The sequence below is a fragment of the Psittacula echo genome (genome assembly GCF_963264785.1).
Source record: "Psittacula echo genome assembly, chromosome: 5".
Classification (NCBI taxonomy): domain Eukaryota; kingdom Metazoa; phylum Chordata; class Aves; order Psittaciformes; family Psittacidae; genus Psittacula; species Psittacula echo.
Genome location: NC_137739.1, coordinates 70,896,408 through 71,145,179, shown reverse-complemented (window position 1 = coordinate 71,145,179; position 248,772 = coordinate 70,896,408). Strand labels below are relative to the sequence as shown.

The 248,772-nt window shown below is 40.8% G+C and overlaps 4 protein-coding genes across 7 annotated transcripts in view; 1 reads left to right on the top strand and 3 right to left on the bottom strand.

The window, feature by feature from the left end:
• Window positions 1-43,046: 43,046 nt before the first annotated feature.
• Window positions 43,047-98,446, top strand: RHOJ (ras homolog family member J; the record flags this gene model as incomplete). The annotated part of the gene is made up of 5 exons (XM_080618808.1): window positions 43,047-43,221; window positions 90,031-90,089; window positions 95,443-95,607; window positions 97,011-97,106; window positions 98,300-98,446. 5 exons carry the CDS (start codon window positions 43,047-43,049, stop codon window positions 98,444-98,446), a joined length of 642 nt encoding a protein of 213 aa, XP_080474934.1.
• A 1,253-nt stretch (window positions 98,447-99,699) lies between these two features.
• On the bottom strand, window positions 99,700-113,233 carry GPHB5 (glycoprotein hormone subunit beta 5; the record flags this gene model as incomplete). Its single annotated transcript, XM_080619505.1, has 3 exons — window positions 99,700-99,714; window positions 110,934-111,142; window positions 113,030-113,233. 2 exons carry the CDS (start codon window positions 113,231-113,233, stop codon window positions 110,954-110,956), a joined length of 393 nt encoding a protein of 130 aa, XP_080475631.1. The 3' UTR covers window positions 99,700-99,714; window positions 110,934-110,953.
• A 21,397-nt stretch (window positions 113,234-134,630) lies between these two features.
• PPP2R5E (protein phosphatase 2 regulatory subunit B'epsilon) lies at window positions 134,631-211,405 on the bottom strand. 4 transcript variants are annotated; one of them, XM_080619981.1, is made up of 14 exons: window positions 210,034-211,405; window positions 207,132-207,295; window positions 167,764-167,960; window positions 155,527-155,628; window positions 153,513-153,605; window positions 148,818-148,948; window positions 148,672-148,731; window positions 147,931-148,039; window positions 146,902-146,955; window positions 146,740-146,790; window positions 145,550-145,669; window positions 144,260-144,387; window positions 141,746-141,847; window positions 134,631-139,137 (listed from the first exon to the last, which is right to left on the bottom strand). In XM_080619981.1, the coding sequence occupies exons 2-14, from the start codon at window positions 207,286-207,288 to the stop codon at window positions 139,038-139,040; spliced, it is 1,404 nt and encodes a 467-aa protein (XP_080476107.1). In that variant the 5' UTR covers window positions 207,289-207,295; window positions 210,034-211,405; the 3' UTR covers window positions 134,631-139,037. The 4 variants fall into 4 exon arrangements, with proteins under 4 accessions (XP_080476107.1, XP_080476108.1, XP_080476110.1 ...); XM_080619982.1 differs by having other exon boundaries at window positions 207,132-207,292; window positions 210,034-210,101; XM_080619984.1 differs by lacking the exon at window positions 144,260-144,387.
• A 27,160-nt stretch (window positions 211,406-238,565) lies between these two features.
• Window positions 238,566-248,772, bottom strand: part of WDR89 (WD repeat domain 89) — a 17,764-nt gene continuing 7,557 nt past the window's right edge. Inside the window, exon 3 of the mRNA XM_080617981.1 lies at window positions 238,566-240,224. Within this exon, the coding sequence (XP_080474107.1) occupies window positions 239,024-240,193 (1,170 nt within the window). The 5' untranslated portion in view covers window positions 240,194-240,224 and the 3' untranslated portion in view covers window positions 238,566-239,023. The remainder of the gene's footprint in view (window positions 240,225-248,772) is intronic.

Here is a 248,772-nt window from a genome sequence, read left to right as displayed (position 1 = left end):
GTTTTGATTAATGCTTCAAATCCCTTATTTTTCATTCTTTCTACTAAACTTCTCCATTACGGTGTGGCAGTCATGCCAGACAGTCACTTCATCCTCCCTGCTTCATGTCCTCAACTTCAGATCCCACTACTAAGTTTTTCTGCTATATTCCCAGTGGTACTAATTAAACAATAGGTTATGGAGAGGGACAAGCTCCAAAGTCATGTATTTAAATGTCACAGACATCTGATGGAATAGAAAGGGCAGGACATGTGGTGGGATGCTTGCTTCTGCATCAAGGTAGCAATAAACTCCAAAGGACACCTCTTTGTTTTTTCCTGAAATGCTTGATGAGGCTAAAGATAATCTTCAAAAGAAAACTCTGATAAAGAAAGCAAACTGGAAACTGCAAAGTGACTCTTTGGGATCTTCAAATTGTGCTTGCAAACAGCATCAAGCCACCACACAGGAAGCTGTCAGAAGGGTTTGAGGTCAGTATAAGTAGAAAAAAGGCAGCTAAGCACTTTCTTTCCAAATAAAAAATACCTCAGTCTCAACCAGCTGCTCTTAAATATGGCAGAAAATCCACTGTGGTTCAAAACGCAATTTTTATTTTTTGTTTTTAATCCCAGAACAGGCATGTCAATAGCTAAGTGTAACAACATTCCTGATAGAAGATCAGAGCATACCTAGTCCTTCTTTCTTCCCAGCTTTCAGGCTGTATCTCTGTAAGCAAATAAACTAGCTTTCCTTTCCTGAAAGGAAAAAGGCTAAAAAGGAACAAGCACATTCCTGTACCGGGGCAAAAGAGAAATGGTGATTCCTTCCTCTTCTATTTCACCATTTCTTTTTTTCTGAAATTTGAAGCACCTGCTCAGGGCGATTTGCCTCTTTACTGGCATTTCAACAAAAGGCACTATACATGCAGTGGGCAAAACATTGACTCCCATGGCAAGTGGAGACAGAGCATGCGATGAAGTTCAGCTGCATCTGGCAAAGAGCTGACCATTTGAATCTAAACCCACAGGAGTGCGTTATATAGTTCCCTTCAGGGACTATTAAACATTTCAGAACTGATTCTCATCCACAGCACAGAGCTTTAAAAATATCTTCCATGAATTTATGAATTCAAGAGTCATCACCTGGGACTCAGGGGGCTCCTAGAAAAGGAGGGAGGCATAGGCCAGCATAAATGGGTCAGGAACTGATCCACCTCAACGGCCTTAGTCATTAAAACATAAGTGCTGCTGAACTGATTTACAACATTGTCTCTGCTTTCAGTGTTTGTACATAGTAACGTGAGTCAGGTTCCCTGGGACCCCTTTGGGCACTCAATGACCCCCGCCCATATAAATCTAAAAATATTGTGAGCAGAACTGAGTGGTGGGATATCCTTGCAAGGCTTAGAGCTGCTTTCTAACCCAGGTACACACAGAAGACTTCCCATTCTAAAAATCATAATCAAGATGGCCACAAGCTTTAATTTTAAACCACACAATTCATGCAGATCAGTCTATGAACTCCAAAACTAGCAGTGTTTGATTTCCAATGGATTTGTGTCTCATGACTTACAGGTGTATTGTTGAAACAAGGTCTGAAGTAGTAAACAGATGCCAGAGGGAGATGCTTGAAGCATGATAACAGTAGGAAAAGGAGATAAAGCTTGCTCTTTAAAGTCCAAAGAACCTGTACAGAAGAACATGACAAAAGAAACATTTTTGGTATCTATGAGGCATGAGCTCCTTAATAATTCTTTCTTCATGGTTAAAGCACGCCTCTTGTCACAAACTAGAGTGAGGCAACAGGTAAGCTCCTACTACAACTTTCTTCACCTCAGGAGGGAGGATCGTAACGTCAATTCTGTTCTAATTTCTTCAAAATACTACCCAAGAAGTATTCATGGGACTCATCAGAAATCTGCAGGAAGCAAGCATCTCTGGGCTCACTGTCCCTTTCACCACACAGGTAAAATGTGAGTTCAACAGTTACTGAAGTGATGCATCAGATCTGCTATACATGTGAAACCATTTCTTCATTTTGTTTGGACAGTAAGCCTTCAGAAAGGAGGAAATACTTCTGTTCATAGCAACAGCTGTTAATACCAAGAAAGAATATGCAGGAGAAAAAAGAAATGTGGGAAGAGGATATAAATTACAGTTTCTTTCCTATTTTTTGTCTTTTGCTTCCTCACTCACTAGGAATTTGAAAATGCAGTTTGACAGACAGGAAATCAATAAAAACTTCACAAAAGTTGTTGCCTTTGGTATAATAATTGATGGAAAATATCAGTGAAGCCTCAGAGCCAAAGTACTTGCTGGTATCTGATTTGGCACTAAGGAGAATTCTTCATTCTCTGTTGTGTTGTGCAAGTCAGTCTGGATAACTAAACCTGGAGGCTATGGATTTCTTGTCCCTTAGCCCTTTTCACAGTTCAAAGCAAAGAGATGCAGAACTTATGTAAGGCAGCAGCATTCAGAGAGGGTTGTATGGCTGAGTCAAGCACACAAGAATGAGAAACAGTTAAGGCTTCCTGTGTATCTTGTGCCTAGGATACACTCATGATGGTGCTCCAGAACTAGTTTTCACAGATGGTGTGATGCACTACATTCATAAGAGAGAAGTAGCAATCTCTTTATTGATACAAAACAGCAATTTAATAAAGTTAGATGGAAAACGCAACAGTGGTTTAACAAGATTTGATGACAAGGTACACGTGGTTATTTACTGCAGGAAGGACAGGGTCAGACAAAACTCCCATTGAGTCATGAGTTTCAGAGAACACCTCTTTGCTTTATAAACTTCTCAGAGAGGTGTCTAGGTGCAGCTGGATCCAGACTTAGTCTCAGACTTGGTCAAGGATCTATGTCTAAAGAATCATATAAGTGCAATCAATCCTTTATATCACTTAGCTAAGATTTCAAAGTTTAGCATGCTATTAATCACTTACCAAGAATCTGTTGTGGTAGGGAATCTGTCTGCCTTGAGGAGTAACCTTGAGTCCATACTCAAAGGGAGATCCTGGCGAGCAGCCCACTACCATGCAGGAGAGCTCAGCAGGCCCTGGGTTGTCCACTCTTTATGGAGTAAGATCATTGACTCATAGTCATGTTTGCATACCACTACAGAAATTTGGCTTGAGTTGGGACATGACTAGGATAATGGTTGGGGGTGGTGGTGCATATTGTTGAGATTAGCCTTTTGCTATTGTGTTATCTGTCTCTGCCAAATTGAGCTGAAGAGCCATCAGGCCCCAAATGAAGCCATTACCACCAGCACTGATGGCTCTCATTCCAGCAGTGTTGGGAAATAAAGGTCAGGTGGATGAGGAGCACACCAGCACAATAGGCAATGGTTTAAGTCTTTCCCCTTTATATTTCTCATTCAACATGGCTCTGTGCCATGTTCCTGGGACACCAGCCAACCTCTGCTCAAGATAGCACGATTAATTTCTCTGTGATACTCATCACTAATCTGCTGGTGCTTCATAGGCATCAGTGACCATCTTCTGCATTTTACCTTGTCATAGAGGGATCAGACAGGAAACTGGAGCACAGTGAGATTAAGGTCAAATTCCTCTGGTAAATCACAGTGTCCAATTTGAGACATCCAGGATCCAATAGCAGATGAGTTCCACTTTAGAAGATTACATGTTTAGTGTCCAGTGGCTTCAATTGCAGTTGTGAGAACAAAGCATTTCTCCAGATCACAACCTGTGCATTTCCCATGAGCTTATGAAAAAAAGCAGGAAGAATGGGCACTGAAAGACACTAAGTTCGAGTGACTTGCACAGATTCATGGAAGAGCCCTGCAACAGATTTAACAATTCCAGGTCTTGTTTGCTTTTAACATGAGACTTTTTATAGACCTTGCCTTATTGCTTTATACCTTCCATTTTCTCTAATGAGCACACCAAAGTATTACAAGCTGAATTTGCACAGAACTTGGAAGCCAGGGGAGGAAGATGTATATACACACACATATATGAAAACTCATGGGAAATGTAGCTGAAGACCACGTTGCAATGACTAGACACAAGGACAAAAGTGCTTAGAAACTCCAACTTTACTTTTCCACAGGCTTTTCCTCAGCCAGAATCTGAAACTTGGGGGGGAAAAAGTTATGTTAAAATATTATCAATTTATTAACATTGTTTTTTTGATTTCTTCACCTCCTAAGCCTGTGCTTCAGCTGTCACCAATCCAGCAGTGCAGCCACAAGGAGCCATTAAAGCTTCTGAAATAACCTAAAATAACACCTCAAATTTAACAGAATCAAAACTTTCAAAGTCCATTATCACAGCATCAGACAGGTACTGCAAGGTCCAAATCGAAACTCCTGTGGACCTTCTCCTTGGAAAGCAGAGAAATTTCTTCTTTTCAAGGGTATAGGGTTCATATTTCTAACCCTGCAAAGAAACCATTACAAATTACATTTACAGCTAGAAAACAGAGTGATGAGAGTGAAAGTCTTCATGTCTTTAAGACTTTCAGGAGAGAATATGTGGCAATCTCAAACTTCAGCTTGGAAAGAAGAGGAAAGAGTCATCCAAGTTAACATATACCAATAAGGATAATATACCAATAAGTATAATATATAACCTATACCAGTAAGACCAATAACAGAGGATGGCAGTTTACAGATGCTTGAGAAGCCAGACTTGGGACAAGCATAGAAGGGGCACAGTCATAGCAGTCAGTGGTGAAAACTGTGGGGGTTCAGAAGGTCAAAAGGGTGCAATAAGGGGAGGAAACATTATTTCAGTATGACAGCAAATGTCAGCACTGAGGTTAATCACTGGGGGCTCTAATAAGCCTGAAGCAACGTCCACCTCCAGGGTTTCCTCCTGAGGAATAAGGTAAGGGGAGCCAATAACTTATTGACATATTTCACAGTGAAATCACTGGATTATTTACAGAAAGCAAAGAAAAATAGACTATCATTTTCTTGCCCTTTTTCTTAAAGGGGAAAACATTTCTACCCTCAAACAGCTAATGCCTCAAATAATAATCATGTGAAGACAGGGCTACAGAGATGCCCATGCTTCAAAAAATCATACTCTTCAGGTTATTTTTGCCAATAGCTGAATCACATAAAAGATTTATATCAGGAAACAATTCAGTTGTATCATAGAAGTGTTGTGCATTTAAAGGAATGTCCAGCCAAAAACACCTCACAAAAACATCTTTTGTTTCTCCTGGCCTTTTTGACTACTCCTGAAGTTTTGGTAGCCCAAAATAATCCATGCAAGCATGTTCTGAGGAAATCTGTTACAGAGGAAACGAATTCATGGTCTCACAGGTTCTTCCTGGGCCCATATTACAACACACAAAAACCTGCTTTTCCCTTCAGGGAGCAGTGCTCATGGGGATCTTTGGAATACTTGAACAAGAAATAAATCCTTGACGTGGTAAAGGCAGGGAACTCAGAAATACATGGTATCCTAATAGCAAAAATGCACATTTTTTCAGGCAGCAGTGAATAATAATCTGGACTAAGTCTAACAGAGGCTCCAGACATCAAGCATGATAACCTCCTTACATCCCCAGACCTCCCAATCCCACCAGCAGGGGGCTGGGGTAGCATGAAATAAATAGGTGCAAATACTCACCACTCTCCTTCTCCACTCGTGGTCACACACTGGGGACCGGAGGAAAGCAAGCACCCTGCTGGAGGATGGAGCCATTGTCTACATCAGAGCTGTTTTCCAGGCATCCTGCACACTCAGAGACATGGATTGCTTCGTGGGCTCTGATCCGAGTATGTCTCCAGGCTTTCTGGGGGACTCCCAAGGGAAGAAACTTTACTTTGTTAAACAAGTGAAAGCTGAGAGTCTGTAATCCTATGACTCGAGGAGCGGAGTCCCTAGGTCTGATTTTGGCTTCTTTTGTTGTTGAATCCTTTTTCCTTCCACATTTGTTAGCATGCACACGTGGAAAGCAGTCAGGAAAGCTGTACTAGAAGGAGGGAGGACAGACCAATCAGTCATCAGTGGTGCTTGTGGCAAAAGGTGTGGCAGGCTGGATCATCTGAAACAGCCTCTCACTTCATTTTCTTTCCCGGAGGTGTTACAGGTTACCTCACATCTCTTCCGGACTCTTTTCTATGTGAGAACTGTATCAGGTTCTGGAGCTGCTTCTGAATTGAGCAGTAGCTACAGAAAAAATCCTTCTCCAGAACTAGAAATCCACTGTGTTCATCACAATTTACTGTTACAGGAATGCCTCTGAGAGCCTGAGGATTGTGCATCAAGTACACTAGAAAAATCTCAAGACTTTTTAGCAGCTGAAGCATCAACATAAGTGGATGACATTAAATTGTCCTGAAAATTATATAGTTTACAAAAACAAAGCGACTGCAAAAAAATGCTTTAAACACTTTCAATGCTTTTTATTTGCTCCTAATGTAAGATGTTCAAGTTAAATATTTTATTTATTGGTTTTGTTGTTTTTTGTTGTTTTTTTTTTTTTAATTTTAAGCCTATTTGTATACCCTTGTTTATAAAAAAAATGTATTTAAGAAGAAAATGACACCAGGGCTTAGCTCAAATGATTTATTTTATTTTTATTTCTTATTTAGAAATTGTCAGTAGAACTCAGCAGGGCATTAAATTCTGAGTCTAAACATACTTCTTAAAACTTCTATTTTTTTTACTGGCTTTCCAGTAGTACATTTCTGTAGATAGCAAACTAGGACAGAACATTTGGGCTATCAAAAAACAAACAAACAAACAAAAAAAAACTCAGGGTACAGCCCACAATCAGACTTCGATATTCTTACTGCCAGCTTGACGCTTCACTGCCTCAAACTCCTTTTCAGACACAGAGAAGGATGACACCAGATGCATATCTGCACCAAGCCTTGCTCTCATACTTCCTCTTTAAGAGATAGCTTTAACACAGAAACCTTAATTTCAATGTATAGTACAGCAAAACTAATTACCAATGGATGCATCACACAACAGTGTGTGATCTGATGATGAACTGATCATTCATGCTATTGTGGAAGACAGAGGGTCATCACCCTTTCCATACATGTTATCCTTCAAGTTATGTCTAACTGCAATAGGAAAAAAGAAAATTAGTTATGAGTCCTTTATCCTAACTACTAAGGCAAAAATATCTGCAGGTTAACAACCTAGATTGCCTTCTAAACATCTAATTCACTAACTATTTTTGCACCACTGGAGTTCTCCACTGAGGGCAGTGCTACCAGGGACAATGCAGTTTAGCTGTCCAGCCTTAGGATGAGTGATAGCTGGCTGTCCACTTTTTCTTCAGATTAAGTCTGTGTAAGTTTTCATTGATTTTCACAGAAGCAGAAGGAAGTCCTTAAATTGGTATGTTCATTACAGCCACTCTTCAGAGAAGTTAAAAAACTTAGCATGGACTTGCCTTTTTTAAGTGTAGTTAATCTCAACCTATATCTCACTGGCAGTGTTCTCTCACATTATGTTTTATTAGGATTTGCTGCTGGCACTGCAGAAAACATGACATAGACACAGTATTTGCTGACACACAAAACTTCTATAACAATAACACAGCTGCTACTCCAGCACTTCTTCGGAAAGCAGTAACATCTTATATGACTAATTGATGAGCATGGAAAAGGTGTCCCTAATTTGCTGTTCTATTGGATACACAGAATAAAACAACTCTTCACTAACCCAGGCAGGTCCAATAAATGAGGTGCTGTTTAAAATGCAGTTCAGACTGAATTAAGTATTGAAAGACACTAAATTCTGCTTTATGAGAAGGAAGGATGTGCCAGAGAATCAACCAAGCAACTTAAAAAAAAAAAAAATAACAAAAACTTTCTAAATTACCATGGTCTGGTTGCTTGCCTTAAGACTATGCATATGCCAGGTAAGCAATGCAAGATAAAACTCACTTGTGTTTTTATCATGAGTGGCCAGTCCTAAGCTTACAGATCTTTGTACTGCCTGCAGCATCTTTGGACTATTGAAGAAGTCTTAATATGCAGTGTCCCTTGGAGTCAAATCATTGCAGCAGGAACAACAACATGGTCCCTCCTGGACCAGGACACTTATCCCAGCACTCAGGAGACCAGAGCTGTCACAAAATGAGAAAGCAAGACCAACACATACACATAAGCACAGGGAACTGCTCCAGAGCTTGGGCCATAGTAACCCAAGGCTGGTTTTGGAAAAGGTCTATAAGCATCAAAGTGGAATTTAATTTTATTACCTGGCCCTTGGGCTAAAGTCAGGCCCATATATGAAAAGAAATCACTGTTAACATTAAGAAAGTAGTCAGATACATGCAGATATAGGAGCAGATTTCAAGAGGAAGCTATTGTAGCAATTACCTTTTAGTAACTTCAACTTTGACATCTTTAAGAGGTTCATTTTCTCATGCAGGCAAGCCTACAACCTAATAGAAACAATTAAAACTAAGCTGCTTCTTAGAGTGCATTGAAGGGAGTCTAGGCTGTCCTCATGCAGATATGGCACTTAAAGGAGCTGTCTGTGAGCCCATGCTCTGGGATGTCTCCCGCAATCTGTTTAATAATGCAGAGCTGTCTGTTAAGATCCCACAAACTGGGCAACTGGCAGAGGTCAGAAATGCCAGGCAGAAGCAAATTGGACATGCAAGTATTTGTGCCCTTCTTGTTATTTCCCCCAGCCAACAAGACTGAGAAATGCTCCATAGTAACCTCACATGCATTTACCATTAGGACAAAAGCTTGGGAAGCATCCACCCTTCATTGCTTCAGGCACCATCTAAAGACACCTGCCAAAAACTATACCTTCCCTTATCGTCTGCAAGTTTGAAAAGCTATATCCATTTTTCTTGCGCAGACATTCTGCTTTACTTTATAAACTCTCTTACGTCTGCAGCACCCTGCTACCGGACTGGCTGGCTGCAGTTGTATCCCCTTCACCTTCGCCTTTGCTCTTGCTAGACTAAAATGAACCAGATTCCTCCTGCCTTCTTTTTCTTATGACAAAGGTAGGAAGAGGGCTCAGGGGAAGGAAGATACCATGTGCCACTGATCCAATTAGAATTTCTTTTCTCTGACTGTGGGGGACCAAGTACTGCTCGTAGCATCCCAGATGCACTGGCAGGCAAAAGCTCTGCAACTGCTAGAGGCTGCTCATTTGTTTACTTCAAAATCATAAATGTTACTTTCTTTTGGAAGAAATTAAAGTTATTAGGTTATGTAAAACTCATTTTATCATGAGGCAGGTAATTAAATCAACTTCTGGAAACTTAGAGCATCTGTACCTTTTAGCCAAGTTTGTTTTGACATTGCTTTATGCAAGTAGTTCTCCTCAGCTGTATTGCCTAATTATTTAGCATCAACTTCCCTACCATATTTCCATATTTCCAAATGCTGCTCAAATTAACTATAGCCTGTAAAAAACACTTCACCTAAAACAGTTATCCAGCTGCTTGTGTGTGACAGGAGTCCGGAGCAGGCTACAGTTTTCCAACTTTGTGTGCGAAAAGAAGGATTGCTTCTGCAGTCAGTGCTATAAATATAGAAAACCACGTCTCCCTCAGAATGTGTGTATGAATAGTCCCACATACAGAAATATGAGTGATTGTAGCCATAATAATTATCTCCATAATAAATATTACTTTTATTTGCAAAGACCACAATTTGTCCTTGCTCTGTAGCTCTTCACTGAAGTCTTTTTCATTCAGTAATCAAATAACTTAGGGCATGGTTTCCTCCATAATGAAGAGCAGCAGTTGACTGTACTGCTGAATCTAATTTCCGTCAGAAAGATATAATTACTTTAATTTCTGTTTAGAAAACTGGAAATCACCAATACAAACCAATTTGCACCATTTTTCAAGTGCTTTTCGAGCTACAGATCATACAAAAATAATCTGGTTCTTAACTATATCAATTTCACTTATCTTCATCTTGAAATAAACACAAGAGAGACCTAAATAAAACATAAGACTTACACAGTCACTAAATCTTGTGGACAAGAAGAATCTTGTATATTTTGTAGGATACAGGATTCCCATCCTGCTGTTTTCAATCAAACAGCTTTTGAGATTCTTCTCTGCTAGGAGTAGAAATACACATTTAATAAGTATAAACCTAATGCCCCCTGTTGGTTATATATAGCTAAAAACCTAGCCTATGCACATATGGATTACACCATCTCCTACTGCTAACAAAAGCACTGTGCACATCAAAGACCTTACACAGGGACACAGATTATGAAGAGAACACAAAGACTATTCCCTTGTCTTGACCTGGAAATAGCATCGGAATTGGAGACTTGCAGCAGGGAGTTGCCATCTTCTCACATTTTGCTACGGATGCTGCCATTGAAATAGCTACATTGCAATGAGTGCTGTGCTGTCCCCTGTTCTTTGAGTCTGTGATGCTGCAAACTCCACGTTCATCAGAAAAGAAGCCCAGAGCTAGATATCAGCAAATGCCAGCCTCCTCCTGGAAACACATCTGGTCTCTACTACACAGATACCTAAACTGCCCACAGCCATAGTGACTTTTAGTACTGATCTCCAGCCAGGAGCAGGAGGCATAAATACCATTTCATTCCCTTACCTTAGCTCTCAGAGCAGGTGCCTCTTATTGAGGGATAGCCTCACCTTTGTCTTCAAGTTAAAAGCATATCAGGATTTGGACTCAGAGGGACAAAATAAACTGCTTAGGAAATGACAGAACATTGACATGAGGGAAACACCAGCAGGCATTTTGCAACTGAGGTAGCCCAGCGTATGCCTATCACTGAGCAAATGTGGCAGGGCCTTTTCAAAAATATAGAACACAATCTCATACACAAACAAACCTCATCTCCCTCAGCCACAACACGCAGACAAAACCAGTACCTTTGGCTTGTCTTGCTTAGAGGACAAGAAAGCTATTTCTTGCTGCTTGCCTTAACCCTCCACACCTGGTGGCAGTTACTCCTTGGCCATGCTGGGTTCAGCCTTTCTCAAGACACCCAGCTCATCCCCTGCCAGGCCCCTGGGCACTCAAGATGAGAGCCTGTGAGCCTCATAAGTGCCACTCAGTCCCTCACAGACTACCAAGTGTTAACCAGAGGCACCACAACTCTTCCTGACTGTGAAAGGTCCCTACAGCTGTGCCTCTCTATGTGTCCATAGCAGCCATCGTCAGAGTGACATGGGGGCATCCACCCTGGGCATAAATTCTCCAGGAGCTCTGCAGGCTGCAGAACCAGGTAGGCTACAATGGAACATGCAGCTGCTGCAGCATTGGCAACAAACGGGTCCTATTTATCCAGTTTTTATTATTTACAGGGGAAGGTGGGTTGGTGCTCATTTAATCACATGGATCCCATCCTACCTAGATCAGATAGGCAGCTGGTACAGGTTTTGACACTGCACCCGGGGAGCCAATGCCTGTGATCAAAGTCTTGGAGTACCCACCCTTGAGCCATCTCAGTCCTCTGCTGGATTTGGCAAAAGCCAAGTCTCCCGAATTCCCCACCTATGCCATAGCTAAGCTGTGCCAGAACTGTAAGGGATAAAGCATACAGGTTCCTTAATTGCAACAGCACATGAATAAAAATAGCATGACTGATGTTATGGCATAAAACACGAACAATGTAGAACCAACCTTTCAGCATTTACCTGAATCAAATCCAGCAAAGCCTCATCACTGAAACAATTTTGCAATATCCAGTTGTTCCTTGAAGAAAAGCAAATGTAATTTCCTCTCTGCCATTAATTTGAAAGCATCTTACATTAGACGATTTATTGGTCATTCATTAAGGAGATATAAACCCCATTATTAATTAGCCTACAATATTCCTTTGCTGGTTTTTACATAAAAATATCCCTACTGAGCCACTCTTGAACCACCATTATTTTTATAGAATTAAAATGCAATTTCAAGTTCTATGATAGAGGTTTGGGGATCTTTTGCTCTTTCTAGAACTCCACCCTCCTGTCACTTTAAACTAAATTAAAGAAACCTCACCAGTAATAGGGAAGATGGGAGACACTGAGAAGAATATTTGGATTTATCTGCTTAAGTGTTTTGTGCAATCCAGTCTGACTTTATTCCATGCTAGGGAAGCTGATGTTTATCCTCAAATGTAGTTCTTCGTGACCCATAAGACCGTGAAATAAGAAAAGCAACGCTTTTAATATAATTCCTAAAAGATTCCTGTAGATCTGCCTTTGAGGCTTGAGGGACGGAAGGAGAATCCAATTGAACAAAAGCTTTAAAAAATACATGAGATATGCTACAAAACTATGCAACCACCCAATGAAACTGAAAGAAAAAGAGCAAAGAAACACCTGCAAAGCAGCACTGCAAATGGCGTGTGATGCAAGCAAACAATAAAGAAACTCTTGCAGCCTTTAAGGACATCAAGTGAAATGCAGAATGCTCAAAGTTGGCTGGGCTTGCTCTTTTTTTTATTTGATTTTTCAAGCTCTGATGTACAAAAAGCTTTGTCTCAATGCAAGGATTTGAAGTCCTGCAGGACTGATTGCCTGGATGGTTTTGTTTTGAAGCTGTCTAAAGCTTTCCCTGTCACCACTGCTTTGCATTAAAATATATATTCTCCATTGCAGGGCTTAACAAATACATTTTCAGCTGTTCTATTTCCCCTCCCCAAGTCAGATTGTTTTCTTCAGGCTCCAAATATATGCAGATTTGCTAGAGAGATCTTTAAAAAATAATGCTTTCCTTAAAGAAAGCAGTAAGTTAAAAGCCATTTGCTGTCTCCTGCTGGTAAATTTTTGACTACAAAATCAGAAAACATCATATGATTGGAATTATCTGTGCTGTAAAGCCAAACCGTCTGCACCTTCTAAACCATTCTTTTGTCCTGGTTACATCAATTCCTAACACTGAAGTGTTTCCATGATTTCAGCTGCCTTCCTGTTGACACCCAAACCTAGTCCCATGAACTGAGCAGAAGACAGTTAATGCACATGATGGTTAACAACAAAGGCTCTGCTGCTTCCCTAGGCACTGCGTTTCAGCTTCAGTGCTTGGTCCCGGCCATTATCCAAGAGCAGTTTTCCCTCTGCCAAGCTCCAACTGCTCCTGTATCTTCACAGCTCACAGAGAGTATGCTTGCCTTTCCCTCCTTCTGCAGCGTTTCTTTCCCCCTCAACCTCATGCTTTTGTTCATCCCACTCTGTGCAGTCTGAATAGAGACTCAATGTGGAAAGTATTAGCTCCAATTCCTCTTACTCAAGTCTTCTTCTGTGTTTTCCTTTACTTCACCTGCTAATTTATTTCTCAAATCCTGCAGTTCCAAGTCACCTTTATGTTCTGAGCCTCTGTTCATGGTAATAACCCCAGAAACCCAGATCCTGTGTAATATCCCTTGGAGATAATAGTAAATAACCACACTGTAACATACCATATCTGAAGAGGCTCCCAGTTCTTAAGGAGTTTCTCACAGCAGCTTCCCTATATGGTTCTTGGCCACTCACTTTGCATACTCATCTGCCATTCCTCCCCTCTTTCCCTCCCATAGTCCTGAAAATGCTTCTTTGTGGATGGCAGGCTGTGCTAACATTTTGGATGTTATGCTCCCTTACTCTCCTTCCCCAGCTGCAGAGATGGGAACAAGGTCTGCTGATGTTATTTGCTATTGAAGAAGAACTGACTGCAAAATATGTTCTCTGTTTCCTTAATCTCCCGATCCAACCATAGGAATCTTTCACAAGCCTATCTTCATATCTGCCTCTGCTAGCTCACCTCATGCCTCCAGAAACTTCTCTTCCTGTTGTTCTCCTTACTGCATAAGAAGACATCCCTACATCTCCTCTTCCCAAATCCCATTTGAGACCAAAAATCTCCCCATGTGACCTAATCCCTCTCCATTCCATTCCTTATCCTGTATACAGGAGCAGTTCATACACAGAACCAGATCATAACCCCTTGTTTCCCTTTGGTGCTGCAAATCAACTGCCACTTCTACTCCCCAGCACTTGTGCATAACCTGCCTCCCTTTAGAGGTGATACGACCCAACTACTTGCAGTGTTTATATCTAATCCAGCGGCTTTTGGTAGAAAACATTTGTGCATCTCTGGTATATATACTTCTGAGGTTTCTTGAACTGCTGCCCAACTTCAAGTAAATTGTCAAGCCCCTAGATTTTCTGTATTACTCCAAATTCCCTTGTTAACACAGCTTACTTACTGTTAGCTTTTCACAACTGCTTTGCATTGTGGTGACATTTTCACTAGGTTCACGAAGACACCTAAAGCTGTTCTCTTCAGTTAGGCAGCCCCAAATAACTCAGACCCTGCGTGCAAAGGTGACATGGGTCTATGCTGACTTTAAATTTCCTCCTGTTTTCCTAGCTCAGAGAATCTCAAATGTCAGATTTGGAGGAATTAGTATGAATCTGGAGCAGAAATAAATTTTGCTAGAAATTCACCAAGCTCCAAGACATATGTCTTCCACATTTCTGCAGGACTTCTCATATGTCTCACTGCTTTCAGAGGCTCAGAAGGATCAATGTGTCAAAGACAGCATGTGATTCTGCCTGGGCTGTCGGAAGCAGAGGCTGAGTACTGCTTCCTGCTGAGTGGATCATAGAATCTTCATAAAAGAATGCAGAAGACCTTAATAAAGAATAGAAAAATTTGTAAACTTGCTTGGAGAGGGCCAATGAAAAATAGGTGTAGCCTTATTTTATGTCCTTCCGGGATTCTCAAGTAGCTGTCTGGTTCAAATTAACTTCAGACAGTTGTGAAGGCATGAAGTCTTTTCAAGTTATAGTTTCCTTTTTTCAAAAGGTATTTTGATTAAATATCTTTTCACTTATCAAACTTGAAACTTGGACTATAAAATTTAGGGGGGAAAACCCCAACAAAACATACAAAGCCAAAAAAACCCAGAATTATGTACGGGCTTGTTTAGATCTCTGGGATATTTTCTGGGCAGGCTAACACGAGACGACGTGCAAATACACCACTCCAGTTCCATTGCTGTGAACAGAGCTAATCCAAATAGCATCAGGGAAGGGTAAGAGCCTCTCAGTACAGTTAAACTGGATTATTTAGCCAGCTGCAGAGAGGTTTTTCTTTCCTAACAAGCAGTTGGGAACGTCTTTAACTAAACTGAACCCTCACTGAAGCCCTACCAGTGGAGATGTTTGTCCTGACAGTGACTGTACCAAGGAGCTGGAGAAGTATTGACATGTCTCCTTAGTTGGGAGCCGCAACCTTTCAGGACTCCACTGGATATTTCTAATATGAAGTTTCCTGAGACTTATATACCCAGATAGCCCCATTTAAATGCTGTAATGGTCTGAACCATTTATTTAAACTTTCCACTGGACTGCTGCTACCATACATTTCTTCGTGCTCAACCTGTCTAAACATCAAGGATGCAGGATGATATCTGAGACTGAGGAGAAGGATACGGGGATGTTTCTGATTCCCTGGCAGCAGTGAAAATGAGAATTTTGGTGATCTGATTAAATCAGATATATAAAACTAACCCATTAGTTTTTTTCTGCCTTCAAGAGCAGCTCTCATTAAGAGAAAGTCAAGCCACAAAGGAGCTCATATGACCAGAACCAACCACAAATGGCTTACTGCTCTGGTTGTTATTTAATGAAATATGTGAACCGCCATTAAGCTTTTAAAGATATTTTCAAGAGGTTTTATGACATTTCTTTGTAATTTTTAATGGTTACTTTAAAAATGTGATGAATTTTAGATTTACATGGGGGGGTGATACCTAACTGCACCACCTTGCTGTTTCAGTACATCCTATTCTTTTGCGTTTCACGTGCAACCTTTAGCATGCAGATTACTGTATCAACAAGCTGTTTTATTTTCTTTCATGATGCAGACCCAGAGTAGCTCAAAAACTCAGGTGTGTTGATGCTGAGAAACATGCTAGAAGCAGCATAGCTGTTGTGTTTTTATGTCATGAAATAAAAACATGAGGGCAAGATACTGAGATACTACCTCAGGTGAAAGACACATTGTCCTATTTCCAACATTAGCCGAGAACAAGTGTATGGAAAGAAATACAAGGACATAGCAGGCATATGAACATATAGTCCAGGTTACTCTCCAAAGCTGTGATATTCTGCAGTTCAAGAGCTTCCTAAGCCAGAAGTGACTTCTCTGGATTTAATATCTACAGGCAGGCTCTTCTTCCATGTGTTCGTCTAGCTGCTTTTTGAACACTGAGCCAAATAACTGAACCAAAAGGTTTCTTTCTCTGTAACAGTAATCTGAGGAAAGCAGCTGTCTAATAAGTTTCTTACAAAAGGTATAATAAACCTTGTGATGTTCCACAATGCCAAATGCAAAGTCCTGCATTTGGTTCTGGGCAACCACAAGCACAAATATAGGCTGGGGAAAGACTGGATTGAGAGCAGATCCGAGGAGAAGGACTTGGGGCTGTTGATTGACAAGAAGCTCACCATGCTGCAGCAATGTGCACCTGCAGCCCAGGAAGCCTCATTCATAAGGGGGAATGGCTTTAAGCTCAAAGAGGGTAGATTTAGATTAGATATTCAGAAGAAATTCTTTACTGTGAGAGTGGTGAGACACTGGCACAGGTTGCCCAGAGAAGCTGTGGCTGCCCCATCCCTGACAGTGTTCAAGGCCAGGCTGAATGGGGCTATGAGCAACCTGGTCTAGTGGAAGGTGTCCCTGCTCATGGCAGGGGGGTTGGAACTGAATGATCTTTAAGGTGCCTTCCAAGCCAAATGTGTGATTCTATGATTCTATGATTCATTATTGATGCACTCGGCTTCCAGGAAAAAAAAAACATGAAAATAAACTGTGCCAAACAATTAGCATTTTGCAAAGAGCTAACTCTTACGCATATAAACAACAAGGTGTAAATAACAAGACCATTTTCTATAGCTCCTACAGGCAAATTCCAATAAGAGTCCTGAACTTAATAGAAAAAAATCTAATTGCAGGCAGTTTATTTTTTTTTCCAGTTAAAAAAAAAAAAGCATCCTATTTCTAACAGCACTACCAAGCTCTCTCAGAAGATGAAAGAGATATCATGTTTCTTGATCTTTTTCCACTATTTGCAAAATACATTTTCCCAAAATGAACTAATTTTGCATGGATTCCCAAAACTCAGATAACCCACAATTGCTGACTCCTGCCAGGCCAGTCAATGTAGCACTGAAATACAACGGAATGGCCAAGGGGAGCTGAGGATCTTGCATGGCTGGGCTCTACATTTCTTACTTCACAAATGCTGCTCAGCCCACACAAAGTTAATTTATGCCTGAAAATACCTCTTAATTTTTTTCCCCTGCCAGAAACTATCTGATCAAGAAATCTGTATGAAGTATGGTTTCTCTTGGTCTGTATTTAACCACAGTAGCATATTTCTACACAAACATCACTACGTTTTATAGATGTGCTGGTGCTGCCACAAGCTTTTCTTATTATTGCCTCTAAAAGCTCATGGTCAGAGCCAGCCACAGCTTTTCCTGTGTGAGTACTCACAGCTAGGCAGAGACAGATGCCGTTATATGGTATGGGATACATCCTTTCCAATCTGTGCATTGTTTACTTTTGCAAATTCAAGACTTCTGAAGGATAAACAACTGATTTCCCACTTTTGCAGCTGTATAACTTCAAGCCTTTGCACAGATGCATTCTTTACATCTTGCTTCAAATGAATTGGCAAATCTTGAAGGGAAACTATGTTTTTGGCATCTCTGAATCATAATGAAATACTTCTTCTATAGATATGCGGCTTTCCAATGACTTTAAAGATAGTTGTGGTTTACTCTTTGATCACATACACAATGCAGACGTAAACTTAAGGTAAGAGTTTTCATATCAAATCCATGTAAGGATCAAGACCACCCAGAAGTGCCATCTGAGCCTGGGACCCTGGTTTTGGAGAATAGAAGTAAGGCTTTTCCTATGACATGATATGAAATGATACGATATGAATCATAAAACAGGAAGATTATAGACTCAACTTTTACCCTTGGCTCCCTGGAACCACCGTTAAAGGATCAAGCCAGTACATAACGTTTCAATGAGACTATTTTTCTTCATATTATAATGATGTTACATTCTCAGTCAATGCTTTCATTAAAATGTCATTGTGTTAGATGAGCTGTTTGGTTATTGGTTCTGATTTTTAGCAAGACACATTGAGGAATTATTTTCTTTTATTATGCTATAACCTGTCTGCTCCCAACTAACTGCTGCTACCTTTTCCACAGAACCCCTCCTGCAGGATCTGTACCACATGATTTTGGCAAACATGAATTGCCATTGGGCTTCCATAGCCTTAAAATTAATTTCTTTGTTTTGGTTTTAATTTTCTCTTTTGTCTTGCTTTTGAACCTTTTTGGTTTCTGAACAATGTCTGTGGAGTGAGATGGAATCCAATGGAGAGGACCCTCTGAAATACTCATCAGACCATTTCTGCAAATGACTGCTTGAAGCGGGACTGAACCAAGTAGGTTTTTCAATGGATTAAATGCTGATTTTTGTATAAGATCACATCACTACTTCTCAGCATGATCCTGAGCCCCATAAAGGCCATCTGTGACAAGGCAGAAAGCTGATTGCTGAGCTCCTTTCCTTCAGTGGAGATCTCACTGGTGGAAACATTTCAGCCTCTCTACTTGAAAGCAGGGGTTAGCACAGAGCATGGAAGCACAACAAGCTCTACTTGTGGGGATGGCAGAGTGGCTTTCCTCCCCATTAGCTCCTTTTATTTGCTCAGCACTAAAATCTTTAAATCCTTTAGGAAGTAAGTCTTGATTAGCTGAAATGATTGTCACACAGACTGGGGTGGGAACAGCTCAAAACTGTTATGGTTCATCTGTACAGTTTCCTTAGAAATTTTCCTATCACATGCAGGGGTGTTTTTCCACCCAGAAGTCCTTCTCACTCCATGTCTATGGCAGGCAACCTTCCTGCATGTTCCTCTACAGCTTTCAATCCACTCCAGAGGGGTGAGGAGACAGCAGGACAACATCTGATACTTCACAGGTTCAGTGAATAATACTTGACCTTAGGCTCCCACAGGGCTCACATTTGAGGAAGACCTTGGTGAACATGGCCAGTGTCCCATTAGAGCATTTTCTAAGGTCAGGGAGGCCAGAGTGACATAGCTGTTGAGTGGCACTAACTATGCTCCAGGCTTCAGCAGAAGGGTGAACAAGATACCCAGAAAAGGTGGATCTTGGTGAATCTTTGGCCAACTTGGTACTATTTTCCAAAATTATCTTCTTTTGATTTTTGTCTGTGAAATGTTTCTACTGCAGATCTTCACCTAAGCACCTGAATTAAGGATTGCCTAATTAACACATGTGAACCCAACTACAAGACAGAGCATAATCACTGCTGTGACTGAAGAGGTTAGTTCTGAAAATTTTACCCACACAGACATAATTGTGTTTCAGGATATTTGAAACCAGCTGTGGGAAAAAGATCAGCAAGCATATGTCAAAGGATGTGAAAAAACCCCCAAGCATTTCATCCAAACTCCCTGTTGAGCACAGAGTATTGCACCTCATCACCTTTCAAAGGTAAATTTTTTTAAGTTTTCCCACACAACCACAATGGAGCTGTCTGTGCAGTTTTACACAGATCCCCAGCTGGTGTAAGACAGTGTGATCTCCACTAACTCTGTTTATGTTCACGGAGGATTTGGCCCAAGGTGTTAAAATATTTACTGCAGAGAGACTCACAGATCTGTTATAATTACATTTTATCTACTGATCAAACCTCTGACTGTTCCTAGTGCCTTAATTACCAAACTTGGATTCCTTCCAGAAAGAGATAAACACCACCAGACAGATGGGCAGAAAAAGGAATAATTTAACATTTCCCTGGAGAAATGACAGAGAAGAAATCATTTAGCAATAAACAGAATTAAGCAAAGATTAAGATGTTCAGTAGGCATTGTTCGTAAACAAAATCAGATGCACTAGAAAGGGGCACTAGCCATGTTATATCCCCATGTACCCAGCTAGTCCCTGGTGCCTGCTCACTGAGGTTCCTCTCACCCAGGATCAAATAACCCTTTTTACTGGACTTTCGACACTCCTTACATGGGTGACCCAGAGGCCTGGAACAACACATCATTGGGTAATTTTTCTTGTTATTCCACCTGAGGTTTTACCTTCTTTTGGTTATCACAACTTCAGCTTTAAAACCTCTGTTACTTGGTGATTACAGTTCTACTACACTTGTCTTGTACTAGTTTTGCAATAAGTTGTTCCTTTATTCAGCTGAAGATGGAAATTAAAGTAACACACTGGTAACTCATATTAATCAACACAACTTCTTAATTCTACAAAAGACCACAACAAGCTTTTCCTAAACATCAAGAAAGCAAAAAGGTATTCAGAAATTTTGCAACAAAGAGTACCCACCAAACCCTTCTTTCAGTGGCCAGGGTGCCTGGGGTCCATGAGCAAGAGCACCAGGAAATCTGTTGCAAGTCCTTTCCCGGATGTATATTATACACATATGCTGTTGACCGTCAAAGAGCTTTCCATACAGACCTCACATGCATATACTCAAAAAACCCCAACCTAAACAAAACACTGCTCTGCCTACACTTTTCCTACACAACAAGAGGCCAAAACCACAGTCTATACATAGGCGATAGCTGGTTTATTTGTTGTACTGCTGCAAGGTGCTCAGAGATGGGAAAGATGTGCCAGCTTGCAGACACCATGTTGGCTGCTTCAAGCAATGTAGCATGGGATATACTCCAGCTGGTGGCTTTTAGTTTGCTGCCCAGGACCTGTGGGTTAATTTTTAAGGATCTCAAATGGCTGAAAGAAAAGAAGACTAACATCCAAGCATTTAAATGCACTTTCACAGAAAAAACATAGGAATCTGTATATGTTGTATTTTGATTAAGTAAAAATTTTCTGGTATTAGCTTATTAAATCTTAAACTTCTCAAATCCATGCACAGACATAGTGCTTAGGGACATGGCTTAGGCATGGATTTGGCAGTGTTTGCCTTATGGTTGGACTTGGTGATCTTAAAGCTCTTTTCCAAACTAAATGATTCTATGATTCTATGAAAAAAGTTGGAAAAAAACCTGTTCTCAAAAGGCAATGTGGGAGTGTTCCCTATCTCTGTACCAAATCCATGAAAAAAGCCTGAAGGAAGATGAGCGTGTCTTGCTCTGCAGTCTCACCTTTTCTGCTCACCTGCCTTCCGCTTCCTATGGGAACTATCTGTCCAAACAAAGTAAGCAGAAAAGAAGTTCAGCCTGAATCTTACCAAGACCCCAAGCAATAGCCAAGAACATAATGTGTGTGTAGAAAACAGGGACTGAGAGGGAAAAATCCCACTGTACAGTCATCAGTGGGCAGGCAGTGTCAAGAGTTCAGTTCATTTCTATGAACTGGTTCTTAGGAGACTTGCCAAACAATATGCAAGGCAATGATTTCACTGCTGAAGTGGTCATTCCTTCAGTGTAAAGTAATTAACCAAATCTGGGCCCTGTCCCTGCACAGCACCCAAGCTTGCCTCTTCCTAACTTAATTTGGTCTTTCATTTTGCTATTCCTGGTACATAGTATAAAATACTAAATCATATTTCCTAGAAGAATAAAGGAAGCGACATATCTTGCTCATCAGAGGTGACAAGGCAGACAATTTAAATACAGATGTTTTGAAGATACTGCATCTGAGGCTTTTTTTTGATTCCTTAAATCAGACTTAACTCTAAAGTCATTTGGAACTTTAAAATGAGCACAGATTTCCCAGTTACATTATTACAGTTTTAAAAATAGTCCCCTACATCAGATGCAAAACAATTTATCTGCAGTATTAGTCTTCATTAGTTATATTATTAAACCACTCAGGAGCCTTGGCTGTGAACAGCAACCATCATGAGAAAGTCTCTGTACAAGTAAATCATCTTTTGACCTGTTTTCGACATTTACAGAATTTGAACAGAATTCATCCAAGGAGCAACACAAAAGAAACCAGTGAAATGACACCATGGGTCAGTTTAGTCCTCTCCTTCAAATCTTCGGTCAATATTCATCTATTTTCTTAAATACATTTCCCATTTTCCCTTTTTAAACACATTCTGTGTCATACATCATACACCACCCCTTAAAATTTGGATATATCCTAAAATCTGCTTTCACATTTTTTAACCATCCAGCACTCCCTCTTGGTCTTCACAGTGATACCAACTTTTTACAAAGTAGCAAAACTGAAGCAAGGCTTTAGTCCCAAAAAAGTTTGCTGTTAGGTATGTAATGGATTTCCACCCCTTTGGCAAAGGAGAAGGCCTCAGCTTTCATGTCCTTTTTTATTGTTGGGTTGTGCTGTGATTTCTGTACTCCACAAAGCCAAAGAGAAATGTCCTTTCAGTGTCCCTAGTAGACTGACAACTGTAAACCATATGTACCTTCCTGAGTCAGCTTCAAAGGGCCAGCAACCTGCCACCCTGGGTTATAGATGGCCTAACTGCTCAACTACCAAAATTCCTTAACTAGGCTTTATTTTAAAAAATAACTCAGTCTTTTTTATTTCTGGGTGGTCAGGATCAATTTATCATCTTCAAATAGCACACCTTGGCCAACTTCTGTTATCCATTTGATGTTTCATATTATCAGGGATGCTTTCTTGCATCTGAAGTATTAGATGTGTTTTTAGAAGTGGTGCACCACTAAAATAGTGAGGTCAGGTACCAAAACAGAGGATTTTCTGCATCAAAGGCTGTTCAACACCTCTAGACTGTTCCTAAGTTCCCAGTCATGCCAGTATTACATTGGCAACATTGCTGTTATTGCACACTTTTACTTTTTATTTAGACTTACTCTTAGGATGCAAGACATTTCTTCAGTCAGGACAATTTTATCAGCCACAAAAGAAAGAAAAAAGTGACTGTGTACATCTTGTGAGATGTCTTCACAGCTACGGTTTGTTAAAAGCTGAAATAGATCTTGCTAGTATCACAGTCCTTCCTAACCACGAGGACCTCCACCATTTCTTCATTACCAGGAGCAACAGGACAGAAGAGTACTGCTTCCCCTTAAAGCATAGGATTACTTTTTCTGGGTTTAACTTTAGGTAGCTTACCCAGGAACCAAGATCTGTGCATTTTGCAACTAACCTCCAACTATTTATTGCATACTGGTATACTGATGGGGTTTTCCAAAGAGCTTTCTTTTCACAATGTTTCCAGTGACCCTACAATTAAGTCTTCTACTTTCAAGTACTTTTTAAGGGAGAAAATGGGTATACCTACACAACTGAGCTGCAGTATCTCCTGTAAACCTCCCTTATATTGCCTCCAATACTCTATGAACTTGGCTGCAGTTCCTGTTAATTAAGTCTGCAGACACTTGACGGAGAGCTCTCTGAAATGGGAATATTTGGAAACTGGGCTTTGCGATCATCACATTTTTTCTGCTGATTTAATTTCTGCTGACAAAGTACTGAAGGAACAAAGAAGAGATCTGTTTCAAATAATCTGAGTATTTGACTTGGGAACATGATGCAGCTGCTTTAGTAATAAGAAAAAATAACTACTTAAAAATGCTTTATCTTTAGCATGGAAAAGCATTGCAGAAAGGTAGTGGGGAAAGAAAGCTACTTGCCACCAGGAAAGGTTACTTAAAGCTCATGGTGTGAAGGAAAGAAGGTGATGGCAGTATTAAAAGAGGGATTTGACTTGGCAACCTTGATCATTGCTCTTTTGTCACTTCAACACTCTCTGTTGTCAGTTCAACACCACCAATGATATATGCAGGCGAGCTGGACCAAAAAGCTCTGAAATGCTCCTGCTGGCAGCTCTCAGGAGAGGAGCTTTTCTTAGAGCAGCTAATGTCTGCTTATACCTTACTAAGTGCAAAGCACAGACAGCCTGAAGTGGGCTGGTGGGTGCACCTAGTGCTGGAGAGGGGGGCACAGAGCAAGAGGTCCCAGAGAATGGGGGGAGATGGATACAGGGAGTGTGGCTGAGGGGAGATGGCACAAGAGCAAGCCATTGCAGTGGAAGTGTCCAGTGCCTGGGAAGCAGATGGGTGAGGAGAGACACGGGTCTTCAACTCAACATAAACTACTCACCCCTCATCCACCAACTTCAGCACATCAGCTCACCAGACCACTTTAAACCAGGTGGAAACCTGTACCCAAATACTCTTCCATGCGTGACATAGGAGGGTGGATTTACAAGCAACAATAAGGCCATGATGCACACCATGAGCAGCACCTCCAGTGGCAGTGCCAAAAAAAGTACTCTGTCTCTCATGCAAAGCTGTGCTGCAACCCAACACGGAATAGCAAATGATAATGATATATTCTTCAAAGAACTGGTATGAAATTCTACAGGTAGCCCCTTTCTGTTTGCTACAGTAACTAGTGAAAAAAGGGAATTCAGGTTCTACTATGAGATAGAAGATTTCTTCTGTGGTTGTCTCTGTACAGATGAAACTAGTAACTAGAAATAGCAATGTCTTTTCAATGGCTTTCTTCACTGCATGGGCAGTAGCAGAACACACTGCAATGTGTACTGTAGTTTACAATGCTACTGGTTTTACTCTGAAAGAATAATGTCAAATTAAAGGGTTGATCCTGCAAACACTTAAAACTGCCCTCGCCTTCAGGAATTCAGTCATCCCTTTGTTTCCTTTAGTGTGTCAATTCATATGCCCATGCACAGGACCTACATTTTATAGTGAGGGGCTAAGGCTGAGCCACAATCCTACACTGTAAAAAGAGAGAAGCTCAAGAACAACCACAATGCCATCATAACTCAGTGTTAAATGAACAAATATTTCATGTGATGTTGTACACCAAAGGTGTTAGAAACTGAAATTCATTATCACCAGAATGATGGGGTTTCCCCAAAACCTTAATTTTCTAAGCTGTGAGAAGCAGACACTATAAACACAGATCCAAACTAGCAATTAATTTAATCATTTTCTTTCTTTAATGCAAAGACAGGCTATCTTCTGATTTCTCTGTTCTTATGGCTTCTGGTTTTGTGTTCTGAATTAAAAAAAAAGAAAAGATACAGTTATCAGCAGCAGGAACACAATAGTTTGCTTAAGGGATGTTTGTGTCAAACATAGCTTATTGAGGAAGTTTCTATAAGCATCATGTCCCGGTACCTAATCCACCAAAATAGGTCAATAAAGCAATGCTAGAGAAAAAGAAACTTTTTTAAAAAATAAACTGTTTGGAAAACTAATTCATTTTTTTGTTAAACTACAGGGTTCTTTCTTCTTTTTTTTTTTTTTTTTTGAGCACCAGGGATTAACATGGATATGATTGAAGCTAAATGTTGTGCATTGGCCAGTCAGTTCTTTCAGGCCATCACTGAGTGCTGGAAAAGGGAAGTTTGGCGTTTCAACAGTGGGAGGTGGACAGCTGTACACCAAGCCAACATTGCCCTTCCAGAATATCAAAATACCAAGAGCCAAATATCCAATTGTTTTGATACCACTGATTGTCCAGTGTGTGCAGTTCTTGTCTGACAGTTGCTTTTCCCTCTGCAGCCCATCCTGACTGAGCCACTGCTGCTGCCACACACTCTCTGCATGGCCTCTCCCTGCTGGCTTTGTTACCATTCAGATCCCATCACTGCCATTGTTTCTGATTAATCCTCACGATGACTCAGAATAGGTGTCATAATGCAATATCTTTTTGTCGCTACTTCACATGAAATCACTTGTGTTGCATACGAGGAGGGTAAACAGAGTACCTCTCCCTTTTAAAGGTAGAAAATGAGAATCTGGGGAACCATTAAGCTGTCAGTCTGGAAAGAGACTAATGCAAATTATTAAACAATCTGCTTATAAACACCAGGAGAGCAATAAAGGGATTAAAAAAAAAGCCAGGGTGGATGCGTCAAGAACACATTGTACCAAACCCAAACTAATTTCCCCCTTTGACAGGATTATTGGGAAAGGAGAAGGCAGTAAAAGTTGGATATCTTGATTTCAGTCATGAGAAACTAACAAAGTATGGTTTCTAGGAGCATCTGCCTGCAAAATCATGTTCCAACAAGTTGTCCTCAGACTGGTAGCACGTGTTGCCATTGAGCTCCTGAAGTGGTCCATCCTGCTCAATTGTATTCAATATTTCCATTAATTGTGTCAATAATGAAAAGTAAGATTTCAGGAATATGCAGGTGGCCTCAATTAAGGTCGTACCCACCAAGGAGGGCAGGATGTGAGTGTGATGTCTGGTAAAGCAAGGCCACAGACAAACCAGAACCAGCTGTGTCCGGGCAGGGGGCAGGAAACGTGATGCTGATGGGGAAGGGGATGCACTCCTCTCCCATGCTCATAGAGCTATGCCAAATCAATGATGCATTGTCAATTATATACCCCTATGAATATATAGGTATATGTTACTGTGTAAATTAGGGTTAGCTGTCAACCTAACCTAATTTGAGATTAATTAGTGACCTAGTCTGCCTTTGACTAGCTTCTTTCATATCCTCTGAAAAGGAAACAACTACTGAAATTAAAAATAAAAACCCCAAGATATCCTACATGGGCTGCCACTAAGATCTTATTTAGGTAAGAAAATGTGCCCCCAGCCCTGTCCAATGCTGTTATTTATTTTAGAAAAGTTAGCAACAAATATGTGACTCTATGTTTAAAGAAAGCAATGGCAGCTGCAACATTGACAAGCAAACTCCGTTTTTCTGCTTTTTACTGTTATAAGAGATATTGATAAGAGAGCTAGAGAGAGGATGCACATTTCTCTCCATTTGCTCTATTACAGCACTGTAAGGCACAGAATGAAAGGTCTCCATAGAATCAAGTGGAGAAAATAATAACTAGGTGTGAGATAAGGACAAAGTTTAACTTGCACTTTTTCCATCTCAAACTCACTCCACCATACCTTCCAGAAAGGTGGTGTCAGATGTAGAAACCTTCTGCCAGGAGAGTTTGATCCTTTTCCATGGTGTCATGGAGCGTTCAGATTTACTTCCTATTTTAGGGATTTATTAAAAACAAACTCAGTCAGATAGATGAGTCAGTCCATGGGAAGTCCACAGCAGTGGGTACCCCTTTTCTAAGAGGGGAAATGTCTGTCTGCTCACCAGGGAAGCTTGTCCTAATTTCCTAAAGCTCAGAGCATTTCAAATCCCAGTTAAAAGGCTTTATTAGTGTGCAGGAGGGGAAGGCTCATCACTGATGGCTATAACAGGTATCTCAGGTGAGATGGTGGAGCAGCACCACGAGCAAGCAGACTCTGAGTTCCTCCTCCACCCAGTGCTCTCTGTGCTGTTTCATGACCCACTCTAAAATGGGAGTAGCGCTGCTTTCTCAGAAAGGACCACTCCCCATTTAACAGTCCTGAAGGCTGTGTTTCATAACTAATCTCTTGGAAGGTAATGGAATGTCTTGTGTTAATATTACAAACACATTTTTCCTTTATATATATTCTTCCCATATTTCTGATAACAAATTAGGGCACTGGAATGGGAAAAATTCAAACAACTCCATTTGCTTTCACTACTTACTCTGCTAGCCCCCAGATTTAGACAAGTCAGTAGCAGACTTTCTTAACATCACTATTAATTTTAGTTTCATGTTCTTGTTCTCTCACCTAATGTCACATTGTTTTCAGAAAGAGTCAACGACAGCCAGGCCAAACAAGCTGTCAGCAATGAAGATGTTTCTGTTCCTGTCACATTTCAAACTTACTCTCACTCACCACAAAACTCACAAAGGAGGATTAGAGGAAAGAAAAATTAGCAGCCACTTCCCAATCATTTCTTAACAATCATTCCCTACCATCAGTTCAGTTTCTTACCCTCATCGTGTTTTAAGAGTGTATTGGAAACAAAAGGAATCCTCCAGAAATCCTCCTCTCTGCCTTCATCTCGGCTACAACAAAGGGAGCAACCATCTCCTCCCTGTGCTGGCATGCTAAAAATGCAAAATGCATCACTCATAGAGGGCAGTTAAACACCCAGGTTTAGGCTACTGCTTTATTAAAAGTCTCTTAATGACCACTAGATGGGGAGAGAAACTTACTGTCCCTGAGTCCCTGGAAAATGTGTGAGCAGTAAAGCGTGTTCTCACTCCAAACCCGCAGTTTTTAACCTGACCTTTTCCTTCCATCAGCTGCTGATGAGTAGTAGGGCCATGAACTAGATTGATCGGAGACAAAGAAATTGTTCAGTATGACCTGCAAGTTTCATTTATGTCTGTAGCTTTACTGAACTCTGTTGCAATCCCTGAGATATCGGATCTTAAATTTGTTGATGGTGCAAGGGTGAGTTTAATATCACACATGGGAAACGTTTTCCCAAAGTAATTTTTAGGGGAAAGTAAGTGTCTCTTTGGTTATTAAATAGAAGATACTTAAAGAAAGAATTGGGTTTGCAACTTGAGAGTCCCAGGAGAGAAGGATCAAATTCAGAAACTTTAAGAAAGATAACTGAAAGACATAAGAAATTAATCATTTCTTCAGTTATTTCAGACATGCTTATATTACCTATTTCCAAAAATTTATTCACCTGTGTCCTCACTAGATAAGTACTTATAGCCGTGTGTCCTGGTTCAGCAGCAGCAGTCACTTTTTCTCCTTCTTAGTAGCTGGTGCAGCGCTGTGGTTTTGACTTTCGGCCTGGGAACAGAGCTGATAACACTGATGTTTGGTCTGATCAAAGACTTTGTGAGTCTCATGCTCTGTCAGGGAGGAGGGGAAGCCGGGAGGAAGCAGAGAGGACACCTAACCCAAACTAGCTAAAGAGGTATTCCATACCACAGCACGTCATGCCCAGGATGTAGAAATGAGAGTTCCCAGAAGGGCTAGATCACTGCGGGGTGGGGACAAGTTGTTGGTCGACAGGTCATGAGGTGTTGTATTCTCTTTCCTTGTTATTTCCTTTATCATTATCATTATTGGTGGTAGCAGTAGTGATTTGTGTTATACCTTAGTTATTAAACTGTTCCTATCTCAACCTTTGGGAGTTGCATTCTTTCGATTCTCCTGCCCATCCCTCCAGGAGCGGGAGGAAGAAAGGGTGGTGGTGGGGGTTAATTTACGGCCTGGGCTTAAACCACAACACCGTGTCTGGAGTCTTTGGAGGGGTAGATCTCCCTGAGGAGGTAGCAGTCATTCTTTGTTGATAACACCATAGCCAGACCCCCAACTCCAGCACTTTTATGAATTGCATCCCACTAGTTGGCATGAATCTGGCACTACGTGTCTACATATTGCCATTCCAGAGTAATGTAGATCCTAGCAGTGTTAGCTCTAGACAGCAATACGGGCAACATCAGGCTTCACATTTTTCCAGTGAAGATATACAGGCAGTGACTTGATGAAGGTGCTCTGCACTGTAGTGACTAGTCTCTACTAACACCCAGCTGGCTAGTTTAAAGCTAGATTGGGTCTGTCTCTACCACTCTGTATCGCAGATATGGCTGCAGCATAAACATGTCCTCAGAAACCCAGACTACTGGTTTTTACTTCAAAGAGAGAAACAGAAGTTCTCCTTCTCACTTGCAGTCTTAGCTGAGAACTACAACAGCGCCCACAAGCAACTGTGGTTGCTATAAAAATATCAGCCTGTTAGTCACCTTTCAGTAACAAATACCTTGAAAGCACTTGGCTTCATTTACTGTAAGTTTCTCACTTCATGCCTGGTAGTAAACAACATCATCCTTCAAACAAGATGTGAAGGTTGCCATGGAGCTCCAAAATCTTTTGGTCCAAGAGAAGTTAACATTTTAACAATAACATTTTGATGAGGATATTCTGTGTGGTCTTTTTCCTCCACATTCCCTGATAGAGGGATCATTACCTATGACCAAATAAGAGATGTACTTGGCAGCTATAGCACTTATCTGCCAAGTTCAGTGTAATGTACTTCCAAGAGGAACATCTGGCTCTGTAATTTTGTTCCTTGGCAATGCAGCTGCTGTCTACATGGCTGGTTACCCCTCTGCTGGCAGCTGTAAAACTGCATTGGGGCATGCTTTGGACGCAGATTGCTGCTTTATGATGTCTGGATGTCCTTTCCTTCATCCCACACTTGCCTACACCTAGGAATGATTTTGCTTTGCAAATGAGTGCAAGGTGCAGTCCTTCAAATTATGCCTCACTGCAAATGGAAGCAATCAGGGAAGCAGAGCAGCATGGGACAATTTACACACTCACTAGAATTAGCAGCAAGTGTTAGTGACCACAGTAAAACTACTTGCAGTTAACAGGCACACATAATATCGTATGCTGTTCGCATAGAATATCAGAGAGGAAGGAACTCCTGTCTCAACCGCAAAGCCATTTCATGGAAGCTTCACTGAGATCTTGAGTGGATCTGAGACAGAAATTAGCAGGCTTTCAAGAGAATTCAAATGGAAGATGTATCTGTTCAACAATAGTAAAAATACATGATGTACATTTTGGGTCACCTCCATTAAATCTGCACAGGGAGAATGCAGCATTAACAACTGCAGCACTTCTTAAACACACACTGACCACTGGCACATTGTGTCACCTAACTGTCCAGTGTATCCCTAGCTTTTCAGAAACCATCAAAGTTTTACTCCAAACACAGAGGATAAACATCACAGAGCAATGGCCTGAGACTAAAAGGTTCAGGGGTTTTCATTTATGCTGAAGGAGAAATTACTAGGCAGGAGAACCAAGTCACGAGCCAAGAACAGGTGAAAATATGGATAGTACCATGGATACCTTAAAACTACCTTCAGCAGGTAGATTGGAGCAATGAGCTATGCAAGGGATGGGTGGAACAAATTGCTTAATGCTATACAGTATCCACTGTTGGACAGAGGTTCATACTCCACAGTGCAGAGCCATTAGATGGTACTGAATGATGCTTTTGTGTTGAATAATGTACCCTTCCACACCAAAGAGGAAAGAGATGAAGGAGGTGTTTGCAAACTGGGCAACAGCAAAAGACAGAAGAGATTGTAAACTATTGAAGAGTGAAGAATCAATATGGAGAGGATGGAGTCCTTGATTACAGCAACCAGATCATAACAGGAATCTGGGGTAAAGTCATGAGACTCCCTGTGAATGAAGACATATTTTCTGAGAAAGCATTTCAAGTTTGCCAAGGAATGATAAAAGGATGTCCTACTTTCCAGATAGAACATACACTGGGTGAACATTGCCATCAAACTGCACTAGGGTAAAGGAACTTGACACAAAACACCACATGAAACCAAAAGTATAAGTAGGTCCACCAAAACAAGACAATACTCAGATTTGCACATACTGTGGCCATTATCACAATGTCTGGCAAAAAAAAAAAAAAAAATAATTAAAAAAAATGTAATTTAGATAATTTGAGGTATCCAAGCATTCCTATGCAGTGTCCTTATACCAGAAGTGGTCAAAGCAGGAGCAAAAGGATCACAAGAGCACTGGGAAGAGTTTTTCATAGAAACAACGAAAAACATCAGAAGATGAAAAAAAAATCTCCCTCAGTTAACAAAAGAAACAACCCTTCATTTTAAATTAGTTTACAGGTGACAAGGGCATGTCCCCCCAGGACAGTGACATTAGGGGTGTTAAAAGCCTCCTCCTACCTGCCAGCTCCACAGAGAGTAGGACTTTTGATACACCATAACAGAGGTTGGTAGCTCAGGGTGACACCAATCCTGCTTTTAAACTGTAATGTTTCCACTTTAATTCTCCACGTTTTTTCCATCAAACAGTTGGAGCGTTCCCCAGGATTCAAACCACAGTTGGCCCCTGACACTCGGTATAACTTTCTGAGCAGACAAACCCACTATTTTCTGTCAGGTACAGCTGAATGTTTGTTACAGCTACCTGCTGAGTTGCTATGAAAACTAGTGTCAAATTAATAAAAGCCTTAGCAAAAAAAATGGCAAAAGGTCAGACCCAGCTCCATGTTTGTGGCTGCTAATTACAGAGAGGCAGGAGAGGCTGGAATATCACCTGCTCAACCGTACTCTTATCCAGAAAATGCCTTTGTGGCTGGACACAGAGGTTAACTGTGTGAAGAGAAAGAGAAGGAGAGGCAAATAGCTTGTTAGGATTTGAAAGCCCAAGTTTTCCCCTGCATCATAAAAACAAAGCTGTGTGTATCTGCAGTGGGAGATAACAGCTGTTAGCAGTTGCCTATAGTGAGAGGTAGCCTCATGGTTATGTGAAATTGCTTGCCTGATCAGATCTGTCCTGCTCAGATGTAAAAGTGGTTTCTATTCTCTGGAAGGAAAGAGAAGAGGTGGGATGCTGTTGTGCAACTAAGAAGATCTCATAGCTATATTGTCATAATCTCTTGGGTTTCGAGCCCATGTTGAATCCAGTCTTCTCAAAACCCCAAATTTGCCAACCTGTTGGTTCATAAACTGATTTCTGTTGGCTGAGAACCAAGGGACTTGCCAGACAAAGAAATTCAGTTGCAGGGAAGTGTCCAGAGTTAGATTTTGCACCTTGGGGCAGAATGGCTGCAGCTGATGTGAGCTGTGTGAGGCATGCTGAAAGAGAAAATACATAGTGTAGAGATAAACTTCAAAATTTCCCTTCTGTTTCACTGTAAGGCACAAATAACTCTTACTTCGTTTGCATTAATGCAGCTCAAAAGCAGATATTAAGATGACGTATGTTCTGCAACTTGTATTTTTAACCACAGTGGTTTAAAATGTATGTTGATTCAGGCTGGATGGGAGGAAAGACACTCTTGACAATGAGGGTAGTAAAATACTGGAACAGGTTGCCCAAAGAGGTGGTGGATGCATCATCCCTGGAGACATTCAAGACCAGGCTGGATGTGGTTCTGGGCAACCTGATCTAGTTGAAGACGTTCTTGCTCATTGCAGGGGGGTTGGACTAGATGACCTTTGAAGGTCCCTTCCAACTCAAATTATTCTATGATTCTAAATTCAAGCACAACCAACAGGGACAGGCAACAACAGGAGAATGAAAGAGCTAAACTAAGGAAAAGCCCCTTTGTCATCAGATTTTCACTGCTTGTGTCTTTGCAGTCTTTGATACAGCTGGGGAGGTAGGGGGAATATACTTTTCCAAGTGACATTTCCAAGCAAACATCTCTGCTGTTATGGAGAAACATGGATGATTCCCAGCCTGAGATCATGGGTTGTCTGCCATGCAGTGAAGTGGCACTGGCAAGACAGTTTTAGCACTGTACTGTAGAGTGACAGATCCCACAGCAGGAAAATCCTATAAACAGCTAATCTGGCCCTGGTCTTGCTTTCAGAGCAACCTGCTGTAGGCACAGCACATGACTCAAAGGTGTTTAACTTAACAGGAGATAACCACTGATTTATGAGCCAAGGGCACGGGCCGCTATTTCTAGCAACAACACTACCTCACACGTCAACTGGACAACACTTTCTCTTCTGGTTCCCCTACTGTCATTTGCACCTTTAGACTGCAAATGCTGTGAGTCTGGGGCTGCTCCCTCTACTTTTGTATAATTAATGCTTAATGAAACATGAGCATATTTCCACTGCAGTCTTCAAAGCACTGCTGAATGCAAATTCTACATGCCAGCACAGAGCAATAGGAGCAGGGGCCACAATAACAGGAGGGCAATTATGTTATTATTATGCAAACATTGAATGTGAACACAAACCAGACCTTTTCCTGAGATAAAAAACACTAGTTAAGTTTTACCTTGTTTCCACAAGCACGCACTCACCCCAGTTCCATCAAAAGCAAGGCAGGCAGTGACATGGTTGAGTGCTGAAAGGGCTGTTGCTCTGCTATTCACACCATGACAAGTTGCAGAAAGATCTGTCACATGAACTCACTCTTGTATGATTTCCCAATGGACTGTTTTCCAGTCCTCCTCACCTCAGTGTAAATTTGGAAAAGGACTGTAACTGAACCTGGTCAAAAAATGTTGAAAGTCTCATGGGAAGAGAAAAACCTACAAAGTAAGTTTCTTCCATTTTTTTCTTTCCTTTTTTTTTCTTCTCTTTTTTCTTTCTTTTTCTTCCATAATCAAAATACACCCAAGATGGTCTGGATAAAATAGAAAGAGACATTGAAACGAGGGGTGCCAGTCCGAGCTGTACTTCCAATCTGGTAGAAAATCTAACAATGCTCAAGACTTCTAGGAAAGAGGAGAATTGTATATAAGCACCATACCAGTATTGAAGTAAACAATGACTGACTTGAACTCGGAATTGTTATTTATATTATTTTCCAGTAGCTAATACAGCAGAATCGGTCTCAATGGCTACTTGGAAAGTAGACAAAACTCCACAGATGATCTACAGGAAGGATTAAAAATCACTGGAGCATTTCAAAGTGTAAGTAAAGGCTGAAATGAAGCACCTCATTCCTGATGTTTATTTGCCACCAGAGGAGAGGTATCTCACCCATGACAAAGGGAAAGACACTACTTCTTCCAGGACTCCAGTGCTTTCCCTTCTCAGATAGGGATGAGACATGGCTGATAGACATGCAGAGAGAACAGGAAGAATTGAAATGCTTTTGGAAGCCATCAGGTTCCTTTGCTATTGTGTACCTAAACAGCAGCTGCTGCGTGGGGCTCTCAGCTCAGCTGATGATGGTGACAAAGGCTGGTGGGCTCAGGACTAAACATGGGAGCCTGGCTGTGCTTCACCATCATCACTATCTGCGTGGCAAGGCATTAAAGAAGAATTTCTCTGGCGGGTATGATTACAAGTGGTTCCTTCAGCAGTGTGCTCTCAGGCCACTCGGATGCTTGAGTGGAAAAAGAAGTCACTCTGTGACAAAAGGAAGGGTTCACAGCTGGGTCCCTTGACAAAAGCCAGTGTAACATCTGGTCACAGGGCTTGTATGAGCACAGTGAGCCCAGAGCTTTGGGAAAAGCTTTTCCAAGAAAAAAATTGTACTGGGTGATGCCGACTGAGATCAGGCTGTGTCTCCAGACCACCTGCATTAGTTACAACATGTAAATTGGGGTTGTTCTGCTCCTGTCACTCATGAGCAATATCCATCAAAGAAGTCTGAAATATAATTACAGAAGCTTATCAGCTGCTTAGTTCCTCTAGTGTTTTGCTTCATATGTTAAATAAACCCACTTATTTTGAGACATCTGTTCATCTCCATACTGCATGGATCCCCTTTGGAAAGAGGACATAGAGGCTTCTGTCCAAAAGCTACTTCCACAGGTAATGAAAAGTTACATGCTTCTCTGCATATTAGAAAATGTAGAGTGCATTCCTGCATAAGCCAAATAATCAGGTCTGATGCCCGCAAAGTGCAAATCAGAGAGACAAGAAAGAGAACAGATCCCTCTGATCACGTCCTGGACATCTGTTTGCTGAAGCAAACAGTAACCTGTATCTGACCATTACCATAAGGATGGAGACTTTGCAACCTCTGTGATGCATTACAGGACCTTTGACTCCAATGAAGTTCAACAAAATTGGAAATTCTTAAAAGTCAGCTTTGCCCACTAAATCTCTTGACATATCACCATTGCAAAATAGGTTTCCATGAAGACAACATGGTCTCAAGTGCTTCTGAACTAAGAAAAACAACCCACCAGGATCCCTGCCATATAATGGCAGACACTGGAAGCAACACAGAGAGCTCTGAGGTGGTGGCAAATGTGCAGCCAGGCCCATCTGACATCAGTGCGCTACTGTTGAGAGACAGGTGAGCAGGGAAAGGGACCCCTGACCCTTAAAAACTTCATGGGGCAACATCACTTAACTGCAGCACTGTGCAGGGCACAGCACTCTACTGCAGTATTTAAAAGTCACAGTTCCCCAGTGATACATTATATCTAAATTTCACAAACGGCCACTGCTAAATAAGCAAAGCTTCCTCTGCTTCCTCCCAAGAGATGCCAGAGCCCTCTCATAGGAGGAATGAGCTAGACAGCAAGGAGAAAGAGGAGACACAGATGGGTGAAAGCAAAAACACTACAAAGCTGTGTAGATCTCTCAGAAAGCACCGGGGTATATGGTTTTGAAAGCACAGGAACACGTTTCCACAGGTTCAGACAGCCCAGGCTGTGACCCTTAAGCTAGGTGCAGTTTGTAAACACTACAGGTAGCTGAGGAGGGATGCAGGGCTGTGCTAGTGCTGTTGGGTCAGTAATACAACTATCCATGGTGGAGAGCAACTGAGGCATAGGCATTTGCTGAAGGTGATGGCAACCTGGTTCTCCCCTTTGCAGGGAGTCCTGGAGAATCACTGCAGCCACTCCCCAGGGCTCTCATGTACTTCTCTCTGACATCCCAAGGTACTCAAAATGTGTTTGATGGCTTGTGACTATTTTTTCACCTCTCCCTCCCCCTTCCATTGCATGTTCAGGTACTTGTAGGTCCCAAGGCATTGACCTAATGCTCTAACCTTAGGCCTCAAGCTATTTTGGGCATACATTTCAGCAGCATAGGTGGGGTGCCTACATTCTTCACTTGTTTTACCACCACACCCAGACACCTTTAAAGCAAGAAGATGATTTGGCAATGTAAATAAAACCTCCAGTTTGCTACAAAAGGAGCAAAGTAACCTGCTGCTACCAGCACTCCTGCCATTAACTCCATCACTGGTGGAAAGCCAAGATTTCCCTATAGTGAGCTGGGGGAGGTCAGACAGCAAAAAACTAATGTGAAGGGGATGGGGGGGGAGGAAGTAGAAGAATTTCCTACGTTATCTCCTTTGAAAAGCACACCGTGAGGTTAAACCAGGCACTTTCTTGGTGACAGTCAGCAAGTAAATTGGTTTTCTCTGCCATGGACCCACACCCTTCAAACAATGCAGGAGCTGGTCCCTGCCCTGAAGATTAACAGTATAAACAGAAAGAAAAAAGTGAAACATTCTTCATTCCTGTTTTACACATGAGATAAAGGCATCACCTAAATGATCTGCTCCACTTGTGCAGGTCGGAACAGCAGGTTTGAAAACGGTGTTCCCAGGTCTAATTGCAGTGCCTTTGCAGCAAAGCTTTGCTGATAATAGACTCAGCAAGGAGACACAGAAGAAAGAACGTGACATCCCTTAGCTTTCCACTTTGATTCTCCTCCTGTCTGCCTGTTCCTGGAATGTGGAGACAGCACCAGCCTTCTGCTTATTTTTGAGCAGAGGCAAAATGATCACATGAACCACAAAAGCACATTCCTTCCCTGGAAGCAGCCTGCTCCCTTTTCTCCAAGAAAGTAAAAACTCTGCGTGAATGTTGTATGAATCAGCCATGTGTTCATTTCAACGATAAAGCCAGCTTGGCAATTTGGCCTGAAAAAGGGGGGAGCTGAAAACCTACAGATTCCAATTGGCACGTTTTTAGACACTAACTTTCTGTGTCTAAAAAGTTGGAGACTTTACATTTCGTCACAACTAACTTGGGGAAGTTTCTCTGCTTTTAAAGAAATTGCAGATTATGTCCCAAGCATTACTCAGAGGTGAACAATATAGATTTGTTCTTTAATGACTTCACTGCATGCGTGCATGCACGGTGCTAATTGGTTACAATTTTGGTGCCCTCAGTGCAGCTTGATTTCCTGATTGCAGCCCTTTTACATTCCCAGCAGTTCAGCATCTGCAGAGGTAAATGCCATTTCAAGATGCAGAAAAGGCATAGATGAGGTTCCTACTCGTTTGACTTCCTGCTGTATTGCTCAGCCTAAAATAAATATAATTTAGGGGAAAAAAAAAAAAACCTCTATATAAAATATTGTAGGTAGGGAGGAATAAATTCCCTAAAGTGATATTTTTCCTCCTATGCTAATCCCAGGCTGAATGCTTACGTATGTCCACTTCTCTCCACTGTCAGAAGGAGAGAGGTAAACAGCTTTTATCAGCCATCAGCCCTACTCTAGGGAGAGGGACTGGGAGAAGGAGACAGAGGAAAGGAGGGGTGAAGAAGGGTGTGGAAGGGGAGGGGAGGAGACAGAAGGGAATGGAAGGGGAGAGGCAGCTTTCATGCCTCCAAGGAAAACTCATCCTCAGTGTCCAAATACAAATACCTATGAACAGAACAGCTGGAAATCCAGACTCTGGACAAGTATCACCAGCTGTGTGGACAGGCGAGTAACACAGCAAAGATCTAGAGTGAGTGACACAGAATGAAATGTAAGGTAACAAGATGGGCAACACCTCTCCTAGTTGAAAACAACTCTTCCCATTCGCAAACACACAAATACACCATGTGCTATTCTCATTATATAGCATCTGCCTCTGGGAAGCTGCTGGACATGTTCTGATGAACAGGACATGAATCATCCTTTGTGTGACCTCATCTCCCAGAAGTAAGTTGTTTCATAAGCTCATCTTTCTCATAGTGTGTCTGGAAATACTGTCACACTAATTGCATCCATGGAAGCACATGAAACAGGGAACCCCCCACTGCTGTCATGGACCACCATGGTGGTGTTATAGTGGTAGTGTGACTGATAGTGTGTGATGGCTGTAAAGAGGCTTGGTCTTACTCAACAGGCCTCAAAGGTGGACATCACCACCTGCCCTTCAGCAAGCTGCCTCTAAAAAGGCATCACACAGAGCACTTCCACCCCTCCTGCACTCACTGATAAACTGTTGTTTTTTTCTCCGTCAGTTGATGCTTCTGCTTTTCAATGTATCAAATTCATTTGAGGTCTCAATGACCACTTCACTGGAGTAGGAGGCTGCCTAGAAAGCAAGGAAGGGGAAGAGAGGATGGAAGCAATAAGGATAATTTCAATTATTTCAATTAAAAATTTAGAGGGCCATACAGGCAACCCAAGAACAAAGAGGAACCACATCATAGAATCATAGAATAGTTAGAGTTGGAAAGGACATCAAGATCATCCAGTTCCAACCCCCCTGCCATGGGCAGGGACACCTCACACTAAACCATGCCACCCAAGGCCTCATCCAACATGGCCTTGAACACCACCAAGGATGGAGCACTCACAACCTCCCTGGGCAACCCATTCCAGTGCCTCACCACCCTCACAGTAAAGAATTTCTTCCTTATATCCAATCTAAACTTCCCCTGTTTAAGTTTGAACCCGTTACCCCTTGTCCTGTCACTACAGTCCCTGACGAATAGTCCATCCCCAGCATCCTTGTAGGCCCCCTTCAGATACTGGAAGGCTGCTATGAGGTCTCCATGCAGCCTTCTCTTCTCCAGGCTGAACAGCCCCAACTTTCTCAGCCTATCTTCATACGGGAGGTGCTCCAGTCCCCTGATCATCCTCGTGGCCCTCCTCTGGACTTGTTCCAACAGTTCCATGTCCTTTTTATGTTGAGGATACCAAGGATGTTCTATCTAGGACTAGGGGCCTCCCCTGAAAGTATGGTCACTGTGGGTATCTCTTAAAGTCCCAAATTCTTTTAACTGCAGGAATCTGGCTCTTATTGCAAGTCTGGGAAAGGTCTTGAATCTGATTACCAGGGAAACCAGGTTTTGAACAGTACAGTGATAGTTAAACTGAATATGGTTCTGGTATGCTCAGTCCAATACCAACACAACCCCTACCCTAAAAAATTCTGACAATCTACACAGATTAGACAATGGGCAAGAAAAAATGTGAGATTTGCCTGAGGTTAATTTAAAGCTCAACAGTAGTGCCAGAAACCTCATTCCCACATCAACATTTGTAGATGGAAGCAGGGTGGCTGTACATGGCTGTTTCTGGCAGCAAGACGTGGGGAGAAAAGCTTCACTGTAGTGCAGCCACCTTCAAAATTCCCCACTCCATTGTGCTGCCTGTTCTCATTAGAGAGAATGTACAGGCAGATCTGTTTGGTTTAGGCCAAGGAGGAATGATGAAAGGGAACATTTAGGAGAACAAGATGTAAGGAAAAATAAAGCCCCCATAAAATCAAAGTGGTCTGGTCTTGTAAGGAAACCAGCTAATGGAGAAAATTCCTCTGTATGTCAAGTTTTAGGGTGATAAGATTGCACAAAGGAAGACCACTGCATTGCAAGAGGGACTAGAGAAATGTGGGAACGGCAGGGCTCGCCAGGGGAAGAGAGCAGAAAGAGCATTATAGAACATCATATCCTACAGTGCCTTCAGAGAAATATAGAGTTAATTGGCAAGCATATTGCTCATTGCAGAGCTAATTAACAAATTCGCAGATCTTCTCACTAAAATTTCTTGCACTAGCCCTGAATTTGCTAATTCCCAAGGAAGCAGCCCCAGGGATGTCCTGTCAGACCAGCGCTGATGAAGATGTAGCTGATGCTTCCATACATATATCTGGGAGTTGGACATACTCCACAGTCCTAGGAATAGATCTGCTGCCAGTTAATTTGCTAATTAATGAAAGGTCAGAGGCACCTCGTCTATAGCAGAGTTCTTTGCTTGAGAAACTTTGCTAGAAAATATCTCAGGTGACATCTTTATACCACAGTGCTAATAGCACCTGGCCATATCTATTTTTTTTTTTAGTCTTCTTTCTTGCCATGGTGGTCTTGGCTAGAAAGTAGTAAAATGAATAGGACAAAACTGGGTTGGATACTTGAGAACCACATGCATTTAAACAAGGTTTCCAAGCATTTAGAATAACTGGATTCATGTTTTAAATTCAGCCAGGTTTTTCCAAACTTTGTGGCTTGAAACCACCCTGCTCCTATTGGATTTGTGAGATGTCACAAGACAGAGATCTTGTGAGCAAATCTGACCATTTCTGACCTGATTAGTGGAAGAGCAAAAAAGCCCTGGATCAAGATAAAATCGCGAGACCTTCTGAGCTTTGCTAATCATTACCAATAGCCCTGTGACTTCCTCACTGCCGTTTGTAGTCAGCTTCATTGTGCCGAAGTAGTGCTGTTACTTACTCAGCTACAAAATCACTGAACAGAGGCATAGGCTTGGAGTTTGACCTCAATTGCAACTAGAAAGAAGCTTAAAGAGTAAATCCCTGTAACACTGATGCCTCTCAGGATGACCCAGCTGTTCTGCTGATGGTGGAAAAGATCAGCAGAGTAAATGCTTAGAGAACGAGGGTTTAGGTGCTCAGAGCTCACAAGTTTTCTTGGGTAAACCTCAGCCCTGGGCTGTAGTTTTGAAGTTATAAGGATGCCACCTGAACTCCTAACTGTGGGAAACCCTTTGGTGATGCCCTGTGTCAGTGGTTGTGATGCTGAGCCTAACACTGTCTACTGAGATCCCTGGTGTCAACAGGGAAGAGGACGTGAAGAAGATTAAGAACATGGGACATTGTGCACAAATTACTGAATGACCAAGACTCCTGATAAGAGACAGGAAGTAAAGCTCCCTGGGGCTCTCCAGGTAAACAAATCAACCTTGTTTAACACTGCTTACATGTTTTAGCCATCTGTCACTTCTTGGGAAAGGTGTTCAGAGCAGGTCCAGCATACAGTTAGATCACTGAAGAGCTCTGACAGTGGTGGGGCTAAGCCTGTCCGGGGGAGACTGCAGGTGGGTCTGCTGTGTCCCTTCACTGCAAAATCATAGATCATCTGGTCCAACCTGTCTTGGCAAAGCATGATCTAGACCAGACGGCCCAGTAACCTGTTCAGCTGAATCTTTAGTGTCCAAAACCTGATGAACACACAGTCTGGGGCTAAAGAGGTTCATTATTAAGGTTGTGTTTTACTTCTGCAATCTGGGGCTAAGACCGTTCCTTTTTAAGGTTTTTTGGTCTTTACACTTTCAGGTGTGCATTGCTCCAAGCCTGTATGTGCTTTTGGGCATTTCTTTCCAACCAGGCATGAGCAAGGCAGCGGAAGCGTTTAGCACCAGTGTGCTTCCCGGTGGAGTCCCAACGGGGAGTGTTTCCCCTTTTCAAAGCCTTCAATTCTCGTGGAAGGGAAATGCAGCCAGCGGGATGTGCTGGGCTGCTATACTGGGGTTTATGTTAGTGTATGGCTCATTTCTCCTGGAAATAGCAAAATCTTTCCTGTGGAAGGAACATGGATTTTGGCCCCTCATGCTCATATAAACTGTTATGCATTTAAATGGAAGAAAGACTTGGGAAGCACGTGAAACGCCAAAACAAAGCAGGAGAGGGGACAGGAATCACACAGTTCAAAGCTGTTTTTCCGCAGATTGCTATTTGGTGTTTTAAGTTTTTAGATTTTTTTTAATTTCTGTTGCTCTTAATTTCACTTTTTTTCTCTGTCTGTATTTACATACATACCCTAGAAGGGCAAAAATCCCTCTTTTCAGGTTGGGGTGTGTGTGTGTGTGTGTGTGTGTGTTTGAGGGGAAATAAACTTCCTGAGTGCCCAAATTGAAAAATCAATTATTTATTCTCTATAACAAATTCTTTAAAGAGCTATAGACATAGAAAGATAGCCTTGAACTATTACCTACCCACTATACCTTCTGTCTGCCTTTCTACCTCCCCCCCTTCCCCTCCTAAATGGAAGAAAATATCTATCCGAGATCAGAGATCGCACCTGGGAGCAGGCAACCGTGAGACATGGGCACAGCCTGCAGCCTCCCTGCATCCTGCCTGGCTGTGTTAAGTCCAACACCCTTGACTTCCACAGCCTTTCCAAAATCCTCCTTGCCGGTCCCAGCGCTGCAGCCCAGAGAGCAGCTCGAGCATGGGATGGAGCAGGAAGCCTAAAAACTTGGGTCTGCAGAGAGACCTCTAGTGTTTTTCTTTCTCCATGTCCTGGCAGAGTTCCTCCAAAGTACAAATACACACAGAGCTCCCATTGTTTGCAGCCCTTCACAAGCCCACTGATCCTAATATGGAATTCAGCAGGAAACCCATGATTTCCTGACACACAGCAAGCTGGAGAAAGAAAGGAAAAACTCCATTAAAATCCTCCAGGCTCTCCTCCATGTTAGAAATGAAATGGAAAATGGAGTGGATTTAACAGGAATCCCTGATTCCTGCAGCCAAGCTGGAGGAAGGGAAACACGAATCAAAGCCGCAGGCTGCTGATATTTTTTAAGTCGCAATAAATACTGAGAACTCTCAAGCAGGATGAAGATTTCCTGACTCGGACGAATGAGAAGGGACAGATAGCTTTTTTTATGATATTTCTCTCTGTATATTTAATTTATTCACTTCAATGATTCTCTTTACTATCTGGTAATTGTTGGAAGCGGCTGTGACAGCCTGGAAACATTAGTATGATTTCCTGAGTTTGAGATTTGCTCCCCCCCCCCCCCCCCCAAACTCAGGAAAAGTCAATACAATCACACTTCATTTTTCCTTCATGTGCACTTGGAAGTCCTGGGAGAAGCAAGAGCAGCGGCAGCAGCAGCAACAGCAAGAATGAACTGCAAGGAAAATGACAACTGCACTGACGGGAGCAGCAATAACCCAAAGAAGATGTTAAAATGCGTGGTGGTTGGGGATGGTGCAGTTGGGAAAACCTGTTTGCTGATGAGTTATGCCAATGATGCCTTCCCAGAGGAGTACGTCCCCACTGTGTTTGACCACTATGCAGGTAAGAAAGCGTTTTAAAAGAAATTTAATTGAGAACTGCAGCAGAGACAGGTGGGAGGTAAAGGAGGCTCAAGGAGAGGAGAAGATGGTTCAAAGGGGGTGCATGGGTTACTTCTTGTCCAGGAATGTGATTCAGGCCTGGATGGTAGCCAGGCAGCTTAGATGGCAGCTCATATAATTGGGGCAATGCAGGATTTATTCAGAGAATTTATTTGTTTGTTTCCAATGTTTATTTTAGTTTTGGTGAATAACCAGTGTTAGGGATGCAATCAAATCCCCTCGATTTTTGGGACGACAAATACAATTCTGCCTCCCTCAATCTGTATTCTTGGTTTGCTTCTGAAATTCTGAAGTTATGAAATTTGCAGGCTGCAGTTATGAAGACTATATGTATATACACATAAAAATATGTGCTACCAGTGATCTTGTGCCTCATGGCAAAAAATGCATAGATTGCAATATTTATATCCTATTTAAGCGATAATCTTTGAGAATATATCCTATTTAAGTAGTAATCTTTGAGAAAACCAGCATAGCCTCTTTCTGTGTTGTCAGAGTAAAAGTCCTTTCAGAGACATTTGTTACTCTACCTATAAATAGATTTTAATGCTATAACTTGATTGTAGGGAAAGCAGAAGTGGTGATTGTTTTGAGTACTTTCTTGTGAGGGAATTTGTAGTATAAGAAAAAAATACGAACATAATCAGGATCATCAATGATGTTCACTGCATCACTGTGCAAAAGAGACTCAGATTTAAGTACAATATTCACAGGCCTCTTTCTGTAGCAATTACTTATATTACCCAGCTGTGTCCAAAGTTATCATGCAGCTGGTGTGCTAGGCTAAAACTGTTGCTCAAACTTCTGCTTAAATTTTCCTATCCCAAATTCTGCTGGTTTTCTTCTCTCACTGCTCCTTTGGCTTACAGTTGTTGTTTATGAGATCCCTGAAAAACAGATTCTAGAAGCACTGCAAAACTCATTGCTTATCTTGCAGCAACAGTTGGAGTTTCCCTCATTCTCTCCCCACCTCCTTAAAACTTGAATTTTCATGGCATGGCTTATCATAGATTTGGTATTCTGTAATGGGAAAATCTCTGCTTTCATTCTGGCTTCATGTCAGGTTTAGCAGATGAACTGGCCAAACAAGCAAGCTGTGTAATTGCAGAATCTAATCCATGGAAATGTGAAGTCCTGTTACTCCACAAGAGTGGGCAGCATCACTTCTAATGCAAGCAACGCTTTCTTTCCTCTACCCTTCCCACCAGATAAATGACCATTTTAGAGAAAAAAACCCAAACCAACCTTTACCCAAACAAGATATAGGAAAGCATATTGTACGTTCTAAACACATACTTGCACGAGCCAAAACCCCTAAGGAAGCCTGGCTGTGCGAATCTATGCCTTATAGTGCAACAGCACCCATTTTCCCGTGAAAAGCTGAGATCTCTTATCCCTTACAGCTTCGCTACCCAGCTATACACCAGTTGCAGCACTTACTTGCCCTTCTTTCTCCTCATGCCCTGCAAATACCTTTGTGTACAATAGCTGGTTCCAGACCATCTATGCATCAGCCTGTGGCTGGGTCATTTCGGTGTGAGCGTGGGGGCACACGTGTGCATGGGGCTGTGCACACACACAGGCACTGATGCCAGACAGGCAGGCTGGCACTCGGTGGGGGCACTACGCTGAGTTTCTCTTCCCTACCCAACTGCAGGTGATTTGCAAGGACTTGCTTCAATTTCCTTTCCTCTCTGCCAGAAGCAGTAGAAATTGCCAGTGGGCTCAAAATTTACTGACGGAGAGGAGGGCTGAGAGAATGATGGGAAGACAAAGAATGTCACTGCATAATTCTTATTTCCTTAGGGTATAAGGTAAAAGCAGTATAAACGCAGTTTGAAATTAAGCTCCATTTTCAGGGTTTGAAGAGTTAGACATCTAAAATATCTCCAGCTATTTACAGCACATAAATATAAACTAAAAATGCTTTCAATGAGAAAGTTCAGAAAGATAAGGGAAAAAATAGCTGCATATATTAACATGCTATTCTAAGAAAAAACCTATTCGGCGGCAGTGGTCAAAACTAGCATTGATCAAAGACATAATTTCAGGGTTTTGAGAAATCCCATAATTTATTAAACCAATTTCACTACAAAACTGCACATAGAATTGAACAGTGAAAATTACTTCTGGAGCAGAAAAAGTCCCACTCATAAAACATAAAAAATATTACATGGCATAAAGCATAAAATAACCTATCTAAAATACTGTGGGTATTAAGAGAGAAAAGAGCTCGTTTGAGGCAACCTTACTGCTGAGATTACAGACTTCAGGATATTCTGTAGCAGCAGCCCATTCAGCTATGGTAGCCCATAGTCGAGAGGAAAGGTAGTACAGTAGTACCACGGGCACAGCAGTACCGTGGGCATGGTGATACCACAGGCACCATGGCACACAGGGAGGCTTCATGCATTGTCAGATCCTGCAGGGTGGTTGAGGCTCTGTAAAATCACGTTTGAATTTACACCAGGGAACCAGTTTGCCCCTGCCATTGCCTCTGCCAAATCCAACTGTTTCAACTTTTCCAAAAAAGCTGAGACTGTTTGATTCTGATCTTCCATGCTGGAAATGCTCAAAAGCACTTAATTGCTACAGATTTTTGTGAAGCTGCACTTTCCATTGAAGGTTTTTCACCCAGGCGTTATTACCAGCAGTGGTGCATTAGCAAGCTCTCCCTCTTGCCTCACCAGGTCACAGCCTGGTTGTGAGTCCCAGGGCATTTACCAATTTCCTTCTTTCTAATGGAAAAAGTAGGGAGAGGGGAAAGCATTAAAAATTGAGGACTCCAGTGGTGATCTCAGAGCAGTTTCTCACTGACACAACTCCAGCAACTCAGGGGAGACAGTGATACTATCCAGCGCAGCTTTGGGAAAAGCTCCAAATGCACCACTGCTATGGCCAAGGCATTAACCATTCACAGCCCTGCAGCTACATGTACTTGGCCTGCTGTGTTGCATCTTTTTAGCTCCTTCTCTGGGCAGGTTTCCATGGGACAGGTGAAGCAGGTGAACATACTGACAAGGATGGCCAAGAAGAAGCAACCAGCATTTCAAAGGGCTGAGCTCCAACAGTATTAGACCTGTACAGTACTTATTCAGTACCTTTCACATGAAAGCTCTTGAAAAAAACTACAAAATTTGGGCCCAATGTCCTTGTAATAAATCAAAGGCAGTAGATGGATTTCACCTAGAGAAGGAGCAGGCTTCCTGCAAAGAACTCATACAGCATTTACAACTCAGATATGGTGATATCTGGGAAGAAAAGCTGTTGGTGTTTCACCATGTATGCAGCTGCACTGTACCAAAGTCCAAACCAGTTATTAGCTCCACACTAGTAATATTCTGCCGCAGATTTCACCCACAGTCCACAAAAGGAAATTTGTTCGAGGCCTGTTGCCAGGCTTGGGATGTGATGGATGTAGAGTAGGGTCAGAGGCAATGCCAGACAGATGGGAAAGGCATATTTGTTATTTGGATACAAAAATGGTTTCTTTTGTTGGATATATGGAAGTTTACAAGTTTGGTTACTTATCAAGGCATTCTGAAGAGGTTTTTCTGGAGATCAGAGCCCTGGAGTTCCCTCACGTTTGGTGAATTTCGAAAGGTCCACACTGAAAAGGTTTAACCAAGAGGTAAATGTTATTTCTATGGCAGGCAAACCAAAGTGCTATCTCAGTGACAAACAGGATATTACTGGCAATAACTGTAATAATAGAGACTGTTTGGATAGTGAGTAGATGCTTTAACATGCTGGTTCCATTCTGTCTTTTGAACATCAGGTGCTGATTTTCCATGAGCAAAGGTCTCTCAGTCAGGGTGACTTGTATTGTGTCTAGCTATGTGAGGTTATAAATGTTTAATTAGGGCTGAGGTTGTACCAACAAAAAAATTCAATTCAACTAGCAAAGTTGGTTTAATAATACCTAAATTAACTGGCTTGCTCTGTGAAATACAGAAGTGAGATGTGTGTTGTTACTTAGGCAGCCACCAAGGATCCCATTTGGTATTCATGAACCCTAAAACCCGAGCAATTTTTAGCATGAAATTTATTCCCCCATAAATTTATATTCAGGCTTCCCAAAGAGTCGGTCAATGCCCCAAGCCTGTCAGTGCTTAAGAAGGAATTGCGCAATGGCCTTAACAACATGCTTAAACCTTGTCAGCCTCAAAGTAGTCAGGCAATTGGACTAGATGATCACTGTAGGTCCCTTCCAACTGGAACGATTCTGTTCTGTTCATAAAGTAGATCTAGAATAAATATGACCCTCCCTCCCCTCATATGTCGGCACAAACTGGTGAACATTTATAAATAGTGAACCCATTTGAAAAAAATTAGCAGTGGCATGTGATCAGCTAATGAATAGCATACAGAATAGTTCAGCCATGACTGAAGCTCTGTAAATTAAAAGCAATATAGAAGAAGACAGATGTTAATTACCGTTAGCAGACACGGTTTTTGTTCTTTAATGATGATTCAATCTAATTTGCCTGACTTTGCACTGAAGTGGCCCAGGGCACTCACTGGTCTCGCAGAGTAGTGATCACAGCCTTACTGGTCAGGCAAGCCATGCAAGGAAGGAGAGTCTTTTTCTCTGGCATTTTTATCAGAATAGGAGCAGTACTACTACTCTTGGCCATAGCAGTCACTTGTACCTGTGCAGGTCCATAAATATATTACACCCTGCCTGTATGCCACAGCGCTGACTCAAATCTATGTTCCTTACGTCCACGCATGTAAAAGAACAGTTGGAAGTGTGCTGTTGTCGATCATGGTGCTGTCGGTGGCTGGCCACTCTCAGTCCTGAGGCAGGCAGGAGCACCCAAGGGAGACAGCTCATGCATTGAGCAGCTTTGCCTTGCACCTTCTCCCCATGTGGGAGGAAACACTAACCAAGACATTGCAGAAAACAGATGGGAACTGTAACATCCCAAATTTCTCCATTTACAGTCACAAAAGCACACTTCTCTACACTTTTGATGTGCTAGTTATTTTTAATTGATTGCTGACACACACCGATTTCAACCCATCTCTGCTTGCCATTATGTATAAGCAATGGCTGAAACCCCATACCATTGCTTTTTTCCCCTGTTGAAACTTTGTTAGACAGGAAGAGACCGCCCAAGGAGATCTGCAATTTTTGTATGGGTGCAGGAAGAGACAGCCCAAGGAGATTTTCAATTTTTGTATGGGTGCTGCTGTGGGAGTCTTCACACTACCACATTCTTGAGGCAGTTGTCTCCTATAAAAAGCCTTGGTAGCACATTAGACAAACCCTTCATGCAATGTTTGGGGTCATTAAACTGAAAGAGCTATAAATAGCACTGGCAGAGAGCTGTCATGTTTATTTGCACGGATGTTTGCAGTGTGGGGTTTTTTTTTTCCTTTTAATGTTCATCCAGTTTTGATGGTACAGATTTGAACTTTATCCATGAGACAAGAAAGCAGTGACTCTTTTAAGATCTGGCTCTTTAGACTAGCAGCTACAGAACAGATATTTTAATTTTGCCTCTCAGGAGCTAAAAGGACTTCTCTGCCAATCTTCCCGGTATCATCCAGAATAAATCAGGGATCTCAATAAAACATGGAAGCTACAACACAACAAAAACACACCAGTGCAATTCAAAGGTTTTCATAGCTGGTTTTTTTGAAGATAAATTTTACAGAACCACTGATTCTTAGATTTCCCATAGAAGGTTTTATTCTGTCTTGTGTTACATAAACCAGAGGAATTCTAGTGATCCTCAAGCTTTTTAACATCCAGGAAGCCTAGACAGTCTTCATACCAAAACCAGGTGCTTTTTTCCTGAATCACCATGGTTATTCCACATTCACATGAAACAGGCACCTTATACATCCCCAAGCATCTTAAGACCTTTTCCTTCTGAAGGTGTTTTACTGTATGTGAAGACTTGAGATAACTATCGTTCATATCTCTCTTCCTCACCCACATCCCTGTATTGTCCGGCGGATGCACAATCCACTTGAAGCTCTTGGAGACAGAGGTGTGTGCATGCTTTGTGATCCTATTTACTCAGGGCAGATTGTTTCTACAGAAGTCGTCAGAGCACTGTGGTGAGAAAGTCCCTGTTGTCCCCTGGCATTACTGAAATGCAGCTGAGGCTGGGGAGAAGTCTGCCTCACCTGAACTGCTTCCTACCTCTGTCTTTGTTATAGAGCTTCTCTTTGTACTGTTGCCATTCTTGGTTTGATTTTACACTGACAAACTTTATGCTACAAAGAGACACAAAAGAGCTCTCCACCCAGCCCTCCCATACCCACCAGCATCTTGCTGATCACCCAGGACTCATCCCAGAAGCTGCTGCAGCCCTATGCAGAGAACTCATTTCTTCATCCAGTATCAGCAGTCAATAGTTATCCTTGTGTGTCAAGCACAGCAGGGAACAACACTGCCCCATGAATAACATTTACAGTCTAAAAACTAGATATAGAGAATAAGCAAACTACAATGCACATCAGGAAGGATAGTGCCAGGAATTAGAGGAATAGATGAAGCAGCCATGTTATTCCATCCAGACTTATCTACCCTAAATTCCACCTAAGCCCCTCTGTCTATTATTTTGTATTAGCTATGTGGCATTCGAAGGGCAATGGGAAACACAAAGAATACTAAGCAAGGAGTGAGACCATTTGAATGTGTATTAGTGGTTTGGATGTCTTATGATGGGGTTTTTTTAAGGTCAGTCACAGTCCAGAGGGAATGGGTTAGAAAGATGAGAAAGTCAAGTGGCTTAAAAAGAGATATTTCTTTGCATGGCATGTGGTTAACCCAGGGATCTTATTACTGTACAGAAGTTACAGAGGGCAAAATCTTAACAAGGTTTGGAAAAAGGAAGGTTGGACCAGATATCAGGGAGATTGAGTGCTATCATAAGCTAATGAAAAAGACTTCTGCAAGACACAATAAAATGTGAGCTAACACCACCTTCTGTCAGAGGCCAGGATAAGACCTAAATTTTGTCTGATGAATGGCAAATTATCTTAAACCTGCTCCCTGCTACCTCAGAGATGAAGACTTAACTCCCTGGGCCGTGAGTTTGGGCCAATCCAGCACTCTTGTACTCAGTGTTGTGGAAAGTGGCTTTTTGGAATGATTCTTCTGATAAATGGATGGGCAAACATATTTTGAAATTTTGCTTATGTAGCAATGGACTGCTGCAACGAGACATGGAGCACAAAAAGGATTTACAGCAGAAGTGATGAGAAAATGGCCCTTTCCTTGTCACTATTGCAAGACAGTCTTAGTCTTTTCCTCCACTTCTTTGTGGAGGGAAACGTTGCAGGAGGTGACAGCAACTGAGAAAACCAAAACTGAAACTGTGGCCTCTGGCCCATGCAGGATAATCTCTACAACTTAACTAACAATCTCATCCACTCATTATCTTAAAATCAATAATTAGCTTGGTTCATGTGGCCAGCCATCCACATCACTTACAAGGCAAAACCACTTACAGGTGGTGCTCGACCAGGTGTGTGTTGACAGCCAGGTAGATACTTTTCAGCAGCAGATGCTCCACATGTAGGAAAGAAAAACAAAAACTTAGCAAAGAAGTCTAAAACACAAAAATTCCTAGACATGTACAAACTAACTCCTTCATTTCTGCAGATGTGGCAACCTTTTTACTAAATCATCGAAACAATGGTTTAGTTACTGAGTAAGTCAATGCAAAATATCTCTGCTAAAACTTATATCTCATTTTCTGTTCTCTTGATAAACCTTGATGTCTGTACTAGAATACATATTGTTGTTATCATGCACCACTGTGTATATTTTGCCCTGCAGGCAGTGACTTTTCCTATGTTCTAACTTTCCAGTTGTTATGGCCAGACCTAATGACATCATGGAAATGGCAAGGGATGAGAAAGAGCAAACATATTTCCTTCAATTGTTCTGTTCAGACAAAGTCATTAAACAGTAATGACATCTCCTGTCAAATTCTTATTTATCTTTGCTATGAAAAATATACAAGTTATTATATTTCTAGGCTGTTTTTAAGAGTGACCATTCACAAATCTCCTTTCAGATATATTGTTCTTGTGTCCCAAGCTATGGGTCTTTCAGCTAAGTTAGGGAAGAGGTTACTGAAGAATGAAAGCTTTATGAATTGCCACCGCAAGTTTTATCCTAAGTGGCACTGAATGAATGAATTCTTGACCAGATTTATGAAATAAGCTGGTATTCATCTCTCTTTTTTCCCCAGATAAGAACAGGGAAAATGGGTTTTAAAATAATGTCCAATAATTAAAAGCTAAAAAATAAAAAAATATTTGCCTTATTTATTATCCAGTACCACTTGCATTCAAATTCACAATTGTCTCACCCAAGACAAGCCGTGCTACCAGCAGTCTTTGCTGAATGCAAAGACTAGACCTGAAGTGCAACTTCTACGTGTGCTAAATGCTCAAGCACCATTCCTCAACCAATTACTTTCCCATGTACCCAGGTGGACAAGAAAGCTCTCCCATATCTGAGAATGAATCATTCTTACTGCAGTCCCAAGCTCCATCTATCACGTCTCAGCAGTGACGATACAGCCAGGTAGGTGTAGCAGGAGGGTGGACCCAAGGATACAATCCAACCATGTGGTTGCTACCACCTTTGGCTGAAATGGATGCAGTTTTCATTATGCAGTGATGGGTTTTCCTGAGTATTTATTTCTTCTGTAGCATACACACTCACAGATTTATGAACAAGAGCAAAACCCTTTTCTTAGTCAGATAGCACTGTGGGCATGGAAAGTCATCATATGAGAGTCGGCTCAGAAGAGTCCCGGGGGACATAGTGCCATCTGCACCCTGTGGCACTTGTTGAGAGGTGATGTGCCCAGCTAGTCCCCATAGCCAAAGTGGTGTAGCTGGGATCCCAGGGAAGGGAAAGGCATGAAAGACCGTGAGAACTTGGTATTTCAGCTAGCACAGCACCCCAGACTTAGTGTGGGCCCAGTGCACCAGCAAATCCAGCAGTGAGGTTGCCCGAGGTTTGCCCTTCTGCCTTGTGGACTGGCACAGCGATGAACCCAAAAATATGAAACACACCAAGTGGTCTCAGGGGAGGTGAAGGATGGAAAAACCATTCACTCACAGGAGAAGCACTGGGAAAAAAAGAAAAAAACAACTCCTAAAGGAGGGAGGTAGACAGCTGTAAAAATATTCCCAAGCACAGTGGCACAGGAGGCACAGTCAGGAGGGTGATAGCTTGGGAGCAGGAGGGGAAGAGCTGTACCAGGATCCTCACTTCTGGTTCAGGACAGCATGTGAGTTTATCATGGAAATAACAGTCCCAGTCATGAACATAGGAGGCAGCACTTAAGCATCTGAAAGACTTAAAGAGCGCTGTGTAGAGGGGCTGGACAGCAAGGTCCTGCCACAGTGCAGGAGGATGCCTGAGATGACTGACTAAAGCTACTTTCCATCCCCTGAATTCTGAGGGGACAGAGGCCACGTCACTTATTAAATACTCTTTGGCACAGACATCCAGCTATAACTTTGAAGTAATGATATTAACAGTATCTGCTAATGCTCAGCTTTCTGCAGACTTTAAGGACAAGAACAGCTTCAGCAATGAGTGGGAAAACATACATGTTCAAACATAACATTAATTTTTATCCCCTGGGAGATGGGACAAAAAGAGCATCTATTTACAGTAATAATGTTGCTTTGCTGAGAACAGACCATAAGGAAAATCCCATAAGATTGGAAAGTGTGTTTTAAGTTCAAGGACTGTCCCATGCTCCAGCTCCAGAGTGGGCAGCGGTCCAGCTGCTGTGAGCAGTTTTGTCCTCACAGGCCAGACCCTCCCTATTTTGGACACAGGGTTTATGAGCAATCTCCCCAGCTCTGTTTCAGAACTGGCGAGCTTAGCTCAGCATGTTTTCCTCCAACCAGTAGCCAGAGTCGATGACTTTTCTAATCTAATGCCATCCAGAGGGACCTTGACAGGTTTGAGAGGTGGGCCCATGCAAAACTCATGAAGCTCAACAAAGCCACGGGCAAGGTCCTGCATGTGGGTGGGGGCAATCCGAAGCACAAATAAGAGGCTGGGTGGAGAATGGACTGAGAGCAGCCCTGAGGAAAAGGACTTGGGGCTGTTGGTTGACAATAAGTTCAACATGAGCAAACTGCACTTGCAGCCCAGAAAACCAACCATATGCTGGACTGCATCGAAAGGAGCAGGTCAGGGAAGGTGACTCTGACCCTCTGCTCTAGTGAGGCCCCATCTGCAGTACTGTGTTCATCTCTGGGGCCCCCAACACAGGAAGGATGTGGACCTGTTGGAGTGAGTCCAAAGGATGATCAGAGGGCTGGAGCAACTCTCCTAAGGAGACAGGCTGAGAGAGTTAGGATTGTCCATCCTGGAGAAGAGAAGGCTCCAGGGAGAACTTTCAGCCCTCCAATACCTAAAGGGGATGGCAAGAAATCTGAAGAGAGACTTTTGACAAGGGCCTGTAGTGACAGGACAAGGGGGAATGGCTTTAAGCTCAAAGAGGGCAGATTTAGATTAGATATTAGCCCATGGCAGGGAGATTGGAATCAGATGATCTTTAAGGTCCCTTCCAGTCCATACCGTTCTATGGTTCTACAATAATTCTGGGAGGCCAGCTGCTTGAGATGCTGTCCATGAAAAGCAAAATGCAGAAACCTGGTTTTTCATTTAAAAGGTGAGGTGTTTCCACCAAGGAATCTCAGCTCCGAAGTAAACTCACACTGAAAATGCCTCCTGAGACCATCTATTTTTTTGCTATATGTACCAAGCAATGGTTTATGGAAATAATGCCCAGGATTTTGTCTTCGCCATTTGAGCTTTGACAGGAGCGCTGCTATTGACAGGTTGGGTTGTATGATCCTGCTTCTCAAATGGTCCATATGGACACAGAAATTTCACTGAGGACTCAGGGTCTATCTACATGTAGATTAAAAAATGCCTTTAGAGAGGTATTTTGTAATTGTGTCTTTATTTTTGTTTATTTATAACACATATTATAACACATAGACCTTTTCAACTATATCAAAACACAAAGGATACTATAGAATTGCTTATAATTTCTATCTAGTTTAATCCCTAAAACTTGCCATTAAAATTTTCAGCAAAAATGTGAAAAAAATCTAGAAGGGCATTTGTATGCTCTTTTTTTAAGCTCTTAGAATGACCCTTTACCTTCACAGTGCTGCTGTGCTTTGTTCTATGTATGTAACCAGTAAATCTCAAAATCAAGTACAATTCCCTTTATCTCGTTGCCTTCTAGTTACTGCTCAGAATAATTTAAGCCTGTTCCAGTAATACAAGGGAGTAACATCTCTCATTAAAAAATACATGTGAAATAAAGCTTTAAGAAAGTAATTTGCCAGGAGTACTGTTCACAAAAATAGGCTCAAACTCAACAGTAGAAGGGGAGTTCATATTCCAAAAAATATTCAGCTAATCTTCCACAAACCAGGCCTTACGGAAGGACTCCAAATTAGCTGAGCCAGTGCATGATATCAGTAATACGGAGAATTTCCCTTGCCACACATAGAAATATTCTCTGATGAAGTGTGCCACTTGGACATCATCTGGGAATTTACCTAAACCATTCAGTTTGGTTGAAGTCCAGAGGGGTAAGGTTGCTGTGATTCTTGTTATTTTAATATTTTAGAGTGTTACGTGCATTTTCTCCCTCAATTCTCCCTCCTGGGAAATTGCTAAAATGGTGAAATAATGCATTCTTCCATTATTTGAAGCTTATCGCCCAATTTATTTCTTTTCCTGTAAAGAGCTTCTTGTAGCAGTACTGTAAGTCCCTCCTGATGCTTCCAAGGAAGTAAGAAGGGAGTAAGAAGTGTGAATACAGAATGAGGTCCCCAATCTGAAATAATGTTTGCCAGAGGAAATCAATGCCAAGAAAATGGTGGAACAGGAATAAATTTTGTCTCCATATGGTGCTCCCAATCATAACGATTATGGTTTCTCTCCCCTGCCATCTATTTAAACACATGAATGTGAGAGATTAATACAAAAAAAACCCCAAGTCTTGCAACAATTTTGCAAGGAAAAAAATATTTTGAGATTATACTTAACAGGGTGGAAACTGCTGAGGACACAAGGATTCTTGTCCCTGGCTAAGTGCATTCACAGTATATCACAGTGAAGTGCCTGAGACAACTCATATAAAGAGCACCTGACCAGAGAGCACTTTGTACCTTCCATCACATTAAGTCCTTCCAGGTCTTGACCCACCTACTGCAGTTCCTTCCATCCTTCAGAATGAATAACTGCATTTCCTTTTCTTGGTATTTATTTTCCACGTCATTGCTATTTTTCTCAAAGAATAGGGTCTTCCCACCTGAAATATTAGAGAAGAAGAAAGACAGTTTGTCTTTGCAAAGTATGCCTTGATGCAGGATGGGACATGGAGCTGCCCAGAACTAGATATGGGTCCTGCAGAGCCATCTCTGAGCTAGCTTGGTCCAGAACCAAGCCACAGACATTACACACATCGCGGCTGCCCCACAAGCACTGAGTGATAATTATTACCATGTGTCTGTTCTGATTTTCTCAAGCACTGTCAAGAGTTTGAGGACCGCAGCCAGCCAAGACATGAGAGCAGATGTTCTTGCCTTTTGATGGATGTCAACTCTGTCCAATGGAAAATGCCATCTGAGTTGAATGAAAACCAATGCGCAGTCAGTCAGGATTTTGCAGGACAGTCATGGGACCACCCCTCAGTGACCACTATCTATTACAGACATTGCAGAGATCATACAGCAGCCATGTTTTTCCTGGCAAACTCTTGCCACACATACAATAAAAAAATTAGCTCAGCTTTGCACGTAAGACATTAAAGGTCAAAAGAGACAAGGAGCTGCATGAAAACCAAAAAAACCCAGGAAAATAAGGAGGGTGGGAAAGAAATATACATCCTTAGAGGATGGAGGGGAAAGGTATGTTTAAGAGAAGACAGTCCGGAAGCAACCCATAAATCATAAACCAAGTGACTTGTAACAACTATGTTTTGGGCAATATGACTCATGATTTTGGTCTTTTGGGGTTAGCAAAAGTTCTCGCCAGAGCATTTTTGACAAACTATCCCACCAGGAGAAAATGCTGATTCATGAAAGCTGAAGCATTTTTTTAATACTTGGAAGGACAAATTCTTGAGGTCCAGGGCCCTTTGGTTATTTCTGACAGTGCAGCAAGAAAGACCTAAATTGAAAACATAGTATCTGAAGGTTTTGTTTTCATTCCATTGTAAAATAAAAACAAATTGTAAAACCTCAGAAGTTGTCACAAAGCAGAATTATCTTCCCCCGGCCAGTTCTAGTCGGTTACTGTTATTATCCATTTTATAGTTACTGTATTGTAATCATTATTATCCAAGGGCAGGCTTACTCCCGCTTCCTTTAAAAGAAATGTTTGTGCAATAGACAAAAATTTCCAATGGAAATACCTCAAATAATGTGTGTTCAGGTGTGGTTTTAGGCTCTTTCAACATCAAAAGCTGCAACCATTGCAGGGAGAGGTTGGCAATCATTGCAAGCCTTGGCAAACCTAAAGATAGAACCAGGCAAACGCTTAGGAGAAAAGTCTTCAAACTGTCACTGGCTGTGTCTTTAATATCTCTGGTACAGGCTACCTGCAGAGTGGGTTTTTTCTCCTCTTCTTTGATGACTTTTGTCATCACATTACTGACTAAAAAATCCACATTTCTGATTAATATGACCACATAGTTTTGATTTCCAGAAGGAAGTTATTCCAAGAGCTCTCAAAGGTTTTCTAAGTATATTTTCCCTCCATCAAACACAATCTTGCTCCAGTGAGTGTTTCCCAAAGTTAGTGACACTGGAACAAGGACTTCATCCGTAATGCCCAGTGGACATGGAGGGAAATGTTTGTGGCTACATTCTAGTAATGCTGCTTGTATATTATTGGAGGGAATATACAGTAAAGGACCTGACTGGGAGCTCATGCCATATAAAGTTAGGAAGGACATTATTGTGGCTAGGGGAATTGAGTTATATACAATAAGTCTGAACTTGAAATTCAACCTATATTCCAGCTTCTGAGATCATTTACACTCTGGTCACTTTCAGTATTCCCCCTATATAGCTGCATTTCTACCATCTGTCACCTTAACAAACCAAGATGCTGCTGTTTGATAGAAAGGATTCATTCCAGAGTTTAAAACAGTTTGTCCTTCCCAGGAACTTCTCAACAGAGGGCTCAAAATCCTGTCCTAGTATGAATTACATCTGACCTAAGTAAGCTCATTTGGGGTGTCTGAATTTCAGAAGTTTGAATTTCAGATTTTCTATATGGGCAACCCTTTTTAACATGCTCCTGCTGTGAGCTGTCAGGCAAGAATAAAAACAGAGCCATCAGAGGTAATGAAAAGGCACCACCAGCGGTGCCTAGCATATTTCTGCCATAGAAGAGCTAGAAACTTAACCTGAAAGAGACTGGTTTCATTTCCTAGTGAGCATGGTGAGTGTGGGTACCTGAGACTAGATACAGTCTTTATTAGCATATTTATGCCTATTGCCATAATACTGGCTTTTAGTCTGATGATCTTCAGTATGAGGAAATGGTGGTAAATACATTTTGATACTGAAAACAGAGGAAATAATATTTAAACAATCATTTTGAAGGTTAGCTATGAACCCACACAAACTGCTGGGTTCATCTGGAAGGCTCACAGAGTTGGAGCCAAGCAAATCTAAGTCAGGAAACCCTTGAAGTGAAGGAATGTGTGGCATATAATAAAACGCCAACAAGTAGATGAATAAAGTAAGAGAAAGAAGAAGATAATTTCCTTAATGCATTTCTGTGCAAACTGCTACTCTCCCAGGAAATCAGAATCAAGATATTTATGACACACAACAAATAAATGCTCAAGAAGGAAATAACAATTTTTCCCTTACATGTTAGCAGGAGATGCAAGGAAATGTTCATATAATAATAATTGCATGATCTATTTTTTAAAGACTTATTAGATTACAGAGAAGCCATATGTTGGTGATGTTGATTCCCAGATTTCTTCCTCTGTTACATTACTTTATATATGCAGTTAGAGAAGTATAGTTTCCACTTCAGCAAATTTTCCTCAAAAATATGTGCGTAGATGCCTTTTGATAAGAAAGACAACAATCCTAATGCCACCATTTCACAAATGCAACCCCTATTGGTTCTGGGGGCTAGTAAATGAGCTTTATTTCTCTCCATGGTTTTATTAGTATATACAGAAGAAAAGAGGGTCATCAGCAGGGGAATATAGATCCCATCTTGGCATGGGGTAGGGGCACTCTGGGTTGGAAAATCTCCCAAGTACCTCCTCTGAGAAAAGCAACTGCCATAATCCAGTAAGGGCCAGACTTCACCAGTAACAATAAGAGAGAACAATAACAGGAACCAGAAAGTCAGGGCAGATCACATGAATAAAATGTGCAAAGCCCAGAGAGAACCTGGACCTTGGCATTCATGCTGTCTAATACAGTCATTTTGGGACAGAAGAAATGTAGTTGGATGGAAGAGTTTTCTCTCTTATCTGGGCACCTCAAGCTGTGGCCAGATACGAGAGCATAGAAAATACTCATCTTCCTCTGTCTCTTAAGAAAACTTAAGTCAGAGTTTTTGAAGGTACCTTGTAGAGCAGGCTACCTAATTCAAATTCAGTTTGAAAATAAGCAATTTCGGTTCCTTGGAAAAATCCCTCCCCTCATTTGATTCCCAAGAGGTTCAAATCCCCTCATTCAGCTTCCTGAGCTGCTGAAGGCTCCCAGTTCTTACATGGCCAAAAGTCTTCTTACAGATATCAAGGTCTTCTCTGCAGGATGGCAGTAAGCCCATCCCTCAGCACCACCCCATTAGATTATAAAATGTTTCATTCAGATGCTGATTAAACCTTTAGCTATAGAAACACAAATGCTAAGCAGGAGTCTCAGTGTCAGAGACTCTTAGTAGCTGTAGAAGAGGATGTTAGACATACCACAATTTGTGCAATCACCCATTTGGAGGGAAGACCACAGATTCCCTTAGGTCAGCAAAAATATCTGATAAATGGCTGATGATCACTGACACGGAGAGTGCAATGGATACACTCCAGATGCCTCTTCAATATCCAATGGGATTTATGTCCAATCATTGACAGATGGGAAACCTCATTTCTAGGGGGTGGGAGGAATATACATAGACATATATATACACACACATACATATATACACATATATACATATATGTATATATATGGGTTGAGTTTATAGTAAGGTAGCCAAGACTAGATTTTCTTTTTGTCATCTTGCTATTTCTAGAAATACCTCCCTCTGCCCCCTTGAAACTCCAGAGCGTATATATCCCAGACACGTAGCTGGCTTTAAAAACCCCAGATCTTAAACTAGGAAGAAGTAAGCTTAGGGAGATCAATATGTCTGAAGGAATAGGGGTGGGAAAATCTCCAGAGAAAAGTGTTTATGAAGGAAAGCATATTTTCTAGAAAAAAAAATCTACAGTTTGACACAAACTCTCAGGTAAGGAAAGAGCCTTTCTAAGTGAGAGAACATACATGGCAATGCAGGCTGGAGAACTGTTCAAAAGGATACAGCTCTGAGACTGCTCTTGAAAGTATTGTTTACCTTGTTAAAGAATTACAAAGTGAATAGTGAGCTTACGATGATGAAATCATACATAGGATCAAATTGTCCTGAGTGCTTTCCTGCTATGACAAGAAGACATATAATTTCTCCATAACCAGCCCCCGGATTGCTTTAACACTGGCTTTCTGGATACCAGTCCATCATTGACCAGGTGTATCCTGTGAGGTGTCTGACTTCATCAATTTCATTATTAAACAACAGGGAGTCTGCTCAGACACCCTCAGCTGCCTTACAAACATAGCAGTAATAACTTAGCATTTTAACTTAAGGAAAGGAGTTTGAAGAGATATATAGGCATACAATTCCTGACAGTTTTCTCATCTTAATTTCTCCAGAGGGTCTTAGCCGTGGTCAAGCCTTCCATTTTTCAGAATCTGCTCCCAAACTCAAAGTCCAAAGATCCTGTGTTTAGAGATGAATGTCACTGTTCTGAAAGGAAAGAGATTTTGAGAAACCCCTTTGTTCTGAAATCCTCTTAAAACCAATTCAAACCAGTTTCTCAGTGATTCTCACTGGTGTGGTATAAACAAGATTTGATTCTTGTATCTTTTCCATTTGCTCACTGTATCTTTGCCATTTCCCCACAGAAATAGCACCAGCTGGCCATTATTATTTCACACTCTGGAGAGTTCAAATGTTCAAATGTTTATCAGCAATCCAGTTCTGTGAGCTTTCATTACCAACAGCAAGAGAGATTTCTGGGCTGTTTGGTCAAAACCCACTTCATATATGACCACAACATAATAATGCATACACTGCCTAATGTTAAAAAATTCATTGCACACTACTGAATGCTGAAAAATAAAATGAGTCACTGTCATTTTAGACTATCTTGATCATCAAAGCTCTATGGGCAGAAGGCATCAAAGCAGTTAATACTAACAGTATTTAATATTAAGTAGTAGGATATATTAAGTAAATATAAAGTTTGACCCATAAACAGTCTCTAGTATAAGCACAGTAATACATGAGAGCTCATGGGTTTTACATAAAAGCAGGTTTGTGTCAATACTCATATTTTATTTGGATAATTATTTGGATAATAATTTGGATATGACTGGCATTGGGAGGGTCACACAGCTGCAGAGCAGGAATCAAGGCCAAATCAACTGTGTCGCAGACCAAAGCTTTACCCACAAGCCACCCCATCTGCCATTCCATGTGCACGCAAGTTGCTCATGCCTTTATGTTTCACCTGGAAGAGTTCAAAGTTTAAGCCCTTTTTCCTTTGCCAAAACACTTCCCAGCTGGCCATATACATCATGATTGCTTCTGTCTATGTTTCAGCATCTGTTCATTGAAATATGGTCTCCTGAAGGCAGCATGCCTGTTGTCACAGCTGGGGATTTCATCCTATGCCCCAAAACCTTTCCAGCTGGGCAACCAGGCTTTCCCTTTACTCCTCTTCAGGCTGTTTCTTACAGCCTGGCTGTGTCCATGCTCACACAAGTGATGTTAGAGATTGTTGAAATCTGTCCTGAGGGAAATAGCAGAAATAGAGGATGAAGGACCAGAGACCACTGCAACCTCATGTGCTTTCTGCCACTAACAGCCACCCTCCATATCTACCTGCAAGACTTCATTCAGCCCCCATGCAGGTGTAAGCATATGTTTGCCTCCATGCACATCAGGAAGCCAAACCCTTAGGAAAGTCCTTCCTATAAGTATGTTAACAGTCATCTGGGTTTAAACAGTAATTAAAGATAGGCACACACTTGCGTGTTTTGCTGAAACAACCCCAGAATGAAGAAAGTCTGAATTACGCAATGTGAAAATAACACTCTCCGTTTATTAAGCATGCCTTGACAGTCCATAAAAAATTTCTGGAGCATTCTTCTTGCCAAATATTTCTCCCACTTCATACCATAGGTATGCTCCAGTTGTGCTGGGAGCAGAATGGCAATATTATGACTCATTTCATATTGTAGGCTGGAAGTACCATATTTTGTTCCAGAAAGAAAGGCGTAAGATTTAAAAGGCAGCTTTATGCAAACTATACTCCAGTATACGCTGGAGCACATTTTGATCAGTTGCACCATCCAGTCCCTTTTCAGCTACAGCCCTGGCTGTTCTTATTTTTAAATTTATAACTGTGCTGGGAATATAGCGTATCCAAATTAACTTACAGTGGTAAGTGAGGGAGTTAAATGATTTTTTTATGTTTCCTCCCAGAGTAATTCTCATGGCAGTAATTGCTGCCACACACTTTTGCCATCAATCCAATGTTGAGTCTGTGCTAAAGCACTCAGGCACAGATGAACTGATGTTGTTCTTGTGTCTCATCAGGGCCATTAAAGCAATCCAAACCTTTTTGGTTCTCAGTCTGCAGGGAGTGGAAATTATCATCCTCCTTCTTTGTTTTTGCACAAATTACATGGGGTTTGCCCACCAAGACTACCATGGGCTGAAGGTTTAGATGTAAGTTTGTTTTGATGGTGGGATGGAAGTGAAAAGCAAATTAATTCCTTGTATTTAACAGATGATGCAAAATCCCTATGTTGTTTGGTACCCACAGGTTGTATTCATAACATTCAAGCATTGTCCCTCTACATAGGCACAGACATCAGCTAGCATCACTGATCCCATCAGACCTGAACTGGAAACTTCAGTAGGGCACATGGCAATTCCTAAAACACCCACAGGGTTAGAAACAAACCTTGGGAAACAAGTTCAGTCTGCAGTATTTCTAAATACAACTGCCATGTCTCAAAATCAAAGGTGCATGGACTGTTGCTGATGCTTACTCTGTAGGAGTCCTAAACACTAACCATAGTTTTCACTTGTGACAAGCAAAGACCATATGGCAGGGCTTTATGAGCCACACCAGCCAGCCATGATTTCTAGGGCTTGCCTTTTGAAGGATAGCATCAGTATACTTATCTGGAGCACACAGAAATCTTGTAAAATGTTGGAGGTTCCCATACCCAGCAGCTGAAAAGTATGTTTCCCTTCTGCAATTCAGATTTTATACCTGTGGTTTGTGTTTAACCAGAAAGGGCCTTGACCATGCTCTGCACAACTCAGCAACCATTACACATCAAAGAAATCAGAGCAGATGGGACAGTGCTCTAAGCCTCCAGCCTGCCTTGGCTTGGCTTCTAGCCAGAGATCCTTCCACTCTCCTCAACCAATTCATAAACTCCAAGCTTTACTGGGATCAGCTGCACCTGATGCTTTTGGTTCCTCAGTGGAACTTTGAGTCTCCGAAAGGGTCTGCTCCAAGCAGATTTTTTTCCTCATAGGAAAACAATAGTGCAGAATACAAGAGACTTCCTTCAGAGGATATAGGTGCAGATAAAGCCTTAAAACTGTTGCTTATGTAGGAACAGCTGGATGGCAGACAGAGGCATTTTACTTTTGGAGCAGCATCCTCACTAGTCCCAAAACAGCACACCCCATCTGACTCTGCAACCTGCCTACCTCTGGGAAAGCACCATGCTCCCATGGGTGCTACCTGGAGTTGCACACAGCACCTGCTTGAGCATGAGGAAGGGGACTGCAGGATTAAACAGACAGGGTATCTGGGTGGAAACACATGTCCTGTAAGACCTGGAATTATTTTTCTCTGTTCTTTCAAAGAATGCTCGTGAAATGGAAAGTATCCCAGAAGGTCACAAAAATAGTAGAAGGTTTAGAAAATAAGGTCTGTAGGAAAAAGCTTCCACTATTACAAACACCAAGGCTGGGGATTGTGTGGAAAAAAATGATACAGTCCAAAGGGACTAGCGAGGAACAGATAATAGGAAGCTGAGGGCAGAAGGGAACCTTTTTTTTAAGGAGCTCATAGAGACAGAATAGCCTAAATGACCTCCAACAGCCCAAAATCTAGAAAACAGGTTTTTAGTCAAATGCATACTGTAATCTCTGAGCCAGCTGTAAAACTAAATAAACTGCTCTATGAAATTCATGTGGCACGGTCATTGCATACACTGTCAAAGCAAGACTGAACAGGAAGTGAATGCTCATCTACATGGCCCAGCAGCACATCTTTACCTCTGAAAGTCATACTATCAAATTTTCTTCTGTTTATCTGGTTGAATAAAAACCTACAATAATATCCAACAAAAGCCATTACACCCTCAACCTACTGTGATGGTTGGAGAGTGAACAGGCAGAGTAAAACAACCTTCACAGCATCCCTCCTTCTTGAATTCAGTGAAAGGCTCAAGTAGAAGGGCATGTCTTTGATATCCCATTTGCTGTGCATGTCTTTGATATCCCATTTGCTGTTATTATAGCCTCTGGTTTTCAGTTTTAAACCTTCTAATGGTGTAATAATGAGCTTTCTGTTTCTTTGTTGACGTGGTTGATGCCTGCAGGTTATTGAGTTTAAAAGCCAAAACACACATAGAAAATTTGTTTCAGGGTTGAAAAAATATATATCGTATTGGAAGGGTGGGATTTAATTAGCTTTTGTTCTCCCAAATCTCACATAAATAAGCATGCTCATATATCTCCCAGTACAAGGCAAGCAAAACCAAGAGTGCCTGTTAAGACTGGAATCTTACTAGTCCCTGATGGGTGGCAGGAACATATGTGCAAGTTACTAGGCTTGAAATTTAGTACTTTGCTTCGCAAAATGACCACATGGATCAGATGAGAGATTGCCACTCATTGAAAGAAATGTTGTGTACTGGGCCAGATCCTGACAGCCTTAATCACATGGGCCAGTGTTTGCCTGTCCTGGGATTGCAGCTGCATTCATTGTTGGTGCCCGCATCAGGATTTGGTGCAGACCTGTTTTGGTCTTCAGCTGTCATTGAGTTGTTCTCAACAAATACACAGCAACAATCTGAAGAGACTGATGCAAGATAAAAGTAATAATAACAAAAAATCCCAACCACACAACAAAACAAGCAATTTCCAAATCCTGTCGTGGATAATGCTTTATGATCCATGAAATAGCTGTAACACAAAACACAACAAAAAAAACAAAAGGAGAGAAAGAATTTAAGGTTTTTAATTATCCCTATCACTACTTTATAATCATATAATTATACACTTATACACATATTCTGCCTTTGTAAAATTTCTGGTGTCATTTCTCAGCCATTCAAAGCAGCCATTAAATGATGCTAGGAAACATTCTACATTGTCTGCTGTATTGCCTGCCTCCTTCCCCTCTGCTTTTGTGTTTTCTTCCTCTTTCCTCCTCCTCTTCCCAGTCAATTTCAGAACTATAAAATATCACTGCTTGCCTCAAACTGTGGAAACTGGGAGCAATTCCACAGAAGTTAAACCTGATGGAGGTGGAATTCTTCAAATGGTGAAGGAATCTCATGGTCAGAGAAGGGGTCAAAGCCAGCATATGGCAAGTGTCTTAGTCACTAAAGCCAGTAATGACAGTGAGCATGGAAAAGCATTGTTAATGATGCTGATGACATGAGAAGAGAGTGCTGTTAATCTGCAAAGACTGCCTGAATGTCTTTCTGTATGTGTATGTGAGGGGGTGTGCATGTAAATATGTGCCTATTAAAAAAACAGGAATTTTAGAATGCTAATTATTGGTGCAAATGAGTCCCCTGCTACTACAGCTTCCACGCCTTCTCGTAAAAGCATGTGCAAATCTCATTTGTGGAAAACAATTTATATCTAAATATATATGGCGAGAGGGGCATGGTAACTCATTGCTGCTTCAGTCACAGAATCATTGAAAAGAAGTATTATTAAGACAGGCCCTTCCCAAACTATCCAGGGACTAGTGTCTGATTTTGGTAGTTGTTTTAAATGATGTTATGTTTTGCTTGATATAGAGAATCAAAAGCACAACTGAGCTTTCTTCCAGAGCAGCACTGACCTCTTAGGACAAACTGATGGAAAGTTTTCAAAAAGCACCAGGAGAGCATAGAAAAGCTCATCACAATGCTTTTGCTGTCATTGCTCAGTCTGATTTCCTGGGGACAGCTGATGGACAGCTGTGCCACTGGAGGTGGAATTTCAATTAATGACTTAACATTTTAGTAAGTAGGGACTGTAAGGAAAATTGTGGAAGCAAGACAGCCGTATTAGCCATATTTATGAGCTTGCATTCAAGCTGTTCCTGGAAAGGACAATGCAGTCTTTTCTGTTAAATATGGAAAGCTGAGTACAACAGAGCCATTTTGCTAAGCATGTTGTAGACAGTGGAGCCATTGGCTGGTTTTCATGTTGTGCAAAGCTCAGTCTTGCTACTCACAGCAGATGGAGTCCCCATTATATTCCAGAGGCAGTATGCACACATCTGTGCATGGCATACAGTCCAAATTCACCTCTTTTCTGAAGTAAAAATGAGTCTAGTTTCTCAAGTACTTAGTACTTCTGAAAGCTTCTTCCTGAAGCATATTTTTTTTCCTTTCCCCTACTTTCTTTGTCCATATGTATGAGCTAAGCAGCACTTCTTGTGCCTGGGCTGAAGCCAGGAAAGTATCCCAGCCGGCAAGATTAGCTGGAATCATCTTTATTTGTTATTACGTGCAGCCCATGAGCTCACCTTCAGAGCAAGGGCAAACTGCTCTGGCGATCTGAGAGTTCAAAGCAGTGCCCTAAACTTTGCCTGTCATTTGGTGTTGGATCACACTAGCCATGTGCTACTTGAGAGGTGATTTCTATATAGCCACAGAAGGGGCATCACCCCATATCAGTCTTGTACTTAATGAGTTTGAAGCTGCTGTAATTTATCAACAGGACTGAATTGCAAATGAGCATTTTCTTCTGCTTTGGTTGACCTTAAACACCAGTTTAAACCATCTAACAAGCTTAGGACTTTTTTTCTTTTTTTATATTCAAAGTGACAGCTCTTGAGCCTTCTTGGCAAAGTGCCATTACCATCCTAAAGAAGGATCTCCGAAACCAGAGTATAATGGAGTACAGAGGGGGTGTGCACACATACCTACTTTGCACACTGATTTCACTTTTAAGGTTGACAGTTAACCCTCATTACTTGGTTGTTATTACCCTTCTAGTTGCACATGCTGTGAATCACAGTCAGCATCTAAGTTCAGATTAGGAAAAGTCTTAAAAGCCAGCTCCTGCTTCCAATACAGTCAACAGGACTTTTCCGTTAACTCACTGGGATTCAACCCAAGAGGGACTTCTGAAATGCTGAAAACACCAAAGAACAGTAAATATAACCAGAGTGATAGGCTGAGTGCTCTGGGCATATATGCAAAAGTCACTACAACAGGAGAAGAGAGGGCTGGATAACGCTAAATTTGGTAGTAAAGTTGGCGGAATTTCTCTACGCTTTAAAGCTCACACAGCGATGGAAAAAAAAGGCAATTTACTTAGATTCTGAGTATGCTTAACAGATTGTCCAACTGTTTGCTGACATTTAAGATTTTCAAGTCTCGTGTTGAAGCATGACCTTGGAAAGCCTGGAAGGGAAGAAATCTTCTCGGAGCAGACGCCTCTTGAGAGCACAGCTCCTACATGTATCACTAACAGAAGGACAAACAGCCTCTTTGGCAGGACAAACTTCTAGGGCATTTTTTTAGCAGCAGCATCCTTAAGAAAGACAGAAGTGCTGTGTTCTCACTTAAAACTCACTGTCATGGACCTTATAGAAACTGTGTTGACTCAGTTCTCATTACTGCCAAGAAAAAACTTGGGTGTACACACACACACCACAGGCCCTAATATCTGAAACTAAGTGTTCAAATATTATTTTAATACCTGTTTTGCCATTAAAAAGATTTGAGTGAAAATCAAGATTCAGTTAAACATGATTTTATTTTTAGATCATTTATTCAATTCTGCATCCTCCAAGATTCACTGCATATGCAACACACCTATGCAAACCCTATGGATTCCTACATATTTTCATGGAAGTCTAATCCTCCTTCTGGTTGATCTCTAGTTGGTTGAAGATTAGGGGTTTACATGAATACTTGAGGGTAAAATTCTGGCCCTCATGATTAGTAACAAGGTAGGATTTAGTGTAATGAAAGAGTGTAAACATCTGGGAGAAAAAAGGAAAATTAGATTTAGGCAATACTCCTTGAATAATAAAGCAATGTTAGAGATTCCAAAAAGCCCAAGACACTTATGAAGTACAGTTCTCAGTGAGAATTGGTGGCTTTGTGCTCTTCAGTCATCCGACTGCCTTTCAAAAGCCCTCACTAAGACTCTTTCCAGAAAAAAAAAACAAGGCAAATATCTGACTTAAATCCACATGTGTCCTCTCCCGGCAGTCAGAGAGGTTCTGCAGGAATGCACAGATCTACCCACACACATCCAACTGCAAAATTAAGGCCAAAATGTTTATCAGAGGAACCTTCCCAGAATATTTTTTAGATCTGTTTGTATTAATGTCAACACTGGCTTCTAAGTTTTTCTGTGATTTGATGGTAAGTGACATTTAAAGGGACAAAAGATCTTTTTACAGATAGCACAACATGGCCAGTCATGCAACTGTAAAGACTGTAGTGTAAACACTTGAATCTAGAGACGAAAGCGCCATATCCGCTTAGATAAATGTTATCATCTCTTCAGTCTTGTCAAGAAAAGCATGTGCCTGTCAGATATGTTCCCCTGTCTTTTAATTCTCCTGTCAGCACAAGCGTCAGCTCTTTACAAGTCTCTGTGTATTAATAACTTTCCTATGAACAGTTTATGCCCATAGAAGCAGTGTGACAATTAACTGGATTTGGACTGCACCCATAGGTTGTGTCACAGGAGGGGGAAAAAATAGTACATCTTTCACCCAGGACTAAAAGGTGTTCTTCCTTCCTTCTGAGATGTGGATAAAAGAAACTGCACTACCTGCCATTCTCAACAGAACTGAGAACTGATTTAAAATAGGTTTCTTTTTCCTCCTCCTCCCGCCCCCCCCCCCCCCCCAATTTTATTCAGTTCAGTATTCTCAAAAAAACCACCTAAAACTCCTCCTTTGTCTATCTTTAGAGAAAATTAACTGGTTTCACCTTTCAAATGCAACACTCACTCTTATAAACTTCCATGCAAAAGGAAATTTCTTAGGAAATTGTTATTCAGTTAAAGGAACATATAATGAAAAGCCAGCATAAGACACAGGGAAAGATTTCAGCATTCATCCACTGAGTTAGTTTTGGTGCTCCAGGCACCTTGTTGGTCGGAGGGACTTCAGAAGATTCATTGCTTGAAGTGCACTGCATTAAACAAAGCCATAAGCACATTAACCACCCCCGTGTTTTCCTCTCCCTGTTGTACACAACGCAGCCGAGGAAGCCATGTAGTTATTCACAGTGCTTCAGCTGTGAGCTGCAATGACAAACAGCAAATCTGACTCATTGTTGATGTACCTCCATTACCAAGTGTGTGTAATGAGCTGATATTTTATGGGTATTTCCTAAGCACTGTTATACGAGTCCTACAGATCCCTGTGCTGGAAGTTAGCCTGCCATTCCCTAAACACAAGCCTCCGTGCTGCAAGCCACCCTAGAGCAGCAGTTGTTGAAAAAGGCTGGAATGCTGCGGTGTGAGTGTGCAACACATAGATAAGCATGGCATGGTGGAGCAGGGCAGAACTTTGCTCCATGTCAGGGGGCATGGGGAGGATGCAATGCATGAGCAGAGTCCATTTCTGTTTCCATCTGCTCGCTCTGGTCCCGGTGCCGCACTGAATCAGACGCAGGAAGTCTCTCCCCAGTGGGGAGGGGTGCAGGCCAGGGCGGCATGAACCACCAGAGCAAGATTAATGGTGATGATGACCCCGTGGGGAATTTGATGGGGGGAAATGAGACACCAGCATTTAAGGAGAAACCTCCTTAGAAGGGACTTATCAGACCTTTCCTGGTAATGTTTTGAACTGGGAATAATCCCCCCCTCCTTCTGTATACCCACATCATAAGATCAATGCCTTTGAGCGAGGACCCCAGAGCGGTGGTGGGATGAGGGTCAGCATCTTTCCCTGGCCAAGAGAAAGATGACCTTTGAGTCATGATGCAGAAAAATTCCTGGAAGAAATGCCACCGACTCAGAGAAACAGTTGGCCTCTGGCCCTCGTCTGCCTTTTGCACAGACACATCACAGCTCTTCTCTGCGCAGCTGCTTTGGATTCCCTGCAAGCACCAGCCACAGTCAGGGGCCAGCAGTGAAGTTCAGGTATTAAATATGCTGTTGACTCTTCATTGACCTATGGAGCTGGATGATGCTCTAATAACCAGATTAGAGGTGCGTTACCCTTTTACATTAGGCAGGGGGAAAAACACCACAGTGGGAGCTTCCTAAAAATAAAGTGTGTAGAAACCACAACCAGAATAACCTACTGGCCTGTCCAGACACACAGAGTAGCAGCAGGCTTCTGCTGTCTAGGCTGAACTGCTGCATAACTTTTTAGGATGGTAGGATGTGTGCCAATATTTCAGGATCTATGGCAAAGTTTTCATAGAATCATAGAATAGTTAGGGTTGGAAAGGACCTTGAGATCATCTAGTTCCAACCCCCCTGCCATGGGAAGGGACACCTCCCACTAAACCATGCCACCCAAGGCCTCATCCAACATGGCCTTGAACACCGTCAGGGATGGAGCACTCACAACCTCCCTGGGCAACCCATTCCAGTGCCTCACCACCCTCTCAGTAAAGAATTTCTTCCTTACATCCAATCTAAACTTCCCCTGTTTAAGTTTGAACCCGTTACTCCTTGTCCTGTCACTACAGTCCCTGATGAAGAGTCCCTCCCCAGCATCCTTGTAGGCCCCCTTCAGATACTGGAAGGCTGCTATGAGGTCTCCACGCAGCCTTCTCTTCTCCAGGCTGAACAGCCCCAACTTTCTCAGCCTATATTCATACGGGAGGTGCTCCAGGCCCCTGATCATCCTCGTGGCCCTCCTCTGGACTTGTTCCAACAGTTCCATGTACTTTTTATGTTGAAGACACCAGAACTGCACACAATACTCCAAGTGAGGTCACAAGAGCAGAGTAGAGGGGCAGGATCACCTCCTTCGACCTGCTCTGGTCACGCTCCTTTTGATGCAGCCCAGGATACGGCTGGATTTCTGGGCTGCGAGCGCACACTGAAGCCAGCTCATGTTCATTTTCTCATCGACCAACATCCCCAAGTCTTTCTCCACAGGGCTGCTCTGAATCTCTTCTCTGCCCAACCTGTAGCTGTGCCTGGGATTGCTCCGACCCAGGTGTAGGACCTTGCACTTGGCATGGTTAAACTTCATCAGGTTGGCATCAGCCCACCTCACAAGCGTGTCGAGGTCCCTCTGGATGGCATCCCTTCCCTCCAGCGTATCAACCAAACCACGCAGCTTGGTGTCATCGGCAAACTTGCTGAGGGCGCACTCAATCCCACTGTCCATGTCACCGACAAAGATGTTGAACAAGACTGGTCCCAACACCGATCCCTGAGGGACACCACTCGTTACCGGTCTCCAGCCGGACACCGAGCCATTGACCACAACTCTTCGTGTGCGGCCATCCAGCCAGTTCTTTATCCACCGAGTGGTCCACCCATCAAATTGATGTCTCTCCAATTTAGAGACAAGGATGTCGGGTGGGACAGTGTCAAAGGCTTTGCACAAGTCCGGGTAGATGACGTCAACTGCTCTGCCCCTGTCCATCAGTTTCATAGCCCCATCATAGAAGGCCACCAAATTGGTCAGGCAGGATTTCCCCTTAGTGAAGCCATGCTGGCTGTCACCAAGCACCTTGTTGTTTTTCATGTGCCTTAGCATGCCTTCCAGGAGAATCTGCTCCAAGAGTTTGCCAGGCACAGAGGTGAGACTGACTGGTCTGTAATTCCCATTGGTATGGGCAACACAGCATTGCAGACATTTCACTATATGCGTACAAGACAGAGAATTAAAAACAGCTAGTCAGAGGCATGGCAAGAGAGAAACTATTCAAGAATATACACCAAGCAGCAGTGTTTGCCATATGAGCCTCAGTAGTGCAGTGTGCCAGTTTGCATCAGACCAGACTCACCGCTGACCACACAGTTCAATTGCCAAAAATAGCACTGTGCATCTCAGCTAGTGAGACAGCTTCATCCATCCTGCTCCCATGCCGTGCTGCTATGTTGCATACCTCTGCCCGATGGCTGCTGCCTCCATTGGGTTGGGGCAGAGGGATTTCCATCACTGCTTGTGATTCATGCTTCTTGTGCTGACCTTAAAGCAATGTCATATGGTGCAGTTACAGCAGCTGGCAGGGGGAAATTCTGAAATGCAAGAAGGCTGCAATCCTATCTGTGTTCTCTTTTCCATTCTCCTCCAAATCCTGGTTCTGATTTACAGAATAATCAGTATAATTATCCTAATTGTAATCCCTAATCCTTACATATTTCAACAGTCAATCAATTACCTTACATGGACACCTCTATCTCCAATCTTAGTTGACTCCAAGGATGAAACAGTCCAGGAGGTCACTCCCAGACTTCTGTATCTACATGGTCGTTCTCCAGCAATATCAGAAAGTGTTTCAATCTTTCCATATTATATTCACTGAAAGAGCTGACCATTTGCTCTAGCATCCTTCTAAGAATCACAGCAAAATGAAATTCAACCCTGTCGGTCTGGTATAAAAAAGTATGTGTGTCAAGCCAAAGAAAGCCCTGCTTTCTGTGAGTATTCTCAGTGTTACGTAATAATAGAATCATAGAATCATATAGGTTGGAAAAGACCTTTAAGATCATCCAGTACAACAGTTAACCCAGTACTGCCAAGTCCACCGCTAAACAATGTCCCTAAATAAGTGCCTCATCTTCATGCCTTTTAAGTACCTACAGGGATGGCGACTCCACCACTTCCCTGGGCAGCCTGTTCCAGTGCTTGACAACTCTTTCAGCGAAGACATTTTTCCTAATATCCAGTCTAACCCTCCCTTGGTCCAACTTGAGGCCATTTTCTCTTGTCCTGTCACCTGCTACTTGGGAGAAGAGACTGGTCCCCACCTCACTACAACCTCCTTTCATGTAGTTGTAGAGATCAATGAGGTTAAACCGGCTCGGTTCCCTCAGCTGCTCATTGTAGGACTTGTGCTCTAGACCTTTCACCAGCTTCACTGCCCTTCTTTGGACATGCTCTAGAACCTCAGTGTCTTCCAGTAAGAGGCCCAGAACTGAACACAGGATTCGAGGTGTGACCACCCCAGTGCTCAGTACAGCGGGATGATCACTGGCCTGGTCCTGCTGGCCACAATATTGCTGATACAGGCAGGATGCCATTGGCCTTCTTGGCTGCCTGGGCACAAGCTGGTTCATGTTAAGCCAGCCATCAATCTGCATCCCCAGGTCCCACTACAGAGCCCTGGGAAACACCACCTGTGACCAGCTGCCAACTGGATTTAACTCCATTCACCACTACTCTTTAGGCTCTGCCATACAGCCAGATTTTTAGCCAGTGAAGAACACACCAGTTCAGGCCATAAGTCAGTTTCTGCAGGAGAATACTGTGGGAAATGGTGTCAAAGGCTTTACTAAGCTCTAGGTATACAAAATGCACAGCCTTTCCCTCATCCACTAAGCAGGTCACATTGTCATAGAAAGAGATCAGGTTAGTCAAGTGTTTTCATAAACTGGGCCTGATCACCTGGTTTTCTTGTACATGCTGCACGATGGCACACAAGGTGATCTGCTCCAACCTTCCCTGGCACTGAGGTCAGGCTGACAGGCCTGTAATTCCCCAGTTCCTCATGCTGGCACTTCCTGTAGATGGCTATCACATTTGCTCACTTCTGGTCAGCTGGGACCTTCCCGGTCATCCAGGACTGCTGATAAATGATTGAAAGTGACTCGGTGAGCACTTCCAACAGCTCCCGCAGTACCTTTGGGTGGATCCCATCTGGCACTTTAGACATGTGAGTGTCAAAGTGGTGCAGCAGGTCAATAATCATTTCCCTTTGCGTTACAGGGCCTTCATTCTGCTCCCTTTCCCTGTCTTCCAGCGCAGGGAGCTGGGTACTCTGAGAACAACTGGTCTTATATTAAATACCAAGGCAAAGAAGGCATTAAATACCTCAGCCTTTTACTCATCCTTTGTCACTATATTTCCCCCACATTCAATAAATGATGGATATTCTCCTTAGCCCTCCTTTTGTTGGTAATGTGTTTATAAAAACATTTTTTACTGTCTTTTATAGCAGTAGCCAGATTAAGCTCTAGCTGGGCTTTTGCCCTTCTCATTGTCTTCCTGCATAACATCAGATCAATGTAGATGTAACTCCCAGGTATTACAGCTCATTTTTTTGCTATGATGATAAATACTTCAAAAACGAAAAACAGACAAAGTGATTGTATGCCAGCAGGGAAAGAGATGAACAGCAAGTCTGATTTGTACACTAGGAGAGGGCAGTAATTGCAGTGCATCTATTGAGGCACAGATTTGGTATATGCAGGAGATCAAATTCTTAGAAACAGGAGCTGTAAGCACATGGGCAAAAAGAATAAAAAATAAAACAGAGCTGAAATCACAGTTGTTCAAACAAACGAGCTAATCACAGCCTTGGTTACACACACATGTGCAGGTGCAGACTGATCTCAGCCAGCATCCATGGAAAATGTCACTTGGCAAAAGAGCACACACACAAAAGCAAATGTTGTGTGCACATACACAGAGCTTGCTGCTGGCAAGCTGCGCTAGGAAAGAGTCCTCTCTTGTCTACACTCCCTGGTGGCCTCTTGAAAGGGCTATGTAAAGTGTTCATTGTCCAGCAGTACTGGGTCAGTTCAGGTACAGGCAGAGCCTGTTTATGACCCACAGAGGGGCTTTGGCTGATGGGGAGCCCTTTGTTGGGCTGCTGTGAGAGCTGGCAGAGGGGCAGTGGCACAGAGAGTGGAGAGGCTGAGACTGGAGTAAATGCACCAAGCAGCACCTTCCTCACCCTCCTACTCCTGGTTCCCACATCATCAAGATTGCACAACCTTTTCCTCACACCTGCTCCCTGCCTGGTTGCATAAAATCAACAGCCAACATGTAGGTACTATATTGGGTATCTACATGTTGGCTGTTGACTTTATGCACTGTGCTTTTTTGATGGGGGAGATCTGGATAACCCTGAGGTCAAAGAAAAAGTAAAAGTAAGTGCGTATAATGTACCTAAACAGAGTAAAAATCTTTTACCCTTCCTCCTGTGACAAATGCTAGGATGAAACAAGAACAAACAGAAGAAAAAGAAAAAAGGTGCTTTGCTCAAAGCACTAAACATACCAGCAATTGAAACAAAACTTAGGCTTTTCTTTATCTTGCAGCAGTTTCTTTGGGCTTTTGGACAAACCTCTGTGGTGCACACTTGCTTCCTCTTTCCTTCCACTTTGTTTTGCCACAAGCCATAATTGAGCACATGATGTGGTCACTGATTGAAGACCAGAGCACCACAGTGCATCAGAACACTAGCAGACAGCTGGGCAGACAGTTTTACACATCCCAGACATACAGTGTGCTCCCTCCAACTCATGCAGGCAGCATCAGACAGGGTTTAAAACCAGCATCAACCTCCCCCTTGCATTTCTCTCCTGATGCAGCTCAGTGGCAGCATTCCTTATATGGGTGCGTTTGAAAGTAGCCACAGAGATATCCTTAATAATGCCAGTCTGTGACAGCAGCAAAGGTCTCCAAAATCGAGCCTAGGGTTGGTACAGGAGAGCCTTGGCACCACTATAAACCATGCAGCCATGAGCTTCTTCCCTTGTGACTCTGTTAAACCAGCACTTGGCCCCACAGTGCTTCCTCATATCCACTGGCATGAGTGAGAGGTGTAGCACAAAATGGCTAAACCCACTCAAGAATCTCTCAGCTTGCTTTTACCTGCCTTTCGTTTAGCTGCTTTTACCATGAGAACATTTAAAGTCAGGTAACAGAGTGCTCATCTGCTGTTGTAGGGAAATGTCCACATGGATTTGCACGTGCCCAGACACTAGCCAACCTGGTTTGCCGCTGCCCTTCAAACAGCCATTGGTTCTTTGCTGGATTTTTGGTTTGAAATGCTGCGTGCTGTCTTGTTCACTCTGGTTTTGTGACACCAAAGCAGAGAGTTGAGCGTTTCTCAGTGTTTTCTAAATTTGTTGCTATGAGAATGGGCAAAAATGTTCAAAATTCTTTTAAACTGCCAAAAACGCACAAGAAAAAATATTTTCCACAACTCAGCTTTTTTCCATGTGTAACAGTCCACCTCAGCTGAGCTTAGAAGTGTCTGAGTTAATAGCTGTTTTGCTTAATCTGGAGGTCTGATTTCTTTGTGGATGTACTTTCTGAATCAATTTCTGGGCATCTGTCGGACGTGTAACTCTGAAAGGGCAGGAACCAAGATAAAACGCTATCTGATAGTTTGGCTCTGGACAAAGTCAGTGCAAGACCCCAAGATGCCTGTTATAAAAGCATCAGCACCGTTTCATTAAAAATCAATGGAAAATTACAGCATGCCTGGAAACTCAGCAACATCCCATGAAACAATCCCTGCCAGGCAGCTGTGTCTGAGGCAAGCATTTGCCTTGCTGATGCTCAAAATCAATTTCCAGCAGCAGCAATGTTTAGCCACTCTAATCTTCTTGTCAGGGAAATCAGCTCAAATAAAATATTGCAGGGACTCTTGCTTTCCAAAAGTGCACATGGGCAACATGCTCTGCTCTCTGCAGCTCCCTGTACCTCCAAGAGAATAGGACCCCTGACTGTTCCACCACGCTGAGCAGGACATGATGGTCAGGCTCTGAGCATCACCCACCAGGATGTGCTGCCTGCAACGATGGCCAAACCCAAAGACTCCTTGCTTTTGAGATGAAGCCGCGAACTAAAGCTTGGGGGTTTCTATCCCAGCTTCCCTGCATGGTCCCAAAGAGCAGTATCCCCTCTGTGCACCTTGTTTCCCTTGCTGTGAAACAGGAAATTTTCTTTCTCCACCTTCATTGTTGGCATGTTTGCTCTGCAGGGCCAGGCTGGCCTCTGTCTGCCTGTTTTCACCAGCCTAATACAATGGAGCCATAATCTGAGGTGTTGCCATTATAAAAATAGAAACGGAGAACAATGTCTTCCTCAAAAACAAGGTTTTTCGTGTGTCTGATCGTGTAAAATATGCTGCTTAAAATCTGTTCACTGTGCTTACCAGTAACTCAAATCAAAGGTACAATCCACATCATACTTGCAACCATTTGCAGGAAGTAGCTGTGGATTTTCTACCTTGATTCATTCCTCCTTTATCTGCGATGTTCTGTAATTTTTCTTTAAAGTCCCTTTCCTCTGAAGTCAGATGTGATCCCCATTAGTGGCGCTTTCATGTAGCTGAAGAAGTGTGTCAACATTTTTTAATACAGATTAAAGCTCCAGAAAACAAGGGGGAAATAACTGCTCAGCTCTCAGGAGTGCAGTGTGAAATAGAGAAAAATAACAGGCATGATGTTTAAAATGGGCTCTCAAAATGTCTCTTCTAAAGAGTCGCATATATTAACCAATCATTAAGAAAATACAGCCTTAAGTAAAGCTAGGTGGAAAATAAATATTTTTTGTCAGATGAAAAAATAATTTGCAGAGATTGCCAATTTCATATTGGCTAATATTTTGATTATTTAATTGAGGTATTTGCTGCTATCCTGTATTTTGCTGACTATGTTCCTTTCTTGCTTAAGGGAAAAAAGCAAATGATATAAAAATACTCATTTTGTCACAAATTTCTGCTCTTCTGCAACCAGTAACCATTGCTTTTTAAGATCAAAACATTTTAAGAGCAATTTACATAAAAATATACCCTTCTTGTTTCAAAATCAGTTCACTTTTTTTCCCAGCTACAAGACATTATGATTGATGTTTCTCCCAACAAAAAGTAATTCTTCTGAGCTCAGCAGAGCCGCCTCAGATGTTCACAAGGTGAAAGAAAACGTGAATGAAACCTAATAAATCTTTTCAAAGGTAAATAAAGTCTAAATGACAGGGAATCCAAGACATTCCTTACAATTCAGCCAAATTGAAACAAGTGATTTGATTCAAAAAATGTATTCAATCATGGAATGATTAACAAAAAAAGTTGAAAGTTAAATTAATTAACACTAACCTAAGAGTCAGAAGTTTAAAGAGCTTTGGCTAGAGCAGAAACTCAGTCACAAATTTCTGTCTCTCGGAAAAGCTACACATTTCAGCATTCATTTTCATTGTACATGAGAATGAAAGGTTAAAAATTATAAAACTTTTTTAAGAGCAAACATTCTGCAAATAGAAATTGTAAATAAATGCTCTTCTGGAAAAACTCAACAGCTTCACTTCAGAACTTTTAAATCAATGTGGTGGTCACATCAATCCATGCAAGCCTTAGGTTTAATGCATTTGCAACAACCTGAAAATTTTGGAATCTATATTAAACCTTGTTTTGCCATTTTGAAAATCACTCCATGGCAGCTGACAGCCCAGATCCAGGTACTTGTGTTTTGCTCTCCGACCAGGCTGCATTGCCCGTTGCTGAGCAAGTCGCCAGATGCCATGATGCCCAGAGCATCCTGGGTCTGGCTGGCTGGATTCTCCTCAGGAGTTACTTCTCCCAGTGCAGGAGTCACCACTCACAGCATGCGTTACCCTTACGGCAGGAAAACAGCTTTACTTAAACTGGTTCAGGTATTTTCAATAAAGGGAACAGTTCAGATCAGGGTCACTTATTTCACGTCATTTCACTTCACTTCTCCCAGGGGAAACATCTGAACTCTTCTGTTGAAAGGGACAGCTTCTCATGGAAACTTCTGATTCTGTAGATTTTTCTAGCTGAAAATCCCTGACCAGCTCTATAAAGGAATTTGGATTTATTTTTTCTGTCCAAATGAAAAAATCCTCTGGCCTCAGCTCAAGCAGGCACTTCAGCACCTCTTCTGTACATCCAGCACATTGGCCAGCCTGCAGTCAAAGTGCAGCCTCTTGCTCTCCTGTAAGAGCCAGTGTGTGTGCTGAAAAGGCCTCCAAATCATCCCTAGTGGTAGGAAGTACCCTTCTTAGATCATGGGGGCTGGATCACGCTCTGCTTCACATAAGCTCAATCATGCTCGAGTAAAGGATAAGGGTATCCTATGCTCAGGTTTGCACTCACCTTTCCCTTTCACGTGCACACACCACAAACACACAGAGGGTTAAGACCAGGCATTTCATCCATCTGCATCTGTTGCTTTTCCAAGATTACAATCACCTCATTGTCTGCAGGGGCTGTGCTGGAAAGGAAAGTGGAAGGCTTCTCAGCAGGATGTAAAGAAAGCATTAACAGCATTTAAAACCTTTATGGTACTTCAGATTTTCTTATCAGGAAGTTTAAATGTTTCTAAGATTTTTGTCTATGGTGTTTAACATTTCTGCTTCCTAAGTCATATGGGTTTAGAGCTGCTGCACAAATGTTCGGCTAATCTCTGCAAGCTGCAGCGTAAATAGCAGCTGAAGTTTGGTCCTGGTGCTAAGTACAATAGGCCCAATTCTGTTTCTGGGAAATGCAAACCAGAGTTTCTGCCATGGTCCTCCTTTGGCTCAGGAACAAGTACTTCGTTTTCTAGCCCTTTCAGGCAATGCTTCTCAGGGAAAAATGCACAGGAGAAGCCAGCATTAAGGTCAAACTTAAACAAGATGCAGACAAAGCATCAGAGAGGCTGGTGTTGGAAGAAGCCTCAAAACGTCATTTAATTTGTCTCTTGCCCCAAACAAGATTAGTGATATGCAAAATGTCAGCTATGGAAGTGTTGCAGTTTGGGCAAACCAAATGCTCCTGAACTCTTGCGCTTGCCGTAGCATGTCATGCAATGCATTACACTGGAGACAGCTAGATTCAGTTCAGTGCCACTGCCCCAGTGGTTCACAGCTCAAAGGATCAGATGCTATTTTAAGTTACAACACCATAAACCTGGAATGATGCCTGAAGCACTGCTCTGCTCTCAAGTCCGACTGCAAGTGCCTTGCTCAAGTGCGCAGGACAGCCCCTGGCACACACACAAACACACACATGTACCCTGCAGATCTATGCCAAAATGCAGCACCCTAAACCCCTTGGCCCATCACTAACTACAACTTTGCATTATATACAGCAGCTAGCTCATGGCAGATTTGGTTAGCTTGCCTGGTACCTGAATGTAAGGAATAGGGAACTCAGGCTCCTCACAAACAGCAGCCAAGCTAGTTGCTACTTTCTGGTTTATATTCCTGCACATCTAGGGTATTTCCTCTAATACCAGGTTTTTATGGAAGTCACACTCCTGTCCCCGTCTGTGTATGCTATAGATACATTTTTCTTCCATTCTAGCTTTGGCATCTGTTGTTTATTTGGGTTTTTTTATTTGAAGATAAAATAGAAAAGTTGGTAAATAGAGAAACCATTTTTCCCCTGAATCAGATCTGGCAGCAGCAGGATATGCCACAGTGCACTGCTGTAGTACTAATGACACTGCTGGGGTAACATGTCTCCCCTGCCCTGACCCAGCATCCAGGACAGGTCAATCTTAGTTCTGCACCCCTCGTTCCTTGTCTGTCCTACCAAAATTACCAACACTGATTAATGTGAGGCAATTCTGAGAACCAGCATGGCCAGCATAGACTCGCTGCCTTTGGCCATTCTTAGCCATGAACTCTTCAGGAATGCCAGAAATGAAACCTCCCCAATCTCTTAGCCTCAAAATCCTCAAAGAATTCAATCCAGTAAACATATAGCTATTGAAGATTAAAATACTTTTGTTGAAATCTCTTTCTCACCAAGAACCTGGGACCTCTGTCAATGTGATACTCCATCATCTGAAGATTCAGCCCACAGTGAGGACAACGTATCCACTGCAGAGCAGAGATTTTGTGCCCTTCCATCAGCAGTATTTGTTCCCACTGCCATCTAACCCAGATCAAAGCAGATCACCATTTTTTTAGGAAGACACTGTTACAGCAATAAGCCAGTGCTGTTGGGCAGCACTCTCTCTCCAGACTGCTTTCTTTCTGTCTTCTAGGCAAAAAATCCTAGTTTTGAATCTCAAGCAGTGAGAGTAGTGGAAAGCTGCCTTGGTTCTTTCCAACCATACAGAAAGCCTTGTGCTCCCGTGCTCTGGGAAGGACCTTGCGTATTGCCTGGATATATTTCAGTAAAATTTGTCAATTTTGCCCCTAATCTTCCATTTATTTTGATGCTATTTACCAAGTCTCATGTTCCCTTGATAGTGAGATGCTTGACATATCTTTGGAGATAGTCTTTCCCTCAGCACTCAATTGAGTTAGAGGAGTGTCTTTTGCCTTACGTAGACAGGAGAGAGGAGCTAGACAAACAGTCAAAGGCTCCCTTTATTCCCACTGTTCCTCCTTGTAGTAAAATTCACACTCCCTGTTCTGTTTACTATGATCTCAGCATCAATTTTAAGACTCCAAACACATCCTTCACATTTAGGTTTCAGTAAACGGTTGATTTAGAGTCTTGACTGACTTTATCTGTATTAAAATACACATAAAATGCCATTTTATCTGGTCTTTTGCAGGTCAGGTCAGCTAAAATACTAATAAGATCACTCCAATTATGAGTTACTCTTTAAAAATCTCACAGCTCTATCACCTTTGCTATTGACTTCAGTCGTAAACCTAGCTTCAGAAATACAGGTATTCCTAGATACTGCTTTATGGTGATGGGAGCTTCAAAATATTCAATAGAGCTTTAAGTACAGAAAAAAATCTACATTCTTTGTTCCACTTTTTGTATAGGGTTATACTGCAGGCATAGCCAAAATTTTTGTTCCTTTCATCCATCTCAGTGCCACAGACAATCACACGGTCTCAGGAAGGGCACTTGCCCTCCATCAGGGTTAAGAAGATACCTAGTATTCTTCACTGTTTAGGAACAATCGTAATATTTTTAATAATATGTTCAGATTCTATCTATGTATATTCTTTAATATTACATTTGTTCCTTCGTCTAGTATTTGGTTGGATTTAGTGCTATTACTTTCAATAAAGAGCAAAAAGACCCTCAATTAGAGTATCATTGAAATGCACACATCAGAGTTTATTAGCCTGCAAATTTAGTGCATTTACCTAGGCAGTTATTATTAGTTTTTAACTCAGGAGCAGAGCTGCCTTTCATTCGACAGCTGATGGTGCACAGTGAGCAGGAGGCACCTCCCAGTCTGCTGCAGTGCACAGCTCTCTCTGTTTAAGACAAAATGAGAAATAACAAACCACTCTCTTAGACACAATGTCAATTGTTCTTCAATTCCCTGGGCACTATAATCATGTTAGCCTTTTCCATCTAGCACAGCTTTACACAGCGCTGAAGTCCCAAGAGGTCCCTCAGGACTGTACTAACTGGAGAAACTGGGCACAGCTACTCTTGCAAACAGATCCCAAGGTTCCTTGGGCTCTGGTGTCAATGAAGCTGAATTTAGTCAAGTATTGATTAGCAGAGCAATAACTCATTGAGATGCAGGGGACATCCTCCAGTGCTGATTTTACAAACAATGAGGTCAATGATTCCAATAAATCAACCTCATTCATGCTGTCTATAAATAAGTAATGTCCCAGACTGGGAAGAAACTGTCTCATGTTTTAATGTTATGCTTCTTCTGAATGCTTTGGGAATTCCCACTTTATTTCATCCATTTCTGGACCAGATTCATTCTGCTTGATCTTCCTAATCAACCTCCACTGCTTTTGTGTTGTTCTTTGTCATCTAAGCTAGCCAATGCTGAAGTCTGACTTCTCAATGCATTTTGAAAGATTAACAGGATTTCATATCAGCTGCTTGAATAAAAATGGTTGGTGGACTGGTACATCTCTTCTGTGTTCTGTCTGCATAGCAAATACCCAGCTGCAAAATTCTGCAGCCTTCTTCCTCTTAAGATTTTAAAATGCCACACAGTACAAGCCATGAATCTTCAGATAGGATGACATTGTCTAAATGAATCTATTCTTGCTGTAGAAGGGGATAACAGAGCTATCATTTGGTGTCAGCCTGCTTCCCCAGTGCAGCTCCAGTGTGAGTCTGGGTTGGGCAGTTTCCCACCAATTCCACTGGAATCCTCAAACCCATAAGGACAAGGCAGAGGGGAGGGGGGAACAGAGTGCCCCTTGCCACGTGCAAGAATTCAGTCCAAGGTGAAAAGCAATCCCTCGAGGCAGTGGAGAGATGCTTGGAAAGAAAACACTGAAAAGTGTTTAGATACTGCTTTTCTGATGCTTCCAGAAGTACCTGAAAAGCTTGTTTCTGCATAGTCAATCTCAGACTTCCAAAGGTCTTCAGCATTAACTTCCATACCATAAAAGCATTGCATGTGCACGACTGTATTCTTCCCCTTTTGTGAAATGCCTTGAGTGGGCATTTGAGTTACAGTCTCCAGATTTTCCATACAACCGCGGAGTTAAAAAGAATGTAATAAGAAGGCTTAAAAACACAAAAGCCAAGAATGACTTGACTTTGGCCTTAAGAAAATCATAAAGTACTGCAAGACTCATTAAATAACAAGGATAATCAACCAATGCAAGTTTTAGATCAGCCACTGAGGGGTGACAGGTAGAAATAGGAAAGTCATGTTACCTCTGGCTAGACTGTTAATGAAACCATTACTAGACCACCCTGTCTAGTCATACTGGCTGCTTGAAAAAGAATTTGGAAAGGGGCTACAGGAATGATATAAGAACAAGAAAATATGCCTTGTAGAAAGACACTAGATAAGCTATTTAGAGCAGAATAAATGATGCTATGAATCTTATCTGGCTTTAAAATCACTAAATGTCTGTGGCCTGAAGACAAAGCAGTGAATTCCTCACCACTCATTAGACCAAGAGCTATACTGAGTGAAATCAATTGAATCCCAGCCCTGGAGGCCTCTCTGTCCTCCCACTGCAGGGAGCAGACTGGAAATATTTTTGAGATATTGTAAATATCAGATGGGCAAAAGTATTTGCTCAGCAGAACATAGACCTCATCCACTGATGAGGTGACAGGAAATGAGGTTTACTCAGAGCCCTTCTTTTGAAAAATGCTGTCTCTCAGAGGCCCGTACAAGCTAGTGGTAGATGATTACAGAAGCAATTAAAGGTATCTAAATACCTTCAAATACATCTAAAGTGCGGTATTTAGGCTAATTTCAGGGCAAAATAGCATGGGTTTGATTTTCCTTTCAGAAAAAATATAGTTAAGCTGCATGATAAGTCTGAACTAGAAAATCAATTTGACTGTAATCAGATCTTGTTTGCCATGAAGGAGGAAATGAGGGAACTTGCCATGAGCAACGTGTGATTCAGTTTCCTGGAGATGACCCTTACATGTGGAAGTGAAGAATAGCCCAGTCCTGAGTCACAGGGCACCGGCAGACCCTGAGTGAGCCAACGGTTCTGTAGCACCAGCTCTTATCTGCACTGGGTGTGTTTGCCACAAAATGTTGTAGGATTGCATTCAGTCAAAGCAAAAGGAATATTCCAAAGGAAAAGATGCTGCAACGTATTTTTTTGCAACACCTTCTAGATAAAGTCATTAGAGCTCAGCTGAGTTGATTAGCCTGAATGATTAGGAGATGTCATTAATGACATTAAGGTCTTACTCTTTTTTTGACTGGCTTCCTTTGGTGGCTGCCAGACTGTAGCACCCCCAGGGCTTTCATTTGCAGATTTCCAGTGTTCCCAGCTCCAGCTGCTGCGGTGTAACATCTCCTGAAAACTGGTCTACAGCAGCTAAAATAAAGTTTCCCAGACATTGCCACAACCGAAACTAAAGCAGCGTGTGAAAGATTAATCCCTGGCAGCCCTACCCCTGAATCAATAAAAGAAAGATATTTCTAAAACCAGGTACAGCTCAAAATAGGATACATAAATGCACCTGAAACACTTAGAAGGTGCTACAAGAATTCACTTTCCACATTTACTTTGCCTTTCTGTGGAGTATTCAAAGATGTTGCTTCTTAAAGCCTGTGATTTCAGTTCAGTTACTTAGATACCTTACCATTTTATTTGAATTAATTCTTTATATTAATTACTTGACAATAATTTTGGTAAAGAACACAGAGGAAACTGGGAATGAATGGCTCTGGCATTGTTGTAAATGTTCTGATTTCATAGGTTGGTGCTGTGGCAGTTTTAGGGCATATTCACAAGAAAGAAGGCGTATCAGTTTATTTGCTGCAAGAACTGAGAAGAAGATTCAGTTCTCGCCTGCCTGTGAGGTGCTCTAGTCCTACAAGCTGATTGTGGTTCCAGTCCTTGCCACTGAATATGGAGAGGTTCACCTATTATTTTGCTAATAAAGTCTATGTTCCTTTGTGATTTTGAATCCTTCCCTTTTCCAAATGGCCTGGGCACGATCGGGGTGCCCCAAGTCAAAGCAAAACATTTTACCTTACAACTGAAAATTTTGTTCACCTAAAAAACTGAAATATACATACATCTGTGTATTTTATATCTAAAATGTGTGTGTGCATGTGTGCATGCATATGTATACTAAAGACAAAAATATTGCTTAGTTTATTTCTCATTGCTATCCTCCCTCCTTAGTATCTAATGTGCATTTAGCACATTGATCAGATCCACTTACAATTTCATGTAGAGCTTCACTCAACAAATACATGCAGGAGCAGAGGAGTTTGTTTTGAAGCAGCATTGTGAAACTGGGCACAAGATGAAGCCAAGAGTTTAAAACAGTACTGATACTTCTTGGGTGAGGCCTGCATGAACAAGAACCTTTGGAAGGGAAAGGAAATCTATAAGGTAATCTATAATGTAAAGAGCTTCCTATCTAGAAATGAAAAATTTGGTCAACTTAAAGCAACAAAACCCTGACTCATTAATCTATGTTAAGTAACACGCATCTGGTACAGATAATCATAGTCAACAGAGAAATGCACAAACTTAATACTCAGAGCTTGTTGAAAAAGGCTGATGATGACCCTTGTGAAAGTTTGAGGCTTGTCGCAGACTAAATTACCAAAAAAAATCATGAGAAAGCCTTCCCAGCCAGGCAGGTGTTATCATCTCTGCTCCCTGTCAGGCTCCTGGCATCTCTCTCCAAAGCAGCTGGACCTTAATTTATTGGCAGGAAGACACTAGAGTAAATAGATGACTTCTCGCATGCAGTATCATATTAGACACCGCCTAAGCTATTGTGTATATTCCGGCTAGTCATTTAGTTTTGCAAGCATTTCTTCACAGGCATATTAAAATACCCCATGATGGGCACATCCACTCTCTTGTACCACAGCTAAGCACATCAGAGCTATTGCATCCTTGTTTGATGTTGTACCAAAGACTTACGTGGGGTTTTGTGCTATTAATCAACATAATAGACTCTGGGAGGGCAGCAGATAATTTATGTCCCCTTTCTGTCAATGCAGACAATGAACTTTACTGTTGTGTGGCTGAAGGGCTCTTCCATGCATTCAGTTCAGTCCCACAAAGTCGCCAGGACTTTGCAGTGAGCAAATGAAACATAACAGGGGAAGATTTTGGCAACAAGTGACCATTGATAGGTGGATCTGGAGCAACCTGGGCAACAAAAACACTGACAAAAACTGCTGCATTGTTCCCAGGAACACAAACTAACTACTTATTTAAAAAAAAAGCTCCCAGTTCAGACCAGTTGATGGTCCGCACACCAGATCCAGCCCACACAATAACTCCAACACCTTGCCTTTCTGCTGTGGCCTCCAAGTGAGATAGCATGTTTCAGAGGCCTGTGTTGAAGACTATTAGCAAAACCTCCAGGCACACAGACCTGTGACAAAGCCCTGGAGGTGATCCAAAATAGTTACTCAAACTTGAGCAAGCAATACCCAGCTAACTTTTGATCTAACCAGCATTTTAGAAGCAACGTTTTACACATCCTGCACTTGGTTAAAATCACCCAGTGAAAGGAGGAAAAACGTCTGCCCTGTCGCATCATCTGCTGCAACCCAGACTGGAGCCAAATGAGAACCAGGACTGTGCAAGCATTCAGCCATGCTTTATTGCAGTCTCCACTGTGCTCAGTGTTAAAAGCCATGCTGTTTCAGTAAGTAATCAATATATTAATATCGCCAGTAAATAGCAATGGGAGTTCATATTTATCTTGTTACTCCAAGACTGTTCATAAAGCTGAGTTCGCAAGCCTGTAAAGGAGCCTGCATTACCCCTATGACTGGCATGGAACTACTCGTTGGCTCCTCATAGGGTTGGCCACTGACAGAACAGGAAAAGATGGCAACAGGGTAAATAAAAGTAAACTGGGATGAAGCCAAAAGTAAGGCCTACATATCTAGCAGAGCAACCTCTGCTCATAAATACGACCTACCAAGTGGACACACTGAACAGCCTTTAGCCTAACAGAGAAGGACTGATAAATTCTCAGTATAAAAATACCATGATGTTCTCACAGGCAAAAAACATTTAAATTGACATCTGTTTTGCTCGCAGAAAAGTAGTGGAAGTTTAAGCACCAATACATTAATCTAGACATTGCTGTTTCAAGAGCCAGTGATTATTTGGAATGTCAGCGTGAGCCATTTGGTCCCCACTGCTTCAGTCAGGAATCCAAAGACGGCAGTTTGCCTGTCGCTGAAGTGTAGCCAACAAGATAGTTTTGCTGAGATGGTAGCTGTAAACTTATGGAGGTGATGTGAACATGAAGGATATTTTTTCATGCTGAAACAGATTAGAATAATTGACAATAAGAAAGAAAATATACAGGTTGATGAGGGGGAAGAGAAAGTGAAAGAAAAAGAAAACAGAAAAAAGAAAGAGAAAGCAAGAAAATGAAAAAGAAAAAAGTTATGACTGGTACCACACAGAAATTCACCGAGGGACCCGTAAGAGGCAGGATGCTATAGGGAGAATTAAAATGTGATGTGCAAGCTGGGTAGACTCAGGGTATATTTATCAAAAAAACTGCCTTTCTTAGCCCTTGTGTTTGTGAAGAGTAATGGTACGACACCAACAACCTCTTTACTCCCCCTCAGCATTCCCCAGAGGTCACCAAGAGCCAAACTGAACTGCCAAATCAATAACTGTTCAGTGTGTGGCTCACAGACCTGTTGCAAAATATCCGTCATGACTTCATGGACCACAGAGCGCAGATAATAGTTTAGGAGCTGTTGCAGCATATCCTCTGGCAAAGCATAGCATATCAGAGACAGATTGGACCTCTATGCAAACAGCTTATCTCCAAACCATGTCAACTACTGGAACAAGACAGCAATTTGTATCTCTATCAGGCATTTTTGCCAGTGTAGCTCCGTCGGTCGGATGCCACCAAGAGATGGGCCAGGAAACCTTCACAGCAATCCAAGCCTGAACAGAGCAAATTTCAGTTTGACTTTTAAGTCTGTAAAACTCCAAAGACCTGAGCTTGTCTTTGTAAGCAGGACCCAGATCAGTTTGCCTGTGCTCAGGGTTAGCCAGCATGAGGGGCAGAGCTGCATAACTATGTCAGTACCGACATATGGCAAATGTCTCTTCATATTTGTCAGACACTTTAGATCACCTGCACCTCCATGCACCCCATGGGCACACAGCTGTCCTATGAGCATCCCGCTTTGCATGGCTAACACACCACAGCTGGAAAACAGCTTTCATCTGAAGAGTATATCTTCCAACAGTTGATCCTCAAGCAGAGTAAAGTCAGGTTGAAGGAAGGTGATGGGGCATCTGGACTGTCTCCTGTCTGAGTTGGTACCCATCTACCTACCGTGGTAACTCTTTCCTGGGCTTCCCTGTCCACCCATGGACATCCATGCTCAACAGCTAGCCCTGTTTTGAGTTCTGCTAGGAGCTGCACTGTGTACAAGCTACCTCCTGAACTGAGGAGCAGGGTGAGTGCTCTCAGCCCCTTTCCCCATCACATCACAAGGCAGCCCCAGCAGCAGGTGAGTGCAGCCCATCCTGCTCTCATCAGCAAGTCTGGTCCTTGCTGAGCCTCTGTACTTTCAGGATGTCAATTTTGTTCTGTTTATATGCTAGCAAAATTACCATGTTGCTTTGCAAGCAAGTGAAGCTGCTGAATAATCAGTCTGTCCAGCCACACTGACAGAGACTTCAGGTCTAAGAGATTTCAAACAGAATGTTGCTCCCCAGTGCAGGAGCTACTAACTTCCATGAACTGTAGTGCTTTTCTCCCACAAAAGCCTCATCACTTTACGAAAAAATCAGCAAGAACCTGTGTGATGTTTTCAAGCCTCCTCTGTTAATCTTTCTCAGCCCTCATTAATTGCAGGTTGTGATCAGCCAATAAGTACCAGTCTTAGCCCTCCCCTACTCCAGCCATAGCTCTGTGTTCATTCCAGTTGTTTGCCCTCATGCTTTCAGAAAGCAATAGTCCATGGGCTGCAAGAATACCATTATTATGAGCAGCTTTCCTGTTGAATGTTTAAAATCTTCCTGTTGACTAATGGGTCATCCCCTTTCCCCCTTTCTTTCCAGCTGAGTAGTAACGATTTAAGCAGATTAGCTGGTTTACTAAAAGTCATTAACACAGATCATATCCTTCACACAAAATAACCCTAATACTGGGGTTCATCCAAAGGTAATGAGAAAACATTTTCATCAATGCCAATGGGCTCAAACCGAAGTTCAAAGTGAATTCTAGCAAAGGCATAAACATGCTGAGTGTGATCGATAAACAAAGCCATGTTTTCATTCATTTGCAACAGAATCTGCCCCCAAGATCTCTGAAAATATTGGTGCTCCTCTTCCTCCTTGCCCTTTGAAGCATTCATCACAGAGCCCCACGTTAAGCACTGCCACTTTACCTGCAGTTGCATGACACAGGACAGCTTGCCCAAAGAGGCAGCTTATCTCCTACTGAGACCCACCAAACATCAACAGCTGCTGAATGCTTCATCATTGCACAGACTGGAATAAATAAAATAATCTTAAACCCCTCTCAATGATCCATGACAAACCTACCCCAATGCTCATGGTGAGGAGGTAGGAATTCTGTGTTTTCAGGTCCTAGCACTTCATGGGGCTCAGCTGCTGGCTGCAGAGACAGAAGCAAAAGTCCCCCAGTCTGGGTGCCTGATAGTGGCAGTGCGTGCAGCTCATCGCTCTTGGGTTTCTGTAAAGAAATAAGAGATTGGCATAAAGGATTTGCTTTTGTAATGAATTTAGATTGCCTTCAATTTGGGTTGAATAGATGTGCTTGGTTTAGTATGCACATTGTAAGACACGTGCTAATGTGCCTAGCACAAGGGGCTATTGGCATTTTATGATTAAAACACAGGAAAATGAGGCCACTGGCTTGTGCATAAACAACATCTCTTGTCTCTCTCTTCCAGTAACTGTGACTGTGGGAGGACAACAACACTTGCTGGGACTTTATGACACTGCAGGGCAGGTAAATTACTGCAAAATATTTATCATTTTCCTTTCCCATGTTTGTTACTACCATATACTGGCATTTGTTGTTCATGCTGTTTGTGTTTGGGGTTTTTTACAAATACTAACCATCGGTTGTGTGTTACAATGGCTGAACTGCTGACCTTCTCCTTTCTATTTTCTATGTTGAGCTTTCATTTTGGTTCAGCAATAGAACACACACAAATACACTCATTCCTAAGACTGAATTTTGTCTAAGCAAAAAAACTAAAGCCTGATTAGGCTGGTCAGCCTCCTATACATCCAACTTTTACTGCAAATATGACCTTTCATATGCAGTCAGTGTTTTCTCACATTTACCACATGGTGGCATTGAAGATACAGAGAATTCCTGTTTCCAAGATCAGAAACCTAATACAATACAGTCCCATCCTATTGGTCACCACCTATTGACTTTTTTGACCCAGCCAGACTGGCATCCATCCCAACATCTTCCTTCCAGGACAAGGGTGTCCATTACAGGAGAGTCTGTACCTCATGCTTACTTAGATATATAATGCTTTTACTGTTTTCACTGTCCACAGTCTGATACAGTGTGCTTGCACTAAAAGTTTGCAGAACGACTCTGGTCTGTGGGCTCATTTCATCCCCCTGGAGAGGAGGAGAGTGTTTCTCACTACCTTGCTCTGCTAGTAGAAGGGCAGAAGAGGGTACAGGGAGCAACCTATTTTCATGTGAAACTTTCCTCTCCTATCGCTAAATGCCAGCAACTGACAGAATAAAGAAACGACCACAGCCTGCACAGAAACTTGCAGAAAATCACCTACAGAGAAGCAAGGGAGTAGGTCCCAAGTCCCAGCTCCCTCCCAGCCTGGGAAGTTTGGAACCCACATCCACCAGCTCCTCCGGTCACAGCTGGAACTGGAGGCACCAGGAGAGGAAAGCAGATCTGGGAGCCTGCTTCACTCCCTGGGACCCAGGAGCCCTGGATGCAGGGCTTTGCTTTCAGGAGCACTTCTTGGCTGTGCTTTTTTTGGCCATGACTGACTGCTATGAAATGCATAAACAATGCAGAAGGAGACCCTCCTGTCTCAGAAGGCCACGTACTACAGCAAATACTTTGCAGCAGTATGCAGAGGTCAAAAAACCCAACAGGACAAATTGCCACTTCCAGAAAAACCTGCACTCAGCAGGAATGGGGCTTTTATGCTTTGGGTTTCACTTTTTTTTTTTTTTTTTTAATTCCTTTTATTCCATGTGTGTAGGCAGCAGTGGTCGCTTCATAGCTAGCTTGGTGTCCCTTACCATCCACCCATCCTTTCTATTCACATGATGGAAACAGGTGATCCAAAACCAGTCCCACAATATGATGCAAATCACCTATGCCATATTCAGTTTTGTATTCTGCACTCATAAACGCAGAGCTTGGAGTGTCTGTCATGATCCAGCAGCATGGCAAGCCTTTCCAAATGAGATACGGCCTTATATTCAGCTCTCAGTCAGATTTTACCTAGTGTCTCAATATTTCTACTTTTTTCCCGTATGGGTAACAGTTCCACCTGCCACCCATTTCCTCAGTGACACATGCTCGTTTGTCCTCCTTAGCCAGAAGAAACACTAATCTGTGACAAACTTCCCCCCGCCATCCACAGTCATTTTGCCATCTCCTGCTTCAAACTAGCCAGAACACCATCTGCCCTCAAGAAGAACCACTTCTAACGCATCAGGCTCATTTCCCTTTCAGACCCTGGTCCAGAGGACGTGGCCATCTAGTCAAAACTCAGAGCATGAATCACTTCTTGATGACTAGATTCTATCTCCGTGGAGGCTGAAGGGATGATGCTTCCCACATGCTCAAGCTATAACAACAGATCATCTGGGTTGTTTCTTCCCTCCTTCCCCTTGTGTCGTGTGGCTTTGCAAAGGCATCAGTGTGAAGTCATAGCCAAAAATAGCATTTGACATTACAATGCTATAAAACATATGCTAATGAAATAACAATTGGAAAATGTACTCCTGCAGCAGGACCCTTTGTCAGCCTGAAGGGAGAGCTGGCAGAGACCCCAGATCTGGGGTATCTGGTTTTCTGCATCCCTGGCACAAACAGCTCTAGGAGGAAGAAAACAGTGGCCTGTTTTTCCCCAGGCAGGACTCAGGTGTGGAGTGCTTTAACAGGCTGACATGGCAGGCAGCCTATGTGAGACCAGCACTGCAGCAACGTAAATAAAGCAAAGTTTGCTGTACTTTCTGGGCCTGAATACTGCAGGGCTGATAGCAGTGATAGAGTGGGGAGGGAGCAACACCAGTCGATGTGTCTCAGCTCTGGCAAGTCACAGTCAGGTAGTTCAGCAAGGCCAAGATCTGGAGCTGGCAGCAAAATAGAGCATCAAACAAATTAATAATCATCTACGGCTCAAGCCCATGAGGACTCAGGTCCATTCCCAACCACAGACTGCAGCACCTATGGTTGTGTCCCATACCCATGCAGAGTCCAGTCCCTTTTTTACACTACTCATTTGCTTGACTTCAACAATTTCTCAATGAGAAATGATCCTGATGCACCATATCTCATAGTGGTCCATTGAAAGGTTTTATAGCCTTCTCCTGGAAAGCAGGTACAGTGACTGGATCTTTGGATCCAATTGAATCCTTGTCTGATGTGGTTTGGAGGCTCCTGCGAGCCCACAGACACGGGCATGTACAGAAGCCCAGATGAATTCCTCTCCACCACGTTTGTGCTTGTGCTTTAACACATCCGTGCAAGCCCCTTGTGCCCTGATGGGAGATGAGACCTCTGCTATGTGATCCATGGCTGTTCCTGCTTATAGTTTATATAATGTTCTGTGCTGCTAGTACAAATCAAGAATGCTCCTCCTGAAAAAGTACTTTTTAGGGGCTACAAAGGAGCAAGCCAAATAAAATGAAATGCACTCTCCTGTAGCTGTCGCTGCCAGGCAGAGCACCCGGGGCTTTTAGTTGGTAATTGAAATGGTACAGTAAATTCCAGCCCCTCTAAATATGCACGCCTGGAATATTGAAACTGGTTATAGTTAGCCAATTGCTTTCCAAAAAAAAATCCTAAATCATGATTCCTCGAGGGCTTGCTGCCACCTCGTGGCTGTTTTAGGAAGGTGATTTGCAGCTATTAAACTGAAGGCACAGAAAATACCCTTGCCAAGCACCTAGTATCAGCCCATGTAGATTGTGGTATAAACATACTTAATTTCACATTTTAAGATCTGGGTTAAAATAATGCCCATAATCAGGCCAGGTCTTCCCAAACCACAGCATCCCCATAAAATTCATCTGTCTCCATAATGGAATTGCTTCACTGATCCCATCATCTTGACATCCACTTTGCCTCTATTAACTCATCTGCTGGAAGCTGGGTGTCATCTCCAGAGCCTTGTATAAATCTCCTCCCACCAGCTTTGCTTCTTCATGGCCTGTATTGCTGATGTTCCCATAAATATGTCAGCGGGTTTTTTTCCCTACCATTCCCTGAACATGGAGAATCCACGCTTTCTTGGAAGCTGATACGTCCAAACACCTCCTTTTGTCTCGTAAATCATTCTTCCAGTGTTCTATGAGGCTGGAAAGACATAGGTCAGTTGATGAGTCCTCTGGCTTTACCCCAAATGCTATGGTTGAGGGGCTGGAGGCTGTAACTGGTAATTTTCCTGGTGAGGTGGGCTTGGGAAAATGAACATTCAGTTAGACAAAACAAAACATTTTGTTTGTAGTTCAGGATGTTTCTTTAAACTTCCTTTTAATGGTACAGAGCTAAATTTGGGCTCATACTTCCTTTCAGAATAAATAATTAAGGTTTTTTGTTTAGAAAAGGTTGGAGCAGACTGTTTTTACATAATCCATTAGTGCTTTTCTGCAACTAGTGCTGGTACAGAAGTAGCCTGGGCCATGTAATCACTGCATACTCAGTGAACAAAAGACTTTGGCAAAAAGATTTACCAGTCTCAACTCAGCATCAGCAAATGAGAGGGCTTTAATTATATCAAAGCAAGACAGAAGCAAGGCTGAATTAAAGCACCGTCTAATCTGGGCACACAGTGATATAGTCCTGCACCAGTTTCTCCTGCAGGACAGGCAGCAGCTCACATTGCTCCTGCCCCTTATGTGGGTTTTCCCTATCTCAAATAAATGTTTTCAAGTTCGAGCACCTGCATACATTTTTGGTTTACCTTTTTCATTGAGTTGTTATCTATTTCAGTAACTGCAAAACAAAACTGCACCAGTTCAATTTTCATACAGTTGTAACTAAAAGAAACCATACTGTAGAGATAAGAGGCTTGCCCAGAATGCAAAAACTATAAACTAAAGACCTAGGTCTCAGTCAGGCTTGACAGCAACATATATTGTTGTTCCCTACACTCTTTGTGTTCTTTTCTCCTTTTTTAATTCTGGACTCCTCTAAAAAAAAGTCTTCAGAAGCATCTGTCTCATTGCACTGAAATTTCCTAACAGGTTTCATTGAAAAGAACCCTTCAGACACAGCTACATATGCTCTCACTATCAGACAGAGCCAGTCTATTACTTTCACCTGGTTTGCAAAACCTCTGCTCACTTTCAACATCTCAAGCCTGAAGATAGAACCAAATTCTTCCTTGAAACTCAGCTGTCAAAGCCAGCTCACAACATGACACAGCTGTGCTTTGAGCTGTTTGAAAATTCACTCTTTTCACAACTAGTCCATAGAGAAAAATCTCTTTTTCCTCAGTCCAGGGCCTGTGGAAACACTGAATCACCATCAACGATTCACTGCAGGCTGGATTTGATCTGCTTTGTGCTTTCAAGATGAGCGTCTTCTGCTGACTGACACATTGCTGTACACCATAACATGACTGCAATGGCATCAAATAGCCCAGAGACACCATTTGTTGTGTATGGTCATGTCTGTAATGCCTACTGGGGAATAGAAAGCCCTTAATATTAACAGAAAAGCCCCTAGTGATGTGTGCTATCAGCAAATGTTATCTAGTGGTGACAGTGAAATGATAATTCCCAGGGTGGTATCACAGTGCCAAAGGGCTGAGGCTTGTACACACAGCCCCGAGATCAATTTTTGCTATTCCACCAGTGATGGACGCTGTTTAGCATTACCCTCTATGCCACCATCACCACAGACAATGCACACACAAACAAAATGTGTTGGCTTTTTCGGGTAAAGATGCCAACAAAAACAGGCGCCCCTGGTGCACGAGGGGTGGTGATCTTGCCCTCAGCAGCTCCTCACAGGTTGTAAATGTGCATGAGCATGGAGGGGCGGTGTTGAGCAGTTCATCAAGAGCCAACGTGATGCCCCCATTTGCAGCTATCCCGCAGCCCATAACACACTTGCTGTTTTCCCCCTGCAGGAGGACTACAACCAGCTGAGACCCCTGTCCTATCCTAACACCGACGTCTTCTTGATCTGCTTCTCGGTGGTGAATCCCGCCTCGTATCACAACGTCCAGGAGGAGTGGGTGCCCGAGCTGAAAGTCTGCATGCCCAACGTCCCTTACGTCCTCATAGGAACACAGGTAACCCTTCTCTGGGGCACTGCCAGCCATTGCAGGGGTCTTCAGAGCAAGAGGATTCCTACTCCATCCCAGGGGTGACTAGAGGCTGAGCTCTGTGGAAAGGTTTCCTATTTGACTTCTGATGTGAAAAGCAGCCAGATTAGAGGAAAACTTAGGGACTAAAATGGAAACCAACATGCAGATGTCCAGTACTGGTCACAAGTGGCAAAACTCATCCATTTATTTATTCAAATGTATATAAATGTGGCAACAAGGCATAAATGTCTACATGGAGAAAAGGTTTCTGACAGGCCTTTAGTGATGAGAAAAAAAAACATCAGAGTTTGTGGTTAGAAGCAGAAACTAAACTTCAAACTAATTTTTAAGAATGGAAATAATTATCCAAATGACTTACTTAGAGACATGGGAACGAAATAGCCTCCCTTCAAGTTTTGATATCAACACTGCAATTAGTGACTCACTGTCCTGCTTGTGTTATCGTGGATGGTGGACAAAATGATCAAATCACTTTATTTTAGCCTTAAAATCTATAAATCTATCAATAAAAATAAATAATTTTTTAAAAAGCCTTCAATATGGGTTTGCCTTCAGGACACAGAGTGGCTAGAGACTGAGAAAAGTAGGGATATGACCATCTGGAAAATGTCCAAACACTGGGCAGTAACCTAAGCCAGGTTAGATAAAAAGAACAAACTCTAGTCAAAATGAAAACCTCCATGCCATAGGAAAGTCCAGTTGTTCTAACACTGGCTTTGTTTTCCACGCTGAAGTAATCTAAATCACCTATTTTGAAATGAAAGTATTGCCCTTTGGATCACATTCTCTGAAAATGGATGGGTTTGAAATACCAGAATGCTTCACTTTGATGTTTTCCATGGAAATAAAGGATTTTGTTTCAAGTCAGTCAGACTGAGCTGTGTCTGTCTGGCCTGTCAGGATGTTTTTCGGGTGATGCAGTGCAAGAGCAGACTTCTTTTCCAGTGAGTCTCAGACTTCCACCAATGCTTTTCAAAATGCCTTGTGAGAGCCACTGAGAACTACATCTTGACTGTACTGCAGTTATCTGAGCTGTGGCCCAATAGCATGCCAATAAGAACTAATTCATGTTAAACAGAAAAAATAAAAATAAAATGAAAATAAAATAAAAATAAAATGAAAATAAAATAAAAATAAAAATAAAAAATCAAATTAAATTAAAAATAAAAAAAATAAATATTAAAAAATAAAATAAATAAAATAAAATAAAATAAAAATAACCGAGTTCATTTCCAAAGTATCATCTGACACTAGGACAGAAGCCCTTATGCAAGAACATGACTGTGAGTTTGTAAAGCTATGAGTATCTGTTTCAAGCATTAAAGCAAGGCAGTTCTAAGCTCAGGGTTTGTGTATTTTCTAACTAGATTGATCTTCGGGATGATCCCAAAACTTTGGCTCGGCTGCTTTACATGAAGGAGAAACCACTCACCTACGAGCATGGAGTGAAGCTAGCAAAGGAGGTAATAGCTTTTTCTGGGCTCCCATGCTATCAATTGATCACAGCTTTTGATGGTTTTTTTTTTGTTAAAGGTGAATTCCTCTGGGGCACGTTGGTTGGTCCCAGCCAGAGATTAAAGCCTCTGTTCAAATAGACTGGATCCAGACACAGGTTGCGTCCTGAGCCTGCTGTTCTGTTGTGATATCCAACTGAGCTTTAAGCAAAGCAACAAGGTACAGCAGTGGCAAAGGGGCAGCAAAACAGATTTTACTGCCTACTCTACCTAAGTCAAGCTTCTTGTTCAGGCTTCAGGCAGGATGTGTGTGTGGCAAACTCCTCCCTGTGGGCACTTCTTGCCAAACTTATCCCTACCCCTTAGAAAGCACAGACAGCTTGATTCTCACTTAGCCACTGCATTTCAAGCAGCAGAGAAGGAGCTCTCAAGGTGTCTGTGCTATTACACCTTTTCCGAGGGAAGGTAGGGGGATTAAAAGCCCTTCTCAAGCCCTGAAATACAGGCATTTAGACCCCAGCCTTTTCCACCTTACAAGCTGCTGTTGCTCTTACAGGCTCTGGCCCACAAAGGCCAGCAAGAGCATCCATTAGCAGAATAAGCTGAATAACGAACAAGGTTGCTGAATAAACTGAGTCTGCTTTCCCAGGCCACTCTGTGTGCTTATGCCATACCAGCACTCCAGGAGACTCGCATCTCAAGACAATGGTTCACAATTCCCAGAAACCAGATAGAAGCCTTCCCCCAGGGAACAGCTCCCTGGTATTGCAAGAGGCAGGACACAAGAGCAACAAACAGGTCAGGGGAGAAGAGCCAAGTATATGAAGGGGTTCCGCTAACAACTCAGCATCTCCTTGAAACCCTCCACAACTGCACAGATGGGAGGCCAAGCTCCTCGTCCAGCACTCAGACATGGGTACAGCTCCCCTCTCTCTGGAGGGGCATGCAGAGAAATCCTGATACACATTAACCCCGGTTGGTGAGATACTGGTGTTGATGTTCATCCCTCAGGATGAACACCTGAATTTGTGCCTTAATCCCACAGGCAGACAGATACAAAATGGAGCAATTATACGACCTCTTTTCTAAAGGTCTGGGCTTCCCTTTGTGGCAAGACACGTATGAACGTAAATGGATGATGGAACAGGGTCACTGTGTCTCTCCCAGCAGTGGGTACTCACGTTTTCTCTGCTCTCTTTCAGATAGGAGCACAATGTTATCTGGAGTGCTCAGCCCTCACACAGAAAGGCCTTAAGACTGTCTTCGATGAGGCAATCCTGACCATTTTCCATCCCAAGAAGAAGAAGCAGCATTGTGCAAAGTGCCATAGGTGCTGCACCCTTGTGTGAAGTCACTTGGAAAGAAAAGCAGGATGAGTTCAATGAAACAAAGCAGGTTAGAAAGGCAATGAAGGTCACATGCAACTGAAATGGGGAACATGACCAGAAAGGGGTCCTTCTTACCCAAATATAGGAGCCCTCTGTTCTGTGAAACCTCCAAGTTGAATCACACTAGGCCAACTCATGTCTATGTGCTTTCCTAACCCTCCAGAGTTGTATGCAGCCTGCTCCCACTACTGCAGACTGCACTGAGCCAACAGAAACCAGGATGCCTGCTCCTGCTTGACTCTTCAACTTAGGAACAAGGTGAAGGTGGCATGTGGAAAAACAAAGTTCTAAAGGTGGTGAAAGAAACAAGAGAAACTCCATTTCTGGCCTTAAGCAAGAATCAATCAAAATTAGAAATTTGCAGTACTTAGGGATTGAATTTGAATTGACTGAAAGCACATGGAGATCTGTAGCAATCTAATATGTAAGATATACACTATAGGTAGGATGTACTTTTTAACTACTTTTCTTTAATAAGACTCACTAGTTCAGGATATGCTTTAGTTTGTTCAAACTGCATGGAAGCAAAGGTGGAGTGGTTCCAATTTGTTTTCACTTAATGGTGAAACCTCACAGCATCAGGATGTTGCTGCACCCAAGCTATCAAAATGGATCAACATTTACCTCCAGACTTAAGGAATGTTCTTACAACAAAAAAAATGCAAATAACTGTATTTTTACAGGGGAATGTTCAGGCTGAGCCATGTTTCCATAAGCTGGGAAAAGAATAGAGTTGTAGCATTAATGTACTGAAACAAAGAAAGTCTACCACCAAAGAATATAGCCCTGGACATGAAATAGCAGCATGGAACCATCTCCCTTCCAAACTGAGAACATGAATGAGACACATTGCCATGGCAACTGAAAATTTACCTTATAGATCAGCTGGATTTCTACATCTCACCCAGCAGACAAGAATAGCAAAAGCCAAAAAGCCAAAGGTCATACTGACTTCAAGTGCTTTAAGGTGATCCAAATGCCTTAGGATTCTTTTCTTTTAATGAAGTATCTCATGTAAAAAAAAAACATCAAAATGGAGTTGTAAACATGTTGATTTATTGTAGCCTTCTTCCCCCATTCATTACTTCCTTCTTGGCTCCCATTTTTCCATCTTCATTACTGTGAGTGCTGTTTAAGTTGCAGCCCAGCTGCAGTCCGCAGGAGTGAACTGTCACGAAAGTCGCAGGTGATGGGCTGCAGCTGACAGCACAGAGATGGGATGTCCAGACCTTAAGGGAAGCTGCCTGTTAGCTTTCTTTGATGTTGAAGAAAGTGTGCCTTTTCACAAAAGCCTCTCCAGGGAGGCTGTACATACCACAGCAACACAGATGCTCAGAGGTGAACTTGACGGATGTCTTGTTACTTGCATCTGCCTTTAGGCACCCTGGCAATACCATGAGACTGTCTTGTTGTGGATTCCATTCCCCAAGCAGAAAACCACAGTGCCAGCAAATACAGATTTGAAAACCTCTGATGTAACTTCTTGCAAAAGCAGTGCCTGTAGTTTCAGAAGTGCTGTAGCAGTAAGCAAGTAACAGCAGGGCATCTTCCTAGCCTTGGGGCATTCCCCCACACCCCACTCCAGGGAACTGCCAGCCCACTCCTCTTCAGAAGCACAGTAGCATGGCTGAGCACACGCATGCAACCAGAAGAACTCGTGTGATTAGTGGTGAATTATAGACTCACTGTTACTTGGAGCAATTAGTGACTTCAGCAGAACTGTAGAAACTGCACCCTTGACAGAGAGAAGGGAACAAGCACGATGCAGCGCCCAGTCCTGCAGTCATCAAGGATTATGAATCCAAGCTCCTTTAGCACAAATTCACTTTACCATGGACACCTACAGAAACCAGCTCTGACACCCAGAGATGTTCCCAGGTAGAAATCAACAGTTCTCTCTGACCAAAGTGATCAAATTCAAGGCAAGCACATTGTTGCCATTACCCAGCCAACTTTCACTCACCATCTCTTTCCTGCAGCACACAAGCATGGATGAAAACATTATGCTAAATCAAAGACAAAAGAAAGATTTCCTCACTGCTGTCATTCTTTGTTCCTATTTTATATTTTGTTTTATTATGTCCCAGACATTTGCTTCAAATGGACTGGCTAACAAAACACAGCTCAGAGCAAGGACAGTGCTGAAGCCTGGTAAAGGAGTTCATGTCATGCTGCAGAAGCTGTGTTGCCATCCCCAGGCAGAGCAGTGAGCATTCACATGGCTGGGAGACTGGCAATTAGCTGAACTACAATGTGTAAAGAGATAGTAGGGGAGTATGAGGAAAATTAGGAATGGATTCAATCGATAAATATTTAGGTAATGTTTGTTGTCTTACAACATGACTAGAAGTCCACTGAAACAAAAAAGAAAAACCTTTCAACAGATTTCAGAGAAAATTAGAGCTTTGTTGTGCTGCCATTTACTTCAGTGGAAATAAAATAGGATGATTACTTTGTTTTAGCTCATGTAGGTTGCTGTAGAGCGCTAGCCTATATACAAGTCTCTGGTTAAAGTAAGTGAAGTCTGTTTTAGCTGAAGCACAATGCAAACATTCAGGTTGGAGCTGTCAGAAACTCTTAGAGCTTTACAAAATACATAGGAAATAGAAATTCAGACTGACAGCTGAGCTTATCATAAAATAATGAGCACACTGGAAAAGCGCAATCTAGCATTCCCAGCATGCCTAGAGAAAGCCACAAAAAATCAAATGATATTTTTGTTTGCCACCAAGTATCAGGGGTGTCTGTTAATACTAATAGGATGGCATGGGATAGGAATATATAATAAAAAAACAAATAGGAAGTTGTAGCATTAACGTAACTGCAGTGGCTTGAGGAAAGTCAATTTAAAAACACATGGTGATGCAGAAGCTAAAATGGTACTGTCTTAAATGGTACTGTATTAAACCACAGCACCCTGCCCAAATCATCGCAACTCTGCTTGAAACTATAGGTTTTAAAATAAATATTTTAAAAATAGCTATAGTTAATTCAAACCCCACAAACATTATTGCTGTATTAGATTATGTAGATACACTTATCCATGCATTGTTGATCCTTACTCAAGGATCTGCCCTCTTATGCTTATTATTTTGGGGAGGCAGGAATAGCACAGGCCAATAGCTTTTAAAAAGGGATTGTAGGCAAATGGAAGGATACTCATTGACTATCTGGCAAGTCATACCTAATACCTTTTCTAAAAGCCAACAGATGGTGTGTGAAGAGGCAGCAAAGCTTATTTTCAGAAATATCACACCAGACACAGTGCAAGCACATGCATAAAGCAACAGATATAAACTTTAAGATATTTTCAAGCACCATTAGTAACAAGAGAAAAAAATCAATAAATGATTTCCAGGTGAAAGGAGATAGGCTTGCTCAGTGTAAGATGAGCTAGAAACCAAATCCCAATTTCACCTTCAAAGGAACACTGTTAGGAGTATCATAGAGGCTATAAACTGTGGGGAGTGAAGGCGATAAGATTTGCATGAAAAACAGTCTGGGAATGAGCTCTGAGGCCTTGATGCTTAACAAGCCCTGGGGCAATAAACTGGAATGTCGAAAGACAGAAAAGGTAAACAAGCAAGCCTTGGGGGGATAGGCCAGGATGGGAGATCCGCATGCTGAAGCAACTGAAACACCCCAACCTGGTGAACCTGCTGGAAGGGTTCAGGAGGAACAACTCAGTTCAGTTAGAACAACAGGACTTTTCTATGGCATGAAGATTTTCATTTTGACTAGAGTTTGTTCTTTTTATCTAACTTGGCTTAGGTTACTGCCCAGTGTTTGGGTGTTTTCCAGCTTATGGAGAACTACGTGGTCACAGTATTCAAAGACCAGATGCAGCCTGCGCTTCCTCCTGAACACTTGCAGCAGGTTCACCAGATTGGGGTGTTTCAGTTGCTTCAGCATGCGGACCTCCCCCTAGATCCCGGCCTATCCCCTCAAGGCTTGCTTGTTTACCTTTCAACATTCCAACTTATCGCCCCAGGGCTTGTTAAGCATCAAGGCCTCAGAGCTCATTCCCAGACTGCTTTTCATGTAAATCTTACCACCTTCACTCCCCACAATAAGCCATCCCTGGAACCTGTTTGACAAAGTCCTCTTCATGCAGTCGATGTCAAAACCTTTCTTGACAGACCTGCCTGTGATAATAGTCTGCTATCATTTCAAAAGCACTTATTGGATCTGCTAGATCCTGTAAAATCCATCTCCTTTGGCCTCATCTGAAACCTTACTGTTCTACCAGGAATTGTTAACCTGAAACTGTAGTTTCAAACAGAGTTCCCAAGGGGTTTTCATATAAACTTTTGCAAGGAGATAATGGAGATACCAGGTATTAGAGAGATATCTCAAGACATTAGAGAGTTGTTATCACATTAAAACAACCTACAGATGCCTCTGCCCTTCAGGGCACTGCTAAAACACCAAACCAGTCGAACTGGGACAACCAGTTCCAGCATGATATGAATGAGGTACCACAAAGACTTCCACAAAAAAAAAAAAAAATAGGGGAGAACCCCATGCAGGTCCCTCTAGGAGCATTTGCTCAACCAGGTATAAGTCTAGCAGATGTAACTTCACCATGCAAGCTGCCATGTCCTTACAGAAGTCCCTCTAATCCAGACATGGAAGATGCCATCTTCTTCCATAGCTTCCTTTTGGTCCATCACCTTTTCTGTAGCTTTATTCCCCTACGTGGCACAGTAAATGCCTCTTGATTCACCATACTGAAACTTCATCTGGATTAAAAATAAATTGCAGTGGCATCAATCAAGTCAGGTTTGTTTAGAAGCACATTTATCATCTTCAGCAAAAGCAATCAACATATGCTCATGTTGGCCCAGAGACCATTTGTTCAGTAAACAGGTAGCATGCAGGAATCTGCCTGTACACGCCTTTCTCCCTAAATATTCCTTCTCCCTGAAGAAGATTTGTAATGTGTTTTATCCTACATAAGAAAGCAAATCCAGAAATCACAGAACGTTTTCTTGGTTCATAACTTTCTAGGACTGGGGGAGCATCTGTTGTGACAGGAAGTGAGCATGGAGCGACCTATGTCAGATAACTTCTAGACACATTTGACCATTGATGGTTGACGCACTTGACATTTGTAAAAATGAAAATAAATCTCTACTATAAATGTTATTTTCCTCTTAGTGACTAAAGGCCCTCTGAAAGAAGGAAAAAGCCTCCACTCTTTTCGGTAGTGGCTTGTGATCTCAGCTGTCTTCACTTATCAAAACAAAAATATGAATAGAAGTATTTTTTGCATCAGAAAGTGGGACAAAACCAATTAGAAGCAATGAGTGCAGTAGAATGGCATCTGCACTTCTGCTTTGGGGGAGAGATGAAAAATCAGGGCCCAAAGCTACAATTAGTCAGTTTGATCCTAAAATTTAGATTTCTTTTTAAATGTTATAGGATGCTCATAACTAGGATGAAAAAAAAATCTTCAAATGCTTTCTTCTTTGTTTCAGTTAAAGCTGTCAGAAACATGTGAACAAGAATCTATTTTTCCTGGGCAGTTTCAGGAACCCCAATAGAACAGCAAAAAGAGTCAGAACCTCATTGTCAAAGGAAAATGAGCTCACAAACCCTTATGCCACAGAGCAACAACCAAAACTCATATGAATTGCTATCAACGGTGAAAAATCTCTTTACCTTTGAAAATATGCTAACAGAAATAACTTTGAACATGATTCCCACCCCCTCTCAGAATGTGCAGACTGTAATGCTTCTTCTAACTATAATTTTAGGGTGGGATTTTCAAAGATTCTGTATGTTGGCTTTGTTTCAATTCTCATGAAGACTATGGAAAATTTCAATGGGGTCCACACGTGACTAAAGCAGAAAGTATCTGAGTCTTTCCTCCTTTTCCTCCTTTTCTGCCTTTTATTGTTGCTGACCAAGCTTTGAGCACACAGATACACTGAGCCAGATCCAAGAACCTTTTATACCTTTTGGAGGTTGTGGACTCCTGGAAGAAGTTAGGCATCTGGAGACTTTGCTGGTCTGATCTTTAGCTTGAGCTTTGGAGACTGGATTTGTAACTCTTCTTTTCAACCATTACTGAGGCTGAAGATGAAAATTATTATAGTAACAGTGTAATATTCAAGACAAATGGTATCTGTCTTTTCTGAGTTTGACACTGCACTAATTACTGTCATTTAACTTCATCTCTTCCCATTCAGGATGCCAGATTTAATTTTGCATTTGATTTTGCCAAAGATCAGTTTGAGCTCTTGCTGATATCAACTCTTCTGAATTTTGACTTTGACTGGAGGTTAATGAGTTTGGAGTAAACAGTTGTCACCAGCCTACAGTTTCTAGATCTTCCAACAAAGCAGTTATTTGTGCTGGTAACATGTAGAAGTTTTTGTCTGATGTCTGTCAAAGTAGTTTGGGTGTAAGCCATATCCACAGCATGACTGTCATACCACCTTTCCCAACACTTTTCCCCAAAATAGGCAGCTGTTCTACCTGCATCACAGAACTGGCAGGCACTGAACTGCCTTGTCAGTGTGAAGTAAATGAGCACAAACTTTCCTCAAACTTGTAAATATTATATCATTAATAAGCAATAACATAAAGCAATGTGAGAGGGAAATAACATTGGCAGTCTTCTTTACTCATGAGCAGAAGTGATGTAAGGTGATGAGCCCAGATTGCCTGGTGGGAAATGCTCCAGAGCAAGGCATGGTGTCCATGCTGCCCCAGCATGTATGGCGTGAACCTGGCAAAAGCCTCTGTGGAGTCACACTGGGATACCTGGGGCACAGCAGCACCTTGAGACTGGGAGGGTATCAAAGAAGGCTGCAGAGGAGCAGGGAGATGGACCTGAACTGTTCTCGAATGCAAGGATAACTGAATCCAGTTTAACCTGTTATGATGTTGATGCACTTGTCAGATACAAGCATTTCACTGCAAAGATTCTCTGCTCCCCTGAGAACACAAAGACAAGAAAATTTGTTTCCTTCCTTTTTGTTTAGTATTTCAGCAATACTTAAAAGTAACAGTGCAACAAGTTATTCTAATTGAAGCAGACGAAATGACCTCAGCACAAATCAGGACATAACACATCATGGCTCTTAGCAAGATAAGAAAAAGAGTCATTTACTTGATGTGACCAACTGAATTTTTCTCTCTTTAAAGTTTTTGTTCGCAATATTGCTGGAGTATGTGGCTGGTAAAACCAAAGGATGAGTACTAAAACATTATGTCTGACTTTTGAATGGTATATTTTTTTTTCTAAGACTCATGAAAACTTCAGAATTCATGTCAAAGCAATAAGATTTCAAACCACAGAAATTGTTTTTTCCAGCAATTACATTTTTCCTAGTTTAAAAAGCATGTAAACACTATTAGTTTCCTATTTATGACACATGATTGTGTACTCTTTTGCTTATCCTCTTTTAAACGTGTAATTATTGTATATTGTAACTGCACATTAATATCATCTATTGTACATAGTTTTATTTTAACAAAATAAATGTATTACTAAGTATTTTGACAGCATCGTTTACAGAAGGTGTGGTGCTTTGTTTATTTTCCCAGATGCTAATCACATACAACCTGCAGGACAATTCAGATAGGAAAAACATGTACTAACATATCGGGCTGCTTTTTGATAGTCCTGGAACGATCTGAACCTTCCAGTGTCCCCTGCAGAAAGTCAAAGAGGAGGTGACACTGCAGAGGTTTGCTTGTGTTGGGCATGTTCCTCTTGGGAGTTTCCCACTAGGAGTTTTGATGGGAGCTCGTTACTCCCTGACAAACCTAACACAGATTACAAAACTCTTTGATAAACCCTTACTGATAGTAAGGAAGATGAGGAGCTGTGTAGCTTTCTGTTCAGCACACAGGGCAGGGTGAATCAGGAGAGAAAGTGAAATGCTGAAAGGGATGAAGAAGCTACATAAGGAAAGACAGCATTTAAGCTGGACTGGAATCAAGTATATGACTGATTCTAGTCTTCCAGGGATTCAGTGCAGCGATGTGGATCTTGTCTAAAATAAAAATTTAAATTAAAAAAAAAAAAATTAGTTTCTTTGCTTTTCATTAGCATTGCTTTCAAGACCAGAAGCAATCCCACTGACCAGCTGGTCTGGTCTTCAAATTGAGACTATAAATCCCACCATTCCTGAACAACATCCCTAATAACGATTGGGCTAAAGAAGTATGTTTTACCAGAGAAAGGCTCTTTCGTGCTCCTGCAGTCTGTAAACCTCAGCGAGCTTAACCAGCCCCTGCTTGGGGCACTCACAGAACAAAGGGTAGCAAGGTCTATTCCTAATAAGAAGGCACTGCAGCATGAATACCTGGATGCTATAAATAGATATGTTCCCAAAGGAGCCAAGACAATTCAAGAGGGCACATGACATTTATCTGACCTGGAGGAAGCTCTGGTATTAGTAACCAGACTTTCCAGAACCAGACTTTCTCTGGGAAGAAGCAGCATGGAGAAACTGTGCATCTGGGATCAACAACAAGATGCTGAATACATCCGCCAGAGCAGAAACTTCCTAAACTGCTGCCTGCTAAAGCTGGGTGGATATAGCCAGGGAAGGATATATACAGCCCTGATGCTTTCACGTTTCCCTGAGGATCCGCTGCTGGCTACTGTCAGCAGCAGGATATTGGGTGAGACAGCCCTTTTCTCCAACCCAGGGCAGCAGTTCCTATGTTTTCATGTGAATACAGTGAGAGCAGGACAGAGCTGCTTGTCTCATCCCCCAGAAAACAGTCAGTGTAAGAAACGAGTCCAGGGAAGCACCCTACCCTTCCTCCTATTGTCACGCAGGTTCGAATACAGGGTGAAATATCCTGATTTCTGACACGGTCAATCTGGGTGGGCACACTAACTGCAGCACAGGAATGACGGGACTTGAACTACAAGACCCAGGGGACTTTTGTAACCATCATATAACAGGAAAGCATTGTGAAAAATCAAAGCACTGCATGACTGTGACTACTGCTGCTCAAGTTAAAAGAGTGACAACAAGCCTGAGAAACTGTGTGCTGCGCAGGATACAGGTATGACTCATTACAAGCAACCTGACAGTCTATACATTCCAAAACACACCAGGAGGAAAATAATGGGTTTATTATAAATCCCACTGTCCAGAAGGGAAACTGAGGCACAAAAAAATCCACCGATTTCCCCTTCCTCACCTGGGATGTTTATGGCAGAGCCAAAAGCCAAGTGCAGTCCTGAAGTTGCACAGTCATGCCTTCTCCAGATATATCTACCTTCTCCTTCCTGAGCAGGCAGATAAAGCCATCTCCCTTACAGAAAACTTTTCACTGAAGCAGGCATTCCAAGATGGGGTTACAGAGCTGTGAATGGCTCAACACTGAGGCTTTGCATAGGAGATTCTCTCTCACTCGTTGCTTTGCAAGGTACAATTCTCCCAGGCAAGTCAAGTTCCCCTTATACATGTAGAGCAAAATTTTCCTTCCCTTGCTTTTATGTAGTTCAGTTCATACCAGATTAAGTGTGCTGTAGCAAATCACACTTTAAAGAGCTCCACATTGCAGTATGTGAGGATTTTCGTCTGGTGCTAGCAATCAGTGTCCAGGTGAAGAGGACAACCAATGTGCTACAAAAGCACAGTAAGGGCTTTCATGGGAGACATAATACTGAGATGTGGCAGTCTCTGTAACAAACACTCCTTGCAAATTCATTCACCAGAGACAGCTGTTTGAGGGCTGTTTAATTGCTTTGGACAGGGAGGATGGTGAGATTTAAATCTGTGGCTTTAAAGAGCATTAAAAGGCCCCCATGGAGATGAAGGTTGCCTGGAAAGGGCCTTCTCATGCTTTGAAATGTGTGGGCTATGTTGACTGCCTGTAAATCTTGAGCAGAACATGCCGTTCCAGCTGCAGCAAAAAGGACGTGAAAGCTAAAAGACCTTGTTGCAAGTATTAAAAGTGATGGGAATTTAACAGAACGAAGACTTAGTAGTGTAATAAATTCTGGAAAAAAGCCCCTGGTTTGGACACGCAAGCAGCAGGAATGATGCTGGCTCTTTGAAAGTCACTTGTGGGAATCCAGCATATCTAGATGAAGTGGGATACGCACCAGTCAGATAGGCTAGTGGGCTCTGGCATTGACTGTACTTTTGTCACCCACAGCAAATCCACAGCATCTCCATTTGTTTTGCTTTCTTCCTTAAAAGACCATCCAGAAGTGTTAGCATGGTTTCAGTCAATACATCCTTCCCACTCTTCCACCCTCCAGTTTAGCTGCTACTGCATCAGTCAAAACCCTCTTTCACACTCCACAGGGTTTTCTTCTGAACACTTGCTGAGGTTCCCACTGTCTCACCATATCTGGGTACAGCCCATATTTCCTGTTGGCAGCAATGGAAGGCAGTTTGCCACTTTCTAACCCTACTTCAAATCCTGATGCTATAGCACATCCAGACTCCATGAGAGAAGCCCAGTGAAGGAAATGACTTCATATCAGCATTGAGGAGATGTTTTGCAGGTGTTCACAGATCTGGCAAAGAGTTTGTAGGAGCTTATACATATTCTATGTGAGAAATCTCTACACATAAATAAATTTCAATCTGCTTTAAATTGCTTTCATACTACAATGTTGAGATTTATGAAGGACACAAAATATTTTGTAGGTCTCCCATAATACTTGTGATACCAGTTAGAGTAGTAACAAGATCAGAAGGATTGTGAGGCGCAATTTGAAACAGAACACAAGAACTTCTTAAAGGGCAGTTAAATCCATTAGCAGAAAATTAGAGCTGCTGCTGTTTGACACAGCACTCTATTCAGAATTAGAGAAGACAGAGTGATAAAGTCACCTCCTTCCTACTCAACCATAGTGCAGCTTTTACAGTTCCACAGACAAAAAAAAAAATGTCAGCAACTAATCAATTAGAGGTTAAATTAAATCTGTCTCAATGAGGACAGAACACTTGGGGGAGTTTCCAACATGAAAACCTGAAAATGAAGGTGACTGCACCTAGAAGACAAGACACTTAACTGAGGGAAGGCAGGTGCAGACATTATTCTCAGCAACAGTTCTCTCCTAATGGCTATCTGAGAAGGTGTCTTTGTTTTGTAATCTCCTGGGAACCTCTCCCACTTGGCAACTCTTCCTCCTTTCACATAATTTCCCATTTTGTTCAGGGGAGAATGAGGGATGGACATGGATCTGCCCTCCTGCAGGTGGGAACCAGAGCACAAAGGCACTTATGTGGCTGTGATCGCCAGAGGGCTGTTGCAGCAGCTCCCAGGTGTCCCCTAGTCTGTAAACGGTCTGAGAAGGTGTGAACCATCCTTTGGCACGTTTGCTCTCTTTCTTAACTGGGCTTGTCTCACCCACCCTGGCCGCATTACTGGCCATTCCACAGCTTTCCTGTGAGCACATCTGGCTGACCACAAGCTCTGTGTGCAGCCACAGAGGAGCAGGTCTCCATGGAGCTGAGCAGCACAGCGAAGTGTGGGAACACCCTTCGTAGCCCCCTTTCCCACCAGCTCAGCCAGGGGCTGGCCCGTTGAACCCAAACCACAATCATCATATTTTGGCTTGGTCCCTCTGACTCTGGAAACTGTCAGGAGAGACTCCTTGGGCTCTGTAGAGTCTCACTGATTCTATGTGGAGTCAGTTTCCCTCTGTCCCTGGACAAAAGCAGATGGGATGATATGTGGTTTTGGTTCTGCAGATTTAATGTGTTTCTTTTTTTTTTTTTTTTCAAGGATTTGACTTTTGTAAGGCAAATTTTTTTCAACAATATAGCTCCAATTAAGCAAATCACTGAAATATGTGCTTTACTGTAAAAGTCCATTGATACTAAGCAAAACAATCATGAGCTTAAGTACTTTCTTAAGTCAGGGCTGAGTATGCATTCACCCTAATTTCAAGGTAGCAATTTGGATATCCATTTCCATTTCATTGGCCCTAAGGCTCTGTCTTTGACTGCTACTCCTGATAGACCTCAGGGTAAGAAAAACTAATGGCAGGGGTGAGGTGGTGGAAATATTAGTAATTGCATCTACATTACTGGGAAGGATCTAAAACCTGACATGAATAAAGAAGGTGTTACAGAGGTGGTGATGTCTCTGTGGTCTGCTTCCCCCCCTCCCCTAGTGACTGTTAGGTCCATGTGCGCTTTGTGCATGGAGAAAGGTCACACGGTGTGAAAAGCCTCTAAGGAAGGGAAACTGCATCTTTTTTTTCCTTTTTTTTTTTCCCCTTTTTTACCACAGGTTTGCTATTATAAGGCTGTGCACTACATTTCTACAGCAGTAATGCTTTGAACAGCATGAGGAGTGGGGTTAAGCCTCGTCTGCCCAGAAAAGTCAATCGTCAATCGTTAAGAGCATTACAGGGTAAGATCAAATCCTTGGCTGGCATAATTACACCCCCTGTAATGCTGGAGGTACCAGGGAGATGGAGCCAGGAAAGAAGCTGGCCCCTCCTCACCTGACATGGGAAAGGAGAGCTCAGGCAGTTTCACATTCAGTGGTGGCAGTGGAGCAGATGTCGCAGTCGCAGCGGATGGCCACAGGGTAGGTGTAGAAGGGATCCACATCAGGGGCACACTTGGGCAGCTTCACTGTCATCATCTTCGTCTCATTGTAGGTGCAGACACGGTGGTAAGACTCAATGTAAGGTGGTTCCAGCACCGGTTTCTGTGGAGGAGAAATACTGGCCTCAGGCAAGCAGCAAGACAAACATCTGGGGTTCCATTTCCTCAAGGGGATTTAGTGTAAATAGGGGAGCCACTGGATCAGGTGGAAGGGATCACAGAAATAACTTTTAGGTTACATCTTTCAAGACCTGCTTCTTGTAGCCCAGCCATGGAGGAAAGTGGGTATATGTGCATGTTTCTCTTTGTTTAAAACGTAAAGCTCCAATTAAAGCTGCTTGAAGGAAGACAAAAGCCTACCCAAAAAGCTGGCTTTCAGGATAATATTAGTGTTTCAACCAAATGCTCATGTTTGCCAAAAGTAGCTACTTTTTTCCAAAAGGATTGATTACCCATCAAAGAAAATGCATTCTGCTGGAAACCCTTCCCTGTGCACAAGCTGCCTAAGAGCAGAGATGCATCCAGGTGCCAAATGGCTGTTTTTCTCTCAGACAGGCCTGTCTTCCCAGTCAGGCTGTGCATCCCACAAAGCCCGATGGAGGTGCACCACAGGGGATGAACCTGGCACAGCAGTCAGCCTGGAAGTCTGCAGTTCCTCATGAGAAAAACAGCTTGGCCAGAGACCTCAGACATCAAGAGAAAACAGGAGCCTGAAGGTCCTGAAATCCCCATTGCCATGTGGTATCACAGTGGCATTGCTTTTCCTGAAAAGTGAGGTTTTCCTTCACAGGGGCACCTATTTTCCAAAGACTCCAAGAAGAGGCAGAACAAACAGGAGTGGGAGTCCACTGTCCTGTGAGACAGGACACAGCATAAGGTAACACAACCAGGAGACATTTAAATTTATTCTTTCTTTCCCCCTGTGCTGTGTAAAGAGCCTGCCCTGGGAACCAAGAATGATAGCGTGGAAAAGAACAAATGCAACATCTCAGCAAGAAGATATCCAGACAGCCTCCCTCTTCCCAACAACCTCTCCACACATCATGGTGCTTTGTAGAAGCTGTTGAGCCTACAACTGGATGTGTTCAGCTTAACTACATGCCAGTGGTTTTGCAGTACCCTAAGAAAGCCTGCAAGGTCTGTGCTGCCCGAGGAGCTTCAGAGTAGGGGGAACAAGGTGATGAGAAGGCCCTTGAAGGAACCTTACCCCATTCAGGGAAATCTAGCCACTGCTGGCCTTTCCCCTCACCCCAGCAGGCAGTGAAAAAGGGCAGTTAGAGCTGGCATAAAGACCATGGCTCCTCCTGTGGCCACTTGTCTTCATGTGGATGAAATCCCTCTGGAGTCACTAGAGACTTCCCTGAATAAATTAAACCGGGACTGGCTCCTTGAGCCTTCCAGTGGCAGAAAGGCAAAGACAGTCAGAAACTTGTTCTCTGAAGTGTGCGTAGAGGAACTTATGCTTTTTCTTTCTCCCCCTGTATGCCCCCAAAACATAACCACTTCATATTTATACAGGGCTGTGATTTAAAACGGGGCTGAATTAGAAGCAGACATTACCTTTGGGATTTGGCTTTTTGGAACAAAATCTATTACCCATCAATTGGGATATCCATCTTAATCTCAAAGGAATTTCTTCCAGTAAAGTAACAAAGACCTTCTCTCTGTAAGTGTTCAAGCTGTAAGAGGCTTTCAAATTGCATAATGAGAGTATTACATAAGTGCTTCATTAATATCATCACATGCCCCCTTGACGCAGTGGAAGGAGGGAGGGAACAACTGACAGCAAACACTGCTAGCAGTGCTAGCGAGGTGGTTGTGGAGTGGGACAGACTTTGCCTGTTCAGTAGATAGCTGCAAGCTACTTAATGTTGGGTGGGTTTCTTTTCTTAGGTGGGGGAGCACCTGTACTATACACCACCTATGGGGAAGCACAATGCCCAGGGGTGCTGGTGCCAGCCACCCACCCTCAGCGCCGGCACAGCCTCACCTCCCAGGTCTCGCAGCGTCCCCAGCATGCATCTGTTGTCACCCGCAGCCCCCTGCAGCCAGGTTTCTTGGCCAGGAAAGTGAACTCGCGCACAGCACAGCCAATGAAGGTCCGCAGGTCGATGGCAGAGGTCTGGAGCACGACGCCGCAGCCAGCCAGCAGCAGGAGAAGCACAGCGCCCAGGATCTGGTGGTGGAGCTTCATACTGAGGCAGAAGGGAGAGAAGCAGAGGGGTGGGAGAGCCAGCACAGTCCAAGTACAAATGTACAGGCTCAGCTCAAGCTGGGACTGCCCTTCCTCCCCTCAGACATGCTATTGCCCATCCTCATTCTACACAAGAGAAGATGGACAGATGTAAGAACAAAGGGCCACCTACCACTTCACCCAGAAGTGGAAAGTCTTAGTGAAAAGGCCTGTAACAGAATACATCAGCTTACAGACTTTCCCTGCAGAGCAGTGGGGTTTCCTGGAAGTGACAAAGCCACCAGCCAGTGCCTCAGACCTGCAGAAATCTCTATATTGCAAGTTTACCTTGCAGATAACCTTTCCTACCATCCCACTTGGGTTGCCCTGAGCTTGCACTAGGCAGGTAGGCCTTTGGCTTCTCTCTCAGTGCACACACACACCTTGTTGGCCTAAGTCCCTGACAGTATTGGCCCTGGCAAGCCAGTCTGGAAGGGCTCTGTCTGTCAGGCACACCTATGGGAAGTGGCGCGTTCCCTGCTTTGCTGCACAGGGAGAAAGCAGCACAGCTGCAGCGCCATGCATCCATTAGGGTTCAGTCTGAATGTAACACTAGCATTTTGACTGAGGCACTTAATTCTGGATTTATCCAGCTCACATTTTAGCCTAAGTTAGGAGCCAAGCATTCCTGAACTTGTGCTATAATCTCAGCACCTCCCAGAAGCGTTATTGGAGTTGCCATTACCAATATCCTGAGCACTGGACTGGTGCTGGTCCACTCCCAGGACTGCAGCCAGAGAGCTTGGGAGTCCTTCCTGCACACACTGCCCTACCAGCCAGCTCGGACGCAAGCAAGGCTGCTAAACTGGTGAATGGGAGAACAGGGCTAAGGTGACCAAGGCTTGAACTCCTCACACTGTGAGCAGCCCAATATCAGCCAAGTCCCTCTGATACTTGCTGCCTTTCTGTTTCAGTGCAGAATGTAACCAGCCCCTCTGGAAAACTTCCTCTGTTAAAAAACAAAAAGAGCTGGAAAGTATTTCTGAGCCACAAGATCCATTTTGTACTTCACATAATTGCACTGCATTTAAAAATGTCCACCTAGAATCCCAGACTTGACATTTAATTTTGAGAAAGTCAGCTACTGCATGAGGCACACAGACTTGTGTGCATTGGCCTGTATCCTCAGATGGATAGACTTAAGTTAGATGAGCTTGGCTTACCTTTCACCTGACTGATGTTTGAGTCCCCAGGCTTCTGTTAAACCAAATCCTTTAAATTTGCTAAATACAGTTTTAGATTAGCACATGAATTTTGCTTCATATATGTCACCATGCATACACTATAGTCTTATACGTCATTAAAAGACAGTCTGTTTATACTTAAGCTTCAACAGGGTAAAAAAAGGTGAATGTTTCTTATTTTTAAAAGCAGGCACCTGAGATCAGAAAAGGCAAACTTCAGAACAAATTGAATATTTATTCTTTGCCACTTCAGCAAAACCTGCTTCTTTGTTCACAAGCCAGAGCCATGACATGGAGCAAACACAGAAGCACACTCACCTAACTTGTTGGAGTCAGATCTCCTTTTGCAGCTTCGAATTGCAGATGGTGTTTCAGGAAGTCAGAGTGAGCAGCAGGAGACCTACACAGCAATCTTAGTCAGCTTTGTGCTCAGTAGGTCTCCCCAGCGGTTGCTACTGGGTTGCTTAATTGCTCAAATATATAGAAAGTGTCCTGTCAATCAAGGCAAGACAGAGGCAGATTCTGACTTGAACTACCCAAAGCATCAAAGCCACTGGCTGTAAAGCAAGCCTTTCCTTTCCAACAGCAATTAGCTTAAAGGGTATTGTTTTATAACATCGGCGCTGAAACGAATGGAGTATCTTTGTGAGTGAAATAATGAGCAAGCACTGGGGCAAAATGGATCTTATTTTCCATAGTGGAATTGCAACACCTTTATGAGTAGCTTGGAGGCTGGCTCTGAAATCATTGCTACTCCCCTAATTAACAAGCCCTGATCAGACACCTTGAAGGAAGACTTTTCAAATGTTTTGTGAATAAATACTTGATTTTTTTTGTCAACCGCATAAGATCTTTTTTTTAACTTGATTGCTCTGTACAAGCAAAGGCAAAGGATGTGGGAAGGAGGTGCGAGTTTGCAGGAAAAGCAAATGTTCTGCTGAGGACCCAGGCAGCTGTCACACAGATAAGCACCACTGTGCAAACGAAATCTGGAAATTGTGCCCATTGCCTTCGCTATGCAAGCAAAATTTTCAGCTATTCACAGGACAGAGAGAAGTCGAGGAATCTTGGTGCTATGAAAAACTTGCTCATCAGTGACTTAAAAGACAAGTGAGTGAGAGAAGTACAGCCATAAGCTGACTCAGTGACCTCGACAAAGTCACCTCCCTTCCCTGCCACCAGCTCATGGCTGGACAGTGACTTCCCAGTGCTCACTGCTCAAATACCAAGGCACATCCAGAAAAGGCACAGCAAGCATCAGTGTAATTACAGACTCCCTGGGGTGATGCTCTTAGAGGCAGGCAAGTGAGTTTTTTAACTTACTTACCTTACAAGCTTCAAATATATGCTTATGGTAGGTTGTATTCAGGCCTTCTGTAGTATGAGCTATGGAAACCAAAAAACAGACATTGAGGAAATGTGATATTAAAGTATTCAGGAAGAAACATGATACATTACATAGGTGCTCTCCCTGATTCAGAGTGAGTAACCTGTGGCTTGAGGTCCTTGTCTCATTTCCAAGGTCAAAAGCCTATATTTGGTGCCACAGCAGGGCTCATACTCATGCTAGCACCCCCTGGTAACCTGCAAAGCACCTGCTATACTTTACTATTCAGCTTAGAGCAGCCACTGCTCAGCTCTTTTTCTGTCTACTATGTGGCCTTGCTGTTTCCCTGGTCAGTAAATTATGCTAGTCACATGCACACAAGGCTGGTTATTCACCACCAAAATTTGCCTTTTGTGTCTTTTTTAGGAAATAGTAATTGGAAGAAGTGAAAGAGGGAAGCAGTTGTCTACAGCCAAGCAAGCCTCACAATAACATCTCAGGACATTTTGCATAACCGGCAGCCCCCGTCCCCTCTTTAGACATGATATTGCAGCAGATCTTCACCTCAGCTTACAGCATATGCTGGGGTGTACACCAACACAACAGGATCAGACTGTCATCCCAACTTTTCTTCTTCTTTCACCTTTTCCCTCTCCAACTCTTAACCACCTACTTCTGATGCAGCAGCGCAGTAGGTCCCTACCAGGATTGAGGCTGCATCAGCTGTACAAAGACTCTGCCCTAGAGCCTGCAGTGAGAAGACTAAGCCTTGCACATCAAGAAAGGGAGGCACCCAAGTGCAGGGCATTCTCCAGCAAGGACTCTTCCAGTCACTGACATGAGTCCCTCCATCCAACCTCAGCCTCCGGGCTTTCACAATCACCTCCTGAAACACAGAAAAGCAGTAAGCATTAACTTCTGTTGCCATCATGACGTGGGAAACAACTACTTCAGAAAATTAATTCACTTAACAGAACACCAAACAACAACAACAAGAAAGAGAATTACAAGAGGAAGGGAAGAACAAATTAAAAAGGAACAGAATTTTTACTAAATATTTGAGAACTGTCCTGAAGTTAGGAGGGAGGGATGGTTAAGATCTTTCACAGTATTCTCACTCATTATTATTCACAGTTTTGCTAGCAGCAAAGGACTTTATCTTCAAGTGAAGACCTATCAGGTGGGACATTGTGGAAGGGAACAGGAAGAGACCCAAAGTCGAATCAGATCACAGGGACGCCAAGAGGAGCAGCCAAAGTCTTGCCACTGATCTAAAAACATCAGCAACTTTCACAAGAAATACCTAAAACCTTTTGTCTGTAATTTTTGCTGACCAAAACTAAAGCCAGACAAAGAACCTTTAAAGGCTTTTTAAAAATGTACAGTTTAAAAGTTCCTGACTTGCAGTGAAAATATTGGTAAAAGTGAAAATATTCATCATAAATTCCTTTACTCAACTCTGGAAATGTGCCAGCAAAAATAAGCCCAGTATTAGAGACAAATACAGGAAATAGCTGCCAGATGGCAGATCAACCAGCTTTGACAGATCCCTTTTCTTTTATGGATTAGAAAACCAGGTGTTGGTCTTTCGATTTGTGTAATTCAGTTTGGATTCACTGACTTCAGCTAACCAAGATTCTGTTCTGTTGTCTCCATTTGTACTGAATAACCTCATAAAGTAAAATGAAAGACAAATTACAGCCTCTCTTTCTTACTTTGGCTTTAGAAAATCCTGTCTGTTCATGAGACAGACAGCAATTTCTGAAGGATTTGTGCCATGTCTCATGAAATGCATGAGCGTTGGCTTTTTCCCAGGCAGAGTTTTGTCAGCTTATTGTTTGTGAGGTTTTGTGTGCATTTTGTTTGGGTTTTTGCCACTGAAGTTAATTAAGAAATCTACCACATACACCTGGCCTTCAGTGTACATCAGAAGTTTAAAAGCTGCATATTTTCTTCCCCTGATCTTTTGAATTCATTTGAAATAAAAGGTGACATGCAAATAAAACTTGTAAAGATGACTATGTCCATCACTTACCTGCCTGTTCCTTTTGTGAGACACATAGACAGAGACAAGAACAGATTGACCATGAAAGCACATCTCATGAGGACTGTATATCCACTCACCTATTCGGGCTTTGTGGCTTTTCCCCTGAATTCCAGACAGGCAGAACACAAACATTAAGTGTGATGTTCAAGGTGTCAAGGTTATGAAAACTGGTAACTTATGGCCTTATCTGCTCCTCAAGTAAATCTCATAGGTTTTGCGCTAGAGCTGCCACAGCAGCCTGCTGCAGCCCTCCACCATGTGTAACTTCAGTAGTTATAAAGTACCTGTGGGTTTAATACAGCCAATTCACAGCAAATCCTGAGAGGGCTTTGGGCTTCTTGGCAAATCCTGAGAGAGAACCTTGGACTCCCAGTGACTTCAGTTTCTCTTGGCAGGACAGCACCATTCCCAGGTGCATTCCTGGGAAGTCTGGCCATGCTTTGCTCCTGAACTGGCCTCTTACTGCCCTGCCATTGCAGAAGTCCCATACACAGCCTGTGCACTCCAAAAGGCCCTCAGAAAAACCACCTCTCTTTTTCAAAGACCTTCTGGGCTCTCAGCCTACAACAGGAGGGACTCCATAGCTGCAAGAGACCTTGGATATGCACAGGTTCTTCATTGCCTTCTGAATGTGGCTTGTTTCTGTCTTTCCCTATCTCCTCCCCCATGCACAGAAAACAGAGCGACACCAGGTGCTGTTCACTTCCAATGCTACATACAATTCCCAAATTAAAATTCCCCAAACAGATTAACTAACGTGAACACCCAAATTCTCAGCCGTGCAGGGAGTTTTTGATTCCATCCTTCAATGAGAAGCCTTTTCAATGAAGAGGCTTCAACTTTAAACATGCCCTAATATATTTTTCCTATGATTAACCATCTAGAAGGATAATTTATAGTTCTATAAGTCTTGAAATATGCCAGGTACTATGAGCAACCTGTCTGTATCCTAATTAATTCATAACTCAGAAAGAGAAAGGCACGAATGATGGGGTGGAAAGGTGAGAGATCATACACAAGTGAAGCACTACTGACAGTGATCGCGTTAGTTTCGGTTAAAAAAAAAAAAAAAAAAAGGGCACAATTTTATAATAGGTTAAAAGAAAACCACCATGTTTTTCAATGGAAAATTACTGCTTTCATGTTAGGTGCCAAACTTCTGGTTTCAGATTGAAAACATAGATTTGGGGGGTATTTTCAACCTACTATTACTGTGTTTGCCCCAGATTTCTAGGTCGTTCCAGCAGAAGTGAAATTTCTCACAAAGTTTTATGGAGGAGTGAATAAAATGTTAAAAACATTTTCCACATCAGCTCGTGCATTTCTTGCAGACGTCAATGACACTGCTGACTTTCGAGAAAGAACTGAAATACAGTTTGTAGTGGCATTACAAATGCTTTTTGAGATGCCTTGCCAGCGTGGAGAGCACCTTCAATAACTGAGGTAATATTACTGTGCACACAGAGGGCAGAGAAGGAAGACTGTAGAAGTGGTCAAGGAGGTACAGTAAAGAATGGGCAGTTACTGCACTGCAAATTTTAACTGGATTAGTCATGAGAAAGGAGCTGAGATGTGCTATGAGGAGACAGACCAAGGGAAATAATGTTGTGTAGCTGCACACAGTAATTACTGCAGCGAACCACACAGTCAGCTGGCAGCCCAAGAAGAAACTGGTGTACATTCAGGCAAGCAAAGACAGTGACTGGACAGGAGGTATTTAATGCACTGCACACACAGAGGTCAGGAAGGGTTGGCTGTAGGTTCAAGAGTGAGAGAGGAGAAATGGATGAGGAAATGAGGTGGTATGGGTTTGCTGGCCAAGTTCATAGGAGTAGGCATCCAAGAGAGGTTAGGATTCATGTTGAACAGGGTGAGTTATCAACTATCACGTAGGAGGAGATGAAGCAATATAACGCTAGACGTAAGTTGATGAATTCACTAAAAAGCTTGGCACCAGAATCACTTTTTCCTATATACAAGCTAATATTAGACTTTGCCTCAATGGGTGATTTACCCTTTGCTGGTAGTTCTGAAAGAAATAAACCTTTACGTCCTGAAAACAGCATTACAAATAAGTACGTCAAGATTCCTTAATCCATCCCCACAACTGCTGGGTATTGTGTTTCAGTGTGACTTTGTCGTTGCTATATTTCTGAAGAATGTGAAGCATTGGTTTGCAAAGGGACAGACAAAATAGGTTTAACTTTGAGAGGGCATGGCTGATCTGTGAATTAATCTCAAAGGAAGTGAGTAAAGCTCATAGAAATGGTCTGACAGAAATGCTGCCAGCTGTAAGCACAATGCAGCAATCAGGAAATGTATTCTCAGACGGTAATGAGATAAACATGGACTCTCCCTACTAACAATGAGACACCAGTCCTGGCTGAATGTTTCAGGCACACAAAGCCATTTCTGCTTTAAAAGACTTTTGCTCATTTTGCTTCCTAAGCTTAGTACAACACAAACTGGCACTGCCTGAATGAGCATTAGGGTGAGAAGAATGAAGTCACCAAACAGGATTTGTCGAGGCTGCTGTGGAAGTAAGCCACTCCACACTTACTACTTAGGGTAATGACCCATCTTACGGAAGAGATAATTACTTCTTGCTGCTTTTGGGGGTACCTGAGTTACAAGTGGCAAAACGGCCCAAAGAACAGACCTGCAAAATCTGGCCCAGGAGATCTGAATCGCTGTGAAATAGCACTGCCCTGTCTGCAACAATATCATAGCTACTTTGGCACAGACACTGCCTTATTAGCACTGCTGCTGCAAGAAACCTGTCAAATACGATTCATCTCCTTTCCATCCAGACCTGGAAAATGAAGTCCAAGGGTGAGGCTTAACAGTAAGAAAAAATGCTAATCCACAGTTTGCTTGAGGCATATCTAGCCCGTTAAGACAATACTATTCTGCTGAAAAAGGCCTGTAGCTGTGATAGATTCAATCCAGAAGGGAAATACTAAAAGGCCTACAGCCATTAGAAGAGCTGGAGCTTCTAAAGATTGGTAGTGAGCATCTCCAACATACAGGTATTGCACCCAAACCAAGGTAATTCCAATAAATATAAATCTATAGCAGAACTAAAGGTTCAGCTCAGAGTCTTGAGCTTAACCTGATTTTATGCAATACAGACAAACAGTCTGTATAACAGTTGGAATACATTTACTAAAATTCCTGGTTTGCATGTTTATATATGTGGTACCTCAGAAAAATTAATTTCTCAAACCTTAAATTCTGAGCAAAATGTTTTGGAAGAAAAACTCAGAAGGAAAAATGTAAAGGCAAGTAGGAAGTTAAGAATCTCCATGATAAAGAGAAGGACAGCTTTGAAGAAAATACATCCTGACCCAATGGTGCAAGCATGGCCATAATATAAAATAAAAAAAGTGATATGGCAGACCAGTTTGTCTCATACTTGTCCCAGTCTAAGCAGTGCAAGTAGTGATTCAGGAGTCATACTCTACAGTGTCAGTAAGTTGTGTGTTGCAATGATTAAGAACTGCTTAACACACCTGACAGCCAGGAAAAATCCACCTGCAATAGGGACATTCTTGGGGAGTTCCCTGAAAACTTAAGAGTTGTTATATATACAGTGATAGCTGGAAAAAAAAATACACATCTAAAATGGGTGAGGAGGAGAATAAAAGCACCATCGCAAGCCAGGGCTGTGGAATTCCGTAGTCATGGTCCTTAGGAAGGTAAGGAGACTGCTTTCTTAAGGCTACCATAACTTTGCTCTGGAAGGGTGTGTTTGACAAGCATAGCTCCTAGTAATAATGAATAAAGCATCACTAATTAGGAAAAAAGTGGATTGCTTTCTGTCAATACCAAACATGTTAAATAATCAGAGCCTAAGAAAAGTAGTTGGTTAAAAAATGTCAATTTAAGACAAAAAAAGAGAAAACAGGGAGCAAAACCAGGGCCTGAAAACAACAGCCACCACATAAATTACAACTGACCATGGTTGACTAACATGCCCTGAAATAATGTAAACATGGGTTTAATTAACATAAAAATCAGCCTGAATACAGAGAAAACTTACCAAGAGAAAGCAGACTTTTGCTTGACATGAAGACCTTGGTAACTCCCTGGTTCCTGCTAAGTTTTGAGCCCTTTTGACACCTACAAGGCAATGCAATGCGTGGTTGAGTGTGAAAATAAATGGCACCCTCTAAATGACAGCTGCCAAGATTAGTATTCCTTTCTCCTTAACACTTCACTCTGTCTCAGGAGAAAGTTGATCTGGAAAACTGCCTGAGCAACACCCGCAGAACTAGTACCATAAGGAAGCTACCCATATGGGCAAAGCAACTATTATTATAAATAATCATTGATATCATAGAATCATAGAAAAGTTAGGGTTGGAAAGGACTTTAAGATAATCCAGTTCCAACCCCCCTGCCATGGGAAGGGACACCTCACACTAAACCATGTCACCCAAGGCCTCATCCAACCTGGCCTTGAACACCGCCAAGGATGGAGCATTCACAGCTTCCCTGGGCAACCCATTCCAGTGCCTCACCACCCTCTCAGTAAAGAATTTCTTCCTTATATCCAATCTAAACTTCCCCTGTTTAAGTTTGAACCCGTTACCCCTTGTCCTGTCACTACAGTCCCTAATGAAGAGTCCCTCCCCAGCATCCTTGTAGGCCCCCTTCAGATACTGGAAGGCTGCTCTGAGGTCTCCACGCAGCCTTCTCTTCTCCAGGCTGAACAGCCCCAACTTTCTCAGCCTGTCTTCATACGGGAGGTGCTCCAGTCCCCTGATCATCCTCATGGCCCTCCTCTGGACTTGTTCCAACAGTTCCATGTCCTTTTTATGTTGAGGACACCAGAACTGCACACAATACTCCAAGTGAGGTCTCACGAGAGCAGAGTAGAGGGGCAGGATCACCTCCTTCGACCTGCTGGTCACACTCCTTTTGATGCAGCCCAGGATGCGGTTGGCTTTCTGGGCTGCGAACGCACACTGAAGCCGGCTCATGTTCATTTTCTCATCAACCAACACCCCCAAGTCCTTCTCCACAAGGCTGCTCTGAATCTCTTCTCTGCCCAACCTGTAGCTGTGCCTGGGATTGCTCCGACTCAGGTGTAGGACCTTGCACTTGGCATGGTTAAACTTCATCAGGTTGGCATCAGCCCACCTCACAAGCGTGTCGAGGTCCCTCTGGATGGCATCCCTTCCCTCCAGCGTATCAACCGAACCACACAGCTTGGTGTCATCGGCAAACTTGCTGAGGGTGCACTCAATCCCACTGTCCATGTCACCGACAAAGATGTTGAACAAGACCGGTCCCAACACCGATCCCTGAGGGACACCACTCGTTACCGGTCTCCAGCCGGACATTGAGCCATTGACCACAACTCTTTGCGTGCAGCCATCCAGCCAGTTCTTTATCCACCGAGTGGTCCACCCATCAAATTGATGTCTCTCCAATGTAGAGACAAGGATGTCATGTGGGACAGTGTCAAAGGCTTTGCACAAGTCCGGGTAGATGACATCAACTGCTCTACTCCTGTCCATCAGTTCTGTAGCCCCATCATAGAAGGCCACCAAATTGGTCAGGCAGGATTTCCCCTTAGTGAAGCCATGCTGGCTGTCACCAAGCACCTTTTTGTTTTTCATGTGCCTTAGCATGCCTTCCAGGAGAATCTGCTCCAAGATTTTGCCAGGCACAGAGGTGAGACTGACTGGTCTCACCAGTGTCATTGATATGTGGGGTTTATATGATCACTGAGACATGACATCTGTGCTTCTGTGGATGTGTGTATCAAAACTGACACATGGGTTCCCTGATGTCTATTAGAGGTTGCCAACAGTACAACAACTGTACAACAGTACAGCAGCTTTTGCTCAAGGGCAGTAACATGACAGGTATCCATGATACTCATACTGCCTGAAAAATAGTAAGCACTACTGTTCTGTCAAATTTGCTATAAACAGCCAGGCAGGTTGGCAGAAAAAGAAAGAATTAAGGTGAATAAACTGATAGACTGATATGCAATATACATTTTTATTTTTGTTCTTTAGAAAGCCTGGACAGAATTGCTGTAAGAGACAAAACGTGAGACGTTTACCTGAGATGACAACACTGTGTTTCACCTTATATTTTTAAAGACCTGGAACGCAAGCTTTAAACACTGCAGCACTTCACTCTTGCACTTTTTGCCTTTATCAAACCTATACTAAATAACTGACTGTGGACATTGCACACTACTGGTAACATGCTTCTCGGTTTTCACAGACCCTTTTGAAAGTGTGTATACCTTTACATCAATGTTTTCTTCCCTTTTAAGCTGTTCATTTATGGTGACGACGCTGATTACATTCAGCCCAGTGCAATTAAAGAATTCAAATCCAATGGAGTTGGCTAAACATTGATGTGGATGAGAACTGGGCTCTCTAATTGTACACCAGGTAATTGCTTGGAGATCTGCTCGGAGTTCATTGCAATGTGAAAAAGATTCACCAATAAACATAGGTGCCATGTGAACTATATGTGACTGACAATAACCAATTTAACTCAAAGCACTTCTGCGTTCCATAGCTTTCCTTTAATGGTCTTTTGAAAGGATATTTTAGGCTTTTATGACAGACTAGTGGGCAATTACACACCTCCATTAATCATCTCCTCTGGGCTCAGAATGTGAAGATGAAGCTTCTTAATCAAAACTACAGAAGTTCAAAAATACATTACCATAATTCATTAATTTCCCTATTGTTCATGTCCAGTGCACTAGAGAAAAGCCACCTCATTTTGACATGTATCACCACCAGTGCTAATGCTCTGTTTCCAGCAGTGTCTTGGTGATGAGTGAAGTTTACAGATTAGACAAAGCTGGAAATGAAGCCTCTTGAAACAAAGCTACCGTCTCTTCCTGTGAATCCTGTTAGAACAAACCCATAGAAATATTGAACTAATCAAAACCCAGCCAGGAAAACAAATATAATGATAGTCCCAAATCCCAAAGAGGCACTAGGCCAAACCAAACATCGGCACAGCACAGAGATAGACAGAAACAGGCAAGAAGTTTCAGCAGCAGACAGAACTAAATCTTCCAGCCTGATCTCTTTTTAGCCTCTGGAGAAATGTGGATCTCAGTCAACACTCCGAGTCCTCAGACTCTTTCCAATTTAAGTGCATCATCCTGTTGCCACTGATTTTAACAAGCTCCTCACGGGTGCACTCATTCCATGTCACAGGTCCAGCAGGGCTTACAGACACACAAGGCCACAAAGAAAAGCAGGCCTCTGAGGAACAACCTCTACAACCATTCAGAGACAGCTTAGGTGAGCAGGAAGGTTGCCAGCTTGCTGTTGTCTATCTTGAGTCACCAACTTGTCAACCACTGAAGAATTACCAGGGGAGGGAAACAAGAGCAGCTAGAGATGTCAAAGCTCCATCTTTCACTTATGAGCATCGCTGTCAGGGCCAAGTCACAGATTAACTGAAAGAGCACCATGGTGCTATTTTGAGTTTCATGGTGTTATTGCTAGACACTTCTGCTTTTCTTCAAGCATGCTTTATATTCAGCAGTCTTTGTAAGTTTTGTCTACTTTAATTAAGTTAGACTGATAAAAACAAAATGCTTTGGCCATTTAAAAACCAGACATTTTGCCACTTTCAAAACAGACATTAATATATTAAGATCTGACAGTCTAACAAGAAAAGTTCCATATTTCACAGCACTCCATACTGTATCTGATTCTGACAATGTCTGCTATATCCTCATATGCTCAAAGGTCAAATAGGTAAATCATGGCCCAGTATAATAATTTCTTGCTTTGCTGGCAGCTGGCATGTGGCAAACAGTCATTGAAATCCAGCCGTTTAAACCATTGATCATCTATTTAAGTTGAAACCTAGTAGTGAAATGACTAAAAGGTATGTTTTTCAGTGTAGGATGTCAAACTGTACCATAGAGATTCCCACTCAAGACTATGAACCCCTTCGATACGTAAAGAACGCAACATACAGATGTTGCTTTGTAAGGAAAATGCATTACAAATCACTCACAGATTAAGCTGGAAAGATAATAAAATATTGGGTTGGACCCTAAACATAAGGCTAGAAAATTAAAGTTAAGGTTTGCCTTTTTGATTAACACCAGTGATGACTATATGTAGTGAGCAAATGCCCTGCAGGCTCCAAGTTGTATGGAACTAAATGTCTGAACTCATGGCCCTTTAGCATCACTGAAAAGCATCACAAACTATAGTCAAATTTACAAGAGTTAGCAATAGCCAAACCTCCACTGACACTGAGAGGGAAAAATCATGTTGGTCTATACTCCTTTTAGAAAATCCTCTCCATAGAGATTGGCCCCAGGGTGCTGAAAAGGCATAGGTACTATACAAACCTGAGGGCCATAGTCCTAAATTTTTTAAAGTTATCAACTTTTTGCTGCTTTTGGGTGCTATTCTCTACACATCATGGAGAACCCTGGTGGAACTAGCAGTGTGTCTCTAAAGACACTGGTGACAGCAACAGCTTCTCTAACATCACAGTTTCAGTCTTTTTGACTGAGAAATCACCTTTTTTTTTTTTAATCCAAAGAGCCACCGTGTTGACAGATTAAGATTTGCTAACCCATTCTTTTTCCCCATTTTAGTTGTTTTATTGCATATGCAGGACTGCATCCATGCAAAGGTTTCCCAAGTCTCTAATACATAAGGAAGAGGCAGTGACTCTAGACTGAGCAACAAAGATTACGCCCACCCAGTCTCCCTGCTTGACCCCAGGGCAATGCTGGAATGAGGAGGACTCTCCATATCACAGGAATGCAGGAACTTCAAACCATGACCCTGATAGTCCTCACTCACCACCTGCCAGAGCTTTGTCAATATGCAGAGGAGCTGCCTTACCTGGGCACAACTCCCAAACCTGTGCTCACTGCTGCCACGTCTGGGGAGCTGCATCAGTCATGGTGGGTGCAGAGCTTGGAGAGGCCATGGCTTTCTGACTGGTGGATACCACTGACCCCTGGCTGAACTGGCAGGGCTTCAGTGCCCTTCCTGCAGGCCCTGCTGCACAAACTGCTGTACCATGCCCCACTTGCCTGCCCTGTCAGCAGCACAAGTGGGAAGCTTGGCTGCCATTGCTGCTGGGAAAGGAGCTACAGGCTCCTGGCAGGTGTCTCTGCTCCACTGAGGTTCTCCTGGTTCAGGAAACCCTGCTGTGCACTGTGCTGGAGCTCCACTGCAGATCCCACCAGCACCGAAGCTGCTTGCCTCAGTGACAGAGAGCTAGTTTTGGTTACACCACATTAAAATCTCCCACCATTGGCCCTGGCCCTGCCATCAGCCACTGAAGGACCCCAACTTCTCTGAACCCCACACAGAAGCCAGCTTAGAAGTCTCATGCAGCGACAGGTAACTTCTCAGGGACCCCTTCCCTCCACATTCCTATCATATGTCATGACATTGCATTAGGGCTACTGCTGTGGAGGTGTCAGATGCATTAACTTGCATCAGCAAAGTGCTTGTCCACACCCAAGAAATTGCTAGCCTGCAAGACAAAACAATAGTGTTCGATCACCAGAACAATACAGGTGGCCAGAGCACAAGATCCAGACTCAGCCTTCGACTGACATGATAACTCTATCCAGATACACCAGGACAATACGAGTAAAGCGTTTTCCTGGACGTAGACAGATTTGACATGTTCAAAAATTATTTGTTTTCCTAATTTCTTAAGCATCTGCTCATCCCTGCAGGAAGATGAATGTTTTTGCCTGGTTTTTGTTTGCACCTCATTGTAGCACTCTGAATTACAAAACTTCACTTTTTTTTGAGATGTGTTTGGGTTATAAACCCCACATTTTTCCTCAGCATCCTTTCTTCTCTGCATGCATGGGTCGGAGCAGTGCACTTCATGCAAGCTACCTTCTTCCATGGTTTGCAAAATGTCAGTCCATTTCCATTACAGGGTGCCAAAACAGTACATACCTTGCTTCTCAGCATCATATTGATGTTTACTGCAGTCTGTACTAAACACCTCTCTTGTATGCTTTTGTTATTTTCCAGACAAAGAAAGTGAAGTTGCACTGATTAATTTCCACTTTTCCTTAGATCAGAGACTAGGTAAAGAGGTTTTTTTTTTTCCTCAGGATGGCATGTTTTAGTTAAGTAATAATAATGGATAGTCTCAGAGGAGAAAAGACAGTGAGTAACACTGATCATGAAATGACAACTGTACCAGGAAAGGGTAATTCCCTGCTCTTGAAAGCAAAAAAGATCCTTTCAATTTCCCCAGTAGCAGAATAGCATCTTTCGGACAATGCTGCTCTGTTCCTAACCGAACTCTTTTGTACACAGGCACTGTGTCTAGACAGCCTTAGAAAAAATGGCTCTACTTAACATGAAGGTGTTGGGTTTTACTGTATGTGCCCCAGTGTTTAACTGTATGCTCACATTCTGGTCACAAATAATGCAGCATAAATTTATTCAGTTTTTCTCTGGAGCTGATGGGTACATCACTGTAAGACAGACAGGAAGCAAACGGGGATCACACATTCTTTCTGAAGCTTGTATCTATAAAAGCTTTCTAGAGGTCAGCCAGCTAATATACACACAATAGTAGATGATACGAATAGGGTAAGTTTACTGCAGGAAGAGGAAATGAGTTCACATCACTCCTGTTAGTACTTACCGGTTTCCCATATAGACACAGCAGATTTGTCCCATCTCCTCACAGATCTTTATTTTACTTTTGGTGACAGCAACAGGACTTCCATCATTGACTGCGGCAGGAAGAGAATTAAGTCAATGCAGTTTAGTGAAAAGCTGTACTGTCTCATCATGTTTCTGTACTTAGAAGAGGGAAGATCTCCATCATTCAAGGCAGTATAAGTGCACCCATGGTAAAAAAAAAATAAAATATTCTCTTTTTTTAAAAAACTTAGCCATGGTAGAAATCCATGGGGTTTATTTTTGAAATGAAAACGGAATCCCCTTCTACAGAGGGACAAGCTCTATCCCAGACTAACACACATCTTCTTTCTACATGTCCTCCACTTTAAGCACCTGATTGATTTTGGGTCATTACTGACTTCCTATGTCCAGGTCTTTCACATCCTCACATAACAGAGGAGAGGACGTCTTTCTTCTAGAAGAGACAGGTGAGAGGCACGACTCCACCTGACAAGGGATCCCACAGAATAGCAGGTAAAGAGGGTACGAGCTCTGGAGGGCAGGAGGAGTTTGCTCAAACAAAACAACTGGAGCCTACATGATCTCCACATCAGAGGCATGTAATTTGGGGCTGCAGTGGATTTGGCAATAAGGAATAAGAGTTGCCTCTTGAGAGAGAGTAAGAGTTTAGGACAGGATGAAAGATGGTCTCTGGTTAAGAGGAAGAAAAGGAAAACTGAATGAGAGAGGGCACGTGCCAGGTTGGGGCAAGGAGGGATGAGGAGGTGTCTAGTCACTGAGATGCTTAAGGAAGAGTGAGTGGAATGGAAAACCTAAGGACTGGGGAGCCCAGGGGGAGTGAGTGAGGGTTACCCCATGGCCCTTTTCTCCCCAGGACATATCTGCTCTCATACCCGTGCAGAGCAGGTATGTCCTTCCTGCATCACTCACACTCCCATCCCACTGGCATGGGAACGCAAGAAACCTTCCTCGCCACCTGCCCAGTTCTGTTTTTGCAGGCAAAAAGATAACCACCCAACGCTGCAAAGAGACATTTCCAGACAGTAAGACATTACTCGGAAAACATATTAGCATGAACAAACTGATGAGGATAACGGATGGCAATGACAGAATTCAAACACAGGGAAAACAATTCAAGCCTACAGTAAAGGAAAATAGATTTCAAAGCTGTGTTTTGGGGACTCCAACCACTGCCAAGTCAGGCAGAACAGATGGAAACCAGCCAACATGGAAGTAAATTCACACAACTTTAACTGACTCCCAGTATTTCCATAGCAAGCTTGAAATCACTGTCCCTAAGCCTTACCTGTATTTTGCACATCCTGGCTATTGAAAGATTGTTGCAAGAGAAATGCTTCCTTTTCATCTGATTTTTCTGTTTCTGTTCTGTTCAATAAAGCACTGGAATATAATACTTATCATAGTCCTGCCTTGCAGCTATCCAATCATAACGAATGAAGGCTGGTCAGCCAGCTATCCCATGAAACCAAGCTTACGCAGAAACCACAGTTTAAGCATTGGAAATTGAGTTGTTATTTATTACTGCAGGATCTGTGCTTCTTGCTTCATTCTCCCTGCTGCAATAATGACGCAGCCAAATCAGGGTATACTACATCAGTGACTAATCAAAGCCAAACAAAAAAAAAAAACAAACCAACAAAAAAAAAACCAAACCAAGCAACCAAACAGTATGACATTAAGTGGCTTATTTATAGGCTCTGTTTCTCTAGACAATGAATCCAAGCATTTACATATAATTATTAGATATCAAATCCCAATAATAGGTCAGACATGTTCCATTAAGTTATATACTGCATACATTTCATTGCCAACAATTTGAAACTCATTTGGTAATTTAGAAGAGAAAGCAGTTTAATGACAGCGGATTTAGCAGGAACATATATTATGCTTAATTAATAGGGAAGAAAAAAAAGGGGGTGTGGTGTGTCTTAACAATCTAATTTAGTTGGTCTCTTTTTCCTTGGCACTGAATTCATAAACTAAAGGATAGACTCTATACATACCTGATACCTGCTGCAAGATAGCATGCTATGACTGCTAAGGCCCCTTCTTGATTTGGTCAAATTTGAAGCACTTGATATAAACCAGGGGGCTGCTGTTGGAACAGCATTGCTCATAATTCAGGCAAGAAGCCTAATGTCCCTTTATGGTAAAGTTTCCTAAGGAAATAAATTCTGTGTTATTATGCCACCACATGCACCCAACTGCTGGCAGTTCTCCTCTCCTCTCTACAGTTCTGTCCCAGTTAAGTTCAACCATGTGTCAGAGGAGCCAATGCCTCAGGCTCCTGCAAGACGTTACCTGCAAAGCTGTACAACTGCTTGATCTTCGTTACTAAAGTGCATTTGGACTGCATAGAAAGTTACCAACACATGCTCACTGCAACAAAATCAAACGAAAATTCAGAGAAAACAGAAGTCCAAAAAATTGAAAGTTGACAGACTAAAATGCCACAGGACAAGCAGCCACCTCTACTCTCCCAAATTCTGACAAAAACCTACAAACCAGCAACAATATGCTTAGCCTGCCTAAGCTGTATTAGCAGAAGAATCAAAAAGGCTTACATGGCCTGTAAGAATCTGGTCTTTCCAGATATCGATCAGAGATATCCCTAAATTAAGATATTACATCTCTAGGAGCTTTGGGGGATGACTGCGCATTGATTTCCACACGGAGAGGACAGCTTGAGGGACGAGCGCTGAAGGTTGTGCTTACGTGGACTAGGAGAGCTGAAGGGGGACTTACGCGGACCTTCTCTGGAAGCATAGCTCTTGAAAGCAGCTCCTTTTTCCTCTCTGGCTTACAGCATTGCACATACTCAAATTTACCATCAGCAGAATTAGCTCTACAGCAAGAAAAACAAAAAATAGGTCAGGTGGGGGAAGATCCCTGTGTGATCTTACATTAGAGTGTCAAATCAAAGCCCTTGGCTCCTTTATCTTTAGCTGCCCTGTTGCATTTATTGCAGAGGCATTTTTAAATATTGGAGCAAACTTATAGATCTCAACATTTTCAAAGTACTTTACCAACAAACTGAATAATCAAATAGATAGCAATGGGATTTGAAGTAGGGGAGGGGCCTTTTAATGATTCATATTGGAAGATTTAGGGGGATTTAATAGATTGAAGGTCACTGGAAATAAAACTGAAAAAAAGCTTCAACACAGTTTCTGCTAAAGCAGAGTTACATCGCGAGGTCAGGTGAGAACAGAGCTCCACAGGAAGTCTCAATAAATCTCTGTTCTTTAGCTAGCTGCATGGAAAAGCATTTGCTTGGATAAGGCTAAAACACCCCACTAGTCCACCATCACCAATCCTGCCCCGTTATGACAATTTTGGAATTAAACCAAATGAAACAGGAGATTTTGCCTAAATTCAGTCCATTGCAAGCCTTCAGGCTTGTGTTTGCAGCACCTTGGTGCAGGAGGCCAGCATCTCTCAGCAGCATGGGGAGAACGGGGGGCAGCAGTGTGAAGCACCATGCTACAGTAGCAAATATTCTTCCCTTTGTATTCCTGAGTGTAATTTTTGTCTGGCCAGAACTGATGTTTGAAATGTGGTTCATCACTATCCACACTATCCACAATCACTAACCATGACAATTACTGCCTGATGACTGTCATGGACAGCAAATTGCAATAACATCCCTGTGCATTTGTGAAATAATCTGTGGACTAATAAGCTAAATACCACTCTTTGAATTCTACATTTCCTTGCTCCAGAAATCAAAAGTGTGTTTTGTCAAGTTTCAGTTTACTCTGAGATCTGTCAACTGGAGACTTTAGCCTGCTGCCTCCCAGCTGCCTGAAACTGAAGGCTATATAAAGCAGACGCCCATTTTGGTTGGAGATAGTTAAGTACACAGTGATTTTCCACTTATGCACATTATCTACATAGTAGAAGTAGCATCTAGAAAGGCATGGGAGTCATCACATCGTCTTAGCGATGACAGATGAGCATAAGCTGTGGTCCTACTCAGTACATTTTGCAGAATTAATATTAAAGGATACACAAAAATTGAGCTGAACTGTTTAACCAATTTCCTTACACAGCTAAGCCATGTCTGCTTCACCAGAAGGTGAAGATTCAAAGATTGACGTGAGCCTGCTCAATTCGAAAAAGATTTACAGGTTTTGTTGCTGGAAGTCTCTACACATCCCTCTACAAATGCATGGTCTTTTCTTCCTTGCTCTCAGGGCAATTACGCTTGAGCTTCAATTTGCTTTGGCTGCCAGGCTGGCATATCACGTATCCTCAGTGTGCTGCTCCACTAGAAAGATGCTCTACAAATACTGCCTCTTGGGTTGCTGCTTTCTCTGTCAGTGAAGTGCAAGGCTCTGTACACAAGAAAAAGCTTGTCCCAGGTGGTGACAAACTAAGAATTTCAAAAACAAGATGCAGAAGCTGTACAAAATATCCCTTATCCCTTTCTCATTCTCTTTTTGGAAGACCTTCCCAAATTCAGGGATAATGCAAGACAAATTCCCAGACATTTTCAAGTGTGTATCAAAGGTGTAAGACTGTCCAGCAACACAAAAATACACATTTCTTTAAAAGCATTACAAGCTTTCCCTCCTTCTTTAGTGATCCCAAGCTTCTCACACCTTCAGTGATTTGGGGGGGTGGGTAGGGATAAGTACTGAAGAGTGATTCGGAGGATCAAAAAGAAAAAACAAAACAAAACAAAACAAAACAAAACAAAACAAAAAAAGGAGGGAGAGAGTAACACAAACAGAAAAATAGTAGGAGATCAAGTTTGAGCATGACAATTTCTCATCTGAGGCAGACTTCCAGAAAATCCTGCAGTCACTGCTCACAGTCAATACACTTCAAGGTATTTACTAACAAATTCAGGATTGGCTTCAGCATTTAATCTTTAAAACCATAGATAGCTCCAAACTCATGATGCAAGACCTTGTATCAGTTTCTAGTTTAATACCCAAGCTTATTGCTTTACTGTACACTGAAGCAATAATTGAGCACAGACTTGGCAACAGCCTTTACCTGCAACACAAAACTACTTTTGTAAGCCACAGACTTGTGAACTGGGGTCCAAACAAGGCAAGATAAAACTAGGCACTCTGCTATTATATGAGAAACCAAAACATTCCTGAGAAGAAAGACGACGATGAAAAATTAGCAAAGCAATTATCAGTACCAAAAGTAGAAAAGTAACTTTTTAATTCCAATCTTTTAAAGGTTGTTCTCTAACTTTCAAGTACTGAATACAAATTCTACCTTGAAGGCCCATTTACTGCATGCTCTCAGTTTAACTTCTTTGGAAAATACTTGCCTTGCAATAAGAAACCAGAGAGATGTGAGGTTGTTAAGTGACCTGAATATTGTCTTACAAGTATTTGAAGTGACTTGTGACAATGATCTCTTCTAACAAAGGCACACAAGATGTGCAACTGCTGAAAATCTAATTTGGAAAAAATCAAAATGGAAAGAATTTTTAAAAATTAGGCTACTGGAATAATCCACATAGGAAACTGGTATTTTAAAATGAGAAGAAAATGTTAAATACATCTTGCCCCCAGTTTTATTGCAGCATCCATATCTGCTGCAATTTTAGTAAAACCATTTTTAAACCAGCATTGACCCTTACCAGGCTCTATGTGTGGTTCTTCTAGAGGGTGTTTTCCACATACATGACCATCTTAAGCCTTTCACTTTGCTTCCAAACTGGAAGACAGAGTAGCTTCAGGACTGAAACAGCAGGACGACGCTATAAAAGAACAAGTTCCTTCACCAGCTGTGAAGTGTAAGGCTCAAAGGGTTTATAAAGAACATTGTGTGGCTCTAAATCCTCTCTTCTGTATCCACTGCCCTTTACCTTCCTCACAGGTGTGGTTGTGTGCAGTATGAGGATGCTCATCATCATGAAAAGACCTTAAAAAAAAAACCACCCAACTTTGTGAAATGAGTATTTGCTATGGTAAATCTGGCAGAAACTTAAATTGCCACCTCATTGTTTGATCAGTCCTTACAGTCAATACAGAATGGGTATCTGATCACTGGAAGGTCACTGTTGAAAAGATACAGGAAGTTTAGATGGGAGGAAGTGGAAAAAAAAGCCAAGAACCTGGAAAACACTTCATTGCTTCTTTTATTTAGATGCACCCACAGTACAGAGCCTCTTGAGCATGTGCAGAAGAGGAAGATCACACATTTATAGCTGGGAGCACCACTGAGTTTGAGTTTCTTTGATACCATTTTTGAGAAAGTAAACTATTTCCAAAGAATTACATTTGAATCCAAGAACTTAAGACCTGCTCGTGCTTCATCCAGCTGTGGAGATTATATTTTTCTTTTATTAGTACTTCGACGTAAAGTAGAAGAAATTTTCAGAGTCTGGTTGGACCAGTCTATATATTTTCATATGCACCTTTTAATTTATATAAAAAAGGCTTCATTCCTCCACCCCACCCCCACCCCCAGATAGTTAAATGCATCTAAATTTAAAATCAGTAACCAACCAGAGCATTCCTATGGGGAAAAACGAACTTTTGCTGCCCTCTCCTGCTTAAACAATGAAATGCTAAAATATTAAGATCTATGAATCTAATGCTAACCTTGAACAAAAAGTATGACAGGTCATTCGCTATACTAGAATCAAAAATAGAACAAGAAGAAGAAATGTATTGGTACTATTTATATTTGAAAACTCCTCATCATTACATGAGGTTATGAATACAACATATTTACAGTAAGTGATCCAAGTAACAAAAACTTGTATTCAGAGAGGTCATGATAAAAAGTGTTTGCTTCTGTGGATGGGAAGCAACACTTGGATAGAAGTTTTCAATAAGAATTAGTTCCGTTCTGTTTCAAAATACTGTTTCATAGACTTCAAAAAAAACACCGGGCTATACAAAACCTGCTCACGTAGCAACTAGCAAAACTAACCCGTGGCTCACTCCAGAGCTGCTAAGGGAAGAGGTTGAGCCAAAATAAAAAAGCCACATCTAAATAAACACATTCTTCAGTCTTGAGCATTGTCACCTTTGTCTTGTTTTAGGGCAACTGCTTTGGGATGGTATTGTAACACAACTGAGAATAGGCCATCTTTGTTTTCCAAGACAGAAATAAGAGCAAATTATTTCAGTTTTACTTGAAGGAGAGAAGAAACTTGTCTTTCTCCCTCCTCAAAACCAAAGTTTTTAGAACTCCTAATGTATTCTCCTTTCCACAGAGTGAGAGAGCCTGAGGCTGTACTTAATGCACTTACAATATAAGTACAGCTGCTATATTTCTTACTCAAGCAATTCTTGGCTCTAACACCCTAAATTTTTCCATATATAGAAGGAAATTAAAAAAAATAAATTAAATCCTTTTATTTATGCTAACAAAACCAAGATTCAATTTACTGTAACCCTTCTAGCGAACACTCCAACAGCATTAGAATACTTTTATTTAAAGCATTCCACCATTTGGAAGAGACACAAAAAACACTCAAAAGCAAGAAAAGAAAAACAATAAGGGAGACTTGCAACATGAAGAAAGCAACGTGTGCTCAATTTAAAGTATAAGAGAGGAACTTTACTTTTACAGTTGGTATATCCCCATGACCTGATGCAATGCCCTAGCATTGAAAATGCAGCTCTTTCCTTTCACCAGAGAGCATTCAATCCTTTCTCCTGAAACCAATATGGTACAGGACACGAGTGACCACCCAACAACCACCGTATGAGCAGTTAATAAAAACATTTACACAAATAAAGGTAACTTCTGGAACTCAAGAAGCAAACGAAAGCATAATTAAATAGACACACTGATCACACTTGGGCCCATACACTGCCACCTTCTTTGCCTACAACTCCAATTGATGGGAGCATTGCAGACTGGCAGGACATCGCATTTGGATTGTGGCAAACAGTGGATCCAGGGGGTGAGGTCGTATCATTGTGGCAAGTGCTTCTTCATGTACATCATACAGTGCAACCTAGTGCCGTTATCAGCCTTTTAGACTCAAGTGACTAATATCACATCATCTCATTCACTTTAAAGAAACGTCCCTTCTTGGAAGTGACAAATCATCTATGAACTTTAGGTACTTCCCACCATCCCCACATCAGAGGTAACATTAGAGGTAACAAAATATTGCAACCCATCAGGTTTGTCATCAGTTGCGTATGATCAATACCAGAATGTCAGGTCAAAACCAAAAATAGTTATGAACAAACAACACTCACCTAAACTCTAAGTACAGGACAAGGTGCTTTTTCTAATTTCACATTGCTGTGTTCTACTCCACCAGGTGGAAAACATTAATCTTTTTTCCTTCATTCTATCTCAGTTTTTCACAACTGAACATTAGTCTTTGAGCATCAGTTTGGGTCCACCCCTCTTGTAAAGCATGATCATTTCACACAGAAATCACACTGTCAAGTATTTTTTTGGTAACAGAAATAAAAGACTGTCAAAATCAATGGGCTAAGGGACACGATTTGTTATAAATTTATTTAATCTTCAGTATTTCAGCTTGCACCTTTGCTTCGGCACTTTAGAATAAAATGTTTCAACTATGACAGTAACTGCCTAATTTACATTGCGTCCCAGTCAATGTTCTTAAAAGAAGCTTGTACTAATCCCACTAAACCATGTTGTGTTTGGTGTTGCATATGACTAGTTCCACTTTTTTTTCCAGAATTAACAGTGTCAAGTTTTTACAAAATTGTTGAGTTTACAACATTTGTGTGCGCAGACCCGGGAATACAAACCGTGACCTGATAATCCTGAAACAGTCAGTAGTCTAGGAGGGAATTCTTTTTTACCTCTTTTCCATGCCTGAAAACAAGAAAACTTCAAATCCTACTGTATATTTAAATGGTAGGAAGAAAAATATACAAGCTTGTATTTATACTGTATTTCTATCAATGGCAACAGGTCATAAATTCATGTTTGCAACTATCACAAAGACTCAAGAACACCAATTCAGTTTTATACTGTAAATACTGCTGGATTGATGGTTTAGGATTATCAATTCACTGTTGTCATATGTCTATAACAGTTCAAAAGCATCCTGGAGAAAAATCCTGAAACACATACCTTTCGGTATATAATAATGCAACTGCATTAGCTAAATATATACTGTACATAAGTCTTATCAGCATTTTACCTACCAAAGATGTAAGATTCCACTTTCAGATACAAAGCAGATAGCCAATAATGTATACTTATAATACAGCCCTCTTCTTTGTTTTTGTACTTTTTCTTTCATTTTAAACAATTTGGTCACAATGCACCTTTGATATAAAAGCATTTTAAACTTTATTATTAATACTCAGAACATTAGGATTTCCAGAATTTTTTTCAGTAGCATTTGTAGAACCAGTTTTGGTAACAAATACAGTAGTTAGGAATGAGCATCCAGATGAGAATGCAGAAGTATATTATCCAGAATCCTTTCCAGCTAAGACCATAGGGCTGGTACTGTGATGAATAATAGTACTAGAACCACAAAAACACTATAGTATGTTTCTTAGAGGCTACATCCTCTTTTGCTGGAACACTTTATAAATACATATTAAAAAGTAAGGCAACAACTCCAAACAGTCCAAACTGCTATCTCAACTCAATTTCCAATTAGATTCATGACCACTGGAAACTAATTTCATGCTCACACTGTTTAGCATTTGTCTTCATTCTTTCAAAATGGTCCAATAAAAACATACTGTAATAATTTAGCAATTAGTATTTCTAAAACAACTCCGGTATGTGTGTCCAATGCCACATCACTAATACTGGTTAGGTACTGAAGTCCAGGGTGTTACCACTGCCTGCTTTTAAAGGATTGTGGACACTAATTTGGATTTGCAATAAATTGGTGTACAAATCCAAAGCTCCCTTTCCTACTATGTTTATCACCTACTTGTTTTTTTAACTCCTAATGTTCAAATTAAGGAAGCACCAGAGACAGCCTGGTACTAAAAAAAATGCTCACACCAGTAAACAAAACTTTTATTCGGGACCTAAGTTTTTCATGGCCCTGATCTGAATGGACATTCAACTTATGAAGATGTGCAAAAGGAAAAAAAAGTCAAATTACAGTAAAGTTATCCAGAGAAGGAGGATGTTACACAAACTCATAAGGAAATGACAGTCTTTTTCTCTTTTACTATAAATACACTTAACAGTTTAGCAGAAAGACAAGCTAAATTTTAAGATTGTTCACATTTGAAAGTTGTATTATACTCTCTGCTAACGATAAATAAGGAACAGGTCCTGACAATGGAATTTGACATCGCAATTTTCAACAGATCTTTGAAGACTGGTTTTAAAGAAGGGTTAAAACAATGACTATGCTTGTAAAGTTCTGAGAAGTCCATCTGCTGTCCAAACTTTGGATTAAAGTCCTTATTTTTTTCCTTTACTTAGAGACAGGTATATACAGTGCTGTTGTAATAATGAAACAAATGTGAAATCTACTGTAAAGTTGCACAATACAGAAAACTGTTGCTCCATCTTCTACTACATAAATGTGTGACTCCACAGGTTAATAATGCTGTTTTGTTGGTTTTTTTTTTTTGTTAAGTTGGAATTATTCCATCACGTCTAAGACCTCTCTTTAATTCCAAATCCTCCAGTTTTTTCCACAGTTCTTCACGTTCTTTCTCTTTCTTTTTCTCACTGACAGATGAAATAAAACAAAAAGTTAGCAGGAGAGAATACTGTAGAATATTTATGTTAAAAATATCTATAGCTGACATGAATTAGCAGCACTGATTTTGTTAAACATAACTTCAATTTTCCTAACATGTATTTAAGTTTCTAAAAAATTCTGTTACCTACATAAGTATCACTGAACAAAGCAGTGCGAAAAGAATATAAAACATAAGCTGACTGAAGTGACAGTATGCACCGACACTAATTTGTAATGCAGAAGAAAAAAAAATGGGCTTTTATTATGGAAAATTTTAAAATATCTGATGTATTATGGAACTAAGATATCATAATTAGAAAAATTAACATTTTGGAACTTACTTGCATTTCATTATTTTCAAGATACTTTTAAGAAAGGTATTTTTTAATCTTTTAAATAGCAGCCACTTTCTAGAACAAGCATTCCCTTATTCTTTTGGAATCACTATTCTAACTTACATTGACTGGTGGCTTTCATATCACTTAGATATCAGCCAAGGAAAAGTTCAAGCTACAAGATGTGCCTTTCAGTGATATATTCCTTTTCCTTACAAATTCCTACAAGATCTACGTAACATTTGCTTTAACAACAGACTTTAACAACTAACCTAACATTTACTTTACCTGCATTATTTACTTTCTGAACTTCCTGTCTCTGCCATGGCTTACTTTGAATAAACCTCCTTGATATTGCAAGGTACAAAATCCTTTCAATTTCTACTACATCGCCTTGTAGGTTCAGATGAAATGGAAATCTTAACAATTACAGACACATTTCTCTGCCAGTCACATTAAAGAATTCTTGAAAAATAGGGCAGTGGATTAGAAGCATTCCTACACATCTTGATTCAGTCAAAATGCCAATATCTGGGTCATTTATTAGAAATTTTTATTTCCCAAGTGTATTTTAAACATATAAAAATACAATCAACTTTCAGATAAATCCCTGAAGAATGTTAAAGGGAAAAAGAAAAACAAACAAAAAACCAAGCCCACTGTCACTAAAAGTATTTCAAATTAAATATAAGTGAAATAGCCTGACATTTTCAGGCTACTTACCAATATTTATCTTCTAAACACTATGAAATATATGCCTGCTTACCTAAAAGACTGTTAGAAGATGATCGCCTTATTCAACTTACCTGACATATCAAAGTCATTAATATCTAACATAGTTCTCCTCAAGCTTTAAGTTGTATCAAGTTACCCTTTTGAAATGCAGTTCTATTAAGATGCTGAAGATTTTCTGTAAACAGTAAGGCTTTACATGTTTTAAAATTCTATGTAGTAAATAAAATGATGAAATAGTTAGCATCAGCCTTGATAGGAGCTACAACATCAGTAGGTGCAAGGAAAATTCTTTGTGCAGTTCAGACAGTAAGCCTCACTCATTATCCAGACATGGGACATACTAGTACAATGTTTGGTCCTGTTAAGAGCAGAGTTCACCACTTTCAGGGGCAAAGTGCAATCTCAAATTGATGTAAGCCACTGAGTTCCCTCAGTAAATGGGTAGATTAGATGACTGGTCCTAAGATTCTCTGCCTTTTCTGCTAGAAAATCATGCAGCATTGTCTCAACTGCACTAACGGATTGAGCCTTATTTATCCACACCTATTTGGAATTGACCTGGCATCTTAACTGAAATATATATCTACATCTCTAAAATTAAAATACTGTATTAATGAAGTAACCTGTTAAGTGTAGATTTTTGTGTGCGTGTATACAACCTTGTATTTTACAAAAATGAAGCAGAACAAAAGGATAGTGTGATTCTAGTCACACAATTCAAAAAACATGGCCTCCAAGACTTTAGAGACAATGCTAACTAACAAGTTCAAATGACATATAGTACCCTTTGCTTTCCTTGGGAGAACCCCAAGTCATAGAAAAGGTATGACCTAAATAAAACTGCAAACTGTTCAGAGTTCCTCAAGTTTCCTCGATTTTTTCATCTGACTCTTTGGGTAAGCTGAAACTTTAATTGCTCTTTAATTGGAAAATGAAGATTAAGAAAAATGGGAGAAAAGACAAAAAGCATTTTATAGGGTGGAACTAATGTATATATGATTGGTGTATCTAATGGATCCTGCATGTTAGAAGACTCCATTAGAGAGAGACCCAGGAATAAGAAATGAAAGGGTTGAGAGATGTCTTTTTGCTTTAAGACCGTATCTAGCCTATGGACAGTCGTTTGGCAAATCAAACCTTAGGATGTGCCCCTTCATGTTTCCAAACCTCAGTGTAACTTTTTTAAAAGTCTTTAAGCAAAGTGTTAGCTTTAAACGCTTGCTTTTCTTTTACTATTGAAGATCTTGATACACTCAAGCCTTTTGGAATGCGGAGTCAAAAGGAACTCCATGAGGAATGCAATTCCCAAGCAATGCAATAGATACCGTATTTCATAAAGGGTAAAGAACAACCTGTACATGATATTATCTTGCATCTTTCAAGGAGAAGGCTGAAGAGCATGCAAAGGGAAAAATGAGGCACTGTGTCTATTATGCGTGAGGTTATGCAATTGCACCTGAGTGTGAGGGGAAAACTAAAGAGCAGCCCTTATGCACAGCTGACAAAAAAAGCTTTAAAAAGTTACCGCTGACGATCTGACTTGTAAGTGGCTGTCAGCTCATCAAACATGGTGCTGTTCATTTCCATAAATGCCTTCAACACATTGTAGACTAAAGCCACAATAGCCCTGTGAAACATTAAAATATAAAAAAGAAAGGAGTCTATTAGTTTCAGATGAAATCAAATGTGAAATAAGTGTCTTCTCTTAACGGGCATTGCCACAACCAATTTTGCTCTTGCAAGTGTGATAACGTAAATTCTTTGATTTCAGTGAAACTACTTTTGATTAACATACTTAAAGGTGAGAATCAGCTTTCATGTCTCTACTGACTTCTTCAATGGAGCAACCCAAAACTCTAGGGTAAAATGTAACAACAGAAAGCTATTACATATAACTACAGACTCTTCCCCTCATGCTGTGGAACAATTCTGAATTATCTCCTGGGATTCAAATCATCAATGCTGTCAGAAAGAATAGAATTTAAACATGAAATGGGAATGATTCATATTTCCTTATGATTTTCTTATGAAGCTGAACATTCAGTGCATCTACGCAAAATAAAGCTGTATTTCAAGTGTGATTTCCTTGTGCTCATACATTTCATATTAATTTTGATATTGATACTGCAAAAACCTCTTCAAAAAAAACCAAACCAAAACCACAGATCCTTGCAGTACCTGTGTAAAACTGTGGTTATATATAAATACACATATATTTTTTATATATCTATGAAAAAATAACTTATATGTATCATATCTATATATCTGTCTCTAGATAACCTCTGCCTACTTTGCATATTGTTGTTACTGATCCTACCCAACAGCCAGTACACCGCTGCTTATTTGAATTCAAGTTGCTTAACTGCATAAAACATAACAGGCATGAGCTGTTCACACAAGAAGAAATGACGTGTAATCATAATTTCATAAAGGCTCAAAGGCATTCTGTCCCACAAAGGTTCCAAAAAGGGAGATACATTTTACACTTTTATACCATTTGACTGGATAACCAACCTAAAATATACTAGAATTTCCAAATTAAGATGGATCTGCCAATCATCTGATTATCTAGAGGTCAAAATTTCTTTCTGGCAGATTTGAAAATAAAGAAACAACAAAGCAACTGAAAAGGGTGAAGGGAAAGAGACAAATCTAAAAATCTTCTGAAGAATTTTGAATAGATTATCAATCAAGAGATCCTAGTTCTAATCCATTACTATTCAGACATTGGGCTGCTTAAGAAACAGCTTAGAAGATGGTGAATTAGCCAGGAGACAATGAATCACCATTACAGGTGCTGGGAACCTTTGGAACTAACCTATAAGGCAGGCAGATTCTGTACCATTTCCCTTGCACTCTGTATATCATTCACTTCTTTCAATAAACTTTCATTTTTGTTGCCTACATTTAAAAATGATGTTACAAATATAAAAATTCTTTAAACACTTTCTTTATTTTACATATATCTTAACCTGACTTGTGTGTCAAAGGTACAAGATTCTTGCAGGTATGAAAAACTCTGCAAACTGGGATAACTGCAATATTCTCATTACCAGAAGCACCCCAGTGCTCAGTATAAAGGGTTGGACAGGAGTACGGGGAAGTTGGAGGATGGTGATACAGTAATGCCATGAAAAGCGTCCTTTTGTGACCAGCATTATTTAAAGCTTTCCAGTAGCATCAGATTCATCATTCATTCTCACAAATTTGAGAGTTTGGAGAGGTGCAGAACAAAAAGACTAATTTTGAAAAGAGGAAGTATTTTACAAATACTTTACAGTAAGGTCTTAAAGCAACTGGGACTTGAACATAGCATAGCTCATTAAAAATACTGGGTTTATTAAATGGTAACCATCTTGACTTCAAAAAACTTCTCAAATATAGAATACACGGCATCCAAGGATAATAGTATTTTTCATTAAAACAGTTTTTACTAGGTCATTCAATTTAAAAATAAAAATACCAAATTAAGAGGATATCAATACAGATCATCTGCTCTATTATTGTGTGTAACAGAGACCAGCTGTGTTTAAATCAATTCAGAAAAAAACAACCCAGCCCAAAGACTATATGGTTCATAAGATGTTTAGAAAAATGCCACTACTAGAGGTCTACCAGAGGTGTCAGTATCATCCACGATACAGACACAAAGCTTTATTAATGCCAAGCAACATTCCTCTAGACAAGTTACAATCAGGCTTAAGATGTTAACCAGTTTATAAAAAACTGTGTAGGAGAAATGCTTGATGAGCAACACTTTTTCTTCAATAATAACCTAACATCTAATTTCTCTTTTTTCCAACTTGTGATAAAGTCTATTTTTATCTCACAAGGTATGATTTTTGTACACATACCAGATAATTAAAATCATTTTGAGATAAACTGAAGACTAATTTATCCTGGCATTAACAGAGTTGCACCTGTTTATGCCAGCTTTGAATCTGGATCTCTCCTGTTCCGATGTTCTTCAGCAGACATTCCCCAAGTTTATCAGTGGCACATCAAATGGTAAGATAAAGTATAATGGCAAAAAACTTACGGGTTCCAGTGCTCTTTAGAAATCCTATAAAGGCTAGAAAACATGATGGGAAGTATAACATTTGAATTCTCCTCTATCAAACTCATGATGTATTCATTATTCCAATAATACAGTGCTCTTTCGGCCACCTTTGAGTCAAAGGAATAAATATTAACAGGAATTCAGATAGCTGTAATTTTGCAATTTTCTCAAGGAAAAATAAATCACAGAGAAATTTTGTGAAGATGTTTTAACAGGAATCATTAACTTTGGAATTAAAACTCTACTTTAATTAGTAGCATAACATGCATTAATGGAATTAAGTTTTTATCCTCTAATTCAAATCACACAGCATCCACTCTCTGTTTCCCCTGAGTATGGTATGTTGTTACTCACTGAGGACCAGGTGCAGACAGTGCATTAATGCTGCAGCTGTGGAGGGGAAGGGAGAGCAGACAGACTTCCCATCGCCCCTTTCGCTCAATCCTGTGACTGCAGTCAGAAGGAAGAGAGCTGTGCTGGGATACCAGGGGAAGGAGAAGGGAAAGGCCCAGTAGCTGAGCTCAGTGAGGGAGGAGAGATCTTAAATGTGGGTAAGGTACCAATGATAATAATCACTTTGGGGAGTAGCTGGGTGGGGAGGAAGGGTTGTCTTAGGAGGGAAAACACTGATCTAAATTATTAGGAGGGAAAACACTGATCTAAATTATGCTAAATACAAATGTAGTCCAAGAAAGAGATGAAAATAGACACATCTGCCTTTGAGACAGGATAGGTCACCTAGCTTAATATGAAGGCACTACAGGTCATATATCCTACCTCCTTCTTCACATATGATTCAATTTAAATCCCAGTCATTCCTCTCCTTTCTGTTATGCAACGTGAACAGGCTATGGGTTCTACCATCTCTAACCAGACATCTTACAGAAGGAGGTAAGTAGGAAAACAAGAATGGTGCCCAATACTGTGCTAAAAAAGGAGCAAATACATCCTACATGGTCTATCAGACCCAAGGCCATATGGTGAGTACACATCACCTACAGTCAGAAGGGCTCAAAGTCTGCCTGGATACAGTTAAAGGCCTTACATGGCTCAGAACAGCAAGTTCTGTGCTGTAACCCCAGATATATCTAACAAGTTATTCACGGAGCTCAGAACTAAACTTCCACTGCAACATAACCTCTTACACAGAGATCCAGAAGACAAGTATTTAAAACAATGTAACATTAAATTATATAGACATTTGGAGGGGTGTTATGTTTGAAACTGAGACAATACATTCCTATACAAACAATAACCTCTATGACTGACCTGAAAATGAGGGCTAGAGACACACTTGGCAATTTGTTTAAACAAGGGTTCCTGGATTTTGACAAATTGTGATGGTTCAATTACATCCAATATTTCTTCCAGCTCTCCAAGGAACATGACCTAAAGACAAGGAAGAAAGAATTGAATATAAAACCTTTGAATCATCTTGATCAGCAAAATGCTGATAACTCTCAAATTCTACTTCAGGGAGAAATGGAGGCCACACTAGCTCAGCAAGACCCGCTCTCAAAAAACATGATCAGTTCTACCTTTAACAGCTTTTAGATTCAGTCTCATAAAAGAATGGGGATCAGTGTGTGCAAATACTGTATTTAAAGTAGTCCTTTACAACAAAATTCAGAATTGCACCAGTATATCCATGCTGAAAACCTAGCCTAATACAGCCAAAGAATTTGATCAAGGCTTTAACTTGGTTAAGCAAGGAGAGTATCTCAATTTCACCTCAGTTTCTGAAGCAGTGTTCAAAATAACAGTTTCACTGTGTCACAGTATCTCATTAGGGAATCTCAGATTTGTGTCAAGGATTTGAAACAAAAATACAAAGATCTAACTGCACCTTTTACATGTTTAATAGGTAAATGCTAGACAACAAAATATCTTTAATCCTCCCTGGAAAAATACTACCCTCACATATAAACAGTTCCAAATCTAACAGAATTTACCAATCTATCCTCAACTTTATGTTCTTCTTCTGAAACAAAAAGAAATTCTCTGCAGAAGAACCAGTGTTTGTTTTGTGAACAGTCAAACATGGTTATCAAACGTTTCACAGTTAAAACTCAAAAAACCCACCCATAATTCAAGTATGGAAAATCACCTACAAGAATTAATACCAGGATCACCACAGCATGTGCTATCTACCTGGAAATATCTAAAGATTGCCTACCTATTATATTGTAGAACAAAGTAATAGTTGTGTTTTGTTAATACAAATAATATACACTCTTAACCCTTTTGTTAAGGGTGGTGAGGCACTGGAATGGGTTGCCCAAGAAGCTGTGAATGCTCCATCCCTGACGGTGTTCAAGGTCAGGTTGGACAGAGCCTTGGGTGACATGGTTTAGTGTGAGGTGTCCCTGCCTATGGCAGGGGGGCTTGAACTAGATGATCTTAAGCTCCTTTCCAACCCTAACTATTCTATGATTCTATAATACTAGCATATCACTTACCTCTTTCTGACTGCAGGTTTTAGGCCAGAATTTCATTAAGCCTCTAATGACCTAAATTAAAGGGAAAAAAGTCAGATTTTTTTTTCCTTTCCTCTCAACAGGGTAAGCCATTTATGATGCAAAAAAAAAAAAAAAAAAAAAAAGTATGAAAGAAATATTTACTGGTTCTGTGAGTGAAGGGTCTTTCTCCAGAAATTGTACTATGCAATACGCCAGCTGTGAAGCAGTAAAGATTTAAGAAAATGAAGTTAGAACATTTCTATAAAGAAAGCACAACAAAACAATTATTTTTAAAAGAGGGACTCAAGACAAGATGCTACACAGCTTTCTTCAACTGCATCCAATTTTAAACTGAGAGGCATGGTTTGCACTGTGCAAATCCACCCGAAGAGCAGCTCAAAAGAAAAAACAGAACACATTACAAGAATAATAAATTAAGGTGACAAAGTAGCATATACAACAACAATCAGAATAACTTAGAATTCTAAATACAGTCAGACAACCAACTTTCAGAAGCTGCTGTTACTCTCTGAAACTGTGTCTTTTTACACATTTTATACATCAGCAAAATCATGAAAACTCTTGGCAAGATGAGCTGAGACAGCTAAAAACTGGAATAGCATATTTAGAAAGTACAGCTTTACCAGCACTACCTGAAAATTGGAGAAAAAGGCAACAGGTATCACTTATCAGAGGAAAAATTGCATCATGAAAGCTGGATGTATAAAAAGATACATGAGAGCATAAATACAGTATTGAGAAATATGTGAGCGAGAATGTTAAAGATTATGCAAAAATGTGGGTATTGGTATTCAGAAAGTTGCCAGGGCGAAGAAGAGCCTTGACAGCACAAGACTAAGGAAACCCAAGTATCCTCTTGGGAAAGAAATGGGAAAGGCAAACTTACGAGAATGAGAAAGTATCAAAGAGAAATCTAAAGAGTTTACTAAACAAAATCCCCAAAATATTACCAATTTCTGTTATGCTTTTAATTAGCTAATCAGAAGCAAGACATTTATCATACAAAGTACATTAAATGAAAAGGAAAAAAATCTATCACATTTTTTTCTACATTTCAAAACTTTCCCCCCATCTTTCATGTAACATGCAATTAAATTTCCAATGCAACCTTAAAAAAAGTAACATCCTGTATCACCCCACTGAGCAGAAAATATTTGTATTAATTTCTACCTGTGCATGGAAGAGTGATAAACTCCTGACAGTATGTAAAGGGATCAGCACCTTCACCAGAAACTGTTTATGCTCTGCCTTAAGAGGTAAAGCAAACCCATTGATAATACTGGAAATTAGAACAGAAATATTTGTTAGTGTTATCATCACAGAAAACATTCTTGAAGTCTGAACAAGCACCTCCTAGATTAAAATAATTTAACAGTCAGCACCTGTTTACAAATAGCAGGCTCATGCCACTTGTAAACACGTGCTGACTTTCACCCCTGCTTTATATTAGCAGTGCAGTACATATCTAGGTAGCAATTTAGCTCTGACTTAGGAATAATCATACAAACAGCTGCACAAACTTGTTGCCAAACAGATAAGACCTTGTCTATGTGGTCTGTAAATTCATATAAGCAAGATGTTCTGGAGCAATTAATTTAGGAAAGTAGGTTTTCTTAAAATACTTGCACTGTTAGTGTGCTCAAAATAATGTAATTATTTCTACAGCATATAAGGATGAAGTGCACAAAATTTAACACACACATATGGAAAGTCAGTCCAACACTTTTGGCTCTAACTTATATATTCTTGGCAAAGACATGACAGAGATTTGCACATGGGCATAAAGATGAGCATGTGCACACATCTGTTTTCAGAATCAGGGCTTATAGTTACACTTTTTCCAAATCTGACACTATTCTGATGTGTCCAGAAGGGAAGTTTGAGATAGGTAACAAATAAAGACTCATTTACCTTCCTAAAATTTCCAACAGTTCAGCTACGCCATTGAAGTGTTCAGTTTCATAAACAAATCTAAAAAAAAAAAAAAGTTAAATATAAGTAGTATATTGGTTTCCTAAAGTGTTCATAAGCAAAACACACCTTCTCCCACAACTCACCGTAGAAAAATATTATTAATCTGTTTTCGGATAAATGCTCTAAGACCCAGAAACTTGCCATAAATTCTGTGCAAGACTGTTTTCAGGTAGTCTCGTTCTCGAGGGTCTTCGCTGTCAAACAGCTCCAACAGCTGTGTTTAAAGGAAAAATAGAACTGAAGCAGTAGACATTTGACAAGTATGACACACAGACTTCTATACAAAAGAAAAATTACATATTTATGCATGTAAAAATGCAGTATCAGTTACCCAAGGTGTAGAAATACAGTATTAAAAAAATCTGTAGTTGTAACCCCACTACATCACCACGAAACTCAGTTTATTAATTTCCACTTCTGGCATAACAAAACTTTGGCAACCTCAAACAACTGATAAACTTTTGATTAACTGGCTCCAAAATGCTGCCTTCATTCTCCTCCTCCAAATAAATAAATTCTTAGACGTTGTCATATCTACAAAATAGGACAGTTTACCTCTTACCATTCACCATTACCTCAGTCTGCAGAAATAAAATATCCTCATTTGGTCTTACTTGTTCTCAAAACATTGTGTCAAGGTCGTATTTTTCTAATTGCTTGCAATTTATATTGCAAGATCTTAAGCCTTCCTAGTGATTGCATGGCCTTCACACTGTGGAAAGGCTCAACAGTGAAGCCTATGCCAGCACTGGATCTGTGATTACACAATCTCCACCAATCAACTGAAATCAAAGCATCAGGTGGAATTAATCCTCCATGTTGAACACAACAGGAATTTCAATATCCAGTTTAAACAAACAAACAAACCCCAGCAACAGAAAACCTACCTTTACTAAGTAACTTGTAAGTAACATTTTAAAACAGCAGAATGATTATGTGGTAACTCAGTAAAAAGAGAACACCATCCAGTGTCTTTTACTGTACAAAATATATCCCAGAACACTGACACCTAAAGTTGTGTCTAAGAATTAAGGCATGAAATGAGCAGCAGGAATGTCACTTGCAGATCCTTCTGTTCCCCTTGAATCCCCTACCACAGAAGTATGAGCTTCCCCTTATCCCTTCTTCACCTTTTTTGACACCACAGCATTGGCTGTTCTGGCAGACAGCTGGAATGAGTTAGAAAGTAAACTTTATTTAAAAAACAAAACCAACCAAAACACAAAACCCAACCACCTAGTGCACCAAGAAAAGGTAAGTTTAAGGTAGTAATCATTAGCAACCACTTGTTTGCATGAAAAAGAAATTAACTGTCAATCAGTACCTGTCTTGCAAGAGAAATTAAGAGTTTGTCAAAGAGGTCTGACAAATTTGCAAGATGCCGTCAGAAAATTATTACAGGAGTGGTAGAAAACTATTATCTTGAATTCACAAATGGATACTGACATATGTATAAGTACATATGGCAGTGTATGTACACTACCTGATCTCTGTTAAACTGCTACACAACTTTGAGAAGGTAAAAATTAAAAGACAGAAAAATATGATTAAAATATGTTGTCTGGCATTTTGCTTTCTAATATCCAGATTTAGGACTGATGTATTTATCCTTCCACACTGTTTTGGATTTTTCTGTAGCTTGTAATGAGATCCCACTATCTTTTCCTTGCAGTAAGAATCTGTGGTGGGAATTTCATGCGGGAACAATGAGGTATGTCAGCTGCCCTCCAGAGGTTATAAACATATTGCTTTGTTCAATTAGTTCTACAGTTAAACAAATAAACAGTCACCTCATCCTTCCCCAAATAGTAAATTTCACCCAAACACAGCAAACAGCTGGAAACACTTATGTTTTTAATTTTCTTACTGGACTGCTTTTAGGAGCAAAGTATTTATATTTTCAGTTCTATCACGCAGACTCTCTATGGAAACATTGCTGAACTAAGACTTGGTCTCTTATTTAAAGAAGGACAATTATTTTGATATGCCAAATTTGTTACCAGGTTTCAACAATAAAGTCTTATTTTTATGGATAAGCTGCAAGACTTTCATAATTTACGTGACTGTTCTGACACTAAGCATACGTAGAGAAGTGAAATAAATTTTCCAAAATAGCAACCTACATAACACAGACACTTGTGGATATATTAGAATAGTATGTCTCTTAGCAACCACTGCTAACCATTTCAGACTGTATATACGCAGGCTTTGGAAATGAACAGTTTACATTGTTAAATACACCATTTTATCTAAACATACAGCTGAAATCCAGAAACACATCCATATTCAAAAAAAAAAAAGCAAAAACCAAGCAAATAAGAAAAAGCCTAAAACCCACCCATTAAAGTATCATTTTTTTATATAGGCATTCTTATTGCCAACAAATACTTCAATAAAGATCCTCACATTTAAAAAAAAAAATTTAGAGAGAAAGCTTATTTCAGACTGTCAACACTTGTGTTGTCATGAAACATCAAACACGTTTAATGTCCTTAAGTCTCAAACTGGTTTCCTATGTAAATGGTCTATAGTCACAGATTCTAAGGAATTGCTCTAGACTCACGACAAATACAGTAAGAAGTGGAATAAGAAGTGGAAGGACAAGCCGGTACTTACAGGCTGAAGACAAACACACACACACAGATGTATTTCCTTACATGTACCTATGCAGCTCAACATTAACTTCTTACAGAAAAAAAGTGAATTTTAAATTGACACACTGTGCATAGTAATACGTAAAAATGCGTCACTTAACCATATGGCCAGAACTTAGGACTTCTTAGAATTCTTTTGAACTCTAAACTGTAATATCATACATTTTCAGATACGATGGTTTTAAAATGTCATATTTCCCTCTTTCAGTAGATACCATTCTTTCACTTAGTAGATTTAATAAACACTAACAAGGTTTAAAATAAAAAAGTAAAATCCTTGGTTTAGACCCATTCTACCGTTCCAAACTCTTAACATGTTTGAACACCTTGAAAGTGCATGAGTGAAATGCCACTAGTCATGACCAAGTCCAGCATCACGTAACAGGAGCATCCAGGAATTATTTTCTCTAGATTTCTAAGTGGAACACAAATATTTCTTCTAATGCAATCCTAATAAAGAAAATAAAATCAGTCTGGAAAAACCTGTAGACTGATCATCTCCCCATGCATACTTTTACATCTCCACCAGGTAACTGTATGATCAGACTGGTTTAGTCCCTTGTTCAAGTCACCATTTAGATGAACAAAAAGGGAATTCCACCACAGAGGCTTGATCTGGATGAAAAACACTGTTGTGTTTAGAAAATGGATAAAACATAAATATCCTGTTGCTTCTGTAGGGTGAAGAAGGACTGCAATATTAAGAACGAAACTGAATCTTTGAATTCAGGCACAGAAGTTGCTCTCTTTGCTATGGTTTCAGTTATCCATAAAAATAATACACACGGACAGGAAAAGCACTACACTTATTGCCTGACCACTACAGGGAAAAATAAAAGCTGTAGGACAGAGTGGTAGAGAATGGTCTTCACAAACGCTGAGTGTCTCCTGCCAGTTTTAGTTTGGCTTTTATTCAAGTCTCAGCCCACAAGGAAACTTCTTTTTCTGACTAAGTAGGAATCTTCCTAAATTTCCCTGATTTCAAAAGCAAGCTATAGAATTATAGAAGAGTTAGGGTTGGAAAGGACCTTAAGATCATCTAGTTCCAACCCCCCTGCCATGGGCAGGGACACCCCACACTAAACCATGCCACCCAAGGCCTCATCCAAGACAGCATTAAAGTTCTTTCTGACTTTGCAGTTACACAAAAATTCATGATAAGAACAGAGAACACAAGACAGGCCTATTCCCAAAAGCTGAAGACAAAAGTCATATCTGTGGAATTTCCTGGCTTATCCCAGAAAACACCTTCCATCAGCCACCTCTGCTCCGGTGTCTGTCAAGGCCTGGAAAAAATTCCTCCCCATAGAAGAGCAAGTACTGTAGGACTTTCAAGTTTCAAGTGAAATAACAATGCATACACGAAGCCCAACTTGTACAAAAGGAGGAAGAAGGGAAGAAGGTTAAATCTGAAAGACAAAAACCCTGGCTACCAGCCGACCGAGTGACAGAACCCATCTCTTCCATTTAGCCGTAACAATGGTAAGCAAACTACAAAAATAAAGGTACACATTCTTTGCCAATGTTGTTTATTATTGATGCTACTTCTTCCATGCTTTTAATAAAGCTTGAACTTCATGTGGCCTTTTGATTTACTTCCTCCCCGACCACTACAGCATCACTGTTTTCAGAACTGCACTGGGAATAGGTTTCCTGATGAACTTCTGTCCCTGTTGCTAGCTCTCCAGCAGAGATAGAAAGGAGAAATACTCTCCCTTGCCAACAGAAATATTTTAACAATACAAAGACACCTTAAAACAGGCATTTAAGTAGTCTTTCTAGACAGCAGCATTTTTGGACTACCTGATAGCAAAACCTTTCATTTTTCAACAATTATTGCTTCAGCTCCCTCTCATAACCAGTAAGTCAAATATTTTGATTAAGGTATCAAAACTGGATACAAACCATCCATTTTATATATCTATAGCAACAAGACTGACATATAAAGACACACACACATATTTCCCCTACCTCCATAGACTGAAAACTCTCACTGTATATGCTTGTTTAGCCTTTTTCTGTTGCAAATAAAATTACATTTTCAAATTCTCAACAAAATATTTTTAAAGACATTTTTTTCAAAAGCAGAATGAAGACTTAAATTTAGAATAAACGTCAGCTTACCTGCAATACAAATTTCTGATCTATGTATTTTTTGGCAATGCTGGGCTGAAATTCTTGGCTTTCCAAAAATCGTATGAAAAACTCATATACAAGCTGCAAAAGAATAATAAAAAAAAAAATTCCACGGTTTAGTTTATGACTTGATTACTGTTTATATTTTAAAGTCTTTCTCTAAATTCTTTTGCTAGAAGATAAAATGCTTATCTTTCCACAGAGCAAACAATCGAAAAAAATTAAAAAGCTTTTTCTCCTTTATCAAACTGCTATCTTAGAGTTACAATTAATTATACGAGCTTTTAAAGATAGTTTTGCTTATTTAAGTCCAGTCAAAGACACTCCATCACCAAGAACAGGCACTGCCATTTTGTAATGCTTATCATCTTGTAAAGCTTCTGAAAGTAATTGGAAAGCACATTTAAACTGCCTTCTGAATGGCTGAACTCACATCAAATACAGACATTACAATTCTGAAAAGTCTGGGGAAAGAGTTGGAAATATTTAAATTAAATCAGAAACTGCTTAGAGTAGCTTTTACTACAACTTGAAACAAAGAAGAAGAATACAAACCAGAATTTATTCAGAAGTTCCTAACTTACTGTAAAGATTAGCCTCAGGCTGGAGAAAACCTGCTTACTTTTAAGCAATTCCATCTCTGCCTCAACTATTCAGGGGGACAGTAACAGACTTTCAATACAGTGGAGAAAAAGAAGAGCATGAAAAAGAGGCAAAAAGGAAGGGAAGTGAAACAGAGACTGCTGTGGCCTTTTTGCTGAACCTTTTCAAGAGGAGCAGCTATTTAAAACTTTTTCTTTTCTGACTTCAGAGTATGAATATTGATACTGAAAGGAGAAAGGAAGCTAAAAATTACATTTCAAAATAATTTTGAACTTTTCTACACTAACACCAATATGCTGAAATACTGTTGCTGCTTTACGTCAGTGTTCTCTGACTTCTAAGAGGATAGGAAATCAAAAAGGGGGAGAGAGGCTTAGAAATATGATATGGAAAAAGTGACAGCTTACATAACTAATATTAAATCATCAGGAGATCAATTCCATCAACTCCTGACAAATACTTTGGTGCATTTCTTTCTTCGTGACAAGGGTAAAGCATCCACCAGCTAAGAAATGCCATAATTTCCATGTAAATAATGACTTTCAAAATTACAGCACTACTGTCAACGACATAAGATAGCAGATACACATGCCTGTGCTGTTTCCAGGAAGGCACAGCTGTTCACAGAGCTGCCTTGAAGCTTTTAAGAGGGTTGTTTTGGTTTTTTTCTTAACTATGAGAGATAAAACCTACATTTCAACAAATTCTAAATTTGTAGCACAAAAGAGTGAAACTGCTCACAGGCAAGGACTGTGCATGCAACTGTCCAATAAAATCTGCATCTGTATTTTCTATATAGGATTTTACTGTATTAGCATCAGTGATTCTTTCTCCAAAATTAGTTTATGGGTTTTGTTCAAAATACCTTGTGCTGGCACTTGAGGTAGAGAGGAAGGGATGATACACAACAGTGAGCATGCATCCTGCTACAAACACCAGAAGGCAAAACTTGACGAGGGAAGAGGAAGGAAGACTTAGATAGGCATGTAGATTCTCATTCATATTTCTGATCACCTACCAACACCTGTGGACTTTTGTATGAAAATTAACTACCCTCTGTAAAGCAAAACTGTGAGCAGTATCATCCCCACAATGCCCTCGCTGAAATTGCTGGAAAGACACTTGTGCAATGGAACAGTTTGGAAAGCAGAATAGTTTTTAAATCAGTGAAGGAAAACAAGAATATGAGTGGCACCATCAATACAATTGTGAAAGAAAGCTTCAAATTTTGAAAATTTCATAAAGTACTCTCCCATCTTTGTAGGTACTACACTATAGCAACGAACAATATTAATAAATATGTCTTATAGACTAGTTCAGATTCACAGGGTAAAAAGCAGCTGAGAAAATCAGATACATTAAGCAGTGATGAGCATTTCTGAGACAAATTATCAAAAACCTGTAAATGTGGCCACGATGCCTCCAAGGTGGGCTCATCTTCTTCTGGATCAAATTCATTGCTGTCACTAGGTGGGAGAGTTCTGAATATATTGCAAGATACCTGGAAAGGGAAAAGAAAGAATTATGAGATCTGTTTTTCAAATAGGTACTAGATCTCAGGACTCTGTATGTCTGTACCTACTCTGTCCTCCATCACATAAGCAGCGTTTCTTTTGGCTGCTATCTGATGAAGTTCTTTAGCAAAAGCACAGGTCTAAGAAACCTGACACTTTACAAACCTCCCACAAGCCCTGCCCTTCTCCAGATGCTTTCGTTTCTTCTTTCCACTACTGTGCTGGCATTACCCAGTCTGCCACCATTTCTGTGCACCATGTTCCAGATGTGCCTATCAAGATGTAATTGCCAATCTTGTCAGGCACCAATGAGTTGAGAGTCACGACTGTTTACGAGTTGCAGGAAATGCCATCAACACATACAAGTGTTTTCATACAAACTTGAGTTATTTCCTGTTACACAGGGAAAACATTGATGATATCTGATTAAGGTCTCATTTATCAGCACTTGTTAAGAATTGTGAGTGCTATTTACACATTATGTGCCTGGACACCTCTTGCCAAGTACAGAAATTGGTACTAAATAAAAGCAACAAATAGTATTGGCTCAACACTTAGCCTGCATTTTATTTCATGGTTGTTTCACTTTGCCTAATCTTATTTAGAAGAATTTTGATGAGATTGCTTGGCTTTGTGAGGTTCATGCTACCAGAAAAGGCTGAACCAGAGTGCTTTCCTGGGTTAATTATAGTGCTGAATGGAGTGTACAGCTTATTATGCAGCAAATCTGATAAAATGCAAACATGGTGTAGAGCCTTTTCTGCACTTTGAAGGTGATGTTGTGCCGCCTTTGCACTCTGCTACTGCATTTGACCCATCTCTAAGCTGTTAATCAAACAGCTGGGAAAAGTAGCATCCTAATCCTGTCTATACATGACCCGGTCATTGCAGTTCAGATAAACTAAGCTATTTAAGAAACAAAGCTAGTATATTCTGCAACATCCTTATTTATTTTTCCAGCTTTTATTCATGTAAACATTCACAAGTTAGTCTGTAAAGCATACTTTCAATACGTTGGCAATTTAGTAAGAAAGGACACTTTAAAGCCAAGAGTTTAAATACAATTCAAACACTGGAAAAAATGGATTGAAATAGAAAAGTAAAGCTTTGCAAGAAAATATTTGCATGAAAATCAGATTCAGGTACTGCATAAACAGAGAGATGAAACAATAGGAAACTGTAGGGAAGCACATGTGGTGCATACCAGTGAGGAATATTCACTGAGCACATGGGAAAGATAAAAGAAAAGTAAGGCAACAAAGTGAGCACAGGAAAAAGATAAAGAAAACAAAACCAAAACCAAACCCAACACAAACATAAAAGGGTCACATGGGGTTTCTGCTTGGACTTTTCCCTTCTTGCCACAAGAGGGTGTATTTCACTACAGTTACAGTAAAACACTTTCACAGAAGCCTCCACTGTGTACGTATACCTCATGCTTTCAAGTCACGTGGTTTTCAACATAACAGACAGAGCCCTTATTATAGTCTGTGCTGATACTGAACTCTGCTTGCCCTGTGTGCATACCTGCCAAGTGACTACTAATATTTATTAGGAGATACTCTTCTCCTCCCTTCTCCATCCTCTTTCCCTGACTCATTTACTTCTCTCAAGAGCCCCTCATGAAAAGACTTGCATGAGGAGAGGGCAAATAACTATTCTAGGAATACACATTCCTGAGCTCCTCCTTCTACGATCCCTGATTAAAAAAAAAAGGACACAAAACAGGGAGAGGAGGAAAGTTATCAGAATTGACATGACAGAGTTGTTCCTGTGTTAAGAGCACACAGCAAATTAGGGCGGATGGCCCAAAGGATTATTTCCAAGTAAAAAAGGGAAAACGTACCTATTGGTGCCTTGGATCTGAACATCTGGGGTTCTGCAATACTTACTGAAGCATTTTTGGTTAATGCTTCACATTCAAAAATCCCGGCCTTCCCAGGATTTGGACCAAAATAGGAAACTAGCAAAACCAAAGGCATTCCACAGCTATTTTCTTTTTTTCCCTGCTTTAAACTACTTGAAACAAGAAAGAAATTTTCATGCAAATTTAACCATACATAAATTATTGAAACTTGTACCAATAGATCAGAGAAAATGTAAGTATTCATCAGCTGTTGTGTTTAGAAACTCGAACAGATATTGAATGATGGCACAAGCAAATCCTGCAAGGAAAAGTGTCTACTTTCAGAATGAAAAGCTAAACTAAGACAAATTCCTGTAAGATTTAAATTAAGTCAAATCAAGCCTCAAGCAGTTAGTGCCAGGGCCTTGACAGCATGACAGAAGTATGAAGGGTTCAGCAACAATTAGTTAAGTGCCAGCACTGACACCTGAGTCTTGAGCTTATAACAAAACCAGTATTTCTGGAGAGCGCTTATTAAAAAGAGGCCAGTCTCAAGGCAACTCTAAAGCAGTTTTTTTGGATAAGAAAATTAACTTGCAAGAGTAAATGAACAAAGTAGAATATGGTCCTAGTATACAGTTTTGCTCTCTTTCATTTTCTTTTTTGCATTAGGAGAAAACATAGGCTATATGAAACCAAAATACAGACATTCTCTGGAGAAGAACAGACAGAGCAGGTTATCTTTAAGTGATTTCCCCAGGTTATCATAATTTTAAAAGATAATGTGTGTCATTACTGTTACATTAATCACCACAACACAGCATGATAGCTCATTTACATACAGTGTCAATTTTATAGCATGCTTATCTGAATCAGTAGCCTCTGGGTGGCTCTGATGTTATAAGCCTCTAAGGGAGAAGTTAAGGCAACAAGTTCTTCCATGCATGAACTGCCCAGCTGTACATTAGAGACTTTGACAGCCACCACACAAAGATGGGAATACGCTACATCAAATCCAAAAGAATAATTTTTTCTCAGATGGACATAAGGTAGCTATTTAGTATTTATCCCTGGGCTCACTCAGCATGCCAAAATTCCTTCAGCTGGATTGCTAAATCGTTTCTCTTCTGACCTCTGTTGGATCATCAAGCCAAAGGACACGCCTGCCAGCCGGCATATACAGTCCCAGATGATTTGTCTCCCATAGCCTACACAAATGACTATTGATCATACTGACTTCCATTTTCCACTGGTTAGGAACACCTCCAAGCCTGGATGCTTTTTTTGTAAAGCAAACCAGAACTCTAATGCTGTAGAAAGTTGTGTGATGACAGATCTCCTCTTATATCCTCCATTACTGTCCCTTTCAGAAGCAAACATCAAACTGGGTGTAGAAAAGTACATCACTGCTCCCCTGGTATGCAGAATTTAAACACCCAAGTGCTAGAAATCAATTTAACAGATCAGGAATATCTACCAACTGGCACTGAATCTAAAATTTCCATGATCAAGTCAGAAATGCCAAAATGATAGATTTTCAAATTCAAGATGCCAGAAGCCTCTATGCTCCATAGACAGTCAGGCACAACTCTGACCAGCAGAAAAACGAAAACGTGTTCTTCACTGTGAGGGTGGTAAGGCACTGGAACAGGTTGCCCAGAGAAGGTGTGAGTGCCCCATCTCCAAAAGTGGTCGAAGCCAGGTTGGACGGGGCTTTGAGCAACCTGGCCTAGTGGAAGGTGTTCCTGGTCATGGCAGGAGGGTTGGAACAACATGAGATTTAAGGTCCCTTCCAACGCAAACCATTCTATAAAAACCCTTCCAGGCTATTACAAGTCCATGTCAATTCATTAAAAACAAACAAGATAGGGGAGGCTGCTCTGATACTCCCACACAGAATGAGCTGCAAATTCTGAATAGATCTGATGACTGGTACCTGGCAATGCAGAATTATGAATATACAGTTAAAGTAACAAGCTTCAGGAAAGCTTTGATTTTATCACCACATTTATATTTTTAATAGCTTTTAGGAAAGAAAATACTAAAAAGCTTAAGTTTGAAGGTAGGAATAAATGTTTCAAGAAGTCCGTTCTCTGTCCCTCACCAGAGTGCTATGAAAATGACAATGCTCTAACAGAAACACTTCACAAATTTAATTTCAGCTCAGCACTCCTACTCTGTGCTGATTGAAACAAAGATTTTCATCAGTAATAGTTTTCCTGAATGGAACCTGAAAACAAACATGCACACAGGGAAGCTTAGTGTATTAGTTATAAAAAAACCAGGATAAGTAAATAGCCAATTACCTTACCTCTTCTTCTATTATCAGTATGTGGAATCATCTAAATAAACCCTGTGTACATATGAAATTGAAACCGAGTATCTCTGTACATGCAATGTTTTAACTACTACACATATAAACAACATACAGTAAAAGTAATATGTAATTAAGTCATAACAGGAAGCCATGCTAACTTGGAGACAACAATGGCCCATGGAACAGACACTAAACTTGTCCTTCTTAAATGTATTTGTGTGTGATTTTTTAATATTGTTTATGGCTTTATATACTTTAGAGCCTGAAATGACTACTGCAGTCACTCAGCTATAATGTCTCTATATAATCCATTGAATTGTTCCCAGAAGCTTGACTAAAGTACATCTTACAAAAAGTAACACCTACTTTTATCTTAAAAGATTATAAATGATTCCACCACTCTCCTAAAGTTTTACTACTAATCTAACGACAGCCTGCTTCAGATATCAAGGTTGAATTTGACCAATTCCCTGATGGTTCTCATTCTACCACCAGATCTATTTCACATCTGCATATATATTTACATAAGCAGCATATATCTATTTATATGTAGGTATTTTTATATAGACATGACACTTCTTGACCTCTGTGCTGCTAAATGAAGAGCTAGAGCTTCTGAACCCAGGCAGTTGTTAGTTTCCTTGTTGGTTTATAATCCTGTGATTACTCTTGCTTCCTTCCTTTGAGCTCCCACCTGTGCACAGCAAGGATACTGGGGTAGGTATAAAACACCAGACCCTCTCCCTCTTTTTTTCGTGCATGTTGCCATTTTTATTTATCAACATTCATTTCTTTGAACAGTGCACTATACCAGAAACTCACATTAAGATACTCAGCAATCCACAATGCTCAGGTCCTTTTCTGCACCACTGCTTGCCTGAATACAGTCTTTCAAGGCTTAGTATTATGAACCTTCTTTTTGCCCAGCAGCATTACTTCTGACTTGGCTGCACTAAACTAACTACAATGGACTGCAAACACAGTCAACAATCCAGATCACACGGTGGGGGGAAAAGAGTCCTTCTCATCTTTTCTTGATCTTTAAGTCTTCCAAAGATTTAATCAATAATCTGCAAGAATTTAGCTCTAGATCAGGGTTCCTAAACTTGTCAGCTTACCATCACCTACTTCTGTGGTGGTAGCAGCTTCCATCCGTACAGATGAGCAAGCAGCAAAAATTGAGATCCTTAGAATTCTGTTGGCTGACAAGTGCAACAGGCACAAGTTCATAAACAAAATTTCTGATGCTCAGCTGCAATGTCTACAATATGAGTGTTTGGAGAGAGGAGTTTTTCTAGTGATCCCTTGCACTGAACCCCATTAGCAAGTTGGAAAGCATTAGGTACACTCCTGGAATAGACATTTTGTCCAAAATTAACTGAATTTTCAAACCCTAAGGTTTCTCTGTCACAAACATCCAAGTGGAGTGAGAACAAATGGGAGATCCACTTCAAGAGCACACTCAGGATCTGAGTTAGTAGCACCAGCACAGACCCATTCCCAGGCAGCATCCCTGGAAACTGCTGGAACTGGAGCTCTGAAATCCCACTGTGTCGCCTAAACCTGCACCATAACAGGATACTCTACTAGTAACAATCCTGTCCCTCACTACCTCCATGTAACTATAGTTTGAGATGATCCAGGGAACACTAATTTATTTAATGTGTCCCCAACTAATTCTATACAATGCAGTCTAAAAATTCACAGCAGAAACTCAAGCATCTTGGACAAATTAAAGCACGGTACTAGCAGAAGGAGCCCCTCACCTCTAGAGCAGGCATCGGATGAAGTGAAAGCCTGCCAACAACTGAACTTGAACTCTAGACAGTGTTACAAAACTCACACTGCCTCAGACTCCAAACTGAAGAACAAAACAAAACAAACCCCAAGAAAACAATCCCCCAGAAGATTCATACTGTGCTTATCTACAGACACAATGCTTGAAAGGTATTTTAGAAGATAACACAGCCAAAATGGGGGTGGAGATGTGCACTTCTTAAAAAAAAAAGCCCAAAAAGCCAGCTGCAGTCAGCACAAGTACTTCTTGGAAAAAGAAACAAGAAACTGTTTTTCCAGTTTATTTCTTTGTTTTAGACCTAGTAACTGTACTATTATGCAGATAGGGTCTGACAAATGAAAGGCCTATGTAACCAGCAGGAGGAATAATGGATACGGGTAAATGTAATTACATACTGTCGGGAAAAATTATTAGGGACAACTACTGCAAGAGGAGCTGCCTCCAACTGATTTTTTGAGAGGAGTACAGAACATCAGAGCCTCTTCTTTTAATAAGCATTGTGGGTTTTGTACAAACTAGGTGTATAAAGAATGTGAATAATAAAATGCATCTAACAGAGGGATTTGCAAATAATGCATAAAAAAAAGCTAAAGATAGATTCTTTTCCTGCTTCTACAGAACTGATAGCCCTCACATTAAAGAAACAAGAACAGAAATTAAAATATGATGTGACGTTTATCTTTTTTTTTTCCTAATTTCCATAGCATGCTTGCTCCATCATGCTGCATCTAGATAATTTTTAATCCACGTCCATTTTGGGGGTCAAAGGACATTGCATCTTCCTTTCAGCATTTCAGATGGTTTCAGAACAATCCATTCAGCTTCTACTGATTAGAGTTTAAAATGAATTCCTAACATTTTACAGAATTCCTAATGTTACATAAAATTCATATTAGAAAAGAAACATTATTTGTAAATCCTTGTAAGACTGTATGATCTCATTTACTTCCCTTAAACTTGAAATTACATTCAGCATTGTATTTTTAAATCTAATACAAGAACCAATAGGAACATACGCACATAGGTTTTGCTAGATCAAAATGGTAAGACTGAGTATAGGTACATTTGTACAAAAATCTTAATCCAAAAACATTTTAACATTGAAAACCCTATACAGGATGACCAGTTAGCAAGCAGGGTGTCATACCTAGTCAGAAGCTATAGCTAAAGCTGTAAAAAACTTAAAAATTTGAAATTCCTATGAAGTCGAACAGCTAGAACGCTTCCAAAAAATAGGTTCCTTAAGCCATGTCTTTTTTACATGTTAACAAGATAGTCTTCATGTTTAACAGGTCTGTCACAAAAACTCCTGATCAGATTCTGCTCTCACTTCTGTTGAGACAAACCTGCAGTAGAAGGGATTCAACCCTGCTAGATTTATGTCAATAGCAAGAAGAAAAATAAATAAATAAATAGATTAAAATGCTAATTTGGTATTTATTTGGGTATTCATTTAACCAAGTTCCTTTCACTGTGTACCTCAACACAGCTTCTAAGGCACAAGACATCTAATATGATGTTTCACTTTGGCTATAGAGATTAGTCTTATTTAAATTGATTTGTCATTACAAAAAAAATAAAAACAACAACAGGAAGTCAAAGGCATTTCGGCACTTAAAAGAGAGGAGAACAAAGTAACAATATTCCATTCTAAAACGTGTATCGCAAAAATGTTTCATTAGCCATCTCTTATGGGCTGGCAACCATCCATGGCTGCTGCATAAACAGCATGGTAAACATCAGGGGTCAGCTTTACAATTTTTGAAGCAGCAATAGGAGAGCTGAAATGCTGCTCATCAACAAAGAGCTTCATCCAGACTTCTCAGTTTAACAGCTTGTCAATTTTTTCCACCCGATTTTTAAATTGAAAGAGATCAGCTTCCTCAATCTATGTCTTAATACCCAGGAAACAAAAAGCTCTACTACATACACCCTTTAGGATACCACAGATATTAACAAACATTTAATTCATTCAACTACTATTGCTTAATCTACCAGCAATATCAGCATCATTAGTTTAAGCCTCCACATTTTGCTCAGACAGGATCACATTTTAGATTAAGCATCCAATTATTGGCTCATAAAGCCACATTACTGGCATTTCCTTCTTAGCAGAGTGTAGTTTAATTGGCAAGGGCCTTTTTTCCTATGACTAGCCTAATTCTAAAGAATGTCATATGCCCTTCTGAACAACACATCAAACTGCAGGGGAAGCGTGCTGAGCAATACCCTCCTGAATAAATCTGTCCAGCTTACAGCCATTAACACAAATCCCAACTGCTCTTCCTATCAAATGATATTAATGACAGTGACAAGGACACTGCAAGCTTGCTTTGGTGGCCATTAGTAAATTCAATTTCATTCTCTTTAAAAAAAAAAAAAATATCATGCCAAACACTTGTGTATATCTCAAGCTAAAGACAATGTTTAAAGAAGCACAGGTTGACAAATAGCCAAATGATTTCACATTTAGCTATATACGGCATCATATTATATGCTCAAGAGAACAAGATGCAAATATGTGATATTACAATTAGGGATTAAGGTTTTAATGCCACGAATTTAGGATAATTGGCAGTAAAAATATTGAGGAGCTGTTATGCTGGTTACCACAAATGACTTTTTCAAACCCTTGTAACATACACCACTACATTTTAGAAGTAATTAAAAATCTCAGAGTTTCTGAAGTACTTTACAGTCAATCTCTCTCTATTCTAGAGAGAAGTTCTATATAAATAAATAAATATTATTTTTAATATTTATTAAAGAATAAAGCCAAACTCCTTTTGGGTCATGAACAGAGAGCACTAATACACAAATATGTTATACAAGTTTAAAGCAAAAAAGGCTCTTCCACAGATACTATATTTTTTGACATTTTAGATAATTAAGATAGGAAATCACGTTTTAGCCATTAATACTTCTTTATAAATACTATTAACTTTTAAAATATCGGCTTCATACTGGTGCACCTTTTCTTATGCTCTTAAATGACAAAAAACCTCACAAAATACCTTCTTTCTTTTTCCCCTGTTTACAGTACTTCACCTCCAAAAGGTGAAGCCCAAAGGGCCAAGCAGGAAATATTAATTCCTAGATTAAAAAACACTAAACTTAATAGGGAGGAGACCTTCCAAGGGGACAAAGAACACTTGTGCTCCATTTTGATCAATTTAAGATACTGTTTTTTCAATCACAACACTCCTGTGACAATTGTGGCAGGCAGTCCACGGGGACACTCATTTGCTCAGGACATAAATACTGCTGTTTTCTTTACTATCATGACAGATCTGAGATTGCCAATGTGACAGCTCCTTTGTGAACACAGTTGGAGACCTAGATGAAAATCCACAAAAACAGATAAAGGCAGCAGTTGCACTCATGAAGTCAACCATGTGCAGTTGAGTCTCTCTTAGTATGCGATTACAAGCACAGTTCCTCTTGAAACAAGAACATGCACTTCCTGAAAAAAGCCAGTTACACGAAACATCATGCTTCAGAACAAAGTCACTAATGTTGTCCCTTCACCAGGCAATATGCACTGAAAGCTGCTTTCGTACAGTATTAGAAGTCCTACCTTTCCCTCTAGGGCCTCTATAACTGAAGTCAATGTGATGAGGAAGTCTTGCTTTTATAAGCAAAGACCAGGAGTTAAAAAAACATTTTTTACCTGTAAAATACAAAATACCTGCAACCCACAAAAGCCGTGATGATGTGGTTCAGTAGAAACACTTCATTTGCATTCATTGGGATGACAGATAGAAATCATTCATGTGTTTGCCATGGATTCACTCTCACAAATTCAGTTCCAGAGCACAGCATCCTGCCCACATGGAATACAACCACCAAAGGATTTTTCCAAGAGCACATGCAGCAAGAACACTGCTGGCTGCAACAGGCACAATTACAGGACTCCAACTTTCCAAAAGCTTCATCAACACACAGGTGTCTGTTGCAGGCTGGAGTTTCTTGCAAAATTTAAATATTAGAACTTTCTCAGGAAATTCTTTAGGGGGAAAAAGCATGTCCACTTCCAAAACTATTTAGGTATCTTTTTATTTGTTAAAACGAAACAAAACAAAACAACCCAGGTTTGGGCAGTCAAGTTTCACGGAGTAGCCAGATAGACTTGAGAATATTCTCAGTCTTCCCCTACTCAGGTATCCCTGTACCTACTCAGGCACTAAAAAGGAAACATAGCTTGAGCTCAGCGCTGGAGCACAAATGCAAGGCAGAAGCAAGAAATATGAAGGACATGATGCAATGAAAGGATTAGGGGAATACTGGAGAAAAGACAGAACAGTATTCCATAAAAAATGAGCTAAGCTGAAACTGAACTCTTGAAGCTCCATTAGCAAGTATGTGTAAAATCCACTGGAAAAATTCAAATCGTATCTTTACTTCCAATGACTCCTCCATTTTGTAGTTACTGACTATTTGAAGAAAATTATTTAGAACTATGCTTTTCAAACTATTCAGGCAATGCATCACCTTCCTTAAGATAAAAGCTGTTTTATGAATGAACATAAATGACTGCAAAGACAGTTGGACACAGCAGAGGTGTTGTGTCTCTTCTAAAGTTCAAGTTCAGATTGCTTCATAGGTTATGATTTATGATTCAAACTGAAATTTATGAGCAGTTACAGATCAAATTTTTCCTTCTTGGGACCCAACAGACAACACTAACTTGCAGCATCTTTATTCTACAAATATTGCTGCAGTAAACAACTATAACCAAAGTCAACGCGAGAATATAACCTCAATAACAGAAATGCTAAAATAAAAACCAAATTATCCCAGGAGGTGAGTCTGGAGGCATCTGCTACACACAGAAAAAAATACTTGATTTTATTGAAGTTACCTGTGCACCAGTGTTCTGTCTATACAAAGGGTATTATATACTTTGCTCACCATATGGGATACAAGTAAGATTAAGCTAACATTTGCAAACCCTTTAGATACTACAGTGCAGCACCAGTGGAAGAACTGAGCAAAGTAGTAGTAATTCTGTATTCAGACTGGTATTGTAATGATGCATTAGACCACATGATGAATAAAACAGCATAACAGACTGAAAGCAGTTCATTGAGAAGATTGGTCCAGTACAGAAGGGAGAAAGGGAGGGTGAAGGAGAAGAGAAAGAATCTGATCAGATAATTACAGGCTTTCTGACAATGCACACACACAAAGCAGCCATATCAAGATTTTTCTATACACCCTTAACTCTGTTTTATTTTTCTTCATTATTAGCTGCTTGATGGTTCTGTCACTATTTACAGCTATTTTTAAATATTTCAGACAAACAACACAGCATGTGTCCGTGTATGTCAGAAAAGAAATAAGGAGTAAAATCTATTCATGTTTTCATGCTTACAGCACACAGCTAGTGGATTCCATGATCACATACTACCATTAGGAAACCAACATTACCAGATTTATATGTAACTAACTGCCTTCTCATTTAGATAACAGGTTATAAGGGTTCCGTATGGTAGTATAGAATAAACATTATGAAAGCAGTGACTGATTTTGCCAATCACAATGAACGTTCTTCACCATATAGCTAGCATCTGTTACTGCTTCCATTTTTACATTGAAAACACTATTATTTTACAATCTATATATACAAGGTATGGCTTTATTACCACATAACCTTGCTCACTCTAACGGCAGCTACGATGAATCCACATAATTCAACTAGGAAATTTCCACACTGACCCTATACAACATTTTTAGCATTTATTCTTTAAAAATCATTACCTGTGTATACTTTAGTCTATCTCCACCTAAAGTACACTCTTAAGACCTTGGATAAATTTCAAAGAAAGACATTACCTTATTTATACTGGGGTGGGGAAGAGGGTGGATAGACGGTGAGGAACTCGGATTTTACAGCTGCTGTCTTTCTCCATCAAGAAACAATCCAGGTTTCCTTTCATGCATTTGTGACACTGTAATAACCATCATCTACTTGACTTTAATTAAGAATATATAAAAATTAATATTTTTCTCTTTGGAGAATTATCCCCAAGTGATGTCTACTGGAAAAAGCAAACCAAAGGCCTCATTTAATCCACCTACTCCAGCACTCAATTTCGCCCACAATGTGTAACTGGAATTGCAAGTGGATTTAAAGAGACCATGAGAAAGAAGGAACTCACCATTCTAACTACTTCAGGGTAAGTCTGCTCTGTCAAACAGCCTCTGCTTATTGTAATGTAGTCCACCAGTTCATTTAGAGTGGAGCGCTTGTATTCTTTCATTTTAAGGTCTGAAAGCGTGTCCATGAAGTCAAAAATGACACAGCACTGTTGAAGTTTCTTTAGGAACAGTTCAGGCTGCTCTGAAGATGGAACGTCTATGAAACAAGAAAGGAAATCTTTGTGAGTCTGGCATCTTATTATACAAAACAGGATTTCTTTCTGAAGATCAATTTCAAAGGAAAGCAGCATTCATATAATTTTTGTAAAACAGAGCTTAGATTAACAAACAAACCCCTTATAGAAACTGTATTATTATTGTGTGTTTCAGATCTCAAACAACATGCTGTAGAAGTAATTTAATCATCACCTGCTATTAAGAAAATAAAGTTCACCAATAAAATGCAGGCTGAAGCAGCAAATGCACACACAACAGCATTCAAGACGTAATTCTGCCATATACCACTGTTTTCACTGAAGGCCGACATTCATCATCAATAACTTACACTCTGAAGGATGAAAAAACTGTCAAACAGATCAAGCTTGATTAATTTATATTTCTAAACACCCTATATGAATATACATAAACATGTATATGAACATACAGCAAGACTATAATTCTGCAAACAAGCTTTCAGATTCAATCATTACCCCAATATTGACACTTTCCATAGCAAAATCAATTTTACTGAACACCGTGAGGACTATTTGCTCTACTATGAAGACATTACATATATGAATAGAAACATTTTGACAGAAAATGATACGTGCTTTGACCAGGAAATTAACAGTATGTACTACTTTCACTCTGTTTTCTTAATTCTCAGCAAATTAAAGACTTAATAAAATAGGAAAAGGAATGTACTTCCTCATGGTTTGTTAGTTTACCAAGTGCATCAAAAGAGCACACAGAAAGCTTAGTTTATCCAACATTCATGTACACAAAAGGCAAACAGCAGCAGAAAGTTGCAGAAATTAAATACAAATTTCTACTCTGAAAGTATGCCCTCAAACTACAGGGCACTCCACCTCCTTTGGTCAGCTTTCTAAAGGTATAAATGCTCTATCAGCACCAGAATCCAGCAAATTATCTTCCAAGCCTCAACATGTAAATGAAAACTTTTGCTGATTTCAACTAGAAATTTTAATAGCAAAGAATTGATGTTCATTTTCTAAAACTTGTACACACTTATAAAAAGCCAGCCTAAGACAGAACTTCGAGAGTATATCGAGTTCAGGAATACTTGTCAAACACTGGAAACTGTTAGTAATTGTATTCTAGTTTTAAGGACAAAGTACCATGAATCTGTTTTAATTAAAACATACACAACAGTTACTACTTTGAAGTTCAAAAGACCTATGAAATATTACAAGGTCACAGCATATAGTTCCTAAAAAGTACTGAAAGAGATGCAAGGACCCCAAGGCACTTCACATCAACTCTCTGCATTGCTTAAACCTGAAAAGAATAAATATGGACTGCGGTATAAATAAAGATGCTATACACTTTCTGACCTGACATGATGTAGTACAACAGTTTATTCAACCCTTTTCTGCTTATAGTACTGCAGTAGTGACAGGATTCAATAGGTTGTGCAAACTGCATCCCACAAAAAAAAAACCCCACGATACGGGTAAAGTTTAATTGATGGTATCAGGCAGTACACACCAATCCCTTATTCATTAGGCTTGGGTAAGCTCTGCAACAGCTGTGTCCAAGGAAATTAAGGGGGAGGAGGGAAGCATTATAGTTATGACACCACACTTCATATCATCAGAATTGTTCACCCCATGTTCCCAAAGGAACGGTGCAACATCTGTGGCACAGAAGATGCAAATGGTCCTACAGAATCCCAACAACAGCAGCTATGCAAGAAAAGAATCTTCCTCAAACACCTCTGGAAAAATGAAGGTCCCAAAACTAGGTCACCCTAAAGCTATTCCACTGGCCAGTTCTCTTGCACAGGTTCAAATGCCTCGCAGCATGCAGTGGGGAAACCTAAAATTACCCAGAGTCAGAGAAGCTCATTAGCCTTCACCCATTACAAAAAACAACCACTTCTGTGAGCAGCCTCTTCTAAGGTTACAGCCTCACAGGAGATAAAGGGCCTGGGGAAGCAAACTAGTTGTGACTGCTTGCTTGACCACCTGCCTCCAAATAACACAAGAAAGTAGAGTGGACTTCAGAATTCACTGTTATTAGCATGCAGGCAACAGTTAATCAATTAACAATTTCTTTCCAAAGCCAGACTGTAAATACAAGCTGTAAAAAGAAGAACAAGAGGGGATAAAAGAGAGAGAAAACTGCAATTAGTTACTTTTCAAGAGTATTATTTTTAATTCTAGCTTCCACTCTTTCCTATATGATCTATAATCCACCACAGAACTTAACAATACGTAACTGGTATCAATAAAATCTATGATGTTACATGAACATCGTTTTAGTTGCATTGTTCTACATGGCTTTCACACATTCATTCTGACCAACGAGAATATCATTTTGGCCATGAGGTCAAACAGGTTGAAATCAAATGGGACTCTATCAAGTCAGTTCAACACAAGTTACAACCAAACTCATATGACTCAAGACAACACTCATTTTAAGGTAGGGTTGGTATTAACTAAAAATTTAAAAGTGACTAAAGCATTAGAATAACTAATAAAAGTTTGTTTTCATTTTTCCTCAAGTTAAGTGTCTGGAGGTGTGGGAACAGAATGAAAAATATAATTAAGTTCTTCTCAAGAAAAACCACTCCAGAGCAGTATATGAAATTCATTGCTGCCTCAACTACATTGAGCCATGTGAACTACAGTGGTAAACAAAAAAAATAAACCCAATCATAAAACCCCACGAACAACCAACAAAAAGAAAAAAAACCACCAAAGTCCCACAAAATAAAAACCCGCAAATCAATTGTTCTGGTCAGCTCTGCTTTTCTTTATTAAGCAAGCTGCCATTTACAGTTAAAAACAAAACTGCAAGAAATGTCATGCAATATTTCTCATTGCTCTTGGGGATTCAAGGTGCCATCACATGCCTTCGTTTTTCTACTTGGAAACAGCAAAAGTATATGAGTGTAAATTTTAAGGGGTGCTAATGTGCACAGCACAAGAAAAGGGCATCAGAAATCACTAAAAGCAGCATTCCATGTTCCCAACCTTCTCACAGAGACCATGCTATTAGTTGGCTTGGGTTTGGGGTGGTTTTGTGTTTTCTTGTTTATTTGTTTGGGGGGTTGGGGGGGGCGGGGAAGAGGGTTTGGGTTTTTTTGTGTGTGTGTTTCACAGCTGTACAGACCTTATCAAAAGATCACTAAGAGTGGGCTTCCCCAGCCATCCTCTTGCTATTTGGAGCAGGAAGCACACTGGTGCTTGTGGTACAGACCTTTGAGCTCCACAGCAGAGCTGAGCTCCTTAATGCAATGACTTGAAATGAAACATGCAGTTCCTTACAGATGTTCACAGTTTGCTGATGAAAAACAGCAAATAATTTTCTTCTCAGCAGAAGCATACTCAGAGCTTTCAATGAATTCTGCAACACTTCAGTCTTGCACTAAGGTGCAGCCAAACATCTAGGGCCCAAAATTTGACAACCTGCAATATTACATTGTATCTACTTTTAGTTGAAAGAACTGAAAACTCAGCAACTGCTCTGATAAATCTGTGTAAATACCAGTAGCACTTTAACAATCTAAAAAATTAAACTGAAATGACACAATTAAGTGGTGTGTGTGATTTATGTCAAATGCACAGAAGAGTATATATTTATTAAAATAAAGATTTAAAGAAAGATAAACTTCCATCTGGATGACTGTGAGAACTCATTTTCAGAAGGTCTTTGCTACAAGTTAATTTTCAGGCTTGTCGGTTTTCTTTTTAGCCACTGAAACCTATACAGAGCTTTTGAAATACACTGTGTATTCAAAGATTAAAAGGAAACTGGCTTAGTGAAAGCAAGTACTAATACATCGGAACAATGATAATCAAGAGAGCATCAGAGCCTTTAACAAAAGCAACTCTTTCATAAAGTTATCAGGAAAATTGTCTGAAAGTAGCGCAATTTTTTTTTTAAACATGGACGAACAATTGTTACTACAAGGGCTGAAATACTAACTCTAAAATGTCCAAAGCTATTCAGTTCCTCTCTTAACAGCTTTTCCGAAAATAATCCTAATCCAAGCAGCCCATCCCTTCTCAACCATCTCTGCAGTCTCTGCCTTCTGCATCTTTTAGCAATAAAGAATAAAAATCTGACACCATACTACTTGTGCAAATCTCCTACATGCATAAAAAATATTCATGTTTAGACTACATTCATATTTTAATTCATGTTATTTACAAGTAAATGATTTTGGATCATAAAAAACTAAAACTATGCATTAGACCAGCAAAACTGCATATAGAGAACTAAGCTACGGTTCTCCCTTCAGTGGCAGTTAAAAGCCAAGATGGAGAGAAACTAAACACCTGGATCAGAGTTCCCTGATCCGCTTCAGCCTGTAGCTCTCCAATGAAAGGTATAATGCTAGGAAGTGAAGATGGGGGAAGGGACTGAGCTGCTTAAAACCAGCACGGCAACTATAAGGAAAAGTCCCAGGATTGCACATGCAAGAGATAATAGGGCTTTGAATTAGAAGAAAAGAGGACAAATAATGCAGATTACATATAAAATATTAAGCAAAACTAGGATTTGCTCACAAATGCTACCCTGCACCCACATACATACTATCAAACATTTATTAATAATTAAAACCAAACTGAGCTCAGAATTAACTATTGCTTATAGTATATAAGTTACTGTTATTAATCAGCTTGAAGGTCACATTTGCATAAGGAACTAGCATCACCTTGTTTGACAGTAAAAGCAAGCACCACATTAAGCATGAAAAATAAGACACACATACTAAACCCAAAGTATGTCCAGAATGTGGGACAGTGAGATTAATACTAACTTTTTAACTCACATTAATTTTAAGAACTTCCTTACAATTTCTCAGCATCTGAGAACTCTATATTCAATTGCCTCTGCCCACTGGGATTCTTTCCTATATTCTTTCCCCATCAACTTAATGGCAAAATAATTCCCCAACTTTTCTTCAGTTTCCGTATCTTCCAGTTATTAAATAAACCTAGGACTATCATCTTTCTAGTTCACCAAAATTTCCTTGTGACAAAAAAGCCCTAAAAAAACCACAACTGCTCCCACTTTGCTGCCACTTGCCAAGCCACCAATTTAAACACAACCAACTACTGGAGCAAGAATCTACCTGAACAAAGCAGGCAGTTGTGCATAAATCTGTCCTCCACAGGTCACTGTGAAGATTCTATTTGGTAAGAAGCTAACTTTCTAGTTTTTATTTAAATAAAACTTCCAAATTTGAATTTGGAAGCCCTTTTTTCTGCTTTGAGAAGTTGTCTTCAAGAGGAGGTCTAGCGACACCCAGCTCAAAGCTTTCACTAACTCAAGGTCCTGTCATACATATACCTGAGTACACAACAAGCCACATTTCTATAAGCCACTTTTTACAGTAGAATATTGGTCTTAAGATGCCAAGAAGTACAAATGTTTGCCCTCTCTTTCTTACACATACTTCTTGAGAAAAGTAATCACTATTCTGATTACATTCATTTAATTTTCCTGACTGGCTGTCAATATTATGAATGCTTTGTGAAGTCAATAATCACTCATTTATAATAGGTGTTTTTTTCAAAGCTGTTTTCTCAAACCATTCTCTCTACTTAATAATTATACAGGCAGGGCAGTAGTTAAGTACTGTGTTCAAAATACATAGTCTAACCACTACCAACATCATTCACTCAGCAATAAATATAGTGGGACAAACTCAAGCTGACTTTTATGAGTGAACATACACAAAACGATAAGCACAACATGAACATACTGTTTCCAGCACATTCAAAATGCACTATTAGAAGTGCAACACAGGACATACTCCACCAGTTTTCCTAATAAAGTGTTTCTCCACATAACCAATCACAAAATTGAGAATTAGTTCCCCGACCATAAATTTCTTCTGATCAAGCCGAAAAATGTTCTCACCAAGTGGGAGTCTCCTGGGTAGTTTCACAAGGATCCTAGATATTACAAATCCCTCTACTGCTTGCAAATGCTCCCCAATCATTTCACAGAGGTTTTCAACAAACATCATTTACTAGGATGAGTAGTCTGAAAGCAGTGACCTTTTGATCTGAGTGCCTTGAGTGCATGGAGTAGCATTAAAAGCAAGAGGGGATACTCCTTATTAGACATATACACAGCCAAATTTTACAGCATAGATATACTTTTAAATATATTAATCAAAATTCTGCCTTTAATCATGCATGTAAAATCCGACAAGCTTCAGCACCTTAATAGAATGCATGGATGAAGGGTTGCTGCCTCCACCACAAGACCAAGAGTTAAAAGCAAATAGACAATAAAAAAAGAATTTCAATAAAGTGCATTTTTAAACCACATACTTTTAAATTTTGTTAAGCTTCAATTATACTTTTTTCCTACTTCCACAGCAGCCAAAGTGCAGGCAACAGTTTAAGCCTCCTCACTTTCACCCATATGGCTCAACCCAGAGCCACAGCAGCAAAGTTTCAGTGAAAAGACTCCTTTAGGCTAGGCTTTGTCAATCTGTAACCAACACTTGTTCATCCCACTACTGACTACACCAGTGGTGAGTGTGCTGTGAATATCTTTCAACCTGGAAGTGAACAAAGATCACAAGCTCGGTTGTCAAAGCTACTGATGAGCCATAGCAAAGTACTATTACATCCATGCTTGTTGCAAAAAGACTGTATTACTGCAAATTAGCATCAATGATGTGTCACTCACAAGTGAGTAGATAGCTTCCAGGGTGCGCTAGGTTTTAAAGGTTTGGGTCCTCTTACTCATCACTAACCCAACATGATGAATCCATTATGAAGAAGAGCTACATCAAACACCTAGGATAATAATAAGCAATCAAGTAAATATACTTGAATTCATGAGCAGCTACTGGAAGACAAGATTATCAGGGCATCTGGGTACACCAATTGTTGCTCTGGATCCCGCAAAAATACTCACAAGTGTTTTGGTAGTATACAGTGTCTGTCACACTAGTACTAATAATAACCACTTAGTAGTAATCATGTCTTCTCATAATCAAGCAGCAATGCCTTCTTCCACAGGTAAGCTGACAACACTTCTCAACCCCTCCTCACAAGTTCTTCAATGAATGGGAAGAGTTTAGGTTAATGGAGTAACCCAAGACAAAGTTTACCTATTCTACCTACAAGTACGTTCAAGCCAAAATCATGCAGGTCAAAGAAAATATCAGAGAAGGTATGGAAAAGGACTGAGATTACGCCAATTTTAGAGAAAAAATTGATGGGACAAAAGCAAGTAGATGAGTTGACCAAAAGAGGTGGAAGAACAGCAAAGCACCTGTGAGTATTATGACAAGGGGACAGATTGTGAAGCCAAAGGCGGCAGAGCAACAACATAACGAAGTATTAAAAGATGAAGAGGGGAAAAGAATGAGTTAGAGCATGAGCAGAAAGCCTGTAAAAGACAGAGAGGAAAAAACTGTTCAGAGAATAGGTAACACAAAGAAAGTAGCAGAATATTTTTAAAGGAAAAAAACATGAACTCAAAGTGTTTAAGCAAACAAGAATGAATGAGTTAGTGGTTAGGGGCTAGATTTGATTAAACATCTACATACCTGGAGGTTCTGACACTCTTGTGACATCTTTAATATATCCCATTACATTATTTATGGTAAGTGTGCCTAGACATCAAATGAACACTTATTTCATAGCCCCAAGCTGATCACAGGTCTTGTAGGTTGCTTTCTCTCTGCTCCCTCTCTCCCAAATTTTTACTATTATTTCAAAAACAATTATTAGCAACTTTTAAGGGAAGCAAAAAGGCAGGCAGAAATACACAGAAATGTCATTTCAATTTCCAAAAATGAATACGTGGCATAAAATCCCAAAATATGACAAAAATACTTTGCTGAAACACAAAGAGCTATTGTGGCCAATTTTCCTGGACTGACCCAAGGATTTTTACACTGGCTCAGAAAGTTTATGCTATGTAAGTAGGTTATTACTGAATTGCACTTTTTAAGTACAAGCTAACCTTTACTCAGAAGAGTTGAAGTCACTAGATTTGCTGAACAGTCACTAGAGAGAGCTGCTGCCCATGTTTGCCCTGCCACTTGAGAATACTGACCTGCCATACAACTTCTGCCTAACCTTATGCCTAATCTCCTACCATTAGATATGAAAGACATAATTGTTACTTTTCAAAATCTTCTCCAAGGGGGAGGGGAAAAAAGAAAACGAGTTCTTACAACAAACAAAACAAATCAAACAATCAAAAAAAAAAAAAAAAAAAAACCACAAAAAACCCACAACAAAACCAAAACCAACCAAATGATAAAACCCGTTTGCCTTCTTTTCACATTTGTATAAACATAAGCATATCTATACTTCCAGGATTTTTGGTGGTTTTGGTTTTTGTTTGTTGGTTGGTGTTTTCTTAGGGATTTTTCAGGCACTAACCTGTTAATTTAGTATACTGGGCTGTTTTTTTTACCATGCCTAGCTATGCTGGGAGACAACACTAAAATCCAGCTCACCAGCTCCCAGAGCTATGTTATAACATCCTCAATCTAAGAATCAAAATATCCACAAACTTAAAAGATCTCTGAATTCTAACAAAATGCTCCATTACAAACAAAAAACTGATTCTACATGAAAAATCTTTGAAGTTGGGTTTTCTGAGACTCCAGGATTGGTAAGTATTACTCCTTATACCTTTGCTCAATTCTAGGTGGTAATGCCTCCAGCGCTGAGCCTTCAACTAGTTCCTTTCAGCTGTTGAAGGAGGAGCTGTACACCAGAACTGAAGTCAGGTTTTCCTATAGACACTACAATAGCAAAAGCTATAGGTAGAGCAAATGTAAATCTAAACCAAGCTGAACTTACCCAGTTGCTCAGTTCCTCTACCCTAAAGGAGAAGACCAGAGACAGGAATGCAATGTAAACAGAGCCATCTCAGTTTTCAAAGTGATTTCTCAAATTACAGCATAGAGCAGAGCTACACAATAGCAGCTCAGTGCTCTGCTGGGTTACCCTACTGCTATCCTCTTTTCCTTTAAAATCACCAACAGTCGTTCAGGCTGGTTTTCAGTGTATTTTTAACTGCCTTGCTAGTCTCTAGGACCCTGCCATCCTCCATCTGTTCCTAACTTCTTAGTAGAGCACTGGAATTCCAAATGTCAATAGAGACACAAGTTTCGGCTCATTACTTCAACTTTGTTATGCTATGCTTATATCACTTTTATAGTTTGTTTCTGTTAATTTTAGAGAGAATGATGGATTACACTGCAGCTTCAACCTTCTCTGGCTACATCACGTGGGTTTTTTGCTTTTGGGGTTTTGGGTTTCTTTTTTTAATGTAAATTAATGGCAAATATCACAAAATTACAAGACTAGTAATTTATAACGAACACCTCATTATTTCCTTCTACTCTGGCCTTGTGAGAGCCCAGCTGGACTACTGTGTTCCACTCTGGGGCCCCAACACAAGAAGGATGTGGATGTGCTGCAGCAAGTCCAGAGAAGGCCACAAAGATGATCAGAGAGCTGGTGCACGTCTCCTATTGAGACAGGCTGAGAAAGCTGGGGTTGTTCAGCCTGGAAAAGAGAAGGCTCCAGGGAGACCTTACAACAGCTTCCAGTACCTAAAGGGGGACTACAAGAAAGCTGGAAAGGGACTTCTGACAAGAGCTTGTAGTGATAGGACAAGGGGAAATGGCTTTAAACTGACAGAGGGGAGACTGAGATTAGATTTTAGGAAGAAGTTCTTCCCTGGAGGGTGATGAAGCACTGACACAGGATGCCCAGAGCTGTGGCTGCCCCATCCCTGGCAAGTGTTCAAGACCAGGTCAGACCGGGCTTTGAACAACCTGGTCTAGTGAAAGGTGTCCTTGCCCATGGAACTAGGTGAACTTTAAGGTCCTTTCCAACACAAGTCAGTCTATGATTCCAGATTCCTTGGATGGCAAGAAATTTAAAACCCAGAATAAGGTTTACAAATTCCAGGCTACTAAGAAACATCTTTGGAAAAAACCCCTCATGATGGCCTGCTGAACAGGCAGACAGAAGAATCCGAAGAGGATTGTCTTCCTTTTCTATAAGATTCTTATCAGATCACTTTTTTTTTCTGCATGACATGGGAAGCTTTTGCACTATAACAATCATTATATGTAAGAACACAAGCGTGTCACAGAAGTCTTACAGTTACTTTCCATTCTAACTGGGGTCACAAGGCAGTTTAGGATTTGCACTGCAATTTGTTTGGTGCATTAAGTACCTAACAAAATAATGATTAATTATGTATGTGTACATGCTTCCTGGGAGACAACACTAAGACCCAGTTCATCATTTCCTAGAGCTGTGTAACTGAATCCTTAGCCTAAGAATCAAAATCTGCACAAACTTAAAGATCTCTGAATTTTAACATCACGCTGTATTACAAAAAAACCCCTCTGATTCTACATGAAAAATCTTTGTAGTTGGGTTTTCTGAGACTCTAAAAATTACACCTTGCTCTGAAACTGCCATCCTTCCAAATCACAGAATAGTTAGGGTTGGAAAGGACCTTAAGATCATCTAGTTCCAACCCTCAAAAATATGCAGCATTCATTCTGCTCAAACTACAGAATTGCTCTATGAAATTTATGCAGAAACACTTAGACTCTTCAAAAAAAAAAAAAAAAAAAAACCAAAACAAAAAACCAACCAAAAAAACCACAGCCCTGAACCAAGAACTCACGAAACCCAAAACATAACCCTCATCCAAAAGGGATCAGAACCAGTGCCAGGATTGCTACTCTGCTTGGTACTGACCCACTAATTTATCCCAGAAGTCACAGGGGTACTTCATTCCCTAGGGAAAGAAGTAATTAAGTGAAAGCTATTCTACAAACACAACCCACTAAGAGTTCAGGCTTATATTTAGAAATATTTACATTTATTAACTTAAATAATATGCATACATATAAAATATAGATTTCTCTAACACTATTTATACATTGAGAAAAGTTTAATTGAACCCTGAAAACATAACTTCCATTCCCTTCTCATTTGGTAGTATAAATTTAGTCAAGAACATATTCTACTCTATGCTAATTTACCACAATAGTCTCTAAGCATTTTCCAGTAATGCACTATGCAATTCAACTGTCTGTCATTAGTTTGCTCTCTCATTCTTTCCATAGAAGGAGCAACGTTTGTAACGGATTAAGAATTTTATGATTTTATGGAACTGCACACGTGTAAAATGCTATGTTTGTGAAAGAAAAAGACAGGATTTAATAAACATACCCCAAAGTTATGACGAAAGACAAGGAAACAAGCTGGAAATTCAATCTAAAGTCCCAAAATGGACCCCCCTGAAAGCTCGACTTCTTACACACGTTTCCTCTTCACTGCAGAAACTCAAGCGCAACAGAAGGACAAAATTATTTGGTTTGGCTTTCATTATTCATTCAGTCTTCTAAATACTAGTTTCAGTCCACTAAGATCCTCTGAGATCAGAATCAACACCTCAAGCTGGATTCAAATGTATGCCAAAGACAAGCTGGGGTTGCAGGGCATGATGCATCTGCAGCGACATGTCCCTCAGGAATACGAGTCACAGCACTTGCTGCTCATCTGCATTTCCTGAGCACAAGAACCTAACCCCCACTACATCCTGGCTGAGCCACGAGAAAACACAGGAAAACCTCAAGGTATATCCTGATCACACTGGAAAAACTTTGACAACTTTGAAACTAGAAAGCATTACTCAAAAGATGCTATATGAGGACTTTGCAGCCAAAAGCAAACCACATGGTTCCTTTGTCAAAAAAGGAGGTTACCACATCATTTGCTCCTTCAAGATATGTTCCTTGCATAAGGCCTTCCAGTGCTTTGGCTTGCTCAGCTGCCCTGTGATACAGTCATCTGTAAGGCTCAGACTATGTTATTCAATGCCTTATGACAATAACTTAAATTAGTCAAGCTCTTTGTTAAGGGAACACTCTTCTCATGGCCAAGCCCAGCAGATCTGTCTAAATGACAGAAAATAAATAACCTATTTTATTTTGCTTTTGTAGTTACTGTAGATTGTCTCAGATTCCCCAGTGCACAGAAATACATCCCAGTTCTAGACCATGTCTACAGCAGCCTCTTGATCTTCAGATTATTCAGGATCTGGAACAATTCGCCAATAGAAAGGAAAAACATGACGTTATAGGAAAAACATGACTTTATATAATTCTCCCCTATACCTTGTCAAGTTAAATCTGTGTTATGCTGGATATATTATGTTACTTGTAGTATCTTTACATACGTCTACATAAAAATACCAGCTGTTCCTTTAAAAATCAGGATCTCCTCTATCACAGAATGGTTCAGCTCAGTTTTAAAGGAATGTGAGAGACTCATTTACCAGTAATTATCATTCACCCTTAAGAGTCCACTGTTCTGTTATACATAAACCGGGTATTATTGCTAAAACTTAGAAACTTGACTGTTATTTAGTATTTAGGCCACTTTTCTACCTTTTAAACAGCAATTTTACTTTTGCTGTTGGAATCCTAAACAGGGTAGACATTTTATCTCCCCAATGCAAGGTTCTAGAGAGCAAAGACCTCCTTTCTGAATATCTGTAATTGTCTAAAGAACCACCCTTATCATAGCCTTGCATTACTATAACATGCATGGATGTTTTTCTTTACTCTGACCTCTTCCAAAATCACTGAATTTTAAAAATGCAGTTTTCTTTTCGGAGAACACATTTACCTGCATGCATACACGTCAGTCATAGGGGTTTTGTGCCTCAGAAATGCCACCTGCTACTGAACAGACAAATCTACCATGGGCCTTGGCAACTGAAGTGAATTTCTCTAGAGATTACCTAGCTCCTCTGAAATACGACTATAGGTCTACAACAGTGTATCACCTTCAAAATAAATATTTGACCCATTACAAATAAAGAACTTTGTATTATGTTCTTAAGATTCATAAACAAGTGTGAGAAAATTGAAAAATACAGAGACTACAAGGTTATGTCACACAACTAATATAACCACAGGTATCGCTCTGCCGTGCTTAGCAAAGTCACTTAGCAGAACATTTTTAGTTTAGACTGTTACAAATATCAACCAGACGTAACAGTTTAGGCATTAAATACAATTAAAACATATCTTCCCTGGTTACCAAATAACACTGCTACCCTCTCTATCTCTTCCAAACTACTCATCAGTAAAGGTGCTTCTCTTTTGAAGATGATAAGCTGATTACCAACAGCTTATTTATCCTCAGCTATGCTGTGGTCACAAACTTCATCTCCACTTTGCATCCTGGCCAATCTGAAGTCAATGGGAGTGTTACGTTGCTTCTTTATAACTGCAATTACACCTTTGCTCTAATTGGCAGAAAGCTCATTGCTTACTAATCAAAAAAAAAGAACAGCAATCTCAGCAGTTTTGTATTCTATGAAAAATTAATGGAGAAAAACTCAGCAAGAAAAGTGTGTATTTTGCAGGTTTATATATACACAAGTAGAATCTGAAAGCCCCTCTTCATAAGTGAGATAATCCAAATACATTATTGGTGAATTAGCGTAACTTCTAAAAGGCATTTTTACAGAGTCTTTGCAGGTACAGATCACTGATCAGGAAAGCATGTATAGTACAGCAAACATGCTTTTTACCTGATCATATGAATACATAGCTCCTACACTCTCTAGCTTTCTCATACTTTTTAGGAACTGTCAATCTCACGACGAGACTACTAGCAATAGTTCAGAACTTGCACACATCCTTTGTGCACTTAAAGCTAGGACTTCAGGTGCATCCTTCTTGACTTTTTTTTCTCCTCCCCCCACATGATATATCAAATTCACTAATACACTATTAAATGACAAGTAAAGCATGCCATTAAATAAGTAATTACTGCCACTGAACTGAAGTTTATCAAGAGAAAGCAAACAGCGTTCTACATTCTCTTTACATTCAGGCTGTATCAGCAGGCACACGTACAGATGGCCTTTCCCCAATCCAATGTAACATGCAGTCAAATTAGGTGAGTAAGGAACAAGAGTTTTAAACTACACTAATCCTGTGGCTTCAGTATCCTACAAAAATGATAAACATCAAAACTCTCATCACAGGATGAAGTTATAACTGTAAAGACTAGAAAGCAAAATACAATCCCATGCCATCAAGTTCTCTGCCCTGTACCTGGAATATTAATTGTTTGGTCTAGGAGACTCCAGCAATAGTCAACTAATTGCCTTCGAGCAAACCTACTGAAGCAGCACTTCTGTGTGCCTTACTCATTTCTCTGACTGAGACATTAAAGTATCAATCCCTAATGTAAGACCTAACAATTGAGAGAGCAGCACACCCACTCCTCTGGTTCCTGTCATTTTCAGAGGATATTACAGCTTATTTCATTTTAATATCAATACTAGCATTATCTGTCTTGTCAGAGGGGACTGAAGAATCCAGCTCAGGCATTCCATCAGCAGCAGAGGCCCTTCAGTTTTAGGGTCCAATCTGGTATTGCTTCATGACATTTCTCTGGGCTAATCCTACCTTTGTCTGTGTGTGAAGTTTCTCACAATCATGTCTGTAATACTCCTTTCTGAAGCTTGCCTCTTTGTCTTGCTTCTCTCAGTCTGCAGCTGAAGACCTTCTCCAAAACAGCCCCCAGCTTCTCCAAATGCCATCTATTTTTACCTAGGCGCTGCCGTCTCACTCCGGATGCTGCTAATTGGCCCCTTAGTCACAACTGGAGAAGTAACCTAGTTGAGTAACTCTTTCTGAGCTGCTGCACTGAGGAATCTGTATGTCTCATACTTGCATTAATTCAAATGAGGAAGCTTCCAGTGAATTTGTTCCCATGCAAGATAAAGCCCAAAGTGTAACACAAATTAACCAGAATTTAACCTCCAAAATTCTATTTCAAGTTCACTCACACACTTTTAAGTAATGACCTTCCCGCACAAGAGTTTATGCATTAAAAGTTCTAAATCCCGTACGGAAGCACTACATAACACATGAGATTAACTGCAGTACTAGAGATCAAGTGTACTTGACCTATTCACCAGTCTTTATTTCCCCCCACATATTACCTGTAAACTTGCAGGTATCTACTCAAAAGAACTGACAGAAAACACATGTACAGTTAGATTTTTAATGAGTGAAACAAGTCATGACAATGCATACACATAAGTAACCTATTCTGAAACAGGTTTTTTTCCACACAGACTTCTTTCTTGTGTACTTAACAGAAAACAGCTGGCTTCACAGCTACAAAATGTCTGAAACAGTTGTTTCAGACAACTCAGCAAGCCCTGCTTTCTTCTTAATCACTTTGCCAATGAAAAGTTAAGTTGAAGCATCTTGGAATTTCCTCCTAACTATTCTGCTTCTGCATAGTTATCAACCAAATTGGTACAAACAGGAAAAATGATCATGAAACAGGCAGACTAGTTAGGCAGCTTTTGCTAGGAAAACACTGGGAAAAGTAACTAAATTATCTAAATCACTTTACAGTGATGGTAATACTTTATTATTCAACTAGAATGGCAAATTTAAATGCTAAGTATTTAAAAGCCATTACCTCAGAAATATAGAACATAAATGAGAAAATTACCATTTATTAAGAGAACTTGGCTCATTTTCACTAATGAAGACTGCAGTTGTTTAATACTAATACAATGAATTCTTTTTAGAAATTCTGAGGTTACCACAGACAAACACAACATGCGCTTTTGACAACATGAATGCCACTATAAGATGTCCTGAACATCATCTGTAAAAACTAAAAGCAGAGCTTTTCCATACATTGGCAATCCTGGATTCAGTTAAATACTGGCAGGATTAATACTATTTCCTAGGATGAAAAAAGGATCCTGTTCCACCCCAGGAAGACGGCATACACTGCCAAGAGAACAGGGAAGGGCCTTCAGCTGCGGATCATTAAGAAAGAGCCATTTAAAAAAATGGGATGTTTTGGAGAACACAGCATCCGGTAAAACGATGGAGTACTTTTTCCATGTGGACCCAAGAGAACTTGAAATCATTTATTCTGCAAATGAGAAACTGAATGCTCCTATGATGGTCTGTTTTGCTGAGAAAGGAACTTCTTTTCACTTGAAAAGAAGGCAAAAAGGATCTGCTTTAAATGCGACTCTGCTAAAAAGAATGAACATATATAGCAGACTGCAAAATCCTTGCCCTGCAAACCACCACCATTAGCCCTGTGCATCCCTACCTCCCACTCCCTCATTAGTTTGGTTAGGGTTTGGTTATTTTTGTTTTTAAAGAAACAGGTCTGTATGGCTGTGTACAACTTTGGTCCAGAGTGAAGACTCCAATAAAACAGAAGTAATGCAGCAAGAACTCCAAGAAAAGGCATGCACATCTATTTGGGTTCAAACATATGGTGCCCCAAAACCAACAAGAAATCCTTGCTTCCCATGACAGCACAGTGACAGACATTCTGTTCCTGGAAGGAGCGAGGAGTGAGCAGAGAGCAAGCTCCCATAGGACAAACAAACCATCACAGGAGCACCAGGCAATCTGGGCCCTCAAACCCAGCTCAAGAGCATCCCTCTCACTGTTCAACTCCTAGACTTCATGCTTGTTGATCCAAAATGTTGGAAAAATGTAGGAGTTTCTAGCTGTGGACACAACTGTGATGGGACAGAACATGGTTATTCCCAGTTACATTCTTGGATTATCCATGGGGTGTTCAGGCACAGCCAAAATAGTTTCTACACAGACCAAGGCCTGATGGTTATTGATCATTTTACAGGAGGCTATTCGTCAATGTTCAAAGCAGATGTGGCAGGCAGGTGCTATGGTGATCTGTGATCAGCTAGAAACTTAAGGGATCTCTGAAGGTACTCAGCTCCAATCAATCCCAATGTCCTGCGCTGACCTCAGTACAAGAGAGGACACCACCGACTTTCTATGGCACTCTTTCCTTCTGGCTAGGGACTCACAGGTCCCTAACTCCCCATGGGTCTTTTCTGCCATTTCAGTGCCATCTCCTGCACTCAACCAGGCCTACCAGAGATGGCTGAGCTCTCCTGAGTTGTCTGTCCCCACTCACATCAGGTGCAAAGAGCAGCCCAGTTTGCCCTCTTTCGCTGTACACAGCCTTACCTGGACACACAGGTTTTCTTGGCCTAATGCAAGGGTTTGATCAGAATACAGCAAGGCAAAGGAAATTAAAAAAGGCTTGCTTGTGCAACGAAGAGGAAAATGGCAGGTTCTTCTGCTTTGAGCACTACTCTACCCAATTATGATAATCCTTGCTTGAGGCATCAGCACCACCTTAGGGCACTCATGGTGCAAGTATCCATCCCTGGCCCTCCCTGCAATAGCTCAGATCATCTGAAAAAAATGAAATTACTCAAAAACTCAACCAACTTGTAGACAGATGCAAATTTATTGGTATTTTTCATTAAAGTACTTGTGAACAAAACTGTATTATTGTACAGTAATGTACTTCACCTGTTCAGGAATAAAATTTTTTTATCATTTTTCCACATCCTCAACTATCTCCAAGTAACAGCATACTAAGGAATCCTTGAATTTTGTTCTTATTTTGCCAATGTTACAAAAATGCACAGAGTTTTAAAAAGTAGAGGAAAAAGTGGTGTAGATATTAGAGCAAGCTCAGATACCTCAGCAGTTTGCCTGCAGTAGCACTTCCCTCCTCTCTCACACAGAACACATTCACTCAAGCAGAGCTCTCTGTTCCTCAGTACTCAACCCAGTTCTGGTACCAATAAGCTCTAATTCCCCTCCACCTGTCCCTCCAGCTCCTCCTATACAACAGGTCTGTCCAGCTCCTCTCAACTTCCTGATTCTGTGACTGAGCAACAACTTCCCTTTGCTTTCCCTTCCCTGATCATCCTACCTTTTCTTGTCACTACTTAGCAAGCTGCTACCTACTTTTGGGTATGTCTAAGCTAACAAACATTGGCCATTTCATGTTTCTGGCCTTCCTGCACATTTGAAAAATAAATTTAAAAAAAATGAAGCTTTTTTTCCTTGGTCTAAGTAATGAACTCATTCAGATCTGTAAGAAGAATTTTACAACTATTTGAAAATGTTTAGGTAAAAACCAAACAACCAAAACAAAAACTGATGACTGAAGAAATGTCTGAATTATAATTGAAACTCCTAACGTTTTCTGAATGTCCAAGGAGTAGAATACACAATGTGCACAAAATCCTTGTTGGACTGACCTTTTGAAAATAAGAGCTTCTTTTTCATTATGCCTAATAAGCAATGCTGATGCCCTTTCTTAAACCAAACAGAAACACAGAATTTTTTTCCTACGGAAATATTTGAGAGCACATTACTGGTATGAAAGCATCTGGATTTATCACTTTCACATAAAAACTTGGAAAACTGGAAATCCAAATTGTTTTTTACAATTTTACCTTTATTCTGTACATAATACTCTGCCTCCAACTGGAGGAGAACCAAGTCAGGACCTGGCGTGTTCAATGTCAACTTCAAAACTTGTCTTCATCTCAGCAAAAAAATGTGCAAAAAATAAAATACACTACAATCTCCTTTTTTGAATTAAAATACAAGTACAGTCCCTCTTAACATTCTTCAACACAGTGATCAGACTTTGCCTTGTTGATGTTACCACACAGCACACTAGCCAGGGTAACACACATTAACACACATCTCTCTTTACATGACTACCTGTCAAATAGTGAACCTGATTCAGCAATCCTTAATCAGGAAAAGTGCAAATATAACCAAAGTACACTTGGTTCTGAATAACACAGAAATTGGCCTTAATTCTGAAATGCAGGGAAAACTGTTACAACGTGGAGACTGATGATCCTACGCATCCTCAGCTCTTAGGGCTCTCAAGGCTAGAAGAATTCTGAATATAGGATGAGGTTATAAGTCGATCTAATTTTGACTCACTGTCTCATAAAGATCTGCAAATACAAGCCAAATAAAACCATCATTTAAAAAAATAAGGATCAGCTTTCCTCCAAGTCCACAGCTTTGCTACAGCATGCGCAGACAGTATTTTTAAGTGATACCTGCCACTGAAAGTTTACAGCTGCTAAAGATAGCCGTCTCAAGTTGTAAAGCAAATAAAAAAGCATCCTATTCAAATCTTAGCACCTGAAACATGAGTAATTAGAAAAAGAAAATAACAAAAACAACAACAAAGCCCCACCAAAAAACCCACAATACCTTGTCCTTTGATTATGCTTGAAAAATTGACAGGTAGTCACACAAAATAATATCTTAGGAAATTCATCTTTTAAGTATATAAAAAACCTATAATAATAAAAAAAATTATTCTTATTTTTCAGACACCTTTAAGAACCTTACCTTCATTACATCCACAAGATGAGTACTGGTTCTTTCCATCAATGGAGCACTCTAACGAGCATACCTCCTTCTAACCTGAGTGCTGACTGAAGGTATGTTTAAAAGTCCAACACTAGCCTATAGACTAATTCACTTGCCTAACAAGTGAATTATATTCATAACTGGATGGTGATTAACATTAAACAAACCAACACTCACACAAACAGCACAACAAATCATTCTTTTCAAACTGCCAATCCTTGAGGTCAAAACATCCATGCTTTTAAGTCAAATTACAATCAACTTCCTCCCCACCCATTCTATTATTTGTTATTCATGCATTGACAAGAGCATGGAAACCACAAAAAAATCATAGGTAGCTTGAAAGAACTTACACTACTTAGAGATGAAACACCCTTTAAAAAACAAGAGAGGGAAAGGGCTTGAGTTAAAAAAAAAAAAAAAAAAAAAAAAAAGAAGCCACGAAGCAAACCCCAACCAAACTTATTTTCCCCTTTCACTTCTTCAGATACTTCCCATTATCCTCTTATCATTTTATCCATTACACTGCCCCTCAATTACACCCACATTCAAGTATCGAGGCAAGCAATTGCTTTCAACTCCAAAATTTAAAGTTATCCAAAGATAACAACACTTCGAATCACAAATGATTCAGAAAGGTTTGGTGCTGGCCTCTGAGAAAAATGCTTGGTTTAGAATCTAAAATTGTAGTTATCAATTAAAAAAAATAAAATAATTTTTTTTTTAAAAAAAAAAAGAAAGAAAGATGGAAAACAAAACCAAAACTGGTTTTCTGTTTTATTTGCATTCAGATTCATGCTACACCCCCTCTTCATCTTTCTGTGTTAATGTCCAGGAAACTGCTAGCTTATAAATCAAGTATTTTCTAATCAAATGTTAGTAACCTCCTTCAAATACTACTTTTGACAGCAGCAACAGCAAACAAAAGACAATATTACTACAGATTTGTAAGAGATTAAGCTTTCCATGGTGAAAACTCCAAGTAGTAGTGCTGACACACGGCTCTGAACCCGAGAGCGCTCTCGGTTTCTGCTTACCCACCCTGGATCTCTAGAGCAGCCGTGACGTAGGAGTGACGGCCATCGTCCAGCGCTGAAGGCAGCTCCCCGGCTGTTTACTGCCTCTAACTTCATTCCAGTTCTCGTGGGTAAACACACGCTGGCCAGTCCTTTCATTATCTGCATAATCCCAGCCTCTTTGATTACTGGACTGTAATACCAGTGCCCAAGTGAGCTTTCATTGCTGAATTATGGCCACACATAACATGAAGAGGGGAGTGCCAAACAAGATGATTAAGTAGCAAACTATGACAAGGCATGAATTATATTATTCCTTTCTATCATTAGCCACAGAAACAAGGGGTTTGTGTAGCCAATAGTAACTATGCGTAAAGAAAGCTCCTCCACTTTGACACGGTTTCAAAATAAAAGCAACTATTTGTTTTGAGTAATTTTCTTCTTCGGTTGCTTTGACACTGAACTGTATTTCAACAGCCTACAAATTACTTCCTTTTTCAGACTCTACTTTGAAACAACGTCAGAGGCAAGTCTTTTAAAAAGGCAGGCTCAGATTACAGCCCTTTATTTTCAGACAACAGGAGCATAATCATTTTTTGAAAACTACGCTGAACAGCTTTCATTTCAGCAACTCACTGCCTCTATGTAAGTATATATCAAATCTCTGCAAATTCTGGATTCACCAGCATATTGTGTTTCATTTCCCCAAATTCCTAAAAAGAATAAATCAAAAAGTGAGTTTTAAGGAGTTTGTAACAGCCATGAAACCTCGGGGTTTTTGTTTTGTTTTGCTTTGGTTTAAATCACATCATCTGAGGTTTCACTAATTTCTGCAAAGGCAGAGGTTCCCTTCTACCTTCAGTGGTCTGCTTTACTGGTTTTAACACGTATGTTTGGAAATGGAAAGGCAAATGCCTAAGAAGGACAAAAGTTAATGTAAGGACACACAACTCATCACACTAAATTACTGCACGTTACACCACAAAATTGGTGGAACAAACACACCAAAAGTCCACAGAGATGAACTTTTTAGTGCTGTAAAATATCATTTCACAGCACTGGGAGAAGTTGTTCAATGTTCCATAAGATTTAGACCCAAAGAAGGGAATACCAAGCAAACATACAAAGCATTTGCTCCCAAGCAGTTTACAGTTGACAGTGAAGATCACAAATGCAGGTGGCATCAGCATTCTCCCCAGCAGTAAAGGAAGAGGAGAGAAAGGGCATGCAAAGACAGTTGTGCCCAGGACAGGCAGAGGGAAGTAAGAAAATAGAAAAGTTTACACAGAATCTCAGTTTAAAATTATTTTAAACCTACAGCGCTAATTTAACCTGGTGAGGTTTGCTAAAATGTGCTAATGAGAAGCAACAGATCCTGTGAGGCAACAAAACAACTGTTTTCAAGGCCAGGCTGGTTCAAGGCCAGGCTGGACAAAGCCTTGGGTGACATGGTTTAGTGTGAGGTGTCCCCACCCATGGCAGGGGGGTTGGAACTAGATGATCTTAAGGTCCTTTCCAACCCTATTCTATGATTCTATAGATTTCAGGTAAAAAAATAAACTTTTTCAAAAAAAAAACCCCACAGCACACTACCCTCAGGAAGAAAAAGTAATGCAACAATGAATTATTATAGTCAATTAAAAAACAGAATAATTAATTTAAAAGTTTTATTACTTTAAACAAATAAAAAATCTGATTGAGAAGGAAGGAACCTCATGCTTCAGATGAGCCAATGAAGCAACAGTGCTCCAGTCTGGCTCAGATCTGAATTTCACTAGGCTGTACCATCACCTTTAGCTGTGACTTTAAAAAATGTTCATGACAGTCTGTGATTTTTGAAAAGAAAAACAAAAATAATTAAATCAGATTTGTTTCTATTAAAATAAGATTAGAGCAATCTTTCAGTTACTCAGCTGTAATGAAAGCAAAGAATCATAAAGAGTTTGTATAATGTCGTACTTAATTTTTACCTCTTGTTTTTCTCAAACCAAGCAACCTTTTTAAAGACTGTCATTTTTATGCTGTATTACTCACAAGATACTAATTTAAAAGAACATCGAGAAATAAAAAGATTCAGATTGAAAGCATCCATTAATTTTCAATGCCCAATTTGAGACATCCTGATTTCTCTGAATGTTTACTTCGCACTATGTACTATTTAGGACTAGTTCCTACCAAGTTCACTTGTATTTTGAGTCATCATCCACTCTGTAAATCACGACCCAGAGTCTCAGACTGAGCAGCAAAAAGAGCAAGCACTTCTGAACAACAAGCAGAGTATAATTGAAGATATAAAAAGCAGAGGAATCAACACATTCTAATTCCTCCGAGGAAATATCCAACTACTCTAACACATGAAAGCCCCGCTTTTCTTCCCAAGTCCCTCATTGCCTTACCTACAAACTTTCAAAGCTTCTGAAATGGGTAAAGCTGGGGCTGTTACAACTGCAGATGTAGGGAACTGCAAGCCAGAAGGGGCTACCAGAGCATACAGCCCAAGCTAAATGAAACAGCCCCTAAGATTCCCTAATGAAGCAATCCTCTGTGAATTCAGTCTAATAACTTGTGTTCAACTACAATATAACCTTCAGAAAAGTCGTGACTCTTGGTTTGGAAGCACAAAACCAGAAATCACTTTGGAGAGTTCCTGCCAGCACATATTTCTCCTCATTATTAAAAATGCATGCCTAACTTCTGGCTTTAGCCGACAGCATTAGTTCTTCTTGTGTCTGACCACTATTTTCTCCACGTAAGACACTATGACCTCAAGCTTTTCGATAAACTATTCAAACAGATTATAATTTCTTAATTGTACTGCATACAGCATTTTCTCTGAGTCTTCGATCATTTAATGGGTCTCTCTCACTCGCTATAGCTTCTTCAGTTAGTTCAAGTCCCAAACTCCATGATGGATCCTAGTATTGATCTTACTAGGGCCACACACAGGAGTAACACTGATGCCTCTGTCACACCTAAGAGGAAACAAATCATTTGCTCTGCAAGGATGACACATGTACACTCTGATTAATAACAGATGCTAAATTGCCTGATGATTCTTAATTATGATAACCCTATCTCTTTCTGTTACTCACAAAATAATCTTACGCCATCAAAGAACTATGCCAAATTTGGGCTGGTATTCATGCACAAAGCAAAAGGCTGACCCAGGGCACAAAAACCATCCCTGACAAACAGCAAGGGACCACTAGAGAAATTCTAAAGCAACCATTTCACATGGGCAGAAGGGCACTCTTTCAGAAATAACTTTCTAGAAATTCTACAAGACTTACTGAAACTTTATGAAACCGTGTACAGAAACTTAAGCATGTTACTGCATAGTGTAGTAATAAGAAAAATAGTAAATAAATCACACAGAACATATTTATGAAAATTGAAAACTTTTCTATCAGAAGCAGAACTAGTAGCAGAGACAGATCAAAACAGACCCTGTGAGAAAGTTCTTGCTATTTCTTTGCTTCATTTTACAAGAGAATTGTATTTTTTTTCTTTCAGGTAATTTTGCAGAACTCTCCTAGGTTTTAGTTCAACTTGCCTACAATGAAACGATCATTTCTGGAGTCATCAGGAAATCGAAAACTGCATTTTCCATTTAGATTCAGACAAGAGATTCTTGTTCATTTGAGTATTATTTTGTGGTTCAATGTGAAGACATGCTGAAAAGGTAATTTATTTTTTTTCCTCCATTTCTATACAGCACCTGCTAGAAGATTTAGGCACACAAAATTAAACCTATTTCAAAAGGTACAAAACATTAATCACCTCTTTTGACTTTTTTCCAGGTTAACTGGATCTGGAAACGCTTATAACCATGCATGTGCAAATCTCTACTTCTGAAGCATAGACATCTCCATTGATGTTAACTGTTTAATGACCCAGCACAGAGATCCTGTAATCAACTCTCCCCATGGAACAGGTCATAAAGGGAACTGCACTTAGAACCGAATAAGTTCATACTTCCTGCTAGAATCAACTCCCCTGGTCCTGAGCAATGGCTTCTTAGGCTTTTTCTCTCTGCTTAGTCACACAGCATAACAGCTTCACACAACCTCTTTATCTCCTTTCTTCGCCCATCAAACGGAAAACCAAAAAATGCTGGGGTAGGTTATTTCACGAGTCCCTCACAGCATCTCACAGGTCAGAAATGGTACAGCTAAAGACATTTTGGCTTCGGAAGAAACAAGGGCAGCTCTCAGGATCATGCAATCTGCAGAGGAGGCCAATGCAAGGGATGAGGAAGGAGTAGGTAAGAAAGCTTTCTCTTTTGGGCTGTACACATAGCTCCACATGCAGCCAGTAGAAATTCAGGCCTAGTCCCACTACCTCACTTCTGGCCTCCTTATGGTGCTATCACAGGCTGCAGTGCAAAATAAACCCTTTGAAGTAAAATTTCACATTGTTATAGCTTAGAAAAACATTAATAGCAGCAGCTGCTCTGAGCTTTCTGAAAACTTCAGAAGACAACACTCCACAGCTTTCAGCCTAACTTACATAATCAGAAATGGTATTACTCCCCTTGAAAAGGAAAGTCACATAAACTGACATAATTCACAAAAAAAAGAAAAAAAAAAAGAGACACGTAAGAAGGGAAGGAAGAGCTTGCAGATGGATTTTTTTCCCCTCACATCAACACCAGCAAAATATTTGTAGCTGAACTCTGCTTTTTTTTGTTTTTTATTCAACATCAAGAGAAATTACATCCAGACAATAAGTACATTTTTAAACCAAAACTCCTGTCATATTTTTCCCAGCAATTCTTCCAGCCATTAAATGGGTTTTAGGCAAACCTACTAAACAGCTGCTTAATATTTTCAAGTAGGCTTGGTCCAGGTAGCATCTGCCAACCTCTTAGCTACATTTAGTATCCTCCCACAGTTGAAGCCTAACAGACTTCTCTATTGAGACTTAAAATCAGCAGCCTCTTTGTCTCCATGCAACTGCTCTTTTACTGAAAATGGTATGGCATCACAGAAAGCACAATATGAATTTAAGCAGTGAAGCTGATAGAAAACTTCTTGTTGTCTAAATAAAAGAAAAAAAAAAAAAAAAGTCAAATTCCCACTTATTTCCTCACTGGAGAAACTAAAATGCAGGCCAGCCCTCCCTGCAGCCATATGGATGCTAAAGCAGTGGCATTTGCAGGTACAAAATAAGCATTTCAGTGTTCAGATTCCCTTGCTGCCCTGTTAGCCAGTTCCTATCCCTTCCAGGGCATGGATTAGATGACATCATATAAGGGCAAGTAGCAGGCTATGACCATGCTGCTTTACATGATATCTTATTTTTCTGTATAAAGTAAACCTCTACTCAACTAAATAAGCTTCCCTGCAATTTACATCTCCTCACAGGATTCTCAGAAGTTTTACAAATATAGAAAGCTGAAATTCCACACTATCTTTTTCCTTCTGTTTAGTATTATGAGAATGTGGGAGTTTCAGTGTCATGCATGTTCCTAGCCATTTGTAAGAACAACAAACATTAAGAGAGATATGCCAGATTTATCTAACATTGCTGATCTTCACCATCTTCTAAACATGAAACCAGGAATACTCGTGTTTAACACCAACTACTTAAAAAAAAAAAAGAAAATAGAAATACTGGTGGTGTTTGAACGCAGGCCTGCTATGTAGTGTGGCTTCACTGCAATGGAAGTTTACCATTTCATATGATCACTATCCCTACCCCTCCCCAAACCCAAAGACCGTGTATGATCAGATTATTTGTCACCAGGTGAAATGAGAAATCAATCGTTCCCTGACAAATGGTACCTAATACTTTAGTATCAGACAAACACAGAAACCTGACCTTTAACAGCTTGTTTCATTTAATAATCTTCAATTGCTGTCTTACCAAAAACTACAAAAGCAACAGCAACAATTGGAAAAAAGATTCACCTGTATTTGCATCCAATACTACAATACTTATCTAATAAAATACTCCACCTGAAATTTACAACCAAAAAAATAGTAGTTTTAAATAGAGCTTGCTTAGGGTTTATTAGAAAAAAAACCAAACCACTTCTTAAATTTTGATAGCTGCTTGTTGATGACTGGTCTTCCCTATTCTCCTACTTTAAATATGTGCAATCTATCAAGTCCTTCAAAATAGACATCCCCAGCAGCATCAATAATTTTGCTCAAGGGTCACATTTTGCGTATTAATACTTTAATACTTGCCTATTAATACTAATAATATTTAGGCTACAGTCAATTTTTTTCCAAAATTTTTCTCCTCCCTTACTCGAATGAAGCAATCGCAACAGAAGCACCTGGTGCGATCCTTAACAAAACCAGCACACCAAATTGTCAAAAAGACTACTAACGAACACCAGGACACACTTGTTCTTCCAAGAATAGGCTTCTAAACACACATGTGCATGTGTGCACACACTGCCCTCCTTGAACCCACAGCTAAATTAGTTTCAGGTCAATGCATCCACTCAATCTCAAGTGGTCAGCGCTAAGAAACATGCGCTCTGGTTTCTACCTGAGTCATGCATACAAAGGTAGAAAAAAGTAAACATTTTTAAGTTCAACTTCACACAATAATCAGAAAGAATCAAAAGAAAAATAAATCAATTCCTTTCCCTTAACACTGTAGAAGTTTCAGATTAGCCAGGTGATAAATTCCACCTTTGATTTTACCTTCTTTCCAGATACGAAATACTGTAAAACTTCTTTATTATTAGTTCATTTAAGAGGAATGAAAATATGAGTAGTATTTAATTTTCTTCAGTAGTTATTTCTTCTACCAGTTATTTGGCAAGATCTATAAATGCTGACTTCAGAAATGGATTTAAACTTCCTAAACTTTATGCCCTTAGATTCTGTCTCTCACACTATATTCTTCCTTATTCCAAAGACGTAGTTCTGTAGGAGATAAAGTGGATTAAAGACATATTGAGGATTATAGATTATGCAGTTAGAACAAACACAGGCAAGTATTTCAAATAGCTGACCCTACAGAAAGGAATCACATTCTGTTCTCAAGATGATATACAAAAATAGAAAGCATATTCCACTAGGAAAATATTTACTTAATAATTTATCATTTAAGAACTACTACTAAACAAATTAAAGTACAAAGCATGCTGAAATCAATGCGAAGATACATACAGAATTATTATAATACAGCTTCAATTTTGATTGTAATTGGGTTTACAAAGTTTACTCTATTCCAGCATGAATCACACTTCTGTTTTCCCCTACAGTCCTACGGCTAAAACTCATTCCAATTTTTGGGGGTAGGAGAGGCTGAGAAACACTGTACTGCCGAAAAGTCTAGAAATAAAAGGATAAAAAAATCTCAAAGTATGCAGCTGGAAAGAAATGCCAGTGAGATATAAGATTCAATTTAGTCCAGACATTAATAACTTCCTTAATGATCTATATGATTAAAATAGCATATACATAACATCTTCTGAGGATATTAAATAAGGAACTTTGAGTAGCAGTAAAGTCAGAAATAATACAAAGGAACCTAAGCAAATTCCTTACATAGCCTGAAAATAAAGTGAAATTCAGTATGGAAAAACACCATACTGATACATCTGGGAAAAAATAATCCCAAATATAGATATTCAGTATGGACAAGAAACCTGGGAAACAACAATGCAGAAAAACTACATTAACCACAAATGCAGCATGAGCTCAAAAAGATGGGAGAGTCTATCTGGCCACTGAATCTAGGAATAGGGGAGAAGGCTGAATTACTTTCCTTTCACCTATTTGACTCCTCCCCTGAAAATAAGCACACATGGGTGGGCAATCTATTCAACTGTCTTTGCTGCAGCTCTGGACACAAGATAGGTCCTGTTGTTCAAGACAATTAAAGCAACATGGGCAAAAAAATTATTAAGTACTGAATGCTACCTCTAAAAAGACTAACTATAATGAAAAATAGTCTGTGCTTTATTATTGAATATTATGTGGTGTTGTAGAGCTTTTCTGTTATATTGGAAATAACGGGGGTTTTCATCCAGAAGTATCCAAAAAACAAATAAACATGAAAATACATTCATTTCCAAACTATGTGCTTTTTATTGACCATGAAGGCTTGGCACATTTCACCACAAGTGAAATAACTTTGAGGATGCTGGCTCTCAAATGACTTTTTGCTGTAGTGCAATATCTGTTCATGCTAGGATGCAAAACAAGGGGAGATCAACAATGAACTCCTGGCAAATGAGGTCACCTCAGAATCTATTCTGAAGGGCATGTCAATCCTTGTCTCTGAAAAATCCTGGATTGGGAGAGTTTCTGCAACAGGAATGACTGTTTCTTACCAAGCAGGAAAAAAAGAAACTTGCTGAGGACACACTTCAAAACCTGCTTTTAGCCACCTCTGTTTCTAGATATTATGCCATTCCTTTATCAGAATACCCTGAAAACTCAAGAAAAATACTGTTACATTGCTAATATAAATTTGAATCTCTCCAATCCCCTTACGCTCTCTCAGAACCAGATTAGAAGTATATACAGAAATTCTAAGTATTATTTGGGTTTCATAAGGGTTAGCTTTTCTTTTGTAGAAGGGCTGCTTTGGTGTAGGGATGTCCATCGTCCCCCTCCAAGTGTGTTAGGTGGAAGAATTTGTCCCACTTGAGATCCAGAGCTACCTTAACCAAACCTTAAACTTAGCCCTTCTTGCCCATGAAACATGGTGCTCCAAATGCTGTTTGTTGAACTTGACTGTGCGCATTATGGATGTGGTAGTTTAGGGACAATAGGACACTGAAAGAATAGGAAGGGGAACAAACTTGTCCCGTAGAATTCAACACATTTTTCCTGCCTTTGGAACTCCCTGCTATTAGAAGGAAACAAAATATTGAGATACTCTAAAGAGATTACTGACTCTGCAGTTGTCTTTTTGTTAAAAGACTGAATCCTTTTGATTTATCACTTCTTCCTGAAATTAAGGAAGAGTGAGAAATTTCCCTTTGTGACCTAGAATTTCACAGTTAATAGGATGATGGAGTAAACATAACCTCAAACATTTTGTTCCTTTCTCCCTCCTTTGACTCCTCACAATGAAGCATCTAGAACTTTCCAGGAGCCTTTTCACTGTCTACCTTATGCCTAACCCACAATATAGATCCCATTTGCTGTTTTCTCTTAATATTGGGACTCGCTGCAGTTCTTTAAATCTCATTAGCCACAAGTAAAGTCTGGCTGCTCAGACGATATTCTAAAGCAGTTCACAGCAATGGACACTTTTTTTAAGATGATGGCATCCAAAATACAGGCTAACAACCTCGTTGATATGCTGTCTCTTCCTCGAAGTGCATCTAAAAAGCCTTGCATTCCAACCCTCCCAACACACCTAACAGCTCTGCTCCTGTACCTCTGCATCCAACATACCATGAGACAATTGCACTGCTTTTGCAAGAGCCAAAGGCAGGTGCCAGAACTTTAGCCACAAAATCCATCACAAGATAGACAATTCTGGAGCTACTCTTCTCAGGAGGACTAATAACCACTTCTCTCCACTATCATTTCTAGTACTAAAAATAGAAACTAAAACTATAGTGGTGTTTATTCCTGAGTAAAATACCTGTTAAGGTCTAGGTTCAGCCAAAAGCAGATATAGATTTCTACTAAGAACCTCTATAGGAGGTAAATCACAGCAGTGGTTATTTATTTTCTCGCCCTCTTCGCTTTGCCTTTTAACCCTTTCTGCATTTTTAAAATATGAACAGAAATTCCAACCACTTCAGTTTCTTAGCACTCGTGGAGAGGAAGGTTCCTCTAATAATAAGTTTGGGGGGGGGAGGGGAATAAAAACACAACAAAACCAACAGAAACATCAAGAGAGCATGGAGGAGAAAGGACAGGGAAAATCGTGGCACGAATAACAGAAAGGGAAGACTCTCTTGCAGTATGGTCTGATTACTGAAACAGAGGGATGATGGAGCTGGCATGCTCTTCACAGGGTGGATCTCCATCCTGACAGGTCTAGTCTTGTCTCCAGAGGTGCAAACAACCACTATTAACACACTGATGGAGCCTGGGAAGAACAGACTATGTTTTTTTCTTTAGAAATATAGCTAATTTTATCATATTGAGATTTTCAATAACCTCTGCTATCCACCCCACCTGGAGCTTGTTTTCACATGTATCAGTGAGTTTTATCACCCTCTTGTGGAAAAATAAGTGAATTGTACCCATCAGAGGTTATAGGAAGAAGTGGGAGTAAGGAAAGCAGTGATAAACAAGCAAAGAAGAAAGGAGAAGTATGGGTTGGGTGGAATAAAGGGAAAGTGAAGGAGAACCAAATGACTAGTTACACAGTACCACCTCAACTTCTGCAAAAAGCTATCCCAAAAATGTTATTTGAAAACACCAAAGATAACACGCTGCCAAATTTATTCCCTTAGTAACACTGACAATATTCAACAAATAAGTTACGTTCTCTACAGTGATTCAAGTACTGTCTCAGCTGTAATCACCACCTTTTGCACCTTTGTTTCCACATAGATGGGAAAACAGATTCTCTATAAACAGCTTTGAACAGTTAACCTTGTAAGAAGTCAGAAAACACATACTAGGTAGACTTTATAAAGAGACTGCATCTAACATCTATGCCCTGCTGCTGGAACATGAAAGGGGAGAGCACGTGAGCTAAACTTCCCAAGAAAATTAATGGAAGTTTAGGCATTCACATTACATCCTACTGGGCAACATAAAAGAAAAATAAGAATATTTAACTCCTCTAAAATCTGGAATCATCCTTTTGTCAGTTTCTGACTATTCCCAATATCAATTTGTAATATGAGAAACTTAAATTGCAGCAGTTTTCCTTTACAACCTAATCCGTATATAATTTAACAATATATTCAAAACCTTGAGAGCAACAAACAAATTTACTGCCACCTGCATTTTAAAACTTGAAAATCCAAGTTTGGTATAAGCACACACAAAAAAGAAGCCAAAAAAGTCACAATAATATTAAATTAAACTCGTGACACTGCAAAGAGGTACAAAAATCCCAAACCACAAAAGGCCAGCTCAGATCAGGTAGATAAATATCACAAGCATGGTGAAAAAATTAGAGGTCTCACACAACATATTGTTAGAACTTCCTGAAAATCTTTCAGGAATCCCACAGAAAACTACAGCCCACATACAATGCAAACCACTGTTAGTTTTTCTTAAAGACTCCAAACATTTTTTCACACTAGACCATGTTGGACAAGGCTCTGTACAAGCTGGCTTTGAACACTGCCAGGGATGGAGCATTTACCACTACTTTTGGCAACCTGTTCCAGAGCCTCACCACCCTCACAGTAAAGAACTTCTTTCTTATATTCAACCTGAACTTCCCCTGGTTTAGTTCAAACCCATTACCTCATGTCCTGTCACTACAGTCCCTGATGAAGAGTCCTTCTTCAGCATCCTTACAGGCCCCCTTCAGAAACTGGAAGGCTGCTATGAGGTCTCCATGCAGCTTCTCTTCTCCACGCTGAACAGCCTCAACTTCCTCAGCCTATCTTCATACAGGAGGTGCTCCAGTTAAAGTGTTTTAAAATAAAATTATTCTGTTACATAATTTGTTTTCAAGCAATACAAATTGCTGTTAAGACTTAATATCAGACATACTGTGACAACTGATTCTCCTACAGCTCGACTTCAAGACTTTGTTCAAAACAGACAATTTTTTCAATCAAGTGCAACAACTAAGGGCACAAAAGTCTTTTACACCAGCTCTTTGGACAGCCACCTTATCTTTTGAAAATGCTTGATAAAGATCCTCAGACTGTAGCTGCAGCAATTTTGGTTTTTTTTTATTTTTAAGCAGATAACCACACACACAGAAGCCATCAACCCTGTATAAAAGTTCACCACTATTTCAGTTCTGCTGAATTAACTGTTTGAGAAGACACTGGAGCAACCACATCACTAAAATTAGGAGAAGGTGAAATGTTTTTAACAATCTGCACAAATGAGAGGCAGTGCACTGTGGTATATGCTTGGGAACTTCTCAAAGAAGTTTCACCATCAGAAAAAAACCCTCATGTAACTGCATCTGCAATGAAGACTGATAAAACCAGTGAGGTTTCAAACTAAGATAAGCTCTGCCATATCCTTCTGAAAGAAAACTGTAGTATTTTTCTAAGAGATTTTCTTTAACTTCTAATGTTCGTCCACTGCTGATATTTGTGAATTAGACAGTTACCAAGATTACACAGTCCTACCACTAATCCATAAATGTCCAACTCTACCAAAATTCTTTGAACTTTGAGTCCCCTCATCTGTTACTTTTAAGGATTTTTGCCTGACTGAGCCAAAGAAACAGTAATAACTTGAATGAAAAAACTGTAGGTGAAAGGGAGTTACCCTGCATGTAAAAATAGTTTTCTGTCCTCCTCCCACTCCCCAGAAAGCATAAATGAAAGTGCTCTTTTCTCAGGGAGGCAGTAGCTTACAACAGATGAACGTGAAGGGACTGCTTCCTGACTATAGAGATTTATCAATGAACAGAATTAGAATCTCTCTAAAAGTATTGAGTTTTAAAAGCAGAATAGAAAATTAAATAAGCTGAAACTTTAAACTTTATATATGACATATATCTGCATATAAACAAATTATATATATTTACAGTTATACACATTTTATGTAAAAACACAAATTTTACATACACAAAATTCCAGAGATATTAAAAAATATACCTTTCATAACAGTAAAGTTCCATATAAAAATCAATTATAAAGGCAGCATTATACTTCAACAATCATGAATACTAAATAGAAATAATTGCATGGCTAAGCCAGAACTTTTATTTCTCAAAGGAAAGGAAAATAAAGGAAGTACTTACTACAGAAATAGGAGGTTCTATTACAGACCCATAGGGTTACACTTAAACACAGAGAAGAAAAATGTAATATTATTAAAGAAATAAATAATACTGGGAAACATATTAGAGAGACCCATTGTACAAATACAGACTGAAAATAAAAGTTTCTAATGATGGTAAAGTCTAAGTGCTCCTGCAGAAAATTACCAAGATTTTAGACTCAATGTTGTGAAAAGTACAGAAATACATTTTACAGAGTGATTACAAGTTATTTCACTGTTTAAATAACTTAAAAATAACTTAAAAAAAAATAGAAAAGAAAGATGCGGGAATGATGATCATTCCTTAACATTTCCAATTTCCAGCAGGTAGACTTAGAAATTCTGGAAGTAAAACAATTATACTAAAGGCTTCAGATTAAAAAGCAAAGCAAACCAAAACAAGCCCACCTTCCCCACCTTCTCACCTTTATTCACCACCAAAAAAAAAAAAAAAAAAAAACAAAAAACAAACCACCACCACTATGGCTATGGGGAAAATCACCAGACCTAAAGAGACTTAGAAATAAATAAAGAGAACTGAATGGAAATATTAGGAGATCAAGGCTAAACTGACAAGAGTTTCTCAGCAACCACAGTTTCACTAATACACTGTTAAGATAAGGAGGTATTCTCTTATTATGATCTAAACTTTAAGTCAGCATTTCTACACATTCTCTACAAATGTGGCTATGCAAAACTACATTTCAATTGCAGAAGACAATAACAAGCAGAGAAAAATTCAAAAAGACACAATGTTATTAGTATATGGCCCTTTCTAAACACCATCAAATAAATACCTTTTAGAAACAATCAGAAATCTTTAAGATTATTGCAAAGAATTTTCCTACAACCACCAGATGTTGAAAACAAATAAAGTGTATATTAAAAAAACAACTATCAAGACCACAAGAGGAAAGTGAAGAATTACATATGACAAGAACCTCATATATCAATACCTCATACAAGAAAGCTGGAGAGAGACTTTTTGTAAGAGCATGGAGTAACAGGACAAGAGGGAATGGCTTTAAACTGACAGAGGGGAGATCTAGGATAAATATTAGGAAGAAATTCTTCCCTGTATCACCACCTGAGGGTGGTGAGATACAGGAACAGGTTGTCCAGAGAAGATGTGGTTGCCCCATCCCTGAAATGTTCAAGGCCAGATTGGACGGGGCTTCGAGCAATTTGGTCTAGTGTAAGGTGTCCCTACCTGTGGCATGGGGGTTAGAACTAGATGATCCTTAAGGTCGCTTCCATCCCAAAACATTCTACGATTCTGTGAAGTCCTTCTCCCATTTGGGATTGTGGTCCTATTCCCATAATAGAATGATCAAAAGCAAACAAGTGAAAAAGATATCTTCCCTTTTTGACTATGCAATGCTCTTTTGTTGCCACTACAGCAATTCCTTAATGCCATGGAAACTATCTGATAAATGTATTAGAAGCTCAATAAATTTCATAATATTGAGGTAGCAAAGCATTTGGTATTGTTGACAGAGAACTTCTGTTCCAAGTGCCTATTTTAAGGAAGAAAAGTTTTCTAAAAATAAAAATCATACTTTGAGCTGTTTTTAAGAAAAATACATAATAGTTTCAGAAAACCTGAAAGTAACTTACACTAATCATATCAGATCATTGGAAAATGTGGGAGGATGATAGGAAAATGTAGGCACACCTTGAAATTACAAAAATGGGATAAACGGATTTAAAAATTTAACAGTCTTACTTTTGAATGGTTTGCTTTACCCAACTTATGTATTTTTAATGAGGGCAAGGGGGATGGGAACAATACTGTGAATTGTATGCAAATGTTTTGTCCAATTTCTCAAGATGCTAAAAGTATACATAAGGCATATGATCTTTTTAGACATCTATATGTATGTCTTCATCCTCTGGGTACTCCCATACATTACAGATACTGGCAGAAACACAAATTAACTCCTCCTTATACAGGTAAAACTGAAACTGCTCTGTTTTCACGTGTCCAGTACTACAGTACACTTTTTTCCTATCAATTGCTTTCTAACACTGCACTCCTACTGATCTACCTCTAGAGACCAAGTAAAAAGAGTACAAGATAAAAGAAAATAATACACCTATCCAATGCACACACAGTACTATCTTCTTCTACAGAGCAAGCATGATTTGATGCATGCCACAGACTTGGTTAACAAATTTGGGCTGGGTTTGACTCAGGCTCAGAGGTGGAAATACTCAATCCTGGAAAAGGGCCTTTCACCAGGTCTGCTATCCCACATTCAGATAATTAAGGCACCTGCCAGCCTTGATGATACCAACAGCCCCTTTAAAAATAAAGCAAAAATCAAAAGCCATAACCCACTTCAACACACAGTTGCAGGCAAGAGCCCGCAAACATTTAAAAAATGCATGTGAGATTGAAACATACATAAGAGTACATATAGTGAAAATACAGGCCAATTGTGTCACAATTCCCATATGGACTTCTCATCCCATTCCTCTACACTTGAAACAAAGTAGGAAGGCTGGGTTTAAAATGTTCTATTGGATATTAGTCACATTTAAAAAGATAACTCCAAATTAAAGTCACAACACAACAAACAAAAATAATTAAATTTTCTGAAAAGTTAGGACCCTACTGTAGGCAAACAACTGCTTTTTGGCTTGTGGCTTTTGAAAGCCTAAACCCAGCCCAGCAGAGCCTCAGAAGACACGTTATTTTCCAAATACATTAAATGTGTGTTTACAAAAAGATACAGTATACACTTTAAAGCAGCAAACACCACAGTAACAACTTCATTTCTCTATACTTTTTTCTTACAATAAGCAATACAGAAAATTCTAGTTCTTCTTACTACATTTTCTAAGTAGCAGCTTATCCCTCAGACTTGTACACAGCATCAAAATACAGTGCCTTTTCTATTTTTCCTTCATGAAATATTTTTTTTACCAAATGAACAACAACACTGACTTATCTATGTTTTTGCAATACAAGCATGTATGCTCACAGAACGCAACAGACTGCATTAAAACACTACCAAAACAAGCCATTTCACTATATATGAGACTGCCCCCAGGGAAAGGAATGAGAGCAGATAAGATGTGACAGATGTGTAGTCACGTCACTTAATACACTACTGGAAGGTGCTCAGATCATTATGGTGACAGGCATAGAATAAAAACTTGCAAAGAATGGACTAAGCATTTATCTAGCTTTCTGCATACATGGTTCTTCTAATCAAAGAAGATACTGAAGTCCGTAAAAGTGCTGTATGAGAGAAGGCAGCCTGGAAATGCCAATATGCAAAATAGCTATTAAAAAAAAGAAAGGGAAAAAAAAAAAAGAGGGAGCATAGCATGTCTGTTTCTGCCAGCAAAGTTCCTGCATCATGAATATGCATACATCTAAGGTTGAATTCAAAGTCTGTCCTCTAAAAATTTCCTTTACAGGAGTATTTCTTAAGAGATTTAATTAAACTTGAAATTCACCCAAAACAAGAAGTTTAAATAAGCACCTATAGACCTCCAAAATTATTTCATTTTTCTGAGACTTTAAAAAGCTATTTTGTTGAAATCTCTGCTCTACTTCGGTTTGAAAGACACAAACAATAAGGATAAAACGGGAAATCATATGGTTACTGGACTTGAGTAATAGGACTAGTCACATGTTTGAAGGTAAGTGCAAACCTAAGAGTTAAAAAAAATTAGGATTTTGGGGCAATTGGCCAAGAAAAGTATGAAAAATGCAGGAGAAAACTGTTATCTCACTTCCTTCAGGTTTAATACCTTGAATGTTACAAATCTAATGTAGGTCAAGAATATTTCCAAATAGTAGCATGATTTTTAACTGCAAGTATCCCTTCAGCAGAGACCAATACCACTGCAGTTTCAGACAGATTGTAAGGCCCAAATCCTGAAAATTAATCTGCACAGGTAGATCCCTGTGCCTCTGGGAATACGCATTAATTCAAAGAGGGAAAACTAACTCACAGGATCAGATTCTTAATTTGAAGATAGACCACTATAACTCATTATGACACTAATCATAAATGCCTCATCACCAATCTCTGCTCCTCATCTGTTTGCTTTATCTTATTATGGTTTTATATCTCAATCCATGGGACTGACTACAGTTGTCAAATTAAGCACCTGTATATGCCTCCGTTTCTGCAAGACCAGGTCTTCAGACAACGGCAACGTTTTTCTTATGCTTGTGCACATGCCTGGTTTATTTCCTGAATGGGGCTACACAACAGAACGAAATTATTGTAACATCAATTTCTTCATTTATGCAAATTTCAGTGTTTTCCAGTAATTCACCCATTTAAACCAAAGGATAAACTCCATTCACCTTCTGAAGTGTAGCAACTAGTATTTTCAAAGGAAATCACCTGCATACCAAAAGTGACCTGAAGAGTATAAAACTGAGCTTTAAAATTATCTGAAAGCTGCATTTGCTTCTTATCATACCATCACAAAATGAGAAAAAGTCAGAAAATAATACTCATTGCAGACTACAAAGTCAAAGCTACTGGCACCAACTGACTCTACATTGAGAAATGCTGAAGAGAGGGAGCATTCTCTGTGCCTCCTATTCTACTCTGTCTGCTTCCAAGTTGGTCATTGTCAGCATAATGCAGTGGGGCTGAACATACCTTTCTTTTGACCCAGTATGGCCATTTGTGTATTCGTACAGGTATCTCACAGAAAGAAGTCCCCGATACTTTAATGACAACTCCACTAGAACTAATCCTAGAATCCTACTTTTTACTAAATTAAAAGCCACACATTTTTACTAAATTAAAAGACACACCAGCCCCCATGGAGGGAGGCTGGTATTGTTTTGTGGGAAGGTTTTTGCAACTTCTCTCTTCTTATAAGAAAGCGGGGTTAAGAATGAAACCAAAGTGCAATTACATATTTATTATGTATTTCAATACTCTGATTAACAAATCTATCAAACAGGTAGAGGAGAGAAAGTGGGAGTTACACTTGCCCACTAAACAAAAATGCGACAAGCATAATATTAAACCTATTACTCTTCCTATTTTCCATAATTATCAGCACCAACCATGCTTATTTTCACCATTTATACCAGAAAATAAGAATAGCAATGAAAGAGATCCACAAATCTAAATAAGCCATTTGAGAATTCAGTGTAAAAGCAATGCTTCTGAAAGGCAATTCCCGCTTCTTCAACAGACAGACATAATTCTGATAGGTGCTTTTGGCCCCTGGATTTGTACTGAAATTCAGTGACAACTGGAATTTAGGGGAAGCATTCAATATATTACAGAGATATTGGCATCTGTTCAAGAGTAGTAAGCTGGATCATAATTTTCTTTCCCAAATTAGAGGTTAAATCTGCCAGTAGAAACTCAACCAGAGCTGGGATACGCAGGCTCTCAAAACAGTAGTGTCTTGCCTAAGACCTGATTGGCAGCATCTTCCCCCTTGAGAGGCTGCAGCTCATGGGACTTTTCAATTTCAAAACTCAGCAGAAATTAGCAGCTTGGAGCTACGCATTCACAAAAGGTATGAGAGGGGGTCCCATGTCCCCACTAATACCTTGCTGTAGGCCATTCAAAATATGCCTGTGGGCTGAATTTGGCCCCACTGTCCCAGGTTGCAAACCCACACATCAAGGAAAGATACCAAAAAACAGTTTCCCTCTGCTCACAGGTCAATTTACCCTTACCAAAATTATTTTTCATTTACATCAACTGTTGAGGATTCACTAACTAAAATACTCATACATAGCCTGAGTACCTTGAAAATTCAAGTCATGGTACAGGTCAACATCAGCATCTAAAACTTTCGAAAGTATTGCAAACAATTACCACACCCTCAAATCACCGATAAAATATTTTGTAGAGCTTAAATACATACATTTCTGGCACGAAACATTTCTCATTGCTGACAAAATCTCCCTGTGATTTCTGGCAATAGAATACTTTGATTTTGGAAGTTGACTGTAGAGTAAAATTGCTATTGTTTTATTTATTAAAACTCATTCTTGATCTTACCTTTTAGCAGAGGAAGGGGAGTTAACTCGATAGGCTTGCCCTGAGACCTAAACTGGGAGGAGCTTTGTGACCTCTTCTGTCTGGCTTTTCTGACGGACTTCCGAGAAAATCCGTCTACTTTATCCACTGATGGAGGAGTAGTTGGTGCTGAGGACATATCCCTACTGAAGGAAAACAAATGTTACCAACATATTCCAAGTGAGTAAAGATTAACTTAAATTTTCAAAAATTCATCTTCTTTCTGCACCACTCTCTTATTGAGAAGTCACCCAGACAGACTTAGAGCTAACCCATCAATGTATGTACAAATTACATGGAATAAACTTAATGCAACAGTGTAATAATTCTCACTTTTTTCATCTGTGTCTCCCATTTGCCAAAAATCCTGCCACAGAAAAATTCAGACCTAGTACTGACATCATTAAGTCAACAGAATTTCATAAACCTGTAGACTTCACATAAGATTGTAGCCTTAACTACATATTCTTTGGGATAAAGTAATTTCAACTCATTCTGCAAAGGACCACACATGCGAAAGAATGGGTACACAAAAAAGGCAACTGGTTTTTTTGCCATTACAGTCATCAATATGCATAGGACAAAAAAAAAAATATGACAGAAGAAATGTTCAGTTTATTTGCCATATCTGCATACAATATTTTATTGAAATTTAAGAAAGTATAGCAAAAAGTACTGCTATGCTTCACAATTTCACTAACACCAACAAATTCTATATATTACCTCTTTATTCTCCACTTTAGAAATACTCAGTTATTTTCTTGTAAGCCTCTTTATACACAGTTATTCCACCTTCTGGCATTTCTGTAAGAATTGCAGTATGGTAACCATAACTTTCTAAGGGCATAAACCAGACAAGGTTTGCAGGAGAGGCAAAGAGCCAAAAAAATGTTTCTGCAAGCAAAAGTTTGTTTGTTTCCCAGCTCTATCAGCCAAAGAAATAAGTGCTGCTGCTTCCTAAAAAACTTGCCCTAGTAGTACTCCTGTATCTGATTCCCTACTACTATGAAATACTGAAAGGTAACATTTAAACAGTGAATTAATCATCCAGCTATTGTATTTACCAGCCTTGTCCTGGCTGCTAAAAAGGCCCATCACATCTTGGTGAAATACATGAGTAATACTTAAGGGAAATGAGACAGGAGGAATTCAGGCCTACATATTCCACACAGCTCTGTGTACAGTTAACTTCACCAGCATGTGTACCTCTGCTGAAATCAACAGAGCTATCTGCATTAATAACACGATCATTAACAAGAGCAGCTCTGTTGATTTCAGTAGGGCTACCCACTTGTGCAAACTTAAGCATGGGCATAAGCATTTGCAGGATCAGGGTCTTAGAACATGTCCTTGGAAAGCATTACTCATCCTCAATGTCTGTTGACTTCAATTACCAAAATGACTCGTATGCTAAAAGAAGTTGATTCCACAATATAGAGAACACTTTAGAGTGCTGGTTTTATTAAAATATTTGGTTACTCATATGCTTCATAAATTATTAAATCCATTGAAACAGACATGTTTGGGTTTGTCTTTTGTAAGAAAAGCTTTAGAAAGTATTATTTATTGCAACAGTGTAAACAAGTTCCAAAAGATAAGAACTATTTAATACAAAATTATGTATATGTGCACTAAATCTATCAAAAATGGAAGTATAATCTCCATAGCTTCTTCCAGGAAGCATGTGCAGCACCCAGAAGGTGAACTGTGCAGCTAGCATTACAATAATGAAAAAGCCTTGTTCCATCTTTTTGATTCGTAGATATGCTTTCTAAATATAATATACTATCAGCAACATGAACCCATACCTTAAACTGGTCTTGTTTATCATTTGGGGGAAAAAAAATGCCACCATCACCAGGGCATTCAGGCCCTGAATAAAGATAAACTGAAATAGAATGGCCTGTACTTTAGCAACTCACTTCTAGGATTTCAACAGTCCACCAAAAAACCATGCAAACACAAAGTTACCTATTACATAAACCAAATTTTGGAAATATCAGAAAAAATATATTCCTAAAACCTGATTGCTTGGCCATATTTCATCTCATAAAAAAAGATTCACCTCCTCATCATGTGCATCAGTAAAGTGGAACCATTTCTCCAGAAATGTTTCCATGCTCTCTCAAAATTAAATTACAAAAAAAAAAAAAAATAATAATGGGCAGGGGCTAAAGTAGATCACTTAAACTGCAGGATCATTGTGTCAGCAAGAAGCTTTACTGACACTTCTCTGCTGTAAATTTAGTAACAGTTTCCCTAACCTGCTTTATAAATTATTAAAATCTAATTCTAATTCAACAAGACTACATCCAGCCTAACAACCTTACAGTAAACACTGATCTTTTTTTCATCTCTCCAAATGAACATTCACTTCCCTGAATACACTATCACAGTGAAATACACTGTTTCAAAGAAGGGGGGAATTATTTATTGTGTGCGAATGGTAAAGCTGCAAACACAGCCACTGCTTCTTGGTTCTTTCAGCAGGGGATCTTAATTTATTCCCCAAGTATTTTGGTAAATAGGAAGCCACGCACACCAGATCTGCTGGTCGCCGGGGTAGGGGGGTGCAATGCACAGAGAGGCGAGTGAACGTGAAAATACCGACGGATACCACCACCGGGGAAGGAGCCAGAGGATCGCTCCCCGCCCGGGGAAGCAGAGGTGCAATTAGCTGCCTCCCGCCTGCTGCTATCGGCTGTCAATTCCAGAACGGAGCCGCGGAGCACCGCAGCTGGTACATGTCCTCCCCGCAACCCCCCGCGCCTCCTCACCGCCGCTCGGCCTCCCCACCCCGGCCCGCCCGCGCCTCCTGCCCGCACCGCCGCCGCCTCACCGCTCCCCCGCGGGCCGGCGCAAAGGGACGGAGGGATGGAGTTACCTTGACTCTCCTGGTAGAGAAGCCGGAGACGGGAGAGAGGCAGCGGCTTGAGCCGGGCTTGGTGAAGCGCGGCCGATGCCTGGCGGCGGCGGCCCGAATATACTACGCGCCGGGCTCGGTCCCTGCCGCGGCGGCGGCGGCGCAGGAGCCTGTAGGCCTCGGCGGCGTTGGCGGCCTCCCCAGCGCAGGGCGGCGTTGGCGGCGGGTTCAGGAGCGGGCGGCTGCTCGGGCTCCGCTCAGTCCCATGCACTTGGCGCGGCCCGCTGCCTGCGATGGCTGCTGCCTCTTTCACATTCCCGGCGGAGCCCTGCGGAGGGGCCCTGAGGAGGCGGGGGGGGGGGGGGGGGGCGCGAGGGGAGCCGAGTGCGGGCCGAGCCGAGGGGGAGCGGCGGGCGCGGCGCGGGCGGCCTGGGGGGGGGGGGGCAGGCCGGGCGGGCGGCGCGGCGGTGCTGCGAGGGGAGGGAAGGCCTCTTCCGCCGACGGCTGGCTCAGGTAAGAGGGGGGATCCCGGTGGGCTTCGGGGTCGCGCTCCAGCTCACTCCTATTGTCACTCTCAGCGGGCTCCGTCCATGGCACTCACTCACACACACACACTCACTCACTCACTCACAACCGAGCGTGCTGCCACCGCCCCCCCGACCAGTGACCCGCCCCCCGTGCCCGCCCACTGGAGCCTGCCGTCGGGACGCGCCGCCTCATTGGCGCCCGCCGCCGCCGCCGGGACAGCCGGGAAAGGGGATCGCTGCTGGAGGAGGCGGTGCTGGCTGGGGCGGCGGCGATGCTGGGTGGTTTGTTATCACCAGCTCTCTTCTCGTCTCTCTGCGGGTCAGGGGCGAGGTGGATGAGCGGTGGCTACTGCCGCCAGAGCGAGGCCCATCGGCTGAGGTAAAACCTTGCTAATGTTGAGGTAAAGCTTCTGTCCCGACGCACCAGGCCTCTGACGTGGGCCCGGAGCCCCCTTGCCAGGGAGGTCACCAGGCAGGAGGCGTCTCCTTCCGGCCCGCCGCCGGGCCCTGGCGCTGGCCTGGCCGTGCCAGGGGGCCGTGGGGCCGCGGGGCCGCCGGAGGGACCGAGCCGCCTCAGGTACGGCCCTAAGTGCCCTCGGTTCGCCTCGCAGCAGCGGCTCGTTTCTCAGCGGCAGGGGTCTGCAGCCCTGCAACCTACTGTCTTTGAGTTGCTTTAGCCACGGTGTGATTGCTTTCCGAGTCTTTTTGTGCCTTTTTTAAAGTGTATTTATATGTATAGTGGCCCTCACAACGAGTGTTTGTGTATAATATTGTTAAATATCATAGATTTTGTTTAAACTTATTTCCCTGGTAGCTTGGTTTTTGGTGGTTGTGTCTTTTTTTTCTTTTTCAAATAAAATTAGTGGTGTTGGTACGGCTATTATGTTTATAAATACTATCCACTGTTTCCCCTGTGTTTCTGAGAGAAATATGCCAAACTATTCATACGAGCAGGAGTCCTCCTGTGTTGATGTGACCAGAAATCTCTGAGGTACAGTCATTCTGTTCAGGAAGTGGCTTTAAGGGCTGTTTGAGAGCTGGTTGCTTTGACGGGTCAATCACATTCCCCCTGTTTGTGCAGGTGATGGGTACCTGAACCCTCTGAACGTTACTGATCCTACAAAGGACGCCTAGTTTTCGTCCCACTCAGCTTCTTGATTCAGCTTACCCTCTGTTGGCCTAATAGAGGAGGTGGGACTGGCAGACTTGATTTAGCGTTATTTAAGCTGTTGTGAAGCTATTTTCATAATTGCTCATTTTCAGCGGGTGAATTCCCTGGTCCAGCTCACATTGCGGAACCTGGAACACTAGTTAAAATAAAAGCTCCATGCTACTGAAGTACAGCTGTAATGGACATGAACAGTATGCTTCTTGCATATCATGAGATACATTTCCCTTTTTTTTTTTTTCTTAACTGTAGACTAAGCAATTCCACATTGTTTCAGTCCTTGTGTGTCACAGTTGTAAACTTCTTAAGATGCTTATTTATTATTCCTGTGTTGTTTCAAAATCATTCACATCTGTTTTGAACGGCAGCACCCAGGAGTGGAAACTGGTACAATTAAGGACTTAACAACTCCAGCATCTGCTGTCATACCTGTTGCAGACTACATTCCTGTTTACACGTGCCAATACAAATGCTTTTGAGTCAGTATGATCTATTCATGATTTTGCTGTCCTATTTTACCCTCGCATCCATTTCTGCTGACCTACTGTGCCAGTTATTTCTCCCTCAAGTAGACAAATGCTACTTGAGATTTACTGCAATAGACCTAACACTATCCTTTCATTTTTCTTGCTGGACAGATGGACAATCAAGCAGTTGAGATATCTGTTAAAATGAAAATCCACATGATTTTACATCGGAAAACTGTAGAATTTGTCATCCTTTGTAATCATTTGCATTTCTCAGAAGAATTGTATTTAAAATCCAAAACTTAACTAAGATTGAACTGTTCCACGGTTACAGAATGGTTCTGTAAGTCATATTTAGAAGAGATATGTGTACATGTTTGTAAATTCACTTAAACCAACTTAAACCAAGCCACCTAGACAATCTTAAGTGCAAGCAGGGGTTGATAACCATGATTGGTAAGTGTTCAAGGGCAGGCTGGATGAGGCTTTGAGCAACCTGGTCTAGTGGAAGGTGTCCCTGCCTGTGGCAGCAGGATTGGAACTAGATGAACTTTAAGGCCCCTTCTAAACCAAACCATTCCATGACTTCATGATTCTCTGATAACAAAGAATGTAGGTCAGCGGATTTTATACCAATATAAGGTAGCATTTGGCAAAAAACAGTGTAACCTCCGGTTGCTCCTGTCAGTGAGGGACAGAACCTGCAGATACTTAATTTTGTTAGTTGTGTTTGAAAGTGACATATTTTAATTCTCAGAGCCCTGTGTGCTGCTTCTAATTGGGACTGAATAGTGCAATGAGCGGCTTGTAAAGTTATTGATAGTATACTCTGCAAATTGTAAGACTTTATAGGTGAAGTTGAGCATGTCATTTTACATGGTCCATACTTTGGTCTTCACAGCATAAAATGAAATCTGTCTTTTTAAAACACTAAGAATCAAAACCTGAAGCATGTGATGTGGGTGTTTATTAAAATAACTGCCACAGAAGGGATAAAAATGAAGCCTGTCCAGGTCCACTAGCCTGTGTGCACAGAGCTTTTTACTTCTCGTGATGTCTTTGTATAATAGCTATGGAATTAGTTCTTCAGTATAGCTGAACAAGCTGGAAAATAATGCATTCAGCTAGTTTATTTCTTAAATGAAAAATGCATCATGTAGTATATTTTGTCCATTTTGATTGTGTAAAGCATTTCTATTATGTATGCTGTATCAGGTAATCTTTGTGTGGTAACAATTCAAGAAAAATACAGGCTTTATCAGTGAATAAACAGCAATTTTGCCTTTTTTTGTCACTTGGTCAGCAGAGTTTACAGAGTTGCCGTCTCTTTTATTTCCAGTTTGCATTCTATTTTCCCACTTTGGTCTTTAAAGTCTCCATCTGTGAGGAGATTTAAGACCACAACTTAAGATATGGATGTAAAAGTGCTAATATTTCAAAGGGGCACTGTTATGTGGCCTTCTGCTATTCTCTGTTTAGTCTGTATTTTGTAAAAATTGCTACTTTAAAAATGATATGAATCCCAAGCAGAGATGGAGAAGAAACAAGTAACACAGGTATTTTACATAGGTGTGTTATCTGTTTATATGTGCATTTGTATAAATATATATAATATCAATTTGCAAGTATAAAAAATAACTATCATCAGATAAAGTTCACATGACCAACATCTCACATACAAGTGTGTAGCCATATATATATATATATATATATGTATGTGTTCAATACCTGCAGCCCTTCCTGAAGACCTACAAGTAATTACAAGTTCTTTTGAACACTGGTTCTCCACTGTTATCAAAGGCATAAGACAAGCCTATCATTTTTTAGAAGTTATACTGCCTTACTGTCCTATAAAAGGGATTTTCAAATACAGCTTAGAAAGACATTTTGAAGGCCAGCTCCTCAGCAGTTAGGCACTGTGCTTTTTAACACCCAAACAGTCAGAATACCAGTCAACAGTCCTCCAAAACAGAGTTTTTTGTACCAGTGACTCAGATTTGTGCTGCTTCATGGTTTTTTTTGTGTGACTAAAGTTCCACTATAGACCATCTGTTATGGCCACCCAGGCAGGAATACAGAGCTCACATCCACATTGGCATTCCGCTCTTTACGTAGCAGCTTATCAGACAGGATTGCTACATAGATGTGGAAGTCCTGCTCCATTGAGCAATAAACATAAGTGGATCTAGCTGGAGCTTGTAAATGTTTCACGTAGCACATCTGATGCATATTTGTCTACAGTAAAGGTCATGTAATGCCCTGTAAAGGATCTCCTGTGTGTCAAAAGGAGCATTATCAGGGCTGCTGTGGGATTAGTTCAGATATTCCCTGTTCCAATACCAGTAAGCAAGAAAAGACTTGATCTCCCCAGAGAACTAATTATTCAGACCAGCAAGAAAAAGACCAGGAAGAGAAAGTGTTATGGAGGAAGCAGCAGTGCTGTTTGAAGAGGCAAATCAGCATGCGAGCAAGGCTTTTCTGATACACCTTTTAACAGAAATGAACACAGTGAAATAGTGCATCAAAGTAACTGTCTTGCTCCATCAATTTGATTGAAACAGGACAATCTGAGATTTTTTTGTTTCCTTTTGAATCAACTTCATGTGTAACAAAAAAGCATTCTATTTAGTCTGTTTACCCTGCAGTTAACTTCCGATTCATACATTTACATTCTGGAGAGGAATGGTTATGCCCAACTTTTGGGCAACATCTGTAATTGCCGTACCAGGTTTTTGTAATAACAAGCACATGTTTATTACTTTTTGCCTACTCCCCGTTGTATCAGCTGTGCAGTAATACTTGTCAGTGCCCTATTAGATACTTCTAGAGTTTTCAAATTATGGCAAATAGAAGTGTTCTGTAGCTCAGCTCAGAATTGTAGGAAATGCTTAAAAACAGAGGGAGTCTTACAGCACTTAAATAAGTTTAAAATGTAAGTCGTAATGGGTTTTCCAAAGTTTGCGGTACAAAGCTGGGCAGAGGAAGGGCTGTAAAAGTGCTGAGAGCACTTCCACAGAGCTTTTGAACAACTTGTTAAGGAGCATTGAGAGCAAAGCTGCTTGGAAAGAAGTGGCTGAGTGTTAGTTACAGGTTGAAACACAAATCTTCCTGGGAGTCTGCTGCACACACAGGTGTGCCTTCACATGATGCAAAACCAGGTAGTCCCTGGTATATCCGCTTTAGGTGACTGGCTGTTCCCTGCCTGTCAGATACAGCAGTAGAGATGTTACTCTAGGGAAGCACTGGAAAGGAATCTGTATACTGCTGAAATAGGAAGGACAGGAAAAGAAAGGTTGTAACAGCACTTTCTAAAATCCTCCCAGATCCACTGTCAAAGTTAAACAAATAGGATAATTTCACCACTGAGAAAGTTATGTGAATAAGGAGGCTTGTAATTCCTTCATGATGCTGTACGGGAAGTACTGATACCCTATAAATGACCTGCAGTAAAGGACTTTACATGAGACAGGAACTGGAGTTGAAATCCAAATGCTATGAATCCTAGAAAAAGGTAGAAATTGATTAGATTTAGACAGAAAATACCAAAGAACCACCTGAACAATCTCCTGACCAAGCAGACCACACAAAAATAGTTCATTGGAACAGGAACAAAAATGGTGTTTAAAAACTTAGTTGAAGAGATGAGAATGTCCCGCTTTAAAGGAGCACGTTGGTAGAACTGATTTTTAGGAAACAGAAGGAATGGCATTAAAGCCTCTCCAGTATTTGATGACAAAAAGAGATGAGAATACTAAGGGTAGGAAAGGAATAATGAATAAAACAGGAAACATCAATCTACCATTGTACAAACCTATATCCTTCCTTATCTTTAACTCTCTGTAATTTGGTGTAGACTGTATTTAGAAAAGAGAATATAGAGAAAGCTGAGAAATAAAATGGCTTGGTACAATTCCTGCATGAGGAGAGGCTTAATACACTGCAGATATTGAGCTCAGAATTAAAAAGCTCCAGGCTCAATTTGATAGAGGTCTGTCAAGACCTTCAGTGGAATGGAGATGGGTGAATGAGTGACTTATTTTTCAAAATCCCTTCGTGTTACTTGTTTTTGTGGTACCTGTCAAGGTGGAACATTACAACTTTTCATGTCCTGTTACAGAAGCAGAAGGTATGAACAGGTTAAAATGAAAGAAAATTTTTAAAATCCAAGAGCACCAAGGAGGTTAAATGTCCTTGTACTTTAAGAGGCTACCGTAATTGCAATATACATGACATACATAACACATTAATAAGTTTAGAAGCTTATTTGCCACTAAACAAACATGCACCACTATTAACTTGAAAAATGTGTTTTAGAGAGAAGTCTAGACACCAGATTTAGGGTAAGAAAACTCAGTAAATATAGAAGAATTTGAGTGAATATGAAATCTATGATATGCTGTGATAAGATTTGGCATATTATTATTAACTGGCTTCTTTGACATGTTATCCAGTCCCCACACTTTGAGAATTTTCAACATTATCAGGTGTCAGGTGGGCCCAGGAAGAGTTTGTAGAAAGAATCAATAGCCAAGACTTGAACAAGAGAAGATCAAAAATAGAGTTGAGATTTTCCTTTTTAAGAAGATGCAAGGAGGAGCTAAAACCATGATTTGCTAAGGCACCAAGTAGCACCAGCTGACACCTCTGGAAAATTAATCTTAAGCTATATTTAGTACGTTAAAAGAAATTGTGGCTCCCACTTGAGCCATTTCAGCTGATGCAGATAAAAAATAATCAGATCTCATGGAGTGTTCACTCATCTTGAGTAAATAAATATTTTAACGGAATTGTGCACTTCTGAGTCATATTTGGTTCCACTATGTGTCTTTCTACACAGAGCTCCTGCCTCTGAGCAGATTCATCTCTTAACTGTGATTCTATAGGTGTGCATCTCTACTTTGTGTGTTAAAGTCCATGAAAAATACACTAGATAATGAATTTCTAATATTGACAGTTTTCAGGGCACAAATGGCTAATGAGAGTCCTTTAAACAAGCTCTTCCTCACAAGTTTGTTTTAGAATAATTTCGAAGAATTTAGAATAATTAAATTCAGTTACTGGGTTTTAATGATAGGCTGTTGAGATGGTTTTTTTTAGTCCTATAATCTTTGTAGAGCTTAGTTCTTAAAATTTTATCACCATCTTGTAGCCTGAGTGTGAGATATTCCTGGGCAGCACTGTTCAGTGTCTGCTTGAGTGTAATTTTTAAATGTAATTTTTTTCTTTTTCACTGATTTATGCCTAGGTCAAATTCATATTATGATCTTATGTTCCTTTCTTGAAAACTCACTGGAGCTTCACATGTAGGATCTTAAAATACTACGTAAGCTGCATCCTGGAAAATATCAAAATAGATTTTCTCCATCTTCTACATAAAACATCCTCTCTGAATTACCAAACTTTCTTCCAAAGTACACTGGTTTTGACCCAGAATGTAATTCCTTGACATTCAAACTGTTCTGATTGCATCAAATGTAATTCCACACCCACTGAAACCCACCTCAGGCCTTTACCCTATGTGATCCCACCATTTTCAGGGGGATTTTATAGGAAGTTACACATTGCCATTCTAATACACAACAATGAACATGCTTTAGACTTTTTTCATAATTCCTGGTGGCATTGCACTTAGCAAACTGTTTTGATATATATATGTAAGCAATTTAAGTTGCCTCCTGTTCCCCACTTTTGCTTTTAACAAATCGACAGAATTATAACAAATATGCATGCCAAAGCTTTCATATGGTACCGTTGCCTATCATCCCATTCAAATTCTTTCTTCAAGAAAATTACCATCTAGCATTGGTTCTGCTGGGGATCATCCACATGATGTTTCAACCAGAAAGCCATGCATGCAGAATTCTTTGTTTTATTTTAGTTGCAAAAATATTTGCCTTCTGAAATGTTACCTGCTGATTCAACCTGTTAGTCAGAAATACAAGTAAGATAGTCTGCTTTCAACTGAGATTTACAAAAATGCTCATTACCTCCTGGGGGAAAAAAAGGGTAAAAGACATTTGCAGAAAAAAAATAGGGCATCTACTGCTGCTACATGTTTAATTTTATTTGATTTACTATACTTAACTTTTTCCTTTGTTGGCAAAAACAACCTTGGCTGTTGCTAATGCTGTTTGCCAGCATATCTGTCTGCATCTTTGGTTACTTCTTGGATTCATTCTCTTAGCATTTGCAGAATTCCACTTGCATCCTCTGAACTCTCATGGGAATTTTTCCTCTTTGGTGGTTAACATTCGCAGCAACATCAAGTTATTCACATTGTGGATGACAATTTCCTGTAGTCAAAGACATCTGAACCCAGTTCCCTCTCAAGTGTCTTGGTGATCACTGTCAATCATGAGGGAATGCCTTTGTCTCATCTTCTAAGGTCTTGAATTCTTGCTGTACACACTCGTATTTCAGTTTTGTCAGTAATGCCAAATCCCCTTTTGGAGAGTTTATCTAAATTAATCTCAGCTCATAATTTTGCCATGTGGATTTATTTTGAAACTGGACCTTTCCTTATCTTACCTTTTGTAGATTATTTCTTTGAGGAGTGGTTTCTATAGAGCACCTTGGAAAGCAGCCAGTTTAGTCTCTGAGTTAGTTAGTGCTGTATTTGTTCTGAATTTCTGTCTGGCCTGTTTTCTGCTGACCTTTACTTTAGTGATCATGTATATGTGTGCGTACATGTACATTTGTAACGTTTTCTATTTTGCTCAAGTTCTATTTTACTACATAGAACAAGCTTTTCTCCTGAATTTAACGTCCCAGTTGTTTTATTAGTGTGGTAACAAGTCTGCTCATACAAGGCACATCCACTGCACATCTGAATAAAAGTAAACATCCTGTGTTTCTCAGCCTGCTGTAAACCCCAGCAGATGGCTGCTACTTTTACAAACTGTGCTGAATAGCATGGCTCACATTTCCCATGCAACAGACTTATTTCTGGCATCCAACCCAGTATACTTCTTGCAGGTGGGAACACTGATCTAACCACAGAGCAGTTTAGCCCAAATCAATCCTACATGGCAACTCTTCACAGCTCAGACCCTCTTGCTTTCTGGAATGGATGTACAATGGGCTGCACATTATATTGCTGATCCATCCGAAGTTGCAAGAGGACTGATAGCTTCTACATGTAGGTAGGTCAGTGATCCTCAAGCCTAAAGGTCCTTTGTATAATACTTCTGTTTGTTAGAATCTTTGTGTGTTTACTTTTTTTCCCAAAAATAAGTATTTTTTGGAGATAGATGGTATTTCTAAGAATGACTGGATTTCATCTTAATCCTCAGAGCCAGTCCCTGCTCAGGAGACCAGCTGAATCTGCAGGAGGTGGTGTACGTTTTCCCTACCTCAGCTAACATTCAGGAGACAGGTGCCACAGGTGTATGTCTTGGCCTGGTTGTGCTGCAGTAACAGTACACTGATGTTGTCTGTGCTTAGCCCCATCTCTGGAATCAAAGGCACTTCAATGCCAGGTTGAACTGGCAGCAATGTCAGCTTGAGGCTTGACTGTGTGTGTGTGTGTGTGTGTTTTCAGGGAACCATTCCCATCTCAATTTCTTTTCCTAAAAAGAAGCGACAAGGGAGCTCCTTTGGCCGCAAGTCCAGGCAAGCAGTCTCTGTTAAGTCTTAAAAACAATGTTGAGGATATCATGAGGGAAAGGTAGTTTTGGAATGAACCTCATCTTTTCTTGTTTAAAACATTTCTTTACTGCATAACAGGCTTGGTCTCAGCTACTTGCACCCACTTCCCATTGCATGTTGGAGTATTCAACATCAAAGGAAAAATGTTTTGAAAGACCACCTTGCATTCTTCTAGAACTTGTGTACTGACCTTCTTTCATGGATGATCTTCAATGGGCTACATGTCTGTTCTGTTGCATTCAGAAGCCCTCAAAATGATGCCATTTGTTTATCAAAAAGGCTGAGTGCAAGTTAGCATAGCATTAGCTATCCTTGGATACCTTCATCGGCCGGAACCTCTCTGATTCATGAAAACAAATATACAATAGGTGTATAACATGGGGTATTTTCCTCTATCATATGAGTATAGGAAGTTCCCAGTGGCTTTTCAATTCCTATTTTCATTAAGGATCCAGTAGACTGGTCACACTCCAAAACCCATCAAGTCTTTATTACTTCCTAAATGGAAGTTATTTACATTTCCAATTTCCTTTACTTTTTTTTTTTTTTTTTATGTTTTCTGGTTTTTTGGTTTTTTTTTTTAAACAAACTATTGTTAAGCCAAATTTCATGGTATTTTAAGGTATTCTGGACCATGTGCATTTCACTCTTTCAGCCATCTTGTCCTTCAATTCACTATTTGGTCATTTCAGAGTGACTCAGGAGGTGAGAGCTATGAAACCAGGGATTTTACAGGTCTCTTGCCAGCGTTTGGTTCACAGTGGTATTTCTTGTGTACCTCCCCATATTGGGAACACCCTCTTGGAGCAGTTGTTCTGTGGTTAAACAGAATACACTGTTGGTTAAAATCTCTAACTAGTTTGAGTAAGTAATGAGACTCTATTCAGCCTGTCTTCCAACAGCTCTTCTGCTTCCTTGAGGAGAGACTGCCTAGGTGGTTAGGTCCATTTTCCCACTAATGGGACCAAGTGTCATTGACTGGTGTATGCAGCCAGAGTTTCTTGAGATTATGGCTTTTTTACAAAAGGTTGTGCTCAGAAAAATCAATATTACACTAAAAAAATAACCTAATAACCTATTGACATTTTCCATTGTATAGAGAGGAGTTTTCATTTGCTTTATCTTATGTGTCCTGGCCATATAAAGATAAGCACTGAAATCAGGTGGACTACCTGCATTCACTGAACTCCGCCATAATTTAGTATATCCTGCTAATTGCAATTCCAGTTCTCAGTTTGGTTCTTTAACCCAGAAGATTTTAGAACTGCTTGTACTGACTCCCTTGCAAGTGTGTTTATTGAACCACAGAGTTGTGCCTACTTCTTGCCCTTTTTTTTGCAGCTTTTTACGACACCCATGCCTCTCCAGCTTTTGCACAGAGGTTTTCAAACTCAACCAAACCATCTGTGAACCATTTTGCCTACTACAGTAAGACACATTTATCCATGCGGACTTCCCTCCCTATCTGGGAAGCTGGGCAGTAGTATAAACCTGTGTACTACAAAACCAGACCAACTTTTCCACTTGTACAAAAAAATACGGTTCTGGCACATGTACTTGAATAAAAACAACATAAATTATATCAGTGATCAAATGGGGCATCAGAATAAGTTACTCCTTACCCAGAAATTTGTATTCAAGTGTGAGCCAAGTCAATTTCTACTGATGTTTGCTATATGAAGAAGCAATGGGGCATGCGCACAGCCTTGCAAATTTTAAGTGGGAGAGAAGGTTCATGTGAAAGCACTAACCGTAATCACAGCCTATAACACATGCTGCCAGAAGCCTTTAGTAACCACGCTCAGCTTCTCGCTCCATACTTCTTCTTCATACATACATACATACAGCTTCTTCTTGCTCCATACTCACACGTAGATCCTGCATTATATGTCTATCCTACATCTAGCTCGTGGTTTTCCCCCATTAATTTGTAACTGTTGTGTGTGCCTCACCACTGGCCAAAGTCTGTTCTACTCAGCCAGAGGCCACATCCCTGCTAGAAGGGATGAAAGCAAGGTTGCTAATCAAGCCCTTGAAGAGGGCAGCAACTTGTGAGACTATTAAAGAAGGTTACAGTAGGTTCAAACTGTTAGGAGAGAAATACGAATAACTCCTTATGAGTGTAAATAAGACACTTTCAAATGTGTTTAATATTGCGTGCCTGTCTGGAAATCTGGCTCATCATTCTTCTTTCTATTTCTTACTCAGAGGGTCACTACTGAAAACACTGATATGCCAAAGAAGCCAATTCCTCATGGGAGTGTGACTCTGTTCCACACAGACATTTTCCCTTCTGTCACTTGGCATAATTCAGTATGTGACTTGAAAACTCAAAATATAAACAAGAAGGAGGAACCAAGGCCAACAGTGTTGCAAGCAGAATTCTCAGACCTTCCCAGTGACTGAAAAATATCTCTCCTCTAGAAATACCACCCATTTCTCTGTTCTTTTTAGCTTTACTGGAACTATTTCTTTGCTGCTCTTAACTTATGAGGAAACTGGGGCAAAAATACCATAGTCAAACTTATATGATTAGACTAAAACCACACCACTCACTGCCTCACTGTGCAATACACAATTTAGCAGGTAAATTTCTCCTATCTTGTAGTTCTCTTCCTGTGAATGGCTTATTTCTTTTTCTTTCTCAGGATCATTTTCTCCCATAATTTTGTTGTTAACACCTTTTAAATATAGTTACGAAATATAAGCACATATTTAAATATATATTTGTTCCTGCTGCTCACATCTGTATTACAAATGCACATTAAAAACCTTCAGTGTGTTTGCACATCATTCTGAGGAGAAATGTACCATTCTTTACAGGCTTCCAGTCATTCCCATCTCCCAGGATGCACAAAATTACTGCAGTTTTGCAGGTTTTTCCTTAATATTGGTAAACGATACACCTGAGCAAAACAAATGGGAAGTACTCCAGGAGCACAGACATATCTTGTGAAAGCCAGATCTGAGGTGTCACCTTTCCATCAGTTCCTTATCGAACCCAGTGGGTGCTGACCCTCTCCCAGTGTGGCAGTGAGCAGCAGGAGGCAGCAATGTGAAGATAGTACTGGAATAGTTGCTTAAATAATGATGTATCTTCTCCTTTCTCCAGCTGGAGCACCTGGTTCTGCTCTGGAAGGTGAATCCTAAGCAATTTCCTGCTTAGGGTCACACTGTGCTACATGTGGAGATTCTTTACTAACAGTTATGGCACCTTCCTAGCAATTGTTTTGGTTATTGCTCCACTACCTCTTTACACAATTTGCTCTTTTGGTACTCACCAAATCCTTCCAACATCTGTTCAGCACTGCTAATGCTTCATGACCTCCTGCTATCAGGGCAACCAAGTGAATGGGGAAGTGGTTGCAAAAGCTACTTGCTCCTTTGGCTCCTTCCTTTGTGCAGAGGAGCTCGTCTGTAGTTTTATTATGAAAGTACTCAAAATCTAAAAGAGACTAAACACATGCAACTTCGTTCACTCATAGAGCTGCACCTGCACCATGGACCATATCCATGCACTCCTGAAACAGTCCAGTGTTGCTGACAACTCAAGTGTCACTTCAGAGCTGCATTTAGCAAGGTCAGGCTAGCACAGGTGTTTTAAGGGAGACAGTTTCATCTTTTAAGTGTTTGAATCTGAAGTTCAAACATTTAATCTTTCAAATTAAGGAAAGATGAGAATTTATGGGAGTGTAGAGGGCCTGAGGCCTTTAAGAGAATTATTAAACTGAGTTATCAAGACTGACAGTTTCTTAACTGTTGCTTAGCAAGTTGCTGGAATGGTTAATTTCTGCCCCTGCCATTACAACATACCTTATTTCTAATTCACATGATGTCCAGTTTCAGCTCCCAGGCAGTCATCTTGTCATACATTGATTGTTGTAATAAACATTGCTATTACCAAATGTTATTCCTACATGCAGTCATGAACTAAAGAGCAGAGTCTGCAGAGCTCACAGGCTGTTCAAGTAGGCATAAGCAGCCTCTGTACAGCCTTCTGTCTTCTCTCCCGTGGTTTTCTTCAGTGCATGGGAGAGGTGAAGGACTATAAGGGTCTTGCAGAGAAGCCATGGGGCTGGGCTGGTATGTTCTAGGGGATCGTATTAGAACCTCAGGTCCCAAACCAGCTCATTCCCCAAGTACTGGGCAGACATCCTGTCTTTAGATAGCCCGCACTCACATGCACTTCAGAGAGACTGTAAGCTGCCTATCATCTTAATGTTACATGGAATGTAATTATACAAAGGTTGATTTCTGTAATGTACACATGTAAACCACAACATGCTGCAGGGGAGGGGAGTTGTGGGGCTTTTTCTTTACATTATGACCTCTGTGAGGAAAGTTTAGGACTCCCATTCTGAGTAATCATCCCACCAAACCTGAATTCAGCAGTGCACACAGAGGTGTGGCGGGATTAGAGACTTACATTCTTGGCTGTTAATTAATTTTACCATTAATTCTAATGTATTCACAGAAGCCTCTGTTCCACAAGAAATATTAAACATGGCTGAAGCTGAGTTTTATACGTTTAGGGCTGTAAGTTTCTCATATATAAGTACCACATTTCAGTGGTACACAAGCTGTATTATAAGCTATACTTGAGTTAAAGCACCGTAAACAACAGTGTAAGGAAATGACAGTTATTTGTACAGTTCATTCTGTTGTGTATATTTCTATGTTGCTAATACAGGCTGTGTTGCTATCTGCACATTTCAAGCCAACTGAGGATTTACAGCTTGCAGGGATGTCAAGATGTTGTTACTCTTTGTAATGTCCAATGGCAGAGCCTGGCTCAACACTGAGTGGTTCTGGTTGAGCGCAAGCAGCAGAAACCTGTTCAGAGAGAGTCTGAATGATGGTAGAGAGAAAAGTCGAAGCTGTGATCTTAAAGAGCCCCGAGATGAAGTTGAATGAAGGCTTTTTACCATGGATGATGCTAAAGCAATCTTGTTGGGTTTTATTTGTGTGCTTTTGTCCTTTAAAGAGCCATCAGGGAGAGCAGTAACAATGAGTCTAACACATGGGTATGAAGGAGATGGCATGAACCAAGAGACTGTAGGGCACACAGAGGTTGCCACCTTCTGACCCAGTGACTGATTTGCCTGCTGTATTCCTGTGTGGATTTTATAAATAGCTCTTAATACCACACACGCTTGAGCTAACAGTGTGAGGTGTGTGCAAGATCCAAGGCTGTGCTTGGTTGCCACTGTACATTATGTAAGAAGAGATGATAGAACAGGTTTGTTCCATTTCACTTGTTTGATAAACCCATGGAGCTCTCCTGTGAGTTTGTTTGGTTACTAACAGTTTAGTAGTGTTATATTTAACACCTTGAAGGCACTGATAATCCCTTTAAAATCATCATTCTTGCAAGCCAGAGCAGGTCTTAAATGGCTGTGACTATTCATAGCCTCCATCATGGGAGGGTTGAATATGGTTTTTAGTTCTGTGTTGTGCCTGGCTGTGCTGGAGTTGATTTTCCCTGTAGCAGCCCCCACAGTGTTATGCTTTGTACTGCTACCTAGAAAGGTGTTGGTAACACACCAGTGTTTTGGCTGCTGCTGAAGAGTGCACCACAGCAGCAAGGCTGCCTCTCCAGCACTCCCCCCACACCAGTACCCGAGGGTAAGCAAGATTTGGGAGGAAACACAGCCAGGACAGCTGAACCCAACAGACCAAAGGGACATTCCATACTGTATGGAATGCTCAGCAATAAAAGCTAAGAGAAAGGAGGAGGAAGGAGAGCATTTGTTACTATGACGTCTGTCTTCCGGAGCAACTGAAGCCCTGCTTCCCAGGAAGTGGCTGGACACCACCTGCTGATGGGAAGTAGAGAATAAATCTATTGTTTTCCTTTGCTTCTGCACATGGCTTTTGCTTCATTAACCTGCCTTTATCTTGATCAACAAGTTATTTTCCATCTTACTTTCTCCCCTCCCTGTCCAGCTGAGGAGGGGAATGATAGAGTGGCTTGATGGGAACCTGGTGTCCAGCCAGGGTCAACCCACCACCAGTACACATTTAGGTTTTCCCAAAGCCATGGAAAACACTTGGGAAACATAAGAGGCAAACCCTAAAACCTTCTGAAAAATATTAGTTGGGAAGCAAAATCACTTATTGCCCTTGTCTCCTTGTATACTTACATGGGAGAAAACCTCACACAACTGCAGACCTCACATTTGGAGATGCTCGCAGGTGACGCAACGGCAGCTGTTGTCCTTTCAGAAAGATGTACAAATGCCCTTGTGTAATGCTGCCTCTGAATGCTTTGTAACATTTATATTTGCTTATTGTAATGCTGCTTTGTAATAAAATTGTACCCTGGGGTGTTTGGGGTGTACCAATGGGCTTCAGCCACCTTCCTCAGTGCCAGTATTGCCCAAAGCCCGTTGCTGAGGCAGCTGGTAGGATACTCACCTGTAAGAGCAGGGGGTGGTGGTGATGATCTACCACTTGCACCATCAGCCTCTGACTGTGCTTACTGAAATGGATTCCCTTAGTCCTGGGCTGTATGAAATAATGAGTTTTTTCCAGAAATAAAATGGGGTTGGTCAAACTGGCAACGCTGAGTGAGACACAAATTCTTTTGACTTAAAAAAACTCCCAACACTAGCTTCTTGTGAAAATTCTGCTCTCATTTTGAAGGCATTTCTGGGGTTCTGTAAGTGGTCAGAGCAGTCCCAGGCACAGCTACACGTTGAGCAGCAAAGAGATTCAGAGCAGCCCTGCAGAGAAGGACTTGGGGATGCTGGTCAATGAGAAAATGAACGTGAGCTGGCTTCAGTGTGCACTTGCAGCCCAGAAAGCCAACCGTATCCTGGGCTGCATCAAAAGGATCATGACCAGCAGGTCGAAGGAGGTGATCCTGCCCCTCTACTCTGCTCTCGTGAGACCCCACTTGGAGTATTGTGTGCAGTTCTGGTGTCCTGAACATAAAAAGGACATGGAACTGTTGGAACAAGTCCAGAGGAGGGCCACAAGGATGATCAGGGGACTGGAGCACCTCCTGTATGAAGATAGGCTGAGAAAGTTGGGGCTGTTCAGCCTGGAGAAGAGAAGGCTGCGTGGAGACCTCATAGCAGCCTTCCAGCATCTGAAGGGGGGCTATAGGGATGCTGGGGATGGACTATTCATCAGGGACTGTAGTGATAGGACAAGGGGTAACGGGTTCAGACTTAAACAGGGGAAGTTTAGATTGGATCTAAGGAAGAAATTCTTTACTGTGAGGGTGGTGAGGCAATGAATGGGTTGCCCATTGAAGCTGTGAATGCTCCATCCCTGGCGGTATTCAAGGCCAGGTTGGACAGAGCCTTGGGTGACATGGTTTAGTGTGAGGTGTCCCTGATGATCTTAAGGTCCTTTCCAACCATAACTATTCTATGATTTTTTGCCACCTCCTGAAACTGTAGCAATCCTGCAGGCACTGCCATGTCTGCTGAGCTGCTCTGAGTTTGCATCAGGCAGATCCCACTTCAGGGTTCCTAACCCTACATCACTGAACTGTGCAAAATGGTAACTCATGACGTTTGCAGCGTGGCCCCAGGATTATGCAGCTGGGCAGTGGGAGGGAAAGCAGGACAGAGTTCTGTGGTGCTTTACTGGGACGGTCTGTACTCCGGTGACATGACATGCTCATATGGGTGCAGAATATAAGGAGGTCTGAGGGCAGAGCCTTGCTTGGGAGAGAAGTTGAGCTCAGCATAAACTTCAGCATAAACTTCCCCCGTACCCGGGCCCAGCTACCTGTCGGACTGGCACAAGCAGTTGCTTGCCTGTGCTTGCCTTCCACCAGCGCTCATCAGCAAGGAAAACAAAGTTGGTTGAGCAGAGCTGGCAGGAATCCTACCTCTGCGTTTGTTAAATGGATCAGTTAAAATGTAAACAGAGATCATATTGCAGAGCATCATCATAAAACACCATGGGTGACAGCTGATTCCCAAACAGCATTGCTTCCTGCTGTGGTCCTGCTGTCTTTGACATTGGTGGCTGCTACACGGCTGCTCATCTTGCACATCTTGTTCACAGTTATCTCAGTTTTCCCTCCTCTCCCCAAATGGCTGCTCACTGAGTCCTTTGAAGGCTCGTCACTATCCATGCAGCATGGTACTGCAGTCGCACACCTCACAGAGGCATCGTTACAACTCCAGCACATTTTGGAGACACGCACTCTCTCTGAGGCTTTCTGCTTTAGGAAGATAGGACTCTGTGACCTTATTGCCCCCTTGCCATCCCTACAGGAACCCTTGAGCTTGCAATTTAGCCTTGACAGAGCACATGACAGGCCACGCAGGTTACACCCATCCTACTCCTGCCTCACTGATACACATCTAATAGAAGTTTCTATCACCTCTTTATCTGACTTTCAAATGAGTGTTCCCCTGCTTTCTCCCCTGCTTCCACCCCTCACCCTGCCCAGGGGCTCCCAGGAAGCAACCACCAAACCACGACATTGTTCTCTTTCAAGAACTCTTTAAAGCCATGTTCCCACTGCCCTCCCTGCCACCCGTGTCCACAAAAGCTTGACAGAAATTTGTGAGGGGCTAGGGAAAGGTCAGGGTTTTCTGGTTTCACACCTGACTTGGCTACTGCTGCTCTCTTCACCCTTCCTCTTCTGCCCATGTGTGATAAATTCTGTCTGGTGCATCAACTGCATGCTCCTTGTCTCTCTGTCCTTTGGGGGTTCTAGACCACAACAGAAGCATCAAAGCTTTAAATTATCAGAACAAATTACCTCTAATGGTAACATTATAAACTCCAGGAGAGGCCAAAGCAGCAGCCTTGTAGTGCAAGGGAGTGGGAGCGGGAGCGGAGCAGCAGTTCTCAGCTCTGATCCAGTTCTGGTATAGATTTCTTACTGTGCAAATGGGGAGCTTTTTGCCTCGCTTTCCCTGTCTGCAAGTGAAAAACACAACATCCGCTCTGTCTGACACACTGCAGCGGTGAGTGCTCTGGCAGGACAGTTCACGGTTCACCCATAGAGCACCACGTACAGCAGGTACAGAGCAGTTTATCTGTATGGGGAAACCTGGGCTCTGCCAGTGCCTCCAGCCACGACACACTGATGGAGCAGGTAGGAACACAGGTTAGGAGTAAGTTAGTTCCCTTAGCTGAGGGAAGCTAAAGAGAGATGCTATTTTGTATCGTTCTCTAAAATTGATGTATAGTAACAGTTTTCAAGACCATTCTGCTCATGAAATGTATAATAATGAAGCTATCTTAATGGAACAGAATGCATGTTATATATCTAAGAAAGCTGCACTTTTAGAAACCCAGATTCCACTTGGGTTCTTTAGTTTAGAAGTTTTAATTTCACTCCTTGAGAATAACTGTGTAACATATGTCTGAAAATGAGATGGTTTATTTTAGTTGTACTGGAGATAATGAGGGGGAAAAGAAAGCTTAAATCCTGTCTAAAATCTGGGGAAAATAGTCTTTGAATGACAGAGCACCATTTTCTACCAGAAGATTCGCAGTAGTTTATTATTCCAAGTATATATTTAGACTATTCCACTTACACAGTTGCTTTCCTATCAACCATCTTAAAAACTTTCCAATAGCTGATCACATTCCCAGGCGATTCCAAACTCCTCTGTGTTATCTGTTACATGAAGTCCCCCCCAGACAGGCATTTCAGCAGGCGTGCGTACACATGGGATCCTTTTGCACTCCTCTTTCAATAAGCTGCATGAAGCCACGTGGCCCAGAACGTCAGCGAGCAAGTCCAGTGCTTTTAGAGCACTTACTTGGGAACATTCTTGCAGTTTGGGGATTAAAAACATCTATTTTAAACCAGTATGTTTCCTGTTTCTTTGGTGCTGTCCCAGTGCTTGTGCTGGCGAGCCAGACAGTTGGAAATCGTCCTGGTAACTGTCAAATTCACCTTCGCCTAAAGAGCAGAAATATTCTGAGACCAAGAAGAGCAAGGCAGGGAACACATACAGGAGGTCCTTAGAGATACTGAAGAACTTCAGTAACCCTTTCTCTTTTGTAGTAAGATGACCCCGGATTGCATAGTGAGTTAAACCAACTTTTAAAATACTAGGAAAAAGGATGGAGACGTGACACAAACACAGCAGTAACTGCTCTTTGTGTCTTCTGCTATAGGCCAGCTACATGCATATGCTTTATTCTCCTATACCTGGGCTCTGACACAGCAGAATGCTCTGGTTTGCATCGGCAGGAACTGTCTAGAGCTAACGGTGTGTGGCCTTCCTTCTCCGAGGTTTTGTAGGAGGGTTCATGAACATGGCACACGTGGAAACCTGCGATGGACAAGAAAAACCTGCGCAGTAGCTTAACTAACCCAGCAGGATGGAAAAAATGTTACGAAGTTGAGGGGTTTTATATTCCACAAACAAAAGGAAGTGTGTTTCCTCTGTTAGCTCAGTACGGCGTTATGTGCAAAAACACGCCCGGAGCTCTCGGAATACCTTTGCTTATTTCTACATCTACTAAATTTATTTACAGAGCCATCTGGAAAACACTGGCTTTTCATTTACGAGATACTACGGAGCTTTTTGGAATTGTTTCATAAACCAAACTCTCCAGAAATACCCACACCTACAGAAATTGTCAACCATAATCAAGTCTCAGGCCTTTTCTTGGTGTATTTAAGGAGTATTGACAGGACAGTTAAAACTGCCACATTAATGTATAAATACTTAACTCTCCATGTGCTAACTGTACCACGTTAATAAACCTAGCTATCAGCAAATGTGTCTAATGCATCACACATCCCTGAAAGAAACCACAAACACTTCAGTTATGTCGCATTTGAATACAGGCTTGGGGCATTCTAAGAGTCTAGAAAATAAAAGCAGTCAGATTCTTAACTGGAATACAATAAACAGGCAGTCTTAGCACATCTGGAAGAGAAGCAAGGTGAACATACAAGTGTCCTGGATGGCAGGTGAATGCATAAAGGGAGGAGAAGCTCGCGCATGCTGCACATGCCACTGAGCTAGCTCCTAACAACCAGGAGTTACCGTTCACTCACTGTCTGGGCATCCTGGCAATAAACCACAACAGAAATGTTAAAATAATAACACTAATAAAAATAAATAAGCATTTGGGCTTGTTTTAGCCAAGATGTTCTAACAAAATGCCACCACTCATTTCTTGGCATGTGGTGGGATGCCTGTGTTCTCCTATTACATTCCTTAATTGCCTTCATACTTTCTACTATTTGCAACAGTTAGGACTCAATAAATTCAACCCAACTATAAAAATTAACTCCAACAAGCATTTAATCTTCTTCTCACTCTAATACCATATGCATATAGAAGACTACCCAAAATTTGTTGCTACCCTGTTAATGGTTTGCTATCCAGAGGTGCTCCTTCTGACCCATCCATAGAATCACAGAATGGTTTGGGTTGGTAAGGAACTTAAAGCTCATCGAGTTCTAACCCCCTGCCGTGGGAGGGACACCTTCCACTAGACCAGGTTGCTCCAAGCCCCGTCCAACCTGCCCTTGAACACTGCCAGGGATGGGGCAGCCACAGCTTCTCTGGGCAACCTGTGCCAGCACCTCAGCACCCTCACAGGGAAGAATTTCTTCCTTAGAGCTAGTCTAAATCTACCCTCTTTAAAGCCATTCCCACTTGTCCTGTCACTACAGGCACTTGTCCAAAGCCCCTCTCCAGCTTTCTTGTAGGTCGCCTTTAGGCACTAGAAGCTGCTCTAAGGTCTCCCCAGAGCCTTCTGTTTTCCAGGCTGAACAAATCCAACTCTCTCAGCCTGTCTCCATAGGAGAGGTGCTCCAGCCCTCTGAGCATCTTTGTGGCCTTCTCTGAACTCACTCCAACAGCTCCATGTCCTTCTTAACAAAACAAAGTTGTTTTATAAAATGCTCATTTATTTCTAATAAACATGAGGTTGTCCAGTACTGGCCTCATGTAGACTTTGATTTGTGGCATGTGAAGCACAAACAGCACTCTGGTTGATCCAAGACACTGTTGTCCTCGTGGGTGTCATCTCTGCTGTCTTGGCATAATAACAAACATAACTGTTCCCTGCTTTGTTTTGTCAAAAAGATCTAAGGTTGAAACATAAAACTGCTTGGCATCTAGGTGCTCATTTGGTAGCATAATTGTTATATTTACATGTTCAGGTATGATTTTAAAGAGTAGCATAGGAAATGCGAAAGTCTGTTTTTATGTGTTCCCAAAATCCACAGCTACACAAACCTGAAAAAATACTGTAGCAGAGCAGGAGACATCCCTCTGTTTCTCCTGATCCCTCATTTCTGGCTTCTAAATTGAGACAGTTCACCAAGGCCGTTGTTATAGTGAAGTCTTGAGGCTCTCTTCTTCAAGTGATCCCCAAATCACTGTCAGAAAGTATTGCGCTATGCATTCTGCAGATGTCTGAGTAAAAGAATTTAAAGCAACGCTTAAGATCTCCCTGTATAAGAGTTGCCCTCCTCAAAACGTTTCAGCCTCAGTTTCTGTCGAGACACAGCTCTCAGCTCACCTAGCAGCTAGTACCCTCCGCAGCACTCTGGTGAGCACTGCAGGCTTTGCTGTGCTGAGAGGTACCCGAGAGACACCAATTGTTACCAGCTCCAAACACAGGCACCTTTCAGAGGCATTTGCACATGAGCAGTTGCTAATAGAGCATCAGCAGAACCACAGTTCCCAGCCCAGGGTCCACGCTTCTTCCTTACTTCTGATCTGATAAACAGAAACAAAAGCACATAAGAAAGAATCCATTTTTAACAAGATGAGAGACGCGGGACTCTGAATGCAAACTTTACATGCACCAGCCCAGGATCTGGGGCAGGAATCATTACAGTTGAAGGTCATGTTACAAGCACTTTATTGGTTTCCCTGTCTGCCTTCATTCCTCATACACCCACAGTGCTGGAGTCAAAGAAATCAATTCTAAGCATTGTTCTCCAGCACCCTCCAGAAGTCCCAGTAGAAGTTAAATGTTCCTTCCAGCTCTGTGTGTATTCAGTAATCTTTAATCTGGATCTGAAGTGGTGAGCACTGCTGTACACTGTACTCACACGTACTCAACTCCATCAGTAATTAAGAATTCCTGTATTAAAACCATCCAGAAAAGTGAATTGTAGGTCTGCATTTGTGCTTCAGCGTCACTCTAACACTCTTGCTAGTATTAGTAATAGCAAATACCTGACCTTGGATTGTGATCGGCCCTTGGTGATCTATTACTTGAGTTCCATGGACCTTGGTTTTTTTCCACTGTTACTAGAGTTCCCTAAGTGATCATTTAAATGAAGCACTGAGAACTCTCGTGAACTCTTCCAACATTCCTCACTGCCAGTTCTGAGTTCCTGTGGCAAAAGGCTGCTCAAGTACTACCTTCATGGGGTTTTAGCAGCATCAAATCTTCATTCAGATCACGAGAGAGTAAGACTGAAATTTATACTGAATTGAAAATGTAACACATTCCCATGAAAGTTTTGGTGCCAAGACTGCAGCAGGAGTGCACAGAGTGGTATTTTCAGTCACTCCGTTTCCAAAAAAGTAGGTAACTTACAACATACAGATTTCAAAGTATCTAAAGGCATGAGGACGTACGACTGGAAGAAATGCATGTGTTTCAATCTCGAGTAGGACAGAACATGCTAATGGCAAGCTGAGGTGACGCAGGCAGCGGCAGTAACTGAAGATGACCCCACTCGGCTCCCATCAGCCAACATACCTGTGCTGCTTATGAACTGGTGTCGAAAAAGGAAACAGAAAATGAGAAGTACCAAAGATCCTCACAACTGATTGCCAGGTTATCTGCAAATAAGTCTGATAAGGATCCAAGGAATGCAGCACTGCATTGTCACCTGATAGCTCGCAGTGCACAGGCTGAATTGCTGCCTTCTGCTGCCGTCTCCACACTCACTTTTGCCTCCCTTTTTTCCAGCGAATTTGAAATCCCCAGATCCATTGGTTCCTGCAGAACCAAGCAGCAGCAGTACTGGCTTGAACAGCCGCTTTCCTCATTGCCAGCACAAGTTGGAGACACCCAGCCCGTGTGAGCAAGGGACAACCTCCCTTCTCTCTTCCCTCTTTCTGCTTCCCATCCCACACCTGGTGCAATATGAAGCGGAGAGTCCAGCAGCATATACACAGGATAGGAGAGCCCACGGGGAAAGGGATGGGACTCGTTACCCCCAGAAAAGCAGACACCAGAACACAACTCATGACTACCCCCAAAAAAAGACTAAGCAGCCAAATAATGGAACACTATTTTGAAGGGATGGAGAGAATTAACTCCAAATTAGCCATGGCAGATGTAGACAAGCTTTATGAGGTCGGCCAGAAGTGTCAGCTCTTTCAGGAGTACAAAAGCTTTGCTGGTTAAGTGACCTGGCAATTAACTGCATCCATACCAACACTTGGGCCAGGCTCACTCCCGACAGGTGGGAGCCCCAGCACCAAAGACAAGATGTGGCTACAGGAGCGTGCAGGTGCCCAGCCTTGAACATTACGAAAGAACCATTTCCGAGTCAGCACTTCACAGGACAAAATCTATTGCTTTATACAACAGTATGGCCTACAGAGTTGCACAAGATCACTGGCCGAGAGAAAGCCACCATTCGAAAACATAGCATAAAGCTTACACTTTATGTCTTTAAAATCTGTTGCTGCATCAGCATCTTTGCTAATAAGGATTTCAATGTAGATATGCAGTACTGTCCATCTGAATACATAGCACACACGCCATACACAATCTGGCCACAAAATTGTTTCTGGCTGACAACTGGCTAACTGAATTCCACCTAGAAATGACTCCACACCTTTAGTTTGTCAAATAATTTCTACTGCAGTCCCAGAGCGTGGGTAAAATCCTACACTCTACTGAAAGAATTGCTGAAATCACTCACTGCCTATGGGACATCATCCTGATAAGTCTTTTACTTGAACAAACGAAACTGTAAACCAGTACTTCAAGAAAAGGCAGCAAGCTCTTATTCAGTGTGGTATTCACCCTCACAACATGGGAAGCGTGCAAGTATTGGATTTTACTTACAGAGAAGAGAAAAAGAAACAAAGAGGAAATTGAGGAACATGCCAAATGCAAGGAAGTTTATTCTCATGTGTTCACAGCAGGATAATCTCCTGCTGCTCAGAAATACTCTGTGACAGGTTTACTATAATCTCTGAATGAAGAGTTTTTGTGCACTTAGGTAGTCTATCTGGATTTTCACTTTTCATTTACCGGAAAAAATCTGATCCTGCTTCCGGAATGAAAGCTTCCCCTGGGGTTAAACATTCACACGGCGATGATTCCTGAACACGGGCAATTCCTGAACGCCGGCTGCTGCACAGAGTTTCAATTACCCAAGTTTTATAAAGGTCAAATCTGGCCTTCTGTAAGGCCTTTGACACAGTCCCCCATGGCATTCTTCTCTCTAAACTGGAGAGGTGTGGATTTAATCGGTGGACTGCTCAGTAGACATGGAATTGGATGGCCAGTCACATCCAGAGAGTAGTAGGTAACAGCTCCATGTCCAGATGGAGCTCAGTGGTGAGTGGTGTCCCTCAGGTGTCTGCAGTGGGACCAATGATGTTCAGTATCTTCACCAGTGACATGCACAACGGGATCGAGTGCTCTCTCAGCAAGTTTGCAGATGACACCAAGATGTGTTGTGCGGTTGACACACCTGAGGGACAGGGTGCCATCCAAAGGGAGCTGGACAGGCTCAAGAGGTGGGCTCATGTGAACCTCAGGAGGTTACACAAGGGCAAGGGCAAGTGCAAGGTCCTGCACATGGGTTGGGACAACCCTGGTATCAACACAGGCTGCGGATGAAGGGATTGAGAGCAAACCTGTGGACAAGGACTTGCGGGTGCTGGTGGATGAAAAGTTGGACAGGACCCAAAAGTGTGCGCTCACAGTCCAGAAAGCCAAACGTATAACATGACCAGCAGGGCGAGAGAAGTGATTCTCCTCCTCTGCTCCTGTGAAACCCCACCTGGAGTACTGCATCCAGCTCTGCAGACTCTGACACAAGGACATAAACCTGCTGGAGCAAGTCCAGAGGAAGGCCACGAAGATGATCAGAGATCACAGTCCCTATGGAGACAGGCTGAGAGTTGGGCTTGTTCAGCCTGGGGAAGAGAAGGCTCCAGGGAGACCTTATTGCAGCGTTTCAATACTTGAAAGTGGCTTGTAAGAAAGATGGGGACAAACTGTTTAGCAGGGCCAGTAGCAACAGGACAAGGCACAATGGTTTTAAACTAAATGAGGGTACACTTGGACTGGATATGAGGGAGAACTTTTTTATGAGGGTAGTGAAACACTGGCACAGGTTGCCCAGAGAGGTGACAGATGCCCCATCCCTGGAAACATTCAAGGCCAGGTCGGACAGGGCTATGAGCAACCTGCTCTAGCTGAAGATGTTCCTGCTCATTGCAGAGGGGGATGGATTAAATGGCATTTAAAAGTCACTTCCAACCCAAACTAGTCTGTGATTCTGATTCCCTGTTTCTTAATAATGCTGAAGTCAATTTACAGACATGAAAACTAACCCAAGAAATTAAACACGGACAAGTCAACCTGCCTAATTTCAAGTCTGTTGTTATTTATATGATTACATACGTATTGTGCCTGTGCTCTGTGGTCTATGAAACAGCATTTGCAGCTTACAAAAGCAAGCAATGCTAATTACTAGTTAACATGTAGTTTCCATCTCTATGGATGTTAACCTGAAATAAGTCAACACAAAAGAAATCAAGTATTTCCAGAGGCAACACAAGCCTGAGACTCCTGACAGCTGCCGTGTTTTTGCAGAATTTTAAGATACATACATACCTTTTTCCCCTTCCACTGCTGTTGAAGTTATGCATATAAATGGGAGAAATCAACTTCTGAGGGAAAAGCATGGCTTTAACTGTGATGGATATCGATTTGTTATGACAGATCGATCTAATTCAGAAACAAGTTAGCAGATACAGGTTGCATACTTCAAGCACTCCAGTACCAGCACTCCAACTCCAATCTCTGCTGCTTTAAATCACAGAAAGCTGGCAGAACAGACCTACACCTTGCTCAACAGACACTTGGGAGCAGGCAGAGGCAACCAGGAGCTCCTGCACAGTGCATTCCCGCATGTAGCAAACAAAACTCTCTTCAATCAAGCATTAGACAAAGCCAATGACCCTACTCCACTGTGTGCATCAAGATACCATAAAGAGAGCGGCAGAACACCTGAAAAGCAAGTGACATGCTGTACTTGCAATGAAATAGGCCTCAAGCATCCTTCAGTTCCCCACTCCCCAGCTTGTGCTGAACCCCATCAGGCCCATGAGGGCATCACAGTAAAGTCAGAGAGGTCTGAGAGGCTTCTGGTCCACTCACAGAATTCCACAGAAATGGGCAATATCGAGTGACCTAGGAGAATAAATCTCAAAAGGGCACATGATCCAGGTGCATCACACTCCTGACACTGCCCAAATGGGTCTCAAAATAGCACAGAGCAATTCGAAAAGCACCAGACAAGGATGTTGGGTGGAACTTGAATTTAACACCAGGCATTAAAAAAAAAAAAAAAAGGCTGAGAAATGTGATTTTTAAAGTGAAGCTGCATTTTCAAATAACCAGCAGTAACAAAAGCAAATGAATCATCTCAATTATCACCAACGGACAGACTCAAAACAACCATGGATGCATAGTTGTGGCTCAAAGACACGAACAGTTCATGAAATGTATTATGTGGAAACTTGATACTTGTGGTTGAAGAGGATGTTTTCACAGATCATGAGGACATCTTCAGCACAGTTGCAACCATCTACTAGAGTTATCCTCTGTGCCTTGGAAACCTTCTGAACTCCAGACTAATCTTATAAACCTGACATTCAAGCTTGTTTTGAAAGCATTACCTCTCCAGTCTCAGACGAAAAAATAAACCCAGCCCCTTTTAACTCCTTTGCCAACTATTCCATACCATAGCAACTCTGAAACACTCTTGTGCTGTCTTCAGTTGTAGTCCACACGTGTTAATTATGGTGTAGTTACCAACCACCATGCGACTGCAATGATCTTCAGAAGGATGAAGGTAATTGCATGTGCAGAGCCACACGCAGAGATTGCGGTCTAGCAGGGAAGAAGAATAAGCATAAGGACTCCCCCCTTTCGGAAGTACAAGGCAATTTTTGCATCACGTTATAGGTATCTGATGGAATACTAAAACAGAGTTGTGCTGGGGAGATGTCTAAGCATAAAACCTCTCTGCAAAGAGAAACTTCTTAAAGGACACGCACTAACCTCTAAAAGTTTTGTTACAGTCTCCTCATGTTGGCTGGCACTCTGTCTAGCCTCAGAAGGCATAATTCATTTTTTGTTTTTAATATCCCCTCTTAGCATGTGGTACTGGCTTATTTCAAATGCAGGATTTGGGACTTTAGCACCACTGGTGTAATTATACCTATCTACTTCTTTTACCAATGGAAGATCGCCGCAATCTTTCAGGTGTGCCTCCCTGAGATGTACTTACCAGGAGAGAATGAAGCTGCTTACAAGGTTCTTGGGTATTTTCATGGAGGAATTATGCCCTAAATAATGCCAGTTTAACAGTTCTCATACACTTAAAAATGAGGTGTTTGGAATCCTGTGTTCCTCTTTGGTTGAATACATTCATATCTTTGCTATGAAAAATACGGCTGTATCCACTGCTTCTGTAAGAGCCTGTTATAAACCAGTGACGTAACAGTGCAAAACAGTACTTACTTCCTGTTTTACCAAGAAGTAATTCCTTCAGACATAAAGATGTGACATAAAATCTTTTAATATATTGAGCAATTTCATTAAGTTTCTGTAAAGAAAGCAAAATACCGTATGAAATACAAAAGCATTTAAAACATGTCAGGGAATTTTAGTGGAAAGGTAACACATTATGCAAGCCACAGGTCTGTACTACACATTAAAAGTGTTGGCTGAGACATGAAACAACCACAGAAACATTTTTATATAATATAAGAGATATTTTTCAATAATTCCAAAGCAAACATTTACTCCTTTCTGATTAATATTTGCAACTTTAAAAAAATGCAAATACACAAACCAAACAAAACCCATAAAAAGGCGTAAGTCACTTCTAATGACTGAAATACATCATTCCCAGGTAGAATTCAAGCACCGCAGTTCCTTCCTCAGAACACCTCCAAACAGCCAAGGATTGCCTGAGAGATTAAACACCAGGAAAGCTCTACACAGCAGAGATCCCCCCTTTCAGGATGTTACCTTTTCCTGCTTTTGAGGCAGCTCTTGTGAGCTCTCACTCTCTTCTGCACAGAAGACGCAATCTTCATAGACGCCTTCTTTGCGAGGGCCCTTTCAGCAGCGCCGGGTTTCCATAGCAGCAGCTGCGCATCCTCTCCACCCGTCAGCAGAGACTCATCTGTCAGGTTCCAGCAGAAAGAGCGAACAGGAGCAGAGTGTCCTCTGCAAAGGGTACCCACCAGACTCAGGCCATCGGTGCTGCAGCTCATGAGGTGAATGTTTCCTCTGGACGTTCCCCCAATAAGGAAGAGTTTGTCTGCCTTTTCGTGGTACAAGCCACCTACCAGGTAATGTAAGCTGTCGTTTTCAGGATGGACTGCGTCTCTGACATCCACAACATGCAATAGTGTTATTGGGTCTTCAGTATCTAGCTGAGCTATGTCCCACCAACAAAATCCCTCATCATGTGTCACACAGTAGACCTGTTTATAATCTTTCCCAGACCAGCCAATAAAACTTACTGATGAATCTGAATTGCAAGTTGATATCAAAGCATCATCTTCATTATCCTTGTTAATGTCAAACACATTAACCAACCCATCGGTTGACCCAGAAACTACCAAATTGGGTTTGATAGGATGAAAGCAAATTTTAGTGATATCATCATTGTGACTTTCAGAGTAGACTCCCAAGGGTTCTTTACTTGTGCTGGTGCAGTTAGCAATGCCTCTTGCATCCCAAAACACCAGAAATGTGTCCTTTTCGACTTTTTCTGTTCCAGCACAAAGTATGGTATCACTGCAGTTGACATCAAAACTGATGAGAACATTGGAAGGATAGCCATGGAATACCTGCACAGCTTTCTGAGTTGATAAACGAATATCCCAACACTTCACTGTACCATCACTGCACGCTGAAAACACTGCGCTGTCACATGTGTGTGCAAATCGGACTCCATTAAGTATCCCAGGATGGTTACTGTACTCCCGCAGGAAGCTTAATGTTTCCCTGTTATAGACCCTAATTGACTTATTGGAACATGAAACTGCCACAAAGCGACTGCTTTTGGATTGAGCTGGTTTGGAAACGTCTATATCCAGCAAGTAAGCAGGCTCCTCAAGTAGCGTAGAACGCTTTGCTATGCTTAGACTAGCAAGCTGCTCCTCAATCTTCTCTACTGCTGTCATCTCAAATGCTGTTCCTAATGTTGTCAGAAACCTGTGATAAATACAAACCAAGGTGAGTTTTAATTATAGCATTCTTAAATAACACTAACTTTAAAAATGTTTAAAAAAGCATCCTGCACAGAAATGATGCGTGAAGTCAAAATGTAATTATCCCAATGTCCTACACACTACCACTTCATTTACAGAAACACAGAACTGGAAAGGGCTCCTCAAGTTAAGGAGTTCAGCCTCTTGTGACTGTAAGCACTACATCATAACCCCCCCTGAAAGATCCAGTAGTCTGTCTGCAAATCCTGTGAAAGCCACTTTGCTAAATTCGCTTTATTTTTTTCATAAAGTGATGCTCTCCACAAGTGAAAAGAAAATGAAGTCATCACCACGACCTGAGGACGTGCTCTAAGAAGCTGCTAGAGGCAAAGCCCACGAATAGCTGCTTCAAAACAACTGCAGGAGACTTCTTGTGAGAACTTTTCTGCTGAGGGATGTGCAAAGGGTAGGCAGACAATGAGACCAAAATTACATACAACTACTGCCTGAAATGGTCAGATGAGATCAATTTTACAAGTATCTAGGTGCCCACTGACGCACATGAACCCGTCAGCATACCACAGACCACCTCAACAGGCTACATGACATCAGTGGAATTCACTGGAGTTAAGCACCTTTGCCTTTTTCATCAATTCTCCTAAGAACCTAAATGGTTTTTGAGCCTCCTACAAAACCACATAATGCTGCCTCTTAGTGCAACTGATAAAAATCTCCCCTTCAGAGGTAATTCTCCTCTGGCACAATTGAACCCTCCTAGAAACCCAAAAAATAAAAAAGAGAGAGTTCTCTCCTGTAACACAACGGCAAATTCAATTCTGCGACTGCAGTAAAGGCTTTCAGCAATTCAGAGTCAAAAAAAATACTGAACAATTTAAATTTGAAAGAGGTATTTGCATTCATAAACAATACATGGTTTTAGTGAGTTCACAAGCTACCACCATTTTGAAAAGGAAGCTGCAATGGAGTACCTTAAGTAAGCACAATCATCCACGTGAATGACTCCTGTTAAAATTACAGGATCAATTAGATTACTCTCTTGTGTTAAACCCCCTCCCCCTGAACACCGAGGGAACCACAGCATGTTCTAGGGGGTCAACACCCCATGACTTCCCACTGGTACAGACAAAACTGCATTCTGCTGTTTGGTTTTTTTCTTTGAGGTGCTGCTTGTACTTTCAGGGTTTTGCTTTCCCTCCTCCCATTTGGTACACATAAATATTCACAACAGCGTGTGACAAACGAGCAAATTCTTAAAAACAGCTTAAGTAGGCACACTCAATTCCCAAGTCACACATAATCTCACTAAGCTATTTTCTCCAGTAACATCCTGACAACGAGGTCCTCAGGTTAATCTTCAAATCAAGGCAACTTTTCAGAGCACATCTACAAGTAATTTCTGCCATAAAACGCAGACATCCTGTGGAAACTCCTTTCCCCTCTGAAGAGAAGTTCAACATGTTTTCTGGCATTAGCCTGCGCAGAACCCTACCCACAGAGCTTGCTCCTTACTTGCTTTTCTGGGTATGTCCTCAAATGGAACAAGCTTTTACTAGAACTATTACATAAAGCAAACTGTTCTGAAAGACCTTGTGCCTCACTGCTTAAGCACAAAACTATTGAACTCCCTTGCAAAATAGTAATTTAAATTTAAGAAATAAAATATTTTAATATCTATAAGACAACTTCTACTTAATCCAATTTACTGAAGAATTGCAACGGAAGCTTCAATTTAAATAATATCTAAAAGCATGTGCTGGAAGGTGGAGAAAGAAGTCTTCATAAACCAGCTATCCTGTAGTGCTACAGTTACTAAAAAAAATGGGTTGTCTCTGCAAACTTTTTGTAAGAAAAATGTACTTTTCCAGACTGACCTGAATTTCAAGCTCTAAATATTCAGACTTCTTATGCTCAAAAGCCCAAGTAAACTCAAACAGACATGTTCCTGACAAATGTCATCCATTTGGAAAGCAAGCTGCAGTTGTTTAAATATTACTGACTTTGATAGAGAATATTATTCAATAAGCTGTTTCTGCAACACTCATGTCGGAGCTTTTACTGCTGGGGAGAGGAAGGGAGGGAACCCTACAAGTACCCAGAAGTTGTAAAAAGCCAGAGCCTGCAAAAGCATGTTCATTCAGATTTAATAATATTTTCTGGGAAATAAAATTAGCCCTAGATAGCTCTTATGCTTTCACCCCTGAATGACATCAGTACAGCTATTCTGAAACACCAGAAAATGCTGTTCATGTTTCCAGATAGATGTGCAATTTATACCATCAGGAAGCTGGAGGGTACAGTTTTCAATTCAATTCCACTGCAACAACTAAGAAGCCTTAAAATTGCATTTGATGGCAGCCAGGTTTTTGCTAAAAACTCAGTAAAATGTCTGCCCTAGTAAGAAAGTCTTCAGACTCCTATGAAATTATGATTGAAGGTCATATAAACAATTCATGCTCAAACTTCAGGGTGTAGCTGCCAGCCCTTCCTTTTCAGGAGGGGAAGTCACTGTTGTATTTTGATGGGAAAATTTAAATGGCAGGAATAGGATCTGTGTTAAATTTATGAGACAAATAGGAAACAATGGTCTTCTAAACACAATAGAAGATAACTAAGCATTGGACCACAGCCACTTACAAAGCACATAGTGCTCTGCACCACAGAAGTGAAGCTTTTTTAGTTGAGCACTCCTTAACTTCAACAACACAACTGTTTTGTTTCTGCCACAAAGAACCCTTTGAAACCTGACATATTCAGGATATAGCACAACAGCCAGTTGCAATGATCAATAAGGAAAACTGCTCATGTTAACATGACAAACTGGCTGACCTAAAGACTCTGGAGGGCAGACAGCTTGCTCTTGAACTGTTCTAGTCTCAGAAGAGATCGTAGAGAGCACTGGCCAAAAACCTTTTCTTTCCCCAAGTTACCTCCTTTGCTCAGAATGTGAGGTAGTTGATTAAATTCAGGTACTTTCTCTTATTCCAGCTCACAGCGGCCTGCGGTCTTAATCTAGTCTCAACACAGACATAAACCCAGGTGATAAGGTGCTAAGAAGACACTACCACTGGGATGGCACATATATATCTGGCTGAAGGTGTCTGGCTATGGCCAGTGACTTGTGTTTGAAATAGGAGTGCAGTCCCATCCTCAAAGATCACCATTCCTTGTATGTAACAGCTGCATCTCATCTGCATTCACATCTGCACCCCCTGAGCAAGGCAAAGCCACCTTTTACAAATTAACCCAGAAACTTCTGTGTTACTGTATCTAGTCCTCTGGAGCTACATTCATGTGATCTTTTCTATGAACTAACTTCAGTGACATGCAACCCCTGGCACATCTCCTTGATATCACAACTACCAGGAGCAACAAGCTTCTTGAAGGACATTCAAAACTCATTACATCTTGGGAACTCAGTATGAATACAGTAGTCTAAAATAACCTAAAATATTTTGACCCCCAAGGGTCCTTTTAAAAAGAAAGAAGCTTGATTTTTCAGAGTAGAAGGCATGAAGTAGAAGAGATGCCAAAGAGGCACGATGGGATTTTCGGATGCTTTGTTACAATTTCTCACTAGTTGAGTGTGGAAACAACCACACAGCAAGACTAGAAGCAAACAGGCAGGGGTGCCGAAAGCCACCCTTTTCAATGACAGAGAAATGAGAGGTAAGCACTCATCTGCACAAACTCAACACTCCATGTTGTCCCAGCATATAGCACTGTGCTCTTTGTGCAGTGTTCTAAATGCTGCAGTATCAACTCAAGCCAACAGACTCATGAGTCCTCTTCAATCCAGAGGTTTTAAAAAAATGAGCAATTTGTAAGTTATTTTCCTTCTCGTGTTACTGGTGTACACAATATACTGCCAGATTGCATGGCTCTCATTTCCAAAAGGGAATGTCAGCTAAACAACATACAGAAACACAAAATTACCTCTCTGAAAAATACCACTGAAAATGTGGAAGAAATGGAACTTTCTCAAAGATTTAATCAGTAACATAAGAGTAACTTACGAGTAGGAGGGTAGAAACACTAATAAAAATGAAAACAACCTGTAGTTTTGGCAATCTTCTCTGCAGAGGTCAAATACCAAAAATAGCAAGGGATTTGAACAGCAGCAGATGAAATCTTGCACTGTTCTTTCCTACTATAAACAATACAAACAGACCCTCCCTTCATTTTCACTATTATTAAAAGTTCAAGAACAAACCTGGAGCTCTGGGCAGTGGAAAGCCATTCCTGCATGCAACATTACATGTGGTTTGCATTTTAAGACAAACATGCAAAGTGCGAGGTTGGCTGAGGAGAACGCATTAGTACGCTGCACTTCACTCATGCAAAACGCCCATAGAGACCTCTCCTCACTGGCACCACTTCCCAACAGAAGACGGATCAGCCAAATGATCTAAGCACTGAGGGGAAGCACAGAACACTCATCAGGCATGTGGAATTTCTGCAGGATACAAACTCCTATAGCTGATTTTGTCTTTTACCAAGACAGAGAGATAAGGTGTTTTTTCCTGTATTCACACAAAACCATTTTAAAGCAAAAAGAATAGCACTTAGTCTGTCTAACAGGAATAGAATAAGATGTGTGAGAGGCTACACTGAGGTGCATTGACAAGATGTAAACTGCCAACAGAACTATTTCATCCCTTCAAATCAAGTTATATCTAGTTTCCAAGTGTAATGCACAACAGGAAAAAAAAACTCCACCTGATTTTGCATTTGCAGAAGAGAGAAAAATATTGTATCAAGAAAGGAGGAACAAGACAAAACACTGCCACAAAGTCTACGGGAAGAGCAGAAAAAACAGGTCTATCAAACTGTCTGCCTTCCATGAAATCAATTCCTACCCTAACACCAGCATGGACCTTGGGGTTACAATCCTGTTCAGCAATGGAGAGAAGTGCTCTAAGGGTGGAGAGAGAACCCAGTAAATGGCTCTAAACAATAGTACTGGTTTAGAGGGAAAAAAATAAAGAGTCAGAGCTAGGAGAGAGCAAAGTTGGAAATTCACAGGTGCCCAGTGCTTTGGGGGTCAACAATTAAAAAAAAACAAAAAGAAATTACAACTTCTGTGTGCTCATTTTTGGGGCATAAGCAGGTGTTCATGTCAATACAGAAACAAAACCTCTTTTTGAATATTATACCAGACATCCATGGAGAGAGAACACAAAAACAACTTTTGGATTTGACCAAGTGCAGTTTTAAATGCATAAATCATAAAAGCCACACACTAAATATGTTAATCAAAAGAAAATTTTAAACATTGGGTTTTGGTGTAAGATTTTGCATTTCAAGTAGAAAGACCCTTCTACTTTCTACTCCACACTGTGGAGGTAGGCAAGATTCAGAAAATGTAGTCATGACTTCAGGTCCAAGTTGCCACAAATTAATGTTCAAGCTTGAGTAACTGAAAGCCCACTGGTATAAATTCATGAACCAAAGAGATGGTAAAGAGCTGCAAAGGACTCAGAGGACAAGCCACCTTACACAAACCAATGTACAATTTAAAAACTCAAATAAGCCAGAAAACACCATCCAAAGATATAAAAATGCTCAAGTTACAAATTTTGGCATCGAATTTAAGCCAAAATTATTAAAATCTGATGCTTAGATAGCTAAACTACCTTCTACTTGAGCAATTTAGGAGACCCTAACATGAAACATGGTTTCTAAATACCCTAAGAAGCATTATTCCATCATTATTTCAAGCACTTTTGAGAATTTTCATTTTTCAATCTTCTCTTTTCATCCAATTCCATTCTAATGACACAGACCTCCTAACAGAGGAGTAGCAGTCAGTTCTGTCACGCTGATGACAGGAGCAGCTGGATCCAACTGAGATCCGCCTTGCGCGGGAAGTTTCCTACTAGTGCCCTCACCAGGCAGAGGATGTTACTGCATCCAGGTGTTGACGAGGTGGTCATCCAATAAAGGCGACTGCAAAGTAGTAAGAGGATAAGAGATGCTCCATTTTACTCTTATGGCAAATCTCAGATCAAGCTGACAGAAGCTGCAGCAGAAGCAATCCTATTTTATAAAGGCAGATCTGAAAGAGTCCCAAGCAAAGGTTCAATTACAGAAAGAGATACTGTAATCAGGACATTTTCTTCTACATTCTATATATTCTCCTTTATTTTTGTAAAGGATACTGTATTTAAAAACCCTCTGCAAAAGCTCAGCTATGTCTAAATTGCACACTCACAGCCTCTGAACAGGTAAACAACAAACTGCATCCTCAGGTAGAGTCTAGAAAACAGACAGGAGCTGCCAGGAAAACTGGCCTAGCACTGGGCCTTGGCTTTTGCACTGGAGCAAGTCTCCGAGATGAGGGTCAAATATAAGGTTTGTGCCTACTGCTTCCCCTTCTCCGCTCTCCTCCCAGGCACAGACAGCGTCTAATCTTTACTCCAGCCCAGCACATTAAACAACATATAGGGATGAAGCATACAGATCACCCTTTAAAACAAGGGTAAGCATCTTCCAGGGAAGGCATGGCCAACTCTACGACACAGCCTCTTTCTTCAGCAGCCACCTCCTCCTGTGAAGGGACCCAGGATATTGACTAACACCCCCACGAGCAACGGAAGGTGCATGATGTGCACACCCAGCCACTCCGGAAGACTTCACTGTTCAAGTGCTGTGCAAACATCAATGCTCCCAACTCCAGCAGATGCTAGGTAACTCACAGCTTCAGGACACGGGAGCACCTCTGTTGTCCTGGTGCATGCCTGTAATGTAACCATGGCTATTCAGCCAACCCACTGCAAAACATGGAAAGAATCCAAGTCTCAGCTTCTGCATTTGTGCTTATCTCATCAGACCACAGTGACCACAGAAAAGTCACTTCCCTTCTCTTGTGAGCACCTCCCACCATAGACACTAAATTGACATTACTTTTTTGTAACCACAAACACAGGAGACAAGACAGAGAACTAATCAGTCTCCTAATTACATACAGGCAGCAACTGCTAGAAAGCAAATGTACAGGGTACAATGCTATACTGCATGTAGTAATAAGTTTGTCTCCATTCACATTTCCACAATATAGCAGCTAAGACAAGGTCCAGACCTTTCTCAGAACTATTTCTCATACGTCTCCACACTAACAGCATTTTCTGTTGTTAAAAGGTCAAACAGCTTGTTGTTTGACTTGGCACTACAGCTATGCACCAACATGGCCACCTCACAGATAAAGAAAAGAGAAATTAAGCTATTAATCCGAGTCCACTTGAACAAGAGCCTGGCCTGCGAACACCTATTAGTCCTTATTCTGGCAGAACAGCTTACTGAGTAATTCCCAGTAAGATGCAGTGTTCATTCAATCACTGAAACAAAGACAATGTATGCCTAACTGGTAATACTTGTGTACACAAACACTAGTAAGTACAGTCAGCCACAGACTTCTGAAAGTAAAAGCCTTGCTCTGAACATCTACATTATAAGATAAAATGCAGAAGTCTGGGTAGCACTGCAATGCGCTTGCAAATTCCACAATCAAAAAGTGCTTTGATGTCATTTCAAGTTTGGGATCACAAAAAAAGAATCCAAGAGCAATGAGTTTCAGAGCCATTTTATGATGAACAAAACCACCACTGAATGGGCAACCCCAGTAATCCACCCTACAGAGAAAGGTGAAAGGAAAAAACTACTTATGCAGCTGCATGAATAATATAGTGACTGTAATATTTCCTCCAATGTAGACACTGCTTCTTGGTACCAACATACTCATATTAAACTAACTGGAAATAACTAAGAAGATTCTTCCCAAATGTCAATAAGTTTTGTTGAAATTCTTCCAAAGAATTTGTTTCTACACCACAGGAAGCCTGGGAAATTTCAGCCTAAATTTAGCAGCAACCATAATAAAAGGATATAAAGAAATCCATCTACAGCAGGAAAAATAGCTCCTACTACCACACACTGGTGCCAAAATACCTATAATGAGATAGAATGTTTTGTTTACCAGAATACTTTAGCAATTCTTTCACAACAGTAATTTAGCTTAAGTACATTTTGTTACCAGAGCTCATTCTTCAAAACATAAGACTATTATGTTTTCAAGACTCTTTTCTTAAAAACCCAAGCTTAAATTAGCTCCTGCAGTTCTCATCTTCACTAGGGATGGTGCTGGTGATCTGATAAGAAGATATTCTTATACATGTGCGGCACCAGGATTTTTCAAGCACAATATTTGTCTGCTTGGCAACTGTTAACACTACTACAGCACTACTGCTTAAGCCATTCTCTGCAGTTCCAGATGTATTGCACAGTACAAACATTCGCCAAGCCTAAGCAGAGGAAACAGATTCTCCTCAATTTCCTCATTTGCTTCCCCAGGAACATGCACATCACTAAGGTATCTTTGCCAGTCACATCCTACAATATCCGTTCTATATATGTTGTACCCTGTTTGATTTTTTGATTTCAGCAGTTGCTGCCTGTATGTAACTGGGAGACTGATTAGTTCTATATCTTCTCCTGTGCTTGTGGTTACACATATATATGTGTGTGTATATATATAT

Excerpts from the sequence above, each read along its gene's own strand:
- PPP2R5E (XM_080619981.1), bottom strand. The coding sequence starts at position 207,288 with ATGTCCTCAGCACCAACTACTCCTCCATCAGTGGATAAAGTAGACGGA. Across the intron at positions 148,732-148,817 it reads ATTAATAATATTTTTCTACG|ATTTGTTTATGAAACTGAAC; the intron begins GTGAGTTGTGGG and ends TTTTTTTTTTAG. Across the intron at positions 144,388-145,549 it reads TCTCTAGCCCTCATTTTCAG|GTGGCCGAAAGAGCACTGTA; the intron begins GTCAGTCATAGA and ends TTTGACTCAAAG.